Source organism: Bubalus bubalis, chromosome 9 (assembly GCF_019923935.1).
Source record: "Bubalus bubalis isolate 160015118507 breed Murrah chromosome 9, NDDB_SH_1, whole genome shotgun sequence".
Classification (NCBI taxonomy): Eukaryota; Metazoa; Chordata; class Mammalia; order Artiodactyla; family Bovidae; genus Bubalus; species Bubalus bubalis.
This window is the reverse complement of record NC_059165.1, coordinates 9,156,976-9,445,333: the sequence shown is the minus strand read 5'-3', so window position 1 is coordinate 9,445,333 and position 288,358 is coordinate 9,156,976. Positions and strand designations below refer to the sequence as shown.

General features: G+C 38.2%; 2 protein-coding genes and 1 pseudogene across 2 annotated transcripts; all 3 read right to left on the bottom strand.

Moving 5' to 3' along the window:
- Nucleotides 1-47,111: 47,111 nt before the first annotated feature.
- SLCO4C1 (solute carrier organic anion transporter family member 4C1) lies at nt 47,112-134,859 on the bottom strand. Its single transcript, XM_006069625.4, has 13 exons — nt 134,098-134,859; nt 129,391-129,654; nt 80,923-81,105; nt 75,237-75,333; nt 73,227-73,348; nt 72,141-72,253; nt 69,412-69,556; nt 68,464-68,659; nt 62,442-62,595; nt 58,688-58,878; nt 57,019-57,083; nt 52,528-52,665; nt 47,112-50,368 (listed from the first exon to the last, which is right to left on the bottom strand). The coding sequence occupies exons 1-13, from the start codon at nt 134,426-134,428 to the stop codon at nt 50,208-50,210; spliced, it is 2,160 nt and encodes a 719-aa protein (XP_006069687.1). The 5' UTR covers nt 134,429-134,859; the 3' UTR covers nt 47,112-50,207.
- LOC102396725 (solute carrier organic anion transporter family member 6A1) lies at nt 134,508-284,112 on the bottom strand. Its single transcript, XM_045166803.1, has 16 exons — nt 283,615-284,112; nt 268,028-268,288; nt 261,160-261,345; nt 259,456-259,561; nt 247,712-247,833; nt 246,531-246,643; nt 239,071-239,215; nt 226,596-226,791; nt 208,781-208,934; nt 200,845-201,032; nt 186,562-186,626; nt 184,090-184,227; nt 178,288-178,451; nt 135,729-135,770; nt 134,783-135,199; nt 134,508-134,738 (listed from the first exon to the last, which is right to left on the bottom strand). Exons 1-16 carry the CDS (start codon nt 283,979-283,981, stop codon nt 134,508-134,510), a joined length of 2,895 nt encoding a protein of 964 aa, XP_045022738.1. The 5' UTR covers nt 283,982-284,112.
- Nucleotides 180,697-182,458, bottom strand: LOC102395481 (annotated as a pseudogene).
- Nucleotides 284,113-288,358: the final 4,246 nt, after the last annotated feature.

The window sequence follows — 288,358 nt, the reverse complement described above, 5'->3', positions numbered from 1 at the left end:
AACATTCAGAAAACTAAGATCATGGCATCTGGTCCCATCACTTCATGGAAAATAGATGGGGAAACAGGGGAAACAGTGTCAGGCTTTATTTTGGGGGGCTCCAAAATCACTGCAGATGGTGACTGCAGCCATGAAATTAAAAGACGCTTACTCCTTGGAAGGAAAGTTATGACCAACCTAGATAGCATATTCAAAAGCAGAGACATTACTTTGCCAGCAAAGGTCCGCCTAATCAAGGCTATGGTTTTTCCTGTGGTCATGTATGGATGTGAGAGTTGGACTGTGAAGAAGGCTGAGCGCCGAAGAATTGATGCTTTTGAACTGTGATGTTGGAGAAGACTCTGGAGAGTCCCTTGGACTGCAAGGAGATCCAACCAGTCCATTCTGAAGGAGATCAGCCCTGGGATTTCTTTGGAAGGAATGATGCTAAAGCTGAAACTCCAGTACTTGGCCACCTCATGCGAAGAGTTGACTCATTGGAAAAGACTCTGATGCTGGGAGGGATTGGGGGCAGGAGGAGAAGGGGATGACAGAGGATGAGATGGCTGGATGGCATCACTGACTCGATGGACGTGAGTCTGAGTGAACTCCGGGAGTTGGTGATGGACAGGGAGGCCTGGCGTCCTGCGATTCATGGGGTCGCAAAGAGTCGGACACGACTGAGCGAATGAACTGAACTGATGGGACCGGATGCCATGATCTTAGTTTTCTGAGTACCTGAGTACATTAGAAGAGAAAAGACGGCAGGACGTGTGAGCATGGAACCATACACTGTCCCAGCCAACATCACTATGGCTGAGGGTGACCCATTTCCTGAGCCACAGCACAAATACTAATACACCGTGGGATATAGCTCCCTATACAGCTTCAGTAGTTGCTTCTTTGTGACCCCATGGACTGTAGCCTACCAGGCTCCTCTGTCCATGGGATTTTCCAGGCAATAGTCCTGGAGTGGATTGCCATTTCCTTCTCCAGGGGATCTTCCCAACCCAGGGATCGAACCTGGGTCTCCCTCATTGTAGACAGACACTTTACCATCTGAGCCACCAGGGAAGTCTGAAAGTGGATTCTACTGTCTTTGAAATCCTCTGAACCAAAGACAACAAAGCTCAGTAACACTTGATTGTATCTAAATTGTCATACTGCCATCTTGTGGCTTCAGTTGGTAGAAGAGGCAACTGATGGTCACTGAGAAGCTCCGATGCCTCTCCCCCTGCTTTGACCTTGGGTTTGAACTTTGAACCTGGGTAACAAAGGCTTGATCTCATCTCCACAGCCTGAGCGAAGCACTGGAGGCTAAAAATGCTCTGTGGCTCTGACTGGCAGTTCTTGGATCACATAGAGGACAGCGGACCTTCTGTAGAAAATGGGGACGTAACTGGTGAAAAGGAAAAGGCTTCTTCTAGGTTAAGTGTAAAACAAATAGAAATTAAGTTAAAATCTGAAAAGGTCTTCGTATGAAGCATCATATGATGCTCCAGTAAAGGACAATAAGATCAGATGTGCCCAGAAGCATCTTCTGTTTTCTCTGAGACAATTACAGAATGACTGCTTTTCAGCAGCATGACAGATTGACATTCAATGCATGCAGCCGCAGATAAGTTTAAAGTAGAAGCCACTCGAAGCAAAGTCTCCCTGATTAGCTAATTTGAGAGTGGCACTAGGGACTGCAAGACAAATATAATTCCCATGCCCACTTTGTTGCCTTAAATTCCCAACCCTATTTTGAGGGATTTTTTTTTTTAATCTTTATTTGAAACATAAATGGCATGCCCTAGTATGACTGCATATTAATGCTTAATTATATTTGCCTGCAGATTCATTAATTTACCAAAATTTGTCAGCTTTAGTATCAGCTGTAATGGGAGAAGTGTAAATTTTGTAAAGTGTAAGTTGTTTTTCTGGCAGGATAGATAATGGTCTGCGGAGCCTGGGAGGAGTGGAAGCAGGAACAAAGGGCAGGGCATGTCAAGAAAAGTTACAGAATCTGGAATATTACATTTTAGACTGCCTTAGTTGGAGATTGCTTTATAATTGGAGATTGCTCAATAATCATTGACTCATGGCTATGCCTGCGATACTCCAAGAAAATCTGATAGCAATCAAGAAGCAGTTCTCGAGAAACTGCCATCATGGCCAAAGTGAGTAATCTCAAGGCTGAAGAGACTCACCAACCTCCGGTTATCTGGGGGAGCTCTTGTGCCAGGGAGCACTCCAGAAACACAACTAACTTCTTGACAGATCTGCTGTTATTTCCCAAACCTTATTCATTGTGGAAGATTTCTACTGATTAATAACTTCAATGCCAGAGTCCTTGCTGTTCTTCAACTTGCCTCGGGTAGTCATCAAACAGTGACAAAGACATGTTCATTGGGTTTGAAGTGCCATTCTCCTTTCCCTTTAAATCTTTAAATTTCCACTAATCTTAAAAGTATTTTATGTGTTCTTGCTACACTCCTCCATTCACTCAAGAGATGAGGATTTTTTTATCCAATAGAAATATGGCTCTCTATCTCCACTTCAATAAGTGACTTCTACCCCCTGTATTTATGGCCTACTGTTAAAAGACACGCAGTCCAGATTATAATGTGGAGAACATCGACTATCCTTCAATGCACGGATGCTCACTTTTAGAAGTTACCAGAGCTATCACTCCATCTCAGATAATGGCCTACACTTTGATCATTATGGTAATTGCTTGACAGTGGTCAGCAGATCACTAGAGACATTTGGAAATAAAATTACAAAATTGACTTGCTCTTACAATAGGAGGAAACAATGAAGAGAAACCATTTTAATAGAACTAGGAATTCCACTTATCTCAAATGTGAATCCTCTGAGGAACATTTGTATTAGGGATTTCGACAAACATCATTACAAGAAATTTTTGGCTTAAGGAAATTGAATATAATCTATAAAGAGGAGACATTCTGAGAAAATGAAGCACCGGCTTTAGTTTTAGAAGACATCTCTACTTGGGTCCCATAGTTGCTCAAAGGTCAAGCTCCAGACAAGTGAGACTGCTGGGTCACTTATGATTTTTACCATTGCAAACTTTATAAAATACCAGCTTAGGTCAAACAGAAAACAAACGTGTGTATGTTTCTGTCATCATGCTCTAGAGGCCTCAGCTTGAGCCCACCTTGTGTCCTTTGCTAGGAATCAGAGTTGGCCAGGCACGATGGATGTCTGAGGAGAGGTAGGCAGTCAGGTACATTCTGCAGCCTGAGCTGATCCTCGTGGGAGAGACGGATGCACCAAGTCTCAGTCAACCCCCAGCCTGGAATCTGAGCCACCTGGTAAGTGGGGCTGGAGGCATATACAACTGAGCTATAGTCTTGACATTCTAGGTTTGGTTCTTGTCTCTCAGGAAGAAAATACAAGCTGGAATCAGAAAAGCAACATTCTCCCCAGTTCTGCTAAATACTCAACATAGTTCTAGGGACTTTATTACCCATAACTTTGGTTTCCAAATATATATAAAAATCTAGCTTCTGGCACCGACACTGGCATTACCAAGGTGGATATCAGCTATAGAGACAGACCCAAACCAATGCTTTCCACAGCCAACAGCCACCATGCAGAGAGCCAGAGCTGCAGAAGAAGCACATGGCCAATGTCCACAAGGGAGCTGAAGAGAGCCAAGTCTATTACCTCTTCGACCTCACCTCTTCTTCTGGGGGCTTGGCATGAGTGGCATAATTAACAGCAAGTCTCCTAACGTAAAGCAGCAGCCTTTAATTAAGCTCTTATCTGATTAAGTCATTTCTCTGGACTAGAATTTTACCTTGTTACAAAGCCATATAGCCCAGCCCCTCCTAACTCCTTATCAATGTGCAGAGCAGTCTGCATGCAGTGCCTCCCTCGAAGGCTTTGCCAAGAGAAGAATGTGTAGCAAAGCAAGACTAGCCCTTTGTGTGCTAATCTTCCTTATGTATCCGCATAATTGCCAACTTATTCAGACTTCAGAATTTTTATTATTGGTGACGTGTATTAATTTGAAAAGCATGCAGTCTAATTTTGTGATAATCAGTTGAGCTCACAAAGCAAGCTTTAAAAAAATTCCACATGTGGTCTGACAATACAATGGATATGAAAATCATAATTGGTTAATGAATATAGAACAATTAGATAACATTCATTTTTCTGATTACTTTCACAGGTTTTCTTCAATTGGTTTTACTATGATCACAAATTCCTTTTTTATTTTTAACTGCCATTTACCAAAACGGGAAAGATATGGACACCAACTTGAATAACAGGATAACAGGAGCACGTACACTTATTGTTGCCCTGGACAATAATGAGAAGGAGTCTGCTGGTGTTCTGGCCCCATTTGGGGCCTTGTTACTAATGACAAATACTCTTCAAGCCATAAGATACAGAGACCTGAAGAAACAGGCTGTAAACTCTAAGCTAGCTCAGGAAATTCTCAAAGGACATGAAAGTCTAGTTTTAATCCTGCTGTCTTGCTTGTCTTCTCATGCAGCCTTTCCGTCAGCAGAAGCCTGAATTGGGTGGGTGAGAAAGGCACTAACTATAGGATGAAGAACAGAGCCAAAACTGCAAGAGACTGATGAAAGAAACTGATGACACAGACAGATGGAAAGACACCCTGTACCGATAGACTGGAAGAATGAACACTGTTCAATTGACCACAGTGCCCAAAGCAACCTATAGCTTCAATGCACTCCCCACTTAAATACCAATAGCTTTGTTCACAGAACTAAAACAAGTAATTTTAAAAGCTATATGGAAACATGAAAGACCCCAAATAACCAAGACAGTCTTAAGAAGAACAAAGCTGGAGGTATCAGGCACTCTGATTTCAAACTATTCTACAAAGCTACAGTCATCAAAACAGTATGGTATCAGCACAGAAGCAGACACACACATCAGCAGAACAGACCAGAGAGCCCAGAAATGAATCCACCTTTCCTTGGGAAACTAATCTATGACAGAGAAGGCAAGAATATACAATGGGGCAAAGGCAGTCCCCTCAATAAATGGTGAGGGGAAAGTTGTACAGCCGCATTCAAAACAATCAAACTGGCAGAGTTTCTCACAGCATAAAGAAATACATCCCAAATGAATTAAAGACTTAAATATAAGACCTGAAACCATAAAACTTCTACAAGAAAACACAGGCAGTATGCTCTTTGACATCTTAGCAAAATTTTTGGATGTCTCCTCAGGTAAGGGAACAAAACAAAAACAAGCAAGCAGGAATGCATCAAATTAAAAAGCTTTTGTAGAGTGAAGGAAACTGTTAAAAACAAAAAAACAAAAAAGCCACCTACTGAATGAAAGAAGACATTTGCAAATGACATATCCGATACTGGTTAATATGCAAAATATACAAATAACTCCTACAACTCAACACCAAACAAACAATCCAATTAAAAAATAGACAGAAGAACTGAAGAAACATTTTCCCCAAGAAGATAGATGGTCAACCAGCACACGAAAAGATGTTTCACATCACTAATCATCAGGGAAGTGTACATCAAAACAACAAGGTATCTCCTTACACCGGTCAGAAGGGCTACTACCAGAAAGACAAGAAATGTGTTGGGGAGGATGTAGAAAAAAGGGCTCCCCCGCCACCATCTACCACTGGTGGGACTTTAAATTGGTGCAGCCACTATGGAAAACAGTACAGAGGTCTCTCAAATGATTGAAGGAAAAATTACCATCAGTTCAGTTCAGTTCAGTCACTCAGTCGTGTCCGACTCTTTGAAACCCCATGAATCACAGCACGCCAGGCCTCCCTGTCCATCACCAACTCCCGGAGTTCATTCCAACTCACGTCCATCAAGTCAGTGATGCCATCCAGCCATCTCATCCTCTGTCATCCCCTTCTCCTCCTGCCCCCAATCCCTCCCAGCATCAGAGTCTTTTTCAATGAGTCAACTCTTGGCATGAGGTGGCCAAAGTACTGGAGTTTCAGCTTTAGCATCATTCCTTCCAAGGAAATCCCAGGGCTGATCTCCTTCAGAATGGACTGGTTGGATCTCCTTGCAGTCCAAGGGACTCTCAAGAGTCTAAAAATTACCATACGATGCAGTAATTCCACTCCTGCATATTTATCCAAAGAAAGTTAAAACACTAATTAAAAAAGATATATGCACCCTATGTTCACTGCAGCATTATTTACAGTGGCCAAATGTGGAAGCAACCTACGTGCCCAGCAAGAGCTAAATGAATAAAGATGCTGTGTACATAAACAATGAAAGGATTCTCAGCCATCAAAAGAATGAAATCTTGCCATTTATGGCAACATGGATGGACCTGGAGGTTCACTATGCTTAGTGAAGCGAGTCAAACAGAGAAAGACAAATCCTGTGTGACTTCACTTACACGTGAAATCTAAAAAACAAATGAACAAACATAACAAAACAGTCATAAACAGGACAAGCAGGTGACTGCCAGAGGGAAGGGAAATAGGGGAGGAAAGAAATAGGTGTGGGAGGTACCAGTTTCTAGCTGAAATAAAAGTGTTACAGGTATAAAGTGTACAGTGTGGGGAATAAAGTCAATAATTATGTAGTATCTTTGTATGGTGATGTATCATTAACTAGGCTAATTGATCTTTTTGAAATGTACAGAAATATGAAATCACTGTGTTGTGTTACAGGAAATAACATACATTGTAGATCAACTATACTTTAAAACCTAGCAAACAAATTCATAGAAAAAGAAATTAGGTTTATGGTTACCAGAGGCAGTGAGTTGGTGTGTGTGGTGGCGGGGATAAGTAGGACTTGGATGAAGGCAGTCAAAAGGTACAAATTTCCAGTTATAGGATAAATAAGTACTAGGGATGCAAAGGACAACATGATAAATACAGTTAACATTCCTGTATATTATATATGACAGTTGTTAGGAGTAAATCTTAAGAGTTCTTTCTCACAAGGAAAAAAATTATTTCTATATCTTTAATTTTTATGTATATGAGATGATGGACATTCACCAAACTTACTGTGGTAATCATTCCATGATATATTTAAGTCTAAGAAGTATGCTGTATACCTTAAATGTATACAGTGATACATCCATTATATTTCAATAAAACTGGAAGAAAAAAAGAGTAAAGCCAAGACTAGGCAGGATTATGACCTAAGGAAATGGGAGAAACTTACTTTGACCACAGATAACCAAAAAATGGCATGCAAAGTCAGGTGTGACAGAAGGTAAAGAGTGAACTTACCTCGGCAGAAAACTACAGAACTCCTTCTTGCTGTGATTCTCAACCCCAGCCTGAAACACCGTCTGCTTCTCAGTTTCACTCTCTCCCCAACCCAAGCTCAACAGGCCATCCCAGTTTTTCAAATTCCACATGGATTAACCCAGTCACTTTTTCAAATTTTACTCAAGATATATTATATTTAAGTATGAACCATTCAACCAAATAATTCAGAGAAGTAGGAAGAAAAAAATCGAAGCTTCCGAATTGTCTTATGTATGCCTAAACATGTAGACTAAAGAAGTAGAAATTACATTCCATGATTATGACTTTAAAAAGGCAGAAAACATCTCTCATTTACATATAATGTTAAGAAATATTCCTTTTCCAATTAGATTTTTCTGAACTTTTTGATAATACTTTTCCCCTTGTTACTGAGAATTGACCTCACAGTCATAGTCATGGGTAGTTTGGTAGACAGTCACTGAAATTGATTGAAACTGTATTTCTTTTCATTCCATAGCATTCTCTGTCTTCATCACTGCTCTTTGTCTGATTTTTTTGTAAAGATCACATTTTCACTTCTCACCTGTAAAACTACTTAACTGAGCTCTAAAGACAAATGTGTTCTGCTTTTTATTGTGTTTTATTTAAAATTAAAAATTTTATATTAAATTATTAAATTAAATTAATTTAAAAATCTTCATTATAATCTGCATTAAAAATCTTCAATGCACTTTAGTTTATAAGATTTATAGAGACAGAAAGCGGTGCCTTCACACGAGTATGAAAAATATATTTTAATTCATGCTCCCATTTGGGATGGGCTTCCCTGGTGGCTCAGAGGGTAAAGCTTCTGCCTGCAATGTGGGAGACCAGGGTTTGATCCATGAGTTGGGAAGATCCCCTGGAGAAGGAAATGGCAACCCACTCCAGTACTCTTGCCTGGAAAATCCCATGGATGGAGGAGCCTGGTGGGCTACATTCAGTCCATGGGGTTGCACAGAGTCGGACACGACTGGGTGACTTCACTTTCACTTTCATCTGGGATGATCTTAGAAAATACTGATGTAAAGAACAGTATTCCTTTAATCAGCTCCATCATCTTTCCTTATGTGTTTACTAAAGTTTAATTTTTTGGATTTATATTTTACTTCAATATTTTTAATCATGTATTAAACTTTTCTTTTTGGCCTAGTACATATGTGGCGTTTAGGAAAAATATCCCATGAATACATGAAAACTATATTGATTACACCACATAAAATATACAAATGGTAGTTCTGCTTATTTACTGAATTACTTATGCCAAGTTAATTACATAAAGATTATTTTGGTGCTTACTATATGGCAGGTTCTTACTTAAATTTTATCTACATGACCACTAACAGATTCAACATTTTTTAGTCTCCAAATATAATTATCTGTATAAATTCTTTGTCTTGCTTATAGAAATTTTTGTCATGTATATTTTGATTTTATACTATTCAACATTAAGATTTCTATTTGTTATTACATAATTATTGTTATTGCATTGTATCATTTGTTATCCATAATTTCCTTTAATTTTATCCTAGTTTAATTCAGTTTACTGCACTTTTCCTTATAATCTAATTTTTTTTCAAGAAAGATCTCTAGCTTGCAAATGCCAAGTTGTTGAATTACATTGGTCTTAACCTTTCAAATATGAAACTCTTTTACCATCAAGCAAAAAGGTCTGGACCACTTATACTGTCTTATAATTATACTGTAATTATATTGGGATCAATTTCAGTTTTCCTGTTTGATACTTTTCACTTCCCATATTGACACTTTGAGAATTTTGTTCTCATTGTATGCACTAGAATATATTTGTTGCTATTATTCACAAAGCAAATATTCTAGATTTCTTTAGAGACAATTTTAAAACACATAATAGACAAATATTTTAATAAGTTTTATATCTGTGATAATCTAATCAGGAAATGGCAACCCACTCTAATATTCTTGCCTGGGAAATCCCCTGACAGAGGAGCCTGGTGGGCTACAGTCCATAGGGTTGCAAGAGTCAGACAGGACTTCGCAACTAAACACCAATGAGAAAAATGACTTTAAATATAGTTTTATTAAGGGCTACTATAAAGAAATGCCATGTCACATATTATTACAGAAATGTCAGGAGAAAGATGGTGTTGAATTCAGGCTAATTAAATGTAAAACTGTGGTCTGCATTATTGTTGATCTTTACCCTTAGAAAACACTTCCATTCAATAGCAAAAGACAAGAGCGTCAGCACCGCAAAGAACTCTACCACCCCCTCATGTTTACCAAGGGTTTCGATGTGTAAGTTTGTTTACCTGTCTTGATGCTGGACAAAGATCTATCGCTTCATCTTGATTCTCTGTGTATATCCTATTTCTGGCTCACAAGGACTGCCGAATCCTTGTTACTGTTCTATCTTGATTAGAAAGCTGTGGCTAAATTATCTTAATTCTCACTTTCATCTAACACAAAGGAAATCAAAAGTGCTTTGAACTTTTATCATTTACAGTCTTATGATGTAGATGGCTACCTTTTCCACAAGCCCAAGTAATCTTTCTACTGTTAAAATTGAAAACAAATGAGACCAGGCTTGAAAATTCCCTGAGCAGACAAAACCAGTTTAGTCATATCAATGGAGCTCAATTTAGCTTATTTTGGCAAGACTATCTTGAACAGGGTCATTACTTGTTTGTGCCTCTAGATAATCGTAAGCAAAATTTAAACAGTTTCCCAAGATTGATAGGAGGTAACCACTAACCAATCCGCTATCATTTAAGATTCTAATATCACCACCAATCCCTGTGTACAATCAAAGTCACAGCCTTCTCATTATAATAATATATAGCTGCTTTATAACAATATACCCTTGAGCCTCATTCCATTTTTTGGTTTGACTGTTCCTGGTTCACCAACTGACTTTCTGTGTGTGCAAAATAAGCTCTGATTGGTTACTACTTTGTTGATTGGCTGGTTTTACTGCTGTTTTTCTCTGAACTTTTGACACCACCTCCTCCCAAATTCATGCTTAAAAAATAGAGCCCCGGGACTTCAACCTCTAACCACAGAGGATTACATTGTATCAGACCAACATTCCTATGAGTAAAACATTCAACAGCACCAAGGGCCTGCAAGTGGCAGCAAGCCTTTGCTACTTAAGATATTTGTGGCAATGAAAGTGAAAGTCGCTCCATCCTGTGGACTCTCTGCAACCCGATGGACTACACAGTCCATGCAATTCTCCAGGCCAGAATACTGGAGTGGGATTCCCTCCTCCAGGGGATCTTCCCAACCCAGGGATTGAACCCAGGTCTCCCACATTGCAGGCAGGTTCTTTACCAGCTGAGCCACCAGGGAAACCCATGTGAGACAGACCCATGTCCAAAATGCCCCCAGTTTTCCACTCTTCCCATTGGCATCTTCCCATTGGCACCCACCCCCTTTGCATTTTGATTTTGTAGACCCTCCCAGTCAAAGTAGAGTCAAGTCCCACACCCGTGGGTATAGAGGCGGATTTGGAACTTGCTTTCAGCCAGCAGAACACAACAGAAGGCCTGCAGTGTCAGTTCCCAGCCTGTTTCGTTAGAACCTTCTGGAGTTTCCTTCCGTGGGTGCCCACCACTGCCCCCTGAACGTCTTCAGTGGAAAAGATGAGAGGCAGGGACAACAGCTAAGGTACCCAGGCTCCCGGCCAACCAACCTCAGGCAGCACAACAGTCTAGTTACTCCTAACTGCGTTAATATAAACCAGGAAACCCAGTTTAAGAAAGAAGCCCTCTGCAGAGTCCAGGCCTAAACGGCGAGCCTCCAGAACCAGCGTTAGGCGCAGGTCTGTTATTTTCAGTTGCTAATTTGCGGCGTGGTTTGCTTCGCAGCCGCTGCCCCCTGCAGTGTGGCCTGTCTCTCCGCCGGCCCGGCCTGCCCCTGGGTGCCACCCGCAGGCTCCGAGCCTGCCGCGGACCGGGAAAAGACCAGGAGCCCCAGCAAGGAGCCGCCGCGGGGCCTCCGCCTCCCTTCCCCCCGCAGAAGCTGCACCACCTGGAGGTGCTTTAATGTTAGAAATGGCCTCTGAGACAGCTGCCCAGAAAGGGGGACGTTCTCAAGACGTCTTAGAGGAAACAGGAATATGCACGAAGGAAAACCGACAAATCGAAGAGAGAGGAAAGCATCGTTGCAAGTCAAAAAAATAGAATTCTGTTCTTTAAAAGTCACCGCTTAAGATGGCATGATGTGCATTTGACTTGTTAAACAGCCTGTTACGGAACCAAAACACCTGTCACCACTATAAATGTCTTCCGGGTGTCAGTCTCATGTTTAGCATTGCCTACTTACTTCCTCTAATAGGGAAACCATACCTTAGGTTGGAGCGAACAGCAGTCCTGGAGCAAGCACAGGGATTTATCTATAAGGATACAGCTTCCTCCCCTAAAGCTCACTTTCACAGCAATAGATGATTCCGGTCCAGGGGAAGTGCAAACTAAGGTGTTCAATCTGTTATCATCATCATTTGCTGTAAATTGAAATGAAAACCTATATTCACTCACTAAACCCAGCTTTCACTCACCTGTAAAATCTCCCTGTCAAGGATAAGCCAATGGCCCACACCTGACACTGTTGCCAACCAGGGTTATTGGCCTCCTTAATCAATAAAAATTGATCAGAGGCCAGAATAGAAATTCAGGAGAGGCTTTATCGGGGCGCCTGCTGTCTCAGGGGCACAAGAACAAGTGATGGATTCCCTTGCTCGCTGGCTCCCTGGGCAGGGAGTGGGGGGTTGGTTAGCTTGCTCCTCGCGTGGGGTGAGTCCAGGGGTCAGCAGGCAGGGTGGTGTAAGTGGTTTGCCCACCCCTTAGGTGGTGTTGCATGCAGGGCACATGCGCAGTACCTTGCTTTCGTTCTCAACCCCGTTTTTGTTTCCAGATCTTCAAAAGTGGCAGTTGAGCTCTTTTGATCTTTCAGCATCTTTTGTCCAGAATTTGCCCCAACTCCACACACATGCAGCTGTTTTTGTTTAGTCGCTTAAAGCGTCCAACTCTTTGGTGACCCCATGGGCTGTAGCCCCCCAGGTTCCTCTGTCCATAGGCTTCTCAGGCAGGAGCACTGGAGTGGGTTGCCATTTCCTTCTCCAGGGGATCTTCCTGGAGGAAAGGATCAAACCTGCGTCTTCTGCATTGGCAGGCAGGTTCTTTACCACTGAGTCACCAGAAATTACAGTTCCTTATAATTTCTTTGTATCTTGTAGCTCCAGGACAGGTCTGTCCAGATGCAATTGCAACATTGCAGCAAAGGGCTCCAGGTCCCAGCCTGTCTTAACACCACTCTGCTAGAACTGTTTCCATGGATGTTTATTTAATAGACCCGTCTCCCTTCCACCCCCCTCAGTTCTACATGTCTCTTTCTTCCAACCAGGAAAACAAACAAACAAACAAAAAGACTTGCATAATATTCTTACCTTCTAAACACATTTGGGTTTGTCTCAAAAGACACTTACCCCCTTTAGCTTTCATTTCATGTCTTTCCAGTTCTGTAGGTTAATAAACAATGGCAGTGATGAGTTTTCAGGGTGGCCCCCATCAAATAAAATAATGAAAAGCATCCCTAGATTTTAAGGTTTTGGCTTATTCAAATCTATTTAATTAGGAAATAAAACTACTTTATTAAGAATGTAGTTTTCACCTTAACTTTAAAAGCACAATAATAGTTATCCCAGGCTGTGATTAAGCTGACCTTAGATTTAGTGGTATAGCTAGAAGAGGTTAGTATTTATATGAATAGGAAAAGCCAGTGTTTCATTTATCTGTGTCAGTTCATCAGAATTATTAGAATATAATAAAGAATATATGTATATGTATAACTGATTCTCTGTCATACACCAGAAACTAACTTAACATTATAAATCAACTACACTTCAATACGAGCTTCCCAGGTGGCACTAGTGGTAAGGAACCCACATGCCAGTGCTGGAGATATAGGCACAGGTTCGATTCCTGGGTCAGGAAGATCCCCTGGAGGAGGGCATGGCAACCCACTCCAGTATTTTTGCCTGGAGAAACTCATGGACAGAGCAGCCTGGCAGGCTATGTCCACAGGGTCTCAAAGAGTCGGACATGACTGAAGTGATTTAGCATGCACAGATGCATACTTCAATATGAATAACTAAGAAATCTTTCTTTTCTAAGAGTCTTGCCCAACAGTATCCTCATTGCTACGAAGCTGGCGGGGTGTCCCTTTTCTGCTGGAGAGGAAGAGAAGAGACAGACGTGCGCCTACTCGCATGCTACAAGGCAGATTCTGGGCAGCTGACTTTTCACCTGCCCGACTGTGTCGCAGTTGCATTGCCCAGTGTTCCAAGTGCAGGATTAACTGTCAGAGTCACTTGTGTCCAAGCTAAAGGGCTGCCGTGTCTCCATCACACAGCTCTGTTAAGAGCTCTGAGGTGATAAGGATGTGATGCTTTATAGCACCTGTTTCAATAGCTTCAGAAACTTCAAACTTTTAAGAACTAGTTCTAGATACTTTTCACTTCCTTCCTTTCCCTTATTCCATCCCATCTCTACTCCCCAACTTAGGTAAGACATTAGTAAAATAAGAATTAAAAGTCACCGGACCCCCATACACACACACACACACACACACACACAAGAATAGCTATAGAAGGGGTTCTTCAAACAGAAAGCAAATGATGAAAGAAAGAATCTTGGAGCTTCAGGAAAGGAAGGAAAGGAGAAAGACCAGAAAAAATGGGTAACCGCAATAGACTTTCTTTTCAGGGGTTTTCTAGATCATACGTGACAACTAAGATAAAAATCTGAATACCAAGACAATGACAATGATACTTTACCGTGGGGAGAGGAGACAGGTCTCTTGAAGTGGTAGAGTGCTAATACCAGGGGACTCTGATAAGCTATCCATGCAGACTGCAATGCTTGGAGTAACCAGTAAGAAAGCACTACAAACTATAAACTCAAAAATGCTACAAATAAGTCAAGGTGGACTGCAAGGAGATCCAACCAGTTCATTCTGAAGGAGATCAGCCATGGGATTTCTTTGGAAGGAATGATGCTAAAGCTGAAATTCCAGTACTTTGGCCACCTCATGTGAAGAGTTGACTCATTGGAAAAGACTCTGATGCTGGGAGGGATTGGGGGCAGGAGGAGAAGGGGACGACAGAGGATGAGATGGCTGGATGACATCACGGACTCGATGGACATGAGTCTGGGTGAACTCTAGGAGTTGGTGATGGACAGGGAGGCCTGGCATGCTGAGATTCATGGGGTCACAAAGAGTCGGACACGACTGAGTGACTGAACTGAACTAAGCTGAGAATTCTAAAACAGGTTCAGTTCACTCACAAGAAGACATGAAAAGAGTAGCTGAAGAAGAGGAAGCGATACTCTGCAGGGCCCTTTGGTGTCCCCCGTTTCTTTGCTTATAGGAAACAGCCTTAATTCAGCCTCCACGAGCTTCCCTGAGTTCCACTGGGCAGATTCAAGCAGTCGTTCCTTAGAGAAGGGAGGAGACGTGATACCAGGGAGAAACAGTCAAAGAGCAGCCTTGGGGCAAGTTCCTGTTTCTCCATCAACAGATACATGCAACAATTCAGTTCAGTTCAGTTGCTCAGTTGTGTCCAACTCTTTGCGACCCTATGAGTGCTTTGAGCTATTTTGCCGATCCTGAAACCTGCTCCAGGTGGGAAAAGTTAGCAAGCAATGATGGGAAGCTGCCCACAAGCATGTAGACCTCAGACCAGTTGGACCTGAAGGCTGATGATGCTGACTCCTCACCACCAACCCATCAGAAGACTGTCCACATGCACATCATGCCCTCTGTGAACAATTACTGTACAACTTCTCACTACCTTCCCCAAGTTGGGATACACACTTCTGAGGGCATTAACCTGCTCTACTCCCCTTTGCCTGGCAAAATAATAAGGCAATCCTTGTCTACTTCAGCGGACTCCCTTGGTGGCTCAGACAGTAAAGCGTCTGCCTACAATGTGGGAAACCCAGGTTCGATCCCTGGGTTTGGTCCCCTGGAGAAGGAAATGACAACCCACTCCAGTATTCTTGCCTGGAAAATCCCATGGATGGAGGAGCGTGGTAGGCTACAGTCCATGCGATCACAAAGAATCAGATATGACTGAGCAACTTCACTTTCACTTTCTTTTTCTACTTCACCCAAAACTCTGTCTCAATTTGGCACCAGTGTACAAAGAAGCTGAGCTTTGGCATGAGAAACAGAAGGGAAAATAAATAAATAAATGGCAAACTTAAACCCTAACATATCAAAACTGTAAATGACTTAAACATACCAATTAAAATATAGAGATTGGTAGAGTGCAATCTCTTTTAAAAAATAAAATAGACCCGTGACAGATAACATTAAGGTAACATCAACAGTAAGGCCATCTTGATATGATGTGATGTAAATGCCAAATTAACTTGGTGGTATTTCTCCCCCCAAACCCATAACCGCAGTCTTATTTTGATTTAAAAAAAAATAAGCATATCCCAGTTGAGAAACATTCTACAAAATATTCAAAAGTAATTCTCAAAACTTGAACTTTGTTAAAGTCATCAAAAATAAGGAAATTCTGAGAAAATATCACAATCAAGAGGAGCCTGAGGAAACATGACTATTGGATGATCTTGGTAAGGAACTGAGGAAGTCTGAGTAAAATATGAATTTTGGTAAATAATAATGTTTCAAAATTAGTTCATTAATCATGACAAATGCACCCTAATAGTTTAAAATAATAATAGGAAACAGTGAGTGGAGGATCTCTGGGAATCCTCTGGTTTGCTCTAATTTTTGTACAAAACACTATAAATCTAAAACTGTCCTAAAATTTAAAAATCATTTTTAAAACTGAATGATCAACGGATGATCTCTTTAAATGACTATCTTGTACACTTACTCCTTAATGTTCCAGATCTGCCTTACAGCAGTCCGAAACTAAGCATCGCTGGAGTTTCACGGCAGCATTAACGTGAAAAAGTGAAAGTCGCTCAGTCGTGTCCGGCTCTTTGAGACCCCATGGACTATTCAGTCCATGGCATTCTCCAGGCCAGAACACTGGAGTGGGTAGCCTATCCCTTCTCCAGGGGATCTTCCCAACCCAGGGATCAAACCCAGGTCTCCCACATTGCAGGAGGATTCTTTACCAGCTGAGGCTCAAGGGAAGTCCTCACTGCAGCATGATGTAATGCTAATGTTGTAAGCTTAAGCTTGATGTTCGGAAAGGAGCACCTTGCCAACAATTTTAATGTAATATGTTAATTTCACAGTACATTTGTACGTAGTATCTCGTCAATGTGCCCATAAAGCCAAAAGCAAGCCACATGACTTTCAGTCTCCCTTCTATGAGGCAGCACATTTATGGTTATCGAAACTGAGTTCATATAAACAACCAAGTAAGTATGTGTCTACTAGCTTCTCAAAGAACCCACTTTAAGGTGGAATGAAGTCCATTAAGTGATAACTGACGTCAACCTCTTTGAATAGTTTTGTTGAATTTATAACTGGGATAAATTTGACAGGGATAATTGTCTTATGCATTGTCATGTCATATGTGTCAGATCAACAGACCATTTCTTCTTCTCTGTGGTTTTAAAACCAACTGTCCAAAGTGCACTGGAGCTTAGCTTTTCATTGCGAAGAGGGGTATAGACTGAGCTGAAGGGGTGGAGTTCATGACACATTTCACTACGCATTATGAAGTACTTAATGGGATAATGCCATTTTCAGGAACATACAGTCAAGCAGCAATACTCAAAAATGATTTTAGCAAAATCTCATTCCTATTCTTTGAAATAAGCAGTGGTTTTCATCTAAAATCATGTTTTTCAAAGTGGAATCAAAACTTCCAGGGACATCTAAGTTTTTGGCAAGGCACAGAGCTCTGAGGCAGGCCTGTGTCTGGCATCTATTTTTTTCTCTTTCCATCATTTCTTTCTTTGAGCGAGGAATATAGGCCATGTTAAATGGATGCTTCCTGGTGGGTTTGCTGTTGCTGGAAAAGAACTTCTTCCTCTCAGGACATGCAGTATAAGAAAACACAACCCCAGGAATATGTGAGATCAGGCCTCTCATCGAAGGAAAGGTGGCAGTCTGAGAAAAGAAGTGATGAGATGCAGAGAGAGGAACTCTGTTAGTCTACATTTTCTAACGTGCACAGTTCTGGGCAGGAATAACCTGAGACCATGAAAAACTGCAAAAAGAAACATGAGAGGCTCTATGGGAGCTCAAGGATTAAAAACGCAAATCATGAGGATCCACTAAAAAAAAAACAAAAACAAAGAAAAATATCATCAAATGAAAATGAACACTACTCTTGCATTTTGCATGCTGGCATGCTAAGTTGCTGCAGTCTTGTCTGACTCTGTGCGACCCTATTTACTGTAGCCCGCCAGGCTCCTCTGTCCATGGGATTTTTCAGGCAAGAATAATGGAGTGGCTTTCCATGACCTCTTCCAGGGGATCTTCAGGGATTGAAACCCAGGGATTGAAACCACATCTCTTATGTCTACCTGCATTGGCAGGAGGGTTCTTTACCACTAGTAACACCTGAGAAGCCCAGCTTCCATTTTATGGATGAGTTAATGATTGAAAGCCTTTCATGGTCTTTACCACTGTGTTACAGTCTAACAATAAAATCTGAATTCACCAGTTAAGGTTCTGGTTTTCTAAAGACATCTTCACTTTCCGTAATAAATTATGACCTAATTACTTTAACAGTGAAATATTCTTATATGTTGAATAATATCAAGCAAAATATAAATTTAAATAATGTATAAGTAAGCACTTACTGGAAAAAAGGAACCGTACAGTATTTTGTTACATGGAGGAGGATTATAAGCAACTTCTTAAACAGAAATAACCTCAAGACATGAGGTTAAGGTAGTTATAGTACAGAGAAATGAAAATACAGTACTGAGAAATTTCCTGCTGTATCACGAATGTCCCAGTCATCCGAGATTGCAGCAACCCAATGTGAACTCCTGATCCTTAAGGGCACTCAGGAAGCAGAAGAACACCTATGATCTAACAGCCTTCAGACTGTGGCCACGCCTTATGCTGAGCCCCAAGGGAACTTAGGATGTGAGCAAACAGGATACCAGCCCAGAAGAGCAAAGATGTATACAAAACGAATGATTTTACTGAGCCCAGACTCTTGCATCTTCCCATACGTAGAAAAGTGCTAAATTTCCTGACTTAGGATATCTGGTTTACTTTAATTCACCGTAACGTTTTGATGTTCAGACTACTTGCCCGTTGTTGCAAAACTCCTGTATAACCTGGTTCCTCCCCTCATCTCTTCCAAGCAATTCTCTCAGGATCACTTGAGATGCTTTCTCCTGGGCTTGAAATCCTAAAAACTCCCACCGAATAAAATATAACTCTCAACTATTTAGGCCGTGAATATTTTTTAATTCACCAGCACACATGGTAATAGCCACAGGGATGAGCTATTACAATAATGAAGTTTCCTCTCTTTAGTTTTTAAAGCAAAATATGTACGAATTTTTCACAGTGCTGGAGATACTGTTTTTTGTTATCTGCAATTCAGTTCTTCTCAGATACTTTGGTTTTCAGTTTTATTTCTTTCATGCTTCCTGACTCCCATTTTCCAGTCTAAGGACGTCAAGGAGAAATATATGAGAATTGAAATAAGTCACATCATTTAAGATTATCAGCTCAGTTCAGTTGCTCAGTCGTGTCCAACTCTTTGCAACCCCATGGACTGCAGCATGACAGGCTTCCCTTTAATTATAATTTAACTTATAATTTAAGATCATAGGAGGAAATAAAGTTGTTAGCTCACTGTCCTCAGGCCATATGCCTGATAGGGACTGAGAGCAACCAGGATGTTCTCAAAGATTTTCCATTGATTTCCCCACCTTTGCCTGGGGCCAGGCATGAAGATAATTCACCTCAACAATCCAAACCTCATCAGAGATCTAGTAAAGAGAGCTTTGAGCTTCTCCTTATCTTGACTGTTTCCAGTGGAGAGACAGATCATTCAGGATAAACTGAAATGTGTAAAAGCATAAGAATGTGTAGATTGGATCAGAAACACTGGAGTGAGGCAGTGGCCTCATATATCAGAACTTTTCATAAAATGAAGATATTACACACTGGGTGTAATTATGTGAAGCTATTCTTTATAGTGGGAAAGTTAATCCAAAAAAAGGTAGAAATTTATTCATTAAATGCATAGATTGATGGCCACAATCCATACAAGCCTTGAAGCGACAGCCCACCATTGCATACATGTTATATTTAGGTCCAGAGGTCTTGTCTTCCAGAATGTAATTGGGTGAAGTAGTATTTCTTCCCTTCAACTCTACAACTTAAATCGCTTATAACACAGAAAATGATTATTGCATGGAATTTTGGTCTTAAATCCTACTCGGGTTGGTGGTAATACCCCCAAGTTTTTAATCTACAGTCACTGGGTAAGGCTGCAAGACTGTAGGGCATGAGTCAACAAATGGTCTCTGTAAAAGCCCAGAGATTGAATATTTTCTGTTGGGGGCCTTTATCTTCTCTGCCACAACCACTCAGCTCTGCCATTGTAGCATGCAGACAGACATAGACAACACATAAATGAACAAGTGCCACGGCCCAAAAAAACTTTCTTTACAAGACCAGCTGGCAGATGGACTGGGTCCAAGGCCTCGGTTTGGATTTCTCTGCTCTAGGGAAGATTGGCGTGGGGCCACACGCAACCTGGCATGTCCGGAATCCGATATCAGTACTGGCAGAGGGGAGCAGAGAGGCTAAGGTAGCCCCTCATCTGTGAAGGGGCATCAGCTTTGTCCCATCCCGATACAGAGACTCGGGGGACCATCAGAAGCATGTGGGATTGGGATCAGAGAAAGCTAAGCATAGGAACTTCGTGACTGGTGGCAAAATGTGGCAACCGTGAACCCCAATAGTAAGTTTTAGCACAGTGCCCTGTTAAATTAATTAAACAAGAGGCTGTTAGACTGAAGGGGCTTAATGCCCTGGCTTCCTGTGTAATTCTAACCTAGACGGACAGGGAAGCCTGGCACGCAACAATGCATGTGGTCGCAAAGAGTGGGACACAGCTGAGCAACTGAACTGAACTGATAAGCGCCTCAAGGTTACAAAATTGAAACCTAAGGACAACCAATCACAAACAGAAAATAGGCTTTAAGCTATAGATAATCAGTAATTTCTTTTCTTTGTGTTCACCTTTATAAAAACCTCTCCCTGAAACCCTGTCATTGGAACACTCCTAATCATTTCTGGTTTGGAGCTGCCCAGTTGGAATTGATTTTTACTCAAATAAAGTCCTGAAAATTTTCACTGTGCCTCCATTTATGTTTTAACACCTGAAACATCCATGAATCAACCATGGTCACTAACTCAAGGAATATATGGGACTAGCCACCCCACAAGAGACTGGAGAAAGTCAAGAGAAAAATCACTTGATTCCACAGAACTTGTCTCCTGAATCACCATGAGGTCACACAAGCCCAACGTTGTGCGTATCAGAAGGCATCTTGGCAAACAGCTGAAAATGATTTAAAAAAAAATTGAAATACCAATTCATCCCAAAGAAAATGTTACCAGATTATATAAAGAGGCTGTGGAAGAAAGTGAGGGTGGGATGATTTGAGAGAATATACCAAATATACATATGGTAACATGTATATTACCATATGTGAAATAAATCACCAGTCCAGGTCCAATGCATAATACAGGGTGCTCGGGCCTGGTGCACTGGGATGACCCAGAGGGATGGGATGGGGAGGGAGGTGGGTTCAGGATGGGGAACACATGTACACCCATGGCTGATTCATGTCAATGTATGGCAAAAACCACCACAATATTGTAAAGTAATTAGCCTCCAATTAAAATAAATGAATTAATTTTTTTAAAAAAGAAACTTTAAATTGCTGAATTTGAATGAATTTACTGCAAGAGCTTCCCAGGTGGCGCTAGTGGTAAAGAATCTGGCTGTCAATGCAGGAAACGAAAGAGATGTGGGTTCAGTCCCTGGGTCGGGAAGATCCCCTGGAGGAGGAAACGGCAACTCCCTCCAGTGTTCTTGCCTGGGAAATCCCATGGACAGAGGAGCCTGGTGAGCTACAGTCCATGGGGCCATAAGTGAAAGTGAAAATGTTAGTCACTCAGTCTTGTCCGACTCTTTGTGACCCCATAGACTGTAGCCCTCCAGGCTCCTCTGTCCATGGAATTCTCCAGACAAGAATGCTGGAGTGGGTTGTCATTTGCTCCTCCAGGGGATCTTCCTGGCCCAGAGATTGAACCTAGGTCTCTCACATTACGGGCAAGACTCTTTACCAGCTGAGCCACCAGGGGAGACCTATGGAGCCGTAACAGTCAGATACAACTGAGCGACTGAGCACACAGCACACACACACACACTGTTATTGTAAACAAATATAATAAGGGAGGAGAGGGCGGACCCGAGACCTCTGTGCTACCCTATAGTTAAGGCATTGCAAGGAAAGCCAGGCAAATTACAGCAAGTAAAGAAACATTTTTAGTTGAGCAGATTAGCATCAAAAATAAATATTCAACCCTATTACACAATTTCACACAAGGTATTTCTAGTCCTTGAAAATTTATTTTGTGAAAAAAGGATGTTAGTTCAATTCGTATCCTCATCCTTCCTGTGTGTGTGTGTGTGTGTGTGTGGGTTTGTGTGTGTGTGGGTTTTCAGTCATGTCTGACTCTTTGCAACCCCATGGATTATAGCCTGCCAGGCTCATCCATCCATGGGATTTTCCAGGCAAGAATACTGGAGCGGGTCGCCACTTCCTACTCCAGAGAGTCTTCCTGACCCAGAGATTGAACCTGTGTCTCTTGCATCTCCTGCAATTGGCAAGTGGACTCTTTACCACTGAGCCACCTGGGAAGCTCCCAAAATAGAAAAATAATCCCTATGCAACTTTTCATCCTTAGGTCAAAGACTGATCAAGGCTTAGACTCTGACAGGAGGAGAAAAATTGAACAAATAATACGGTCCCATAGAAGAAAAAAAGTATTCAAATAGCTTGATTTACTTTCAAACTTAGGGATCTACTTTACTTTTAATACTAGCTTCTCCGTTCTAAATTTCCAATGATAAAATGCAAATTTCGGAATATTGGGAAGGTCAAAAGGATTTTTTAAGCACATGATTCTATCAAAGCTAGACGATAATTAAACTGAAAGAGAAAGTTTGATTTGGCAAAGTAGATTTTCCGTTCGCAGGAGGCTGGTCCTTGCTTTTACGACACTAGTGTGCTTCCTGCTGAACTAAGAGGCATTTGGTTTCTGCTTTAGATTAAGCAACTCTGGTCCTTGTTCCTGACAGCTCTCCATATCATTGTACCACAGTGATGTTATGGAAGAAAACACCAAGTCATATCATTCTAAAAGCAATCTTTAATTATTAACTGATGGGCCAGTTTCTAACATAGTATAACTGAAGATAGAAATCAAGATCCAGCCCCAAGCTTCCTGTATCCTGCATCGAACCTGGACTGGCGATTCGTTTCTTATATGATATTATACATGTTTTAATGCCATTCTGGGATGACCCAGAGGGATGGTATGGGGAGGGAGGTGGGAGAGGAGTTCAGGATGGGGAACACGTGTACACCCATGGCGGATGCATGTTGATGTATGGCAAAACCAATACAATATTGTAAAGTAAAAAAATTAATTAATAAAATAAAATAAATTAAATTAATTAAAAATTAAAAAAAAAAGAAATCAAGATCCATTTTCCCGATGACTTGCAAAACGTCAATGATAGAGATAAGCAACAAGAAGTATGGCAATGCTTTACAGCTAGAATTTTTTATTTTTTTTAAATTTTTTCCTTATTTCTGAAGCTTCTCTATTAAGATGTTCCTTTAGGCCTTCGCTGTTGGCTCCGTGGTAAAGAATCCACCTGTCAACGCAGAAGAAACAGGTTTGATCCCTGGTCCGGGAAGATCCCACATACGATGGAGCAACGAAGCCATAAGCCTCATCTACTGAGCCTGAGTTCTAGCGCCTGGGAGCCGGACTGTTGAGCCCAAGCACCGCAGCTACTGAAACTCAGGAGCCCTGGAGCGTGTGCTCCGCGACAAGAGGAGCCATGGCAACGGGAAGTCTGCACACCGCTGCTAAAGAGCAGCCCCTGCTCATCACAACTGGAGAAAAGCCTGCACAGCAACAAAGACCAGAGCAACCAAAAATAAGTAGATAAAAGTTTGTTTTTTAAAAAGACATTCCTTTAAAGGCTTAGTCAATGATGTCACAAACATTCCTGAAACCTCACACTCTTTTTGCAAAGGCTCCTGCTATTTATTTGCTATATGAAGAGAAGACCCATTCTTGAAAGCAGACATTCTGACTTGATTTTTCTAAGCCATCAGGATATTGTGAAAAATAAAAAGAATAGATCCCTGGATCCCTTAAGTGACAGATAACTAATAGTATATGAAGGAGACAGGGCCAAATAATCAAAATAAAAAATCAACACCATATTATTATGGTAATTATTATCACAGATAAAAATTACTAGTGTATTGTTATGGTAATACCATATTTAGTTACATAAATCCATATATTTTCTCACAATTTCATTCTAAATGAAGGGTGAGTGGCATGCAAGAATCTAGATTCTGATCTATGGCTACTCTTAATGAACCCTTTTGTATCTCACCATTAAATAAATAATAAAGAATGATTTAAGAATTCATTGTATTTAAGGGCATAGTTAATTAAAAATAAAAGAATGTCCTTAATTGAGATATCCATTTCCTAATATTTATTCCTCTTAACTACCTAATTCCACAGAAAATAATGTATCTAATCACAAGAAAAGAAAGACAAATCATCAGACATTTCAAGTTTGGAATTTGGAATTTTCAATTAATTTTGTTTTCAGGCATAAGATAAGGAAAAACAGGTCCTTCTCCAGTTTCAAGGTTGTAGGATATTCTTCCTAGGAAATATTTGCAGGGTAGTAAAACAGAATCTTGTTCAACTCAAGTCTTTCCTCTTTCCTTTGAAAAATGTCAGCCTATGAAGAGATTATCTTAAAATGAGATGATTTGAGAAAAGAGCCAAATCTTCCACAGGATTACAACCCTCAATATTGGAAAGTGGTATACTGAGAAGCAAACCTAAGGGAAAAGAAGTCAAAATAATGCCATTTTCTTCTCTCTGAGAAGACAACGTCCTACAGAGTACCTCTAAGAATTTTCAGCATTTTCCAACACTTGATATTTGTCATCAGTTCAGTTCGGTTCAGTCGCTCAGTCGTGTCCGATTCTTTGCGACTCCATGAATCGCAGCACACCAGGACTCCCTGTCCATCACCAACTCCCAGAGTTCACTCAGACTCACGACCATCGAGTCAGTGATGCCATCCAGCCATCTCATCCTTTGTCGTCCCCTTCTCCTCCTGCCCCCCAATCCCTCCCAGCATCAGAGTCTTTTCCAATGAGTCAACTCTTTGCATGAGGTGGCCAAAGTACTGCAGTTTCAGCCTTAGCACCATTCCTTCCAAAGAACACACAGGACTGATCTCCTTCAGAATGGACTGGTTGGATCTCCGTGCAGTCTAAGGGACTCTCAAGAGTCTTCTCCAACACCACAGTTCGAAAGCATTAATTCTTCGGCGCTCAGCTTTCTTCACAGTCCAACTCTCACATCCATACATGACCACTGGAAAAACCATGGCCTTGACTAGACGGACCTTTGTTGGCAAAGTAATGCCTCTGCTTTTGAATATACTATCTAGGTTGGTCATAACTTTCCTTCCAAGGAGTAAGCGTCTTAATTTCATGGCTGCAGTCACCATCTGCAGTGATTTTGGAGCCCCAAAAAATAAAGTCTGACACTCTTTCCACTGTTTCCCCATCTATTTCCCATGAAGTGATGGGACCAGATGCCATGATCTTCGTTTTCTGAATCTTGAGCTTTAAGCCAACTTTTTCAGTCTCCTCTTTCACTTTCATCAAGAGGCTTTTGAGTTCCTCTTCACTTTCTGCCATAAGGGTGGTGTCATCTGCATATCTGAGGTTATTGATATTTCTCCCAGCAATCTTGATTCCAGTTTGTGTTTCTTCCAGTCCAGCGTTTCTCATGATGTACTCTGCATATAAATTAAATAAGCAGGGTGACAATATACAGCCTTGACGTACTCCTTTTCCTATTTGGAACCAGTATGTTGTTCCATGTCCAGTTCTAACTGTTGTTTCCGGACCTGCATATAGGTTTCTCAAGAGGCAGGTCAGGTGGTCTGGTATTCCCATCTCTTTCAGAATTTTCCACAGTTGATTGTGATCCACACAGTCAAAGGCTTTGGCATAGTCAATAAAGCAGAAATAGATGTTTTTCTGGAACTCTCTTGCTTTTTCCATGATCCAGCGGATGTTGGCAATTTGATCTCTGGTTCCTCTGCCTTTTCTAAAACCAGCTTGAACATCTGGAAGTTCACAGTTCACGTATTGCTGAAGCCTGGCTTGGAGAATTTTGAGCATTACTTTACTAGCATGTGACATGAGTGCAATTGTGTGGTAGTTTGAGCATTCTTTGACATTGCCTTTCTTTGGGATTGGAATGAAAACTGACCTTTTCCAGTCCTGTGGCCACTGCTGAGTTTTCCAAATGTGCTGGCATATTGAGTGCAGCACTTTCATAGCATCATCTTTCAGGATTTGGAATAGCTCAACTGGAATTCCATCACCTCCACTAGCTTTGTTCATAGCGATGCTTCTAAGGCCCACTTGACTTCACATTCCAGGATGTCTGGCTCTAGGTGAGTGATCACACCGTCGTGATTATCTTGGTCATGAAGCTCTTTTTTGTACAGTTCTGCTGTTTATTCTTGCCACCTCTTCTTAATATCTTCTGCTTCTGTTAGGTCCATACCATTTCTGTCCTTGATCGAGCCCATCTTTGCATGAAATGTTCCCTTGATATCTCTAATTTTCTTGAAGAGATCTCTAGTCTTTCCCGTTCTGTTGTTTTCATCTATTTCTTTGCATTGATCTCTGAGGAAGGCTTTCTTATCTCTCCTTGCTATTCTTTGGAAATCTGCATTCAGATGCTTATACCTTTCCTTTTCTCCTTTGCTTTTTGCTTCTCTTCTTTTCACAGCTATTTGTAAGGCCTCCCCAGACAGTCATGTGAAGTGATACATCAAGAGAATAGATTGAGAGGGTGGAAAGGTCAACTGGAGATTGGGGGAAGCTGAAAAGGTTTCTGGCAGGGACGCTCGCATTCCTATTTCCATTCTAAGTCCCATGACTGGGGCCATGCTGGGTTATTTATCTTCAATAACATACCACTTCATTATCGATCAGTTTTATGAAGAGAACCAAAAGTTATGACAGGCAAATAGTCGTTATAACTGATGTACTTCATGTTGCTGTTTCTTTCAGGTTATCAGGGGTGTGTGGGGGGGGGGGAGAAGCCAAATGTTGCAAAATAATCTAAATGATTTCCTATATTCTTCTACTTACCCAGGGTTTCTGTTGGTATGCAGTAAATTTTATGATGTATGCTATTATGTCCAAGTTTTGAAACTCGTTTCCTGAAACATGCTTAGTTATAGAGCTGACCAGAATTATTATTTACTGGGTTTAAGGCTGCCCCATAAAAGATACCTTTTACATGTATTGTATGTAAGAAAGAGACAGTGAGGTCTTCATGTTACTATGCCAACATAGCTCTAGCGTGTGTTCATTCATTTCTTTTATAGTGGTTAGTTTGAATAACAGTCATTTAATTCTTCTCAAATCTCCATTTCTTCATTTATTAAACCCATCCCAAAAGGTTACCTGGACTAAAGAAGTTCATATATGTGAAGACACTTGGTTTCAGGAACATACGGGTTCTGAATTTTTCTAAACTTTACTGATTCATGAAGTAGCAGCTATGAGATAAGTGACTTGAATCAGTGCAAAAATATACATGACGTGTTCTCTACCTTAAATTTCTGAGGTACATTCATGACTAGGTCAGTGATAGAACTTAAAGCACCCAACCCCGTGCACTGTAGCCCATTGGGCTCCTCCATCCACAGGATTTTCCAGGCAAGAGTACTGGAGTGGGCGCCATTGCCTTCTCCAAATAGACTGAGCCCACAGTAGTGTTCTGTCTCTGACAGTGATTTGTAAGGGGTCTTTTATGTACTTCCTGCCGGGGTTATGGGGACACTTTCTGCCAGGAGGTCAGAACTCTTTCAGCACTGCTTGCCCAGAAACAGCAGTGCTCTCCCTGCACAGGATGACCCCAGATGCCCTGGGCTGCGAGTCTGTGCAAGGCGCCATCACTGAGTTTCCCCTTGCTTCCCTTCTCTGCACTCGTGGTACTCCATCATCATTCTAGTCACCACCTGGCTTTCCTGCTTAGGAAAAGACTACTAACCAGCCATAGATAAGCTCTACAGAAAACAGCAAGCTCGTAATAAAGATGTCATAGAACAAAATGATTGGCAGACAACACCCTGGTATGGGAAGCCGAAGGATAGGGGACCCACACACTGGATCTGTGTGACGAGAAGTGCAATTTTTATGACTGAAGGCAAAAATGTTCACATCTTCTTTAACAAGAATGGATCATATGATCCAAGACATACATATGTTATGCTAGGGCTATGAGGACACTTCCACATTTCACTTTCTGGCAGATGTTTTGCAAATTTCTAATGTTTCCATAAATCAGTAGCTGAGTATATAAAATTGTGATTATGTAGTCTCTGCAAAATCAAATGAAAACTTCTTTATGTGACTAACTTCAGGATTTTCAAAGTATGCATTTTTCATAAATTTTAGTTTCAATTATAAGCAATCAATCCCCAGGTACTTCTGGCGTGATCCATACCTGAGTCGGACTTGCTCCATGACCAGCAAGGAAGACAATGGACAGTAGGTAAGCTCCTCACGGAGGCTGAAGGAAGGGGCTGGGTGCTGACTGTATCCTGGCACAGTAAGGTGGAATCTGTGCCTTAAGATGATTTGAATTTGTGCGATTTGAAGCAAATGACGGAATAAGTATGGTCAGAAAGAAAAGCATGTGCGGACTCTTAACCCAGTTTTGATAGCACCGGGTATGTGATGCTAATGGAACATTTGAAAATGTGTGGATGGGACTTGAGAACTGATGTGGCTGAGTCTGATACAGCATAAACCAGAAGATGGGCTGGGGGGAATTCCCTGGCAGTCCAGTGGCTAGGACTCCATGCTCTCACTGCCAAGGGCCCAGGTTCGATCCCTGGTTGAAGAACTAAATATGCCAAATGCTGGGTGGCACAGCCAAAAAAAAAAAAAAACTGTCTGGAACAAGAGAAAAGTTGGCATCTAGGAGGCAAGAAGAGCCACCTTCCTCCACCCCCAGAAAAAAGAGCAGGCTTAAAGGTTGAGGAGGAACCAGATATTAATGAATTGGCATTGAACTTATAGTACTATGCCAGTTTTACAATTTTAGAATTTTTTATCCAAGATAATTTGCTTCTAACATTAATTTAGAGAGGTACTGAAAGTTTTTGTTCTACAATATTAAATTTCATTCATCACTGATGCAAGATTATCTATAAGAGGAAATGTACAGACTAATTTTTACAAAAGTAGACATTGTTTCCTGAAACTCCAGTTTTCAAACGCTGCTGAAAAAATACTTCTTCAACTTTCAGAAACCATACCCTCAGGAAAGCCTGAGAACAAATGTGAAAAACTCAAGTCAAAACTGGGTTTTATTTTAGTTCATTCCAAGTGATTGTAAATACGGTATTTTGCTGAAAGCTAGTTTGTAAACTTAGTTATTGTATTCATTATCATATACCCCATAATAACAGAGTCATTTCATCCAAATGACTTTCCCTCCTTTTGGTTTAACAAAAATGCTGTTCCAGTTGTTCCTACTGCAAAAGCCGCCTGTATAACTCGCCACTGCAAGGTCAGCCGCTGTTGGAATTGCAAAGTTTGCTCTCCTGGCCGGGATCAAACTTCAAGTCCAGATGCATCGCATTTCTGTGACTGGAAAATAGATGATGCAATCAAAGCATGTCAGAAATGTACCAGCAGAAGGAAAGAGAAACAAGACCAGGAAGTTCTTTCAGGGAGATTCTTTAGGCTTATTATCTCTCGTGATAGTATCTTAACAGCATAATGAACTGTTTTCTTCTTATTAATTTAATGATAAAACTTCTGATATCTAGATATTACATGAACTCAGTGATGATTTTACTAGATTCTAATTTTCTCAGTGTTATATAGCTTAAGGGTGCTTATCAGTAACAAAGAAAAATGATTACTTTGATTTTCAGAGTATGTTAAAGTCATACACATTTCTTTTATTAACAAAGCTGCGGAACACATAACTTTAAGGCACACAGTGGCTACAATTTACCCCATGTAAATAAATCACAAAGCTTGCCTTTCTCACCAACCCCCAATTATTTTCATGCCTTAAGCTGCCAGTATTAGGTTTTCAATCAAATGAATTTAAAGTTGTGCCCGTAAGCATACAAATGAAATATTGGATTTCTGCAGACTTCTATTACTGTGGTCAAGAAGCTTTTTTAAAACTCAGGATTCGACTGTGAGTAAAAATGTGTGTGTGTGTGTGTGTGTGCGCGCGCGTGTGTGTGCGCATGCATGTGTGTGTGTGCAGTGCAGAAAAAAGCTTGGAGATCTATTTAACCATTCCATAGCAAATGTATTTAAAACACGTTAGTATAAATGATTTCAGTAGAAAGCACTGAATTGGTATCTATACAAGATGGAAAAACCTTGGCAATGAACCAAGACTTTGCACATTCTCTTGACTAAATTCTTCCCTTTTTAGCTGATTATTCTGGCATCCTGTGCAGACACAATGTGTCTATTACAAATTTTTAGACAAATAACACATTTCAGAAAATCTTCGCTCCGTGTGTTTTACTTTGAGATCCATCAGTCTCTGTACATCTTTTTCATAAAAACATGGGCGAGTAGAATGAAGAAGGATATACTGTGAAAGGTCTACTGAAGTTTAGGTAATTGTACAGAAGGAAAATTTTAGACCTTCCACTGAAAAACCCACAAAACTCTTTGTAAGTCCATGTTTTTGCAAAAATAATCCATTTTCCTATATGAATCAAAAGGTTTTAAACTTTAATCTTTGTATAAATAATATACACAGAGAGTTTGAAATGTCAAACAGCGCTGCAAACTTAATAAAAGCAAGTTTTTTGAAATGTCAGACAAAGACAGAAGCTGTATGATTTCAGTTATGTGAGGAAAATAAAAAACAAATGAACAGACATAAGAAAATGAAGTCATAGATACAGAAAACAATCAGGAGTTTTGCCAGAGGGGAGGAAGCTGGGAGGAGAGAAATAGATGAGGGGGATTAACTGTAATCTTCTAGTTCCAAAATAAACGAATCATGGGTAGGAAAAAATGCACAGTTGGGGAAGACAGTCAATAAGTATGTAATATCTTTGTATGGTGACAGATGATAACTAGCTTTATCATGGTGATTATTTTAAAATATATAGAAACATCAAATCACTGTGTATAACAGGAATGAACACAGCGCTGTAGGTCACTCATACTTCAAAAACAAACAAGCAAGAAACTCATAGAAAAAGAGATCAGATTTGTGGTTACCAAAGGCATGGGGTGCTGGGAGGGGGAACTGGGGAAAGGTGGTCAAAAGGTACAAGTTGTAAGATGTATCAGTTATAACTGGAATAAATACTAGGGCTGTAATGTACAACAAGGTATATATAATCAACATACAGCTGCATGTTATATTTAAATATTAAGACAGGGAATTCTGAGTTCTTGACACAAAAAATTCTTTTCACACTTCTTTATTTCTGTTTTTATATGAGATGCTTGTTTACTAAACTTAGTGTGATAATCATTTTATGATGTAAGTCAAATCATTATGGAGTCCCATCTATGTTATGTTTTTTAAAAGGCTCTGAATTTGGCAAACACTGTCCCACAAGAAAGTATTCTTTCATGCATTTTAAAAATTGGTATGTTCTTCCATGATTACTACTGGATGATTTTCAAATGCCGCTAGTTCATCTTCATTCCACTGTGATCTCATCCCCTGAATATTCTGCTTAAAATTTGTTATTCCTTAGAAATTTTTCTAAGATATCAATCTCAGGTCTATTAAGTTGGATGACATGGTTTCAAAACTATTAAAAATAAAATGTTTTCTCTTCTTTTGATTTCCTTCATTTTCATGTTCTGAAATCACTTTATGTTCTAAAGTATCACATCTACCAGTTTAGGCTGTATTGTATATCTTCAGGTACGATTGTTTATCTCATAGTAACTGATAGACTCATCAAATTCATCTCTGATGTCTGATGCATCTTGTATTGCACTCAAACCCATTTAAAGATATTGACCTGTCATATTATTAATATTTTTATATTATGGAAAGAAAGAGTAAATTAATCATGATAGTCACACATCATAAATCTGTAAGAGTGTTAAAAAAATCTAATAGGTTAGATCTATCTAGAGAGACAGTGAATTTGCCCATGATATAGTAAAAAAAAAAAAGGGGGGGGGAGTTGCTTTAGAGTTTTATAAAATAAAATAGACAAATGAATAAGTAAGAAAACTCTCTGCGAATGTGTGTGTGTGTGACTACATGTAAGAAAAAATTTGAAAGCCTAATGCACTTTCACAGCAGTTAATTAAGGGAGTTGAATCATGAGATGTGGAAAGACTGAGCAAAGAATGGTGAAGGGATGAAAAATTATTTGATTTGTGTCGATAGTCACATAAAAACATTATAATTTAAATATTAAGTAATTTAATATTAAATTAAATATTAAGAAAATATTAAGTATAGTCTCCTGAAAAGAAAATTCCAGAAACTTTCTTGAACCTGGTATCACCGACTCAATGGACATGAGTTTGAGTAAGCTCCGGGAGTTGGTGATGGACAGGGAGGCCTGGCGTGCTGCAGTTCATGGGGTCACAAAGAGTCAGACACGACTGTGTGACTGAACTGAACTGAACTGAACTTGGACCTGAGTTCTGATGTCTTACATAGTTTAACACACAGGAAGATTTTTTTGTCATAATTTAACCATATGTCTTCTTTGCTAGTCATTAAAAAAAAAAAAAAAACCTTATTTCATGAAGCTGTGGAAAGTATAATGATATATTGAAATTTAGGTATTGAGTTGGACTGTTGGGCAAGCCACATACTCTGAGTTTGTTAAAACAATGTAATAATGTGAAACCATGGTTATCATACTCATCCTAGGTACAAACCTTGTACCTTTTCTGGCAACTAATGTCATCCTTGTTAGATTCCCCTTTGTCTCTAAAATGATTTTTTTTTTAAGAAGTGTGATATCTCCCTTCTAACTTATAGAAGGTTGTGGTAATGTTATGGGATACGAATTAACTAACATATAAAACAGTGAAAATGTAAATATAAATCAGTAATAAAAACTTGTAATACTTGAATCAGGTCAAAAATGGCAGATTACAAACTTTGCATCTAACTAAGCAAAGAGGAAAAAATCTTAGGGAATATAATTAAAAGCAAAATGTCCTCCATACAGGAGGAGACGGAAGGAAGTTATGAGTTCGACTATTTCAAAGGCCCAGTGGAATATTTAAAGTTTTTAGGAAAACACAGCAGTACTCAGTATCTGTTGTACTCTGTACAAACTGTTAGCTTGAGAAATTCAAAAAGTCTTAATATTTGATTGTACTATATTCCTTTACATGATGACATATCCTTGCAAAGCTGGGTTTTCAGCAGTCATTATTAAAAAGCAGAGATATCATTTTGCCCACAAAGGTCTGTACAGTCAAAGGTATGGTTTTTCCAGTACTACAGATGTGAGAGCTGGACCATAAAGAAGGCTGAGCACCTAGGAATTGATGTTTTCAAACTGTGGTGCTGGAGAAAACTCCTGAGAGTCCTTTGGATAGCAAGGAGATCCCACCAGTCCATCCTAAAGGAAATCAACCATAAATATTCATTGGAAGGGCTGAAACTGAAGCTGAAGCTCCAATACTTTGGCCTCTTGATGCAAAGAACTGACTCATCAGAGAAGACCCTGATGCTGGGAAAGATTGAGGGCAGGAGGAGAAGGGGACGACAGAGGATGAGATGGTTGGATGGCATCACCCACTCAATGGACATGAGTTTGAGCAAGCTCCAGGAGATGTGAAAGACAGGGAAGCCTGGCGTGCTGCAGTCCATGAGGTCCCAAAGAGTCTGAAATGACTGAGCAACCGAACAACAGCAACAACAATGATAATAAAGCAAATACCTGTGAAAAGCAAAGTAGGAAAGGAAACAAGAATTGCAGTTTCCAATCAAGAATTGATGCTTTTGAACTGTGGTGTTGGAGAAGACTCTTGAGAGTCCCTTGGACTGCAAGGAGATCCAACCAGTCCATTCTGAAGGAGATCAGCCCTGGGATTTCTTTGGAAGGAATGATGTTAAGCTGTAACTCCAGTACTTTGGCCACCTCATGCAAAGAGTTGACTCATTGGAAAAGACTCTGATGCTGGGAGGGATTGGGGGCAGGAGGAGAAGGGGATGACAGAGGATGAGATGGCTGGATGGCATCACTGACTCGATGGACCTGAGTCTGAGTGAACTCCAGGAGTTGGTGATGGACAGGGAGGCCTGATGTGCTGCAATTCATGGGGTCGGAAAGAGTCGGACACGACTGAGCGACTGACCTGAACTGAACTGAATCCAATCCTAAGCTTTAAGAAGATGTGCCCAACAAGTGCGTATATTAGTAATTCTGATTACTGAAGAATGAAATAAAAATATAATTTTTCTTTCAATTTATGTATGCTTTTTTTCAAATAACTGTTTTTAAATATCTATTTATTTGGCTGTGCCGAGTCTTAGTCGCAGCACATGAAATCTTCGCTGCAGCATGCAGGATCTTTGGTTGAAGTATATGAACTCTTAGTTGCAGCGTGTAGGATCTAGTTCCTTGACTGGGGACCAAACCCAGGCCCCTTACATTTTGAGCATAGCATCTCAGCCACTGGAACACCAAGGAAGTCCCCAAAAAACTGTTAATTTATAGGAAATAAATATTTATTAAATTTTGGATCTAATAAACACAACTGTTAGCTGTTTCTCTGGATCTAGATGTGCCATGAAAAATTTACTGAGATGATAAGTTGGTTATGAACCATGAAAGCTTGGGACCTTCTGGATCAGCACCCAATCTCTGAAAAACTACTGTGCTATATATAGGAGTACAGTAAAGTCACCTCAGTCTGTGCCTCTTTTCCTGACACTCAAGTGCATATTCATTAAAATGGGAGTAATTCTAAGACTATCTTTTTAGGGTTTTTTTTTTTTTTTCAGTATTTTTCCAGTAGTCATATATGGATGTGAAAGTTGAACTATAAAGAAAGCTGAATGCCAAAGAACTGATGCTTTTGAACTGTGGTGTTGGAGAAGACTCCTGAGAGTCCCTTGGACTGCAAGGAGATCCAACTAGTCCATCCTAAAGGAGATCAGTCCAGAATATTGATTGGAAGGAAAGATGCTAAAGCTGAAACCCCAATACTTTGGCCACCTGATACAAAGAGTTGCCTCATTTGAAAAGACCCTGATACTGGGAAAGATTGAAGGCAGGAGGAGAAGGGGACAACAGAGGATGAGATGGCTGGATGGCATCACTGATTCGATGGACGTGAGTCTGAATGAACTCCAGAAGTTGGTGATGGACAGGGAAGCCTGGTGTGCTGCCGTCCATGGGGTCACAAAGAGCCAAACACGACTGAGTGACTGAACTGAACTGAACTGATCTTTTTGTTTAGAACACCACATTTAAGTTTTGTTTCCCCTCCCTAATGACCAGGTCCACTGCTATCTTTTTATCTTTTTGTGCATGTGAATTTATATATATATATATATATATATATATATATATAAAACCTCTTTTCTGGGGGGAGGGGGACACTCTGCACCCACAGCATACAGGATCTTAGTTCCACAACCAGGGATCAAACCCGTGCTACATGCTGTGGAAGAGTAGAGTCCTAACCACTGAACCACCAGGGAAGTGCCACCATATCTTTTCATAAGAATAATAAAGCATATTATTCACATTTATATGAATGTGAATTTTCCACCAAAATTCACCAAAACTCAAGACATCTACCCAACAGAGGGCCTGACTTCCTGGGCCTGACAATTCATTGAAAATTGAGAAAACAACCCTGCTCTGACAACCCATCATTTCATTACTTCAGTTCAGTTCAGTTGCTCAGTCGTGTCCGACTCTTTGTGACCCCATAAACCACCAGGCCTCCCGGAGTCCACCCAAACTCACGTCCATGAGTTGGTGATGCCATCCAACCAGCTCATCCTCTGTCGTCCCCTTCTCCTCCTGCCCTCAATCTTTCCCAGCATCAAGGTCTTTTCCAATGAGTCAGCTCTTCGCATCAGGTGGCCAAAGTATTGGAGTTTCAGCTTCAGCATCAGTCCTTCCACTGAACACTCAGGACTGATCTCCTTACTTAAATAGCTATTGATGTGCACATCCAGCAGTGTTTTGATTGATAAAGAAAGAGGACATGACATTGGGCAAGTCCTGTCTTCAGCTCACAGAGTCTCTATTTTTTGAGGCTTCACGTGTACAGAACTGTATATCTGCAATGTAATTAATTATCTTAAGCATTAAAGAGAACAGAAAAATCAAAGAAACAAAGGCAAAAAAAAAAAAAAGCTAACCTGTATACCACCCATGTATCTTGTGTTCTCTTATAAATACTGGATTCACGAACCATTGCCAAAGCAGGTCATTCATTTCAACTGGAATGAAACACGATAGCAATGTAATTTTCTTAATCTCCTGTATGGCTTTCCTTCCACGCATTACATTTCCATCCCTCATTTCTTTTGTCTCATTTCATGTCTTCTATTATAGTGGCTTTAATATGCTTACTCCCCAATCTCTTATTGGCCCACATTCAAACCGTTTTCTGTAAGTAATTAGCTTTAGTGTGTCTGAGCCTGTGTTATCTCTGCCTGCTCTGTTCACAGCAGTCTTTTATATGTAGTCTTCTCATATCAGAATTTTAAAGAGTCAGAATAGGATCAATGTTTGCTGAGGATATTATACAGTTTTGAGGAACTAATTGCTCCACAACTCTTTGAGTAAAAACACAAATCCATTGACAGATGTATCATTTAATTAAAAAAACAAAAGGTTAAATTAGACTAGAATTTATGAAAGGTTATTACTATATCACAGAGTCCCTAAGTTCAAAATAAAATATCAAGTGTTGACTTTAAAAAAGAAAGGTACAATGTGAGAGCTGGGAGTAAAGTTTTATTTGGGGCAAAATGAAAAGACCCTGATGCTAGGAAAGATTGAAGGCGGGAGGAGAAGGGGACGACAGAGGATGAGATGGCTGGATGGCATCACCGACTCAATGGAGATGAGTTTGAGTGAACTCCAGGAGTTGGTGATGGACAGGGAGGCCCAGCGTGCTTCAGCCCATGGGGTCACAAACAGTCGGACACAACTGAGCAACTGGACTGAACTGAACTGACTGAAGACTACAGCCCAGAAGACAGCACTTCAAACAACTCTGAGAAACTACTCCAAAGAGGTAGCGGGGGAAGGTCAGTTCCTATGTGACTTTGGTGAAGGTGGGAGAACATGCAATCAAGCACGTTTATTTTTTAGAAGGTGTCTGCTGGTGTCATGAGGCCTCTGCTCATCACGAGAAACAGCTGTCACCATGAAGGACTTCAGTGCTTTCCTAGATCTGAGGAGATTCAAGAACTGGGCTCATAAAATCAGCTCCTGAGAATACCTAACTACCTGAAGACCTGCCCTGCGGGTTCCCACCCCCCCAACCCTGAACAGGAGGCTGCATTTCTGCTCTCCACTCTGCACTCCTTTCAGGGGGCATTGGAGGTCACCAGCTGCACACATGATATAATCCTTGTAGAGGTAGACAGCAAGTGCCCAAGGATGGCAAGTACCAATCTGTAGTTGGCACAAGCAACCATAAAAACACCCTATATAAAATTGTGCTCAGACAGGGTTAAGAAAGATCGAAATAAAGTAAAAAAAAAAAAAAAAAAGAATGTCCCTCCTTTTGACAAGGACAGCCTCAACATATCCCTCAGCTTGACTGATCTTAAAAATTAAGCTTCTTCCTAATTCTAGGACCTACCTTAGAACATTTACTTTTAGAAAATTGGTCACCGTAAATTCTTTCTCTGCTTATTTGAGATGTAAACATTTTCTTTCTTTTTTTAGTCTTTTTGCCTATTTTATAACCTAGCATTGTCTTTCGCAATGACTTGAGAGATTTCCCCTTAAAATGCGTTATCAAGGAAGATTCTATTCATAATGAGTTGAAGAGATGAGGTTGGTAGATAACTGTTAGAAAGGATCTCTTTCCCACTGAAATGGAATGATAAAATACGGTATTATTCATCCCTCCTTCACCCATTTCTGTGTAAGGATTGGAGTCTAACTTCAGTGGGTTCCTTGCTCTGAGTAGTAAAAGTATCTCACTCACGAAAAAACTAGAAAGTTTACTTTTCCTTGGGTTAAAGCCAGATGGCAAACACAGATGGCCTACAATCTCCCCCCACCCCACCTCTTACGAACCACCTTTTCTTTATGCAGAGCTGAGTTCATACTGAGTTTGGCGTCTCTCCCCTATTGCAGCAACCTTGAATAAAGTCTTCCTTCAGGTTTAACTCTGCTAGAGCGATTTTTGCTTTGATACCCTAATACCGCTCCTTGGTGACTCAGCTGGTTAAGAATCCACCTGCAATGCGGGAGACCTGGCTTGATCCCTGGGTTGGGAAGATCCCCTGGAGGAGGGCACAGCTACCCAGTCCAGTATTCTGGCCTGGAGAATTCCACCTGTTAAAGTTATTTTAAAATATATTCAAAATTCTCAATTTTGTTTCATATTTTTTCCCTATCTCTGGCCAATCAGCTGGGTATTATAGAGTTGGAAAAGAGAATTCAAGAGAATAACCGTTTCCATTGATAATCTATATCAGCAAAGTAATTCATATTTCAGATTATGAAATTATCATATATTCCTAAAAAGAAATGTTTGAAAATAAAATTAAGAAGCTAAATTTAGTATTTAATCATTCTTGGTGGTTTAAAATTCTATTGTCTCTTCACAATAACATATATTATGAAGAAATAAAATTTACTCTAGATGTAGACATGGCATTTTGTTTATTCTGCTTTCACATAGTACATATATGTACTATGTATGTACCAACATATATGTACCAACACATATTTATTGAAGACATTTAAAACTGTTTCTAAGTTGTTTATATATTTGTATGTTTCATTTCAGTTCAGTCACTCAGTCGTGTCCGACTCTTTGCAACCCCATGGACTACAGCACGCCAAGTCTCTCTGTACATCACCAACTCCCAGAGTTTACTCAAACCCATGTCCATTGTGTTGGTGATGCCATCCAATCACCTTATCCTCTGTTGTCCTCTTCTCCTCCCGCCTTCAGTCTTTCCCAGCATCAGGGTCTTTTCAAATGAGTCAGTCCTTCACATCAGGTGGCCAAGTATTGGAGTTTCAGCTTCAGCGTCAGTCCTTCCAATGAATATTCAGGACTGATTTCCTTTAGGATGGACTGGTTGGATCTCCTTGCAGTCCAAGGGACTCTCAGGAGTGTTCTCAGTGTTGGTGCTCAGCTTTCTTTATGGTCCAACTCTCACATCCATGCATGACTACTGGAAAAACCATAGCTTTGACTAGACATAGTCATAAGCTATGACATACATAGCTTTGTCAGCAATGTCTCTGCTCTTTAATATGCTGTCTAGGTTGGTCATAGCTTTTCTTCCAAGGAGCAAGCGCCTTTTAATTTCATGGCTGCAGTCACCATCTGCAGTGATTTTGGAGCCCAAAAATGTCTCTCACTGTTTCCATTGTTTCCCCATCTATTTGCCATGAAGTAATGGGACCAGATGCCATGATCTTAGTTTTCTGAATGTTGAGTTTTAAAGCAACTTTTTCACTTTCCTCTTTCACTTTCATCAAGAGGCTCTTTAGTTCTTCCTCAGTTTCTGACATGAAGGTGATATCATCTGCATATCTGAGGTTATTGATATTTATATGTTTATTTCCTTGAAATTATAGTCATTATATGCAATAGTGGTGTGTTCATAATCAATGGTAGAGATGGGAATTGTTTATGGATTTAGAATAGATGCTGAGGGGTTTAGAATGCAAAGGCAGAAGCTGTTTGGGGCTCAGCTGGATCCAGTCATTAATTAAAAGAGAGAAAACCAGACAGGTAAGAAAAGCCAGCAGGACAGGGAAGATGGTGAAACGAGCTGCTGACAAATTAAGTTTCCAATGCCTGTGATTTAGCCCAAGGGAGGTGTCCACTAAAACTTTAAAGACTCATCAGGGCTGGACTTGGGCATTGGAAAGCATGAGGGAGACAGATAATGTCCTATAGAAGGAGAAACACAGAACTCTTTAAATGAAAAAATGAAATGAAACAGAGAAAAATTAATATATTCCACAGAAGAGAGAGAAATGATTGAGGAATGTCCTGAGAAAGAAGATCAAGGGGTTTCAGAATGGAATGAAGTGATAGGTTAGTAGGTAGGTAACTGCTAAAAAGGACCTCTTTTCCACTGAAATGGAATGAAAGAAGATAAACGTTAATTTGTAAACAGGGCATAAAGCGATGCAAATAGAAGCTGAGAACAGTACTATTAAATAGTCTCTGTCTTCTCTGATAAGAATAAAGTACTATCACCTGTGGAAAACGAGGTCGGGCTGGATAATCAGGGCTTCCAAGCGTCTGCTCCACTATGGAGACAGCTCTAACTGGACCAGCCGGGGCACAGAGCACTGCAGCCCATTTGCGACTGGCATCGCTTTGTGACATGACATCAATCCGCCACCTTCCAAATCACTGATACAGCTGTCACTGCCCTGCATCAGCTACTATGTCACTCCCATTGTGTGTTCTGGTAACAGTTTGAACCCTGTATTGCACTTACAGACATGTACCGACCATAAGCTCCAGCTCGGGACTGGGGGATGTGAGGGACGGGCTATATTCCCATGTTATCAATGCTATGCCTGACACCGAACTCCCCCGCCACAAAACTCCTGGTAGTAAAATTGAACTGTATTTTAATATTATTGATTAAACAGTTCAATTTACAAAAGTCCTCAAGCCCCTAAAGATTAAATACAGGCAGAAGGGCCTGCCTCAGGAGTTCCAAGCATTGTCAATAAATGTTTCTGAAAGGTGAATATTTTGACTTTGTGTTTAAATCTTTAATTGCTTTAATGTTAACCCTTAACACACGTATTTTATTTTGCCAATTAGATTCCAGCCTTTTGAGGAGAGCAACTTTAGTCACAAAACTGCATAATAAAACCTCTATTGGCTTGAAAATAAAACCTTGAGAGAGGCAGTTTTGTAAGAAAATGATACATAACATAATGCATTTCTCAGCTAGCCAAAAAGGATTTGAGAATCATAAAAACAACTGAAATCTGCTTTTCAGTTCAGTTCAGTTCAGTTGCTCCGTCGTGTCCGACTCTGCAACCCCATGAACCGCAGCACACCAGACCTCCCTGTTCATCACCAACTCCCAGAGTTCACTCAAACCCAAGTCCATCGAGTCAGTGATGCCATCTAGCCATCTCATTCTCTGTCGTCCCCTTCTCCTCTTGCCCCCAATCCCTCCCAGCATCAGAGTCTTTTCCAATGAGTCAACTCTTCGTATGAGATGGCCAAAGTACTGGATTTTCAGCTTTAGCATCATTCCTTCCAAAGAACACCCAGGACTGATCTCCTTCAGAATGGACTGGTTGGATCTCCTCGCAGTCCAAGGGACTCTCAAGAGTCTTCTCCAACACCACAGTTCAAAAGCATTAATTCTTCGGCACTCAGCTTTCTTCACAGTCCAACTCTCACATCCATACATGACCACTGGAAAAACCATAGCCTTGACTAGATGGACCTTTGTTGATAAAGTAATATCTGCTTTTCAATATACTATCTGGGTTGGTCATAACTTTCCTTCCAAGGAGTAAGCGTCTTTTAATTTCATGGCTGCAGTCACCATCTGCAGTGATTTTGGAGCCCCAAAAAATAAAGTCTGACACTCTTTCCACTGTTTCCCCATCTATTTCCCATGAAGTGATGGGACCAGATGCCATGATCTTCATTTTCTGAATGTTGAGCTTTAAGCCAACTTTTTCAGTCTCCTCTTTCACTTTCATCAAGAGCCTTCTTAGTTCCTCTTCACTTTCTGCCATAAGTGGTGTCATCTGCATATCTGACGTTATTGATATTTCTCCTGGCAATCTTGATTCCAGTTTGTGTTTCTTCCAGTCCAGCGTTTTTCATGATGTACTCTGCATTTAAGTTAAATAAGCAGGGTGACAATATACCACCTTGATGTACTCCTTTTCCTATTTGGAACCAGTCTGTTGTTCCAAGCCCAGTTCTAACTGTTGCTTCCTGACCTGCATATAGGTTTCTCAAGAGGCAGGTCAGGTGGTCTGGTATTCCCATCTCTTGAAGAATTTTCCACAGTTTATTGTGATCCACACAGTCAAAAGCTTTGGCATAGTCAATAAAGCAGAAATAGATGTTTTTCTGGAACTCTCTTGCTTTTTCCACGATCCAGCGGATGTTGGCAATTTGATCTCTGGTTCCTCTGCCTTTTCTAGAACCAGCTTGAACATCTGGAAGTTCACAGTTCACGTATTGCTGAAGCCTGGCTTGGAGAATTTTGAGCATTACTTTACTAGTGTGTGAGATGAGTGCAATTGTGCAGTAGTTTGAGCATTCTTTGGCATTGCCTTTCTTTGGGATTGGAATGAAAACTGACCTTTTCCAGTCCTGTGGCCATTGCTGAGTTTTCCAAATGTGCTGGCATATTGAGTGCAGCACTTTCATAGCATCATCTTTCAGGATTTGAAAGGGCTCAACTGGAATTCCATCACCTCCACTAGCTTTGTTTGTAGTGATGCTTCCTAAAGCCCACTTGACTTCACATTCCAGGATATCTGGCTTTAGGTGAGTGATCACACCATCATGATTATCTGGGTTGTGAAGATCTTTTTTATACAGTTCTTCTGTGTGTTCTTGCCACCTCTTCTTAATATCTTCTGCTTCTGTGAGGTCCATACCATTTCTGTTCTTTATTGAGCCCATCTTTGCATGAAATATTCCCTTGGTATCTCTAATTTTCTTGAAGAGATCTCTAGTCTTTCCCACTCTGTTGTTTTCTCTATTTCTTTGCATTGTTCTCTGAGGAAGGCTCTCTTTGGAACTCTGCATTCAGATGCTTATATCTTTCCTTTTCTCCTTTGCTTTTCGCTTCTCTTCTTTTCACAGCTATTTGTAAGGCCTCTCCAGACAGCCATTTTGCTTTTTGCATTTCTTTTCCATGGGGATGGTCTTAATCTCTGTCTCCTGTACAATGTCACGAACCTCCATGCATAGTTCATCAGGCACTCTATCAGATCTAGTCCCTTAAATCTATTTCTCACTTGCACTGTATAATCATAAGGGATTTGATTTAGGTTTAATTAGAAATATAAAGTATGAGATCATTTTATGTTCTCATATCAGATTTGCTCTTTTTCATTTAATATTGAAGAGGTCTTATCAACACTGATTAGATGAAATGTCAGCAAAAAGTAAAAAAATGTTAATTTTAGTATGTACAGAATGCATGCTGAGCAATGAAAAGACAACGTGAACAAAATTTTGAAATTTTTTTTATTTTGGGGTGTTTTTTCTGCTTTTAAATGATCAAATTCTTTTTATGAAAGATAATTCAGATAGCTAGTTGGCATTTTAAAATAAAGTATAGAATAATATGAAAAATTCACTCTTGGTCAGAACTTGGATAGAAAACTTATGAAATTAGAAATATGTGACATCCTATTTCTAAGCAAGTAAAATCAACATAATGAAATCTATTCTGTTGCATTCACCAAATAATTCTTGTTAGTTATTAAATAGTTTCCTTTCTAACTGGAAACCTTTCCAATGATATGTAATGAGAAAATAATTATGTAAAAATTATTAAAAGATAGGAAATGAAAAACTGTAAATGTAATTTTTATCAAAGAGTCAGAAATACTCCTCCATTAAGAAAAGATTTGAACTGTGGTGTTGGAAAAGACTATTTAGAGTCCCTTGGACTGCAAGGAGATTCAATCTGTCCATCCTAAAGGAAATCAGTCCTGAATATTCATTGGAAGGACTGATGCTCAAGCTGAAACTCCAATACTTTGGCCCCCTGATGCAAAGAGCTGATTCATTTGAAAAGACCCTGATGCTGGGAAAGATCGAAGCCAGGAGGAGAAGGGGACGACAGAGGATGAGATGGTTGGATGGCATCACCGACTCAATGGACATGTAGGAGCAAACTCTGGGAGATGGTGAAGGACAGGGAAGTCTAGCGTGCTGCAGTCCATGGGTTCACAGAGTTGAACAAAACTAAGCGACTGAACAGAACTGAAGGAAAGGTTCAGGACTTCCCTGCTGGGCCAGTAGTTAAGAATGTGCCTGCCAACACAGGGGGCACGGGTTCAGTCACTGGTCCAGAAAGATCCCACAGGCTGCAGAGCAACTAAGTAACTGTTCAGTTGCTACTGCAGCCCCAGCACCCTAGAATCCATGCTCTGCAACTAAAGAAAGTCCCCTGCAGCAAGGAAGACACCACAGTCAGAAATTAAAAAAAAAAAAAAATTCAAAAAGCAAAGCACTTTTACTGAGGTAGCCAGGTCAACACTACCACCTGCTGGTCAAAACACAAATTGCAAGCCTGGAAAGGATATGAAAGGGTTTAAATTAAACACTTTTTCTGGAAAGTGAAGTGAAAGTCATCCAGTCCAGTCCGACTCTTACCAACCCCATAGACTATACGGTCCATGGAATTTTCCAGGCCAGAATACCAGAGTTCGTAGCAGTTCCCTTCTCCAGGGGATCTTCCCAACACAGGGATCAAACCTGTCTTCCACATTCTTTACCCGCTGAGCCACCAGTGAAGCCCAATACTGGAGTGGGCAGTCTATGACTTCTCCAGGGGATCTTCCCAACCCAGGAACGCAACCTTCCTGCATTGCAGGTGAATTCTTTACCGGCTGAGCCACCAGGGAGACCAAATTATTTTCATGTCTGTGTGCCTAAAATTTGCTTACCAACAGAAACTTCATAAAAATTTCGGAGCCAAACTCAATTCAAGTTCTATCTCTGACCACTTATTAGCTTTTCAGCCTTGAAAACTTAATTTCCCTTGGTGTTAGCTGTCTCACATGTGAAACAGCAGAACTGTAGTGAGTATAAACCATATGTATGTCCAGCTCATACCCGAGATAATAACAACTGATATTTTCAAGCAAGAGCAGCCTCATTTTCACTAGAATTATCTGATCTATGCTATTTTTTTAAAAAGTGTTTTCATGGGTAGTGTTATCCAATAGGTTTTGCTGCCGCTAATTTTCAGGCCTTGAAACTCCTTGTCAAAGATCCATGATAATCATCATTATACCACTTACAGAGACAGAAAGCTAACAATAGACTGATTTAACCTAACCAAGGCAAAAGAAGGATATATATTAAACAAGGAAAAGAGAGAGAAGGGGAAAAACATTCAGACACGTTTGAATCAGTGATTCCATTTTTCCTTATCTTGGACAAGCTTCTGCTTATTTAACTTATATGCAGAGTACATCATGAGAAACACTGGGCTGGAAGAAGCACAAGCTGGAATCAAGATTGCCGGGAGAAATATCAATAACCTCAGATATGCAGATGACAGCACCCTTATGGCAGAAAGTGAAGAGGAACTAAGAAGCCTCTTGATAAAAGTGAAAGAGGAGACTGAAAAAGTTGGCTTAAAGCTCAAAATTCAGTAAACTAAGATCATGGCATCCAGTCCCGTCACTTCATGGCAAATTGATGGGGAAACAGGGGCAGACTTTATTTTTTGGGGCTCCAAAATCACATGGATCGCAGCCATGAAATTAAAAGATGCTTATTCCTTGGAAGGAAAGTTATGACTAACCTAGACAGCATATTGAAAAGCAGAGACATTACTTTGCCAACAAAAGTCTGTCTAGTCAAAGCTATGGTTTTTCCAATAGTCATGTACAGATGTGAGAGCTGGACTATAAAGAAAGCTGAGCACTGAAGAATTGATGTTTTTGAACTGTGGTGTTGGCGAAGACTCTTGAAAGTCCCTTGGACTGCAAGCAGATCCAACCAGTCCATTCTAAAGGAGATCAGTCCTGGGTGTTCTTTGGAAGGACTGATGTTGAAGCTGAAACTCCAATACTTGGGCCACCTGATGTGAAGAGCTGACTCATTGGAAATGACCCTGATGCTGGTAAAGATTGAAGGTGGGAGGAGAAGGGGACGACAGAAGATGAGATGGCTGGATGGCATCACCGACTCAATGGACATGGGTTTGGATGGACTCCAGGAGTTGGTGATGGACAGGGAGGCCTGGTGTGCTGCAGTTCATGGGGTTGCAAAGAGTCGGACACAACTGAGCAACTGAACTGAACTGAACTGAACTGAAGCAGAGTAGGTTAAATTCCTCACTATAGACAGTCTCAAACTTAGGATGGTTCAACATAGTTTTTTCGAACCTTCAGATGGTGTAAAAGTGACACTCGTTTAGTGGAAATTGTACTGTGCATTTTGTCCTTGGATCTTTTCCTGGGTCAGTGATATGGGGCAGACATGCTCTTGCCACATGAACAGCAATGGCAACCGCTCCCACTCAGTCACCTGGTCACGGAGGTATACCACTGATACACTTACAATCATGCTGCTGCTGCTGCTGCTGCTGCTAAGTCGCTTCAGTCGTGTCCGACTCTGTGCGACCCCATAGACGGCAGCCCACCAGGCTCTGCCGTCCTTGGGATTCTCCAGGCAAGAACGCTGGAGTGGGTTGCCATTTCCTTCTCCAATACATGAAAGTGAAAAGTGAAAGTGAAGTCGCTCAGTCGTGTCCTACCCTCAGCGACCCCATGGACTGCAGCCTACCAGGCTCCTCTGTCCATGGGATTTTCCAGGCAAGAGTACTGGAGTGGGGTGCCATTGCCTTCTCTGGCAATCATGCTAAAATGCTAAAATGTTTTGATCCACTTCACCAGATCTGATTCTGATTGCTTAGTTATTTTAGATCACTTACATGAAGTTCCAGTACTTTGGCCACCTGATGCAAAGAGCTGCCTCATTCATTGAGAAAGACCCTGATGCTGGGAAAGATTGAAGGCAAAAGGAGAAGGGGACGACAGAGGATGAGATGTTTGGATGGCATTACCAACTCAGTGAACATGGGTTTGGGTGGACTCTGGGAGATAATGAAGGACAGGAAACTCTGGCATGCTGCAGTCATGACATGACTGAGTCAGACATGACTGAGTAACTGAAAAACAACAAATTTAACATGTTAGTGTTATTGTCTGGAGTACAAAATGCTAAAGGAAACTGAATGTGTTAAAGTGAGGGCAAAACATCATTACATCTCAAATTAATGACCAATGTGATTTCTTTAAAGATATTGTACTGAGTATTTTGATAATCCATGATGAATTAAATGTATAGCCTTTTGAAGACACATTACTTTTGGTGTCAGATACTTCCAAACAAACCATCTGTTAACACAAATCCTTATTATATCAATCCTATATATTCATCTGCCTTACATGGAAACTTTTGTGTGAAAGAATCTTAGTATATATTTCATAATGAATGGCTTATACTGAATTAAATACATCCACTGAGACAGCAGAAATCATTGCAGTAAATTACATTCGCAAGTTCAACAGGTCAGATTTTCCCTCTCCCAACCAACAAATGTGTGTGTATACATAAACAGAGATAAATCATATTTTTAAATCTGTGACTTTAATAAGATTAAACACTTAAACAAGTACAAACATATTGATATTTTAAAATATATAGATTTCACATAATTATTTATAATAAAAATTGAAAAAATAGAGCTAAAATTTTATTTGCATTTATTTTCCTCCAATTTATACAGCTAAACAATTGTACAGTTCCTTCCATATATAAAGGTTTTACATTTGTATTTCCTACAATTAAGAAAATTCAAATGTTAAATTTTAAGACATACCTTCAATTATGTACAAAAAAATCACCAAATTACAAACTTAAAAATCATTATAAATTGTGAAAAATACATATTATAAAAAATTATGTTCTAAAAGTAGCATAATACTAATTCATATAATCTAGGTAACTTCAAAAGAATAAACAATGTTTAAAAATTATAGTAGTGTCTATATTGCCCTGGCATAAGAGGAGGTATTCTTTGTAAATATGTATGTTATAAATGAGTCTGACTTCTTTCAGAAGTGCCAAAATTATTTTCACTTTAATCATTTTCATTACAAATTTTGTAAAAATGTTTATCGTCTAATAAAATTGAGTATGCTGAACACAATGAAACCCTTTATAACTAAAAATCATTGTGAATGCCAATCATTTAGTGACTTATTCATTCAACTATTTCTATGAGTGGAGTGATTTTTTTCTTTTCTCTCAAGTAGCTTTAGACTAATACGTTTTATAGTTTTTGTTTCCACTCTATAAATGAGTTCTTAAGGATTTGCCATTATTTTACATCTAGAAAATGTTTCCAATCAACTCCCAGCTTCCACATATAGGGTTGCTGTTGTTCAGTCGCTAAGTCGCGCCCAACTCTTTTGTGACACCCTGGACTGTAGCCCACCAGGCTCCTCTGTCCATGGGATTTTCCAGGCAAGCATATTGGAGTGGGCTGCCATTTCCTTCTCCAGGGGATCTGCTCAACCCAGGGATCGAACCCACGTCTCCTGCATTGGCAGGCAGATTCTTAACCACTCAGCCACTATGGAAGCCCCACACATAGGATATAAAAAGCCTAAAATCTCCCTTTAGCCTTAGCTCTAAGAAACATTTAAAATGTGTCTGAGTGGCGCTTCCCTGGTGACTCATTATAAAGAACCCGCCTCCCAGTGCAGGTGACATGGGTTCAATCCCTAGTCCAGGAAGACCCTACATGCCACGGAGCAACTAAGCCCGTCTACCACAACTGTTGAGCCTCTGCTCTAGAGCCCGGATCTGCAGTATTTAAGTGCATCCAGGAGGCCATGTTCTGCAAGAAGAGAAGCTACCCCAATGAGAAGCCTGAGTACTGTCGCTGGAGAGTGGTCCCTGCCCCCAGCAACTAGGAAAAAGCCTGAGCAGCAACGAAAACCCACACAGCCGAACTAAAAAAATAATCTAAAATGTGTGTGTGTGTGGCTGGGTAGGAGGGAGACTGCTTCTGAATTGGGAGTATCACGTGTTTGTTCCCGTCTACCTTGAACTGTCTCTTTGGTTGTTATGCATTTCCTGTTTCTCAAGCACCTGGGTTTTTGACCACCCATTCTGGCTTCAGCCTTTGGCGCTTACGTGTTCCTAGTTTAAGTAGATCTGTCTCTCTAATGAGTGACCCACTGCTCCTCCAATTCCCTAATATTCACGTGTGCTTGCTTGCCTCACTTCAAATTCACTCCTTGCATCTCAATCTATAAATGCTACTCAATTTTTGAATTGCCTCTGGCCACCAATTACCACAAAATATAACTCTTCAAAATTCTGTGAATTACTAGTGCTTCTGATCCTGGTCTCCTATCAGGCCTTTACCCATTTCGTTACTCAATAAAACACTGATTGTAAACAGCTAACCTAGGAAAAAGCTGATAATGAGTCTTATCAAACCAGTTACCTTATTTTATGAAATTTCAAATGGGTATGAACTTCAACAATTTTCTTAATCAGTAAAGTTCTTGACCAGGTAGAAGTTATTTCTATTGATGTTTACTGATATATTTCCTCCACAATTCTGAGTACACAAAGTTGGCTGAAGTCTGAGCTGAAAAAATGGAATTATAATGCTATATATGTGAAATACTTAATCTTTAAATACACAGATTAGTTAAAAGTAGAGTTTAATGTTTTAACCAAACAATAATACATGCCTACTATAAGCAAAGCACTGCTTATGTGCTATAAGTGATGTACTAGGTGATCTGTTTTTCAAACGAGAAAAGTTGAGCTACTGAGTATATAAACACTGATCATAGTTCATGAAGAAAGCTTTTTAAAGAAAATCAATAAAATGGACATAAGCCACTTTTTTTAAAAAAAAGAAATCTTTTCCTACCTAATTGGCACTTTACTGAAGCTGACACCTTCCTCTGGAAGACATGGAGCTGAATAATACTATCACAGAATAATAAAAATGTTAAAAATCAGCAATATCAACAAGTCACTTTCTGGAATTCCTGAGTTAAAGTGAAGATATGTGTATAGAATGCAATATTTCTGAATGCACTATGTACTGGGACACAGAAAAGATAAGTAACCAGCACTCTAACAGTTCACTGACTGTCTGTAATAAATCAAGGACAGACTAGTACATATAAATTTAAAAGCAAATAATATTATTTAGATGGTTTTAAATTCATGTTCTTTCAATAATAGTTCTTGAAACTTAGAACTTAGACTAAATATATTTAAATTTTTACACCATGAATTTTCTTAAAAAGGCCAAACTACTGACAATGATAATTAAAATAAAACAAGTTGTAAGAGGGATAGAAACATCACTTTGGTTTTAAAATGTAAACTGTTAAGCAAACATTGGCTTTTTCTTTCTAGTATTGTTTATTAGCTGGGGATTTCATCTGTGTGTGTGTGTGTGTGTGTGTGTGTGTGTGTGTTCTGAGGCTTTTGATGGGCTTTGAAGGCACAGGTCTGTTTCTTATATTAAAACAAAAACAAATTCAGAGTTCATACATATACAGGAAACACATTTAATTATAAAAAACCAATTTCTAAAATATGATTGCCCATATTGGATAGTTAATGCTGCAGTGATAACATGCATTCTTACAAATGCAGGCCGATTTTCAATCTTCTCTTTTGCTGTTTCATCCGTCATTCCCTGCTTTGCTGAGATCACATTCTAATGAAACCGCAGTCAAAACTGCATTCTGATTTTGAAATGCCACATCTGTGACTGACGGTGGTGGTTTATACAAAAAGACTGCAAGTCCATTGAAGAAAACAGTGATAATTTTACAAGTAACACCTAAATAGAAAAACAGTAATTAATCATGGATTTTAGGCTTTAATTATTACAAAAATTGATCCTCATTGAAAATTCTTCATGAATAGAATCTCACTACATAAAGAAACTTTCACTTTCGTGTAAAAAAAAAGGAGTATACACGCAATTAGCTCTATGTTTTTAATTTTTAAAACTTTAGTAAGAAAGGTGATAGTTTTCAATAGAACATTGTCTACAAATCAATGAATGAGTCTTCTTTTTCTAAACAACGAAAATATACAATAACTATTCTATTTTTTGGCTATGATTGTACATTCTTCTGGAGAAGGGCATGGCAATCCACTCCACTATTCTTGCCTGGAGAATCCATGGACAGAGGAACCTGGTGGGCTACAGTTCACAGGGTTGCAAAGAGTCAGACACGACTGAAGCGACTCAGCATAGCACAGCATACACAGCATGTACATTCTTAACCAAGGAAAGATACTGATAGCGTACATCATCATTGAACCTGAATAATCAGTTGCAACATTTTTGTGTCCATGATGAAAAGTAATTCTAAAAATAAAAAAAGCTTCAGAGTTCTTAGGAGAAAGTCTCTTTGGTAATATATAATATTCAATACTTAAAATTTACCTTTAAGCATCAACTAAAAATATGAAACATTTAGATTCACATCACAGGCTTCAATTTATTTTCAAAGAACTCTGAGCATTCTTTGAAAGAATATCACCTTTCTTACCAAAGTTTTAAAAATTAAAAAGAGGCTCTCTCTCTTTAAAGAAACTATTTCTGGTCAGCATACAAGCATCTAAGTGCTAACTAAATATATTAAATGACCTCACATTGTAGTTTTTGCAGTAGCTAATTTGTATTAATCATTAATATTTTACTCAAACTGGGTATTTGAGAAACAGAAATACTCATTGAGCTAAGCATTTCTAGATTTAGACTAATTATAGGTACTATTATTATAATATTTTTGGAATATTTAAAGGTACATATGTTTCTGGTGGAGGAATTCTCATATTTATCACTGAGTAGGTAAAAGAAAAATTAATTATCTACATTTTTGGTCAAAAAGTATAAGCATAACCACTTAAATAAATTTTTAAACATAAAAATACACTGAATAAAAAATGTTTCTTAACAGGTAAAAGTGATGGGAAGATTAATTTTGCCTATTTTAGTCAATATTTATCATCTCATTGTTTTCCTAGATTTATGTATTTATTTCTTCAGTGGATAATTTATTATCCACTGAATTCAGACAGCATACTCTGAATTTAAACACATGTAGGAGAAATAAGGGGCTTCCCTGATAGCTCAGTTGGTAAAGAATCCACCTGCAATGCAGGAGACCCCGGTTCAATTCCTGGGCTGGGAAGTTCCCCTGGAGAATGGACAGGCTACCCATTCCAGTATTCATGGGCTTCCCTGGTGGCTCAGACAGTAAAGAATCTGCCTGCAATGCAGGAGACCTGGGTTCAATCCCTGTGTTGGGAAATCCCCTTGAGGAGGGCATGGCAACCCCCTCCAGTATTCTTGCCCTGAGAATCCCCATGGACAGAAGAGCCTGGTGGGCTACAGTCCACAGGATCACAAAGAGTTGGACACAACTGAGCAACTAAGCACAATTTCTTAGGTTGTTTTTTAAATTTTCTAATTTTATCTTCTGAAGGCAAAATGGGTTAAACATCACAGCTAACCTGTTATATCATAAAAATATGATATATTTTAGGAATATATCATTTTTTTTTATTATTATATTTAGGTCTCTTTGGAAGTACCTTAGAGCCAAGAATACATCCTGACCTAGGCTCTATGTGCTCTCCAAAGCCCAGGTGCTTAGATGACAGTCATTCAAGTTTATCAGAATTCCCTTTTAGCTTTTTGTTATACTTTCCAAAAAAAATTGAGAAAAATTGTTAAAAGAAAATTATATAATACGTGATGCAAGGACAGCTAAAATGTTACTCCCTTCTATCTTGGACTGTGCCTCACAGACTCTAGACATGGCCTTTTAAAACATGCTTTGATAACTGATCTCTGCTTCAGGACTAAAGGACAGTCCAACTGAATGGACCAAAACATGTCAAAACCTAAGTAAGAAACAATAAGATATCTTTTCTCTTGTCATAATCCATTTACTGCAAAGTTATCAAGAAGTCACCACTTACTTATGGCCACTAGCATATACGCCATCCTGACGTTATTATAAATCCAGCAAGCTCCTTTACTTCCACAATCGTTAATATCCCAGAGAATACATGTGCTGTCTATTGTGCTGCCAAATATAATAGGTCCAGGTATGGTGCCTAAAAGAAATCACATGTAAAATACACGAGTGAAGGTTATAGTTTACAGTAACAGGGTTTTTTACATATATTTTCTACATAAATGGGAAACAGGTATTAATCTGTCTATCCTACAAATGAATCAGTTCATGTGCACGTGATAGGAATATAAAGAAACACAGATAAAACATTCTAAAATAATTACAGATAATTATTATATATTTCTAGTCAATTCAAAATTTATTTTAATAAACATTTTATTAATCTATTAGATTAATACATCAATAAATAGTACTTTATTTATTAATTAATAAATTATTATTTATAAATAAATGATATATAATAAATAATGTATTATTTGCTATTAAATAAAACATTAATAAATGTTAATGTGTTGGATTAATATTTAAAGAAATATTTTTGTTCATTGCTTTTCTAATAAATGTCTTTGAAATTACCTATTATATTTTTAAAAAATCAAAATAAATATCTGATGCATGGAATAAGTCTCCTAAACTTCAGCATATGTATTATGTGTATGTATATAGTGTACATGTGCATGTAAAGTAATACGGGTGTGTGAGTATACATATATATATACTGTATATACATACATACACTGACATGTATGTGCATGGGAGTGTACATGCACAAACACATTCACACTAACATGTTGAGTTCACCATTAATTGTACAACTATGGGCAAATCCCTGAATCTCTCAGGTCCTTAATTTATTCATCTAAAAAAGGGGAAAATTGGTCTAGGGGATCTCTAATGTTCCCTGCTTTTGGTTTTCGTTTTTATAAACAATTGTAACATTACGTGTATTGCCGGGGTCCAGCCCTGGCTGATCCAGGGTATTTGAAGGAGAGATGGCGTCGGTGATTTATTTAAATATTAATTAGAGATATAAAGAGTAATAGCATGAGGATAGCTCAGTAGGAAAATTCAGTGGAGAAAAGAGGCTGAGTAGCTTGGTTTACGCAGAAAATCAATATAACCTGTGACACCAGGTTAGCTCTGACCACGGAGGCTACATAGCCTCTCGAATAGCGGAAGGTGCCCCACCTTAGACACCTTCTCAAGTGGGTCTTAGAAGCCCAGGCAAATAAATGGTCCCAGAGAACCTCCGTGCTCCAGATGGAAACTTCAGCCAGAAATTGAGAAAAAGCATGACATGGGGAGACCAAGCTTTGGTGAGCAAGGCCCGTAGCTTTATTTTCAACAGGGGCTTTTATACCCTAAGTTACACATAGAGGATAATAGGGGATGTGAAATCATACAAAGTCAGCAGTCTTTGATTCTTATCGAAAACCAGGGTTTCTTTTCTGCAAACTTATCTTATACAAATGGTTTAGGTGATTTACATCATCTTCTGGCCAGAAGGCCTATTAACATTTTATGACTCTTGACAAAGGTTTGTCAACTGTAAGACTTATTTTCTCTAAGAGTAATTATTTTAAGGTTTGGCGCCATCCTCCGAAGGTGTTAGATAAAGTTGCATTCCTATAGGGCAGAGGTGCAGTGGGTTTACAACAAAGGAAAGAATTTATTACCTTAAGGGTCTAAAGTTGCTAACACCAAGGCCACTACTTATTTTTTCTACATACCAACTATATTAATTAATACACATTCAAGGATACAATACAGGGGATGTGGAAACTTGGCAGCAAAAATTGGCTCATCAATAAAATCTTTTACTAGTTTTATTCTGACAGTTTCTAACTCTCTGAGAGGTCTTAAGCTTCCCGTGCCTCTCAAGGCTGGGAGATTGTAAACAATTGTATGCATAGCTGTAGGAGTCCGGGTAAACTTGTCAGGCGAGTTAGAGAGCTATCTGAGGGGTTTGGATTTAAACACTCCTAATGCCCAGGATGGAGAAGGCGATGGCACCCCACTCCAGTACTCTTGCCTGGAGAATCCCATGGATGGAGGAGCCTGGTAGGCTGCAGTCCATGGGGTCGCTAGGAGTCGGACACGACTGAGTGACTTCACTTTCACTTTTCACTTTTATGCACTGGAGAAGGAAACGGCAACCCACTCCAGTGTTCTTGCCTGGAGAAACCCAGGGACGGGGAGCCTGGTGGGCTGCCATCTCTGGGGTTGCACAGAGTTGGACACGACTGAAGCAACTTAGCCGCAGCAGCAGCAATGCCCAGGAACTTATTAACTGGAGCTGTAAGTTAACTCTTTATCAGAGAGAGTGAGATGGTGGTGGGGGACAGCCCCCCGAAAAGTCAGAGGTGAGAGCACAAAGCAGTAAAGTAGGCAGACTCTGGTTTTTTGGGGGTAGATGCTCGAGAATATTCAGGGGGACTCCTAAGGCTCGATCCCGCCTTTGCGTATGCCGAGCCTCCTTCCTTATGACCTTTGCCATGAGCGGAGTGCCTCTCGCCAGCTCCCGGCAGTGTATATTATATGTAAAATTATACACACAAATAATTATGTGTAAGACATGTTTCTGTCTTATTATTCTTCCTATATCTTGAATCTTACATTTTAGGGGGCTTACAATGCCAAAGAATGCTCAAACTACCACACAACTGCACTCATCTCACACGCTAGTAAAGTAATGCTCAAAATTCTCCAAGCCAGGCTTCAGCAATACGTGAACTGTGAACTTCCAGATGTTCAAGCTGGTTCTAGAAAAGGCAGAGGAACCAGAGATCAAATTGCCAACATCCGCTGGATCGTGGAAAAAGCAAGAGAGTTCCAGAAAAACATCTATTTCTGCTTTATTGACTATGCCAAAGCCTTTGACTGTGTGGATCACAATAAACTGTGGAAAATTCTTCAAGAGATGGGAATACCAGACCACCTGACCTGCCTCTTGAGAAACCTATATGCAGGTCAGGAAGCAACAGTTAGAACTGGGCTTGGAACAACAGACTGGTTCCAAATAGGAAAAGGAGTACATCAAGGTGGTATATTGTCACCCTGCTTATTTAACTTATATGCAGAGTACCTCATGAGAAACGCTGGACTGGAAGAAACACAAACTGGAATCAAGATTGCCAGGAGAAATATCAATAACCTCAGATATGCAGATGACACCACCCTTATGGCAGAAAGTGAAGAGGAACTCAAAAGCCTCTTGATGAAAGTGAAAGTGGAGAGTGAAAAAGTTGGCTTAAAGCTCAACATTCAGAAAACGAAGATCATGGCATCCGGTCCCATCACTTCATGGGAAATAGATGGGGAAACAGTGGAAACAGTGTCAGACTTTATTTTTTTGGGCTCCAAAATCACTACAGATGGTGACTGCAGCCATGAAATTAAAAGATGCTTACTCCTTGGAAGGAAAGTTATGACCAACCTAGATAGCATATTCAAAAGCAGAGACATTACTTTACCAACAAAGGTCCGTCTAGTCAAGGCTATGGTTTTTCCAGTGGCCATGTATGGATGTGAGAGTTGGACTGTGAAGAAGGCTGAGCACCGAAGAATTGATGCTTTTGAACTGTGGTGTTGGAGAAGACTCTTGAGAGTCCCTTGAACTGCAAGGAGATCCAACCAGTCCATTCTGAAGGAGATCAGCCCTGGGATTTCTTTGGAAGGAATGATGCTAAAGCTGTAACTCCAGTACTTTGGCCACCTCATGCGAAGAGTTGACTCATTGGAAAAGACTCCGATGCTGGGAGGGATTGGGGGCAGGAGGAGAGGGGGACGACAGAGGGTGAGATGGCTGGATGGCATCACTGACTCGATGGACGTGAGTCTGAGTGAACTCCGGGAGTTGGTGATGGACAGGGAGGCCTGGCGTGCTGCGATTCATGGGGTCGCAAAGAGTCGGACATGACTGAGTGACTGGACTGATCTGATCTGATCTGCAGTTATTTCTTTCATCAATTTTTAACTAGACACAATATTTACAGTACAGTTTTTATTGAAACATACAAAGTCATTATTTTCACTGCTAATGCAAGAAGATTATGTCCCAAATGGAGTTAAATACAGGGAGAAAAAGGAATTACAATGGCAATAAATAAGGTTTTATCATAATTTATGTTGGTAGTAGGTTTTATGTGAATAAACAAAAAATTTGTCTTTTACTGTGCTCTATTAGAAACGTGCTGGTGATCATATGTCATATTTTAAATAAATATAATATACTCTTTAGCGTTATATTTGCAACAGAATTGGAAACAACAGGTAATCAATCAGGTAAAAAGTAAAGTCTGTATCTTTTTATGTGATATATAAATACTACATCTTGAATAGTGGAAGATAGTTTTCTTCAAAGACAATTATGTAGTTGCCCACTACAAATAAACTAATTGTTTTATTGGCACATATTGTAAGTAAATAAATCAATAACAGTAAGGAATAAAAATAGTCAGCAGTTACCAATGCACTTAGAAAGATGACATACCTAATAATCGAAGCAACGTACACTGTATTCCCAATGCTAGAGATCGCTGCCTTTGATTAACACACCTGGAGATATTTAATGCATAGGAGACAAAAAATAGTTGTATAGTATATTTACTCTTTGAGAAAATTCATTTTTATATGAGCTCAACATTTCTAGATTAAAGCAAACATTATACACAGGAAGTAAACAATTATTTATAACAGCTTATATACAGTTCAACCTTTCTGGAATTGTAAGAGAAGAAAAATTTTATCTAAACTAAAATAGTGCAAATAATACCAAAGAGAGTCAAATGAGTTTTAACAAATACACAGAATATGTAGGAATAACACTAAACATAAAGGAGAAAGGACATTCATTAACCAGACTATTTCTTCTTGACTATTTGATTATTCTGTATGTTACAAGTTACATGACTTAAGTTGCAAGCAAATAATTCTTACTCTCTTACTAACATTGAGACAGAAATTACACCTGTGAGTTAAAGTTACAAATTAGAGTCAGTGTAAAACAGTTTCTGACACTCGATTTGATTCCACAACAAGTCCTTTCAGTAATAACTCTCAAAGATGGATGAGACATGATGTTGGCACACAAGAGAGTTAGACAGGAGATAAAGGAGATCCGTCTTTAAAAAACAAATATGTAGGTAAATGGTGATGTAGATAAAATAGGTGTAATATTAACAGACTACTTAATGTTTTTAGACAAAATCTCTAAAGTTTCCACTTGTCAAAAAGTATGTGGAAAGGTAGTGACTGAGTATCAAGAAACAAAGACTGAAGAGGGAAAAAAACTAGTTTGTTAGGAAATATACAAGGCTGACGAGCTTGTAAAAGGGCAAATAGGAAATATTTTATAGCTCAGATGATAAAGAATCCATGTCCCAATGTAGGAGACCTGTGTTCAATCCCTGGTTTGGGAAGATCCCCTGGAGAAGGGAAAGGCAACACACTCCAGTACTCTTGCCTGGAAAATCCCATGAACAGAGGAGCCTGGGGGGCTATAGATCATGGGGTTGCAAAGAGGAGGTTCAAGACGGAGGGGATATGTACACCTATGGCTGATTCATGTTGATGTTCAACAGAAAACAACAAAATTCTGTAAAGCAATTATTCTTTAATTAAAAAATAAATTAATTAAAATAAGAGTTGGACACAACTGAATGACTAACACACACACACACACACACTAGAAGGAAGAGGCAATGAAACTATGAAACACTGTGAAGAGCCCGGTGACAGGCAGCGTTTTTACTGTTTATGGGAAGGTTTACTATAACAGCACCTACTGTATAAGGCAGAATGCCCGTCATTCTGATTCTGACATGTGGAATGCACTGCCATTTCCATCATACTCAAATACAACTGATCATAACCACAGCTTACAACTGAAGCCTCATTACAGGAGCAGAGAAAATAGCATTGACCAGATGTCAAGTAGGTAATGTTAAGACACTTTCACAACCATGATCTCATTAAAGCCTCAAACATCTCAGGTTCAATGAGGTAGCTCTTCCAATGCCATAGAACTAATGATCTAGTGAGGGCTGAATTAGTAATGGAACCAACAGTCAATATAAACCCCAAATGCATCCCTGAGTCCATTTTCTTTTTCATTCAACATGTTGCCTTAGGGATAGCAAATTTCACAATGTAACACATACCTTAGGATGGACACAGTTATAGGAGTACCGGCCATGAAGGTAAAAACAATTGCAGCAAAGAAAATGCCAAGGAATGGGGGCAAGTTTTTACATTGACTGGAACACTTTCCAGCTTGAGCTTCAAGACTAACACTTGATGGAGTAGGTGTAATGTGAATTTCCCCTTCAATACATGAACAGTTATAATATACCTAGAAATATTAGACATAAACATATGGAAAGTGCTTATCTTGAAAACATATTTTATCATTGCAAATTAAGTGATTTCTAGACATGGCCAACACTCTTACACAATCTTAATTCAAACACAACAAACAATGATAACCCTTAAGAAATTAAGCAACTGAAAACAAAGGGCCATATTTACAAAGTAGAATACTCTGTATTTGACTTATGTGTCTATGATTTTAATTTGTAACCTGTTACTGATTCATGTCTTATAAGACAAATTGACAAGAATATAACTATTAGATGATCTAGGGGGCTTCCCTGGTGGCTCAGATGGTAAAGAATCTGCCTGCAATGCTGGAGACCCAGATTCAATCCCTGGGTCAGGAAGATCCTCTGGAGAGAGAATGGCAACCCACTCCAGTATCTTTCCCTGGAGAATCCCATGGACAGAGGAGCCTGGTTGGTTACAGTCCAAGGGGTCACAAAGAGTCAGACACAATGGAGTGCACACACACACACACACATTCTAGACTGCTTTCAATAGAACTATTCAATTGCTCAAACAGTTTTCCTGCTAATTTTCTTCTTTTCCATTATTATGATACAAAGAAAAGCATGCATTGTGACAATCTCACTATCTATGCTAGCTTGAAAGAACAAACACTTAATATAATTTTAAGTGTTTGCCACAGTAAAATTAAATAATACAAGAGTTTGGGGAAAAAAATACTGCTTTCAACTGAACTTTTTACTTTAATTTTCTAAAAAAGGAAACTGTATCCCTCTTAAGATGGCATATTTACCATAAACAAAAAACAAGTTATTACATTATCCTAAAGGTTATTTTACATATAAAAATTAACCATTTAATATATGTATACACATATACATGTATATATACATGTATACTATAATAGCATGATATGTTGGAAAGTAAAATGTTTTAAAAATCACAAGTATTACTTTTGTAGGAAAATAATTCAGGTGTATGAAAAGTGAGGCATAATCATTTTGCAAAGGCTTTTTACATCTCAACTTTATCCTCACTACAAATCTTTGTCTATGTTTAAGGCCACAGTAAAGTCAGAGCAGAGCTAGAGAAGTCAAGGTGAATCAGTGCTTTCATTGCCCCAAAGGCCACAAACCACTGGGACTGATTCAGGAAACCCAGATGTGGAGGTGACATTCCTAAAATGACTGTTATGGACTCAGCAACCAGATACACCAAATAATGAAATAATGGAGCCTTTAGAAATATTAAGAAGAAAAACTGAAAACAGTATTTTCTATCCTAATTAAATTTTACAACTCCCTTACATAAAAAAATATACAGTTGCCTATAATATAGCTAGCTGTTAGTTAACATCTGTTTCTGTCGTTTAGACCACTGGTACGAAATATATTCTATTTCTGTGAACAAACATGTACAGTTCTTTATTACATTATTATTAATGCATTTTTGCCTATCTAAAATATTTCATTTAAAAAATCCAGTGAAAAAATGAGTTGTTACACGGATTAGCTGGGCATAAAAAAAAACCAGGACAAATAGAAAATTTGGAAGTCAAACTAACTTGCTTTTCTAAAACAATTACAAGAAGACAACTTTACTGTTTAAAACAGTAATGATAATATATGGTAACAAATACAAATATTGAATTAACCATGTCAAAATGACCAATACCATTTCAGGTGTGCTTTGGGTATTAGAATTTTTTATTTATTTACTTATTTATTTATTCATTTATTTTGGTTTCCTTGTGCAGGATGTTATTTGTGTCTATACATTTTGATATGTGGATAAAACCCTTCCAACAATTTAATTCCTTGTCGTAATCTTCTAATTGAAGTTAATTAGTAGCACTTACTGATATTTTTTTGATTATTTTAATATACAGGAAAAAGCTACCTACTTATCTGCTTCTCAAAGGAACAGTTTACCTTCTAGATAGTTCTGAATCTGTGATATGTACCATGCTCACTTGTGGAATTTGATTCCTTATAACTGACACAAATACCTAATTTTTTCAACCTGTTTTGAAACTAAAGCCTCCCCAAATGTCCACAGATTTGAAAGTATGGTAACCCTCAGTTCTGGGGCTTTAAAAATCTTCCTGATGTCTTTCCTACATTTTTATAGGAACTTTATGGTAGTGATCTAATTAATTGGTTTTATTCCAAGGATTAAAACTGCACATGTCAATGAAGTCTATTAAATCTGCTATGATTTATCACATTTTTTTCTGCCATATTTTCAATATTCTTAGACCACTATTTTTAAATCTAATAAGCAAAATTTAAACTATTTTTAAATCTAGTAAGCTCCAGGAGTTGGTGATGGACAGGGAAGCCTGGCGTGCTGCAGTTCATGGGGTTGCAGTCGGACACGACTGAGCAACTGAACTGAACTGAATTGAAGCTAGATAATATGAAAAAAATGTATACTCTTTCCCACATTCTGGTTTACCCCCAGCAGAAAAATGAAATTCTACATCTCTGCTAAGATAAATGTTCAATGTATTTATCACACACAAAATCATTAGATAGGTACACATATGCATAGGCATATTTATGTGTGTGTATATGAACATATAAATATGTATAACCACACACACAGATATCCATGTTAGTTCTAAAAGAAATATGAAGTAATTTTGTGATCTTAAACTTATCTTCATATAGGAAAAAAAAGAATGCCATATCACTAATCCATATTTCAAATAACCAAGATTGTCCTGTTTTGTCATATAATTCTTATGTATCTTATTCATTGTAGTCTTTTATATCATATATTTCCCTCAGATCTTTTCAAAGTTATCACATTATCTGTTAATATATAACATAACCTATTATGTACTACTAGTAATGTGAATATTATTTTTCCCAAGGCTTTTAAATTTAATGAAGATAGAATTTTTAGATTGTAGATATAGTACAACAAAATTCTATGGGATTTTTTTTAAATGATTTAATTGAATTTAAAATAAATCATATTCAGGTAAGTTAATATGCATTCTAATCCACTACCAAAAGTAACTTTGCACTTGAGAATGGGTTAGTGATTTACACATTTTTTAATGTGTCCATCGTTTATCAATTAAAAATAACAAATATTTATTCAGTTTTTATTATATACAATGTATTTAGTAAGAATAAGAGAAGTTTCCTGCCTTCAAGGACATACAGTATAGTTGAAAAAAAATTAAAAAATGTAAAAAGGTAAATAATATTTCGGAAGTGATGTTTAAAGATATATGTGAGGAACTGCCGTGACAGTAATTGAATCTGAGGCATAAAAAATGGGAGTGGTTGGGGCCTTTTTAAAAAATTAAGGCAAGAACAACAATGAATTGTAAGTGTATAATGCATTATTGTTGACTGTAGGTACAATGCTGGACAGCAGAGCTCTAGAGCTGACTCATTTCACTCGACTGAAACTTTATGCCTGGCTTCTGAATGGAGGCGGTAGGCCAGGGAGAAGAGACTGGTCATAGCATAACTCCACTAGAGGAAGACAGAAGGGCATCCAGAAATACATAAACATACTGCCTCGTACGGTAGTAAAGGAGCAAACACAAGTTACCTTTGGATGTATTTTGGAAACAGATTGTGTACAACCTGCATAGCAGGGAGAAAAATACTGGACTCCATTTCCTCCACAGATGGGATAATAATATGATCGCAGGCAGTTACAGTGGGCATTACAAGGAGCCGTCAAGTTTCCCAGTTCTCCTGTCCTGTCAGCATGAAATAAAAGATGGATAAATTATCTACGTTATAACTTTTAATGAACAGATCAGAAGCAAATATTGCTGTATCTTGCCATTCAGTCATTTATTCATTCACTTAATGCTTATTTAATTAGCAAACAAACAAAATGTCTGCCTTTTCACATAGAGCTTAACTTCTTGTGGAAGAGATGGGCAGTAGAAACAACAACTATATAATAGAATGTCTGTCAATATTTTAAAAAACATAAGCAGAGTAAGCAAAGCGGTTTCTCATTTGGTACCAGATAATTTTTTTTTTTTGGGTGGGGGTTGGGGAGGGCTGGTTCTGGGGATTTTAAGACGTTCAACAGCATCCCTAACCTCTACCCACTGGATGTCAGTAGCATCCCCATAGCTATGACAACCAAAATGTCTCCAGACACTACAGTATTTCCCTAACATGAAAGACAATGAAGTCACTCGGTCGTGTCCGACTCTTTGTGACCCCATAGACTGTAGCCTGCCACACTCCTCTGTCCATGGGATTTTCCAGGCAAGAATACTGGAGTGGGTTGCCATTTCCTTTTCCAGGGTATTTCCCTAGGGAACGGGTAAAATGTTGAACCTGGAAGGATGAATACAGTTATAATGTTGAGCATACTCACTTTATCAATGGGAAAACTGAGGCCTAGAGGAATTAATTTACTTAACTTTCTCTGCCATCTAATATTCCTGGTTCCCAGGTTCACTGTTATTCCATCCTGCCTCTTAATAGGAGGCAACCTCTTTTAAAATATAAAGGGTTACCCTCAGCAAAGATGGGCTTCCCATGTGGTGCAGTGGTAAAGAAGCCATCTGCAATGCAGGAGACACAAGAAACTGCAGGTTTGATCCCTGGGTCAGGAAGATCCCCTGGAGAAGGAAATGGCAACCCAATCCAGTATTCTTGCCTGGAAAATTCCACAGACAGAGGAGCCTGGTGGGCTACAATCTGCAGGGTTGCTAAGAGTTGGACATGACTGAGCACACATGCATAGACAAAGATATTTTTCCAATCCCTTATCTATTTATTCATTCAACGAACATATATTGAGCAAGTGCAAGCCTAGGAATTGGGACCACAGCACTGATAAGGTGGTTGTCATCCTGAAAGATTTCACAGTCCAGGAGCAGAGATGGACCAAATGTATACAATAATATGGTTATAGACTGTGGTTACAGATATCAACAACATGCATTTTAGATACCTGCACTGAGAAGTGATGCTTAAAACAAGCCACAGTTTAGGTAAGAGGGTTGAAGGGCTGCTACTTGAGTCGTCAATGAGTCAGTTAGCTGGGTAAATGGGAAAGGCGAAAGGCACTTCAGAGAAGCTGATAAAAGGTATAAGGATGGGAAATAGCATTCTACATTCTATATGGAGAAATATGAATGACGTCTAAGGCAGAGAGTAATAGGAAATCTAGTTGGAAAATAGTCATGGATCAGATTATTGAGTGCCTCATGAGCCTTGTTGAAAACAAAGGGCTTTAACTTATTTTGAAAAGGTAATCAAGTATTTTAGACTGAGAAATGACATTGTTAAAAGTACATTTTAAAGAAATAACCCTAGGAGTTATACAAAGTTTCCAGTTACAATACCCCAGGCAATAAGTTATGACAATGTGTAGTAGAGAAATAGAATACTGATGAAAGAAAACAGATTTGAGAAATATTTTGGATGTAGAATCAGTAATATTCAGTGTTTGGCTGAGTGGAGACAGGAACCGAATGGAAGAGTTAAGAATGACTCCTAGTGTCTAACCTGGCATTTTGGCAGAAAAGAGCTAGTTTTGGGGAAGAGACGATGGGTATGGTTTTATAAATGCATATTGAGATTAAGAGTCCCAAATTCAGTGAAGAAATTTGGTCTGGAACCAGGTATCTTAATATCCATCTGCATATGGATGTAGCTGAAACTATCAGAATGATAAGATCAACCATGTAAAGAGTGGGAAGAGTACAGAGAGGTCCTGGGAGTTCATGTATTTCATGAATACATAACGAGCTCCAATTATGTGCTTTAGTGGATATAGATCCAAAATAAATAAAGAGACAGAAATAAAGATAGAGAAAGAGAGAAAGGAAGGAAGGAAAAAGAATGGAAGTCAGGGTGGAATAAAATTTCCTGCAACCATGAAGCAACGGTTCTTGTACTGGGGATGAAAGACATAAATGAGTGATTTATCTAACTATTAGAAGGCAGTAACTGCTATATTGCAAAAAGGTGACACTTAAAGAGTAGGTGGAAAACAAGAAGTTCATACAGGAAACAGATTAAAGAGAAGGATATAAACAGGAAGATAACCAGTGGGGAATTTGAAGGAAAGGGTGATCAAAGAGTTAATTTCAAGTAATTCATCTCCTGCTTGGAGCCTCTCCTTCAAATCTATTCTACCAGCTGCTGCTAGATTTCTTTATCAAGCATGATTCCATTCATGAAATCAAGCATTACAGTCTCTGCTCTCATCTAGTTTATAATATATATGTAGAAATAAGGTGACAGAAAAACTATCCCTGCAACTCTAGAAATAGTCTCTGCACAGTAACTTTTAAATTAAAATATTCTTATAATTCCCATATTATTGATAAATGATTACTAAGAGCATCAAAGTTTAAGACAGTCATGTAAACTACCACAGAAACAAAGAAATATAGAATATATTCCTTATTATCAAGGATTAGTCACTGTAGCCTATATATTTGTAAAGGTTTATTTCATGAAGTGAAGGGGGAACTATTATCAGGAAAACAGCCAATGTTTGTTAAGTTTATGGATTTTTTAAATTTTTAAAATATGTAAAATATTTTATTTTAAAAAATTGAATACTTTAAAAAAATTGAATATTAAAATTTTAATATTATATTTAATATACACAAAAATACACATAACTGTGTGTTTATACATATACATATGTAGATATAAGAAACATGTTTAATCACAAATAGCTGAATTTAATCATTAATGTTTTATTTGAATCCAAAATATTATTCTATAAATATGCTTCTACAAAAAGCAAAGATTTCCCTAAATCTATTGCAACTCCTTGATGGATATGCCTCTTTAAGGTGCTGTTTCAGATAAGCAATGAAATTACAGCTTTAGGCCATAGAAGGAAAAAATATTGTGTGTACTTACTAAGTATAAAGTAAAATGCAAATCACCATAACCAACACTGATTACCAAAACAGACCCAAAGATCTTACAGATAGATTACCAAGGTGATATAGGACAATGGCAAATTTTAATAACTACTAGAGTTCTGGAAATATTGACAATCTCCTTTCAACTGAATTTAGTGTTGTACTCATGTGTGTGTGTACTTGGTCGTGTCTGACTCTTTGAGATCCCAAGAACTCTGTCCATGGAATTTTCCAGGCAAGAAAACTACAGTGGGTTGCCCTTTCCTCCTCCAGGGGATCTTCCTGACCCAGGGATCAAACCTGCATCTCCTGTGTCTCCTGCATTGGCAGGCAGATTCTTTATCACTGCATCTCCTGGGAAGCCCAGTGTTGTGCTCATATCAAACATTTAAAAACACATTTATTTCAAATATTATGAATATTACAAACATCCCCTGAAATGATCAGTATTACTGATCTTAAGCTTTGGATATACTGTTATATAGGACTTTGAATGAACCTAACAATAAGCCTAATTCATTAATTCAGAGTTATAAAAGCTTTTTATTCATCTATGGTTACACAGCAAAGGGCAAAGATTCTTGGCATCACTCTACTAGAAATCCTGCATCTTGACAACCTCTCTTTCTCCCACTCACTAAGGAGGTATTTCTTAAGCTTCCAAGTCTGTTCTATCCATATACTTTTTCTTACAAGTGAGTTTCTTGCATACGGTTATTATGACTAAGCGGTCCATGATATGGACATTTTAATATGCAGGGTACAGAGGTAAATTAAGAATGTAGGGCCACAGAGAAAAATGATCTGACGCTGTCACACCTCTGTTGTGGCTTGGCTTTATCTCTATATGTATGTGTGTATGGGTTTTTCCAGGTGGCTCAGTGGTACAGAACTCACCTGCCAATGCAGGAGATGCAAGAGACATGGGTTCTATCCCTGGGTTGGGAAGATCTCCTGAAGTAGGAAATGACAACCCACTCCAGTACTCTTGCCTGGAAAATTCCATGAACAGAGGAGCCTGGTGGGCTACTATCCCTGCTGTCTCAAAAAGTCAGACATGACTGAGCACACACACACACACACACACACACGTGTGTGTGTGTGTGTGTATACTCACTTTTAGTCTTTTCATCACTAAGAATGTGTATGTAATTAAGCACGATCTCTATGTCCCAGATCTTGATCTCTCTCCATGACCAGTCCCCACAGACACCTCAAACTGATACCACCTCACTTGCCCTCCCTTCTGAGTAAGCTAAGGATAACTCATTGGGTAGTGACTCTTGTTTAAGGTAGAAAACACCAGATGGACTCACATCTACATCATTTGCCAAAGTGATAGAGTAGAAGTTTCTGTACTTCTAAAAGGAACATACAAAAAACTGTGGTTTCTTGGAGCACATCTGGGTGAAGTTTATGGGTGTCAATCACATCTGTACAACTTATCCTCTATCTACCTTTCAACCTTTCCAGGTATTTCCCTCCTATGTCCAGACACATGACTTAAGTCCCATTCAAACCAGTACCTGAACCTAGCCTTCACTTTCTAGCATGTATGCTTTGGCTTAACATATTCCTCTGCATTCCCTCTCTCCAAATCTTTCTCTCTGAAACTTTTTGTATATTTAAGAGGATATATTAGCCCTATTTCTCTATTGTGCCATGAAGCCTTACTTAAATCTAAATTAAAGAAACTGAAAAGCTCTCTTCTGAATTCCACAGCCCTTTATATCTCTCAACACCTAACACACTTTTCATTCACTGTTCTGTCTCCCAATCTATGCAGCTACCCAGGAAAATCCTTTAGAGTAGGAATTTTGCTGTAAAAGTCTACCAGACGAAGCAGGCAATAAATGCTGAATAATGGTAATAAAGCTGAACCAAACACTGCTTTAGAAGATTCGCCATTTTTCATTAATAGAATGACAGACATAAACATTAGCTACAAATCATGATAAATGCTATTGACAAATTTTTCTCTATATTTATGTTATCTGAATCTATATTAATACAGAATTATAGAGTTCCTGACCTGGTGCAACATCCCCTTCAACAGTCTCAAACACATATATTCAAGCAATTAAAGCAGTACTGTGGGCTATAAAACACTCTGCTGAACAATGCCCTGATCCTCTACTTGTGGATTACAATTTCAAAGCAGAATAAACCAGGCAAAGAAAGATAAAATAGTCAAACCAGTTAAAGGCAGAAACATGTTTATAGGTCAGAAAAATGAGAACTTATTTCTTTAAAACAAACTTCTAAAGTAAATACAACAATGATTACCATCACCTAGTTCTAGCTTCATTTTAATTTCTCTCCTGCTCTATGTTCAATCCACCTAATGAAAGAATTTCACCATAAGGAGTTTCAAAATTTAAATCAACAGGAACATATAACATGAAATTCTCCCTAGGATGTTGAATCCACTATGGACAAAGATTCTGTAATATTGATCTTTGTATCCCTGAGCATAGTACTCAGTACAGAATAGTTGTTCCTTAAATTCTTCCTGAAAATATCCAACTTTTAATATGATATCAGTTACTGAAACTAAATAGAAAAACTACATATTCTTACATAGGAAAAGCAGCCTTCCAATTTTTTTTAAGCCAATTACTCATCATTTTCTTTAAGAAAGCATACACTTGGAAATACACACACGGTATATTACTCTGATATTGATATCAAAAAGCAATGAAATATATTTACCCATTATATGATTCAGACACACCCGCAAATGGCTCATTTTCACAGTTGGCATAAGCAAACACAAAAGTCAGTACAAGTGAAATTACAGATGTGAGCAAAGCAAACTTCATTATGTTTTTACACGTCATTTTGAATTTCGAAACAAGAACACCACCTAAAATCTGACCAAGAGCAGCTCCAGGAATTAAAACAGTCCCTAATGAGAAAAAAGATACAGACAGTGAGAAAACATACAAGTATACTCAGTAATTTATACCAAAAATTATACTATTTTAAAACAATAATTTTTATATGTGTGTGTGTTAGTCACTCAGTCAATTTTTATATAATTTTAATAAATTTATACCATTTTAACCCAATAGAAAATGGCACCTTCTACTTCCCTCATACCAAAAATTGGAAAACATCAAAAACATGTACTACTCTGGTTCTAACATATGAAGCATTCATGTGATTTAGAAATATGCATAAATGAGTTAACAGTCATATTAAAACGAGAAGTTAATAAAATTAATGCTTTGAATATTAAGATTAATATGTATATAGCCTCTGTAGCTCTCAAATTCATACAACAAATTGTCTCATATCGGAAAATCGGAAACATATCAAAATCAGTATAAACTTCAACAAGTGGCTATCCAAAATTTTGTGCTTCCCCGGTGGCTCAGTGGTAAAGAATCTGCCTGCAATGAAGGAGACCAGGGTTCAATCCCTGTGCCGGGAAGATTCTCTGGAGAAGACATGGCAACCCACTCCAGTCTTCTTGCCTGGAGAATTCCCTGGACGGAGGAGTCTGGAGGCCTACAGTCCATAGGGTTGCACAGAGTCAGACACGACTGAAGCAACTAAGCAGCAGCAGCATCCAAAATTTTACCCACATAAAATTTAATAAACATCTAATGTGGTAAAATAAAATTATTAAAGTTACAACAAAAGAAAATGTTTTACCTGCAAGAGTAGCTGCAGAGCTAGAAGACAATCCAAACTGATTTTCTATAAATTTAGGTAAAAAGGTAGCAAATCCAGTAGTAATTAAGGCTTCTGAACAAGTTGATAGAACTAAACACATAAAGACAGTATTCCTCATCAAATTCTAAAGAGAAAATACAGTTCACCAAATGAATAACTATGATTATACTGCAAAATGTAGCACTAGAATGGTAAGTTCCCTGATGAAATAGCACATTTTAAATAAATACAACATAATTATTTCTAAAATTTCAGCATTTCCTTTAGCACAAAAATACAAATATTGATTATTGATAGCCTTCTATATAAATGTTGATAAAATTTATACATAGAGCACCTAGAAAATTGACACATAATTAATCAGTAGGGTAAACATGCCCTGATCACAAGCAAGGGACCAGGGAAAGGAGGTGAAAGCTGGTTTGGAAAGTTCCCTTCCCCAGTCTTACTATAAATCTCCATATAATAAATCTACGTCTTACTCAATTTTTTTATTGTGTTCTGAATTCCTATAGTCAATAAATGAAGAATTGACTGTGAACAGAGATGAGAGTGGTTCCTAAGTATCATACTTGTAGTTTCGCTCCACAAGTGAAGCAATTAGTAGTTAAGAACCTCAGTTGGATATAAAGTTAAGCAATTTTAAACAAGGGTCTATATTTCTGGTGTCCTCAGAATCTATTAATCTACCGGAGAAGAGTAGAGAGATTCACTTATTTCACCATATGTAACTATAAAGTGAAAAACTACAAAGTATAGTTCTGGAATATTCAATGCAAAAAAAAAAAATCCATAACTAAGCAACACACACACACAGAGGAGGCACAAAAAGGCAAGATAAAAGATTCAGAAGTCAGAGCCAGATGATGCAACATAAAAATAACAAGAATGACAGAAGGGAAAAAGCACCTGAATGAAGAAATGCAATAGTTTTTTAGAATAATAACTAGAAAATATTTAAGCTTTCAGATTGAAAAAGGTAATGGATTTCTAGTAAGCATTAATGAAAAATGATAGACTCATAGGACCTAGTAAAGTTCCTGAAAGCAAAGAGAAATTCACAAATTGGCAGATGGAAAGGATAACTAAGAATCACATTAACTTGAAACTTCTCAACTCTAACATATTTAACTCGAAAGGAGCCAAACACTATCAACATACAATGAAAATTAAAGAAGTATGATCTGAAAGTATTCATCCAGTTAGAAATATCATTCTGATATTCAAGGATACTTAGATGGCATCCTATCTGAGAAGACAGTGATAAAATGCTGTATCTATAGAGATTTGAATCAGAACTGAGATATTCAAGCATGAGAACATAAGGATTAAAAAAAGCATTGGTGAGTAATGAGTCTTGAGGTAATACATGTGAGAATTTATAAAAATAAATTTAAATAGAAACATATGAAATAAAACAAAACTACTATAAAAGAAAATAACAGTAGTTAGAATTTAAAATTATAAACAACCACAGCAAAACACAAGAATGTGCCTATATGGGAGGGGAGGAAGGAGAGTTAACAGATAGGGTGAATGAAGTAAAAATATTTTAAGGCTTTCATTTGAGGAAGAAAAAAAATAATGAAAAGTAAATAACTTCAAATCTTGAAAAGGTAAAATTATAAATTCCCTTATGTACAAAACTTTTATAATGCTAAACAGAATACTCTGCCAAGTTTAATAAAATAGACCATAACACTATTGTTTCTTTAACCTCAAATTCAAAAGAAGTAACCTCTAACTGCCACTTTTTCCACAAAGGAAAAATACTGGTTTGGCATTCTCAAAAACATAGTTACAATTCATTGGTAATTGATCCACCCATTACATATGAGATACGGGATAATGGACTACATGCTAAGGAGTAACTACTGAATATTGATATTGCCAATATGGAATTCCAGTTGAGCTATTCCAAATCCTGAAAGATGATTCTGTGAAAGTGCTGCACTCAATATGCCAGCACATTTGGAAAACTCAGCAGTGCCCACAGGACTGGAAAAGGTCAGTTTTCATTCCAATCCCAAAGAAAGGCAATGCCAAAGAATGCTCAAACTACTGCATAATTGCACTCATCTCACACGCTAGTAAAGTAATGCTCAAAATTCTCCAAGCCAGGCTTCAGCAATATGTGAACCGTGAACTTCCTGATGTTCAAGCTGGTTTTAGAAAAGGCAGAGGAACCAGAGATCAAATTGCCAACATCTGCTGGATCATGGAAAAAGCAAGAGAGTTCCAGAAAAACATCTATTTCTGCTTTATTGACTATGCCAAAGCCTTTGACTGTGTGAATCACAATCAACTGTGGAAAATTCTTCAAGAGATGGGAATACCAGACCACCTCATCTGCCTCTTGAGAAATTTGTATGCACGTCAGGAAGCAACAGTTAGAACTGGACATGGAACAACATACTGGTTCCAAATAGGAAAAGAAGTTCATCAAGGCTGTATATTGTCACCCTGCTTATTTAACTTATATGCAGAGTACATCATGAGAAACGCTGGACTGGAAGAAACACAAGCTGGAATCAAGATTGCCGGGAGAAATATCAATAACCTCAGATATGCAGATGACACCACCCTTATGGCAGAAAGTGAAGAGGAACTGAATGACTGAACTGATACTGATACTGATATATATATACATATGTATTTGTGTGTGGAGTACATGTGTATGTATGAGTGTGTGTGTGTACACACTGTACCTTTAGAGCAGCTGGAAAATCTTTAAAACTTTGTCCAAAATTACCATCTGTAGCTTGTAAGGAATCACTCTGATGAGTTTGGGAAACTTTTTCTTCTTGAATTTTTGCTGTACCTAAAAAAGTAGTAAATATACTCACTCTATCTTCTTGCTTTCAAATGATTCTGTCTCATCATTTACACATTAAATAAAGTGAGTTAAAAGCTTTTTTCTTTTACTCTAATTCTAACAGTTTCTAGATGAAATAATATTTACTATTATCATGTCCTTTAATTTTTAATAACAGTACTGTGAATAAAGTTGAGAAAAGTCACTATGCGGAATCAGAAGCTGAATGGCCCAGGGTAGAAAAAAATCAATGAGTCCATCAACTGCTACTCTTCCTACTTTTCTTTTGCCCATTTCCAAAAGTTAATCATCTATTCTTGTACATATAACAATAGAAACAATGAAATGTCTTCAGCCTAGAGAAAAATACTTCTATAGATATGTTTATGAACCACACAATTATAAAGAAGTAAAATCTCACAAAGAAAGGAATGGATATTTTTTCCATTAATCTTTTATTTTTGTACAAATTTTTAGTATTGAAATTTTGTGGGAAATAAGTATACTACAGCATGACTTTTGTGACAACTGAAAAAAAAAAAGTACTTGTATTATCATTAACCAATAACTAACATCAATAATTTAACGTAGATTGGGTCCTAAAGTTACTAACTAAATACAAACTAATAGTTTAAAAGATATTATATCTTGCATAAACATAAAACAAGATTCCTATAACACATAAGTTACAAATTTAGCAAGTATTTAATAAAAAGGTGAATATGTACAGTTTTATTAGGTATTAATGAAAAACCAACAAAAGCCATGAATATTAAGATTGTTACCCAATATCTCCTAAAATAGAGGCATATTCAAAAGTTTGCATAAGCAGACAACTAAGATTCTATGTAAAAAAAAAAAAAACATTGAATTTTCCAGAGTTCTTACTAATTCCCAGGGTTCTTATTAATCATTTAGGAAGCACCACTTGGCCTAGCATTGGAATAAAACTCTCTGGTTTTAAAGAAGACATTTTTACCTGGTAAATGTTTTGGAAAGCAAGAAAAAGGTATTATTAAAGACCAAGCAAGCAGCCAAGATATAAGAAATCCAATCCACCATGCCCCTAGCCATCGAGGGTCATCCTCAGTGATATCAATGCTGTGTGACAGAAAAACAAGAGGCAGACGTCAACTCTCTCTTGTTAATTAGAACTCAGCCCTGATAACTACATAATTTATAATTCAAATGCATATACAGAGAAATTATATTAATCAAAATTTCAAGTGGAGCCATTTTGAAGAATCCCAAGGGATAGCAGGCATAAATGGCCTACAAGTATTTCACACGACAAATACAACATAAAAGTTTTAGCTATTTAATAGTAAATATAAGTATGTTAACTATTCGAAGGCATACATAGAATTTCTGAACATTCTTCAATCTTGGCTAACTTTTTCTTCTTTAAATATTATAATATGTAGATATTATAATATGCTGTTGCTGCTAAGTCGCTTCAGTCGTGTCCGACTCTGTGCGAACCCAGAGACAGCAGCCCACCAGGCTCCCCCGTCCCTGGGATTCTCCAGGCAAGAACACTGGAGTGGGTTGCCATTTCCTTCTCCAATGCATGAAAGTGAAAAGTGAAAGTGAAGTCGCGCTGTCGTGTCCGACTCCTAGCAACCCCATGGACTGCAGCCCACCAGGCCCCTCCGTCCATGGGATTTTCCAGGCAAGAGTACTGGAGTGGGGTGCCATCGCCTTCTCCATATTATAATATAGATATAGATAATATAATATAGAATACTAAATACATCTCACAGCAAATCACCAATTTTTGTTAAAAGCCAATACACTGTGCTTCAATTGTGGCATTCATTTGAATGTAAAAATTCTGCTTAAAGTGATATACATTAACAGTTTCTTAAAATGGTTGTCACGTTTTTATATCAACAGGCTTTTCCCTAAAACACACTATTACGATAACTCATTTCACCCCACCAAAATGAAAACCCAGCTCTCTACTCCAGGACTTCCTCTCCAAACCTTTTAGATAGTCTCTAAAAGATTAACCTAGGACTGCATACAACAGTATCGTTACATAGTACAACCTCTGAATGTTTCTATTAACCTACAGTCTCTAAAAGATTAACCTTGTCTCTAAAAGATTAACCTGGGACTATTAGCTAAAGAACAGATCATATGCTGTGACTATATTTTCTTATTCATTGTTCACAGTCATGCAAAGGACTGTGTAGTTACAGTAAAATGAGATAACATGCCCTCATCAAAGGTTACTAACTTCTCTATTTAAGAAAAGGAGAAGGTAACTCAGTGGGTAAGAAGGGGGCTTCAGAGTCAAAAAGACCTACTTCATTTCATGCCTTGGCCACTTACCCAGTTCTGTATATCAACTACCTTATAAGATAAGTAAGAGAATTAAATAAAATGGCATGTAAAACAAAGTTTTATATATATATATATATATATTTTTTTATATACAGAAAACCTGTATTATACATATCTTACATACACAAAAATACCTATATTGTCTGAAATATAGTATGGGATAAATAAACATTATCTATTCTTATCCTCCAGTGTCACAATTGTTAAAGCTGAACAACTGTTATCTCTATGGTATTATCAGAGCTACTACAGCACTTTGTCTGAGAACCATAAACTATCAAGACTCTTTCAGGCTATCTACCCACAGCAACATCTACTGAAAGCACAACTAATTTTAATTAAATTATTATTTTTGAACAATGCATAGCATCTTGGTTGTATATTTTGAAAAATAAGACCAGCTAACTATTAGTCATCCTTATTTATGAATAAATACACTATACCAAGTGATGATGTGGCATTAATTCATCAAGCAACGCAGCCAAAATACTACATAAAAATTGTGTGTATTCAGTTTTTTTCCCAGAAAAATCCCTCATGACAGTCTGAAGATATACTATAAAAATGCTCTGTCTATGGTACTAACATGATTAAAATAATAATATAAATCTAAATAAAAGAAAAATAGATATCGCCTTGCCTGTATTTCAAATCAACATCAATGTACAGGGTTAGCAATTGTCCTCCCAGCACATAGCCAACAGCAGGGCCTAAAATTGACATGGCATAGCCAATTCCTAGAAAAAAGCAAAGACACTGAACATGATCATCTGTGCAATTTTGCTTTGAATGTCTGACAAGTTAAGAAAGACAAATATTTTACTATAGAAAAACAAAATGATTCAAATTATATCAAAATTACACATTTTTTAACTAAAAAAATGCCATTTGAGTGGTATCACTGTCAAGGAGCTTCAAATACATGAATCTATATAAAATTTTTTAGACTACAATAATGATTGCAACAAATCCAATAATTATAAATATATGGAAAGCTCTATTATGTGAACTCACAGCAGGGGTAGTCTTCATCTACCATTACCCTCTGTGAACAGTGATGGTAATTATTGTCTACAATGCTCATGGAAGAAAGCAATGTGAAATGAGAAGCCTTTTATCTTCTGTGCATACATGCACGCTAAGTTGCTTCAGTCGTGTCTGACTCTTTGCGGCCCTATGGACTGTAGCCTGCTGTACACATTCCAAAAGCATTCTTTATTTTGGACTATGGCAGCTGATTTAAAACCTGGATCTGGTCATTAGTCTGCTTCTTAAAAGTAAACCAGTAAACTCTTGCTCTTAGTGAATCTCCCATTTTAATTGATATTTAAAATTTTGCCATATACAACTTTTTACTTTTTATTAAAAAATTGTTCATACAAAAAATTATATCCTCATATGGCACCACCTTCTGAAATGATTATTAACTACTGAAATTCTCATTCCTATACATGAAAGGAAAGGAATATACCAAACACAAAGTGAAGCAGACATCAGTGGCAAAAATGATTTATGTACTAGATTAAAGCTCCAAACTGGAGGTCATGCAAGATGATCTGAAAACATAGAAGACTTTTATTTATCTATGGGCTTTCCTGGTGGCTCAGTGGTAAAGAATCCACATGCCAATGCAGAAGATGTGGGTCAGTCCCTGTATAGGAAAGACCCCCTGGAGAAGGAAATGACAACCCACTCCAGTATTCTTGCCCAGGAAATCCCATGGATAGGGGAGCCTGGCAGGCTACAGTCCATTGGGTCACCAAAAGAGTTTGGCACGACTTAGTGACTAATACATATTTTTAAATGTAAAAAATGTGTTAGTAGAAAATTTTAAGTATATGTAAGATTCATGCTCACAAAACTTTTATGGATAGAAATACATGATTTAAAATGTTGGAAATTGATGATTCCCAAATTATCTTTAGTGATAGATCTTTTTTATAAATTAAATCCAACTGGGTTTAGATAGATACATTTATAAGAATGGTAGATGGACTAGGTAGACTAGTGTTTCCAACCAAATTGCCCACTAAGAAAAACTTTTAAAAAATTATAAAAATTATTTTAAAATATATACTTGAAGGCAAAGAGATAAAAATAGTGAAGGATCACTGTGTTAAGATTCTGAAGAAAAGAGATATTTAACAAAAATCGAGACTGATTTTTTTTTTCCTGAGTACACTGGTTGATTCTACAAGAGGCACTGGAAGGGGAAACTGTTCCTTGCTAGGCTTTAGGAAGTAGGGATACAAATGATGCAGCTCAAAGTACATCTTGTAAAGTTTCCCTGCCCTACATTTTAAGTTGGCCCCAAGGAGGTTATACTCTAAAAGCAAGGATTAGTTAGAGGTAGACTGGTTCACAGCATAAGTGCAGCTTAGCTTCAAATAAACTCAGTCCCTGAAATTAGATAAAGGACATCGCATTTCAGTGTTCCGGCATATGAGAGAGAAGGCAATGGCACCCCACTCCAGTACTCTTGCCTGGAAAATCCCATGGATGGAGAAGCCTAAGGAAATGGCAACCCACTCCAGTGTTCTTGCCTGGAGAATCCCAGGGACAGGGGAGCCTGGAAGGCTACCGTCTATGGTGTCACACAGAGTCGGACACGACTGAAGTGACTTAGCATAGCATAGTAGGCTGCGGTCCATGGGGTCACTAAGAGTCGGACATGACTGAAGTGACTTAGCAGCAGCAGCAGCAAGTTATTAAAAGACACGTGGAGTGATTCTCAAAAAAATTCTAGAACTATAGAATACATCTGTCAAAACAAACATGAAATGGATCTACAGTAGATTACTTAGAACTAAACTTGTTATTATGAAACTGGAAAATATATTATTCAATCAGTAAATATTTATCAAGACGCAAGAAAAAATAAAGATAGAAAGTATAGAAAGGACATTAAAGGACAAAGAATATATTTAAAAAAAAAAAAAAAAGGCCTAGCATACATGTAACTGGAATAGGAGAGGAGATAATAAAGCTGAAGTTAATATATTGGAACAGTCTGCTTGTGCTGAATTCTCTTATTTTTCCATCTAAAAATGATTTTTTTTTTACTCTTTTCCCTGATGAGTATTTTCACTGGAAACAGAAGATTAACTGCCCATTAATGTTCTCTCAGTACTTTAAAAGCACTATTCTACTGTGTTCACTTCTACTCCTTTCCTATGATTATTAATATAATTTCTAACTTACTGACTTAAAATTGTTCTTCAAGTTAAAGGAAAATGATTTTTAAATAAAGCACTGCTGATGCTGCTGTTGCTAAGTTGCTTCAGTTCGTGTCTGACTCTGCGACCCTATGGGCCATGACCCGCCAGGCTCCTCTGTCCATGGGATGCTCCCGGAAAGAATACTGGAGTAAGGTGCCAGGTCCTCCTCAAGCGGGTCTCCCCAACGCAGGGATCGAACCCACATCTCTTACGTCTCCTGCATTGGCAGGCAGGTTCTTTACCACTGGTGCCACCTAGGAATCCCAAATAAATCATTAATAATACTTATTTCAGGAGCTTAAATATAGAAGGGATCACAGGACACAGAAAGAACTGACTAAATGTTGGGACAAGAATAAAGTTCAAAAGTTTTAAGATCATGTGGTGATCAGGAATGTGATAAAAGTATCAATTAACATTAGAATTTCATAAAATCAAGTTTGCATATAAGGTAATTAGTAGATGAACAATAAAAGAGCATATACCTACAAAGTTAATAGAGGGGAGAAATAAAATAAGATTTTAACACAAAATAAGATTTAATGAACTTAAAAGTTTAATTAAAGGACAAAAATTGTAAACTCCAAAAAGCATTTAAAGACAAAGACATAACGAGTGAATGGCATGGAGATGGCTGTGAGGTTAGGCATGCTGTGTGACTACAATTTTCCCATCATTCTAATAGGTACCAAATTTTGACTGTTTTCATTTTCCCATTTTTGCCTTGCTGCCTAAAACTGTTTCACATAGAGGGAGTCATCCTATCAGTAACAGATACTATTGTAAAAGAAAGAAAGAATGGGGGAAGATTTTGGAAATGGGGAAATGTATAAACATTAAAAAGCTTAAGAAAGGATTTCACTCAACAAAACCTAATTATCCAATGAAAAGAATCAGTTACCTGACATTGAAAACAAATTAAATGAGTTTCCCAGTTTTATTACTTTTGTTGTTTTTTTTTTTTTCTTTACTCTCAAAAATTACCATTCAGTGAATTCCTACAGTACTGAAAAGAGTTACAGTAGCAGGCTTTGTGGCTGTAATCTTTAGAAAGACCGTGCTTGTGAGGTTGACCCTGGATTTGCATCTGGGATCTTAAATGTCCCGAGGGATGCCACCATTCCCATATAAAGGTGGATCATTGTGCTGAAACTGTTTGTACAAACAATGAGGTTTTTCCAAACACTTGTCTTCCTTCTGAGAGTCTAGAACTTTCTTATGTGCAAGGCAGAGGGTTCCTATATGGCTAATTCCCAGTAAAATCCTTGAGCATTGAATCTCTAATTAACGTAGCTGGTAGAAAACATTTCATATATGCTCTTACAACTCCTGGCTGGAGGAATTAATTTTGGCCTCTGTGGCTCCACTAGGGGCAAGTGGGTGATTGAAGCTTGTGCATGGTTGTGTATGTACTTTACCTTAGGTGCCTTTTCCCTTTGCTGATTCTCCTTTGTATCCTTCTGCTGTAATACACTGTAGCCATGAAAACTGTCAGTCCCAGGGAATATAAAATCTGGGATGGTATCTTGGGCCTTCACCCCACCCTTCCATTCTTAAACAATCTTTGAAAAACTTGGTATTTTGTGTGTTACTAAAATACAAAGATTGAAATTGTTTTATGAGAAGCACTGATTAGAAGAGGACCTCAGAGAGAAAATCTGTGAACTGGAAGACTGAAAAGCAGCACTGGTAGCTAGCTGAAATAAAAGCACTGTTAAATTAGTTAAGTGGAGTTGTACAGATCAGCCAGAATGTGTGAGAGAGCATCAGATCTTGTGCAAAGACCAAAGCAAAGCAAGCGAACAGGTAGAAGTGTAGTGGTTTCTGTATCAGAGATTCAGGGCTACAGTGAACATAGGTGACTTCCAGCAAATATGGCAACAGGTCTCTTTATACATTGAAAGTTGATGTTGCCCCAAAATTCATATGTTGAAACCCAATTCCCAATGCAGTTGCATTTGGAGGTGGGGCCTCTGGAAAGGGATTAGGTCATAAGACTTACGCCCTCAGAACAGGATTAGTGCCCTTAAAAGAAGGCCCCAGAGACCTCACTTGTCCCCTCTGCCACATCTAAAAGGCAGCTGCCCACGAATCAAGAAATGGACCCTCACCAGATACTAAATCTCTGGGCACCATGATCTTGTACTTGCCAACCTCCAGGACTGTGAGAAATAAATTTCTCTTGTTTGTAAGCCAACTAGTCTATAGTATTCTCTTTGAGCAGTCCAAGTGGACAAAGTCCCCTACATTTGAGTATACTGATAAAGTGAAAGTGAAAGTGTCAGTCGCTCAGCTGTGTCTGACTCTTTGAGATACCATGGACTATAGCCCGCTGGCTCCTCTGTCCCTGGAATTCTCCAGGCAAGAATACTGGAGCCGTTCCAGTAAGAGAATAAGGAGTCATGCCCTTCTCCAGGGGCTCTTCCTGACCAGGAATTGAACCCAGGTCTCCTGCACTGCAGGCAGATTCTTTACCACCTGAGCCACTAGGGAAACCTCGATAAAGTGAAAACTCACATGTAAATATATTACACATTAATTTGGATGTAGGCCATGCATGGTTTAGTCAGCTCTACCTTCCAGGAACTCCAGGGATGGAATTTAACAGAAACTTGTGCTGTCAAGAATTAGATTACAAAGGGAAAATATTGAGTCATATGTAAAAAGCATTAATCCGAAATGGACAACTCCACAGAAGTTTCTGAGTACCATTGTGTGGTTTCTTTTGTTGACTTTAGTCAATTCCATGTAGGGTGAAGTAAGTCAAACAGAACAGCAAAACTCTACCCCCACACCTGTGTACATTAGCCTGGGAAGCATTCCAGCAATCAAGATGACCTACTTCTTGGATGGCACTTCCAGGAAGGCTTGAAATGCCCAGCAAAGGAGATAAAGGAGGATGCCGATAAAAATCAACCACATTCAACTGAAGGACATGGTACTTCAGCAAATAGTTAAACAAAAAAAAGTAATATTGCATTTACCTAGTGTAAATACTTATGAAATCACAACTAACTTCTTAAAAAGTGTATGTTGTACATTACTTATAAATTAAATAAGCAATAACATGAAATGACACTAAGATATTTGTATTAGCGGCAAACTTACCTATATAGAGAGAAGATTTGTGGATGGGCACAGAGTCATCAATAAAGGCTGTTCCCAGGGTATACAGAGGAGTTCCTCCTGTTCCCAGGAACAGTTGTCCCAAAATAAAGACATACAAGTAGTAGAAAAGTGGAGAACTTGAAGTGCTACAGCTGCCTTTATTCTTTGCTGATAAGCAAGTATCTTTAGGGAAAAAATAAAATAAGATGGTAAATTTATCAAAATGTTAGCTAATAATATAAATTTCATAAATTATACTTGCCTAAAGAGACTCTGATGCTGGGAGGGATTGGGAGAAGGAGGAGAAGGGGACAACAGAGGATGAAATGGCTGGATGGTATCACTGACTCGATGGACGTGAGTCTGAGTGAACTCCGGGAGATGGTGATGGACAGGGAGGCCTGGCATGCTGCAATTCATGGGGTCGCAAAGAGTTGGACGTGACTGAGTGACTGAACCGAACTGAACGTAACCTTCCTTCTTCACTTTATTATACTTAAAAATACTTAGAATATAATTAAGGTATTTAAAAGACATATACTATTAAAGAAAATACACAAACCATTGGATGCCTGCTCAATCGCTCAGGTGTGTCTGACTCCTTTGCAATCCCATAGACTGGCCTGCCAGGCTCCTCTGTCTGTGGGAGTTTTCAGGCAACAATATTAGAGTGGGTTGCCATTTCTTCCTCCAGGAGATCTTCCCAACCCAGGGATAGATCTTGGGTCTTCTGCATCTCCTGCACTGGCAAGTGGATCCTTTACCACTGAGCCACCTAGGATGCCCATATGAAACATTACAGCTTCAAAACATGACAGCATCAAAATATGTGGTCCATATATGCAATGACATATTACTCAGCCATTAAAAAGAAGGACATAATGTCATTTGCAGCAACATAGATGGACCTAGAGACTGTGGTACTGTGTGATGTCAGACAGAGAAGGAGTATCCTATGACATCCCACACATGTGGGATCTAAAAAGAAACAATACAAATGAACTTACTTACAAAACAGAAAGACACTCACAGACTTAGAAAATGAATTATGATTGCTGGACGGAAGGATTGAGGGAAGGTATAGTTGGGGCATTCACGATGGACATGTACAATATTGCTATATTTAAAATGGATAACCAAAAAGGGCCTACTATATAGCACAGGGAACTCTGCTCAGTGTTACATGGCAGCCTGGATGGGACAGGAGTTTGAGGGAGAACGGTTACATGTGTATGCATGGCTGAATCCCTTCTCTGTTCAACTGAAACTTATCACAGCATTGTTAATCAGCTATACTCCAACACAAAATAAAGTTTAAATATATATATATATATATACCTTTTTTTTACCACAATATTGATTTTATCAATCAATATATGGTCATATGGCATTTGTCTTTCTCTGAGTTACTTCACTTAGTGCGATACTCTCTAGGTTCATCCATGTTACTACTACAGATAACCATTGTTTCTTTCTTTTAATGGCTGAATATTATTCCATTGAATGTACGTGTGTATATATATATTCACACATACATACACACACACCCTGCATCCTCTTTATCTTATTCACCTATTGATAGACATTTAAGTTGATTCCCTGTCTTGGCTATTGTAAATAATGTAGATATCAACATTGGGGAGCAAGTATCTTTTCAAGTTAGAGTCTTCTCTGAATAAATGCTCAGGAGTAGACTCTGGATCATTTTAGTTTTTTAAAGAACCTCCAAACTGTCTCCACCAATTTACATTCCTTCCAGCAGTGTAGGAGGGTTTCCTTTTCTCCATACTCTCTCTAGCATTTGATACTTGTAGTGTTTTTTTTTTTTTAATGATGGCCATTTTGACCAGTATGAAGGGATACTTCATTGTAGTTTTGACTTGTATTTCTCTAATAATCAGTGATGTTGAGCATATTTCATGTGCCTATTGAACATTTGTATGTTTTCTTTGGAGAAATTTAGGTCTTCTGCCCATTTTTTGATTGGGTTGTTTTCTGTTATTGAGTTGTATGAGCTATTGGTATATTTTGGAAATTAAGCCCTTGTTGTTCACATCATTTGCAACTATTTTCTCTCAGTCTGTAGGTTGTCTGTTTGTCTTCTTTATAGTTTTCTTTGCTATGTAAAATTTTATATGCTTGATTAGACACCATTTGTTTATTTTCACCTTTATTTTGACTGACTTGGAGACTGACCTAAGAAAACATTGCTACACCTTATGTTAAAGAATGTCTTGTCTATGTTGTCTTCTAGAAATTTTATAGTGTCATGTCTTATATTTAACTCCTTAAGCCACTAAGTTTATTTTTGTGTCAGATGTGAGGGAATGTTCTAATTTCATTGATTTACATGCAACTGTTCAGCTTTCCCAACATCCCCTACTGAAAAGATTGTCTTTTTTCCATTATATATTCTTGCCTCCTTTGTGAAAGATTAACTAACCCTATATGTGTGTGTTTTTTTCCAAGCTCTCCATTCTGTTCCATTAATCCACATCTGCTTTTCTGCCAATACCACACTGTATTGACCACTGTAGCTTTGCAATATTGTCTGAAATCTGAGAAGGTTATATCTTCAGCTTTGTTCTTTTTTGTCAAGACTGCTTTGGGAACTTTGGATCTTTTATGGCTCTGTATAAATTTTAGAATTATTTGTTCTAGTTCTGTGAAAAATGTAATAGGGAATTTGATAGGTATTTGCATTAAATTTATAGATTGCTTTGGGTAGTATGGCCATTTTAACAATATTAATTCTTCCAATCCAAGACCATAGGATATCTTTCCATTTCTTTAAATTGTCTTCTGTTTTCTTTATCAATGTTTTATAGTTCTCAAAATATAAGTCTTTTACTTCCTTTGTCGGGTTTATTTTACTTTCGTAATGAAATTTTAAAAGGGATTGTCTTTTTACTTTTCCTTTCTGATACTTCATTGTTAGTGCAAAGAAATACAACAGATTTCTGTGTGTTAAACTTGTATGCTACTACCTTGCTGAATTCATTTATCAATTTTGGAAGTTTTTGTGTGGACTCTTTTAAGGTTTTCTACATATCATATCATCTGCATAGAATGATAATTTTACCTCTTTCTTTCCAATTTGGATACCTGAAAATGGTTACCTTTAAGTTTGATTAAATAAAACCTTTTATAAAAATATTACATTTAAAAGCTAGGCATAATAAATCCATATTTTCTAACTTCATCATGGGCTTCCCTGGTGGCTCAAGCAGTAAAGAACCCACTTACAATGCAGGAGACCTGAGTTCAATTCCTGAGTAGAAAGATCCCCTGGAGGAGAGGGAATGGCTACCCACTCCAGTATTTTTGCCTGGAAGTCCCATGGACAGAGGAGCCTGACAGGCTACGGTGCACAGGGTCACAAAGAGTCAAACATGACTGAGTGACTAACATACACACACAAACAAACTCATCATATTATATTAATGAACTAAGAGACTTGTTAAAAAATATATCCCTAACCCTCTCACTTTAAATCTAGTGTAGCATCCAGGAATTTGTATTTTAACAATGACTTCAGCTAATTCTATTTTCATTTTCTTGATGTCAGATCAAGGTTTATTATTTCCAAATTGATGAGATGTACTCTTGCCTAGAAAATCCCATGGACGGAGGAGCCTGGTGGGCTGCAGTCCATGGGGTCGCTAAGAGTTGGACACGACTGAGAGATTTCACTTTCACTTTTCACTTTCATGCGTTGGAGAAGGAAACGGCAACCCACTCCAGTGTTCTTGCCTGGAGAATCCCAGGGATGGGGGAGCCTGGTGGGCTGCCGTCTATGGGGTCGCACAGAGTCAGACATGACTGAAGTGACTTAGCAGCAGCAGCAGCAGCAGGGCCCCGAAAACACCAATTCTGAATATTCTTTAACTGGTTGATAGTCATCAAATTTTCAGATGCAAATTCAATGCATAAAAATAATTCTTAAAATTTTGTATTTAAAATATTCTCTACAATAATATTGTATATATTCATGCTATAATAGGTTGGCGGATATTTTGGCAGGTAATTCGTATTTATAATGGGACTAACTCTGCATTATTTGTGATATTTCCCTGGCCATGTCAAACCTTTGAATTATAATTCCTGATTTCAATATTCACTTTCCTGGAAGTAGTAGCTTAGACTATCGATCTCTTATTACTTGATACACTGCAAAATTGAACAAATGTATATGCATTACTGTTTTACTGTTTTCTCCTACTTCCTTTTTTATAATAGATAAATTGCCTTTAGGAAAATATTTTGTTGTAATAATCCAGTAGACATTTTGATTATATGAGTATTCTATGGGGTTTGGTGTTTTTTTGTTTTTCCCAGAGGAAGTAATCAATGAGCTTCAACTTGCTTGTTTAAATAAATTTTCAACATGCTTGAAGAACATCAAGAAAAATATACAGGGTTAGGAGAGAAGATGGCTGAGGAATAAAAAGGCGAGATCACCTTCCTCCCCACAAATACATCAAAAATTCATCAGTATATGGAACAATACCTACAGAATAAGTTCTGAATGCTGGCAGAACCACCCAAGCTTTCAAAAAGGCAAGCCAATCTCCTTAGAACAAGACAAGGCAAAAGATAAAGATAATAAAAGAGACAAAGGATTTCGGGACAGGGACCTGAAGGAGGAAAAGTTTCCTCACACTAGGAAACTCTCTCGCGGGTGGGGTCAGGGGAAGCTTCAGAACCACAGAGGGGAGCACAGTGGTGGGCACTCAGAAGGCACAACGGACGGAATCCACCACATGGACGTCACGACCAAGAAGCGGCTTGGATGCCTCCGCCTGCAGCAGAGGTTAGAGCAGGGTGTCATGGCTCAGGTGCGGGTGTTGGGCCTCAGGGAGAGGACCTGGGTTGGCTTCCATTCTCTGAGGGAGCTGGGATGACACAGTGCAGGGAGTCAGGGAAAAGACTGGGCATCTCAGGGGGGCAAAAGGTCCTTGTCACTGGGACACCCTAACTCTGCACTCACAGACAGCAGCTGAGTGAGCACCTGCCAGCGGCCACTAAAACCAACCAAACCAGTCAGAGCCCCAGGCAGAATTACACTTGACTGCAATTTACAATTCCACAGCAGGAAATGCAAGCTACCAGACTATGGCATCTGGTGTCATCACTTCACTTCAGGGCAAAGAGTTGTGGAAAAAATGAAAACATTGACAAACTTTATTTTCTTGGGCTCCAAAATTACTGTAGATGGTGAATGCAGCCATGAAATTAAAAGATGCTTGCTCCTTGGAAAAAAAGTAATAATAAACCTAGACAGTCTATTAAAAAGCAGAGACATCACTTTGCTGACAAAGGTCCTTATAGTCAAAGCTACGGTTTTTCCAGTAGTTATGTACAGATGTGCGAGTTGGACCATAAAGAAGGCTGAGCACTGAAGAACTGATGGTTTTAAATTGTGGTGCTGAAGAAGACTCTTGAGAGTCCCTTGGACTGCAAGGAGATCAAACCTGTCCATCCTAAAGGAAATCAACCCTGAATATTCACAGGAAGGATGAATGCTGACACCAAAGCCCCAACACTTTGGCCACCTGATATGAAGAGTCGACTCATCCGAAAAGACCCTGATGCTGAGAAAGACTGAAGGCTAGAGGAGAAGGGGATGACAGAGGATGAGATGGTTGGATGGCATCACTGACTCAATAGACATGAGTTTGAGCAAACTCTGGGAGATGGTGAAGGACAGGGAAGCCTGGCGTGCCACAGTCCATGGGTCTCAAAGAGTCAGACATAACTGAGTGACAACAACAAGCCACTACCAAACCCAGGGAAAGTGCCTGAAGCCGCAGACAAATCGGCACTGATGCAGCCCAGACCCCAGAGGTGGCGATCACCACCAGGTTGTGAGCAGACATGGGTTCTGCCTGCACCCTGCAGAGAGGCTAAGCCAGCTTGGTTCTTCCCAGGGACCCATGGCCTGGGGCCAATTGCTCTGAGTGCGCATGACCCACATCAGGCTGTAAGAACATCCAGCAGGTCTCCATTGCCACAGGCAGCCCCTAGAATTTCCCTGGTGGCTCAGAGAGTAAAGTGTCTGCCTGCAAGGCAGAAGACCTGGGTTCAATCCCTGGGTCAGGAAGATCCCCTGGAAAAGGAAATGGCAACCCACTGTAGTACTCTTGCTTGGGAAATCCCTGGGGCAAAGGAGTCTGGTAGGCTACAGTCCATGGGGTCGCAAAGAATAGGACACAACTGAGCAACTTCACTTTCACTTTCACATCCCAATTGTGGCTGCCATACCCCCTCCCTCTCCCCAGTCAGAGTGAGCAAGTGAGTCCTAAAAAGTCTCAGCCTTTGCCTCCTCGTGTCTAGGCAGGGAAGAGTCATGAGAGGACAACCTACAAGCAGTGTGTGCATGCGTCCTCACTCACTTCAGTCATGGCTGACTCTTTGCAACCCAGTGATCTGCCGTCCACCAGGTTCCTCTGTCTACCGGATTTCCCAGACAAAAACCTGGAGTGAGTTGCCATGCCTTCCTCCAGGGGATCTTCCCAACCCAGGGATCAAACCAGTGTCTCCTGCACTGCAGGATTCTTACCCACTGAGTCACCTGGGAAGCCCACCTCCAAGCAGAGGCAGACCCAAAACCAAAGCAGAACACCAGGGGCTGTGTGACCGAAGAAGAAAAAGAGACTTAGCAGCCACAGGTGCAGCGGATCAAATACCCACAATTAGCCTAAGACTGTGGACTCTAGAGACTGTGGACTTTGGGACAAAGTACAAGCCGGAGTAAGGCCAGATCTGAGACTGGGCGGACCCCACACAGCCCACAACAGGTTTAGAGAACTTCCTAGAAATATTGGAGGACTTTGGTGTGTGTTTCTCTGAGTGTTCTGGGCTGTTGAGTGTTGCTTTTACCAACAGTCTTGGAGTTTTTAATCTTCTATGCTGTGTTTTAATGCCACAGTAAAGGGTTGGACTTGAACCCCTGAGGTGGGAGACCTGAGTCCAGGACGTTGAACAACCAGAGAACTCCCAACCCCATGGAATATTAATTGATGAGAGCTCTCCCAAAGGTCTCCATCTCAACACTAAGATCAAACCGTACCCTAAGGTCAGCAAGCTCCAGGGACAGATGCTCCATGACAATCCCTCAACAAGACAGGAGCACAACCCTGCACATTAGCAGAACGGCAGCTCAAAGCATACCAAACCCACAGACACATCAAAAAGCACTGCTGGACATGGCACTGCCCTTCAGAGAGACAAGACCCAATTCCATCCACCAACCAGAAAACCTTCACAAGGCACTGGTCCAACCCCACCCACAGGGGGCAGACTCCACAATAAGAGGAACCTGACCTTCCAGCCTGCAGAAAGGAGACCCTAAACATAGCAAATTAAACAAAATGAAAAGCCAGAGAAACATGTAGCAGATAAAGGAGCATGGTAAAAACCCAAAAGACAAAACAAATGAAGAGGAAATGGGCAGTCTACCTGGAAAAGAATTCAGAGTAATAATACTAAAGATAATCCAAAATCTTGAAAATAAAATGGAGGCATGGATAAACAGACTGGAGGCACAGATAGAGAAGATGAAAGAAATGATCAATAAGGACCTAGAAGAATTAAAGAATAGACAATCGGCAATGAGCAACACAATAACTGAGATGAAAAATACACTGGAGTGAACCAATAGCAGAGTAACTAAGGCAGAGGAATGGATAAATGAGCTGGAAGATATAACGGTGGAAGTGGCTGAGGCAGAGCAGACTAAAGAACAAGGACTAAAAAGAAATGAGGACAGTCTCAGAGACCTCTGGGGGGCAATATTAATCATAAAAACATTTGAATCATAGGGGTCCCAGAAGACAAAAGGAAAGGGCATGAGAAAATATGTGAGGAGATTATAGCCAAAAACTTCCCTAAAATGAGAAAGGAAATAGCCATTCAGGTCCAGAAAGCTCAGAGATTTTCATACAGGATAAACCCAAGGAAAAACATGCCAAGACACATATTAATCAATCTAACAAAAATTAAACACAAAGAACAAATATTAAAAGCAGCAAGGCAAAAGCAACAAGTAACATAAAAGGGGATCCCCATAAGGCTAACAGCTGATCTTTCAACAGAAACTCTGCAGATCAGAAGGGAATGACAGGATATACTTAAAAGTAATGAAAGGAAAAAACCTACAACCAAGATCACTCTATCCAGCAAGGATCTCATTCACATTCAAAGGTGCAATGAAAAGCTTTACAGACAAGCAAAAGTTAAGAGAGATCAGTACCACCAAACAAGCTTAACAACAAATGTTACAGGGACTTCTCTAGACAGAAAACACATGTATACCTGTGGCGGATTCATTTTGATATTTGGCAAAACTAATACAATTATGTAAAGTTTAAAAAATAAAATAAAATTAAAAAAAAAAAAACACAAGAGAAGGAAAAAGCCTACAAAAACAAACCAAAGACAATAAATGATAATAGTATCATGCTACTGCTACTGCTAAGTCACTTCAGTCATGTCCAACTCTATGCAACCCCATAGACAGCAGCCCACCAGGCTCCCCTGTCCCTGGGATTCTCCAGGCAAGAACACTGGAGTGGGTTGCCATTTCCTTCTCCAATGCATGAAAGTGAAACGTGAAAATGAAGTCGTTCAGTCGTATCTGACTCTTCATGACCCCATGGACCGCAGCCTACCAGGTCCTCTATCCATGGGATTTTCCAGGCAAGAGTACTGGATTGGGGTGCCATTGCCTTCTCCGATGTATCATACATATCAATAATTACCTTAAATGTAAATGGATGAAATGCTCTAACCAAAACACACAGATTGGCTGGATACATACAAAAACAAGACTTCTATATATGCTGCCTACAAGAGATATGCCCGAGACCTGGGGACACATACAACTGAAAGTGAGGGAACTAGAAAAAGACATTCCATGCAAACAGAAATCAAAGAAAACAGGAGTAGCAATACTCATATCAGATAAAATAGACTTTTAAAAAAAGACCATGACAAGAGACAAAGAAGGACACTGTGTAATGATCAAGGGATTAATCCAAAAAGAAGATATAATGATTATAAATGCACCCAATATAGGAGCACCTCAATACATAAGGCAAATGCTAACAACTATTCAAGGGGAAATCAACAGTAACAATTGTGGGATATTTAATACCCTACTCACACCAATAGACAGGTCATCCAGACAGAAAATTAATAATGAAACACAAGCTATAAAAGATACATTGGACCAGTTGGACCTAATTCATATCTACAGGGCAATTCATTCCAAAACAGTAGATTTCACTCTTTTTCTCAAGTGCACATGGAACATTATCCAGGATAGATCACATCTTGGGTCACAAATCAAGCCTTAGCAAATTGTGGAAGACTGAAATCATTCCAATCATCTTTTCTGACCACAACATTTTAAGATTAGCTATCAACTCCAGGGGAAAAAAACAACTGTAAAATAACACAAACACATGGAGGCTAAACAATATGCTTCTGAATAGCCAAGAGATCACTGAAGAAATAAAAAAGAATTAAAAATATACCTAGAAACAAATTACAATAAAAACACAACAACTCAAGGCCTATGGGATGTGCTAAAAGCAATGCTAAGAGGGAAGTTTATAGTAATACAAACCTCCCTCAAAAAGCAAGAAAAACATTGAATAAACAACCTAACCTCACACCTGAAGCAACTAGAAAAAGAATAAGAAGAACAACAACAAAAACACCAAAGTTAGTAGAAAAAAAGAAATCATAAATATCAAAGAAAAAATAAATTAAAAAGAAACGAACGGGACTATAGCAAAGATCAATAAAACCAAAATCTGGTTTTTTGAGAAGATAAAGTTGACAAACCATTATCCAGACTGACTCAAATCAATAAAATGAGAAATGAAAAAGAAGTTACAACAGACAATGCAGAAATACAAAGGATTATAAGAGACTACTATGAGCAACTATATTATATGCCAATAAAATGGACAATCTCGAAGAAATAGACAAATTCTTAGAAAAGTATAACCTTCTAAAACTGAACTAGGAAGAAACAGAAAATATGAACAAACCAATCACAAGCATAGAAATCAAAACTGTAATAAAAAAATCTTCCAGCAAACAAAAGTCCAGGGCCAGATGGCTTCACAGGTGAATTCTAACAAAAGTTTAGAGGAGAGCTAACACCTATACCACTCAAACTCTTCCATAAAATTGCAGAGGAAGGACAACTCCCAAACTCAACTTACAAACCCACCATCACCCTGATACCAAAACCAAACAAAGATGCCACAAAAAGAAAATTACAGCCCAATAAAACTGATGAACATAGATACAAAAATCCTCAACAAAATTCTAGCAAACAGAATCCAACAACACATTAAAAGGACAACAACACATCATGATCAAGTGGGCTTTTTTCCAGAAATGCAAGGATTCTTCAGTATATGCAAAATAATCAATGTAACACACCATATTAACAAATCAAAAGACAAAAGCCATATGATCATCTAAATAGATTCAGAGAAAGATTTCAACAAAATTCAACACTCATTTATAATAAAAACTCTCCAAAGAGTAGACACAGAAGGATCATGTGTGCATGTGTATTTAGTTGCTCAGTTGTGTCTGACTTTTTGCAACCCCATGGACTATAGCCTGCCAGGCTTCTCTGTCCATGGAACTCATCAGGCAAGAATACTGGAGTGAATATCCATTTCCTTCTCCAAGGGATCTTTCGGACCCAGGGATCAAACTCAGGTCTCCTGCATTGCAGGCAGATTCTTTACAAACTGAGCCACCAGGGAAGTCTCTCATAGGGATCATACCTCAACATTATAAAAGCCATATACAACAAACTCACAGCAAACATTATTTTCAGTGTAGAAAAACTGAAAGCATTTCCTCTAAGATCAAGGAAATACAAGGAATAAGACAAGGGTGCCCACTCTCACCACTATTATTAAACATAGTTTTGGAAGTCCTAGCCACAGTAATCAGAGAAGAAAAAGAAATAAAAGGAATCCAGATTGGAAAAGAAGTAAAACTCTCACTGTTTGCATATGACATGATACTATATTGAAAACCCTAAAGATGCCACCAGAAAATTACTAGAGCTGCCCAATGAATAAAGTCACAGGTATAAAATTGATACACAGAAATCCCTTGCATTCCTACACAGTAACAATGAAAAATCAAAGCGCAATTAAGGAAACAGTCCCATTAAATACCTAAGAATAAACCTATCTAAAGAGACAAAAGATTTTTATGCAGAAAAGTACAAGACACTGATGAAAGAAATCAAAAATATACAAACAGATGGACACATATACCATGTTCTTGTATTGGAAGAATCATTTTTGTGAAAATCACTATACCACCCAAAGCAACTGACTGATTCAATTCAATTCCTATCAAACTACCAATGGTATTTTTCACAGAACTACTCAATTCAATTCCTATCAAACTACCAATGGTATTTTTCACAGAACTACAACAAAAAATTTCATAATTTTCATGGAAACACAAAGACATCAAATAGCCAAAGTAATCTTGACAAATGAAAATGGAACTGGAAGAATCAACATTCTTGACTTCAGACTAAACTACAAAACTATAGTTATCAAGACACTATGGTACTGGCACAGAAACAGAAATGCAGACCAATGGAACAAGAAAGAAAGCTCAGAGGTAAACCCACAAACCTATGTGCACCTTATGTGACAAAGGAGACAAGGTTATACAATGGAGAAAAGATAGCCTCTTCAATAAGTGGTGCTGGGAAAACTGGACAGCTATATGTAAATGGATGAAACTATAACATCTCCTAATATCATACACAAAAATAAACCAAAGTGGATTAAAGACTTAAATGTAAAGCCAGAAACTATAAAGCTCCTATAGGATAACATAGGCAGCATACTCCTTGACATAAATCACAGCAAGATCCTCCATAATCCACCTCCTAGAATAATGGAAATAAAAACAAAAATAAACAAGTGGGACCTAATTAAACTTAAAAGCTTTTGCACAGCATAGAAAACTATAAACCAGGTGAAAAAACAAAATTCAGAATGGGAGAAAATAACAGCAAAGGAAACAACTGACAAAGCATCCATCTCCAAAACATACAAGCAGCTCATACAGCTCAATACCAAAAAAACAAACAATCCAATCAAAAAACTGGCAGAAGATCTAAACAGACATTTCTCCAAAGAAGAATACAGACAGCTTATAAACATGAAAAGATGGTCAACATCTCTCATTATTCAGTTCAGTTCAGTTCAGTTCATTCGCTCAGTCATGTCCGACTCTTTGCGACCCCATGAATTGCAGCACGCCAGGCCTCCCTCTCCATCACCAACTCCCAGAGTTCAAACTCATGTTCATCGAGTTGCTGATGCCATCCAGCCATCTCATCCTCTGTCGTCCCCTTCTCCTCCTGACCCCAATCCCTCCCAGCATCAGACTTTTTCCAATGAGTCAACTGTTCACATGAGGTGGCCAAAGTATTGGAGTTTCAACTTCAACATCAGTCCTTCCAAAGAACACTCAGGACTGATCTCCTTTAGAATGGACTGGTTGGATCTCCTTGCAGTGCAAGGGACTCTCAAGAGTCTTCTCCAACACCACAGTTCAAAAGCATCAATTCTTCGGTGCTCAGCTTTCTTCACAGTCCAAGTCTCACATCCATACATGACCACTGGAAAATCTTTCATTATTAGAGAAATGCAAATTAAAACTACAGTGAGGTATCTCCTCCTAGGGTCAGAATGGCCATCATCAAAAAAAAAAAAAAAATCTACAAACAATAAGTGCTGGAGAGGGTATGGAGAAGAGAGCCCTCTTGCATTGTTGGTAGGAATGTAAATTCATATAGCCTTTATGGAGCATAATATGGAGATTCCTTAAAAATCCAGGAACAGAATTACCATACGACCCAACTGTCCCACTACTGGGCATACACTCTGAGAAAACCATAACTGAAAGAGATGCATGTATCCCAATGATAGTTGTCACACTATTTACAATAGCTAGGACATGGAAGCAACCCAGATATCCATCTACAGATGAATGGATAAAGAAGATGTGGTACATGCATACAATGGAATATTACTCAGTCATAAAAAAGAACTCCTTTGAGTCAGTCCCAATGAGGTGCATGAACCTAAAGCCTATTACACAGAGTGAAGTAAGTCAGAAAGAGAAAACAAATATCATATATCAGTGCATATATATGGAATCTAAAAGATGGTACTGATGAGTCTACCTGCAGGGCAACAATGGAGACCCAGACATAGAGAACAAACTTGTGGACACAGTGGGGGAAGAAGAGGGAGGGATGAATTGAGAGAGTGACACTGAAACATATACATCACCATGCATAAGACAGATAACCAGTGGGAATTTGCTGTATGATGCAGGGAGCTAAAACCTGATGGTCTGTGACAACCCAGAAGGCTGGGATGGGTAGGAGGTGGGAAGGAGGTTCAAAAGGCAGGGACATATGTATACCCATGGCTGATGCTGCTGTACAGCAGATACTAACACAATAGTGTAAAGCAATTATCCTGCAATCAAATTTCTTTTTTAAAAAGGGCAATGGAGAAAATGTTAACAATGCAAAAAAAAGAAACTCTCCCATACCTCTACTTTCCTCCACCTTATGCTCTCCCATGTCACTTAGATGGAGGCAATAACCCCTGTCAACAGTTTCTTTGATCATTTTTCAGACATTTTCTCAGACATTCACAAGCCATATCCATTTATATTTTTATACATGATCATATTAAACATACTATTGTTATATTCAACAACCTCCAGTTTCTACTTCTTATGTCCTAGATATCCTTGATATTAAAAATCAAAGCTATCATTAAATTTCTTTGTTGGCAGTGTTATAATATTCCACAGAATAAATGTGATTTATTTACCAAGTCCACAACTACTATTTAATAATTAATGATATAACATATATGGCTTCACACATTGTTCAGCAGTAAAGAATCCACCACCTGCAAAGCAGGAGATGTGGGTTTGATCCCTGGGTTGAGAAGATCCCCTGGAAAAGGAAATAGCAACACATTCCAGTATTCTTGCCTGGGAAATCCCATGGACAATGTAGTCTGGCAGGCTAGTCCATGGGGGTTCAAAAGAGTTGGACATGATTTAGTGACTAGACAACAACAATATAACACAAATTATTAATGTTATCATATTATGCATACATTTAGGTCAAAATAATGCCATAATGAATATTTTTTAAATTTATTTTGGCATATCTGTGCAAGCCTATCTATAGGACAAGTTACAGAAGTGGAATTTCTAGGTCAGCATGTGTAAATCTTTATATTTGATTTGTCAAACTGCCTTATCAAAAAGTTATAAAAATATGCAATCCCATTAGCAATGAAGGAACACTTTACATAAAAAAAGCTTGAATCACTACCAACCTCACATAAATAAAATATATATATACACACACAATTTTAAAATTTCATTTGAAAAAAATCAGCAAAGTAAGCATTTTTCCATATGCCTCTTGGCCACCTTCATGTTTTTCGGTGAACTAACTTTTCAAATTCACTTCAGAGCTTCTAATTTTGATATCTAATTTATAAAAGTCTTCCTTTCTCCATGATTACATATAAATTCATTTATGCTAGGTTTTATCCTATCATTTTTACTACTTTAATTTTTAATTCATACATGTAATATATTTTAGTGGGAAAATACAAGGGTACAGCATTCTGTCAATTAATCAAAGAATAGATCTCATTAAATTTCTTATGCGTGGTTTATTTCTTGACAATCAGTTTTGTCACTGATCTTTGCAGCCCCTCTCCCCAGATCTCTTGTAAGTACTTCATCTGTCCAAGGCTTGTGGGTATTAGAAGCTCAACCCAGCTACAAACCATTTTACATTACTACATTTAAGGCTCTGTAACAGATATTATTTTATCATTTTTCCCAAATAAACAAGGTCTAAGAGTTATTTATAAAACTACTGTACCCAATATACTGGATTACTTTCTGCATTACTTCTGAATATTTTCTTCTACTACTTTTCCTAAAATTGATAAAAATTGATAGTGACATTTCAAGCCACAGAAAGGCAAAGAATCTTAAAGTGCATATTTCTAAGTGCAAGAATCTAATCCACAAAGGATATACACGTTATAATTGTAAACATACGACAATCTGGAAAAGCAAAAGCCTGACAATAGTTGCCAAGGGAAGAGGGGAGGTAGGGTTGAATATATGAAGCACCACAGGATTTTTTTAGGGTAGTGAAACTACTGTATATGTTGGCTTGATTGTGGATACATGGCACTATGCATTTGAACATCATAGTACAAACAGTAAAATCATTTAAAAGGCCAAAAGGCGTCAGGAGGAAATATAGAATGTGACAACAGGATCTAACTAATAAAAATGCATGAAACGCCCTCACTAAAAGGATGGGTCCTGAGTAACTGTGGAAATGAGTGGAGTCTTCAAGACTAAAGGCAAAAGGATCTATATATAATCTCTATACTCTCAATGATAAAGTTATTTCCCATCCTGTAATAAAGAAACCAGGGCCCATGAGAGAAACAGTTAATCCTAGAAGTGGAATAGGAAATACACAGGATGAGCCTGAAGCATCTCAGAGTGCCAGGACATAAGGAAGTTCTCAAAACAAACAAAAACATCTACAGTAATGGAGGTAAGTCAAAGGTACACAGGAGCCAAATGGAAAAACTCCAGGTAGACAAAGCTAGAATAATTTGAACAACAAAATAAAGTAGCACTGGATTATAACCAAAAGTGTAAGATATATATCCATGTATCCACACTGAAAAGAAGTGGATTTTTAAATTTTTATTTTACCTAAATAAATAAATGTGGAAGGAGAGACAAATCCTAATCCAGAATAATTCCAAGTAATTTATGCAGTTACTCCATCCTCAAAGAGATGGAACATAACACTCTATTTCTGAAATGTGGGGTACATTTAGTGACTTTCTTCTAAATTGTATACTATAGAAAGTAGGAAAAGAGCAACTTCACAGCAAATTAACCTGAAAAATACTACCTGAGCCAGGTAATCAAGGTTATCATCAAGAGTGATAAGTGATGCTTATATCATATCCTTGGTATGATGTGATGAAAATGGCATTTTGCTGCATGGTCCTCCCCGTGGAAATCCCATAAGCCTAGTCTAATCACAGGAAAAACATCAGACAAATCCTAATTGACGGACAGTTTACAAAATATCTGCCTCAAAACTGCTAAGGTTATCAAAAGAAAAGAAAGAAAAAGAAAAATCTGGGAAATTATCAAAGCCAAGAGGAGCCAGAGGGATAATGACAACCAAATGTAATAAGGCATACTGGATCAGATCATAGAACAGAAAAAGGAAGCTAGGTAGAACTAAGTTCAGTTCAGTTCATTTTAGTCACTCAGTTGTGTCCGACTCTGCAACCCCATGAACCGCAGCACACCAGGCCTCCCTGTCCATCATCAACTCCCAGAGTCCACCCAAACCCATATCCACTGAGTCGATGATGCCATCCAACCATCTCATCCTCTGTCATCCCCTTCTCCTCCTGCCCTCAATCTTTCCCAGCATCAGGGTCTTTTCAAATGAGTCAGCTCTTCACATCAGGTGGCCAAAGTATTGGAGTTTGAACATCCGTCCTACCAATGAACACCCACGACTGATCTCCTTTAGGATGGACTGGTTGGATCTCCTTGCAGTCCAAGGGACTAAATCTACATAAAGTTGGGACTTCAGTTAACAAGCAGAAAAGTTTGAAAGTGAAGTCACTCAGTCGTGTCCAACTCTTTGCGACCCCATAGACTGTAGCCTACCAGGCTCCTCTGTCCATGGGATTTTCCAGGCAAAGTACTGGAGTGGATTGCCATTTCCTCCTCCAGGGGATCTTCCCAACCCGCGGCTCGAACCCGGGTCTCCCGCATGGTAGACAGACGCTTTACCGTCTGAGCCACCAGGGAAGTTCTTCAACATTAATAAATGATGTATCAATATTAGATCATTAATCATAAGAAATGTAGCATACAAAGCAAGATTTTAATAACAGGAATAAATGGTTGTGGTATAAACTCAAACTATACTATCTTCACAATATTTCTGTAAATCTACACCCACATCCAAATTTATACACTATAACTAAAGTAGTACCATAGCAAAGCATCTCAAACAAAAAAGACACTCCCCAAAGAAAGAACTCAAAATAAGAGACATGTTAAAATAAATCATATATTAATATCAGTGAATTGCCCCTAGCCCACTAACACTACTGGCACTAGATGAGTTTATTGTAGAATATCAATGGAGAAAATAACATACAAAAGAATATCCAGGAAAAAGAAATACGGAAAAAATCAAGCAATTAAGAAGCATCTAAGCAATAAAGAATTAACAAATGAATAGACATCTGATTAATAAAATATAAAATAAGAAAAGTCACACAAAAAAATCATCTGAAATAACCAGCAAAATATATTTACTAACATAATGAAAAAGGAGAAATAACATACATACAAATAATACATGAAAAGAAGGAAATAAACTATAAAGAGAAGAAATCTTTTAAAATTCACAAAAGACTACTTAGATAAAAATTCTAGCAAATTAATTCGAACACCTAAAATGGCTAATTCCCAACACAGTTAGTTTCAGAGATGAATTTTATCAGAACTTTATATATTAATAATAATAATAAGTCTAATGCTACTTAAAGTACTCCAATACATAAAACAGGACTAAAACTTACCAAAATATTTTTGACTACAAATTGATAACATGAAAAAGATTAACAATACCAAAGTAAACCATAGACCAATCTCATATGTGAATATCAATACAAAAAAGTCATAAACAAAATATTAGCAACAAAATCCAATAACATGTATAAAAAATACAGCATGACTCTATAAAGAAGTACATTCAGTTCAGTTCACTCAGTCATGTCTTACTCTTTGCGACCCCATGAATCACAGCATGCCAGGCCTCCCTGTCCATCACCAACTCCCAGAGTTCACTCAAACTCATGTCCATCGAGTCGGTGATGCCATTCAACCATCTCATCCTCTGTTGTCCCCTTTTCCTCCTGCCCCTAATCTCTCCCAGCATCAGAGTCTTTTCCAATGAGTCAACTGTTCACATGAGGTGGCCAAAGTATTGGGAGTTTCAGCTTTAGCATCAGTCCTTCCAAAGAACACCCAGGGCTGATGTCCTTCAGAATGGACTGGTTGGATCTCCTTGCAGTCCAAGGGACTCTCATGAGTCTTCTCCAACACCACAGTTCAAAAGCATCATTTCTTCAGCGCTCAGCTTTCTTCACAGTCCAAGTCTCACATCCATACATGACCACTGGAAGAACCATAGCCTTGACTAGACGGACCTTTGTTGGCAAAGTAATGTCTCTGCTTTTGAATAGGCTATCTAGGTTGGTCTTACCTTTCATCCAAGAAGTAAGCGTCTTTTAATTTCATGGCTGCAATCACCATCTGCAATGATTTTGGAGCCCCCAAAAATAAAGTCTGACACTGTGTCCACTGTTTCCCCATCTATCTTCCATTACGTGATGGGACCATATGCCATGATCTTAGTTTTATGAAGTCTATTAAAATTTAACATATTAGACCTAATTAGAAAAATCAAATGACCAGTTTCATAGATTTTAAATAGACAATTGACAAATGTCAACTAAATCATATTATTCAACATAAAACAGGAATAGGTATTTAACATAATTAAATATATGTGTGTATACACACACAGGTATGTATATGCACACATACAGACTGCTAAAATCAGGAGCTAAGACAAGGATACACACTAACTCTGCAAATTTTCATATTGTACTAGAGGGAAAGAGAAAAGAACTAGAAGCCTATGAATAGGAAATCAAGAGGTAAAGCCACTCATATTTGCAGAAATCATAACTTCTTTTTGGGACACTGAATTCATTCCAGAACCAACGGAAAAACTACTAAAAACAATAAGGGAATTTAGTAAAGCAGTAAGATACAAAATTAATTAAAATAAAAAGAATATACAAAACAAAGTAAGCTTCACATGCATAAGTTAGATGACAAGAGAAAAAAAAATGTATAGAAAAAAAACACTAAGTACACTTAGAAATAAATGTGAACATCTATAGGAAGAATACTTGTCTACCTAGCACCACTGACAAGTCATAAAGGTGGAACAAAATAAGAATGTGTCATAAAGCTGAGAAGCCAGACAAAAATTCTAAATCTAAGCAGCAATCTTTCCATGTGGGAAAGAAAGAAACGCTCCATGACTTATTCAGGAGGAACATCCATCTCAGCCAGAAAACAATTCTTGTTTGTCCAGAACAGAGATGCAGGCCCTCTCCTGCATACATGTAAAGTGAGGCAGGGCCCTAAAACGGTGCCTAGGGCTCCCAATCCTAATTCCCGGGCCTGACTATGACAACATCACACCTCTGATTATGTAACAGTGGCAAAGGGAACTCTCAGAGTAAATCCATCTTACTAATTAACTAACTTAAGGTACTAAGTTGATTTTGAATTAGTCTAAGAGATCCAAAATCACTGCAGATGGTGACTGCAGCCATGAAATTAAAAGACGCTTACTCCTTGGAAGGAAAGTTATGACCAACCTAGATAGCCTATTCAAAAGCAGAGACATTACTTTGCCAACAAAGGTCCGTCTAGTCAAGGCTATGGTTCTTCCAGTGGTCATGTATGGATGTGAGACTTGGACTGTGAAGAAAGCTGAGCGCTGAAGAAATGATGCTTTTGAACTGTGGTGTTGGAGAAGACTCATGAGAGTCCCTTGGACTGCAAGGAGATCCAACCAGTCCATTCTGAAGGACATCAGCCCTGGGTGTTCTTTGGAAGGACTGATGCTAAAGCTGAAACTCCAATACTTTGGCCACCTCATGTGAACAGCTGACTCATTGGAAAAGACTCTGATGCTGGGAGGGATTGGGGTCAGGAGGAGAAGGGGACGACAGAGGATGAGATGGCTGGATGGCATCACCCACTCAATGGGCGTGAGTTTGAGTGAACTCCGGGACTTGGTGATGGATAGGGAGGCCTGGCGTGCTGAGATTCATGGGGTCGCAAAGAGTAAGACACGACTGAGCGACTGAACTGAACTGAGAGATTAACTGACTGTGTTCAACAATCTAATTACAAAAGCAGAAGCTTTCTCTGGCGGGCAGAAGATTTAAATTAGCAAAAAGATTCTGTGAACTTTCGCTGGTTTTAAAGATGGAGAGGACCATGTGCCAAGAAAGGTGAGGAGCTTCTAGAAGCTGAGAGAAACCCCCATTGACAATCGTCAAGGAAATGGAAAATCATAGTTCAACAATTCTGAGAAATGGATACTTCACGACAGTTTAATAGGTTTGCAAAAGAATTCTTGTCTAGAGCCTCAAATGAGAACACAGCCAGCTGACACCCTGAGATGGAGATTCTGGGAAGAGAACTCAGAGCTGTGCCAGACTCTTGAACTATGGAGATGGTAAGATAAAATATTTGTGCGTTTTCAAGGTGGTAAATTTGTGTAATATGCTATACAGCAAAAGAAAGTTAATACAAACTTCATACAAAAAGCTATCCAAGGTAATAATTCACCTCATTCAAAATAATTTCCTCATAACCCAAAAGGAAAAGCAAATACATAACAGAACAATTACCATATTGCTAGCCTTTAAAGTGATGAAAACAATTGGTTCTTAAAATCAAAAGCTGAAAACAGGGATTTAATAAGCTCATAAATATGGTGAGATAAGGGATTTTAAAAAGAGAAAAAGTAGGCTGAAAGCTCTGGAAACACATGAAATACAAATGAAAACTACCACAGAAATAAAAGTCACACTGCAATGGGCAAGAGAGAGAATAGAGATTGTGAGAATTACAAGGACAGACAGAAAACACTTGAGAAATACAAAAAAAAAAAAAAAAAATTAAATGAACAAAAACCAAGACTTAAAAGATTAGAGAGAAAATTATAGAAATGATATCTAGACAAAGAAAATCAAACATATGCAGAATCAATCAGAATATAAAAAATACATATATTCAAGTAGGAAGCTTTCCTGAAATAGACTAATCTATAATTTTAAAAGACGTTGAACAGCCCTAGTGATTTTGATGTAGAACTTTCAACAAGACATTCCCTTAAAAGCTACTAGATTTCAATGATGAAGAAAGACTTCTTTGAACAGTCAGGAAAAAAGATAATCACTTAGGCAGAGGGAAATCTTAAAAAAGGATTTAGCTGGACTCAGACTACTTTAAACCAAAATTAATCCCATAAAGGCAGTAAAGGAATGACATAGAAAATCAGTGAAAGATAATGTGATTCAGAAAATTTACGCTCAGCAAAACTGTTATCCAAACATAGATAAAAGACAAATATTTAACATATTTAAAATCTCATGAATTTAACCTTTCCTTAAAACAAACAAACAAAAACCTACTAGAGGATACATTTCAGCCTACCGTGAAACATCAGTATTTCGTTCAGAGATGCACTCTGCTGCTGCTGCTGCTAAGTCACTTCAGTAGTGTCCGACTCTGTACGACCCCATAGACGCCAGCTCACCAGGCTCCCCCATCCCTAGGATTTTCCAGGCAAGAGTACTGGAGTGGGTCGGCATTGCCCTCTCCAATGTGTTAAAGTGAAAAGTGAAAGTGAAGTCACTCAGTCGTGTCAAACTCTTAGCGACCCCATGGACTGCACCCTGTCAGGCTCCTCCATCCTTGGGATTTTAGGGCCCTAAAGAATACATTGACATTCTACAGGAGACAGGGATCAAGACCATCCCCATGGAAAAGAAATGCAAAAAAGCAAAATGGCTGTCTGGGGAGGCCTTACAAATAGCTGTGAAAAGAAGAGAAGCGAAAAGCAAAGGAGAAAAGGAAAGATACAAACATTTGAATGCAGAGTTCCAAAGAATAGCAAGAAGAGATAAGAAAGCCTTCTTCAGCGATCAATGCAAAGAAATAGAGGAAAACAACAGAATGGGAAAGACTAGAGATCTCTTCAAGAAAATCAGAGATACCAAAGGAACATTTCATGCAAAGATGGACTCGATAAAGGACAGAAATGGTATGGACCTAACAGAAGCAGAAGATATTAAGAAGAGATGGCAAGAATACACAGAAGAACTGTACAAAAAAGATCTTCATGACCCAGATAATCACGATGGTGTGATCACTGACCTAGAGCCAGACATCCTGGACTTAAGTCAAGTGGGCCTTAGAAAGCATCACTACAAAAAAGCTAGCGGAGGTGATGGAATTCCAGTTGATCTATTCCAAATCCTGAAAGATGATGCTGTGAAAGTGCTGCACTCAATATGCCAGCAAATTTGGAAAACTCAGCAGTGGCCACAGGACCGGAAAAGGTCAGTTTTCATTCCAATCCCAAAGAAAGGCAATGCCAAAGAATACTCAAACTACCACACAATTGCACTCATCTCACACACTAGTAAAGTAATGCTCAAAATTCTCCAAGCCAGGCTTCAGCAATACGTGAACCATGAACTTCCTGATGTTCAAGCTGGTTTTAGAAAAGGCAGAGGAACCAGAGATGAAATTGCCAACATCCACTGGATCATAGAAAAGGCAAGAGAGTTCCAGAAAAACATCTATTTGTGCTTTATTGACTATGCCAAAGCCTTTGACTGTGTGGATCACAATAAACTGTGGAAAATTCTGAAAGAGATGAGAATACCAGACCACTTGATCTGCCTCTTGAGAAATTTGTACGCAGGTCAGGAAGCAACAGTTAGAACTGGACATGGAACAACAGACTGGTCCAAATAGGAAAAGGAGTACGTCAAGGCTGTATATTGTCACCCTGTTTATTTAACTTATATGCAGAGTACATCATGAGAAGCGGTAGACTGGAAGAAGCACAAGCTGGAATCAAGATTGCCGGGAGAAATATCAATAACCTCAGATATGCAGATGACACCACCCTTATGGCAGAAAGTGAAGAGGAACTAAAAAGCCTCTTGATGAAAGTGAAAGTGGAGAGTGAAAAAGTTGGCTTAAAGCTCAACATTCAGAAAACGAAGATCATGGCATCCGGTCCCATCACTTCATGGGAAATAGATGGGGAAACAGTGGAAACAGTGTCAGCCTTTATTTTGGGGGGCTCCAAAATCACTGCAGATGGTGATTGCAGCCATGAAATTAAAAGACGCTTACTCCTTGGAAGGAAAGTTATGACCAACCTAGATAGCATATTCAAAAGCAGAGACATTACTTTGCCAACAAAGGTCCGTCTAGTCAAGGCTATGGTTTTTCCTGTGGTCATGTATGGATGTGAGAGTTGGACTGTGAACAAAGCTGAGCGCCAAAGAATTGATGCCTTTGAACTGTGGTGTTGGAGAAGACTCTTGAGAGTCCCTTGGACTGCAAGGAGATCCAACCAGTCCATTCTGAAGGAGATCAGCCCTGGGATTTCTTTGGAAGGAATGATGCTAAGGCTGAAACTCCAGTACTTTGGCCACCTCATGCAAAGAGTTGACTCATTGGAAAAGACTCTGATGTTGGGAGGGATTGGGGGCAAGAGGAGAAGGGGACGACAGAGAATGAGATGGCTGGATGGCATCACTGACTCGATGGACGTGAGTCTCAGTGAACTCTGGGAGTTGGTGATGGACAGGGAGGCCTGGCGTGCTGCGATTCATGGGGTCACAAAGAGTCAGACACGACTGAGCAACTGAACTGATCTGAAATGATCTGAAAGAAGACCATTCATGTTAAGTAGTATCAATTTATTAAATTGCGTATGTTATAATACAGCTTTACAAGATAGCTAGATTTACCTATTACATGACTTCTGTGGTATTAATAATTGAGGGAACTATCTGAACCTTGAATTTCAACTTCTGATGTGAAATCAAAAAGTTTCTGACAAAATACTTTCAATGCTAAATTAAAGGTATGTGATTTGACAAGACACCACAAGAGGGAGCTTCTATGTCATTTAAGAACATAAGAGGCATGTTGCCAAAAAAAATTAAGGCTCAAATTTTCTTTAATGAACAAACTGGTGCCGAACTCAGCCCAGCAACATGTGCAGGAACTAAAGGCCAAACGGCAAAAGGAAATCCATAATCCAGAATATTCAGAACTTAAATATAAAGCTCAGAGCAACCCTTAGCCTCGTCCAGAGGGCTCCAGCCTGCTCCACCCCACCACCCCACCTCCACCCTGGAGGGCATTCACCTTCAACACCTGTTAAAGGTAAAGAGGCCACCTTTTCCTCTGGCCTATCCTGCTGTCAAGCATTGGGAAGGAGTGCAATCCATTCCCCCAACCACACTTTCCTGATAGTATTTCCAGGAAGTGCCTGAAACTCCCGAGAAGCAGTTTTATGGGGAACCCCGTCTGCTTCATTTACCTGTACTCTGAGGTGGCTGACTTGGATGAAAAGCAACCTCTCTTTCTCCCCAGGGAGTGACTTTTTTTCCCAAGACTCCACATCCCATCACCTTAGCCCCTGCCCTGAAGAAGGAGAACGAGCTGCTGCTTTTGTTTGAACTTGACCATCCCCAAGTCAAATTCCCAACATTCACTGGATCACAGAGAAAGCAAGAAAATTAAAAAAAATATATATATATATATATATATACTTCTGCTTCATGGACTATGCTAAAGCCTTTTACTGTGTAGATCAAAACAAACTGTGGAAAATTCTTAAAGAGATGGAAATACCAGATCATCTTATCTGTCTCCTGAGAAACCTGTATGCAGGTCAAGAAGCAACAGTTAGAACCAGACATGAAACAACTGATGGTTCCAAAGTGGGAAAGGAGTATGACAAAGCTATATCCCACCACTCTGCTTATTTAACTTACATGCAGAGTATTTCCTGAGAAACGCCAGGCTGGATGAAGCACAAGCTGAAATCAAGACTGCCTGGAGAAACATCAACAACCTCAGATGTGCAGATGACACCACCCTTATGGCAGAAGAGGAACTAAAGAGCCTCTTGTTGAGGATCAAAGAGGAGAGTGAAACAGCCGGCTTGAAACTCAACATTTCAAAAAATTAAGATGATAGCATTTGGTCCCATTGCTATGCTATGCTAAGTCACTTCAGTCGTGTCCGACTCTGTGCAACCCCATAGATGGCAGCCCACCAGGCTCCCCCGTCTCTGGAATTCTCCAGGCAAGAACACTGGAGTGGGTTGCCATTTCCTTCTCCAATGCATGAAAGTGAAAAGTGAAAGTGAAGTCACTCAGCCGTGTCTGACTCTTAGTGACCCCATGAATTGCAGCCTAACAGGCTCCTCCGTCCATGGATTTTCCAAGCAAGAGTACTGGAGTGGGGTGCCATTGCCTTCTCCATTGGTCCCATTACTCCATGGCAAATAGAAAGTGAAAAAGTGGAAGCAGTGGCAGATTTTATTTTCTTGGGCTCCAAAATCACTGCAGACAGTGACTAAAGCCACGAAATTAAAAGATGTGTGCACCCTGAAAGGAAAGCTATGACCAACCTAAGACAGTGTATTAAAAAGCAGAGACATCACTGTGCCGACAAAGGTATGTGTAAGTCTAAGCTATAGTTTTTCCAGTAGCCATGTACGGATGTGAGAGTAGGACCATAAAGAAGCCTGAGTGCTGAAGAACTGATGCTTTTGAATTGTGGTGCAGAAGACTTCACAGTCCCTTGGACAGCAAGGTGTTCAAACCAGTCCATTCTAAAGGAGATCGACCCTGAATATTCACTGGAAGGACTGATGCTGAAGCAGAAGCTCCAATACTTTGCCCACCTGATGCGAAGAACTGACTCCTTGGAAAACACCCTGATGCTGGGAAAGATTGAGGGCAGGAGGAGTAGGGGACGACAGAGGATGAGATGGTTGGATGGCATCACTGACTCAATGAACATGAGTCTGAGAAAACTCCTGGAGATAGTGAAGGACAGGGGAGCTGGTGTGCTGCAGTTCATGGGGTCGCAAAGAGTCAGACATAACTTAGCGAATGAACAACAAGTCTACACAGCATCTTCTGACCTGGAGATGGTAGCTCATCCCTATCTCCCTCTCCTATGACCTCTGTTCACTTATCTTATTATTACTCTTTCAAAAATCTTTCTTACAAAACTTTAAAGGCAATAAAAAATTACCTCTGAGTTTCAGTATCTGTAATATGCATCCCTGTAAGCACAGGGATCAAGGGAGGACCCTTCTTACCCAGGCCCAATGGCAGGCAGCTGGCGGCATATTTGTGTAAAAGGAGGGGGGAAAAAATACTCTTTCTGGAGGTAGGCAGCAACACTCTGAAGTCCAAGCTTCCCGAGAGTTCCTGAAACAACTGATGGAGAAACACATGATAAGTCAGCTTGCAGCAGGGTATTCTCGGGCTGCTTTGGTTCATAAAAATAGAGCAAGTGGGTGGGGAGAGGCAGCACAGGGAATCTCACAGATGATTTAGGGCTCTGTATTTGTGGGAGTTGAAGACCTGGAGAGCCTCTGCCTGTTTGTCAACTAACCCACCTGGGATGCTGAGCTGATCACTCATCTCCCATGAGAACCTAGCTCAACCAATAAAATGATTAAAAAAAAAAAAAACTATCACAGCATCCATACAAAGATGTTGTTAAGAAAAAACAGCAACATACTTTCATTCAAATTAAGATTCGGACACTGACTAAAAAATATATTTTCATTGAGCAGATGAAAAATGTGAGTACATCGTAATGGCAAAGCAGAAATGAAATAACTTAGAAAAGAAGTAGTGAGAGAAAGAGGAGATGAAGTTTGCACTGTAAAACTCCAAGAAAAAAGTAAAAGGGAATAGCCAAAACTGCGTGGAAAGGAAGGTAAACCATAAGGATGAACAGGTTGAGAAAACACAGTCATGGACACATAATACAGACATTACAAAAGGGAGTAAAATGAAAGATAAAGAAAAAGGCAGAGAAAATGCGAAGGATATAAGGTGGCCAAAGAAGATTATATATACACATAATTGAAGTATCTGAGGGGGAAAAAAAAAAAACAACCAACTAACATCAAAGAACAAAATACTCAGATATGTAGTTTAAGAAAATGTCCCTAAAATGTGAAAATATGCATTTAAACCTATATGTTTCAATCTGCATAAATGGGTGCCAGGGAACCATGAAATCAATAGTCTTCCTAAGACATAGCTTCAACTGGACATTGAAGAGACTCCAAAGTGCACAGACATATGGACTCTTGAGAATATTCTTGGTAGAAAATATGAGCATTTATATTGTATATCTGGGGCTTCCTTGGTGACTCGCTGGTAAAGAATCCACCTGCAATGCAGGAGACCTGGGTTCAATCCCTCGATTGGGAAGCTCCCTTGGAGAAGGGAATGGTAACCCACTCCAGTATTCTTGCCTGAGAATTCCATGGACAGAGGAGCCTGACGGGCAACAGACCAGGGGATTGCAGAGGTGGACATGACTGAGTGACTAACACTATACTGGACATCCAGCGTCACAGGCAGTTCTAAATGATTTAAGAATACACAGGTGGAAAAAGGCCATTAATAACTTAAATATAAGGATGAGTAAGAACTCAGGGAGTTGGTGATGGACAGGGAGGCCTGGCATGCTGTGATTCATAGGGTCGCAAAGAGTCGGACACGACTGAGTGACTGAACTGAACTGAAGAAAGTCCCAAAAAGGCAAAGATCAAATTACGAACATTTTTAAAAACAGAGAAACACTGAATTACAAACCTGAATTACACTTTGTGCCAAATAACACTCACCTTTAACTACAATGAAATCTATCCTATTTTACTCATAATTTATTATTCCAAAGGAAAAAACTATAAGCTTTCACATACATTTCTAGCCTAATCTTTACAACGTTCTGCAATCATTCTACAAATGAAGAAACTGAAGATCAAAGTCACATGCTATGTGGAGTCAGATTTTGCAACATAGCCTAATAATTGGATTCCTAGTCTTCTGATCCTCCAATACATTCTCCGTGATCTTTGGGAGCTATAATTAAATGAGCTGAACCATTATCTAAAGAGATACAAAGCAAGATTTCCTCAAGTATAATTTATGGAATCCTAGGCTTCTGAGAATTTCCATGAATGGAAGGGTGCTATGGTCAAATCAGTGTGGGAACTATTGTATTATAGTACCTCTCCTCTTAGATTAATAAGCATGCATTTACAAGTAATATGAAAGTTTTATACATTATCTGTCATACATTCAAGTGGCTTTTTTCTCCATTAATGTCTAACATCTCACAGAACTAGTGTTCCATAAAACACACGTTGCTTTGAAGTATAACGAAGGTGTCAGGTAAAATAAAACAACCCTAGGTAATTAAAAGTTTTAAATTAACTCTTGTATTGACAGACATAATTCTGAAATGATTAGTGTTATCAGTAATCACTTAGTGATTCCTAGTGCCAAAACTCTATTATTTTGGGGGGGCTCCAAAATCACTGCAGATGGTGACTGCAGCCACAAAATTTTAAAAGACACTTGCTCCTTGGAATAAAAGTTATGACCAACCTAGACAGCTTATTGAAAAGCAGAGACATTACTTTGCCAACCAAGGTCCGTCTAGTAAAAGCTATGGTTTTTCCAGTAGTCATGTATGGATGTGAGAGTTGGACTATAAAGAAAGCTGAGCACCGAAGAATTGATGCATTTGAACTGTGGTGTTGGAGAAGACTCTTGGGTCTTGGAGTCTTGCAGTCCATGGAGTTGCAAAGAGTTGGACACAACTGAGTGACTGAACTGAGTGCCAAGGCTCAGATTCTGCTTCCCATCTTTTGTCTTATAACACATCTCCTTTGAAATGAACATACAGATGTAGAAACTGTGAGGATGACTCCAAATCTCAATTTGAACTTCCAGTGTTTTATGCTCTAGAATTACACTTTTCTAAAAAAAAGAAATCTATATTTTATTTATTTAGAGTTATACTTCTAATGCCAAGCTTGTACCTCTAAATATAAACCAAATTCTTCACCACAAACCTAACTTATCTACCTGATATTCCAATACCTGTTCATAACATCCATTTTCTAGTCATCAAGTCTGAAACATGAAAAGCATTCATAATATAGTCCTTGGCTATAATGACCATGTCAAGTGCTTTTTCTCCTGATACCACACCCATTGTTCAAGTCTAGTCATCTGAGTTGCCCTAAGGAGATTTTCATTTACTATTTTTTCTTTATTCAGTGACTAGGCCTGTATGACTCACTGGGCTCTTAATTACCATGCATTACTTTTATCTTATCCTCATTTATGTTAACAGCAATAAAAATAATACACACTGGGTGCTTATCTTAAGCAAGGTCCTTCAATGGCAAACATTTTCTTATCTAATCCCCAGAAAAATCCTATGAAAGTGATACTATTGCTTTCCTCATTTACAGTTAAGTAAAGTCTGGATTAGATTAACTTCAAAATTTCTTAAGATTTAAGAGCCTATCCTATGTATTTAAGAAATTCATCTCATGGTTAATGGTGACATAAAGTAAAATTAATCAGATTCTTGAATAGTTTGGGATGTGAATTCAAAACATTTCTATAAGAGCTCCTGACTGTAAGATAAAGAGACAAAAACTTTTTAATAATAAGATTTAAAAGTTGATCTCCTTATCATCTCTAAAGTACAATAGAAACTCTGGACCTAACAGGCCATTAACCCATTAAAAGATAAGAAAACTGGAATTGCATATCATGAATATAACAGGAATGACCATAAATGCATAAAAGATTTTTTTAACACTAGAAAAGTATATGTATAAGCATATACCAATAAATTTAAAATCTCTTAAAATAAAAATATTGACTACAAATGATATAAAATTTGAATGAACCTATTGTGGCTCAGCTGATAAAGAATCCGCCTGCAATACGGGAGACCTGGGTTTGATTCCTGGGTTGGGAACTCACTCCAGTATTCTGGCCTAGAGAATTCCATGGACTGTATAGTCCATGGGGTCACAAAGAGTTGGACACAACTGAGTGACTTTCACTTTCACACGATTCAGGAATAAATTGAAATAGGAATCAAAAGTGTACTTCTAAAATCAACCTATCCAAAATGGTTTCTCTAGAGAATGTATATCAAAGCTCCATCAAGAACAGTCAATCCATGTATGGTATTTAAACTGTTCCAATATAAGGAAGAAAATAAAAAGTTTCTCACTTTGTATGAAGTATTAATACAATTGGGCTTCCCAAGTGGCTCAGCAGTAAAGAATCCACCTGTCAGTGCAGGAGACCTGGGTTCAGTCCCTGGGCGGGGAAAATCCCCTGGAGAAGGAAATGGCAACCCACTCTAGTATGCTTGCCTGGGAAATCCCATGGACAGAGAAGCTTGGCAGACTACAGTCTACGGGGTTGCAAAAGATTCCAATGTGACTTAGCGACTAAACGGCAACAACATTAGCACAATCTCACTTCAAAACAACAGCCAGTTGCAAGGAAGAGCTTAAATCAAAATATTTGTTAAGAGTCAAGTTAGAATATGTGTATATTTTTATATATGAGTTAAGGTTGCAGTAGGGCACAGATAAAAGAGATAAGCAAATTTAAGATTTTTGTATGGATGCTTTACAAGTGAATTTTTTTTTACAAAGGCAGTTAAAGGAAGAAACACTGGGTGCGACTGGGCAGTTACTGAAATTGCAGCAATGTGGCCTTAGGCAGAGACACATAGCAACTTTCATACCAGGAAAATAAGCAGGAGAACCCCTCCTTCAACCCATGCAAACTCCCAGTGGCTGAATCCAACTAGAAGCCACATGGCAATATAGTCCATGTGGCTTATTCTAATAAATCAGACAGCTGACAAGCTTGATAATTCTCCTTTCTGTAATCAGTTCTATCATGCAGGCTGTTTCCTTACCACCTGCCTGTCTCTCAGTTGATGAGGGATTTTACAGTCTTTATAAGTCTTCAGCTGTTCTGTCTTGATTAGGGTGCCACAGGGCTCCTTTTTTTTTTTTTAATGAAAAGTATCAGTATATTTTTATTTATTATTTTATTATAATTAATGTAAGCATCTGATGCCAAAGAAGTGAAGGTGATTTTACAAACTCAGAATTTTGGCACATCCATGAAATTTCCATTTTATTTATAGCTTTAAATCACATTAGTTCAAATGCATTTCTCTACAACTATTCCAACATAGCTTCTTCAGAACTATTTCAGTCATCCTTATCATGTGACTTTACCAAAGACTTTGAATCTAAAATAAACTAAAATTTCCAATCAGTAACGTTTCATTACGAATGGGATAAGTCACAAGTTGATGGCTGGGGCTGTTAATTTCCAACAAGACATTCTTTTGACATGTTTCTTCTGATACCCCTAGTATAAATGAGAACCTTCAGAAAACCAAAGGGCAGAACCAAGGTACATTAAAGAAGCCTCTGCAGCTTAAGCGTCCCACAGTCCTAGACCTCTGAGAGACGCAAGGCAAAGCATCTTTCCAGCACAGTAAGTGGGTTTCCAATATTTCCATGTGGTCAGGCTTTCCGAGACAGACACTTAGGCATATCATGAGGATATACCATCTTGGCTCTGGTTTCCTTATCTATGCCAGAAGAGGTTAATAGCCATCCAAGTCCAAAAGTGGAAGAACACATAAACAGATACGGTAATCAGCAACAGCTGACTGTAAAAGCACAGGCTGGTGGTGCCAGCGCAGCCCTGTGGGAAGTTTTCCTCCACACAGCCTGAGTAAAACAGTCCTGCTGAAGATACCAACGGAACACGGACAGTAAGTGCATGGAGAGACAGAAACCTTCTTCCCCACCACTCTGACCTTTTAAAAGGTAGATGGTACTTAGCATATTGACTTGTGTGTGCTGCTTTTAAATACGATCTAATGCTGCTCCACTTCTTCTTGCTTCTATTCTGATGTGTCATCCTAGTTGCCTGTGGTATCATATTAGGAACCCCATCAGTAATTGCATAGGCTATTCCTAACTCTTCATTCATCAATTCATTAATGCTTCATTGAGCGGCTTATTAGAGAGAGGACACAACAGGAACTGCAGCAACACCTGGTCCAAGAAGCAGGGCTGTTTCTCCATCCTCTCACTCCTGTCTGTGGAGGGCCGGACCCGTAAGCGAGCAGACACCTCGGGGAGACCACCGCAGACAGCGGCACGTGTCCCTCAGCAGGGCTGCAGCGGCCAGCCGGCCACACATTCTGCTCAGCAAGGTCTGGCAGCCCGCGAGCAGGCTCTGTGCACAGTCGGCAACATTCCATGGGTTTCCTTTTAACAAGTACTATTGGGTATGTGAGAGTTGCACTATAAAGAAAGCTGAGCACCAAAGAATTGATGCTTTTGAACTGTGGTGTTGGAGAAGACTCTTGAAAGTCCCTTGGACTGCAAGGAGATCCAACCAGTCCATCCTAAAGGAGATCAGTCCTGGGTGTTCATTGGAAGGACTGATGTTGAAGCTGAAACTCCAATATTTTGGCCACCTGATGCAAAGAGCTGACTCATTTGAAAAGACCCTGATGCTGAGAAAGATTGAAGGCGGGAGGAAAAGGGGACAACAGAGGATGAGATGGTTGGATGGCATCACCAACTCAATGGACATGAGTTTGAGTAGGTTCCATGAGTTGGTGATGGGCAGGGAGGCCTGGAGTGCTGCACTGCATGGGGTTGCAAAGAGTAGGACACAACTGAGCAACTGAACTGACTGGGTACAGGGATATTAACAGGAACCCTCAGTCAAAAATACACTCTGCCTTGCCAGTGATTAAAAACAACCCAATTTCCCTTATTAACAAGGATCCATCACCTGCAAATTCAGTGGTCATCTTCTCTACCTGTTGATTATTTAGTATGAAGACTAAGGCTGGAAACAAATTCTGTAAGTGGATATTTAGGTACAGAACTAAAAGGCTCCAACCCACTGCCACTCCCTAGTTCAGTACCCTATGTATGCTGGCTATGGAGGTCCCAGCAACACAGAATGCATTCTGCCTCACTTAATGAATATATCATGTTCTGTAGAGAAGGAAATTTTATTCTGCAAGTTATAACAAAACAGACACTATTCTACCAAGTCAGAGACTTCTGGGTGTTGGGGTACATAGTAAGACACACAAGGGAATTTCATGAGCAGAAGTCTGTTACCGTAATTCTGCTGCAAATGAATTTCTTCATCAGAAGTGATGCAACTTCTTCAGAAGTTAGCTATAATAATGAATTGAGTAAGTCAAACAACACTGAGTGTTGCTAGAAGCATCACAGGTGGTAAAAATAAATTCATGTCTAGAATATGTATTTGTCTTAGGAGGACAAACTGCAACCAGGATAGATATACTCTGGCTCTCCTGGGGTATATCAGTTGCCCTAGGGAATGTTACCAAATCATTGCTCTCAGGACTGGACCCTGAAGTTGGTAAATTGGGTAATGCATCTGCAATACAGGAGTTAGACCAGTCTATGAGGAGGGAAAAATCATTTTGAACCCATGTTTAGCTTCCTTCTATACTACGTGGTCATTTTTAATATGGGTCAATTCCACAAAAAGCACAGTGGCTGGGGAAAAACACTGATTGACACTCACTGGACAGACCATATTTTCTTCCTGATGAGAGTGTCTTCTACAGAGGATGCCCTCAAGTTAACAAGTGGCAAAAAACACCTTTACATTCTAGGCTTCAGATTCAGCATCAGTCCTTCCAATGAATATTCAGGATTGATTTCCTTTAGGACTGACTGGTTTAAACTCCCTGCTGTCCAAGGGACTCTCAAGAGTCTCCTCCAACCCCACAGTTAGAAAGCATCAATTTTTGGGCACTCAGCCTTCTATTTGATCCAACTCTCACATCTGTACATGACTACTGGAAAAACAATAGCTTTGACTAAAGATACCTTTGCATCAAAGTAATGTCTCTGATCTTTATTAATAATATGCTGTCTAGGTTTGTCATAGCTTTCCTTCCAAGGAGCAAGCATCTTTTAACTTCATGGCTGCAGTCCACTATACATATGTATTAACTCAAGCATACTATTAAAATTACCTTGTTAACAACTTTAATTTTTGTTTTGTTTTGTTTTCAACCTTCTGACTGGCCAGCTTATCTATTAGAGTGTTGTGCATGGAAGAGTTAGTCACTCAGTCATGTCCAACTCTTTTGTGACCCCATGGACTGTAGCCCACCAGACTCCTCTGTCCATGGGATTTTCCAGGCAAAAATACTGGAGTGGGTTGCCATTTCCTTCTCCAGGGGATCCTCCTGACCCAGGGATTAAACCTGGGTCTCCCACACTGCAGGAAGATTCTTTACTGTCTGAGCCACAAGGGAAGCCCAGACTGTTGTGTGTGAATCAATGAAAATCTGTACCTCAGGCCTTCTCTCCTATCAAAAAAGAATTTCGACGGACGATTGGCTTTTAGGGACATGCCTGAGTGGGATTTCTCTACAAAATATTCACCTTTGGTAGGTGCCAGCAAAAACCCTTTGTAAACCAGGCTACACCTTTTCCTGCTCTGTTAGCCAGTCACAAGGAACTCTGTGAGATCCTTGTAATGAGGACATCTAGGGTTTTGTAGTAAAACCATGCTAACTCCTGCCTATAACAACCTTTCTCCATTGGAAAAGAGGGAAGTGCAAGTCAATAAAAAACAAGTAAGTTAGTAGTATGAGATATATGCCTATACTTACTTGCACCTTTCAAATTTATTTTCATCTACCATTTCATTTAAAAACAAAATGTCCAACTTTCACATGTCTAATTTTATGATTTGTTCCCTTGTAGCTCAGCTAGTAAAGAATCTGCCTGCAACGTTGGAAACCCAAGTTCAATCCTTGGTCTGGAAGATCCCCTGGAGAAGGAAATGGCAACCCACTCCAGTATTCTTGCCTGGAGAATCCCATGGACACAGGGGCCTGGTGGGCTACAGTCCACAGGGTCACAGAGTCAGACATGTCTGAGCAACTAAACCACCACCACCACAGTGGTAACATACTTCATGATGAGGAGTTCAGGTTGCACAGTGATCCTAATCCTGTTTATGTCTAACATACCAGCACTGAGGAGCAAACCAATGGTTGCTTTTCAAAAGAATAATGTAGGCAAAAAAGCTTAGCCTTACTAAAAAAAAACCCAGGGGTTCTCCCTGTGAAGACTTGCCAGAGGCTTCCTATATCTTCCCAGTCTGCCATCAGTTCAGTTCAGTTCAGTCACTCTGTCGTATCTGACTCTTTACGACCCCATGGGCTGCAACACACCAGGCCTCCCTGCCCATCACCAAATGCTGAAGCTTACTCAAACTCAGGCCCATCGCATCGGTGATGCCATCCAACCATCTCATCCTCTTGTCGCCCCTTCTCCTCCTGCCTTCAATCTTTCTCAGCATCAGGGTCTTTTCTAAGGAATCAGTTCTTCCCATCAGGTGGCCAAAGTATTTGGAGCTTCAGCTTCAGGTACGGCCAACGGGTATGGACAATATTTATGACAGTGTTCTTTGGACAGTCTGCCATAAACAGTTATAAACATTGTCCATACCTGCTGCAAGAACTTTATCATGTTCCAGAACTCAGAAGGCCTTTGAGCAATACAGATCAATCAAAATAGACTGTGGAGTAGATAAAACCAAGGCTATGGCCCCACTCGCTATTAATGGCACTGAATGGATTAAGGTGACCCCAAGCAAAATACATCCCATGCCATTAACAGGGAGTGGGGCCATAGCCTTGGTTTTATCTACTCCACAGTCTATTTTAATTGACCTGTGTTGCTCAGAGGCCTTCTGAGTTGTGAGTTCTGGAACATGATAAAGTTCTTACAGCAGGTTTGGAGAGTCTTTATGGCAGACTGGGAAGATGTAGGAAGCCTCTGGCAGGTCTCCAAAGGGAAGATCCCTGGGTTTTTGTAGCTAAGACTAAGCTTTTTGGCATATATTATTATTTTGAAAAGCAACTGTTGGTTTGCTCTTAGATGCTGGTATGTTAGACATAAACAGGATTATGGACACTGCAACCTGAAGTATGCATCATGAAGTATGCATTACCTATTGTACATGGATGGAAATAGATTTGGAAGGCACAAGTAACCATAGGCATATCTCTCATACTACCAACCTACTTGTTTTAATGACCTGCACTTCAAGCAAATACTTTTAATTGGAAAATAAGGCTCAATGAAAAGTGCCAAAGGGTTTGACTCTTCCTTTCTCTGATAAGCTTAACTAAGTCCAAAGAGACAAGACACAATGCAAAACTTAGAGTGTGATTATTGGCACATAAACCTGAATCATGTGAAATGATTTTCTTGGGCTCCAAAATCACTGCAGATGGTGACTGAAGCCATGAAATTAAAAGACACTTGCTCCTTGGAAGAAAAGCCATGACAAAACTAGAAACCATATTAAAAAGCAGAGACATTATTTTGCCGACAAAGGTCTGTATAGTCAAAACTATGGTTTTTCCAGTAGTCATATATGGATGTGAGTTGGACCATAAAGAAGGCTGAGCGCGGAAGAATTGATGTTTTTGAACCGTGGTGCTGGAGAAGACTTTTGAGAGTCACCTGGACTGCAAGGAGATCAAACCAGTCAATCCTGAAGGAAATCAATCCTGAATAATCATTGAAGGGCCTGATGCTGAAGCTGAAGCTCCAATACTTTGGCCACCTGATCCAAGAGCTGACTCACTGGAAAAGACCCTGATGCTGGGAAAGATTGAAGGCAGGAGGAGAAGGGGACGACAGAGGACAAGATGGTTGGATGGCATCACCGACTTAATGGACATGAGTTTGAGAAAGCTCTGGGAGATGGTGAAGGACAGGAAAGCCTGGCGTGCTGCAGTCCATGGGGTCACAGAGAGTTGGACATGACTGAGGGACTAAACAATAACAATACCTGAATCAATTAGTTTCTGAACCATCTACACTATTAAATGAACCATTAGCCTCTTCTAGGAGAGATTATGACTGAATAAACATTAAAATGACCCTCAGTTCCCTAATTTTTATAGGCAAGAAACAGGCTAATACAACGTTTAAGCATCCAAATATAGCCAGGGATAATTATAAAACAGGACCAACAGAGAAAAATGAATTGTAAAGCCCCTCCCAAGAAGCTGGAGGAGAGTTTACTCAAGGAACAAGCATGACAGCTTCCCAGTGGGATTTCAGGATTTCTCTGAACCAGTGACTCCAGGTGTGCAGTCAACATTGTAGTCTATGGGGTTGCAAAGAATCAGACAGGTCTGAACAACTAAACAATGAACAACAAACTGGTAATGATTATTGTGGCAAGTACATTAGTTTCACATTTCTGTTTTTAAAATGTAAACAGAATGTTAACTGGAAATACAAAGAAGAGTCAAATAAACAAATAATACAAATATAAAGAGTCATATCAACTCAAGATGTATCACAGATTTAAATGGAAAATGAAAAACTATAAACAGACTGGTTCCAAATTGGGAAAGGAGTACGTCAAGGCTGTATACTGCCACCCTGTTTATTTAACTTACATGCAGAGTATATCATGTGAAATGCCAGGCTGGATGAAGCTCAAGCTGGAATCAAGACTGCCGGGAGAAGTATCAATAATGTCAGATATACAGATGACACCACCCTTATGGCAGAAAGTGAAGAGGAACTAAACAGTCTTTTGATGAAAGTGAAAGAGGAGAGTGAAAAAGCTGGAATAAAACTCAACATTCAAAAAAATAAGATCATGACATCCGGTCCCATTACTTCATGGCAAATAGAAGGGGAAGCAATGGAAACAGAGACAGACTATTTTCTTGGGCTCCAAAAGCGCTGCAGTTGGTGACTGCAGCCATGAAATTAAGACACTTGCTCCTTAGAAGAAAAATCATGACCAACCTAAACAGCATATTAAAAACCACAGACATTACTTTGCTGACAAAGGTCCCTCTAGTCAAAGCTATGGTTTTTCCAGTAGTCACGGATGGATGTGAGAGCTGGACTATATAGACAGCTGAGCGCCGAAGAACTGATGCTTCAGAACTGTGGTGTTGGAGAAGACTCCTGAGAGTCCCTTATACTGCAAGGAGATCCAACCAGTCCATCCTAAAAGAAATCAGTCCTGAATATTCATTGGAAGGACTGATGAAGCTTCAGTACTTTGGCCACCTGATGCAAAGAACTGACTCATTGGAAAAGACCCTCATGCTGGGAAAGATTGAAGGCAGGAGGAGAAGGGGATGACAGAGGATGAGATGGTTGGATGGCATCACCAACTCAATGGACATGAGTTTGAGTGAACTCCAAGAGTTGGCGATGTACAGGGAAGCCTGGCATGCTGCAGTCCATGGGGTTGCAGAGTCGGACACAACTGAGCAACTGAACTGAACCGAACTGAACTGATAAACTTTTTGAAGAAAATAAATAGAAAACCTTTGAGATCAAGGACTAGGAAACGAGTTCTTAGGCTTGACAACAAAAGGAAAAAGAGAGAAACTGAATTTCACTCAAATTAAAATTTTTTGCTCTGCGAAAATCTCTGTTAACGATGTTGAAAAGGATAAGCTACAGACAAGATGAGAATATTTGCAACCTACTTATGTGACAAAGATCTAGTACTTGGAATACATAAGTAACTTGCAAAACTCTACAGTAAAAATAAAAAACAATCTAGTTAGAACATGGGCAAAAAATAAAAAAGATATTACATGAAGGACAAACAGATGGCAAAAGAGCACAAGCAAAGATGCTCAACATCATTAGCCATTAGGGAAATGCAGATTACAAGCATAACAAGATTTCACTACAACCTATCAAAATGGGTAAAATAAAAAATACTGAGGGGGAATTCCCTAGTGGTCCAGTGGCTAGGACTCCATGCTCCCAATTCAGGGGGCCTGGTTTCCATCTTTCTTCAGGAACTAGATCCCACATGCCCCAATTAAAGAGCTCACATGCTGCAACTAAAAATTACCGCATGTCACAACAAAGATTGAATATCTCGTGTGCAGCAACTAAGATCCAGCACAGCCAAATAAATAAAAATAAATACTAAAAAAAACTTTTAAAGTAATGACAGCAAGAAATGTTGGCAAGGACGTAGATAAACTGGATCATTCATACATTGCCAATGGTACTATCACTCTGGAAAACAGTAATAAACTAAGCAGAGAACTATCATACGACCCATCAGATTTACTCCGAGACGTCCATCCCAGAGAAGTGAAAAGTATGTTCACACAAAAATCCGTATACAAATGCTTATAACTTAACTTGGGATAGCCAAAAAACTAAGATCAACTCAAATGCCCTTTAGCAGATAAATGGTTGAACAAAACATGGTAAATCCATACCATGAAAAACTTATTAATTAGCAATAAAAAGGAAAGAGTAATTAATAAACTCAACTCTGATGAGTCTTTACAGAATTATTCTGAATTAAAAAAGTCAATTTCAAAATGTTAAGAACTGTATAACTACCAAAGTATAGTACAATTTTTAAACATAAAAATGTTATGAGATGCTTTATTATGGAAAAGTTTTAAAATGTAATTATTTAGCTCTGTGAGAATGGTTAATTATATATAGTTGAATATGATACAAGAACAAGAATGCTCATAAGTTGTAAACTATGAAAAATACTATACTAACTCTATAAGAGACATACACAATAAAAATATTAAGATAATCCCAAAGTTGCTCTCTTGAGGAAAGAATAATAATGAATTTTTTTCCCCTCTTTCTACTGTTTAGTATTACTCAAACTGTCTGCCATGACCAATAGAACTTTTGTAACCAGAAAAATAAAATGCATTAATAAAAATCACAACAAAGGAGGGTCAGTTAAATAGATTATCTATAAAATGAAACAATATAAAAGCATAAATATTCTTCAGTTTTGTCTTTTTAATATTTACAATATCCCACATATATTCTAAGTTAAAGAATAGATACCCATAAGTTCAAAATATTGTTTCCTTAAAATGTGCATTGGTATATATATGTGAAAATGTGACATAAAGATATATGAATATGTATTAAGGTTAGTAAGAAGGTATGAGAATATATTAATGACTCAGTTCAGTTCAGTCACTTAGTAGTGTCTGACTCTTTGCCACCCCATGGACTGCAGCACACCAGGCTTCCCTGTCCATCACCAACTCCTGTAGCTTACTCAAATTCATGTCCATCGAGTCAGTGATACCATCCAGCCATCCAATGACTATGGATGGATCCAATGACTATGGTATTAATGACTATGTAATGTAAAAGTGCAATTGTGCATAACTACTTGTGAATACACATATGAATATGTATATACTTTAAAAGGCTGAACTGCTGATAGTGTGCTATCTAGGATGTGTTATCATGCAGACTTAGTTCCTTTTATTCCATATATTCTAGTTTTTCCCCTTTTATATCATTTTTTTAAATTTTTCTATCTTCTGATTAGCTGCCAAAGGGACATATCATATTCAAAATTAGGAAAAAATTAAAACTATTTAGAAAGAGGCACCTTGGCTATTTAAAAGGCAATATTTTAGTATGTTATATTGAGTAGTCCCAATTAATTTAGCTACAGCAAATCAAGTTTCGCCAGACTTTTGGATATGCTGATATCAAATGGCACTTACAAAAACATATGTATCAGACTGAAAGATTTTTAGTTGTCCATATTGTAACTACCATTGATAATAACTAAAACAAACCAAGAAAGGCAGTTTTTTACATTAAAATAGCTGTTAATTAGCATGAACATAATTTTTATTCATTACTATTATTTGATGAGAACTTACCCATACCCGGCACTGCCTCAGCACTGTGTGTAATCTCCTATGAAGTAGCAGTTACTGCTACCATCATGATTTATAGTTGAAAAAAACCTGTGCAGGATCACACAGCTCTATCATCCAGTGCTCGAGCAAAACTTTAAACTGTTTTGTCTGACCTTAATATCCCTGTTATACTACTGATACTTTCATTCAATGTAATGTGCTAATACCACTAAAATAAAAGAAAAAATACAGTAAAACACACTGGCTAATTTGTGCATTTTTAAGAACTAGTGACCAAGAAAATTGAATTTCCTCATTTTTTTCTCACCACAATTTTTACCAACCATTCTGAGGAAGCTACAAAAAGCATTGCTTAATCATTACCTCCCATATATTACATCGGGTTAGACACAACTATGCCTATGGTCCGCTTGAGTGCCCTACCAGACATTTCCTTTTATTTCACACATGAAGATAAATAAGCGTAATCACTATTACAGTCTATCCAAAAACATCTGACATTTGTACTTTAGAAGTACAGTAGATAGCGAAATCAATATTTTAGCAAGCAATTTAAGATGAAAGCCAAAAATTTAATATCAATGCATTTTGATTTTATTTCTGAATATGCTTCTCATTTTAGCTTCCTTTTTCATGTTGCAAATTTTTCAGATACCAAATCCTACCCATAAAAGTCATTTATGGCTAATAATCTTTGACTCTGATAACTTATAATTCTTTCCAACTCAGTGGCCAAAAGAAGGGGAAATTATTCTTTATGGAGTAATTTTGGGTTCCATAAGGCCAAGCTAATAGAAAATGTGAACAGAGAATCCCAGACTGCCTTTATCTGCCATAACCTACTCTTACTGCCTTCTGTGAAAGGACAAGGCATCAGACTCCTAACATGCCTCTTCTGAAGGGGTCCAGTCATTCATTTATATGTCTGATAACTCAACAAACATTTCTCAGGTACCTACTATCCTGTTGGATATGCTACATATGCTGTTATCGGTGCTGGCCATAATGAAGTTTCCAAATTCAATAATCTGGAGGAGAAAATGTAAAGTGAATAGTGGAAGCAGGGTAAAGAGACAAGCATATCCATGGAGTTCTTTGGTCAATAAGTTCAGAACCATACATTTCATATCCCCTAACTAAAGAGTCACACAATGCATTCACTTTTACAGTGATACAATAAGGCACGTCTTTAGCGTTCATCTTTTCCCAAACTCATTGAACTAGAGGAATCCATGCTTAACATATCCCTGATACCATCAGAAACTTGGCTTGGCAGATCATATTTTGGTAAATGTAGCAACATTACTGTCTTGTTCAAGACCAGGAACTTTAAAATTTGTATCTGTCTGCAAACTATAACTGTGGGCAGAATTGAGTTTGTGCTAACATCTCATTGACACATGCCTCCCTACTTATTTTTCTCTGTGAGTTTCCTCTATTTCAGAAGTTAGGTCATGTGAATTTCAACAAAACCGGCTACATTAAAGTAGGTAGTATTTCCTTATGCTTGTGAAACTCCTGTTTTAAAGGAAAATATAAAGCAATAATCCTGAAATGAAAAGAAACATTTATTTCTATGTCCACAGTTGATACTACAAAATAAGGAAATTCTAAACTGGACACGTATTTCCCAAAATGGACTTCTAAAATAACCTGGGTATTTTTAAAAACATAAATTCCTGAGTCTCACTTCTTGAATTAGAATTAGGATCTCCACAGGGCATTAAATAAGGGTACCAACCGTCTAGGATAATTCATATTATCAAGACCATGAACTTAAAAATGTGTATCTGTCCGCAAACTATAACTGTGAGCAGAATTGAGTTTGTGCTAACATCTCATTGACACATGACTCCCTACTTATTTTTCTCTGTGAGTTTCTTCTATTTCAGAAGTTAGGTCATGTGAATTTCAACAAAACTGGCTACATTAAGGTAGGTAGTCTGGGAAACAGTAAAAACAGTGATATTAAAAACAGTGATAGGTTCTTCTACAGCACTGAATACCCCTAAAGTTAACTCTAGCTCTTTTACTGTTGTATATTAAATTTAAAGATCATTTTAAATAATTAACTTTATTACACTACTATATATTTTAACCTAAGAAACCACCTGCCCTCTTTATTTCATTATAGTAAAATTTAAATCTAAGAAAAATCAAAGTGATTTTCCTAAGAAAGAAGCAATATGAAGAAGAAGGAACACCCAGAGGCCAAGCAAAATTAAAGCGTCCTGTATTTCACTGAAAAACTCTTAAGATTTTTGGCCCTCTGTCTTTTCCATTCTAGGCAAGCATTCCATATTCAAAAAAAAAAAAAAAAAAAGCTTTAAGAACACAAGACAAAGACAAAACAGTAATTAAAAATTAAGTCCAATCTTGAGTCCTGCTCTAATCATTTTCCTAATTCAACATTTTTAGTTAGTCAGCCTGTGCAACTAAAGTCCTTTGATGCAAAATGCTCCCTGAAATACCATTTCTAAAACATTAGAAATTTAGTGATTAAGCAAATGGGAAGTGTTGAGAGCTATATATATATTTTTTTTTTTTTGAGAGAAAAGGATATGAAAGAGAAACAAGAAAATAATACAGCTTAAGAAAATGTATCCAACTATTGATCAATAGAGAAAAACAGCTTTACTGGATTTAGTAATTAGTTCTCTATAATTCTTAAGTGTTTACAAATGACTCCTGTCACAAAGTCTCAAAGACAAGAAAAGATAATTTTATTTACCAACATTAAATTAACACTCATCCAAAGGAAATTAAAAAGTGCTTGGATGAAGACAAAATGTTATGTGGCAAAGTTTTGATTATTTATTGCATTTTAACAATATTTAAAAGCTATATTAAAATATGTTATGTTCTGTTGTTGGTCTGACCCGGGTCTTGAGCACTGCAGGCAGACGCTTTACCGTCTGGGCCACCAGGGAAGCCCAAAATACAGCAAAAATGAGTGGCGAATATGATTTACTTGAAAGTGGTTTATGACATTATTCTATTCTCAAGTTAACATATAAAGAAATTAGCCCTTAGAAGCATTTATTTCCCTAAAATTAATTCTTTCTTTTTTGTGTGTTTGTCTTTCCTTTTTTTTGAAATTAATTCTTCCTTTTTTCTTGTGTTTGTCCAATAACAACAAGTAAAACTTCTCTTTGATAAATGTTATTTTTTCCATTCAAAGTTAGATAATTGCCTCTAACCCTTCAGTTCAGTTCAGTTCAGTTCTAACCCTTATGTCTCCACTAAAATTTCCTTTAAGAAAATAATTTCCCAAACCTACTTAAATTTATTTTTTATAGAATAGAAAATTCAAGCTGTTTCCAAACACTTTTCTTCCTTTTTGCTAATTCTTAACCTCCTTTTGTGTTATTCTCACACCTGTGGAAATTATACATGCTTATCATATTTCATATTTTGTTTTCTTCTATTTACCAATTATATTACATTACTTTAATCTCCTCTTACAGAGAGTATTTCATCCAAACTGCTGTTTGGTTTCCCTCAAGTTCAAAACAATATCAACAAAAAAAAGCATACAAAGGAATATATTAATTTCCTCAATGTCGGTTTCAAATTAACTTAAAATGACATGTATGATTCAAATAATATGATTTCTTAATGGTATTCTCTTTAGGTTATTTATTTAAAATTACCTAAGAAGATTATACATTTCCTTCTAATTTATTTCCAAAAGCTTTCAAATTCATTTGTTTTCCTTTTCTCACTTAAATCTCCAGTTTTTTTCTCAACATTCTCCTTAGAGTTGGATAAATAACTCAGATTTGTGGTTACACAATCCTGTATTTACAAAAGTGGATTAATTCACTTGAGCAGACAAGTTAGTGCAGACCATTAAAACTGACTGTTACAGATGGCCCAAAAGCACACAAAAGGATGGTCAACAACACTAATTAGTATACAGATGCAAATTAAATCTACAATGAGGTATTACCGCTCACTCGCAGTTCAGAATAGTCATCATCAACAAATTTACAAACAATAAATACTGGAGAGGGTGTGGAGAAAAGAGAACCCTCCTACACTGTTCATGGCAATGTAAATTGGTAAAGCCACTATGGAGAACACGGAGGTTCCTTAAGAAACTAACAACAGAACTACCATATAATCCAGCGATCCTACTCCTGGACATATCTATGGAGAAAACTATAATTCAAAATTAGACATCTACTTCAATGTTCATAGCAACACTGTTTACAATAGAAAGGACATGGAAGCAACCTAAATGTCCATTGACAGAGGAATGGATAAAGAAGATGTGGTACGTGTGTACAATGGAATATTACTCAGCCACAAAAAAGAACAAAATAACACCATCTGCAACAACATGGATGGACCTAGATATTGTCATACTGAGTGAAGTAAGTCAGAGAAAGAAATATCATTTGATATTACTTACTTGTGGAATCTAAAAAAATGGTACAGATGAGCTTATTTACAAAACAGAAATAGTCACAGATGCAGAAAACAAACTTATGATTACCAAGGGGCTTCTCTGACAAATCAGTTGGTAAAGAATCCACCTGAAATGAGGGAGACCTGGATTAGATCCCTGGGTTGGGAAGATCCCCTGGAGAAGGGAAAGGCTACCCACTCCAGTATTCTGGCCTGGAGAATTCCATGGACTGTATAGTTCATGGGGTTGCAAAGAGTCAGCACTGTTTATAATAGCCAGGACATGGAAGCAACCTAGATGTCCATCAGCAGATGAATGGATAAGAAAGCTATGGTACATATACACAATGGAGTATTATTCAGCCATTAAAAAGAATACATTTGAATCAGTTCTAATGAGGTGGATGAAACTGGAGCCTATTATACAGAGTGAAGTAAGCCAGAAAGAAAAACACCAATACAGTATACTAACGCATATATATGGAATTTAGAAAGATGGTAACAATAACCCCGTGTACGAGACAGCAAAAGAGACACTGATGTATAGAACAGTCTTATGGACTCTGTGAGAGAGGGAGAGGGTGGGAAGATTTGGGAGAATGGCATTGAAACATGTAAAATATCATGTATGAAATGAGTTGCCAGTCCAGGTTCGATGCACGATACTGGATGCTTGGGGCTGGTGCACTGGGATGACCCAGAGGGATGGAATGGGGAGGGAGGAGGGTGGAGGGTTCAGAATGGGGAACACATGTATACCTGTGGCGGATTCATTTTGATATTTGGCAAAACTAATACAGTTATGTAAAGTTTAAAAATAAAATAAAATTAAAAATTAAAAAAAAAAAAAAGACCCATCTCTTTTTCCTCCAAAGTAGATTGAAAATCAATCACTTCTCTAAATTTCTACTGTTACCAATCCCACCCCAACCACCTTTATTGCTCACCTGAACTATAGTGAAAATCTCCTGGGTGATTTTCTCACAAATACTCTTGTCCCTCAGAACAACAGACGCCAAATGATCATTTAAAAACATAAATAAGATCATGTACTCCCCTGTGTAAAACTCTCTCATGAATTCCCATTGCATTTAAAGACAAATCCAAATGACTCACGCTGTGGTCTGCCTGCCTCTCAAGTTTATCTCAGCTACTTTCTCCCTACCTTTGAGAATGCTGGCCAAAATTGACACTTCCTAAAATCTACCAAGCTGTTTCCTGCTCCAAAGCCTGCAATCATTTTTTCTCCTGCCTGGAAATCATCTTTCAGGACTGGCTCCTCATTATCCAGTTTTTATCACAATAGCCTTCCCTTGCCCATGTATTTTCCCTTGTGTGCACTATTACCTCATACTATTTCTTCCCTTATATACTCACCTCAGTAGTGTTTGTTGCTTTATTTTGTATTTCCTCCCACTAGTATATACAATCCAGAGGGCATGAAACTGTTTCACTGCTATTATTTCGGCATCAGGTAGAGTCCATATCAATAAATATTCATCATACCAATGGCAGAATAAGGGCAAACTGAATTTTTATTTTTATTTTCCATAGAGAAATTATTATTTAAATTATGAGGAAATTTAGAGTAAAAAATTTACAGCTCATCCAATTCCTCTACCTAATCTACTTCAACTAAAATCATGGAAAACATCAACACGAATGTGGTGAAAACTTGCATGATATACAATAATGTACTGAAAGTTTATAATCTGGTTTCAAGAACCTTCTTGGCTTCATCTCTGGCCACACACTCCTTAATTTGTGGCAATTTCCCTTTGGGAAATAGAAATTATTCAAACTGGCTGCGACACAACGGGTGTATGGAAGAGAGGAAGCAAAGAAGATGGCTGAGGACAGATCAGGCTTTTGCACTTGGAGCAGGTGTTTATGTTTTAGTTCAAAGAGTTAAAGTTGTATTGTTGGTTTTTTTTTTTTTTAACAAAGTCTGTATACTTTAAGAACAGTAGGGTATCTGATCAACTGGAAAAATGAGGGATTAAAATCCGGACAAAGATCACCACCTAAAGGCTATCAATACAATACTGTTTTTGCTATCACAGAATCAGTTTTGTATTTCTTGTGACAGATAAAAATTCAGCTTTTCCCTTACCATTAGGATATCAAAGATACTATACTAAATCCTGCATGTCTTATTTATAAAACTACTCCCAGAGAAAGTATGTGCAGTTGAACTAATAAAATTTTATGGAATCTTAGATAATATACTAGAACCCAGTAACTGTTCTTTCTATAGATAACACATTCACCTTATCTCATTCATTTCAAGCTTTACCACCTTTTTAATATATCTTCTCTTGATCCATATACTTGCAAATTCTATTTTTACTTCTAAAATGAAGTTTGCTTACTTAGTATGTCTATCCCTAAAACCACGCTGTATGATATATATACTTTGTTATTGAAAATACTGTCCTATTGTCAGTCTACAACTGGGAAATAGATCTTGGGAAATGTTAACACTTTAATATGAATCTTCAATACTAATACAAATATAAAAATCTTAACTTTTTGAAAATAATGACTATCATGCAGCAGGCCCCAGTTCCCCTTTCTTCTTACTATAAGCCTTTTTTTCATTTACCTAACCTCTGAAAGCTTCTGATTTTGTGGCTCTCTGATTTTATTTCAATATTTGCTATTAAAAGTCTCAGGAAGGACAAAAAGTGTTTAAAATGTCTACTTTCATTTGCACATTTCTCGGGTTCTCCCATAATTGGTTTTCCATTAAAAAAAGATACTTTGGGGGAAAAAAGGAGAAGGAATATAAATAATCAAACTTCCTTTCTGAGCCTTTAAATAATGTACTGAGCAGAGCAACACTTTAGGTAACTAAGTTCTGCGTCTCTAAATCAGAGTCAAAAGTGAAACTGGTTTCAGTACTCAGAAAAGGCCCTACTCCTTTAAGTTTCACGTCTCTTTCTCAAATCAGGAGTCAACAGGTCCAGGGTGCAGAGCTGTAAGCACAGCAAACAGAACTAAGGGGAAAAACTAGATCTTAAAGCCCCAGCGAAGCCACACCACCAGCAAAGCAAAACAGGTCATGTCTTTTTTCAAGGAAGATTGTGTATAATATGGGGAATGAGTATTAGAAGATTAAAAACTTGGAGATCCACTGAAGCAATGAACAATGCACAATCTGTCTCTATAATCTCCTACTCCACACAAATCGTATCATAACAAAGCAGTGAACACTGGAATACAGCTAAGCCCTTACCCTAAATACCATACAAGTGAGGTGCAGTACAACTTCTTAAAACAAGCAAGAAGGGAACAGAAACTTACCTTCATAAAGAGACCCAAATTGGTATTTTCCACTAAAAAATTTGGGCAGTGAAAACACAAGCGCTCCCAGCCCTAACATAAAGGATGCAAACGCAAGCCATCTGGGTTTGTGTCCTCTTTCACCAATGAATGATACAAATAAAGACAGCAAACAGAAGGCAATGTCATAGCTTGATGATATCAAGCCAGTCAGGGAACTCTGCAGTTCATAGCGCTTCTCGATAGTGGAAATGCTAATATTTACTAGGCCATTCACCACAATACCTAAAAGAGAAAAGAGGAAATTTATGTGCATTATTACAACTTTACCATATAGAGTATGATAATTAACATGACATTACTAAAGTTTGTTCATTTCTATCGATATTTTTAAATGTCCAGTTTTAAAAATCTCAACGTTTCAAAACTAAGCAAGCCAAACATATTTCCTTTACAAATCAATTCTCTTTTAAATTATACATTTGTAAATTTTCAGTCATTAAGTAAAGTTGATGTTTATCACATACTGAATTACAGCTAACCATGTTTCTTTAAATACAAAAGAGACTGGTAGTCTCATGAAGCTGATTCATTAGAGAGTTTCCAGGTATAGTATATTCCCATGGGCCTCAGTTGGAAGACTACAAAACATATAGGTGATTGAGAGGTCAAATGCTAAAACTGTTCAAATTACTCAATCCTTGACTTAGTCTTATGAAAGGTGCAATTGAGTTCTCAAACCTCTGTCTTCTTCTAGCACTCTTAGAGTCATTAAAGCCATCATTTAAAAGTTCCTGGGGCAAAAATAAACAAACTAAAAGTCTATTTCAATTACTAGCATTCTAAATCATAGGCAACGTGACAGAAAATAACAACTTACACATCATCTGCTCATTATAACTGTGATCAAAGAATATAAAATAAACAAGAAAAAGCTGAAAATTCAAATCTGACTAACAACAAAAATGTCTAATTAGGATACTGATTATACAGAAGTTTAGATATTACTATGCTGCTGCTGCTGCTAAGAAGCTTCAGTTGTGTCCGACTCTGTGCGACCCCATAGACGGCAGGCCACCAGGCTCCCCCGTCCCTGGGATTCTCCAGGCAAGAACACTGGAGTGGGTTGCCATTTCCTTCTCCAATGCATGAAAGTGAAAAGTGAAAGTGAAGTCGCTCAGTTGTGTCCGACTCTTAGCGACCCCATGGACTGCAGCCCACCAGGATCCTCCATCCATGGGATTTTCCAGGCAAGAGTACTAGAGTGGGGTGCCCTTGCCTTCTCCAAGATACTACTATCAAGTGAAAATAAAAAACCATCTAATCAAATTACAAAGTTTCAAACTGATTATTCTTTTTACTTAAGAGACTACCATGAATTGTTTTCAATCATTAATTGATAGAAAGAGTATATCCAAGACATTATCTCTGTAATCTCTTCAAATTTTGCTTTATCAAGACTGTAACTGGGAATATATTGCAAGAAACTTCTTACAAATTTTAAAAGTCCTAACATGATTTTTACTTTCATATCAATTTAATAAATCTATATACCAATTTATAGCTCTTGATGTTTTAAGATATAATTTCTAAATAGCTAGGAATGACAGATTTATAAGGGGTATAGCTTAGTCGGTAAAGAATCTGCCTGCATGGCAGGAGACCTGGGTTCGATTCCTGGGTCAGGAAGATCTCCTGGAGAAGGAAATGGCAATCCACTCCAGTATTCTTGCCTGGAAAATCCCATGGATAGAGGAGCCTGGCAGGCTATAGTCAATGGGGTTGCAAGAGTCAACAAGACTTGGTGACTAAACCACCACCAAGGTTGTCTGAGAATCTGAAAAGTTCCCATCTAAAATCAACTTCCCAACACCCTTGCTATACTGATTAAAAATCAGTCATTAGAATTCATTGCTTTTACAGTAAAAAAAAAAAATTTCTGGGAAAGTAAATTTGTAGACTCTTACGGAAAGACAGCATTTTAAGCCTAGGATCCCAAAGTAAATTCTACACTACATAAACTCCAAGAACTTGGCTTTTTTAAAAAAAGAAATCTCATGAAAGGCTGCATACTATGTCCACTGTAAATGCAAGAAGCTAGGAGGTACATTAGGAAATTAAGTGCTAAGAGAGAGTGAGTGAGTGAGTGAAGTTGCTCAGTCGTGTCCGACTCTGTGACCCCATGGACTGTAGCCTACAAGGCTCCTCTGTCCATGGAATTTTCCAGGCAAGAGTACTGGAGTGGGGTGCCATTTCCTTCTCCAGGGGATCTTCCCAGACCAAGGATAGAACCTGGGTCTCCCGCACTGCAGGAAGACACTTTACTGTCTGAGCCAACAGGAAAGCCAGTGCTAAGAGAAATACTGTTTATTTTTGATAAGTGGCTGGGTTAAGTAAATTCATTTGACAAGCTTTGGGTCTTTTTTCACCAATTAATCACCTATTATAATACTGTATCTTGGAAATGGTATTCCCAAGAATCAAGATTGAGAAACATGATAATGTTTTCAGTCATTCAAACTTAAGCTGAAATAAGAATTTATGGAATCATTTTCATCTCAGATTACACTTCTGAAGTTGGAGATTTCTAGGTAGGGTAACTCCAGGCTAAACTTGACACATTTCTCTAAGAATTTCAATTACATTTGATAATAATTTTAAACAATATTTTATATTAAACATAAAATGATATATTCTGGAATAATATTGCAGTTTCAGAATATGTCTTAAAACACAAGATAAATTTTTACTTGTGAAAGAGTCGGACACGGCTGAGCAACTGAACTAATTTCTTTGAACTTTACATTTGACCTTAAGATGCTTGGTAATCACTGATTTTGGACAACTAAGGTTAAGATGCTGAGAGAGGGCCAACTTTGGTTGGGACAAGAAAGGTGGAAAAGGAAGTAACTCAAGCACAAAACTGTCACTCGGAGAAGAGCTGCAGCTGCTTCGCAATCAACAAATATTTACTCAGCACCTAACCTGTGCAAGCGACACTGAGCTGCTTTAAGACAGTGGGGCAGGAATAGGAACAGGTAGAATATATTTCGATTCAGTCTTCTGTTAATCTTAAAAAAGAGCTATTTCAAACCCAATTTTTTTTTTCCGATTACATTTCTTTCCATCAGTACTTAATTGCCTTTACAAAAGTTTTAAACTGTGACCCCGCCCCCCCCCAAAAAATCTACATACTATCAAATTCCAGCTCTTATTGCATGTCCTTGAAGATGTGCCATTTCATAGTCGCCCTAGCATAAGTTCCATTTCTTTCATTCTCTGCATGCTTTCCTTCGTGAGAATCATTGTCCCTCTGCCTCACTACCTATCCCTCCAATAGAGACTTAGATTGCAACTTCCTGAGGGTATAAACCTGGGCTTTTATCAGTAACTCCTGCTGCTGCTGCTGCTGCCAAGTCGCTTCAGTCGTGTTCGACTCTGTGCGACCACATAGACGCCAGCCCACCAGGCTCCACCGTCCCTGGGATTCTCCAGGCAAGAGTACTGGAGTGGGTTACCATTTCCTTCTTCAATGCATGAAAGTGAAAAGTGAAAGTGAAGTCGCTCAGTCGTGTCCGACTCTTAGCGACCCCATGGACTGCAGCCTACCAGGCTCCTCCGTCCATGGGATTCTCCAGGCAAGAGTACTGGAGTGGGTTGCCAGTACCTTCTCCATCAGTAACTCCTAAGAGAATCTAAGAGAGATCCGTGTGAAGTGCCTTAACAGTTCCCTTGTGGCTCAGCTGGTAAAGAATCTGCCAGCAATGCAGGAGACCTGGGTTCAATTCCTGGGTTGGGAAGATCCCTGGAGAAGGGAAAGGCTACCCACTCCAGTATTCTGATATGGAGAATTCCACGGACTTCGACTTCTCAGTCCATGGGGGTCGCGAAGACCGAGTGACTTTCACTTCACTTATAGGACTTCCCTGATGGCTCAGACGGTAAGGCGTGTGTCTACAAGGCGGGAGACCCAGGTTCGATCCCTGGGTCGGGAAGATCCGCTGGAGAAGGAAATGGCAAAACACTCCAGTACTACTGCCTGGAAAACCCCATGGACAGAGGAGCCTGGTAGACTACAGTCCATGGGAAAGAGTTGGACACGACTGAGCGACTTCACTTACGCTTACCAGTTAATAACGCCTGAAGCCTCTGCAGATTTATATTCCCTAGACTCACGAGAACATCCAATGCTCTCCAATTACACTCATAAAAACTTGAATGCATAGATCTGACCAATCCTATGTATGTCCAAAAAGTTTCTCCTTGGCGAACCGCCCTACCTTCAGCTGCACATTTATCCACTCTCTTCCAGAAGCGATGTAAAGACAAATCCCTTTAATAAGTGTTGTGGGGTTTTTTGTTTTGTTTTGTTTTTTTAGCAAAATGCATGCTTTTTGCACCCAGTTCCCGAAGGAGGGCTCCCCTCATTTCCACCTTCTCTGCAGGAAATTGCTAGGCCGGAGGTAGAACACTTAGAAGAGAAAGAGCTTGCCTGGCAAGTTTTCAATGTTTCGCTGTAAGAGAAGCTAAAAATGCAGAAGCGTGAACCTGGTTGGGTGGCGTCTGTGCGAGAGCTTGCCAGCCCCGAGCCCGGGGACCACCCCCCCTCCAGGCGCGCAGACCCCCTCACCCCCGGGGCTGGCGGCGCACCTGCCCCTCCTCCTCCCCGGCGCCCCTCGACGCCCGCAGCTCTCCCACCTCCTTCCCGAAGCCGGCGCCGGTCCTCACCTTGCGTGAGGGCCAGGAGGCAGTAGTGAAACAGAAAGCCCAGGGGCGTGTTGCAGCGCTGGAAAGCCTGGGGTTGGAAGCTGCCCCAGCCGCAGGGCCCCTCCTCATACTCGGACAGCGACCCGAGCCCAGAGGCGCCGGGAACCCCCGAGAGCTGAGGCGGCTCGGGGCGCTCCAGGGGCTCCTGAGGCGCGGGCGGCGGCGGCGAGCCCGCGGCCGGGGTGGGCAGGACGGAGATATCGATGGAAGGCGACGACGCACAGACGCGGCGCGGGGTGTCTGGGCTGGAGGCGACGAAAGCCGGGTTCTCGATGCCTTTGCAGCTCTTCATGATCCGGGCTCGTCCTCCCGACTCCCCGGGGCTGCCGGAGCCGCAAAAAAATAATAATAAAAATAAATAAATAAAAAATTCACCCAGGTTCCGCTGGGGCTCCTCCTCCGGGCAGGTGGCAGCGCCCCCGCGCGGGGCGAGTCCCCGCCTCCCCGGCGTCCCTCTCAGGGGGTCTGTCTCCGCCGCCGCCGCCGCCGTCGTCGTCGTCGTCCCCGGGAGCTTCCTCAGCTAGCTGGCGGCCGTCGGCCTCGCCCACCTGTGGCCGCCCGCGCGGAGGGAGTCCCCGCCTCCCGGGCGTCCCTCTCAGGGGCTACCGGGAGGGCGTCCCTCTCAGGGGCTCCCCGGCGTCGTCACCCGGAGCCTCCTCCGCGAGCTGGCGGCCGCCGAGCGCGGGCGTCCGGCCCCGCGGCGGTGCGGTCGGCCCTCGGCCTCGCCCGCCCGCGAGGAGCGAGTCCCCGCCTCCCGGGCGTCCGCCTCAGGGGCTCTCTCGCCGTCGTCGTCGCCTGGAGCCTCCTCAGAGAGCTGGCGGCCGCCGGCCCCGCGGCGGTGCGGTCGGCCCTCGGCCTCGCCCGCCTGTGGCCGCCCGCGCGGGGCGAGTCCCCGCCTCCCCGGCGTCCCCCTCAGGGGCTCTCTCGTCGCGCGGCCCGTCAGCCTCCTCAGGAGCCTGAGAGGGGGGGCCCCCGGTTTCCCCCGCGCCCCTTCCCAGGGACTGGGAACCAACAAGACGTTGTGGGAGTCGTCTGGCCGCTGACGGGAAGGTTGTGAACACACCTGCTTCACGAGAAAATTCCAGAAACTCGTCAGCGGCCTTCTACCCTTGAACCAGTCGCTCAGTCGTGTCCCCCTCTTTGCGACCCCATGGACTGTATAGCCCACCAGGTTTCTCCGTCCATGGAATTTTCCAGGCAAGACTACGGGAGTGGGTCGCCATTCTCCAGGGGATCTTCCCGACCCAGGGATCGAACCCGGGTGTCCCGCCTTGCGGGCAGACACTTTACCTGCTGAGCCACCTGGGGAAGTCTGCCCTTGCCGCTTAGCGAATCAGGCTTCGGTCTGGACTCCCAAGGATCTGAGCCGCAACAGGTACAGTATTTTGGATTCCTTGAGCATCCTGCTAAAAGACTTTGTACCTGTCATCCTCCCTAGAAACGGAAATACCTACCAGCCCTCACCACTACAGCCATTGGCATGATAACCACCTTTTTTGTAGCTTTCACTTCCCCCAAAGTGAAGGAATACAGATTAGGAAACTTTAAAGCCATGTATATATATAATATTCTTTCTGCTGTACATTGCATACCTTCAGATGAACGATGCTAATAGCAGTGTAAATAATTTCTATCTGTGGAATAAATAAGAATAACACCTTGAACAACCGAATACCATTATGCTAATTGTAGTTACAATTCATTCATTCGTCCTTTCATTCATTCAACAAAACACATTTATTTTCCGGACTCCAAACACTGTTTTAAGCCCTGGTGGTGAAAAAGTGCGCAAAAACGGACAAACACCCCTAGGCTTACTGTGCTTACATTCTGATAGAAGACGGACAATAAGTACTAAATATGCAGTGCGTGTGTTCTCAGACATGTGTGACTGTCATCCTGTGGACTGTGGGATTGACCCTATGGACTGTAAGATTTTCCTCGACAAGAATATTGGAGTGGGTTGCCATTTCCTTGGCCAGGGGATCTTCCTGACTCAAGGATGGAACCTGCAGCCCCTGTCTCCTGCACTGCAAGTGGGTTCTTTACTACTGAGCCCACCTGGGAAACCCCTACATATGTAGTGCCTGGGAGTGCTCAGTCCTGTTTAACTCTGAGATCCTCTGGACTTTAGCCCACCAGTCTCTGTCCATGGACTTTTTCAGGCAAGAATAATGGAGTACATCTCTACAAATGCTATGGAGAAAAAATGCTATGGACAGGCTGGGAAGGGTGTTTTGGGGGAAGGGGGAGAATTTGATGCAATTTTAAATAGGGTGGACAGGAAAGGCCTCAGGTTTTTAAGCAAAAACCTGAAGAAAGTAAAGGAGGGAATCTGGTATGCTGGGGAAGTAGAGTGGGCTCAAATGAGATGGTTGGAGAGCACTAGAAGCCACAGCAGGGGTGTAAAGGGGTACAGGTGGGGTGGGAGAGAAGTGGCAGGGGCCAGACCCTGTAGGCCATTATAAGGACTTTGGCTTTATTGTGATTAAAACAGGAAGGTTTGGAGCTGAGGCGTGACTTGATCATGGTATGATTAGGTTTTCAAAGAACCCATTCTCTCTCCCCTTCCGAAGGTAAACTAATGCATCTGAAAGTAATGTATTTTAAACAAAGACATTATGATCTTGGAATGTTCATCTTTCCCTAAATGAAATGCTTATTCTAAAAGGAACATAATAAAAACCACAAATACTGTCTATTTGCTACGTAATCAGGGCTGTGTACACAAAGCTGTTAGGCTTCATAAGACTGCAGACTGTTAAGGAACCAACTTCTTCAGATCTGACTATTGGTTATGCTGTGCTGTGCTGTGCTTAGTCACTCAGTCGTGTCCGAGTCTTCGAGACCCCATGGACTGTAGCCCACCAGGTTTCTCTGTCCATGGGGATTCTGCAGGCAAGAATACTGGAGTGGGTTGTCATGCCCTCCTCCAGGGGATCTTTCCAACCCAGGGATGGAACCCAGGTCTCCCCTGTGACAGGCGGATTCTTTACCGTCTGGGCCACCAGGGAAACCCAAGTATACTGGAGTGGGTAGCCTATTCCTTCTCCAGGGGATCTTCCCGACACAGGAATCAAATTGGGGTCTCCTGAGTTGCAGGTGGATTCTTTACCATCTGAGCTACCAGGGAAACCCCAGTTGTTGGTTATAAAAATTCTCAAACAATATGTCTGAACTAGGTTTAGCAAAGTTAATAGAGGTCTCAGATATTACTGGATACTATACTGCTATCATTATTGTTCAGTCTCTCAGTCATGTCAGACCCTCTGTGACCCCATGGACTGAAGCATGCCAGGCTTCCCTGTCCTTCACTATCTCCCTGAGTTGGCTCAGATTCATGTCAATTGAGTTGGTGATGCTATCTAACCATCTTATCCTCTGCCACCCACTTCTCCTTCCTCTGCCACCACCCCCTGTTCAATCTTTGCCAGCGTCAGGGTCTTTTCCAATGAGTCTTTTCCACTACACTGCTATATGATATCATTTTCAGTACATTAGTACTATTATTCATTTGTAAGGGCCCTTTCATCGAAAGTTGGAGTACTTCACTAAATATTAATTAATCATGCTATCAAGTTCTGGGCTTCCCCTGTGGCTCAGCTGGTAAAGAATCCACCCATAATGGAGATCTGGGTTCAATCCCTGGGTTCGTAAGATCCCCTGGAAAAGGGAAAGGCTACCTACTCCAGTATTCTGACCTGGAGAATTCCACAGACTGTATACTCCATGAGGTTGCAAAGAGTCAGACATGATTGAGAGACTGAACAACAATGACAGCAGTATAGTATCCAGTAATATCTGAGACCTCTATTAACTTTGCTAAATGTAGTTCAGACATATTGTTTGAGAATTTTTATAGCAAATTCTAGAGACAGTTTTCAAGTCTTCCTATCCTCATTTAGGCTAATTGCCCGCCCAAGAAGCTACTTCTAGATTCAGTGCTAGTGCCTCTCAAACGGCAGTAATTCGGTAGCGCGTGCTGCCAAATTGGTTATAAAAAGGTTAGTGCATGCTAACCATAAAAAGCACGTGCTTTTTATAATCACTTCTAGAGACAGTTTTCAAGTCTTCCTATCCTCATTCAGGCTAATTGCCTACCAAAGAAGCTACTTCTAGATTCAGTGCTGGTGCTGCGGCTAAGTCGCTTCAGTCATGTCCAACGCTGTGAGACCCCATAGACGGCAGCCCACCAGGCTCCCCTGTCCCTGGGATTCTCCAGGCAAGGATACTGGAGTGGGTTGCCATTTCCTTCTCCAATGCATGAAAGTGAAAAGTGAAAGTGAAGTCACTCAGTCGTGTCCAACTCCTAGTGACCCCATGGACTGCAGCCCACCAGGCTCCTCCGTCCATGGGATGTGCTAATGCCTCTCAAACAGCTATAATTCGGTAGCGCATGCTGGTCCTATCCAAGTGTATCCTTACATCCAGAGATGAGAGTATGGTGATGGAAAGGTTATCATTCATCCTGAAACAAGACATTTTATTTATTGTAACCATAGACAGTAGGCTCACTTAATGTAGCATGGAGGAATGTTTGTCAAACACTATTACTTCTTAATGAAATAAACTAGAATTTAGAAGAAAATTCACAGTGGATGACACATAAGTACTATTTTGTAAAACTTTTCTCACTTATATATATACTAAGCCTATTTTACTGATGAGGGATTGAGATATAAAACATTTATCTTATTTTGAACAGACATACATTTGTGGCTCAGTGGGTAAAGAACCCACCTGCCAATGCAAGAGACATAAGAGACGAATGTTCAACCCCTGGGTCAGGAGGATCCCCTGGAGGAGGACATATCAACCCACTCCAATATTCCTGCCTGGAGAATTCCATGGACAGAGGAGCCTGGTGGGCTACAGTCCATGGGGTCACAAAGAGTTCAACACGACTGAAGCAACTGAGCACAAACACATGTACATTCTGTTTTTTATCCTCTCCAGTCAAAAAAAGTCTACCCTGGCCTAAAACCTAAGGAAAGAGTAGAAGTAGAAACTAGGATTTTTTAAATGTCCAATCATTTAAACCTTCAGTTGAGTTCAGTTCAGTTGCTCAGTCGTGTCCGACTCTTTGCGATCCCATGAATCGCAGCACGCCAGGTCTCCCTGTCCATCACCAACTCCCGGAGTTCACTCAGACTCACATCCGTCGAGTCGGTGATACCATCCAGCCATCTCATCCTCTGTCGTCCCCTTCTCCTCCTGCCCCCAATCCCTCCCAGCATCAGAGTCTTTTCCAATGAGTCAACTCTTTACATGAGGTGGCCAAAGTACTGGAGTTTCAGCTTCAGAATCATTCCCGCCAAAGAAATCCCAGGGCTGATCTCCTTCAGAATGGACTGGTTGGATCTCCTTGCAGCCCAAGGGACACTCAAGAGTCTTCTCCAACATCACAGTTCAAAAGCATCAATTCTTCGGCATTCAGCTTTCTTCACAGTCCAACTCTCACATCCATACATGACCACAGGAAAAACCATAGCCTTGACTAGATGGACCTTTGTTGGCAAAGTAATGTCTCTGCTTTTGAATAGGCTATCTAGGTTGGTCATAACTTTCCTTCCAAGGAGTAAGCGTCTTTTAATTTCATGGCTGCAGTCACCATCTGCGGTGATTTTGGAGCCCAAAAAATAAAGTCTGACACTGTTTCCACTGTTTCCCCATCTATTTCCCATGAAGTGATGGGACCAGATACCATGATCTTCGTTTTCTGACTGTTGAGCTTTAAGCCAACTTTTTCACTCTCCACTTTCACTTTCATCAAGAGGCTTTTGAGTTCCTCTTCACTTTCTGCCATAAGGGTGGTGTCATCTGCATATCTGAGGTTATTGATATTTCTCCCGGCTATCTTGATTCCAGCTTGTGCTTCTTCCAGCCCAGCGTTTCTCATGATGTACTCTGCATATAAGTTAAATAAACAGGGTGACAATATACAGCTTTGATGTACTCCTTTTCCTATTTGGAACCAGTCTGTTGTTCCATGTCCAGTTAAGAGCAGTATCTACTATCATATTCATTTTACATATTAAAGAAGCTACACTCCAGAAAGGATTAGCAACTCTTCCAAAGTCATATAACTAATAAATAGTCAACCACTTATTAAGGGTTTGAATGAACTTCTCTCAGTTAGATCTCTTTTCTGGCCTCTGCATTTTCTCTCTTGTAATGGCTATAGCTTGTATTTGTGGTTACAATTATTGCACAGCAATTCTGAGAGATCAAAACTCATATTTACTTCGTATTGATGAGGTCTAGAAGACTAATGCTGCTCTGAATTCCCCAGATTTTGCAAATATTCAAATTAGAATTGATATGTAATCATTCTAGACTCATTGAAAAAGAGTTTCGACAAAAATAAGTGGTATTTAAATGTATAAACAGATATGGTCACCATTTTATCTCTGAAATACAAATTAACTTAACCAATCAGCAAAGTTTGCTTGATGAGATTTAAGTACATTCGTAGTTTAAGACTATTTTGCAGCTTTGAATGAACAAATTCGAACTATCAAAATCAAAGAAGCATAATCTTCATGCACTTAAATCCATGCTGGCTAAGGAGAATTTGCCACTCTTGCTGTGAGGAAGAGTAGAATTTTGCTGAAAGATTAGCAAAAGTAGCATTGCTTCATCTTAAGTTCTTGCTCTTCATGAAAATGCAAGAAGTACTTTCCTGTTCCCTCACATCCTTTATGCTGCAATTTTAAAACGAAGGGGGTTGAAGTTTGCAAAAACCAAATAATTTCATAGATTTTTGTCTCTGATAATTGTGTGGAAAATTGTCATTTGAAAATTCTTTGTTCAACCTAGGGTAAATCTAGTGAGCATATTCAAAATGCCATCTTAATTTTTTAGGAAGTAATTAATAAATTGCTATTCTTTTAGCAGATTTTATTTGCTATATTTTTAAACTGTGGAGAATGAGAGAAAGAACAGCATCTAGATTTTAAAGTAGAAACCGCCCCCCAGTGTACACAGGAGCAGAAGTCCCTACCTGGAAGTTCCATTTTCTGGCATGTGCAGTAGTGGATCTTCCATATCAGGAGCTGGGTGAACCCAGGGGAATTGGACCAGTGACAGAAGCTTTCAAGATGATCCCACCAGCTCCCCTTGCTCTGATCCCATGCTTAAAAGCATTCTAATGATTATATTTTTGTGTTCTATGTAGATACGCTTATAGGGTGAAAATGTACTTATCTGCCTATCTAGAGTATTTTTTATTCCTTCATTTGCTTGTAATACTCCATCAGTTCCCTTCCACTTTCAGACAGGATGTGAAATCTTTGGCAGTATAACATTATGAGACTTATAGAATGTTAAAATTGGAGGGATCCTGAGGAAGCCTGAAGAGAAAGATGGTCAAATGCAGATATTTTTGAAATAACTTAAAATCCTAGTGTTCACATACATACTACTATATAAAATGGGTAACTAGTAGGGATCTACTGTATAGCACAGAAAATGCTTCTCAATATTCTGTAATGACCTTTATGGGAAAAGAGTGGGTATATGTATATGTAAAACTGATTCATTTTGCTCTACAGCAGAAACTAACACAACACTGTAAATCAACTATACTCCAATAAAAACTTTTTTAAAAGGACAGAACAAAACAGAGTGAAGCAACACCAGAAAAAATTAAGAAAAATTCCCAGCATTAAAGATTTATACCACTAGATCTTATATTAAACAAAAGCAGAAAAGATTGTTTCATTGCCCCATTCAAGAAGAGTAGTGATTCTCCTAGTATTCTTCACTTTAAACTCTCTCCAAAATGTATAATTAAAAATTACAAATTATATCCAATAAAAAATTTAATGCTGACTAGATTTGTAAAATACTGCTTTGAATTGCAGTTTCACAGGAAAATATGTTTATATTAATAAGGAACACAGCTATATTTTTCATTCAGTAATACAAATCATAAATCACAATGAAAGTATCTATAAATAGACTGATCGTAATTTTTAAAATAAAAAAGGTAAACATTTAATACAATAATTCTCATAAGAAAGTAAACTCAGCAGGGAGTGAAAAATGAACTATTAGTATAAAAGTTACTATATAGTATCAAGTTAAGCCTTTCATTGATAAGTGATTGTTATTATAATTCATTCAAAACACTGAATTCCTTAAAAGCATACTTATGGTCAAGTATCACAACATTCAGTTCAGTTCAGTCACTCCGATCATGGAGAAAGCAAGGGAATTCCAGAAAAACATCTACTTCTGCTTCATTGACTATTCTAAAGCCTTTGACTGTGTGGATCACAACAAACTGAAAAATTCTTAAACAGATGGGACTATTAGACTACTTTAATTCTCTCCTGAGAAAGCTATATGCTGGTCAAGAAGTAACAGTTAGAACCAGACATGGAACAATGAACTAGTTCCAAATTAGGAAAGGAGTACAACAAGGCTGTATTTTGTCTTATATATTGTATTATTTAACTTCTATGCAGAGTGCATTATGTGAAATGTTGGGCTGGATGAATCATAAACTGGAATCAAGATTGCCAGGAGAAATATCAACAACCTCAGACTGTACAATACCAAATTAGTAATTATGATATTATTTCTGTAACACATTGTTTTTATACTCAAGGTCTGGTTTTGATCCCTGGAAGCAGTCTTCAACATGCTGTGATTCTATCAGTCAATTCAGTTGCTCAGTTGTATCTGACTGTTTGTGACCCCATGGACTGCGGCACACCAGGCCTCCCTGTCCATCACCAACTCCCGAAGCTTGTTCAAACTCATGTCCATTGAGTCGGTGATGCCATCCAGTCATCTCACCCTCTGTCATCCCCTTCTCCTCCTGCCTTCAATCTTTCCCAGCATCAGGGTCTTTTCAAATGAGTCAGCTCTTCACATCAGGTGGCCAAAGTTTTAGAGTTTCAGCTTTAGCATCAACCTTCCAATGAATATTCAGGACTGATTTCCTTTAGGATGGACTGCTTTGATCTCCTTGCAGTCCAAGGAACCCTCAAGAATCTTCTCCAACACCACAGTTCAAAAGCATCAATTCTTCGGTGCTCAGCTTTTTTTATAGTGCAACTCTCACATCCATACATGACTACTGGAAAAACCATAGCTTTTACTAGACAGGCCTTCATCAGCAAAGTAATGTCCCTGCCTTTTAATATGCTGTATAGGTTGGTCATAGCTTTTCTTCCAAGGAGCAAGCGTCTTTTAATTTCATGGCTGCAGTCACCATCTGCAGTGATTTTGGAGCCCAAAAAAATAAAGTCTGACACTGCTTCCATTGTTTCCCCATCTATGAAGTGTTGGGACCAGATGCCATGATCTTAGTTTTTTGAATGTTGAGTTTTAAACCAACTTTTTCACTCTCCACTTTCACTTTCATCAAGAGGCTCTTTAGTTCCTCTTTGCTTTCAGCCATAAGGGTGGTGTCATCTGCATATCTGAGGTTATTGATATTTCTCTCAACAATCTTGAATCCAGCTTGTGCTTCATCCAGCCCTGCATTTCTCATGATGTACTCTGCATATAAGTTAAATAAGCAGGGTGACAATATACAGCCTTGACTCCTTTTCCAATTTTGAACCAATCTATTGTTCCATGTCCAGTTCTATAGGATTTACACAGCCAGTGTCATAATCGTTACAAAATACCTTCTTTACTGAATAGAGAAACAGCCATCCTACCACTCTTGATAGTCCCCATGACACCCACAATTTAACCACTCTCCACTTCTTAACAAAAGGAGATAATGAAAGTTACTAGAATTTAGATTTATAAAACTATATGAGACATGAAGATTTTAGTTCTAGCAGCCTGCTTCTATCAAGATTAAGGTCCAATACACCCAAAATCTCAGTGCATTCAGAGGCAGAAATAGGCCAGTAACAGAAAAAGTGACAGTGGTGAGTGAGGAATTTTCATATATTCTTTCACAATAATCTTTTTAGAATTCACTGGGAGTTAGGAAACGTCTAGTGTGAGATGAAGGGAGCTAGCAAGATGCTATTAATTAGCATAATAATTTACTTGTAAATAAAGTAAGAGCTTTAATAAACAAAGTTCAAGGCAGTAGACACAGGTAAAATAAAACCCATACATTTCCACTCTACAACTTGTGAAAAGCTCTTAGAGTATGGTCCTATAGGGCAAGGACAAAATGTACACTCTGCAAAAGAGATATGAAAATAAGAGAATTGCTTAAGTGAGTATCCAAAGAAATACACAGAATCTACTGTCAATTGATTGACAGTTTAACTGTCAGTTTAACACAATTTAACAGACAGTTTAACACAATTCAACTGTCTCTTCAGTTAAAGAGAAGGTACAAGCCTCTCCATACTCCAACTTATCAGGGGAGATGAAAATTTGCTAGACCAGAAGAAGAAAAAAAAATACTGAAGAACTATAAGAAGTAAAAACTTCTGAGGCAGTTGTGAAACAAAAACAATTTTTTTAAAAATACGAAAAATGGAATACAAAAACTGGCATTAAAAGGTCAGTAAAGGGACTTCCACTTCTAGGCAGGATGGCGTAACAGAGACTAGATTTAATCTCTTCTTGAAATACCCAAAAGAAGAAGACAAAAAGAAAGACTCTAAGGGGGAAAAAAATGTTTTCAAGACACCTGATACCAGATTATGAAGGGGAGTAAACTCAAAGAGACAGGAAACAAACTAGGTGAGCAGTTTGCTGCCTTGGGAGAGTTTTCAAGTGATGGTGTGTGTGGGTAGGGTGGGACAAGATGTGAAATCCATAGAAAACCCAGAAGACTCTCTCGAGTTGAGAAGACAAAGCTGAAGGTCCAAGATAGCTAGAATGTGCAAGACAAAACACTGGAATGGGAAGCTGGACTGGGTTGATGGGCAGAGGATTCCCTCTAGTATTTAGCAGAGCCGAGAGAGATGTGTAAAGAAATGGTGCTAGTCCAGGAAAAGAACCATCTTAACAGATTAGAAGGACAGTGGCCAGTAAGGCAACATGAATGTGAAACAAGTGTTCAGACATTAAAAAAAGGAAATATTAATAATTTATCTTCCAGAGCACCTGCAGCTATGTTATAGAAGTCCTTCAGGCTAAAGGAAAATGATAACAAGTGAAAATAATGATTTGTGCAAAGCCATAAAGAGCACCAGAAATGAGGAGATGGAGCTTAAGACCCATGGAGAAATATGTGTGATTTTATTATGTCAGTCTCTTTAAAAGACAATTCATTGTTTAAACAAAAATAAAGAAGTATTGTGGGATTCATAGTTGTGTAGAGGCAAAACATATGCCAACAATAATGCAAAGACCAGATAAAAAGAAATGGAAGTATGCTATTGTGAATGTCATATCTGTGAAGTGACAACAGGTCAAAGGTTTAATATGATGACTTACACCCTGAGGCATAGAGCAGCCTCTAAAATAGCAACAATAATAAAAAAGCCAAGGGAAAAAAATAAAATGGAAATACATTCAATTAATCTAAAGGAAGGCAGAATAAGAGATGAAAGGGGACAGAATGGATAAGACAAAAAGAGAACAAGTAACAAGGTGATGATTTACACCTAAATATATTTATAATCAAGGAGATCCAACCAGTCCATTCTGAAGGAGATCAGCCCTGGGATTTCTTTGGAAGGAATGAGGCTAAAGCTGAAACTCCAGTACTTTGGCCACCTCATGCGAAGAGTTGACTCATTGGAAAAGCCCCTGATGCTGGGAGGGATTGGGGGCAGGAGGAGAAGGGGATGACAGAGGATGAGATGGCTGGATGGCATCACTGACTCGGTGGACGTGAGTCTGGGTGAACTCTGGGAGTTGGTGATGGACAGGGAGGCTTGGCAAGCTGCGATTCATGGGGTCGCAAAGAGTCGGACACGACTGAGCAACTGAACTGAACTGAACTGATATTAATAATCACACTAAATGTAAATAAAGATTACAATTTAAAGGAAAAGATGATCAGGTCTGATACAAAACGCAAGCACCAATTAAATACTGCCCACAAGTAACATACTTTAAATATAAATGCTAAAAGTAGAAGATTGAAAATGATATATTATGCTTATACTAATCAAAAGAAAGCTGGAATGGATACATGAATAACAGTCCAAATAGACTTCACAGAGAAGAATATTATCTGAGATAAATAAATTTATTTCTTAGTGATAAAGGGGTAAATTCATCAATAGCACTTCATCTCAAATAATTATGCACTTAAAATAGTGTCAAAATGCATGAAAATTAAAACTGATAGAACTGCAAGGAAAAATACACAAATCTACAATCATGCTCAGAATAATTAACATGCTCTCAATGATTAATACAACAAATAGAAAACTCAAGAGTATACCAGATTCAAACAACACTATAAGCAATCTTGATCTAATTAACATTTGTAGAACTTCTCGCCAATAACAGTAGGATACACATTCTTTCAAAGTGCACATGGAATGTTTATCAAGATAGACTTTGAGCCATCAAAAAAGTCTCAGTAATTTTTAAAAGATTCAAGCCACACAAAATATGTTCTCTCATCACAATGGAATCAAATCAGAAATCTGTAACAAAGATAGGTAGAAAATCTCCAAATGTTTGAAAACCAAATAACACAGCTCAAACAACCCACAGGTCAAAAACAAAATCAAAATGAAAATAACTGAATGAAAAAAAAAAAAAAAAAGCATCAGAATTTGCAGGATGCTAGTAAAACAATGCTTATAACATGCCTATAAGAAGAAAGGGCTTGAGTCAGTGACTTCAGTTCTACCATAAGAAACTGAAAAATAAAGAACAATTTAAATGTAAAGTATCAAATAAAAAACAATGGGAATAATAAAGGCTGGAGAGGAAATTAATGGCATAGATAACAGGAAAATAATAGAGAACTTAACAAGACTAAAACCGATTTTTTTAGAAGATAAAATTGAAAAATTTCTAGTCCAACTGACCAGAAGGGCACAAATCACCAATATCTGGAACAAGAGAGGTGATATCATTACAGACTCTACATGTATAAAAGGATATAGTTATAAATAACCTATGCCTACAAATTTGACAGTTTGGGTGAAATGAACAGAAGTCCATAAGACAAATTACGAAAAAAACTCTTAAGGGGTAACAGATCATCTGAACAAGTCTAGGTCTGTTAAAGAAATTGAATTTGTAATTAGAAATCTTCCCACAAAGAAAACTTCAGTCCGATTGACTTTTTTTTAATTAAAAGATAATTGCTTTACAGTATTACATTGGTTTCTACCAAACATCAACATGAATCAGCCATAGGTTTATCCATGTCCCCTCCCACTTGAACATCCCTCCCACCTTCCTCCTGATCCTGTCCCTCTAGGTTGTTATCAAGCCCTGGTTTGAGTTCACTGAGAGTAACATGGAACATACATTACCATATGTAAAACAGATAGCCAATAGGAATTTGTTATTTGACCCATCGACTTCTGTAAGGAATTCCACTGAGCATTTAAGGAAGAACTTTATCAATTCTAGACTTCCCTGGTGGCTCAGCAGTAAAGAATCCTCCTGCAACGTAGGGGACACAGGTTCAATCCCTGGGTCAGGAAGACTCCCCTGGAGGAGGAAATGGCAACCCACTCCAGTACTCTTGTCTGGGAAATCCCATGGACAGAGGAGCCTGGCGGGCTACAGTCCATGGAGTTGCAAGAGTCAGACACAACTTAGCAACTAAACAGCAAAGCAATTCTACATGAACCCTTTCAGAAAATCAAAGATAAGGGAACACAACCCAACTTATTCTGAGGCCAGCGTCACTTATCATTTATCTAAATTTCACTGTAGCATCTACCAACAGTTATCTTATATTCATGTGGATTCGATAAATAAACGTGAGGCAAATGACAGTACTGTTAGTCTCCTCAGTATTATTGAGGTATTATCACGTTTTTTGGTTGAATGACTCTAGCAAAACAGTGATTGAATAACAGACGAATGTCAACCATAGAGAATTTTAATAGAAGCTGAGAACATGTATTGGGATAGGCTGCCAAATAATTCCATGAACTTAAAGCAGATTCTTTCTGGTTCATAAATAACAGATTTTCTCTGGTTCATGAAAGGTTCAATGTGACTTTTCCTCTTTAGGAGGCTCTCCTGAATGTTCTCCTTCCAATGAAGAACTCAGGGATCCGCGTTCCTCCCACTTTTTCGTTCTCTCTGAAGTCTTTCCTGGCAGTCAGTCAGTTGGAGAGAGAGTGCACCTCCGTACTGCGTGTTCCTGGCTAGCACTGAAACAGATCATAGGGAACGTCTGTCAATATGTCACTGATCAAACTCAGACCTACGCTTCAGTGCCAAAGCAGCTCAGTATATAAAACAGTTCGGTGAACATATTGCATTATATCTGCCATTAGTATTATGAAAACTTTGTATAGCAGCATCAAGATTCACAAACTAAAACCATGATCCATATCTAACAAGATGACCTAGGTTTAAAAAAATTCTATAAATCAACTTAAAACTGGAAAATAAACATTTGACTAAATATCAGCTAGTTAAAATATGGATCAAATGTGTGTTTTAAGAAACATTAATTGAAGTATGAAATCCAGGTTAAGATTTTCTCTCTGCATCATTCAGACTGACCTGAAATATTGTTTACTACCCTGATTCATGCACCAAGGAAAGAACTGACTAATGGGAGCAGGCCCAATGATGTTATAAATAAGATGGGATGAAAAACTGTAATTTTTCACAAGATAATTAGTTGAAAAAAGTATGAGAGTTTATCCTGAAGGAAAGATACAGGGATAACTAGCTGTTATACAATATTCGAGTGAGGGTACCATTTGAAACAGAGATCACATTTATTCCTTATGGTTCTTAAGATTAGTAAAAGGACCTTTCATGTAGAAGCAAAACATGAGTTCAAAATAAAGAAAATCCTTTATAAGTAATTGGAACAGTGATTCTCAAAATGTGATCCAGGAACCCCAGGAAAATCTGAGACCTTTTCAAGGGGTCTGCAAGTTCACAGCTATATTTAAATAATACTAGAATGTTTTTTGCCTTTTAGGTTCCCATTGTCTTATAAAGGAACAGTGAAGTTTTCCAGAGGCTGTTTGACATATCACAAAAAAGAAGACATAAGAATCCCTTATTAAGCTAGACATTAAAGAGATTTGAAAAGAGATAAAACCATTTCATTCTCCTCACTATCATTGTTTTAAATGTATTTTTTAAACTTTATTGAGATATTAGTAACAAAACTGATATATATTTAAGGTGTGGTGGTGGTAGTTTAGTCTCTAAGTTGTATCCGAATCTTGCAACCCCATGGACTGTAGCCTGCTGGGCTCCTCTGTCCACGATATTTCCTAAGGAATAGTTCTGGAGTGGGTTTCCATTTCCTTCCCCAGGGGATCTTCCCAACCCAAGGACCAAAACCAGGTCTCCTGCATTGCAGGCAGATTCTTTACCATCTGGGCCACCAAGGAAGCCCCAAGCTAACATACCCATGAATTTATATAGTTACGTGTGTGTGTGTGTGTGTGTGTGTGTGTGTGTTGTGTATGAGAACACTTTAGATCTATTCTCTTAGCAAATTTCAAGTATACAATGCATTAACTGTAGTCACTGTGGTATACATTAGGTCACCAGAATTTCTTCATCTTATAACTGAAAGCTTATACTCTGACCAACACCTCTCCTATTCCTCCAGGTCTTTCAGTCCCTGGTCCCACTCTCCTCTCTGTCTCCATGAATTCAACTTTAAAAAAAAAAAAAAATGCCCCATGTAAGTGAGATCATGCAGTAGTCGCCTTCCTGTGTCTAGCTTATAATTATTAAAATTTAAAAACATTTATGCTAATATTTAATGGGCGTATTGTCACTATTTTATATGAACTAAGTCTTTAAAAGCCTCATTTTAATTTCTAATATAACTATCAATAGATGCATCCCATATAAACAAAAAGCTGTTTATGATATTCTATTCAGTAAGTTCTAACAATATAAATGGACCTGAGACAAAAAAAAATTTGACCCATTGAACTAGAGGTATACAAAATGGGACAGATTGCCTCAGTAGGTAAAAAATTCTCTTTCACTGAAGGGGCTAGCTGGTTTGTTAATAGGGATATTGTGGGAATGTATTAGCATTCATACTACAGAGATTTGGGTTAGATAACCATTGAACCCCTTTCCAGCCATCCATTCATTTCATAAAATACTGATAAAAATATAAACTTAATTAAAATTTGTTTCATCTAACATCTATTTCGTGTCAGAGCCATACTTAGAATTTTGTCTTTCTACTAGGCCGCTTTTTTCCCATGATCCTATTCCCATAGCTAGCAACCTTATATTTTCTTCCAGGCCTTGGCCAGGCAAATAAATGTTCTATTCTAACTAGAACCATTCATGAGCTCACCAGCTAAGATGTTTGTTTATTGTGACCACCTTCCTTTCTTAGCACTCCTTGACTGAATAGACAATAGACTTCTTGATTTCTGGTGTACTGTTTACCATTTATTCTATTTATGTCTAAGGCATTCAAGGTACATGTTAGCCAAGAAAGAAAGATTCAGTTCTGAGACGTGGGTGAGAAGAAAACAAGAAAGAAGCCAGATGAAATACTACCTAGTTTCGAGGTCATCCATGGAGTGGAATGAGTCATGAAATAGTAAAGCAGGTTCAATTGTACGCCCACAAATGCTTGCCCAAACAATGAACCTGAGTATAAAAGATGTATTCAATGAATGTCATACAATACTTTCTAAAGTAAGTGTAAAAAATCAGTAAGTATGGTATGGTGTAAGCATGGAGATACTGTAGGCACAAATATTAATTAGGTACTATCATATATGTGTCAAAATATTCAAGTATTGTTGGTATCAAAGTTTTGGATCAATTACACATTCCTTTAAAATGGCCATGGCTCAGAAACTTGTGCCTATTATTTCCTTGCCCCCCTCCAAAAAATGTTAAGTGTTAAGGCAAAAACCCTAAGGTGAAATTCAAGCAGTAAAATAAAATTGCCCATAGGATACCTGCAATGACACCAGACTGATCTGAAATATAATTTCCTACCGGTCAACAGGTGTCATTTTATGACTCTCCCAAATTTAAACACTTGAGATAATTTCAATAGTCTCCAAATATTTTTGCATTTACTATCTGAATATTTGAAAAGTGACCTAATTCTGATGGTGCCTGATATATAGAAATCTTGTCTTCTCTGAATCCTAGAAAAGGAAAAGCCAGTATACCGTCTTAGATGTTTTGAAGACAATAGATTTGATCAGAGAGAATTGACACTGTTGTATTTTTCACCTCTCATATACGAACTTCCTTACACTATTCTTGCAAGTTGTCTATAATTTGTAGAAATAGAAATTTAGAATAAAATTTTAAAAATAAGATCTTTCATAAAACAGTCCAATCCTTTCCATCATACTTAGAATAAAATAGCATCCTTCCCACAGCCTATGAGGTCCTATATACTTTAGTCCCTGACTACCTCACCAGCATTATGACGCTACCTCTTGCTCAGTATACTTTGGGCTTCCCAGGCGGTGCTAGTGGTAAAGAACCCACCTGCCAATGCAGGAGACGTAAGAGACGCTGGTTTGATCCGTAGGTTGGGAAAATCCCCCGGAGGAGGACATGGCAACCCACTCCAGTATTCTTGCCTGGACAATCCGCATGATCAAAGGAGCCTGGTGGGCTACAGTCCATTGGGTCACAAAGAGTCAGACACGACTGAAGCGACTTAGCACACATACAAGCAGTGTACTTTATTCTTAAGTTTCTCCTATATCCTTAACATGCCAAACTCTTCTCTGCCTCATTGTCCTGGAACTTGCTAATATCTCTGCCTACAAGATTACTTTCCAGAATCTTATAAAGCTGATATTTTCTCCATGTTCAATCTCCACATAAGTATTATATCAAGTAGGCTTTCCCTGTCTGAATTGAAACAGTCATCACACACACACACACACACACAATCACCTGCTCTGATATCTTTCTTTATATCATTCATCAAAATTCACAAATATTTTATTTACCTTTTTATTATCATTGCTACCCTAAACCAAATAATTTTCTATTTCCCGTTCTAGCATTATGAGTTGAATAAACTTTTGTCAAATAAATCAATTTGAAAGAAAGCCACAAAATAATTATTATAACGATCATTATTGACAGTGATGTGCTAAGTCCTTTATGGGCATTTTTGTGACCTTATTTTACCAACCACTGTGTCCTTACCTTTCTTTTTTATTATTTAACAAAATTTTTATTTTATATTGGATTATAGTTAATTACCAATGATACATTAGTTATAGGTGTACAGCAAAGTAATTCAATTATACCCATACAAGTATGTATTCTTCAAATTCTTTCCCCACTTAATTTATTACAGAATAGAGCTGAGTTCTTTGAGTTATACAATAGGGTCTTGTTGGTTATTTATTTTGAATATAATAGAGTGTTCACATCAATCCCAAATTCCCACTTTTTCTCTCCTCACCCCTTTCCCCCTGGTAATCATAAGTTTGTTCTCCAAGTCTGAGTGTTTCTGTTCTGTAAATAAGTTTATTTGTATCATTTTTTTTTTAGATTCTGCATATAAGCATATTATGTGATATTTGTCTTTCTCCAACTTCACTTAGTATGATAATCTCCAGGTCCATCTATATTGCTGCAAATGGCATTATTTCATTCTTTTAAATTGCTGGATAATATTCCATTGTGTATATATACACATACATACATATACCACATCTTCTTTATCCATGCATCTGTTGATGGACACTTACCTTTCATAGTATCGTGGGCAATTTCTGAAATGACTTCCAATGACTCCTACCTCTTGATACTTATGCCATTATGTCATCTCCTTCCTTGTGTGTCCTGGCTAGACTTAGTGACTTATCTCTAATAAACAGAATATGTCAAAATTGGTGGTAGTGGCAGGTTGATATAAAAAAAAAATAGTAACTTCATTGAAGTGAAGCCTGATGCATACAACGTTTACCAAACCACCAGACTTATGGATACCAGCAATATATATTGACATCTTGTACCCATGTTATGATAAAATGGAAAGGGATATCACTTTTGTGTTATCTTTCTAATAATACAAAACCTCAACAAAATCATGAGAAAATATCAACAATTCAAAATTAAGGGGCAATCCTACAAAATAACTAGCTCTTCTGAAAAAGTCAAGATTACAAAACACAAGGAAAGACTGAGGAATGGTTACTAAGAGATGAAAGGTTACAAAGAGACTAAGGAGACATGACTACTCTGAATTGGACCCTAGGTGGAGAAACTGTTAAAATCTGAATAAAGTTGTACTTTAGTTTTTTTTTGTTTTTTTTTTTTTTTTTTAAGGGACGAGCTGTCAATTCTGAGATTATGCTACAGAAGACCCTGACTTCCATCTAGCTTGTACTTACTCTTGGGCTCTTCCTGCTTGCTTCTCTGATGAAGCAATTTTCATGGTATAAGCCACATGGAGAGGTCCACATGGCAAAGGACTTCTGGTCAAAAGCCGGTGGAGTCACTGAGGCCATTGGTCCAACATACCTTGAGAAGCTGAATACTACAAACAAAAGCAGTATAATTATCATGGTTGACTTTGGAAGAATGTTCTGCATGTAAGACATGAGTTGACCGCAGTCACAACTGACACATTGATTCCACCCCCGTGAGACCCTGAGCCACAGAACCCAGGATTGTGTGCTGTGCACTTAGTCGCTCAGTCATGTCCGGTTCTCTGTGACCTCATGGACTGTAGGCCACCAGCCTCTTTTGTCCATGGGGATTCTCCAGGCAAGAATACTGGAGGAGGTTGCCATCCAGGGGATCTTCCCAAACCAGGGATTGAACCCAGGTCTCCCACATTGCAGGGGAATTCTTTACCATCTGAGCCACCAGGGAAGCCCACCCAAGCAAACTGCTCCCAGATTCCTGACCCACAGAAACTGGGTGATAAATGTTTTAAAATCACTAAATTTTAGATTAATGTATTATGCAATAATAGATAAGTAAGACCCATGGTTCTATACAATTACTATTCCTGCTTTCTGCAGGAAAGAGAAAAGTTGCTTAAAGAAATTAGGTAACTTGCCCAAATTTACATAATTAAGTGACAAAACTGGAATTCAAACACTGGTCTATCAGAGACAAAGACTATGGTCTTAGTCACTGCATTTAAATGTGCTCGCAAGGTCCCTTACAGTTACATATAAATATAACAGCAGTTATATTTCTGTTAATGAAATTGATCTAAAACAAAGTAAAGTTTTAAAAGCATCTGAACCTATTACCAAATAAATTTCAGAAAAAAATAGACTTTAACATCTAAACAATGTCAAAGCAAAACCACAAGTTTTTGAGAATGATAGACTGAACTGAACTGAACTGAAGCCCAGCAATGATAGACAAAATCAGACATTCTATAAGATTCCATAGTGAGTTCAAGGGATTTCAGGGATGAAAAAGGGGAAAGATATGACCATGAGATGGCAGTAGTACTATGAGCCTTATCTCAGCAAGACAGGCTTGCTTGTGGGGGAAGTCCTCACCGCATGATAGTTCAGTTTAGCCAATCAGTCCTGTCTAACTCTTTGCGCCCCGATGGACTGCAGCACTCTGGCTTCCCTGTCCATCACCAACTCCCAGAGCTTACTCAAACTCACATCCATCAAGTCAGTGATACCATCCAACCATCTCATCCCCTTCTCCCGCCTTCAATCTTTCCCAGCGTCAGGGTCTTTTCCAATAAGTCAGTTCTTCGCATCAGGTGGCCAGAGTATTGGAGTTTTGGCTTCAGCATCAGTCCTTCCAATGAATATTCAGGACTGATCTCCTTTAGGATGGACTGGTTGGATCTCCTTGCAGTCCAAGGGACTCTCAAGAGTCTTCTCCAACACCACAGTTCAAAAGCATCAATTCTTTGGCGCTCAGCTTTCTTTATAGTCCATCTCTCACATTGTACATGACTACTGGAAAAACCATAGCTTTGACTAGATGGGCCTTTGTTGGCAAAGTAATATTTCTGCTTTTTACTATGCTGTCTAGGTTGGTCATAAGTTTTCTTCCAAGGAGCAAGCGTCTTTTAATTTCATGGCTGCAGTCACCATCTGCAGTGATTTTGGAGCCCAGGAAAATAAACTGATAGTGATAGTATTGCAGCCTAAAGCCCTGGGGTAAGGGGTGAGAAGACTAATCTAGAGAAAGGGAGGCAAGTGAACTCCCAAGGGAGAGGAGACTCACGGAGGAGACTTACATGTCTCAGTGAAGTCCTGCAGGAGCCCAGCAGGGAGTTGGGGTCAGAGAGCTCCAAAGGGCAGCAGCAGCTCTGATTTTGTAGCTGTGTGTGTGTGTGTGTGTGTGTGCTCAGTCCTTTCAGCCTGTGCGACTCCAGGGACTGTAGCCTGCCAGCCATCTCTGTCCATGGGATCATCCTGGCAAGAATTCTGGAGTGGGTCTCCATTTCTTCCTCCAGGCTTTTGAAGCTACAGGGTTTATTTTATCCATGGCTGGCAGATGTTGGGCATAGTTTCTCACGATACAGAAAGCAGTCCAACTCAAACTGACTAAACATCTATTATGTTGCAAACTATTAATGTGTAAAAATTTTAGTTTGACACCAGTGACCTTTAGGGCAACAGGACCCCATCTGCTGTAAATAAACAACCTAGGGGGCATCTTTGATTACTTTATAAAACAGATTCACACTAAAGTTCTTCTGCTATTAACTGGGTCAAATGGGGACAACTTGCCTTTAAAGATCTCTAGGCTAAGGTGAAACCAAACTTTAGTTCACAGCAAACAGCTGCCACAGAAGTATTATTCAGGCATAAAGTGAAGTCGCTCAGTCGTGTCCGACTCTGTGCGACCCCATAGACGGCAGCCCACCAGGCTCCCCCATCCCTGGGATTCTCCAGGCAAGAACACTGGAGTGGGTTGCCATTTCCTTCGCCAACGCAGGAAAGTGAAGAGTGAAAGTGAAGTCGCTCAGTCATGTCCAACTCTTTGTGACCGCATGGACTGTAGCCCACCAGGCTCCTCCATCCATGGAATTTTCCAGACAAGAGTACTGGACTGGACTGCCATTTCCTTCTCCAGGGGATCTTCCTGACCCAGGGATTGAACCCAGGTCTCCCACATTGCAGGCAGACGCTTTACTATCTGAGCCACCAGGGAAGCCCATTCAGGCATATGAGAGGCTCAAAATTCTTTGAGAAAAATATTGGCTCCTCTCCTAGCATTACTGTAGACTCTGTCCCAGGCACGTCCATGAGAGGTGGGATTACCTCTAAGCAAAAATAAAACCACCTCTTTAATTTGTGTAACTGCATCTTATTCTGCCTATTGACCATCATCCATAAGGAACATATGAATCTTTTCAATAAAATACACAGTCCTTATTCCAGTCACCAGCCAGAGAGCACAAGTTAGATCTGGAAATTTTATGTGCTAAAAGTGTAGATGAGAGGTTACAGTATAAGGGCAGTGTTACCATCAAGTCTTTGGAAATTCTGTAATTTCTATCTTTAAGCCAGAACTCTAGAAATTACAGAAACTTAGTTCCTGACAGCACTATTTTTACTAAGTTATATTTAGTATCTGCATATTTTTTTATAATAAACTATGTCACATGGCAGTAACAAATGACCACTCCAACTGCGGTGGCTAAAATTATTTCTAGCTCCACCGCATGTTCAAAGAGGGTTTGAGAACGTTTTCTCTGTTGTATGCAGGCCTCAGGGGTGCACATTGACTGAGAAGCTGCTGTCTCAGGGCTGTACCACCTAAACCGTACAGTGGTGGCGCTAGAAAATAATCTGATCCCAACGGGACCCATTTCACTTCTGCTTACATGTCATTGGCCAGAATGACTAACATCTGACTTCGAGGGGACTGGAAAATGTAAGTGAGGGGAGGGAATATTTGATGAATATTATCTCTGTGACAGTATCATTCCTGTAAATTTTTGAGAACTAAATATGATAGATACACTTATTTGCTATGGCTGTTTTAACAAATTATCATAAACTAGTGACTTAAAACAACAAGCAATATAATACCTTACAGTCTTTGACGATCAGAAATCCAGAATGGTCTCACTGGATTAAAATCAAAGTGCTGGCATTCCTTGGCCCATGGTCGCCTTCCGTCTCCCATCTTCGAAGCAAGATGTGGGCAGTTTGGATTTTCTCACATCTTTTCATTCTGACACCGACTCTTCCCTCTTCCACAATCCAGGGTTCTCATGATGACATTTAACCTGGAAAAGCCAGGATACTCTCTCTATTTTTAAGGTCAGCTGATTAGAACCTTAATTCCATCTGCAACCTTAGTTCCCCTTTGCCACATTCTGAAACATACTGACAGGCCCCAGTTAAGAATATGGACATTTTTGAGGGGCTATCATTCTGCCTATCAAAGTAGGATATGAAAAAGTATGTGCAGCTTTGTCATATTTGCTATTAAAGACCTACTCCAGTATTCTTGCCTGGAAAACACCATGGACATAGGAGCCTGGTGGGCTATAGTCCATGGTGTTGCAAGAATCAGACACGACTTAGCAACAACCCCACCACCACCACCACTAAGGTAAGTACCATTCTTTTTGGGCTTCTCTGGTGGCACAGTGGTAAAGAATCCACCTGCAATGCAGAAGACGTAGGAGACATGGGTTCAATCCCTGGGTCAGGAAGATCCCCTGGAGAAGGAAACAGCAGTATTTGTTTCCACTCCAGTATTCTTGCCTAGAGAATCCCATGGACAGAGGAGCCTGGAAAGCTACATTTCATAGGGTTACCAAGAGTTGGACACGACTGAACTGACTGAGCATGCACAATATTTATTATGTTAAGTTGTGAATTTTATATAAAATTTTCATTTAAAAAACTATGAAAACTTCGTTTTTATCAATTCATAGGAACAAAGTAACACAACCTCTTTTCTTTGTAGTCTTAGAGACAAGGAAGAAAACTAAATTCAGTAATGCATTGCCATATGAATTTGTGTCACTTTTTTTAAGCAAGCAAATCCTGCATTCTTAGGTAGTCTTATAATTTATTTCTCCTTAAAATAAGTGCTTCCTGTTGCTCCCAATGCTTTTAAATTAAAAAATATAGTGTATTAATAATAATAATGTCAGCATTGTTGAATTAAAAAATTATAAAATATGGATGCAAAGTGAAAAGAAAAACACATTTTGAATATTTTCTACAGAATAAAGTTGTTCTTATATTTTATTTTCAGTCATATAGAGATCAAGGCATGCATATTCTCAGTAAAGAGAATATTCAGAGAAATGAAGAAAAATCCCTTCTCTCAAGGAGCATAACATTTATTTGGAGTGATAAAATCATACACATAAAGGTATAACTAGCTACACCTAGCATGAAATAAACAGAAAAGTGCCTTCTAGTTAAATGGCATGAAAGCCATATCAGAAGGAAAAATGAGTAATTATGTGGAAAAGAAATGTCTGATTGGAGAACAGTAAGTATTTTTTTTTAATAATAGACTTTATTTTTTAGAGCTCTGTTTTCGGTGCACAGCAAAAAGAAGAGAAGGTACAGAGATTTCCCATATAAACCCTGTCCTCTGTCCTATACATGCAGAGCCTCCTCCATTATCAACTTCCCCCACCAGAGTGGTAGATGGGTTACAACTGGTGAAACTATCTTGGCAAATCATTACCACTTAAAGTTCATCATTTCCTTTAGGTCTCTCTTTTGATGTACATTCTATGGATTTGGACAAACTTATTGCCTGGAAAATTCCATGGACCGATGAGCCTGGTAGGCTGCAGTCCATGGGGTCGCTAAGAGTCGGACACGACTGAGCGACTTCACTTTCACTTTCATGCATTGAAGGAAACGGCAACCCACTCCAGTGTTCTTGCCTGGAGAATCCCAAGGACGGAGGATCCTGGTGGGCTGCCGTCTATGGAGTCGCACAGAGTCGAACACGACTGAAGCGACTTAGCAGCAGCAGCAGCAGCATAATGAAATATATCCACCATTATAGTATCATACAGAGTAGGTTCATTGTCCTTAGAATTAATCTGTGTTCTGCCTGGGGGTCCTTCTCTCCCCTGGCAACTACTGATCTTTTTACTGTTTCCAAATTTTACCCTTTTCAAAATGTTATGTAACCTGGAATTATATAGTATGTAGCTCCTTCAGATCGACTTCTTTCACTTGAAATATGAATTTAAGTTTCCTCCAGTCATTTCACACAGCTTGAAGGCTCATTTCTTTTTAGTGCTGCATAATATAACTGTCTGGATATGCCACACTTTATTTATCCACTCACCTACTGAGGGGCATATTGTTTGCTTTCAGGTTTAAGCAATTATGAATAAATCTGCTATAAATATCCATGTGCAGATTTTTATGTGGATGTAAGTTTTCAACTCATTTGGGTAAATACTAAGAAGTGTAATTGCAGAATCTCATGGTAAGAGTATCATTAGTTTTGTAAGAAATTGCCACTCTGTCTTCCAAAGTGGCTGCACCATTCAGAATTCCCATCGGCAATGAATGAGAATTCCTGCTGTTCCACATTCTTTCCAGGACTTCTTGGTATTCCAGATTTCAGCCATTCTAACAGGCTGTAGTAGTATCTCATTTTTTTTAATGTATTTTATGGAATCATGGTTGATTTACAATGTTATGTGAATTCTGTTGAACAGCAAAGTGATTTAGTTATACATATCTGTATATATTATTTTTCATATACTCTTCCATTAATGGTTTATTATAGGATAGTAATTGTAGTTCCCTGTGCTATACAGTAGGACATTGTTTATCCATTTTCTATATAATAGATTGCATCTGCTAATCTCAAACTACCAATCCACACTTCCTCAACCACCACCCCCTTCCCCTGGAAACCACAAGTTTGTTATCTATCTCCATGATTCTGTTTCATCATTATTTTCATTTGCATTTTCTTGATGACATATGATATTGAGCATCTTTTCACATGCTTATTTGTTGATTGTATATCTTTTTTGGTTACATATCTGTTAAGGTCTTTGACTCATTTTTAAATCAGTTTGTTTTCTACTGTATAGCACATGGAACTCTGCTCCATGTTAAAATGTGCCAGCCTGGATGGGAGGGAGGTTCGGGGGAGAATGGAATCAAGTATATGTACAGCTGAGGCCCTTAGCTATACACCTGAAACGACCACAACATTGTTAATCAGGTATATCCTAATACAAAATAAAAAGTTTAAAATGTTTGGGAAGAAATCAGTTTGCTTTCTCATTGAGTTTTAAGAATTCTCTTTTATTTTGAAGAACAGCCATTTATCAGATGTGTCTGTTTCAAATATTTTCCTCCAGTTTGTGGCTTGTCTTTTCCTGTTCTTTTGCAGAGCAGAAGTTCTTTATTTTAATGTTTTAGATTTTACTAAATTTAAATAGATAAAGACCCAGAAAAAGGGCTCCTGCCACTTTTATGGACCAGGGGTTTGCAGGGGAGGATGGGGCTTCACTTATAGCTCAGCTGGTCTTCCAAAGAATCCGCCTGCAATGCAGGAGACCTGGGTTCAATCCCTGGGTTGGGAAGGTCCCTTGGAGAAAAGGGAACAGCTACCCACTCCAGTATTCTGGCTTGGAGAATTCCATGGACTATATATATCCATGGGGTCGCAAAGAGTTGGACACAACTGAGTGACTTTCGCTTTCAAGAGATGGCTGGGAGCCGAAAAGTACTAAATATTGAGTTAGGATGAAGAAAAATACCTTCAAGACCTTTCAATAATGTGACCTGAGCAGAGGCACCTGAGAGTGGCATTGGCCAAAGCCTCCTGATAAAAACATCTCTGAACTAAAGTGTTCAGGCTGGGAATACAGGTACCAATAAGGTACAAATAAGAGCATGCTGGCCAACTGAAGGGCTGAGTCCTTGAAGGTAACTCCCTCCAGACTTGGTACCAAGTCTGGTGCAGAGGGGAGATTTGACCCATGAGACCTTCCAGGTAAAGCCTTTTAATTATGAATGGTTGGACCTGAGAGATCACAAGTAGGATTTTGGTATGGTGCTGGACTCCTCAATCACATATTATCAATATTACCTTTGCCTCATTTGACACCTTCTTTATCCCTTAACACAAATAAGAAACAATGAACTTGACCAATACAATAATTATTAAGGATCGTGTGTGTGTGAGTGTGAGTGTGTGTGCATTAGTTGCTCAGTTGTGTCTGACTCTTTGCAACCCCATGGACTGTAGCCCACCAGGTTCCTCTGTCCATCGAATTCTCCAGGCAAGAACTCTGGAGTTGGTAGCCATGCCCTCCTCCAGGGGATCTTCCTGACCCAGGGATTGAACCCAGGTCTCCCACATTGCAGGCAGATTCTTTACCATCTGAGCCACCAGGGAAGCCCATATGATCATATGATTTATTTACAGATTGAATTGTTTTTCTTATTTACTTGTTGATGTACCATCCATAAAAAGCTCCTTTCTCAAATTTTTGGTATGTTGGGATATATTTAATTTTGATTTGTACCAGGGATTTTTTTTTTTAATCAAGTTACTTATCCGGTGGTAGCCCCAATAGCTGTGCAACAAATCTTTAAATAAAAGTTTTTTAAAAAAATAAATAAATAAATAAAATAAAAATACAAAAGTGTTGAAGTGATTGAGTCATAAGGTTCCCTCCATGGTCAACTCCACTCTAGCTTTCTCTGTTCCTTCAATAAACCCAACTCATCTGCCTTGTATCCTTTGTATAAATTGTCTGAGACACTCTAATCAGATAGTCCTGGGTCACACATCTCAGTCTATTTAGATCTCTGCTCAAATGCCACTTCAGAGCAACACTAATTTAAATCCAGTAAAATATGGAAGTCGCTTAGTCATATCCGACTCTTTGTGACCCCATTCTGAAGGCCAGAATACTGGAGTGGGTAGTCTTTCCCTTCTCCAGGGGATCTTCCTAACCCAGGAATTGAACCAGGGACTCCTGCACTGCAGGCGGATTCTTTACCAACTGAGCTATCAGGGAAGCCCCCCCCCCCCCGCACCCCCCCCCCCACCCTGCCACCTCCAAAAGGAGTATGTTAAGGCTGTATATTGTTATCCTGCTTATTTAACTTACATTCAGAGTACATCATGAGAAACGCTGGGCTGGAAGAAGCACAAGCTGGAATCAAGATTGCCGGGAGAAATATCAATAACCTCAGATATGCAGATGACAGCACCCTTATGGCAGAAAGTGAAGAGGAACTCAAAAGCCTCTTGATGAAAGTGAAAGAGGAGAGTGAAAAAGTTGGCTTAAAGCTCAACATTCAGAAAACGAAGATCATGGCATCTGGTGCCATCACTTCATAGGAAATAGATGGGGAAACAGTGGAAACAGTGTCAGACTTTATTTTTGGGGGCTCCAAAATCATTACAGATGGTGATTGCAGCCATGAAATTAAAAGACGCTTACTCCTTGGAAGGCCAGTTATGACCAACCTAGATAGCATATTCAAAAGCAGAGACATTACTTTGCCAACAAAGGTCTGTCTAGTCAAGGCTATGGTTTTTCCAGTGGTCATGTATGCATGTAAGAGTTGGACTGTGAAGAAAGCTGAGCACCAAAGAATTGATGCTTTTGAACTGTGGTGTTGGAGAAGACTCTTGAGAGTCCCTTGGACTACAAGGAGATCCAACCAGTCCATCCTAAAGGAGATCAGTCCTGGGTGTTCATTGGAAGGAATGATGCTGAAGCTGAAACTCCAATACTTTGGCCACCTCACGCAAAGAGTTGACTCATTGGAAAAGACCCTGATGCTGGGAGGGATTGGGGGCAGGAGGAGAAGGGGATGACAGAGGATGAGATGGCTGGATGGCATCACCGACCCGATGCACATGGGTTTGGGTGGGCTCCAGGAGTTGGTGATGGACAGGGAGGCCTGGCATGCTGCAATTCATGGGGTCACAAAGAGCCAGACACGACTGAGCGACTGAACTGAACTGAACTGAAAATATGGAAACTTTTTTCAATATAGTTCTGTTCCAACCTCCCTCCTTTGTGCTTATATAAATGTGTAATAAACCCAGCAACATAGTATTAAAATTATTGCTTCATAAAATGTTATAGAAATAAGGAGAACAAAAGAGAATATTATATTTATGAAGTTTTTCTGTTTTAGTAACCTACATATGTACCATTTCTGATATTCTTCATTTCTTCCTAACTTTTTTCCAAGTTACTGTCTGGTATTATTTCATTGTTTCAGTATAGCTCCATTCTCTGTCCCTTATTTTAAGCTATATTTTTGCATAGATTATATCCATATAGAATTCATTTTACTTGTTCTACTACATATTAGTAAATTAAATATTTCCACAGACAAGATAGCTTCTAAAAGAGAAATTACTGTTATTTGTACTTAATTGAAAGCATATATTTTGTAAATGCAATGTAATAAGAAATATTGTATAGTTTTAAATTTTTCTTAAATATTTCCTTCTTATCTAGGGAATTCTTCATCAGTTACCAAATAACCAACCTGTTAATTATGTCCTTGGTACCTAGTTTTGTAAACAAGCTGTTTATAATTATTTTTTTTAAGTTAAAGCTTACACATTCTTGTCACTACTTAAGACATTTTTACGTTGTCAGTGACTCAGATGGTAAAGCGTCTGCCTACAATGCTGGAGACCCAGGTTCAATCCCTGGGTTGGGAAGATCTTCTGCAAAAGGAAATGGCAACCCACTCCAGTATTCTTGCCTGGAAAATCCCATGGACGGAGGATCCTGGTAGGCTACAGTCCACAGGGTAGCAAAAAGTTGGACACGACTGAGTGACTTCACTTTCTTTCTTTCAAAGCCAGCAATGTTCTTCAGTTCCACAACTCTCCGTATGCCACAGGACACAAGACTTGTCTGTTGCTAGACCAAAAATACATGGTCTGGGAACAGTACCTGTGAAAAATATATTTATGTATTAATAGCCAGCTTGCTGTCTACAAATTGGGATAATATTCTGTTAATTAGATTTAAATTTAGGCATGTGTTTTCAGTTTAATTCCACTAAACATATCGTTTTACATCATCATGCACTAGAACGTGAGCACAGTGAGGGCAGGGGTTTTCATCTATTTTGTTCACTGATATAACCTCACTATTTGGAAAAAGTTTAACATACATGATGAAATAAAATTTATATTTCAAGGCAGGACTGGAGAAACATAGAATTCTCTGTGTCTATTTGGGCCTCTCCCTTCTTCCTAATGTACAATGTGTATCTGCATTATGCATTAGCCACATCTTCTCAAAGATGGTCATGCCTGCTTAAACATAAAGATCCTTTTTTTTCCCTTTCTTCTCACACTAGGAATGTAACTTCTCAAGAGAATAGCGTTCTTTTCCAACCCTGTAGAGGGTCATGGTGACTTGCTGCTGGCTTTTTACATGCTTATCTATGTTAGGTAGTTAGAATAGGAAAAAGGAGTCCAGAATGGCAGTGGCCAAAAGACAAGGAAGGGGAAAAGCCCGTGAAAATAGAACAAAGGAAAGTCAGAGGACCAGAGTGAGGACCTCAGGTAGAACAAATAGCACTCCTGGCTAGCCCAACTTACATAGCATAGGCCCAGGGTGGAGGAAAAAAAAAAAAAAAAACATAAAAAAAGGAGCCAAAGGGCTGTAGGGCTCTTGCTGTCTCTCTCTCTCTCTCACTCTCTCTCGCTCTCTTCTCTTCATGTCTTTTGGGTCAGCATGCCCTTACACCTCGAGGATGTATTTTCCTTTTATTTTCTAAATAAAACCGAGCTGTAACGTGGAGCTATAACACTGATCTGTCCAAGAGCTGTGACACGGTCTGTCCGAGGGTCTGTCACTTCAAATTTTTGATGTGATGAGACACAACCGAGGAAATTACACACTCCCCCAACACCTAGACTATGTATCTTTGGTGAATATTTTTGTATATAAAATATCAATATGTAATAAACTCACACACCTATGGGCACCTTATCTTTGACAAAGGAGGAAAGAATATACAATGGAGAAAAGACACCTTCTTCAGTAAGTAGTGCTGGGAAAACTGGACTGCTACACGTGAAAGAGGAGAAGGCAATGGCACCCCACTCCAGTACTCTTGCCTGGAGAATCCCAGGGACGGGGGAGCCTCGTGGGCTGCCGTCTACGGGGTCACACAGAGTCAGACACGACTGAAGCGACTTAGCAGCAGTAGCAGCAGCACACATGAAAGAATGAAGCTAAAACACTGCCTAACACCATGTGTGTTAGCCACTCAGGCGTGTCTGACTCTCGTTGACTCCATGGACTGTAGCCCGCCAGGTTCTTCTGTCCATAGAATTCTTCAGGCAAGAATTCTGGAGTGGGTAAGCCATTCCTTCTCCAGCGGATCTTCCCAACCCAGGGACTGAACACACACAGGCAGATTCTTTATTGAGCACCAGGGAAGTCTGGGGTAATATATTTTTGATAGTAAGTTATGAAGCACCAGAAAATATTTTTACAGGTGGTAAGAAAACCTACTCTGTGATTAGTTTCATAAGTATGTGAGGTCTCATTTAGGATAGTGGTTATTTGGGAGTTTGAGAATATATACAGAGTTCATGCTAGACCTGTTTTTCAGTGGGGTTATTTTGTTAAAATTGCTTAAGAACTTTGATTTTGTGAAAGTCCAAGGTATTCTCCATAGTGGCCAACTCAAACCTGATTTATCATAATACTGAAAGACAATGAAAATGAAATTGACTTTGAGATTAACTTACCAGGTCTGTAGTTTTCCTTTCTCCTTATTCTGAGAAAGTAACCATGCTCTTTGTGCCTAGTTCCCTGAGAGAAAGTTATTATACAACCAAAAGTAGTAGTAAATAACCTGCTTTCTTGGCTTTTCAGCTCAAGAATGGTTCAGCTCCTTGAGGAATTATGCTAAAGAGATGGGAAAGGAAGAGATTATTTCACAATGCACAGGAGGATAGAGGCTGTTGGGCTACACAGAGATGAGGGGCCTTCCTCTGCCACCACTCCTAGCAGCAGTGGATAAAACATGGCCACATGTGCACAATGAACCCAGAGAAGCTGAGACACTGGGACTCCAAGATCCCCAAGAGGTGCTGAGAATGGAGATCCCTGGCCTAGGCAGACACCTCACTACCAATCTTGGTTCCTGACTAATACTTTATTTTCTTGGGCTCCAAAATCACTGCAGATGGTGACTGCAGCCATGAAATTAAAAGACACTTACTCCTTGGAAGAAAAGTCATGACCCAACTAGACAGCATATTAAAAAGCAGAGATGTTACTTTGCCAACAAAGGTCCATCTAGTCAAGGCTATGGTTTTTCCAGTGGTCATGTATGGATGTGCAAACTGGACTATAAAAAAGGCTGAGCACCAAAGAATTGATGTTTTGGAACTGTGCTGTTGGAGAAGACTCTTGAGAGTCCCTTGGACTGTAAGGAGACCCAACAAGTCCATCCTAAAGGAAATAAGTCCTGAATTTTCATTGGAAAGACTGATGCTAAAGCTGAAACTCCAATCCTTTGGCCACCTGATGTGAAGAGCTGACTCATTCGAAAAGGCTCTGATGCTGGGAATGATTAAAGGTGGGAGGACAAGGGGATGAGAGAGGATGAGATGGTTGGATGGCATCTCCAACTCAATGGACATGAGTTTGAGTAAACTCTGGGAGTTGGTGATGGACAGGGAGGTCTGGCGTGCTGCAGTCCATGGGGTCACAAAGAGTCGGACACGACTGAGCGACTGAACTGACTGAACGGAACACTGAGTCAGTCACTCTCAAGATCAACCATGGGCTTCTAGCTATCAATGGCAAAAATAATAATCTGAAAAATAGAGGCAGTTTTGGGGCTCCAGGTAGGTATTCTGAATTCCCAGTGTTATCTGAAATGGCACTTTATACCCCCTAGGGATAGAATCTAATTAGAGACAACGATATGCAAATTGAGCTCAGGTCTCTCTAGGCTGTCTCTGCAATGGTATCTGCCACCTCACAAGCTTTTGCAGCAGTGTCAGCAACAGGCCAGGGAGAGGGTTGCAGAAGTCGCTCTACAATCCATGACTCTCCTGCCAGGCAGTGTCATTAGGACCAGAACTAAGGTGATATTATTAACCTAAAAACAGTCACCATGTATTTTTCTTAATTGCCTCTGAAACACATATTTCTAAGAAACTTTTATCTGTGAAGAAAAACATCACTAACTGCTGGAGATTGCTAATTTAAATTTTGAATTATATTACCCTCATGGTAAAATACGTGAAGGAGAAGTAAAGGAGAAATGGTTGACTGCCATTCCAGTTCTACCAAGATCAGCCTTTAGCTCCTCTAGTTGCCCACGGATTGAGCACCCTGGGGGGAATCTCAAGAGGAAGAAAAACAGGAAGCATTTTATGCTGTGCATGTGCAGGCCCCTAACAGTTGAAACACAGATCTCAGGAAACATTTCAACGAACTCCAGATTTTTGTATCTTCTCATGTGTAGAAAAGGACTAAAATCATTAACCTGAGCTGTCTATTCTTTGTGATTAGCAGTAATATTTAGATGTTTGACATGTTTTTTCCTAGCCAAAAAAAAAAAAAAAAAAATTATATATATCCTGACTCCTCCCTTACCTCTTTGGAGCAGGTCCTCAGAACTCTGAGAGGCTGGTTTCCTGGGCCGTTTCCCTCAGTAAGGTCCCTGAATAAATGTAACTCACAACTTTTACATTGTGCTTTTTACTTTTGTCAACAGATACGTCACATGGTAAAGTACGTCAACAAAATGTAGGCTAGTTCTATCCTCCTTCTAATTAAAAAAAAAGCCCTCAACATAGTACATTATACATGTAAATTATACATCTGACATTTCAGCTCATGCTTTATAAGGTAGATAATAGTTCAAACTCTAAAGAGGTGACATGTCTCCACAATATGAATCACCAGTCATACTGAGAATCGAGGAAGCTTTCAGGTGCATGCCCACAATAATTGATGCAAGCTAACTGCAAACTGTTCTGATGTAAATGCCAGTGTTCATTGTGGTGTGTGACTACAGCATGCATCCGCAGATATTAACTCTGCTTTTTTAGTTCTGCTTTTGCTTTTGATACAGATAGCCATAAAAGAATAGGAATGAAAATTCAAAAATATTTCAAAAGAATAAGAAAGAATACTTTATTAGTGACCAAATTCTTAAGCTGTATAATTAAACAACATTTACACTTAGTCCATTTGAATTATAACAGAAATAATAGGATTCCTGCTGTACCAAATTACAGGATAATTTTTTTTTTCCTGAGAAGAAATAAGTTTTAATTTCTAAAGTAGAATTACAGAAGTACCTTTCTCCCTCTTTACTCACTCCAATGAAAGAGCAGAAATTCTTCCCAATGATGACTGCTCCAACATGGGTTCTCCATGTTTTATACCAAGAGAGATATACTTTTCATGTATGCGAGAAAAGGCACATTTATATATTTACAGGATGATGGGAAAGGTAGTTATTTAGGGCACTAGTGCCTCTTCTTGGACTCTCATAGGCAATAATGGAGAAACCAAAGCTATGTATAGTATTTTAGAAAAAATAATCCAGAAATAGCACACTTCCTAATTTCAAACCCCATTATAGAGCTATAGCAATCAAAACAGTAGGACACTGGTATAAAAACAGATATATAGGCCAATGGAACAGAATCATGAGCCCCAAGATAAACCCCTGCATATGTGGTAAACTAATATTTGACAAGAGCCAAGAATACTCAGTGGAGTAAAGATACCTCCTGAAAAAAATGATGCTGGTAACACTAGTCATGTAAAAGAGAAGGAAACTGAACCCCTATCTTACATCACTCACAAAACTTAACTCAAGATGGGTTAAAGATAAATATAAAACCTGAAGCTATAAAGCTCCTAGAATAAAACACAGGGGAAAACCTCCTCTTGGCAATGGTTTTATGGCTATGACACGAACAGCACAAGCAACGAAAGCAAAGGTAAATAAGTATAACCACATCAACTAAAAAGTCTCTATACAGCAAGAGAAGCAAGCAACAAAATGAAAAGACAACCTACAAAATCGAAGAAAATGGGTGCAAATCTGACATCTGTTAAGATGTTAATATGCAAAATATATAAGGAACTTATACAACTCAAAGGCCAAAAAAAATCGAACAAACCAATTAAAAAATGGCAAGACATTAATAAATTAACATTTTTCCAAGAAGATATTTAAATGGCCAACAATTACATCAAAAGGTCACTAATTATCAGGGAAATGTAAATCAAAACAACAATAAAATATCACCTCACACCTGTCAGAATGGCTATTATTAAAAAGACGAGATAGTGTTGATGAGGATGTGAAGAAAAGGAAGCCCTTGTGCACTGTTGGTGGTGGGAATATAAATTAGTGTAGCTGCTTGACAGAGTAACTAACTGTGGACCTCCTGTTTCCTGTTATTGTACAGCCTAAGAATAGTTTTCACATTTTTTTAATGGCTTAAAAGAAATCAAAAGAAGCAGATTTTGTGGCACATGAAAAGTATATTAAATTCAAATTTTTATTAGAACATAGCCATGCTCATTTGCTTATGTACTGAAGCAAACCCAAAACTTTTATCCTCTAGAACTTGGCAGAGCAAGGTTACTGACCTCGGACCTTAGCAGATTGAACACCACTGAGGGGCAGGGGCTAGAACAGACAAGTAAGGCAATGTAAGTAAATTCAAATAGCACAGGTGATATGATAAATAACTTGTTTGGGGGAAGAAAAATTGAAAAGGAAAAAAGCTTACATGAGAGTATGTAAAATGAAGCTTCGAAATTTCTACTAGGGGTTAGTGGAAGAGTGGTTCCAAAAGAAAGGGGCAAAGGTTTTACTCAGAACTGCCAATGCTGGTGTTTACCAAAAGAGAGCAAAGTTCAAAAAAAATTGTAGAAAAACACTTACCTGTCACAGAGAAAGTTATCAAAATATTGAATAAAATAAATGAGTGAGAGGTTCGGAAACATTTCACTCTTTTAGAAATACCAGGCTGCTCCTGAGATGTATTGAAAAGGCCTTGGCTTGTTGTCATCCATATGTACAAAGGAGTTGCTATCTTCTTTATATTAATAATTTTCTGATTCTTCACATGCTACCCCTGACCATTATGCATTTTAGAATCCAAAATGACCATATTTAATCAGTTCTGTTCACTTCAGTCACTCAGTCATGTCCAACTCTTAGCAACCCCAAGGACTGCAGCACGCCAGCCAGGCTTCCCTTTCACTATCTCCCAGAGTTTGTGCAAACTCATGTCCATTGAGCTGGTGATGTCTTCCAACCATCTCATTCTCTGCCACTCCTTTCTCTTCCTGCCTTCAATCTTTCTCCTCCTTTGTTTAGTACTTTCAGGGTTTTTCTAATGAATTTGGCTTTTCACATAAGGTGGCCAAAGTATTGGCATTTCAGCTTCAGCATCAGTCCTTCCAATGAATATTCAGGACTGATTTCCTTTAGGATGGACTGGATGGATCTCCTTGCAGTCCAAGGGACTCCCAAGAGTTTTCTCCAACACCACATTTCAAAAACATCAATTCTTTGGCACTGTTTTCTTTATAGTCCAACTCTCACATCCATACATGACCACTGGAAAAACCATAGCTTTGACTATACGGACCTTTGTTGGCAAAGTCTCTGCTTTCTAATATGCTGTCTGGGTTTGTCCTAGTTTTTCTGCCAAGAAGCAAGTGTCTTCATTTCATGACCACAGTCACTGTCCACAGTGATTTTGGAGCCCAAGAAAATAAAATATGTCACTGTTTCCACTGTTTCCCCATCTATTTGCCATGAAGTGATGGAACCAGATGCCATGATTTTAGTTTTCTGAATGTTGAGTTTTAAGCCAGCTTTTTCACTCTCCTCTTTCACTTTCATCAAGAGGCTTTTAGTTCTTCTTCGCTTTTATGCCATAAGGGTGGTGTCATCTGCATATCTGAGGTTATTGATATTTCTCCCAGCAATCTTGATTTCATCTTGTGAGTCATCCAGCCCAGTGTTTCTCATGATGTACTCTGCATAGAAGTTAAATAATCAAGGTGACAATATACAGCCTTAATGTACCCCTTTCCCAAGTTTGAACCAGTCCATTGGTGGGAATACCAGACCACCTGATCTGCCTCTTGAGAAATTTGTATGCAGGTCAGGAAGCAACAGTTAGAACTGGACATGGAACAACAGACTGGTTCCACATAGGAAAAGGAGTTCGTCAAGGCTGTATATTGTCACCCTGTTTATTTAACTTATATGCAGAGAACATCATGAGAAACACTGGACTGGAAGAAACACAAGTTGGAATCAAGATTGCCGGGAGAAATATCAGTAACCTCAGATATGCAGATGACACCACCCTTATGGCAGATAGTGAAGAGGAACTCAAAAGCCTCTTGATGAAAGTGAAAGTGGAGAGTGAAAAAGTTGGCTTAAAGCTCAACATTCAGAAAACAAAGATCATGGCATCCGGTCCCACCACTTCATGGGAAATAGATGGGGAAACAGTGAAAACAATGTCAGACTTTATTTTTCTGGGCTCCAAAATCACTACAGATGGTGACTGCAGCCATGAAATTAAAAGATGCTTACTCCTTGGAAGGAAAGTTATGACCAACCTAGATAGCATATTCAAAAGCAGAGACATTACTTTGCCAACAAAGGTCCGTCTAGTCAAGGCTATGGTTTTTCCAGTGGTCATGTATGGATGTGAGAGTTGGACTGTGAAGAAAGCTGAGCGCCGAAGAATTGATGACTTTGAACTGTGGTGTTGGAGAAGACTCTTGAGAGTCCCTTGGACTGCAAGGAGATCCAACCAGTCCATTCTGAAGGAGATCAGTCCTGGGATTTCTTTGGAAGGAATGAGGCTAAAGCTGAAACTCCAGTACTTTGGCCACCTCATGCAAAGAGTTGACTCATTGGAAAAGACCCTGATGCTGGGAGGGATTGGGGGCAGGAGGAGAAGGGGACGACAGAGGATGAGATGGCTGGATGGCATCGCTGACTCAATGGACGTGAGTCTCAGTGAACTCTGGGAGTTGGTGATGGACAGGGAGGCCTGGCGTGCTGCGATTCATGGGGTCGCAAAGAGTCGGACATGACTGAGCGACTGATCTGATCTGATCTGATTGTTCCATATACAGTTCTAACTGTTGCACTTTGACCTGCATACATTATTCTCAGCAGACAGGAAAGGTGGACTGGTATTCCCATCTCTAAGAATTTTTCACAGTTTGTTGTGATCCATATACAACCATAAATAATTATTGTATGTTATACACATTTACATACATAACTTGAAATTTGGCATTTTTGTTCATTTTATTTTTAAATATTCATTTTGACAGCTCCACCTCAGTTTCACCATTTAATAGCAATTGGTTTCCATTATAAAAATATCACATAATGCATTTATGTTATCTTACCAATTACAATTTTTATTGTTCCCCCATTTCCTCATACAAACCATTACTTCTATGAACATTTCTTAGCATGTCTCTTTCTGAACATATGTAAAGTTTTTCTAAGATTTATACTCCTAGGAATGGAATTTTTGGGTTACATGGTATATACACTTTCAACTTAGAACATAAAGCAAATAACTGTTCACAATGCTTCTACAGTTTCACACTTCCACCATATAGAAGTGTAAAAGTGAAAAAGAGAAAGTCTATTTGCCCAAATTCTCAACAAGAGATCTTGTTATGTTTTTTAAATTTTTAATTCTGATGCATACAAAATGACTCAATTTTCAATTATGATTTTCTCAGGGTATATGCCCAGGAGTGGGATTCCTGGGTCATATGGTAGTTCTATAGTGGTTGTATCAGTTTACATTCCTACCAACAGTGCAAGTGGGTTCCCTTTAAGATTTAATATTGTGTTGATGCCCATAATACCTAAAGCAATCTATAAATTTAATGCAATCCTTATCAGAATACCCATTATATTTTCCACAGAACTAGAACAGACAATCCTACAATTTATATGGAACCACAAAATGATCCAGAATAGCCAAAATAATCTTAAAAAAAATAACAAAACTGGAGGTATCATGTTCCGACTTCAGGCTATACCACAAAGATACAGTAATCAAAATCGCATGGGACTGACACAAAAGAGAAAGTACAACGGAACAGGATACGGAGCCCAGAATTAAGCCCAAACACTTACAAACAACTAGTCTATGACAAAGGAGGCATGTCATATAAAATGGATAAAAGATAGTCTCTTCATAAATGGTGCTGGGGAACCTTGCCATCAACACATAAAATTATGATATTCGAACATTTTCCCGCACCATATACAAAAATAAATTCAAATGAGTTAAAGACCTAAATGTAAGCCTCAAAACAAAACAAAAAAACTCCTAGAAGAAAACATGCAGAACACTCTTTGACATAAATCAAAGCAGTATTCTTTTGAGTCTGTCTCCTGAGGCCAAAGAAACAGAATCAAAAATAAGCTATTCCTACCTAATTAAATATGAAAGGTTTTTCACAGCAAAGAAAACCATTGACAGCCTACCAAGTGAGATAAATACTTCCAAATAATATGGCCAATAAGGGGTTGATATCCAAAATGTATAATCATTTCATACGACTCAATACCAAAAAACCAAACAACCCAATTAAAAAATGGGCACAAGACCTGAATACACATCTTTTCCAAAGAAGACATATGAGTGGCCAAAAGGCACATGAAAAGACACTCAGTATCACTAATCACCAGAGAAATGCAAATCAAAACCACAGTGAGATAGCACCTTGCATGTGTCAGAATGGCTATCATCAAAAAGTCTACAAATAACAAATGTTGGTGAGGGTGTGGATAAATGGGAACTCTAGAATGAAAATGGGAGCAGACCCTGGGAAGACAGTATGTTGGTTTCTCAGAAAAAGTAAAAATAGAACTACCATGTAATTCAATAACTCTACTTGATATATATCCAAAGGAAAAAAACAAAAAAACAAATCACTAATTCAAAAAGATACCTTCACGCAGTGTTCACAGCAGTACTATTTACAACAACCAAGATACGGAAGCAGGGACTTCCCCGGTGGTGCAGCATTAAGACTCTGAGCTTCCAATGAAGGGGGCCCGGGCTCAATCCCTGGCCAGGGAACAAGATCCTGAATGCCATAATAAATAAAAAATAAAATAACTATACTATTTTTTTTAAAGATATAGAAGCAAACTAGGTTTGTATCAACAGATAAACGGATAAAGTATATGTTTTTGCATGTATATACGTATATACCATGAGGGATCACTCAGACCTAAAAAAGAATTCTGTCATTTGCAAAAACATGAACAGACCTAGAGAATATTATGCTTAGTGAAATAAGTCCCAAAGAGAAAGACAACTATTTTATGTTATCACTTATATGGGATTTGAAACAAACCAAACACAATCTAAAGTCATAGAAAAAGGATCTGAGTTGATCAGGGGCAATTAAGACGGTCAAAGACGCAAACCTCCAGCCGTAAGATATAGAAGTACTGGGATATACACCACGTGATGACTACACTTAGCACTGTGTCACTGGGAGTTAGGAGGGAAGATCCTAAGAGTTCTCATCATGAGGAAAAAACATCGGCTCTTTCTGTTTTTCTTCCCTCCTTCCTCTTTCTTTCTTGTCTGTATTAGATGACGAATGTGACTGCGGTAGACTTACTGTGGTGATCACTATACCACACGTGTGACTCAGGGCATCACACTGTACACCTTAACCTTACACAGTGTGCGCTGTGCCCGGCTGTGTCTGACTCTTTGTGATCCCCTGGACTATTGCCTGCCAGGCTCCTCTGGTCATGGCATTTTCCAGGCAAGAATACTGGAGTGGGTTGCCATTTCCTACTGCAGGCCATCTCTTTGTGTTTCCTGCGCTGGCAGGCAATTTCTTTACCACTGTGCCACCTGGAGCCCAACCTTATACAGTACTGTGTGTCAATTATATCTTAAAGCTGGGGGGAAAGGGGGAATAAACTCTTAGTGCTGAAAAAGGAAAATGTTCTGTTAATAAACCAAACCTTGATGCTTTTCTAGACTATATGTGTAAGGTTAAATGCTAAATGTTAAATCAAGAAAGCATCAATCTAGTTTACATAAGAATCCAGAGAAGAAAAAGATTGAAGAGACAGGATAGTCATAGGTATTAAGACTTTGGTGAAAATGCAACCTAAAGAGCACAAATAAACTCATCAATTCTAAAACATAAGCACTCTGCTGTAACACCAGGTATTGTTGTTTAGTCACTAAGTTGTGTCCAACTCTTTTGATCCCATGGACTGTAGCCTGCCAGGCTCCTCTGTCCATGGGATTTCCCAGGCACGAATACTGGAGTGGCTTGCCATTCCCTTCTGCAGGGATAGAACCCTTGTCTCTTGCATCTCCTGTATTGGCAGGTGGCTCCTTTACCACTGAGTCACTAGGGAAGCCCAGTATTAAGTAGGCTTTGCTTAAAAATGTCCCTTCGGGCAAAATCAAGCACCCAAAATAATTAGGCTGATGCAGAAAATACTGTAGAGTTGAACCATTCAAAAACCTATGCAACTTTGTAACCACAGTCCTAACAAAAATAATCACAATCTTAATGAATTTTAGCTTAGCTAAATCTCTCTAGCATTTTCACCCAGCAATCCGCAATTTTCACACAGTCAATCAGTTCTTTAAGTTTTAAGGCTGGGGCTCACCTCCCTCCTTTGAGAAGTAGTTCCTTGAGGGCACCAACTGTCAATAGAAAACTGCTTCATCAAAAATTTAAATTTAAAATCTGATATTTAAAAATGCCTTTGCAGCTTCTTCATCTGCAGTTGCAGCTTCACTGGATACATTAACACTCTAGAATGTGTACTGATCCTTGATAGCATTAAAATACTCAAAACTGATTACAAAGAAAAGTATTTCAATAGGATTTTTAGCTGGCCTTTTTCCTTAAGACTAAGGTTTTCTCATTAACATTGAGAAGCTTCCACTGATTGTTTTAAAAGCTGCTAAAGTGGTTGTTAACCAGTGACTTTGGGGTTATATTTTCTCTATCAATCCTCTGTGAACTAGTTTGCGGCATAGACACACACGTTCTATTGTAGCAGAATATTATATGCAAATTGAAGTCAACACTACTGTCCAAATTGTTATAATCTTTACTATACTTTTACTCTACTTACACAAAAAATACATATATAGATATTTACACATAAACACAGAAACATACTACAAGTTCCTTCAAAATGGATCAGAATATTATTATCTTATTTCCTCATTGCATAAATTTTCAAATAATATTTTTAGACAATAGAATATAAAGAAAGAATATAAATACCCTACAAGTATTAACCTCTAATTCTAGGAAAACCTATACTGTACATTGGTGTTTAAAATCCTACATATATTAAAAACATAAGAGAAACACTTTATAAGAATGTACTTTATTATGAAAATACAAATCACCACAGATTACATTTCTACTACTTTTGCAATCACATGTGATTTTCCTTTTCTGAATGTAGCACAGCAACAGATCTTGTAGAATCTTTAAAGGAAAAACTTCTGTTTTCACATTCTGATCCTCAGATATTCTACTATCCTGCTGGTTCAAACAGAGAACAGTCAAGTTTCACATAAAGGCAAGTTTATAGATTTTCATAAATGCATGTTACAGCTAGGTAGAAAAACGTATAGGAAGATATGAACACTCCCTGCTTCACATTTCCTTCTGCCAACCAAGACCATGAATAGGGCCATGTCTGCCCTTACACACAGGGTCACTGACTAATATGAATAACAAAGGAGAAATTTTGTCAGTTGTTCATTCTCCCAAGAGAACAAAAGAAACATTGTAGAGAAGCTTTTGTTTCATAGCAATTTTATTTTTTAATAGTTGGAAAATTGCTTTATGATTTGGATAGGTATTAAATCATGTATGAAATAATTATATCAACATTTTTCTATTGAAACACATTTAAGCTTAAGAAAAACTCCACAAATGGCACGTTTTCTGCATTCAGATTTGAACATTTCTTTAAGTGAAATGATTATGATTAATCATAAAATTAAATATAAAAACACAAAAAGGGATATCAATTGAGGTATCAGTAGTCTTTACCAATAAAATTCAAGTCAAGAAATTAAGTAAAACAGAGAAGTATATGATCATATTGAATTTCATGTCTACTAATAGTAAAGAAGCATGAAAATATGTATTGCAAACTGGCCAATTGACTGTTTGGATAAATTTTCTGAGAAAACCTTTCCATTACCAAATAAAGGAAAAATGCTAATTTTTAAATAGTTTGACATGTCTCCTTTTGGAGAGCAAATATAACTTTCATGTAAATATTTATTATATGAACTGGATTGGCACATCTAGTCTTATTTTAAAAATTATTTATAAATATGCACAGCCCAGAGGAAAAGTAGCAAGAATAAACTACATGAAACCTAAATAATTCTACATAAAAAAATGAACGTGGTGGTTGTTCAGTTGTGTCTGACTCTTTGCGACCCCATGGAGTGTAGCCCTCCAGACTTCTTTGTCCATGGAATTCTCTAGGCAAGATTCCTGGAGGGGGTTGCCATTTCCTTCTCAACGGGATGTTCCCAACCCAGGGATTGAACTGGGGTCTTATTTCTGGGAAAGACTGAGGGCAGGAGGAGAAGGGGACGACAGAGGACAAGATGGTTGGATGACATCACCGACTCAGTGGACGTGAGTTTGAGCAAGCTCCGGGAGATGGTGAAGGACAGGGAAGTCTGGCGTGCTGCAGTCCACGGGGTCGCAGTGTCAGACATGATTTAGAGACTGAACAGCTCCCTCATTGCAGGCAGATTACTTACCATTTGAGCCACCAGGGAAGCCCAATCCTACATAACCAAAGACCAATAATGAATATATAAGACATCACTGCAGTTACAATTAACTTATGTGTATTTTCTACTTTCACTTCATCTTTTTCTTTCAGAGTATGACCTTTCTATTGAAAGTATTAAATATGTGTGATATCTTTTAAAAGTGCAAAACACAGACTATATTATTATTTTATACTCAAAATAATAAAACTTATAAGATCACATGAACTTATTAAACATGTAGTTATATTAAATTATTTTAAATTTTATTAATATCCAATAATATCCCATTGATAGATTGACAATTGTGTAATTCTTACATAATGTTGATTCTTCTCTTTCATTTTTTTTAACTCTTGGATTCTTCACAACTGTAGCCAAGACATCACTATTTTCCTGTGGTAGATTTCTATATAGGCTCAATGCAACAGCATTAAAGAAAATAGTAGCTACTTTGCAAGTAAAACCTGAATTTGAAAAAAAAAAATACAATCATCAGATGCATCAATTTATGTAGAGCAAAATGTTTATGGAAAGAAAGATATTTACCAAAGAAAAGGTGAACATATTTCATCTCTAAAGTTACCAATTTTCCAATTGTAGAATGTAATTAATGTCGTAAACTTATATCAAGTTACTTAAAGGAAAATTTGTTTAAATGTTTGTAAAACTTTTTAGATTTCTTAAATGTATAACCCAAGAAAAATGCAAAGTATATTACTATTTCACAGAATGTATTAACTCTAAAACATAAAAATACATTTCTACTTTCAAAACTAATTATCAGTGGAAACTGGAAACTTTTAAAGTCACTTCATGCAACTTTACTCTTTTTTGAAATATATATAATTTTCTAAATGCCAACAGAAACATTTTAGAAAAACGAATTGACTATGTTTAAGTTTTTAAATTCATTTTCATTTTTCAAGTTTCAGAAAAGTATAGGCATTATATCAAAGTACTTGAAATTTGGATGCAAATAACCCTGTTAAAGTAAAAAATATTTTATAGCAACAATATCAATTATAGTGGTTTCAAAGATAAAATAGGAAACATTTAATGAGTCTATATCATTTGTAATGATACATTTCAAACATTTATTTATAACAGCCAAACAGGGCAAACAGCCCAAATATCCATTAATAAGAGCATAAATAAACTATAGCATATTCAAAAATGAAATGGTATTCAGAAATTTTTAAAAAGCACAAACTACTGCATAAAGTAACATGGATGAATCTCCCCAAAGTGTAACATTAAGCAAGGCAGGTGAAATCTGCCCCGCCCCCAGCATATATTCTATTCCATTTGCATAATTTATAGAACAGGCTAAACCAAGGTATTGTAATAGAAATATGAAAATGGCTTATCTGTGCAGAAGGAAAATTGACTCGAAAAGGGCGTGGGATAAATTTCTATAGTTGTTTTGGATGCAGCTTGCACAGGTGCACCCAATTATCAAAAACCATGACATGGAATACCCAAGACATTACCATATGAACACCTGTGTTAATTGTAGGTGAACTGAACCTTATTTTTTTAAAAAACAGTACCACTTGATACATTTTTCATAAACTAAATAGCGTGACCAGCATTTGGATGAAGAAAATTAAGCATTGCCTACACACCAGAAACCCTTCTCATATTTCCTCAAAGTCACTGATGACAAAAGTTTAATCTTATTTGCTTTGGAAGAATATTTATAGCAGGTTAAAATTCTGTAAGTGGAGTCATACAATGCATATTCATTTGCGTCTAGTTTCTTTCCTGCAACATTATGTTTATGTGATTCATATTTTATGAAGTTGTGTGCTTTTACATTTCACTGTTTCATAATATTCCATTGTTGATGTTATCACAATTTATCCATTCCATTGTTTTATGAATATGTATAACCTTTCTATTGAAAGTATTAAATATGTCTGATATTTAGCTTCCAGCATCTAAGCCTCACATTTTAGATTAACTCAGTTCAGTTCAGTTCAGTCGCTCAGTCGTGTCTGACTCTTTGTGACCCCATGAATCGCAGCACGCCAGGCCTTCCTGTTCATCACCAACTCCCGGAGTTCACTCAGACTCATGTCCACTGAGTCAGTGATGCCATCCAGCCATCTCATCCTCTGTCTCCCCTTCTCTTCCTGCCCCCAATCCCTCCCAGCATCAGGGTCTTTTCCAATGAGTCAACTCTTCGCATGAGGTGGCCAAAGTACTAGAGTTTCATCATTCCTTCCAAAGAAATCCCTGGCACTCTCGGCCGCCGCCCCTGACCTTGGACGTGGAGTAGCTCCTCTCTGCAACTTAGATTAACTACTTAATAATATTATAAATGTGAATGCACAGCCTGATAACTGGGAATCTAAATGACATAGATTTACTTATTATTTATGTAACCATACAAAATTTTATATGCAACAGGAGCTTTTACACTGTAGAATCTGACCTTACAAACTAGCTTACATATAAAACATAGTTACTCTTTACTCATCTGTCCTAACCTAGAAAGTGTTGCACCAATGCTTTTCAAGATGTTCTTAAAACAGATGAGTTCTCAACACAAGCTTAACAAATCTGAAGCACCACCCTAGAAATACAAACCCATGAATAGAAAAATTGTTTTACCAGAAACAGGGTATGAGCACCTCTTCCCAAAGTAGTTACAGGGAGTTACAGTGTTGACCCAAAGAAGACACTGGTTTCTCATTAAGCTTTTTATTAATGGGTCTCAAATTCTGTGACAGATTTTTGGTCAAGTTGTTTTCATTAAAAAGTACTGATTTTAAGAACTAATAACTTAAACTGCCACACACAAAACATATGGTCCACAAAACATTCTCCTTTCCTTCTGAAGGTTTTACAATGCATTGTTATCATTAACCAGTGTTTTGCTATTAAACATAAATGGTCAATTGAGACAAACAGTTCTGAGACCGTTCTTCCACCACTATTAAGACTTGGGGTGGCAGGTATTGGGGATAATATTCATTTAGCCTTCTGAGCTTTCTGGGCAGATTTGGTGACCTCGCCAGCTCCAGCTGCCTTCTTGCCCACTGCTTTGATGACATCCACAGCGACCGTCTGTCTCATGTCACGCACAGCAAAACGGCCCAGGGGAGGAGAGTCAAAGAAGCTCTGGACACACATGAGCTTGCCGGGAACCATATCAACGACGGCAGCATCGCCGGATTTCAAGGATTTAGGACCATCTTCCAGCTTTTTCCAGAACAGCAATCAATCTTCCCCTTCAGCTCAGCAAACTTGTAAGCAAAGTGAGCTCTGTGACAGTCCAGCACAGGTGCATATCCTGCACTGATCTGGCCTGGATGGTTCAAAATAATCAGCTGGGCTGTGAAGCCAGAATCTTCCATTGGTGGGTCATTTTTGCTGTCACCAGCCATGTTGCCATGACGAACATCTTTGACAGACACATCGTTGGCATGGAAGCCCACATTGTCCCCAGGAAGGGCTTCACTCAGTGCTTCACGGTGCATTTCTGCAGACTTCACTTCAGTCATTACATTGCCTGGAACAGAGGTGACCCCCATGCCAGGTTTGAGAACATCAGTCTCCACACGACCCACAGGGACAGTACCAATACCACCAACTTTATAGACATCCTGGAGGGGCAAATGCAAGAGTCTGTCTGTTGGGTGAGTTGGTGGCAGGATGCAATCCAGAGCTTCACACAGGGTGGGTCCATGGGCATTGCCATCCTTACAGGTGACTTTCCATCCCTTGAACCATGATTGCTGTTACCACTTGGCTCCAGCATGTTGTCACCATTCCAGCCAGGAACTGGCACAAAAGCTACTGTGTCGGGACTATAGCCAATTTTCTTAATGTAGGCGCTGACTTCCTTAACAATTTCCTCATATCTCTTCTGGCTGTAAGGTGGCTCCATGGAACCCATTTTAACTCCAACAATTAGTTGTTTCACACCCAGAGTGCAGGCCAGAAGGGCATGCTCATGCCCACTCTTGGAGATGCCAGCCTCAAATTCACCAGCACCAGCAGCAACAGTCAGGACAGCACAGTCAGCCTGGGAGGTGCCTGTAATCACATTTTTGATGAAGTCTCTGTGTCCGGGGGCATCAATGATGGTAACACAGAACTTGCTGGTCTCAGATTTCCACAGGGAGATAGCAATGGTGATACCATGCACGTTCAGCTTTCAGTTTGTCCAAGACCCAGGCGTTCTTGAAGGAGCCCTTCCACCTCGGCAGCCTCCTTCTCGAACTTTTCCACTGTTCTCTTGTCAATCCCGCCACATTTGTAGACCAGATGGCCAGTCGTGGTAGACCTCCCTGAATCTACATGCCCAATGAAGACATAACAATGTCAATGTGGGTCTTTTCCTTTTCCATTTTTGGTCAGGTTTAATGGCGGTTTTCAAGACACTTGTGTCCTGGAGGCAAACCCGTTGTGAAAGTATTTTATGACTCTTTGATTATCCACTTTTCTAAAGAGTTCTTTCCAGGGTTTTGTTCACTTTTCTATTAAGTTATATATCTTCTATTTATTGTTGTTCTGTGGGGTTTTTTTTAAAAAGTATCTTGGACATTAGTTCTTTTTCACCTTTTTACTTTTCCACTGTCTTCTAACATTGTGGTTATCTTTTCTGTCTCTCAGTTGTTTCTTTGGATGATCAAATTTTATTAATTTTATAGCTTGTGCTTTTTGTATCCTTCTTTATGCAGTCTTTTCCTACTTCAAGGTTGTGAATATATTCTACTGTTAATCTCTCACACTTGCTTCAGGGCATCTAGAAATGATTTTTGTGTATAACGTAAGGGAGGGATCAAGATACATTTTTTCAGATATGGAGATATAAAGTAATCTATTACCCTTTAGTTAAAAGACCACCTTTTTACCCGCCTAGTGTCTCCTTTGTCATTATCAGATGAGTGTGCAAGTGTGGGTTTACTTCTGGGTTCTCTACTCTGTTCTATTGGTTAATGTGCCAACACTCGCACCCTTTTGTATTGATTATTACAAGTTGATAGTAGGTTTTGTTATCTGGTGGCATATACCTTTCAATTTTGTTTCTTCTTTAAGATTTTCTGGATAGATCTTAGCGCTTTGGCTTCCCATATGAATTTCAATTCCCTTGACAATTAAAAAATTTCCTTCTGGGATTCTGTGACCACACCAAGGCTATAAATTAATTTAGGAGAGGTGGTATTTTTAAATCTTCTTATCTGTAATCATGATACATTTTTTTCATTTATTTAGGTTATGATTTCCCTCAAATAAATTTTATATTTATCTGTGTAGAGGTTTTATACAACTTGCAAGAAATTTTTTCTTGGTACTTGATTTTTAAATGTTACTGTATTTTTTAGATTATTTCTGTATTTGGTTGTGCACATGATTTCTGTGTATTGATTGTATACTAAGCATCTTTACTAAATTCATGTATTAATTCTAATATGCTGTGTTTCTTAATTTGAGTGCTAATGATACATATGCTCACTTTATAAAAATGTGTTCAGCTATACATTTATAATATGTGCTCTTTCTTTATATTTTCTATAAAAATTTTACCAAAAAACTCAAACTTGATGAAGTTGGTTGATGAATTTCCTTGCTACCAAAGAGAACCGACAGATTGATAAAATACATTTTTCCTAACTTTTTTGAGTGATAAAACTTTTGAGGGTTTGATGAATGCCACACTCTTCCTCTATAGCAGATTCACGACTGTACAAACAGAATTTTAGGATTTCAAAAATACACAAAGTTTAACGTGGGCTCCCAGCGTTCCTGGATCCCTCTTGAATAAGTTTTGCCCTAGAACAGTGGCGTGCATAGAACTTTCTGTGACGATAGCAGTGTTCTACATCTGCACTGTCCTACAGAGGCACTGGATGTTTAATTGCATTAGATTAACAGAAAACAACTTTATATGTGATGCAGCATTTCAAATACTTACATAAATTCCATAGTAATTTAGTTTCTAAAATATTTTGTATATAATAACATAAGGTTTCTTTAATAATTAGAGTATCCACTTGTTCTTAGTTTATTATGACTATGCCTTACTCCAAACAGCCATAAGTTTTAAAAAACAATTTTACTTCTTGACATTCTTCAATAGATATCACTTACATACTGCTACCAATAGGTAGGCCATTTTTGTCTTGTAATAGATCCAACAATTTCCAGTGCTTCCACAGCGCTCAGTATCCCGAAAGATGCAAGAAGTTTCTCTTATTATTTTAAAAATTACTGGTCCAGGTAGAGTCCCTATCAAAAATGCAATGATGATAAATTCTCCATGAAAACACTGTAGGCTGGAATCAAAATGATTTTTATCCCAAACTTAAACTTATATACTTAGCCATCATCACTCTAAACATACCATTTTAAATTATCTAAGAATTTATTTTTTAATAGGATTGTTAAAAAATGGAAACACAATTGCATGTTTTTGAAAATCCTTATTCTTGTAGATATTAAAAAAAAAAACTAGCAGATTCTCATCTTCTTAGAATGGTATGCATGCTCTTCTTTAGTTCAGTGGTCCTCAACCTTTTTGGCATCAGGGACCAGTTTCAGGGAAGACAGTCCTCCCACAGATGGCGGCAGGGAATGGGCCTATGACTCAAGTACATGACATTTACTGCACCACCACTGATCTCACAGGAGGCAGAGCTCAGGTGGGCATTCGAGCAATGGGGTATGACTGCAAATACAAAAGAAACTTCACTTGCTCACATGCCACTCATCTCCTGCTGTGTGGCCCGGTTCCTAACAGGCCACCAAACAGTACTGGTTCATGCCCTAAGGGTTGAGGACCCCTGATCTAGTTGACATCTCAACATTTTTGTTAATTTCTGAATTAAAAGTTTAGGAGGAAGTATTTAAAACAGAGATTCTAAATACCAGTTTTGTGAATCCAATGTATCTCCCAAAGATTTAAAAGTCTGAAATTTTCAATGACTGAAAAATTAGTTTTGAAATGCAGTGTGTTATGTTATGTGTCAAGATATTGAGAGAAATAACTGGAAAAGTAAATTCTTAGGTATGTCGTAGCAGCCCTAGCTTCAGAAGACCCCAAGTCTAGAGGCGTACTTGTGTGCTGCCTGAGGGAAATCTCTGTATACTCACAGAGAAAACATCTTCCCAGCAACAGTATCACTTTCAGATAAAAGTGAATGAAATCTTTAAAAAAAATGAATAAGTAAATAAATAAATACCACTCCAAAGACATTAGAGATAGGTTCTCAGAACTAATATATCTGGGTTCTCAGAACTAACATATCTAATGACTAACCTTCTTGCTTAAGAAATTGTGAGTTCTCATGCGTCATGACTTTGATGCCTATCAAAGAAAGCTACCCATCACCAGATTTCCCAATCCCAGGGAGTGCCGGTACTCTGTCTACAATTGCTCAAAGTGAAATGAGGCCTATTAACTCAATTTTTTTTTTCATTTCCCTCCATGTTTTTTCCAATCCATGATAAATCTTTGTAACATTAACTCCAAGTATATCTTGGATAAGTTGATTTCTCTTTTTCATTACAACCCCCAGAATCCAATTTAATATAACTCAGACTAAGACTTCAGCAAACACATTTATCTTTTATAAATACTTCTCTCCAGCAGCAAAGTTATCTTTTAAATGTAAATCAGGTAACATCTATCATCTGCTTAAATTTTCTGAGATCTAGAAACAGTCATATCTAAAAGATCATCACCTTGTCCCACCCTCTCTCATTCAAAAATGTACCAGCCTCACTGGCTTCATTTCTGAGGTAGGAAACTGTGCCCTTGCTCTTTCTTATGCTCCCTCTACCATTCAGAATCTATCTTTATCCACTGGATCATTGTTCACCATTAAAATATGATCTAATTTTTCTCAATCAAAATAGCTATTTTGAACCCTGAATACTGAGCTAAAAATTTCTCAGATTCCCCATTACAGCCACATTTAAATTTTTCTGCATTCTTGATCCTAATTACTGTCTGTCTTTGTCTTCAACCCAGTCTAATCTTATTTCCTTACCCCACCAATATTTTAAATCAACTTCTTGAATCAGAGCTCCTAATATAGTCTTAATGTGGACTTGAAAGCTAGTTTTTGCACTTTAAAAAAGCCTGAAGTACAGAGTGCATCACCATCACAAAAATCAATTTGTTCTTTGCATGTAAATCTTTTAAAACATCAGATACAGTATCTTTGGTAATGAAAAAAATTTAAAGCTCTAATCTAGGTTAATGACTTCTCAAACACGCAAGAATGTAAAATATAGTTTCTGTGGTTATATGTGCTTTGTTTCAGCTTACCAAACCATTTGTATAAGCTTGAAGAATATATTTCTGATCAAAAAGATTTTCTTCTAGTTAAGTAAAAAATTAATACACATTTTATATGACAAGATGGATTTACATTAAGTATTATCTTTTTATACTGTCTCCTAAATTCTGTAAAGCATCTCCCCTATTCACTTGTTTTTTCAGTTTATCATTATTATCATTATTATTTGTTTGAAATTCTATATATACATGTTGACACATATAAATCAAAAGAGAAACAATTCAATTCAATTCAATAATAGATTGCCAAAAATCCATACCACATATTCTCAAAATCACAAAGGTCATACCCATGGCCAGAGGACGCTGTTTGTCAGACACAATCCTGCAAGCAAATAGCAATGATATCATCAAAACAGCATTATAATTAGCTGGAGAGAATGCTTACTAGGTTCAGGGGTGATTTTTTTTTTCCCCTGTGCATCCATTAGACTAAGACTCTTTAGCCAGTTGACAGAATTCAGTCTGGTTGAATTAATTACAGCTCTTCCCATTTCCCCATATTTTGCCAACCAACTTTAAAATGTCTTACACCTCTCAAGGAGGAAGCATTTACGGCCCAAACTCTCTGCTCCAGTATTTGCTGGAAAAAAGTGTAGCACTACCTTTCCTACTTCTCATTTTTCATCCTGTGGGCAGTTGTCTCAGATGTCTTCCTTTTTTCCCCATGAGATTCATTCTCTACCTTTCTCTCCCTTGCTCTCTGCCTTGGGAATCTGACTTGAATGGACTTCATCAGGAGGTTCTCTTGCTTCTGGCTACTGATTGGGTTCTGCCAACGCTGTGCTCCAGAGTGAGAAAGGAAAGTGACGTCAAGGTCTTCAGCCCCAGGTTTCCTCCCTGAAGAGTTTCCCACGTTGACTGGGTCTCTAGGCAAAGCAGTCCCCTCTACAGGTCTCTCCTCTTCCTACCCTTGTTCCCCTTGGGTGTGGGGTGGTAAGAGACCTGAAGCTCTATACTTTGGGATGCCTAAACCCTGTCCACATTTTAAATAGCCACTTTATTCAACCTTACTTGTTCTAATTGGAGAGTGCCATTTCTTTTCTGTTGGAAATCTAATTTTTACCCTCACTATTCAAAAGTTGAAATAAATGAAAAAATAACTTTCTAAAAATATATATAAATGATGAAGATCTCTGTACTTTGTATGGGTCAAACTAAGCATTTGTTTTAAAAAGAAATCATAATGCATAATGTCATATATTAGTAGTTTGGAAAATAAACTGAACTAAAATAAAAGTAATCAACCTTTGAACATTTTCAAAAGTAAAAAAATCAAAGCTACATTTAAATGGATATTTAAACAAATCCTATGCATATCCTTTATTTCCTTGTTCTGGAACTTGAATAATAAACAAATATGACCAAGATTGTCACCTAGAAATACCTCAGTGTATTAAAATTCAGCATTTGGACAGTATTTTATGACTCTTTTGTAAAAAATAACTCCACCTGTATCAACCTGATAAAATTACATACTCTTCTCTCAAAAGTTTACTACTGGGAATATGAAACCAAATTTACCAATTTTTAAAGGATTTTAAAATGTTTATAAATAAAAAATAATTCAACTGTTATTATGAGTAGATTCATTAAAGACATATAAAGGAAGTAAAGTGAATTTTTTTGGTATTTTATCTAAGGGGTAAGGCTGTGATAAGATGGTTTAAGAATTTCATGGAATAAACAAAACATGTATTAGTACTCTTTCAAAATGGAACAGGCAGTTTCCAATATCTCTGATAACTTCTAAATTTATATTTTCAGCCCATATTTTCTTAAGTTCTATACTTCAGTTCCTATCTTGCACAAAAGTTGCATCCCCCTCATGCCCCCTATCACAAGAAGTAGAATCATCATCCATGCAGCTTTCAAGCCCAAAATCTAGAATGAGGCATGCTTAAAAAAAAAGTATCCTTTCCTGCTTTCATCAAATCAATAATAAAATACTGCGATTTTTAAAAATAACTTTTTCCCCATCTCTGATTTTCTTAATCTCTAATTCCACTAACCTATTCCAAGCATGTATTTTTTTTTTTTTGGCCTGAAGAAAATGAAACAGTTTCCTTACTTATCTCCCCCAAATCATTTTTAATCCTTTCAGCCCACTCTCTACATAGGGCCACAGTGATTTTTTTAAGGTAAAATTTTGATTATTTCATTGCCCCCCTAGGATCCTTCAATGGCTCATCAGTCTCATTGCACGCCACCTCACAGCTTTTGCCTTTGTCATCCTCTGCTTACATTCTATCACACAACATTCTTACAAAGCTGTTTCTTGCACTCAGCTCAGAGTCTTGCATATATTGTTCCCACTGTGTGAAATTCTCATCCCTCACCTTGAGGACTTCATTAAAATGTGATTTCTTTAAGGATACCCTCTCTGAATCTCCAGACTAATTAAGATTGTCCCATAATTTTCTCCTAGCATTCTTCTACATTTTCTTTGCAGTATATTTTAATGTTATAATTAAACACTTATAAGTGAAACTACTTTTTTTTTTCCGGCCTTACAACCCTTCAAAGTCCATCAGAGAAGCAGGGACCTGGTCATTTCTATTCCTCTTTCAATTCACTGTTTTCCCTGAAAGTGCTCATCCACCTTCTAGCTTAAATCCATGGCACCTATCACAGGTGAGTAGAATACCTAGACATGCTAAAATAATGAGGAATGGAAGGGAAAGACATGAAGAACTAATTTTTCTTCATGAGCGCCTTGATGGAGAGAGAACTGAAAAATCATACTTCTCTGTTTAGACTTAAGCCTCACAGCTTCAGACGGGTCAAATTAGTCCAGAGGAAAAGGAACGTTGTCTTTCTTTGTTCTTGTTTTGTCGCCAAGTTATGTCTGACACTTATGCAACCCCTTGAGCTGTAGCACACCAGGCTCCTCTTTCCACGGGATTCTCCAGGCAAGAATACTGGAGTGGGTTGCCATTTCCTTCTCCAAGGGATCTTCCTGACCTAGAGATCAAACCTGTGTCTTCTGCATTGGCAGGCAGGTTCTTTACTGCTAAGCCACCAGGGAAATACTACCCCTCATCAAGAACTGGCAAGAACATCAGTTCTTTAAGGGTCGGTTTTAGATCCCTATTACATCTCTAAAAGCCCTGCTGTCTCTGGAATTTTAATCCCTCTAGTCCTCTGCCACCTTGTGCCTTTAATATATTTATCTCAGCTTTTCTAGTGATCTTCTGAAAGAGCACTGGGCTGCTACAAAGTATTTCGTCCTACATCACTTCCATGACATGAATTATCACTTGATAATGACTTCACAATTTAGGTATTTGACTCTATTATTATATATTTTTTTAAATTTTATTTTATTTTTAAACTTTACATAACTGTATTAGTTTTGCCAAATATTATATTTTTAAAAAATAAATTTTGTTGAATTTGTATTATGATTATATGCTTTGGAAAGCTATAAAAAGAGCACATACTGGACAGACATGCTTGTTTATACCCCTGCTCTCATCTACTTCCTTTATGCACTTAATTAGAATTTTACTTTTGTTGTATTAAATTCCTACATGGGTTGAGATCTATTTCTAAGCTTAATGTTATTCTATTCATAAATCAACACTATACTGCTTCAGTGTTGAGGCTTTATGGTGCATTTTAGCTTATGAGGCTAAGCCTCTGTTATTCGTGCCTCTTTGTTTCAGATTCCCAAACCACTCTTATTATTTTTCAAAAAAAACTTTAAAATCAGATTTTACACTTCAATAATTCTATTGGTATTTTCATTATCACACTGAAATTACACATTAACTTAAGGAGAATTGATATATTGGTGGTGCTAGGTCTTCCTATTCAATAATAGGAGATATACCCTTCCAAATTGTTCAAGTCAGTTTTTGTGCATTCAAGTGTGTTTTGCTTTATTTTGAAATTATTATTTATCTTGAAACTCACAGGTGGTTGTAAAAATATTAATAGTACAAAGCATCCTGTGTACCCTCACCCAGCATCTGTAAATGGTGAAATCTTATATAACTGTAATTATAATATTAAAACTAGGAAACTGACATTGGCTCATTGCTGTTAACCAAACTATAGACCTTAATTTATTTTCATTTTTCAGTTTATAAATGTTAAATTTTTAAACTGAATTCATGTGTGTGTTTGTGTGTAGTTCAATGTATCTGTTATTTTTTTATATTCTGTTACCTTACTAAACACTTAGTTAAAATGTACTGGCTATTATTTCTAATACAGTGTAAAAAAGAACTGGTAAAATTGCTCTTAGAAGTTCTGTTGTGGCTGGGTAGATAAGTACTGGAGTTCAAATCTCACCACAAGTGAAGGATCTTATATCTAACATACCTTTCCTTCAATTAAATCCTCCTGAAAGACTATACCCTAGTATCAGTCTTAGAATTAATAAGGTCTTTAAAAAACTTATGTGGACAAGGAAATGGCAACCCACTCCAGTATTCTTGCCTGGAGAATCCCATGGACAGAGGAGCCCGGTGGGCTACAGTTCATGGTGTCACAAAGAGTGAGCAACTGATACCACTACTTTAAAAACTTAAACCTATCATCAAATCAGCTAAGTTTTTGCTTGGTTTACAGGGAACTGTTCCTATCTACCTTTCTTAATAAAGCTATTGTAAAATATTTTTGGAGTTATTAACATTCAGAGTCTCTATTATTCTTTGGTGCACAAAATCTCACATATGATTAAAAATAAGTACAGGTGTTTTAAGAGACAGAGACAAGAGAAAAGTTGAAATGTAATAATCCTACAGAATATTCAGGTACTAGATACCTGATAGACATTTTAAATTTAGGGGACTAATAAGTTCAAGGAAACAAATGACAAGGTAGAGAATATTATCAGAGAACTAGTCTATTAAAAAGAAATAAAATTCTATAACACAAAAGTACACTAATTATAGTGAACTCATGGATGAATTTAAAAGCTAATAAGATACAGAGACAGCTAGAATTAGTAACCTAGGGTACATAACTGAAAAAGCAGGTGGAAATATGATTAATACATTGGAGATCAGTGAAAAAACTTAGGCTGAAGCACAGAGCATAAAAACAAATGAAACTGAAAGTAAAAGTGAGAAGATACATGGATATAGTGAAAGGTTTACAATTTGTGTAACTGATATCCAAAAGGTAAGCAGACTAAGAATGGAACAGAAGCAGTATGTGAAGAGATAATAGTTAAGTATTTTCCAAAACCAGTGAAAGATACTCTGGTAGATAATTACCTGAGATGGCTATCATTGATTCTTTTTTCCCCTAAGACATGCACATTACTCCTGATCTCAAGAAGTGGAATCTAATCACCCTCCTTTTGAAACATGACTTTTTGGACAAACAGAATGCAGAACAACGGCATTCTTGGACTTTCAACCTGGATCGAATGAAGCCTTGCAGTTTATACTTGTAGCTTATGCCTGTGTCTCTTAGAATACTTAAACTTGGGATGTTCCCTTTTGGAATTCTTGCACTTTGTTAGCAGATGTTTAAGTTACATAGCAAAGCCACTTGGCAACAGCCCCACCTAGGCTCCTAGCAAAATTCAGCCTAAATTATCAGCCATCTGGGAAATCTAGCCCAGTCATGCTATCAGACAACTCAAATGTTATGTGTCATCTGACCACAAGCTCAAGAGAAACCTCAAGCAAGATCTATTCTGTTGAGCCCAGTCAACTCACAGAACCATGAAATATGAGGGAAAATGTTGTTAAGTGATCAAATTTGGGATGGTTTGTTACTGCTCTGGACTGACTTCCCTTCAAAATTTATATGCTGAAATTCTACCCCCAGCACTTTAGCTGCTGCTGCTGCTAAGTCACTGCAGTCGTGTCCGACTCTGTGCGACCCCATAGACGGCAGCCCACCAGGCTTCCCCATCCCTGGGATTCTCCAGGCAAGAACACTGGAGTGGGTTGCCATTTCCTTCTCCAATGCATGAAAGTGAAAGTGAAGTCACTCAGTCATGTCCGACTCTAGCGACCCCATGGACTGCAGCCCACCAGGCTCCTCCGTCCATGGGATTTTCTAGGCAAGAGTACTGGAGTGGGGTGCCATTGCCTTCTCTGCCAGTACTTTAGAATGTCGTCAAATTAGAGACAGGGTTTTACAGAGATAATTAAGTTAAAATGAGGTCAGTTGGATAGGCCCTAATCCAATAGAACTGACATTCTTATAAGAAGAGAGAGTCTGGACACAGACATTCACAGAGTGAAGATAATATGAAGACTCAGGGAAAGACAGCATTGAAAGGCATACTTGAAAGTATGAGAAAAAATATATATATCAAGACTTCTGGGATGCAGCTAAATTTATACTTGGGTAGAAAAGGCATATATACCAATACACAGAAGACATAAGTGAATAAAATAAAAATACTAAAAATGCAGAAGCAAAATGATAGAAATTATAGAGATAAAAGAAGAATGATTTATTAGCCACATATACACACATTCAAATTTTAATTTAAAATATTCTCACAAATAAATTCTAGGCCCAGGTATATCACAAATAATTTCTTCTAAAGATTTAATTAAAATACATAATAATAAAACCAGATTAATAATGATGCCCAAACCTAACAAGTACATTGATAAGAAGGAAAATTCTAAGGCAAACTTCAAAAGAAAAAGGCACCCTTATTCTTGAAAATGGGGCTTCCCAGGTGGTGCAGTGGTAAAGAATCTGCCTGACTGAAGGAAACATAAAAGACGTGGGTTCGATCCCTAGGTCAGGAAAATCCACTGGAGGAGGAAATGGGAACCCACTCCAGTATTCTTGGGGCTACCCTTGTGGCTCAGCTGGTAAAGTATCCGCTCGCAATGCACGAGACCTGGGTTGATCCCTTGGTTGGGAAGATCCCCTGGAGAAGGGAAAGGCTACCCGCTCCAGTATTCTGGCCTGGAGAATTCACAAAAGTCAGACAGGACTGAACGACTTTCACTTTCCAAGGACACTACAAAAAAATCTGCAACCTGTCACAGTAATGAACTTTTATCTCCCTCTAGTGATAGCCTTTAGCAATCAATCATGTAAAGATAAAAATAGCTTCAGCTTGCCAGCAGGGAGCATAATTCTGAAGCAACTTTGTAGCCTTGTGGGTTTTGCCTTTACAAACACCTGCATTTTATCTCTTTCTTGGAACACATTTCAGCTCTTGCTCAAACTAATGTCTTCAGAACTGGAATTCTCAGACCCCAAATAAAGCCTTTATTTCTTCGCAGTTCTACTGTGGCGAATTTTTTTCTACATCGTATACAAAATTGGAAGTAGTCTACCAACTAACTATTAGAAATTAACATGAAGGCAGTCACAGGATACAAGATAAAAGCACAAGAATAAATTGTATGTCCTTCAAATCAGTAATAAACAAGTATATTATATTAGACTGCTGCTGATAAGCCGCTTCAGTTGTGTCCGACTTTGTGCAACCCTATAGACGGCAGCCCACCAGGCTCCACCGTCCCTGGGATTCTCCAGGCAAGAACACTGGAGTGGGTTGCCATTTCCTTCTCCAATGCATGACAGTGAAAAGTGAAAGTGAAGTCGCTCAGTCATGTCGGACTCTTAGCGACTGCATGAAAAACAGTAACCTAGGAATGCACCAAAGAATTGATGCTTTTGAACTGTGGTGCTGGAGAAGACTCTTGAGAGTCCCTTGGACTGCAAGGAGATCCAACCAGTCCATTCTGAAGGAGATCAGCCCTGGGATTTCTTTGGAAGGAATGATGCTAAAGCTGAAACTCCAGTACTTTGGCCACCTCATGCAAAGAGTTGACTCATTGGAAAAGACTCTGATGCTGGGAGGGATTGGGGGCAGGAGGAGAAGGGGACAACAGAGGATGAGATGGCTGGATGGCATCACCGAATTGATGAACATGGGTTTGGGTGGACTCCGGAAGTTGGCGATGGACAGGGAGGCCTGGCGTGCTACTGTTCATGGGGTCGCAGAGAGTCAGACACGACTGAGTGACTGAACTGAACTGAATGGCTAATGAATAAAAGAAAATATGTTCAATAATATTAGTCCTATGAATAAGGAAATTAAGATTACAATGAAATATCAACACTTACACAATAGTAGACTGCTAGAAGAACTTATGCACTTATGCAAATACTTAAAAAATTTATTAAAATGCTTAACATACTAGGATTCATAAATTCTGTTTATACATGTACTCAACAGAAATGTATTCATTTTTTCCAAAAGACAAGTAAAAGCATGTTCATAGAAATAGTAATCATATTAGCCTAAAGTGGGAACAACATTAACTATAGAAAGAATAAATTTTAGTATATTCACACAATGGACTACTATGCTGCTAAGTCACTTCAGTCGTGTCCGACTCTGTGCGACCCCATAGACAGCAGCCCATTAGGCTCCTCTGTCCCTGGGATTCTCCAGGCAAGAACACTGGAGTGGGTTGCCATTTCCTTCTCCAATGCATGAAAGTGAAAAGTGAAAGTGAAATCGCTCAGTCGTGCTCGACTCTTAGCGACCCCATGGACTGCAGCCCACCAGGCTTCTCCGTCCATGGGATTTTCCAGGCAAGAGTACTGTAGTGGGTTGCTGTTGCCTTCTCCCTATAAAACCATACTATACAATATGGTAACTATTACCCACATGTGCCTACTTAAATTTAAGTCAGTTAAAACTAAATACAATTAGAGTTCAGTGCTTCATTCACACTGACCGCATTTCAAATGCACAATAGCACATGTGGCCAGAGGCTATAGTGAACATCAGAGATACAGAACATTTCCATCATCTAAAAAAATCTGATTGGATAGCACTGCAATACAACAATAAAACTGAATTTCTGCTGTATGCAACTATATGAATGACTCATGAGCACGTCATTGAGTAACAAAATGCAGACACAAATAATTATGTGCTGTATCCTCCTGTTTCTGCATAAAGTTCAAAAACAGGACAAATTAACCTATTTGCAGAAGTCAAGAGTGTGGTAATCTTAGGGATTAAGGCTTTAGATAAGAAAGGAGGTGGAGGCAAAGTTTTTGAAATAGTTGAATTATCTGTTTCTTGAGCTGGACTCTGGTTACATAGATGTCTTCACTTTGTAAAAATCTATCAATCTATACTGGTAATTTAGCACAGTCTTCTGAAAATGTATTATGCTTCAATAAAATGTCTCTAAAAATAATATCAATATTTCCTGCACATATCCATATATAAACTGTTTATAACTGTAGGATAGTTTTTTGATGATGAAATAATGAGCTAATGTTTTCTTTCCTTGAAGATTTTTGTTTGGCTAGTTTTCAGGAGATGAATGCTACCAATGAGAAATTTGATTGAAAACATTTTTGAGTTCTCTCTTTTTTTTAGATGACAAAAGGACTTTTTCTTCATTTTTAAATCCAATGATTTTACCACAGTATATCTCAATGTTGAGATATTAGATACTCCTTAAGAACTGACAGCAAGGCAAATTATAACCAACCAAGATATAACTGGATAAACTTTGATAAAATGTCTGGTGACTAGCATCAAGTACCTTAAACTTCTTACGTTATACTACTTAGATTAACATAGATTTAACCACTTACATTAGCTGGTATACTTAATTAATTAATTAATACTAGAACTAAGACTAAGTGAACATAAGGGTGAAAAAATGAAATAATAATATCTCTTGTCTCCCCATCTATTAGGCAGCCATCAAGTTTTCCTTCTTTTGATCTTTACCCTGTTTACTTCTCCAATTTTTGTCAGTTGTATGTGTACACTGGATCTCCTTTTCCTTTCTTCTATATTTGTCTCTTCTGACTAATACATTTCTTACTCTTATTTTATATTCTCCATCCTCCCCCTTCTATGCCACACTTTTGTTGTTGTTCAGTAGCTCAGTCGTGTTCGACTCTGTGACCCCATGGACTGCAGCACACCAGGCCTCCCTATCCTTCACTGTCTCCCGGAGCTTGCTCAAACTCATGCCCATTGAGTCGGTGATGCCATCCAACCATCTCATCCTCTGTTGTCCCCTTCTCCTCCTGCCTTCAATCTTTCCCAGCATCAGGGTCTTTTCCAATGAGTCAGCTCTTGGCATCCTCTGCCTTTTCTGAATCCAGCTTGTATATCTGGAAGTTCTTGGTTCATGTACTACTGAAGCCTAGCTTGGAGGAGTTTGAGAATTACCGTGCTCCATGTGAAATGAGCACAACTGTGTCATAGTTGGAATCTTCTTGGGCATTGCCTTTCTTTTGGGATTGGAATGAAAACTGACCTTTTCCAGTCCTATGACCACTGCTCAGTTTTCCAAATTTGTTGATATATTGAGTGCAGAACTTCTACAGCATCATCTTTTAAGATTTGAAATAGTGCAATTCCATCACCTCCACTAGCTTTGTTTGCAGTGATGCTTCCTAAGGCCCACTTGACTTCACACTCCAGGATTTCTGGCTCTGGGTGAGTGACCACACCATCGTGGTTATTTGGGTCATTAACACTTTTTTTTTTTTTTTTTTTTTTTTTTTTACTGTTCTTCTATGTATTCTTGCCACCTCTTCTTAATATCTTTTGCTTCTAATAGGTCCATATTGTTTCTGTCCTTTATTGTGCCCATCTTTGCATGAAATGTTCCCTTGGTATTTCCAATTTTCTTGAAGAGATCTCTAGTTTTTCCCATTCAATTGTTTTCTTCTATTTCTCTGCACTGTTCACTTAAGAAGGCTTTCTTATCTCTTCTTGCTATTCTCTGGAACTCTGCATTCAGTTAACATATAGTTATGCTTATATTTTTATTGGATTCATGGTAACATTGTTCTCGAGCATTTTCACTGTCTATAGCAAAGTAATGCTTAATAATTTTAATTTATTTTACTATAATTATTTGGTATAGAGGAAGGAATTCTTCCCTTTTTTATCCATTTTTACTTAACCATATTTGAATGAGATGCATTTTCTTGAACTAGAGGCAGAAAGTTATGGGAATGGAACATGCAACAGGTTTCCAAGCTTCAAAACTGAAGAGATCTTCTCTGTTTATGTAGAGGAGGGGTTTTAATATAATCCCTATGTGCGGTTACACCGTCTCCACTCCTGCACACCTGGCCTGCTTGCAAAGAACTTCTGTTGCCAGCTCTGAGCTTCTGAGATCTCTTTATATTTCTTGCTTTCCAAGGTTATGTATTCATTTATAGAAGGTACATTTTGCTGGCACTTTTTGAGATCTGCTGTCTGGACCTCCCAGGCATTTGCAAGCTTTTCTCCCATTCTTTCCAAAAATAATCTGCTCTGATTTATCTACCTAGGTCTTACTCCCAGAACTTTCATCTTAAGGTGGAACTCTCACCTTCCAAGAAACAGTAATATATGCTGGAGATATTGAGATCTGTCAATTCCGAGACTCTCTCAACATTTGCTGTATCTTTTTGTGATAACATTTGTGATATCTTTGTGAATCTACAATCTGGTTCCTTGTTCTACTTCAATTTTGGTAATATTTATATGCAATTACAACTCTTTTTTTTTGTCTTGTAACTGTACTAAAACAACATTATAAGTGTGCTCATGTGTGTTTGTGTGTGCATATTTATGTGTTTTATTCTTCTTATTGCTTTGTATAGTTATCAGGAGAAGTGAGAAGATTCAGAACCAGACTTCTAGAAAATTACAATCATCTTTCTCATCTCACTGCTGAGAATATTTACTCAAAAGTTTCACATGAACTTAAATAAGGCATGATCAATACTTTAATCATTATCTTCAATCTGAGCTTTCTCTTCTTGAATTTCTTAACTCAGTTAATGGATTATCATTCATTTAGTTCCCAGACTAGATATCTGGACATCAGTTCAGTTCAGTTCAGTCACTCAGTCGTGTCCGACTCTTTGCAACCCCATGAATTGCAGCACGCCAGGCCTCCCTGTCCAGTGAACTCCCAACTCCTGGAGTTCTCTCAAACTCACATCCATTGAGTCAGTGATGCCATCCAGCCATCTCATCCTCTGTCGTCCCCTTCTCCTCCTGCCCCCAATCCCTCCCAGCATCAGGGTCTTTTCCAATGAGTCAACTCTTCGCATGAGGTGGCCAAAGTACTGGAGTTTCAGCTTCAGCATCATTCCTTCCAAAGAACACCCAGGGCTGATCTCCTCTAGAATGGACTGGTTGGATCTCCTTGTAGTCCAAGGGACTCTCAAGAGTCTTCTCCAACACCACAGTTCAAAAGCATCAATTCTTTGGTGCTCAGCTTTCTTCACAGTCCAACTCTCACATCCATACATGACCACTGGAAAAACCATAGCCTTGACTAGACAGACCTTTGTTGGCAAAGTAATGTCTCTGCATTTGAATATGCTATCTAGGTTGGTCATAACTTTCCTTCCAAGGAGTAAGTGTCTTTTAATTTCATGGCTGCAGTCACCATCTGCAGTGATTTTGGAGCCCAGAAAAATAAAGTCTGACACTGTTTCCCCATCTATTTCCCATGAGGTGATGGGACCAGATGCCATGATCTTCGTTTTCTGAATGTTGAGCTTTAAGCCAACTTTTTCACTCTCCACTTTCACTTTCATCAAGAGGCTTTTGAGTTCCTCTTCACTTTCTGCCATAAGGGTAGTGTCATCTGCATATCTGAGGTTATTGATATTTCTCCCAGCAATTTTGATTTCAGCTTGTGCTTCCTCCACCCCAGCATTTCTCATGATGTACTCTGCATATAAGTTAAATAAGCAGGGTGACAATATACAGCCTTGACGTACTCCTTTTCCTATTTGGAACCAGTCTGTTGTTCCATGTCCAGTTGTAACTGTTGCTTCCTGACCTGCATACAGGTTTCTCAAGAGGCAGGTCAGATGGTCTGGTATTCCCATCTCTTTCAGAATTTTCCACAGTTTATTGTGATCCACACAGCCAAAGGCTTTGGCATAGTCAATAAAGCAGAAATAGATATTTTTCTGGAACTCTCTTGCTTTTTCCATGATCCAGTGGATGTTGGCAATTTGATCTCTGGTTCCTCTGCCTTTTCTAAATCCAGCTTGAACATCTGGAAGTTCACGGTTCGCGTATTGCTGAAGCCTGGCTTGGAGAATTTTGAGCATTACTTTTCTAGCAGTAATGTAGTACTACATTTTACCACATTTTATACCAGGAACATCGAATTAATAACCTTGCCCTTTTATCCAAGCTAAATATTTCTCAATTATGATCTATTCTTTCTCTCTTTCAGTAGAGATAAATTCTAAAATGGTTTCCTAAGTTCTTTTCTTTGTTTCCAGTTTTCCCCCATCAGCTCCAGCACCCAGACTATCTTCAAAGTAATCTATCTAAAACACATATTTGATAACTTTTACTTCTGAAGTCTGCTGTCTTTAATGGCTTTCTGGTGTACACAGAATAACATCATTCATGTTAATATGGCAGATTAAGCCTTCCACGACCAGGCCCTTATCAAGCTCAAATCTCCCTGTCCAATTCACAGTCATGGTACTCTTGCCACTAACTCCTTGCCAATATAGTTCACACACTTTGCCTCTACATTCCCTACTCATTTTTCCTGTTGAGAACTGCCCCCCGTTTGCTTGCATTATGAGAAATCACTTATCGTTATGACTCAGTTCAAGTGCCACATTGTCTTAAGCATTTTCAAATCATCCTAGATAAAAATGACCATTTTTTCTCCTTTGTTCCCAAGTCACCCTGTACAAGCTTTAATCAAGGCATTCGAAGTGCTCACTGCACTCCTTTTTATGTGTTTTTCTCCTCCTATTAAACTCTAAGCAACATAAAGACACGTCCATACAAGGTCTTTGTAGTTTCAGTACCAGATACAGGTGAATAAACTAAAAGCCCATCTCATTTTATAGATATGTTCAAGTTTTGTCACCCCTCTAAACTGCAAGTTCACCAAAGACAGAGACCATATATGCCCAATTTAGATCTTTCATTGGCATATATTTATTCATGTTTTCTAGTCTATTTTTGTAGCAGACAACAAATTGCTTCTCACAACCTAAGGATTTATGCTAGCCTTTTGAAAAAAATAATTTGAAAATAATGACCAATTATTCTGTTACTATGATAAAAATATCCAATATACTTCATATATTCAGGAGGAACAAATGAATAACCAATGTTTGTTTATTTTAGAGTAATAATCAACTTATATATTAAAATTCCAAAATTCTAGAAGCTATTTTATGTTCCTTTATTGATGACACTGATGTTTTCTCATAGTCAAACTGGCTAATATAGAAGTAAGTAGGCAATAAACATCTATAACCAATGAATAAACATTGAAATAATGTGTTAAAATTAAGATTTTTCCTATATCTATGAAATTTCCAGGTATATAAAATTAATGTTTAGTTTTAAATTAAACTAAATCTGTTTTCTACATATCTTCTGCAAATAAATTAGAGGATTAAGCACATACAAGAATTTTGAAAATATAACAATTTTCCCCTTAAGCAGTTGCTACCTTGAAAAAAAAGCTTAAATTATTTACTGCAATATTCTAAAAGCTTCCTAAAATTGTCTTTCACATGTATTAAATGAATAATGATTATGAATAACATATACACACCGAAGGATGGTCAGGATACTTGGTACACCAGCAAAAGCAGAAAATACAATTGTAGCAAAGATAAAAGCAATGAACAAAGGTAATTTATAACACTTTGGATCACATGTCCCTCTTGTAGCATCAATAAAATCACCTTGATCATCTGAGGTTGTTAATCCTTCTTTAATGCAAGAACAATTGTAGTATGTCTATAAAAATGAAGATAGGAAACAATCTTTAGAAATATAATCATAAGGTAAAAGCTCTTATAGTCATAAAATAAAAATTAAATCATTAACTGTAGGGAGACTAGGCAGTTTTATTAGTAAATATTTTTTGCCGTGTTGCTGATATTTGTTGTTTTAGTCACTAAGTTATGTCCAACTCTTTTGTGACCCCATGGTCTGTAGCCTACCAGGCTTTTCTGTCCATAGGATTTCCCAGGCAAGAATACTGGAGTAGGTTGCCATTTCCTTCTCTAGGGGATCTTCCTGACACAGGGATTGAACCCACATCTCCTGCATTGCAGACAGATTCTTTACTGCTGAGCCACCAGGAAAGCCCAATTAGTAAATATACTTACATTAAATCATATGTTGTTAATTTATAAATTAAGGACTAACTATAAATAATATCAAGGCATTTTACCTAACAAAGAATTGTGTACATGTGAATATACAATTATAGTTACTTAGGAAATATTCCATTAATTTAAGAAATTTCACTAAAAATATTTATATTTAATTATACAATAACTGAGAGAGATATGGGTTGAGAATGAATAAGGAAAATATAATGAACAAAATGGAATTTTAGGTGGGATTTGAAATATGGAGAATTACTCAATTACAGACAGTTTTAGAACTGTGCTGAAAAGACAAGACTTTACTCTGTATGTGATGATGATAGGGCTGTTATCTATTAGGCAGAGGAGGCACAGTGTGCCTAGGGCCCACAATACTTTCAGGACCAAAATAGAGGTTTTAATTTTACTGTCTTTTAAAATCAGAGAAAAAATAAATGTCATAATAAAGGAATATATTATAATGTATCAAGCCTGGATCATATTTGTCTTTACACCATTGCAGTTGAACATTAAATCACATTCTCTCTCTCTTTCTTTTGTTTTAAGTGAAAGAAGAGGTTTACAAAGGCAAAAGTGCCTAAAGTCAATGTAAGTCATAATGTAGTCCCTAATGAGAACCAATAAAAACTTCAGGTTGTTATTTTAGTACTGGTAATTCAAGGAAGATGAATAGGTGACATTTTCTAAGAAGAGCTAAACAGAGCTGGAGATACAAAAACTAGTAAGCAATTTGCTAATATACTGAGAAGATTCTAAATTAAATAATTTTGTTGTTCAGTCGCTAAGTCAGGTCCACCTTTTTGTGACTCTATGTACTGCACCACACCAGGCTTCCCTGGGGAAATCAAGATGACTGGAACCTCAGTGATTCAGAAGATGATGGTACAAAAGTCATGTCAGTTGTTTAGGGCAGCTGCTAAGTGGTTGCTGGATGTGTTAAACAAAAATAGAAATATCCAAAGAGCAAATCATTCTTTCCATCGTATTTTTTTTTATAATGCCCTTGTACCAAACATCATTCTAGGTATTATTAAAACAGAGTAAACATACAACAGAAATCCCTGCCCTCATGTAGAAAATTTACTTGCATAATATAAGTGATTTTTTTTTATATAAAAAGAACCTTTAATGGAGCACACGGTGATGAATACTATGGAGAAAAAAAATAAAGGAAGGAAAAATCAGAGAGATGATAAGGATGAGTTTTGCACGGTCAGGTAATGCCACAAAGATACAGTGATATTCAAGCAGAGATTTGAAGAAGGTAAGGAAGTGAGCTATTGTGGCTATCTGAAAGAAGTATATTCCAGGTAGGAAAAACAAAATAGAAATTAAAAAGCCTTGGGACTTGAGCTTGCTTGACAAGTTCAAAGAAAACAAGGTGAAAATTTTGGTTGAATCAGAGTGGACATAAAGAAAACTAAGAGAAAACAAGATCAGAGTAATGAGGAAAGGATTTATACAGAAATTGATAGGTAATTGCAAGAGCAGTTTAGAACTTTGGTTTATATTCTTAGCAATATGAAACCATTAGAGGGGTATATGTATAAGTGATATATTTAAAAAGACTACTTTAGCAGCTATATTGATACTACTGAACTGTGAAAGCAGAGAAAAGTTAAAAGGCTATTGAAATAAGATGCAAGTCAGTGGTGACTGGGGCCCAGGTATCAAAGAAAATGATGAAGATAATCAGATCCAGCATGTATTTTAAAAGTAGATTTGAAGGGTCCTAGGGTAGGAATGCTTATCAGAAGGAGAAAGTCATATGGAGAAGGCCTCCCTGAACGAAACTAAGATTTGCAGGAAAGGGCAGTCAGTCTAAGGCACAGAGAGGGAACCAAGAAAATAAACACAATGGCTTTACTTTCTCCTACCCCATCTTTCTGATTTTCTACTAGGACTTCTTACTAGCGTATAGTCCAGTCAGAAGCTAGAGGGCAAAGGAACTCTCATCCTATAGTCCAGTCTTCTGGAACAATGAGTAGGGTAGAGAAGGTGGAAAGTAGAGATCTAGCATAACAAACAATTGCAGGCCATAGAACCTAAGCTGACTAACAGGAAAAGTGAAAATATGAAGAAAGGTTAGTGAACAGATGATAGAATTACAAGATATTAGGCTCCGTGGAGTTATAACCAAAGAGATATAACCAAAACGGCAAAAGTTAAATTAAAAATGAAACATTAAAAAATATTCAATCCAAATAATAAAAGAGGAAGACAGATCTAACTCTACAATATCAATAATTACAATAATTGTCAGTTGTCTAAAAATGCCAATTGAAAGACAAGACATTGACAGAAATGTGGAATAAAGCAAAAGCATATTATCCATGGGCTATGGGAGACACTTTAAACCTAAAGACACAAACTGTTGGAAAATAAAATGATAGAAATAAGATGCACCATGAAAACAGCAAGAAAATCTACAGTGACTATTTAATACACAAAATATACTTCAAGGAAAAAAAGTATTATCAGAGTTGGAAAGGAACATTTTGTAAAGATAAAAGAAACAATTCATCAAGAAGCTGTGACAATTATTAATGTTATTAATAATGTTATTAATGTTATGCACACAATGAGAGAGTTTGAAAATGCATGAAGCCAAAATAGAGAAATAGATGATGGTATAATTATGTTGATATATTTTTATATATAATGTTTAGGATTTCATATATCATTACAAAGTATGCAAAATGATAAGAATAATTGGCTTAAAACTAGAAGAACAAACGTAAGTAGGCTACTACAAACAGTAGACCTGAAAACAAGAACTTGAAAACAGTTCTAATTAATATTTTCCAGAAAATAGAATGTAAATAGATAAAATATCTTAAGGAATGTACAATTTCTCCAGGGGTTTGGATTCTGCAAAAACACAGTGTTAGAACTGAAAAATACAATGAGTAAACTTACCACCTCAGTCAATGGGTTTGACAGCAAAGCAGACATTGCAGAAAACAGAAATAGCAACTGGAAGACAGGCCAATAGAAAATATCTAAACAGATAAAAGGAGATGGAAAATAGAAAAAAAAAAAAAGCAAAAAAAAAAAGGATGGGACACAGTAGAAAAGTCTATTTGTAGTCTAGTGTTAGGCAGAATTCTAAAATGGCACCTATGAATACCACCCCTCTATTTTATAAACCTGCATAATTACTAGGTTGATGGAAACTGGTGAATTTTAATCCTCTTACTAAGTTTATGTTACATGGCATTGCTAAGAGGTGGTAAACCTCACCCAATCAGATAGTGTATATAAGCAACTGGGACTTTTCCGAACTCAGAGATTCAGAGCATGTGTCATAAGTAAGATTCCTTTGCTGACTTTGAAGATGGAAGGAGTCATGTAGCAAAGAAGGGGGGTGGCCTCTGAGACCTAAAATCGGCCCTTAGCAGACAGCTAACAAGCAAAAGGAGGCTTCATTTTTTACAGTCCAAAGGAACTAAATTTGGCCCATAATCTGAATGAGCTCGGAAGTAGGTTTTCCCCCCAGAGCCTCCAGAAAGGAATATATTTCAGCCAATACCCTGATTTCAATCTGTGAGACTCTGAGCAGAGGACTGAGTGATGCCATATCTGGACTTCTGATCCTGTCAGCTAATAAATGAGTATTATTTAAAGACACTAAGGCTGTAATAATGTGTTACACAGTAATATTAAGCTAATATATAGTGCTTCCCCCTCCAATAAAAGAGGAAAAAATGAGGGAGAAACAATGACCAAGAATTTTCCAACTGATAGACATAAATCCAAAAACAAAAGACATTCTGTGAAACTCTAGCAAAATAATTATAATGAAAACCGCATCCAAGCACATCAAAGTAAAATTCTTGAAAATCAAAAATAAAGAGAAAATTTGAAAAGCAGCTTAGCAGCCAGAGACATAAACACGATATAATGGCATCTTCCAAATGTAGGAGCAGGGCAGGGAGTGGGGACAGATCATTGCCAATATAGGATTCTATACCAAATGAAAACAGTTTTTCTTTTCAGAAATGAAAGGTAAAATATAGTTCTTCAGGAAGAAAGAAAATAACCTCATATGAAAATGCAAGGAAATGGGCAAATTGACTGTACAAAACAGCAACAAAAAGGGTATGGTGTGTGCTGTGTCTGACTCTTTGTGACCCCATGGATTGTAGCCTGCGAGGCTCCTCTGTCTATGGAGGGGGTGGCCATTTCCTCCTCCAGGGGATCTTCCCAACCCAGGGATCCAACCCAGGTCTCATGCATTGCAGGCAGATTCTTAACCATCTGAGTCACCAGGGAAGCCCATAATTTACATAGTTTATCAAAATTACATATGTCTGCAAGAATACTGGAATATGTCACCCAAGAATACTGGAGTGGGTCACCTATCCCTTCTCCAGGGGATTTTCCCGACCCTTTGATGTGGGGTTTCCTGCATTGCAGGTGACTTCTTCACCAGCTGAGCCACCAGGGAAGCCCAACAAAAAGGATATGTGTCCTTAAAAGTATATGGGGAAATAAAATATATATGACAAAAATAACACAAAGGAGGCAAATCAGTAAATGAAATTAAAATATTCTAGGGGTGTTTCAACTGGAAGAGACCCTAAGCCTGGCTTCTTGTAATCCTTAACACTTTGGACAATACTGATTTCCCTTCTCTATAAATAATTAGAATGAGGCTCCTGTTGAATGAGAGCAGTCTCTAGAAGAAGCCCCCTGAATCTGCTGTTTTATGATGAAAGCCATATCAGCTGCTGAAAAGAACTGCTGCTAAGCTGCTAAGTCACGTCAGTTGTGTTCGACTCTGTGCGACCCCACAGACGGCAGCCCACCAGGCTCCCCCGTCCCTGGGATTCTCCAGGCAAGAACACTGGAGTGGGTTGCCATTTCCTTCTCCAGTGCATGAAAGTGAAAACTCAAAGTGAAGTCGCTCAGTCGTGTCCGACTCTTAGCGACCCCATGGACTGCATCCTACCAGGCTCCTCCGTCCATGGGAGTTTCCAGGCAAGAGCACTGGAGTGGGGCGCCAGTGCCTTCTCCGGCTGAAAAGAACTAGTCCCAGTGAAAGGATCATGAAGAAAAGCTAGAGATTTCTTTCATATCTATGTAAGGATAGTTGACGGTCTTTGATAGCATGGAAAATAGCAATACATGTGGGTCTCAAAGAGACAAAACACTTGGAATATTATCAACATGAATAGCAGATATCTGTTTTCAGTTTTGGTAAAGCTGTGATTCTCTACTGAAAATTAGAAATCTTCAGAGGTGTAGTGTTTCCTACCACTCCTCTTGTAAATTTTTGCATAAATCTAACTGAAGAGCACTCAATTCTAACACATTTGACCCTGATCATACTTTGAATATGAACATTTAATCAGAATTATTTCAAAGTTGACATATTTTTATTGAAAAAAAATTTCCAGAAGGAATTCCACTAACACAATTTAGACACAATAGTTTTTTATATATGTTTAAAGTTTTTAAAATATTTCTCTTATTTAATTTTCATTTTGTTAAAATTATGTTTATTGGCATCAGTTCTTTCCCACTTGAAGTTAATGTATGTTTTATCCATTAATTGGCTTCATCTGTACCAAATGGTACTAATCATAACATCTGCTATGGTCAGTTTTCCTTCAGAGACTTTATTGCGTTTCAAAGCTAATTGTCTTGGGTAATTTGTAACATCTAATTTTTGGTCATGGAGAAGGCAATGGCACCCCACTCCAGTACTTTTGCCTGGAAAATCCCATGCATTGAGGAGCCTGGTAGGCTGCAGTCCATGGGGTCTCTAAGAGTCGGACACGACTGAGCGACTTCACTTTGAGTTTTCACTTTCATGCACTGGAGAAGGAAATGGCAACCCACTCCAGTGTTCTTGCCTGGAAAATCCCAGGGACGGGGGAGCCTGGTGGGCTTCCGTCTATGGGGTTGCACAGAGTCGGACACGACTGAAGCAACTTAGCAGCAGCAGCAGCAGCAGCAGTAGAAGCAATTTGGGGTCAAAAATATTTCATTCTTTTAATTTTTATTCAGGATCAAATGTTATCACTGCCTGGGCTCCTGTATTATGTGGCAGCTTCCCACCAGCTATCTATTTTACAGATGATAGTATATATATGTCAACACCAATGATATTAAAAAAAAATGTTATCACACAGTTTGAGTCACTATTTTGTGAATTACTTCATTATTCCTTAAGAATTAATTATTCCTTAGACAAATTAAATATAAAGATTTTTATGAAATAGAAACAAATCCCTAAAAGGGATTCCCCAGAAAAATAAAGAGGGGTTAGAGCATTTCAGTGAGTGGACTTTTTGGCTCTTGAATATCCCATGGGATCAAAACACCAAAGTCAAACAGTTCTGCTTTGTACTGTGGTTACAATATGAACACTTAAAAAATCATTTATTTAAAATAAGATTTTCCATAAGTTAATAAATTGTTGAAGATGGGTAACATATAGGAGTTCATTATGCTTTTCTACTACATTTAAAGTTTTCTATAGTAACCTATTTTGAATGATTTAAAATATTTTAAATATATTTTAAAATATATAAATCATTTAAAATATGTAACAGTTTTTAGAAAATATAATATTTATAAATAACCATCTTAAATTTTAAAAATTTAAAGAATCATTTTAAACATTTAAGAAAAAAATTTTAAGGGTATATAATCTTTTCAATATAAATATTCAATAAAAACTGAAGATACATTGTTAAATCATAGGCCAGAAAAAATACGACAATGAGGAACTAAAGTTGGTCAGGTATGTTATTATCTTGTAATAAAATTATCTGTTTGTAACAGCAAAAAAGAATATTGTGGTGTAGATACGAATAAATAAAGTACTAATCAAGTACTTTATTGCCTACTTGGGAATATGGTATAACATCCATATGTGAGGAAAAATGCTCTTTGTTTTTCTCTTCCCCTCACAAAGACTAGACAAAGAGAGAGGAGAGAGAACCATTGAATAAAATGATGGATCCCAAAGTCATTCCTGGGCTTCCCTGGTGACTCAGATAGTAAAGAATCTGCCTACAATACAGGAGACCCGGGTCCCATCTCTGGGTTGGGAAGATCCCCAGGAGAAGGGAATCTTGAGTATTCTTGTCTGGAGAATCCTATGGACAGAGGAGCCTGGCAGGCTACAGTCCATGGTGTCACAGAGTCGGACTCCATTGAGTGACTAACACTTTCACTTCACTTATGGTTCTCCATAAGTCCTATGAATTGTGATCAATAAATCCACAATTTAAGAAAAATTTAAGAAAAGGGAAAATAGGAGAAAAAAAGGATTTTATAGAGAGCAAGAGTAAAATGTAAACATCTATAAGATGCACTTCTTAATGGAGAGAGAGAAGCATAATAGAAGATAATAACCTTGCTAGCCTTTAATGTTTTAGACTGTGTACAACCTGCAAAGCAAGGAGAAAAATATCCAATATCATTTCTTCCACATGTAGCAGAATAAAATGCAGATGAGCATTTACAATGAGAATTGCAAGGAGCTGTCAGGTTTCCCAACTGCCCTATTCTGTAACAAAAAAAAGAGATTGAATGTAATTATAATACTAGTGTATTATACATATTAACACACACATCGAGATATCAATGAGACCAATAAAATATAATTATTAATTTTAACAGATTTAGGAATAACTGATATACAATAAACTCTACATATACAAGGTATAGCATTCGCATACACTTGTGAAATTATCACTGCAATCATGTTAAAGAACATGACCATCACCCGCAATGGTTCCCTCATGCTCCTTTGTATTAATAGTTCCTCCACCCCATGGCATCTGCTGATCTACTTTCTGACACTATTCATTACTTTCAATTTCAAAGCATTTTATGAAATGGAATCATACAGTATGTGCCCTCTCTTTGTCTGACTTCTTTCATGAAGTTGGTCTTTACATGGTCTTTGTATGGTCATATGTTTCCATGTCTCTTGAGTAACATCAAGGACTAGAATTTTTGTATCATATGGTAGGTGTTCATTTAACTTTTTAAGAAACTGTCAATTAGTTTTCCAAAGTGATTGTGTTATTTCATAATCTCAGAAACAGTGTATAAGATTTCAACTGTTTCCTATATTTCTTGCCAACACTTGGAAGAGTCTTTTTAATTTTAGACATTCTAACAAAGATATAGTTTGAGAGTCCCTTGGACTGCCGGGAGATCCAACCAGTCCACTCTAAAGAAAATCAGTTCTGAATATTCACTGTAAGGACTGATGCTGAAGCTGAAACTCTACTTTGGGCACCTGATGCAAAGAACTGATTCAATTTAAAAGACCCTGATGCTGGGAAAGATTGAAGGCAGGAGAAGAAGGAGACAACAGAGGATGAGACAGTTGGATGGCATCACCAACTCAATGGACATGGGTTTGGGTGAACTCAGGGAGTTTGTGATGGACAGGGAGGCCTGCCGTGCTGCAGTCTATGGGGTTGCAAAGAGTCAGACACAAATGAGTAACTGAACTGAACTGAATATGAGTTTCCCTAATGACTGATGCTAGACATCTTTCCATGCACTTATTTTCCATCTATATTTATTATTTGGTTAAATATCTGTTTAAATCTTCTCCCCATTTTTGTGGCTTTCTTATTAAACATTGACAGTTGTTAATATTAGCAAGAAATCAAGTTCTTTGTTAAACATATGATTTTCAAATATCTTCTCATAGTCTATGGTCTGTCTCTGCATTACTTTAATGGACTCTTTCAAAGAGCATGATGTTTTTTTTATTTTAATTAAGTCCAATTTATCAATATATTTCTTTGTGGATCACATATCTGGTGTCATATCTAAGAAATCTTTGCTGAACACAAGTTCACATAAATTTTTTCTCATATCCCTGGAATTGTATATTTTACATCTACAATCCATTTTAAATTATTAGCATTGTATAATATACAGATCAAAGTTTATTTGTTTAAATATAGATATTCTAAGTGTTCCATAAACTGCATATGCACTCTATCATAAATCAATTATCTATATATGTATTTGTGTACTTTTGGACTTTAGTCTGTTCCACTGACTTACTTGTCTATATTACACCAATACTACTTTCTTGATTATTGTGGCCTTATAATAAGTCTTGAAATCGAATAGCGTTAGTCCTCCATCTTTGTTCTTTAGAATTGTTTGTTTGTGGTTTTCTAGGTCCTTTGCATAGCTATATGAATTTAAATGTCATCTTTCCAATATCTAAAGAAGGAAGCTCACTAGGATTTTGGTTGTGAGTACACTGAATACACACATTAATTTTTGTATTAACATCTGAAGATTAACATCTTAAGGATATTGAGTCTTTTAATCCACCAACATTGAATATCTCTTCATTTTAAAATTTAGGTCTTTAATTTCTCTCAGCATGTTTTACAGTAATCATTGTATAGAGTTTTTACATCTTCTATCATATTTATCTTTAAAATTTTCTTTTCTTGATACTATTGCTAATGGTATTGTTTAATATCAATTTCAAATTGTTTGTAGGTAGTGTATAAAATGCCAAAGATTTTTGAATACTGATCTTTTCTTCTACAGAATTTTTTCTTGCTTAATAGTATTGTTAATGTTATTTTTTAAGCTTTTCTAGTTTTATTGAGATATAATTTACACTTTATAAACTTAAGGTGTATAGCACAATTATTAGACTTACATATGCCATGAAATGATTACCACAATAAGTTTAGTAAGCATCCATCATCAATATAAAATTAAAGAAAAAAAATGTCCTTGTAATGAGAACTCTTAGAATTTACTCTAACAACTTTCATCTATAACATGTAGCTGTACCCCACTCCAGTACTCTTGCCTGGAAAATCCCATAGACGGAGGAGCCTGGTGGGCTGCAATCCATGGGGTTGCTAAGAGTCGGACACGACTGAGCGACTTCACTTTCACTTTTCACTGTCATGCAATGGAGAAGGAAATGGCAACCCACTCCAGTGTTCTTGCCTGGAGAATCCCAGGGACGGGGGAGTCTGGTGGGCTGCCGTCTATGGGGTCGCACAGAGTTGGACACGACTGAAGCGACTTAGCAGCAGCTGTGTCTATTACATCCCTAGTACTTATATATAAATGGTAGTTTGTACATTTCCACTGCCTTCCTTCAGTTTCTGCTCCCTTAAGCCCCTGCCTTAGTAACAAATTTGATCTATTTTTCTGAGTTAGTTAGTTGAGTGGTTGGTTGGTTTTTGAAGCATAATTGGTCTACAACACTGTTAGCTCCTATTACACAGCATGGTGATGTGGTTTTCTATGCATTTCAAACTTTCCATCACACTAAGTCTAGTTACAACACATCAGCACACAAAGATATTACACAGTTACTGACTATAATGCCCACACTGCACATTTCATATCCGTGACTCACTTATTTTGCAACTACAGGTTTGTACCTCCTAACTCCCTCACCTATTTAATTCCTCCCCTCAACTCCCTTCTTTCTGGCAAGCAGTTGTTTGTTCTCTGTATCTATACCACTTTGTTTCTGTTGTGTGATGTTTGTTCATTCGTTTTTAAATAGATTCCACACATAAGTGAAATCATACAGTATTTGTCTTTGAACATATTTAACTTATATTTAAATACCCTCTATTTCCATCCTTGTTGTTACAAATGGCAAGATTTCATCATTATTTATGACTAATATTCCACTGCATGTGTGTTGCATCTTTTTTTATACATTCATCTATTTATAGGCACTTGGGTTGTTTCTATAACTTGGCTATTGTAAATAATGCTGTAATAATTACTGAGATGCATATATCTTTTCTAATTAGTGCTTTTCTTCTCTTCAGCTAAATACCCAGGAGTAGAAACTAAACTTGTATGTATGCTTTGTATATTTTAGATATAAATCCCTTATCAGATATATCCTTTACAAATATCTTCTCCCATTCAGTAGACAGCCTTTACCTTTTGCTGGTGCTTTCTTTTACTGAAAAAAAGATTTTTAGTTTGATGTAGTCCCATTTGTTTATTTTTTATTTGTTTTCTTTGCCTGAGGAGACATCCAAAACTATCACTAGGACTGAAGTCAAAGAGTGTACTGCCTGTTTTCTTCCAGTACTTTTGTGATCTCAGGTCTTACATTTAAGCCTTTAATCCATCTTGAATTTATTTTTGTTTATGGTATGAGAGAGTAGACCAGTTTGATTCTTTTGCATGTAACTGCCCAGTTTTCCCAATACCGTTTGTTGAAGAAGCTGTCTTTTCCCCATTGTATATACCTTCATTGTTGTAGCTTAATTGTCCATATAAGATTGGTTTTATTTCCACTGATTTATGTGTCTGGTTTTTGCCTGTGCTATACGTTTTGATGACTGTAGCTCTGTAGTACAGTTTGAAATCAGGGGAGCATGATTTCTTCTTTCATGAGATTATTTTGGCTGCTTAGGGTCTTTTGTTTCCTTACAAATTTTAGCATTGGTTGTTCTAGTTCTCTGAAAAATGTCATTGATATTTTTAGGGATTGCACTGAATCTGAAGTTCTCATTGGGTAGTATGGTCATTTTAACAATATTAATTATTTCACCCATTCAGTTCAGTTCAGGTCAGTCACTCAGTCATGTCCGACTCTTTGCGACCCCATGAATCGCAGCACGCCAGGCCTCCCTGTCCGTCACCAACTCCCGGAGTTCACTGAGACTCACGTTAACATGGTCTATCTTTCCATCTGTGTGTATCATCTTCTATTTCATTCATCATTGTCCGTTATAGTCTTCTGAGTACAAGTCCTTTACCTTCCTAGATTTACTTCTAGGTATTCTGTTCTTGTAATGCATTTAAAATGGAATCGTTTTCTTTTCCTTTTAATTTTTAAAAATGTATTTGTTTTTGGCTGTGCTGGATCTTCATTGCTATGAAGTTGCAGTGAGTGCGGGTTACTCTTCACTGCAATGTGCGGGCTTCTCATCTCAGTGGCTTCTCTTCTTGCAGAGCACAGTCTCTGAGGCACACAGGCTTCAGCAGCTGTGGCCTCAGTAACTGCGGCTTGTGGACTCTCAGCGCACAGGCTCAGAAGTTGCGGTCACAGCTTAAATGCCTCACAGCATGTGGGATTTTCCCAGACCAGGGATCAAACCAGTGTCCCCTGTATTGCAAGGTGGATTCTTAACTACTGGACCACCTGGGAAGCTGGGGATTGTTTTCTAAATTTCTGATAGTATGGTGTTAGTGTATAGAAATGCAACAGATTTCTGTGTATTAAATTTATACCCTACAACATTACCAAATTCACTGATGAGCTCTAGTAGTTTTTATATCCTGTTTTGAATCCTTTCCAGCCACTCTATATATTTTCATTAGAGTATTTAGAACATTTACATTTCAAGAAATTATTACTAGGTATGTACTTTATCGTCATTTTGTTCACTTTGGGGGGTTTGTTTCTGTGGGTCTTTTTTGTTCCTTTCTCTTCTTTTGCTCTCATCCCTTGTGATTTGATGACTCTTTTTCGTGTTATGTTTGGATTCCTTTCTTGTGTGTGTGTCTGTGTAACTAAGAGATTTTTGATTTGCAGTTACCATAAGGTAGGTATCCACAGACAGAGATACACATATCATTATTTTGTTATTTATCTCAAGTTCAAACACATTTTAATAACCCTGCATTTTTGCTCCACCCATGTTTCCTGTTTTTTACACAAAAAGATGTAATCAAAAAAAGATATAATCTTTTTGTGTACCCCTTAACTATTTATTGCAGATATAATTTGATTAGTTTTGTCTTTTAGTCTTTCTACTGATTTACATGTGGTTGATTTACTGTCTTCCCTTCATGTTGCCGTTACCAGTGAGTTTTTTCCTTTTCTAATTTTCGTGTTTCTAGTAATGGCCTCTCCTTTTCCAGTTAGAGAAGTCTTTTTAATATTTCTTAAAAAGCTAGTTTGGTGGTACTGACTCTTTTAGCTTTTGCTTATCTAACTGTTTATCTCTCCATCACATCTGAATAAAAGCCCTGTTTGGTATAGTATTAGGTTTTTTCCCTTTCATCACTTTAAATACATTAAGCCACTCCCTTCTGGCCTACAGAGTTTCTGTTGAAAAGTCAATTGATAGCCTCATGGGAGTTAATAATACTACTTTTAATATTGATTTCTACAGTTGTAGGTAGCATATATAAATGACATAGATTCTTGTAGATTGATTAGTATCTTACAAACTTGCTAAGCTCATTTTATTACAGTATTTTTTTGGATTTTCTACATAGGCAATGGTGTTGACAACAGTTTTGCTTCTCATGCCTTTTGTTTATTTTTTTCTTACATTATTGCAGTGGTTAGAAGCTTTATTTGGATTTTTAAATTGTCTTCTACTTGAATTTTTATCATATGGATTACTGGTATAATAATTGTGTTAACATTCTTCTCTGATAATCTTAACATATACATCAGTTATGGGTCTGTAATTTTGCTAATCATTATGGGTTGTATTTTTCTGCTGATTTGAATTTCTTTTAATTTTTCAAGGGTTATTAGGTCTTGTAAATTTTACCATTTTGGAAACTAGATATTTTTGTATTTTTATAAATAAGCTTTGTTCTGGAATGCAGCTAATTTATAGGTAAATGCTTTGCCTTTTTGAGCTCTTGCTTCCAAGATTTGTTAGAGCCAAAGTAGTGCTCAGTTTAGAGCTAATTATTACCCGTTACTGAGGCAAGATCCTTCTGTATTCTATACGCTCTGTGATTTTGGAGGTTTCCCAGTCTAACTGGTCAGAACAGGTACTAACCCCAACAGAGTGTGTGTGATGGGTTCTGCTTGCTTTAATTTATTTTTTCCTTTGTAGCCTCAGACTCAGGTACTTTACTCACATATATGCTAGTTAGTACTCTGCTTCATACTTCATCCTCTATAGATACGCTGTGTCTTCTGGTATACTATCCTCTGAACTCTAGCTGCACTGATTTTTTCTGGACTCTCAGCTTAATTGCTTCAACTCAGGGAGTTTGACAGAATCTGTATGGTTCCCCCTTCCTGTACCTTGACCTCAAAACCCTCTTAAGGCAGTAAGCTGGAGGAATTATAAGGCTCACCTTAAATTTTTCCTACCTCTCATGTATCACTGTCTTTCACTGACCGAGTCCTCTGTCATGTAAACCACTGTCTCAATTTTTGTCAAAATTTTGGTTGGCTTTTGTAGTAGGGGAAATGTGTTATTCCATCTTGGCTGAAAGTGGAAATCCAGAACAATTGCTAAATATAAATTTATAAGGAAATAAAAGGATCTTAATTTACATTATTAGTAATTTGAAAAAGTAGCTATATTTAAAATCACTTTTAAGACTATCATTTTTTTATTTATAAACTATGTATTTGAACCAATATAGGCAGCATGAACTAATTCTTGGTAAAGTGCATGAATTTATTGAGAGAATGTCAAAGAGCTCATAGAAATAAGTAAGAAGCCTCAAAAAGTAGATTCTAAAAAGCATCGAGAACCCTAAAAAGGCAAGCAAAAGTACATTATAGGACTACTCTTCTAGGCGAGATGCCCCCGTGCCTCCACCCCCGGGATCTGATGCACTGCGGTATCCAGTTTTACACTGGATGCTGCAGGTAATCTCTGGCTGACCATGGGCTTTTTTCTTACTTTCTCAAAAATCAAAATCTTGAGGGAGCAGTCCAATCAGATGAGCCTAACTCATACACCTGCTCATGAGAAGACTAGTTTGTATCTCCTTTTGGTTGATTTAGAGGGCTTCCCTGATAGCTCAATTGGTAAAGAATCTGCCTGCAATGCAGGAGAGCCCGGTTTGATTCCTGTGTCGGGAAGATCCACTGAAGAAGGGATAGACGAGGCAAGGCCCTGACTCACATGTACACTGAATAAGCCCCAAACAGGAGAGAGGATGAATATTAGGCACCAGGAAGGTATAGTTTTTGTATAAATTTGTAATATATATTGTTGCATTTAACTTGCTAATGTTTTGTTGATGCTACTGCATCTAAGTTTATGAGAGATACTGTTCTGTGTGATCCTTTTTTTTTTTTTTTTTTTTTTACTGTCTTTGGCTTTGCTATCAGAACAATACCAGCCTCATCAATCAAGTTAGGAAGTATTCCTTCCTTTTATACTTTCTAGAAGATACTGTGTAGAATCACTGTTAATTCCTTAAATATTTGGTAGAATTCCCCAGTGAAATCATCTGGGCCAGCATATGTTTTAGGGGTACTTTGTAAATGGTGGATTCACTTTGTTTAATCGTTCCTTCTATAACTATTCAAATTATCTAGTTCATTTTGGGTGAGGTTTTTTTTCTGTTTTTGAGAATTAGTCCATATTACCTGTCAAATTTATATGCATGGAGTTACTTTTGGTAGGCCCTTATTCTTTAAATATCTATGAAGATAGATATTGCCTATTTTATTCCTCATAACAGTAAATTGTATGTTTTCTGCTTTTTTTTCTTTGTTAATCTTGATAGTGATGTGTCAATTTTATTGATCTTTAAAATAATAAGGTGCTTTTTTTTTGTTTGATTGATTTCTACTTGTATTATTATTTGCTTCCTTCTGATTCTTTTGAGTTTATTTTGCTCTTAAGTTCGTGGGTGGGACCTTAGATTATTGAGGTATTTCCTATTTTTTATTGTATGCATTTAATACTATAAATTTCCCTCTCAATCCTGTTTTAGTTTGGTCCCACAATTGCAGTATGTGGTATTTTCATTTTCATTCAGGTAAATGTATTTTCTGTTAATTTCTCTTCAGACTTCTTTGATCTGTGGGTTCTTAGAAGTGTGTTACGCGGTTTCCAAGTCTTTAGAGATTGTCTCATTATTGTTTGATGACAGTTTGATTCTGCTATGGTATAGTGCTCTGTATAGTTTCAGTTCTTTTATACTTTAAAGGTCTGTTTTGTAACCCAAAATATGGCCTATTTTGCTATATATTCCATTTGTATTCAGAGAATAGGTATTCTGCTTCTGTTGACCGGAGTGTTCCATAAATATAAATTAGTTTAAGCTGACTGACTGTGCTATTCAGTACTTTTTTTATCTCTCTTGAGAGAGGAGTAATAAAGTTTTCAAGTATATTTTTGGATTTATCTTTTTTCTTTCAGTTTTACTAGCTTTTTCCTCTTAGATCTTGAGTCTCTGTTGTTAGCTGCACACTTAAGTATAATTGTTTGCTCTTTGTAAATTGACCATTTATAATTTTGCAATGTTTCTTTATCCCAGTTTATTTATCAATGTTTCTTTATTCTTGATTCTAAAGCCTGATATTATTATATTTATTTTAGATTTCTTTTGTTTAGTGTTTGTATGTTATGATTTTTTCATCTTTTGACTTTCAATATATATGTCATTATTTATTGTAGATTTCATGTAGACTGAGTTTAGCTTAGGTTTACTTTTTTAAATAATCTGACAATCGCTGCCTTTAAATAGGTAGGTTTAGATTAGGGATCAATAAATACACTCTATAAGGAACCAGACAGCAAATATTTAGCCTTCACAAGACTTGTGCTGTCTGTTGTATATTCTCAGTTATCTGGGAGCCAACTGTGGTCTTCCCAGAGACTGGGGAAGACATCAGACACCACATTTGACTTCTCACTCTAGCCCACTACAAATGGCCAGTCTCCCTGGAAGGAGCAAGTACACATATCTGCCATCCCAGCTTTTCTGACTGCTGCCCAAGGAAGGAACAGGTCCTGGGATCACTTGGCTGTGATAGCCAAGGGGCCTTGTATTCACAGGACTATAAACAAAAGAGCAGTTATTAATAGGCGTAAGAACACCCCTCCTGCAGTGATAAACTCAAGCTTAGCACAGAGGGAGCAGGCAGGAAAAGCCTATCTCCCAGTTTCTCTCTAAAAGCAACCTAACTACATATTTTCTCCTCCACTGCTTAAGGATCCAGCTTCCCATCTGCCTGCATCTATGTGCCAGCTGCCATCCTCTCCCTTGGGCCACTGACACATCCAAGCCATCCTTAACTACTGGGGGTGACTACAGACAAAGAAGGACACCTGGGCAATCACAAAGATTTGATGAACAGCCAAGAACTCAGGGTTGGTTAAGTGATAAGGCTATTTAGTCAGTATAATTATAGATAAGGTTACTGTTATAGATACAGAGCTATGGGCTTCCCTCATATCTCAGTCGGTAAAGAATCTGCCTAAAGTGCAGGAGACCCAGGTTCGGTTCCTGGGTCAGGAAGATCCCCTGGAGAAGGAAATGGCAATCCACTCCAGTATTCTTGCCTGGAAAATCCCATGGACAGAGGAGTCTGGTGGGCTACAGTCCATGAGGTATCACAAGAGTCAGACACTACTTAGCAACTAAACCACGACTGTTATAGATAAGGTTCATCTTGTTATTATAGTCATTAAAATACAACTACAATAATTTGTTTATAGATATACAAGGTAAAAGGTACAAATTTTGACATCAAAAATATACATAAAATGCAGGGGGAAAATGAAAGTGTAGAGCTTTATTATGCATTCAAGGTTAAGTTGTTATCAGCTTAAAAAGACTGTTATAAATATGCTTTCTATAAGCCTCATGGTAACCACAAAACACAAACCTATAGAAAATGCACAAAAGAAAGAGAGAAAAGAGTCTAAGCACTAAATAAAATCACCAAATTACAAAGGAAGAGTAAGAAACAAGAAGAAACACAGAAACTACAAAACAGCCAGAAAACAATTAACAAAATTGCAGTAAGTACATACCTATCAACAAACACTTTAAATGTAAATATACTAATTCCCCAAGTAAAAGACATGGAGTATCTGAATGGATTAAAAAAAACAAGCCCCATATTTATGCTGCCTAGAAGAGACTCATTTCAGATATAAGGACACACACAGACTGAAACTGAAGTGATGGAAAATTATATTACATACAAATGGAAACCAAAATAAAACTGGGATAGCAATACTTATATCAGACAAAAAAGACTTTAAGACAAAGACTGCAAGAAGAGACAAAACGGTCATTTTACAATAAAAAGGGATCAATCCAACAAGGATATAACACTTGTAAATATTTATGCACCCAACACAGGAACATCTAAACACATAAAGCAAATATTAATAGACCTAAAGGGAGAAATAGATGGCAATACAATAATACTAGAGGACTTTGACGTTCCACTTTCAGCAATGGATAAAACATTCAGACAGAAAATCAATAAGGAAACACCGAAATTAAGCCACAGGTTTGAAATACAAGACTCACCAGACATTTACAGGACATTCCATATGATAATAACAGAATACACATATTTCTCAAGGGCACATAAAAATTCTCCATATGTTATGTCACAAGTCTTCATAAATTTAAGAAGATTGGGATTATATCAAGCATATTTTCCAACCACAATAGTATGAAACTAGAAATCATTTACACGAAGAGGACTGGAAAATTCACAAATATGTAAAGATTAAACAACATGCCACTAAACAGCCAATTGGTCACAGAATAAATCAAAAGAGAAATTTTTAAATACCCTGAAATAAAATTGAAAGCATATCAAAGCCAATGGGACACAGCAAAAGTTCTTTAAAATGAAGGTTCTTTAAAAAACTAAAAGCAGAACTACCACAAGATGCAGAAATTACACTCCTGGGTATACATCCAAAGAAAATGAAAACACTAATTCGAAAAGACAGTAATACATACACCCCAATAAATGTTGATAGCATTATTTACAGTTGCCAAGATATGGAAGCAACCTAAGTGTCCATCAACAGATGAATGGATAAAGATGTGGTATTTATATACAATGAAATATTACTACTCAGTTATAAAAAAGAATGAAATTCTGCCATTTGCAACAACATGGATGGACCTAGAGGGTATTATGCTTTGTGAAATAAGTCAAACAGAAAACAAGTAACTCTATGTTACCACTTATATGTGAACTCTAAAAAAATAAAGAAAGCTGAGCGCTGAAGAATTGATGCTTTTGAACTGTGTTGTTGGAGAAGACTCTTGAGAGTCCCTTGGACTGCAAGGAGATCCAACCAGTCCATTCTGAGGGAGATCAGTCCTGGGTGTTCATTGGAAGGACTGATGTTGAAGCTGAAACTCCAATGTTTTGGCCACCTGATGCAAAGAGCTGATTCATTGGAAAAGACCCTGATGCTGGGAAAGATTGAAGGCAGGAGAAGAATGGGACAACAGAGGATGAGATGGTTGGATGGCATCACCGACTCAATGGACATGAGTTTGGGTAAACTCTGGGAGTTGGTGATGGACAGGGAGCCTGGCGTGCTGTGGTTCATGGGGTCGCAAAGAGTCAGACACAACTGAGAAACTGAACTGAACTGAACTGAAAAAATAAAATGAATAAATGTATGTAACAAAACAGAGAGACTCAAAGATACAGAGAACAAACTACTGGTTACCAGCAAGGATAAGGAAGGAGGGAGGGGCCAGATAGGGTATAAGACTGAGAGATACAAACTACCATGCATAAGAAAGCAATAAGGATATATTATACAGCACAGGGAAATAAGCTGTTATTTTATAATAATCTTAAAAGGATTATAATCTATAAAAATACTGAATCACTATTTTGTACACCTGAAACTAATATAATATTGCAAATCAACTAGTTTTCAGTAAAAAAAAAAAAAAAGCAATTCTAAGAAATTCATATCAATTAAACCTTAGATGAAGAAAAAAGAATGATCTCAAATAAACAATCTAACTTTATACTTCAAGAAACTAGAAAAAGAATAAACTAATAAGTCCAAAACTAGTACAATAAAGAAAATAAATATCAGAACAGAAATAAATGAAAAAGAGCAAAAGAAAAGATTAATAAAACTGAGGTTTTTTTTTTTAAAGATAAATAGAATAACATAGCTAGACTTGCAAGAGAAAAAAAGGAATTAAATAGATGTAATTATAAATGAAAGTAGAGACATTACAGGTGATGAATTACAAATATAAAGGTCATAAGAGACCATTGTGAAGAATTATACAAAAAATATTTGTTCTTTCTGGTTTTCATCTTTCCTGTTTTTTTGCTTTCTCTGGTTTTCGGTATGAGATTTCATTTTCTCTCATCTGTTAGCATAGCATTTATATTGCTTTTTAAAAATGTTTTAATGGTTTTTCCTAGAATTCCCAATATACATTTACAAGTTATTTACGTTTGCTTTAAAATAGCATTATAACACTTCATTGATATTACAAGTACTTTATAAAAATGTATTCCCAATTCCTCCCTCCCCTTTTATAAGACTGCTGTCATTTTTTCACTATCCATAAATTATAACCACTGAATACCTTAATGCCATGATTATTTTGAAGAATTAACCTATCATAACAATTAAAATAATAAAAATAAAAGAACATAGTCTACCAACATTTATATTCACCTCTAGTGCTCTTTGTTTTATATGGATCTATTAATGCATCTAATAAATCATATCATTTTTTCTGAAGAAATTCTTTACACATTTCTTACAAAGCAGGTTTACTGGTGACAATTCCCTTATATTTTGTTTATGAGTATCTGAGAATATTTCTCCTTCACTTTTGAAAGATACTTTCATTGTATATACCATTCAAGGTTCACTTTTTTCCAATCCTTTACATATTTCACTCCATTCTTTTCTTGCTTGCACGGTTATAAGTAAGGTTTTATTTCCTCTGGCTTTTATTCAAGATTGTTTTTGATTCTGCAGGTTGAATGTAATATGCCTACATGTAGGTTTTTTGGTAATGTTAATCAATTTTGGTATTCCTGAGCTTCCCAAATGTATGGTTTGGTGTCTGTCATTAACTATGGAAAATTCTCAGCCATTATTACTTCACCTATTTCTTCAGTTCTTTTGTCTCCTTCTTCTCTTTCTGGCATTTCCATTATATTTGTGTTACTTCTTTGTAATTGCTTCATTGTTCTTGGATATTCTGTTTCTGGTTTTTTCATTCTTTTTTCTCTTTGCTTTTCAGTTTGAAAAGTTTCCACTGATGTGTCTTCAAAGTCGTTAATACTTTCTTCAGTTCAGTCCAGTTTACTGATGAATCAATGAAAGGAACTCTTCATGTTATTATACAGCTGTTTTGCCTTTCTAGAATTTACTTTAGATATTCTTCTTAGAGTTTCCATTTCTCTGCTTGCATTATCTAGATTTTCTTTCATGTCCACTTTTTCCATTAGAACCCATAGAATATTAATCATAGTTACTTTATGTTCCCAGTCTGATAATTCCAAAATCTCATTTCTTTTAGAGCCAACAACAAATGTTATTAATTATCCTTAACCTGAGACTGTCTTTCATCTTCTTTCTTGAAGAATATTTCCACTGGATAATAAATTATGTGTTGAAAGTTCTTTTCTGTCAGGACTCTTAAGACATTGTTCTACTATCTTTTGAACCTGTGGCTTCTGATGAGAAATTCACAGTCATTGTCTCACTGCACCTATAATTACTATTTTAACATTCTCACTTGATAATGTCAATATCTGGATCCTCTATGGGTCTATTCTATAATATGTTTTGTCTCATGATTTTGTGGCTATCTGGTTTTTGTTTTTTTTTTAATACGAGCCCGTTGTCTACAACCCTTTACAGCTTTGTATGATATTATCTTTCTTTCAGAGTGTCAAGTCTTTCTGCTGCTACAGTGCTGGCTGACCAAATTAATCCAATTAGAGCAAAATTAGCTCCTGGCTGGTTACAGTACTAGAGGGAGCCCCTCACTCCTCGATCTTAGCCTTACAGAGGTATCAGTTAAGAACATGGTGGTTACCATGGCTCCTTCCCAACAGCACATTCTAAAATTGAACTCTTATCTATAGAGCATCACAAGACCAGTGAAAATTTTCTTTGCTTTTTATATTATTTTTACTTTATCTTAGCCTCTTAGCTTCACTGTTATGTAAATGTGCTGAGTGAAACCCTAAAGAGTGTTATCTTATTTGTTTCCATCTCTTCTTACTGATGTTGCGTCTCATTCCGTGGCCTAATTTTTGTCTCTTTAGGCTCAAAGTTCTGTCAAAAAATTGTGCCCGATTTTGGCCATCTTACTATTAGGTTGGTGCAAAAGTAATTGTGGTTTAGCATTGTTGAACTTTGCCCTTTGATATTGGAATACATTCTTAACTAAATGTGCTTAAACATTATACATCATTCTAACGTGCATCTCTCATTTTACATCTTTTGCTAATGAATTACTACTTGCTATTTATTTTGGAAATGATGTTAGACAAAAAACAAATTCGAGAAATTTTCTTATTTGAGTTCGAAATGGGTCATAAAGCAGCAGACAACTCACAACATCAACAATGCATGTGACCGAGGAGCTGCTAGTGAATGTACAGTGCGGTGGTGGTAAAGGAAGTTTTGCAAACAAGGCAAGAGCCTTAAAGGTGAGGAGTGCAGTGGCCGGCCATCGGAAGTTAACAATGACCAACTGAGGGGATCATCGAAGCTGATCCTCTTACAGCTACATAAGAAGTTGCCTAAGAACTCCACGTCGACCAGTCTATGGTTGTTTGGCATTTGAAGCAAACTGGAAAGGTAGAAAAGCTCAATAAATGGGTGCTCACGAGCTGACAGCAAATCAAAAATATTGTCGTTCTGAAGTGTCATCTTCTCTTCTTTTATGCAACTGCTGCTGCTGCTAAGTCGCTTCAGTCGTGTCCGACTCTGTGCGACCCCCATAGACGGAAGCCCACCAGGCTCCCCTATCCCTGGGATTCTCCAGGCAAGAACACCGGAGTGGGTTGCCACTTCCTTCTCCAATGCATGAAAGCGAAAAGTGAAAGTGAAGTCGCTCAGTCATGTCGTATAAAATGCACTTTTCATCACACATCAAATCCAATTGAGAAATGGTTTGTTGCAATGGCACCCCACTCCAGTACTCTTGCCTGGAAAATCCCATGGATGGAGAAGCCTGGTAGGCTGCAGTCCATGGGGTCATTGAGAGTCGGACACGACTAGGCAACTTCACTTTCACTTTTCTCCAGGCAAGAACACTGGAGTGGGTTGCCATTTCCTTCTCCAATGCATGAAAGTGAAACAGAAGTCGCTGTTTCTTGCCAATGTCCAGAAATAGTAAATGTATTCAGGGAAAACAGTAATTGCAGAAGGTTGCTTCTCCTTACAAGGTTTGCCTTTCCCCAGGATTTTGGTGCTTTAGCAGATACTTGCCTAAGCAACTGTCTGATATCTTTAAACAAATCTTTTAAAACATTGATTCAGCTTTTCTAGGTGTACTCAGTGGAAGCACTGGCCTGCCGTGTAGTTGAAGTAGTGCCGGGAGCCGGCATATTGCATATTGAGTGCATATTGCATATTGAGTGCATATTGCATATTGAGTGCAGCACTTTCCACAGCATCATCTTTCAGGATCTGGAATAGCTCAACTGGAATTCTATCACTGCGGGGAGCCAGCGTGAGGAACTCCGCCCATGACAAAGGTCATGAGGAAGGAGGCTCGGCATACGCAAAGGCGGGATCGAGCCTCAGGAGTCCCCCTGGAAATTCTCGAGCATCTACCCCCCAAACCAGAGTCTGCCTACTTTCTGCTTTGTGCTTTCACCTACACCTCTGACTTTACAGGGGGCTGTCCCCCACTACCTCTCTCTGAAAAAAAGAGTTAGCTTACAGCTCCAGTTAATAATTCTTGGATGTGACAGTGTTTCAACCTACAAACTCCTTTGGAAATCCTCTAGCCTGCCTGAATGGGTTTTTCCGGCCACATGTGATTGTTCAGAGCCTCCCAACTGTGAGAGGCAGGAGATGTTCTAAACTGCCTAAACACAGATTCCTTTGAGTAGTTAAAAGATTGATTAGAAATTGTATTGGTGAAGGGTTTTTCACTTGTTGGGCCAATGTTTGCTGCTAAGTCTCCATACTCCTTACCTACTGTGTCCTTGGCAGTGTATTGATTGATATAATGGGTGTATAGAAATGTAAAATGCAGCTTTGTCCAATGCTTTTTGGGAGGCTGGTGCCTGACTTTGGAATAATCACCTTTAGAGAAAAATAAGTTTCTTAAAATGTTAACAGGCCTCCGGGCCAGAAGATGATGTTAATCACCTGAACTTTTGCATATGATAAGTTTGAAAGCCTGGCTTAGATTAGAACCAGGAACTGCTGTCCTTGCATGACTCCACCCCTTCCCCCATTATCCTCTATGCATACCTTAAGGTATAAAAACTACTTTGGAAAATAAAGTGCGGGCCTTGTTCACTGAAACTTGGTCTCCCCATGTCACTCTCTCTCCCAAATTCTAGCTGAGTCTCCATCTGGAGCGCGGAACCCACCATGCTTGCTAATTATGCCTGAGCTTCTAAGATCCGACCGGGGAGGCCTCAGTGTTTCCTCTCCTTCGGGAGAACGGAAGGACGCCTGCGGCCTACGTAAGTGGTGCAAACTTCTTGTCTTGAAGTTTTATTGGTCTCCCGCGTAAACCAAGCTGCTCAGCCCCTTTTCTCCACTGAATTTTCCTACGAGCTATCCTCATTCTATTACTCTTTGTATCCTTAATTAACGTGTAATTAAGCAGTTGTTTCCTGACCCTCGCCTATGCCGTCTCTCCTTCGAATACCCTGGATCAGCTGGGGCTGGACCCCGGCAGAGTAGAAGTCTACTCTTCTTTACTTATTTTATCTGCTTAGTTTTTCAGTTTCTAATTCCAGCTCTGTTTCTCTTCCTTAACATTGCTACTGCTAAGTTACGTCAGTCGTGTCCGACTCTGTGCGACACAAGAACACTGGAGTGGGTTGCCATTTCCTTAACATTAGATAACATTAAAATAATCTGTGCCCAGTTCTTTGAATTTTTTCAGGTTTAACTAAAAGGAGACCTTACTCGTGCATACTTTCAGATGCCTTTGGTTCCATTCTTTGACAAGAAGGCTGACATACCAATTCAGACAAAGGTAAGCCTGGCTTCATACAGTTAGTATGGTCTCCTAGTTGCTAGTTACTTTAATACAGATTTCTACTTCTAGGTTCTGATTCATTTCAATATCTTCTTTCTTTATATGAATGCACAAGCTATTACACCACAAGCTATCCTTATGATATTTCTGCCCTAACAGTGAAAAGTGAAACTCTGCTTTATGTTTCTTTTACATGTTCAATAATGCCAAGAATGTTATGAACCTATTAGGGTTACTGGGTAAATAATTATTGACTAAGAAATATGTGATTGGTTTGGATATGAAAGTACAAAATTATACTTACCCACCATAATCTTCAGTGATCCCAGCAAATGGTATTGGATCACAGTGCACAAAAACTACAAATGCAAGCAGTACAAGGGATACAGCAGATGTAACTATTACAAATCTCATAAGGCCTTTAGAAGATATGTGTAACTTGGAAATAATGATACCTCCCAGAATCTGGCCAAGTGCACCTCCTGGAAGTAAAACAAGTCCTAAAAGAAAGGAGGAAGAGAAAACCCAGTTAAAAATAGTAGATGTATGGCAGACACCACACAATATTGTAAAGCAATTATCCTCCAACAACAAAAAATAGTCAGCTAGAGACAGGACAGAAAATTCACACAGTGATGCAATCTCCTCTGCTCTAAACATACAGCAAACGTAAGTTTAACTAAGAAGCCAAGAGAAAATTTAAAGACACAATAAACAACAAACCTTAACCTTAAGAGAAATACAAATTTGTGCATGGGGCTGATACTACAGGCCTAAAGGACCTAGAATAAGAGGTTCCACAAAATGTGTTACAGCAGTTGTGAGCAATACGATAAAATCAATGCCAGAGAAACAACATTTGAAAGTCTGCAGCCAACTATGATAAATTTAAATAATTAAAGTGATATTAGTCCTGGGCATAAACATGTACTATAATTATGGAGAAATGTAAAAATAAAAAATATTAAATCATATAAAGTAATAAGGTAAGAAAATTTTGTAACATCAAGACTAAAATGAAAACTGTAAAAGCTGCCAGAGAGTCTGTTACTTGCCAAAGGATTATAATTATAGTTTATTTTTTAAAAAGATAAAATTAATAACCTAGACATACATACACACAAGCATACATACACACAATCCTGAGAAGTGGAGTTAGTGAACTGCAAGTGAGCAGCTAAAATTTCCTAAACCAACTGATGGGGATAAAATGAATAAAACATGAATCCACTGAGAGAAGACAGAATAATGGGGGAAGGGGTAGGAAGCAAAAGAGAAGTGCAAAAAAACAAAATATACAATTAAAAAATGAAAAATTAAATATGTCAGAATTCACAATAATGATGTATGAATAAAACAACTATTAGAAAGAAAGATGATGAATTTGATATTTTTTAGAATGGAAAATTTGAAAATAAATAGTAAAAAAAAAAAGTACCATGAAATGTACATCATGAACATGTTTATACCTAATGACATCACATTAGATAAATTATATAAACACTGCCTAGATTTCAAGGAAATTAAAAATCTATAAACAAAGTGTTTTATTTTTTTATTTTTTTTAGTTTTTTGAATGTTGAGTTTTTTGCTTTTTTTTTTTTTAATTTTATTTTATTTTTAAACTTTACAAAATTGTATTAGTTTTGCCAAATATCAAAATGAATCCGCCACAGGTATACATGTGTTCCCCATCCTGAACCCTCCTCCCTCTTCCCTCCCCATACCATCCCTCTGGGTCATCCCAGTGCACTAGCCCCAAGCTGATGTATAGAACAAAGTGTTTTAAATCAGCTGTCTCAGAGATGAAAATTTACTTTACAACACTGTTAAAGATATGTAAAATATTAACTGATTTGAACAGGAGTTACTAAAAAGAGAAATAAAAGCCTATGTCTACAAACAAAAAATCTCTGTTTTCAACAAAGCATGGCTTAAGTAAAAATATGCTGATGAGAATTTAAAATGCTTAGAACCAAACAATAATACAAATTACATCTAAATGTATGAGGTGCTATCAAATAAAATCTATAAGTAATGACACCTCCATCATAACTTGTTAGGAGAACTAAATGAGTTAATACTTAAGTGCTCAGGACAGAGTATAGTCATGCAGCAAACATTATATGAGTGTTTGTTTAAAGGTAGAATTTACAAACAAATTCATTTATTAGAAAAGCAAAAAGTACAAATAGTGTAGAGGCAATATTTATTAAGAAATTTGTGGGAACTTGAAGTGAATCAGAGAGTGAGCAATAAGGCTATAGGTAAAGAAGTCAATAAGAAGTAAACCACATTGCAACTCATAATCTCAGAAATTAAGGGTAGGTATTAATATGACTGAAAGCAAGAGTGAGGTAGACTTAAAAAAACAAAGAGGTTTGGATGGCAGTCTACATAAAATGCTTGATCCCCAATTCCTACCCCTAACCACAATGCCAGAGGACCCTAGGTTTCTTCATTTTGAACCCAACAACCATAGAGTTGAGAAAGCCAAGTACATCTGTGAGCATAAAACTGAAAACACAATTCAACTGAAAAAGTATTGGCTGCCAGGCTCATTGCCCTAGGCAATAAGAAAATACTGAACACTGGAAGTTCAACAATTAAAAACTGGGTCCTTGAGGACTGCCCTAAAAAGAAACAAAATGGTTGAAAATTGAATTGCAAAGCACAGAACTTCCAAGCAACTTTTTATGCAAATATTATATTGATGTACAGAAAAATACACAAATTGAAATTGTACATTTGATGAATTTCCAAAGCGGACTTAACTCTGTAACCACACCCAGGTAAAAAAAAATTGATCAAACATTTACTAGAAGACCAGAGGCTTTTTTGTGCACTTACAAGATTTTATAAAATATGAATCGTAAAGTATGCATACATTATAGCTTCTTTTATTGGACATGATATTTGAAAAATCCACCCATGTTTTTATATATAATAATAATAGTTCATGCCTTATCACTGCTGAATAGTATTCTAGTATGTGCATACAACACAACTTATTTACTAGCTGTGATGTTAACAAATTGTGCTGCTACTTTAAAAATTCATGTATATATTCTATTTGCAAACATTTGCATTTCTGTTGAATATATTCTTTTTTATATATATATGATATTATACATGTTTCAATGCTATTCCCCCAAATCATCCCACCCTCTCTCTCTCCCACAGAGTCCAAAAGACTGTTCTATACATCAGTGTCTCTTTTGCTGTCTCGTATACAGGGTTATTGTTACCATCTTTCTAAATTCCATATATATGCATTAGTATTCTGTAATGGCACCCCACTCCAGTACTCTTGCCTGGAAAATCCCATGGATGGAGGAGCAGGCTGCAGTCCATGGGGTTGCTAAGAGTCGAACACAACTGAGTGACTTCACTTTCACTTTTCACTTTCATGCATTGGAGAAGGAAATGGCAACCCACTCCAGTATTCTTGCCTGGAGAATCCCAGGGACGGGGGAGCCTGGTGGGCTACCATCTACAGGGTCGCACAGAGTCAGACACGACTGAAGTGACTTAGTAGTAGTAGTAGTAGTAGTAGTAGTAGTAGTATACTGTGTTTTTTATGTAGTATGTTTTTTATGTAGTAGTATGTGGTGTTTTTCTTTCTGGCTTACTTCACTCTGTATAATAGGCTCCAGTTTCATTCATCTCATTAGAATTGATTCAAATGTGTTCTTTTTAATGGCTGAGTAATACTCCATTGTGTATATGTACCACAGCTCTCTTATCCATTCATCTGCTGATGGACATTTAGGTTGCTTCCATGTCCTGGCTATTATAAACAGTGCTGCGATAAACAATGGGGTACACATGTCTCTTTCAATTCTGGTTTCCTCAGTGTGTATGCCCAGCAGTGGGATTGCTGGATCATAAGGCAGTTCTATTTCCAGTTTTTTAAGGAATCTCCACACTGTTCTCCATAGTGGCTGTACTAGTTTGCATTCCCACCAACAGTGTAAGGGGGTTCCCTTTTCTCCACACGCTCTCCAGCATTTATTGCTTGTAGACTTTTGGATCGCAGCCATTCTGACTGGTGTGAAATGGTACCTCATAGTGGTTTTGATTTGCATTTCTCTGATAATGAGTGATGTTGAGCATCTTTTCATGTGTTTGTTAGCCATCTGTATGTCTTCTTTGGAGAAATGTCTATTTAGTTCTTTGGCCCATTTTTTGATTGGGTCATTTATTTTTCTGGAATTGAGCTGTAGGAGTTGCTTGTATATTTTTAAGATTAGTTGTTTATCAGTTGCTTCATTTGCTATTATTTTCTCCCATTCTGAAGGCTGTCTTTTCACCTTGCTTATAGTTTCCTTTGTTGTGCAGAAGCTTTTAAGTTTAATTAGGTCCCATTTGTTTATTTTTGCATTTCCAATATTCTGGGAGGTGGGTCATAGAGGATCCTGCTGTGATGTATGTCAGAGAGTGTTTTGCCTACGTTCTCCTCTAGGAGTTTTATAGTTTCTGGTTTTACGTTGAGATCTTTAATCCATTTTGAGTTTATTTTTGTGTATGGTGTTAGAAAGTGTTCGTTTCATTCTTTTACAAGTGGTTGACCAGTTTTCCCAGCACCACTTGTTAAAGAGATTGTCTTTAATCCATTGTATATTCTTGCTTCCTTTGTCAAAGATAAGGTGTCCATATGTGCATGGATTTATCTCTGGGCTTTCTATTTTGTTCCATTGATCTATATTTCTGTCTTTGTGCCAGTACCATACTGTCTTGATAACTGTGGCTTTGTAGTAGAGCCTGAAGTCAGGTAGGTTGATTCCTCCAGTTCCATTCTTCTTTCTCAATATCGCTTTGGCTATTCGAGGTTTTTTGTATTTCCATACAAATTGTGAAATTATTTGTTCTAGCTCTGTGAAGAATGCTGTAGGTAGCTTGATAGGGATTGCATTGAATCTATAGATTGCTTTGGGTAGTATACTCATTTTCACTATATTGAGTCTTCCAATCCATGAACATGGTATATTTCTCCATCTATTAGTGTCCTCTTTGATTTCTTTCTGGCACCCCACTCCAGTACTCTTGCCTGGAAAATCCCATGGATGGAGGAGCCTGGAAGGCTGCAGTCCAGGGGGTCGCTGAGGGTCAGACATGACTGAGCGACTTCACTTTCACTTTTCACTTTCATGCATTGGAGAAGGAAATGGCAACCCACTCCAGTGTTCTTGCCTGGAGAATCCCAGGGATGGGGAAGCCTGGTGGGCTGCCGTTTATGGGGTCACACAGAGTCAGACACGACTGAAGTGATTTAGCAATAGCAATTGATTTCTTTCACTAGTGCTTTATAGTTTTCTATATATAGGTCTTTAGTTTCTTTAGTCAGATATATTCCTAAGTATTTTATTCTTTTCATTGCAATGGTGAATGGAATTGTTTCCTTAATTTCTCTATTTTCTCATTATTAGTGTATAGGAATGCAAGGGATTTCTGTGTGTTGATTTTATATCCTGCAACTTTACTATAGTCATTGATTAGTTCTAGTAATTTTCTGGTGGAGTCTTTAGGGTTTTCTATGTAGATGATCATGTCATCTGCAAACAGTGAGAGTTTTACTTCTTCTTTTCCAATTTGGATTCCTTTTATTTCTTTTTCTGCTCTGATTGCTGTGGCCAAAACTATGTTGAATAATAATGGTGAAAGTGGGCACCCTTGTCTTGTTCCTGACTTTAGGGGAAATGCTTTCAATTTTTCACCATTGAGGATAATGTTTGCTGTGGGTTTGTCATATATAGCTTTTATTATGTTGAGGTATGTTCCTTCTGTTCCTGCTTTCTGGAGAGTTTTTATCATAAATGGATGTTGAATTTTGTCAAAGGCTTTCTCTGCATCTATTGAGATAATCATATGGTTTTTATTTTTCAATTTGTTAATGTGTTGTATTACATTGATTGATTTGCGGATATTGTAGAATCCTTGCATCTGTGGGATAAAGCCCACTTGGTCATGGTGTATGATCTTTTAATGTGTTATTGGATTCTGATTGCTAGAATTTTGTTAAGGATTTTTGCATCTATGTTCATCAATGATATTGGCCTGTAGTTTTCTTTTTTTGTGGGATCTTTGTCAGGTTTTGGTATTAGGGTGATGGAGGCCTCATAGAATGAGTTTGGAAGTTTACCTGCCTCTGCAATTTTCTGGAAGAGTTTGAGCAGGATAGGTGTTAGCTCTTCTCTAAATTTTTGGTAGAATTCAGCTGTGAAGCCATCTGGACCTGGGCTTTTGTTTGCTGGAAGATTTCTGATTACAGTTTCAATTTCTGTGCTTGTGATGGGTCTGTTAAGATTTTCTATTTCTTCCTGGTCCAGTTTTGGAAAGTTGTACTTTTCTAAGAATTTGTCCATTTCTTCCACTTTGTCCATTTTATTGGCATATAATTGTTGATAGTAGTCTCTTATGATCCTTTGTATTTCTGTGCTGTCTGTTGTGATCTCTCCATTTTCATTTCTAATTCTATTGATTTGATTTTTCTCCCTTTGTTTCTTGATGAGTCTGGCTAATGGTTTGTCAATTTTATTTATCCTTTCAAAGAACCAGCTTTTGGCTTGTTGATTTTTGCTATGGTCTCTTTTGTTTCTTTTGCATTTATTTCTGCTCTAATTTTTAAGATTTCTTTCCTTCTACTAACCCTGGGGTTCTTCATTTCTCCCTTTTCTAGTTGCTTTAGGTGTAGAGTTAGGTTATTTATTTGACTTTTTTCTTGTTTCTTGAGGTGTGCCTGTATTGCTATGAACTTTCCCCTTAGGACTGCTTTTACAGTGTCCCACAGGTTTTGGGTTGTTGTGTTTTCATTTTCATTCGTTTCTATGCAGATTTTGATTTCTTTTTTGATTTCTTCTGTGATTTGTTGGTTATTCAGCAGCATGTTGTTCAGCCTCCATATGTTGGAATTTTTAATAGTTTTTCTCCTGTAATTGAGATCTAATATTACTGCATTGTGGTCAGAAAAGATGCTTGGAATTATTTTAATTTTTTTGAATTTACCAAGGCTAGATTTATGGCCCAGGATGTGATCTATCCTGTAGAAGGTTCCGTGTGCGCTTGAGAAAAATGTGAAATTCATTGTTTTGGGATGAAATGTCCTATAGATATCAATTAGGTCTAACTGGTCTATTGTATCATTTAAAGTTTGTGTTTCCTTGTTAATTTTCTGTTTAGTTGATCTATCCATAGGTGTGAGTGGGGTTTTAAGTCTCCCACTATTATTGTGTTACTGTTAATTTCCCCTTTCATACTTGTTAGCATTTGTCTTACATATTGCCGTGCTCCTATGTTGGGTGCATATATATTTATAATTGTTATATCTTCTTCTTGGGTTGATCCTTTGATCATTATGTAGTGACCTTCTTTGTCTCTCTTCACAGCCTTTGTTTTAAAGTCTGTTTTATCTGATATGAGTATTGCTACTCCTGCTTTCTTTTGGTCTCTATTTGCATGGAAAATCTTTTTCCAGCCCTTCACTTTCAGTCTGTATGTGTTCCCTGTTTTGAGGTGGGTCTCTTGTAAACAACATATATAGGGGTCTTGTTTTTGTTTTTTGTTTTGTTTTGTTTTGTTTTTTGGTTTTTTTTAATTTTATTTTATTTTTAAACTTTACATAATTGTATTAGTTTTGCCAAATATCAAAATGAATCCGCCACAGGTATACATGTGTTCCCCATCCTGAACCCTCCTCCCTCCTCCCTCCCCATCCCATCCCTCTGGGTCGTCCCAGTGCACCAGCCCCAAGCATCCAGTATCGTGCATCGAACCTGGACTGGCAACTCGTTTCATACATGATATTTTACATGTTTCAATGCCATTCTCCCAAATCTTCCCACCCTCTCCCTCTCTCACAGAGTCCATAAGACTGTTCTATACATCAGTGTCTCTTTTGCTGTCTCGTACACAGGGTTATTGTTACCATCTTTCTAAATTCCATATATATGCTTTAGTATACTGTATTGGTGTTTTTCTTTCTGGCTTACTTCATTCTGTATAATAGGCTCCAGTTTCATCCACCTCAGTAGAACTGATTCAAATGTATTCTTTTTAATGGCTGAGTAATACTCCATTGTGTATATGTACCACAGCTTTCTTATCCATTCATCTGCTGATGGACATCTAGTTTTTGTATCCATTCAGCCAGTCTTTGTCTTTTGGTTGGGGCATTCAACTCATTTACATTTAAGGTAATTATTGATAAGTATGATCCCATTGCCATTTACTTTATTGTTTTGGGTTCGAGTTTATACACCCTTTTTGTGTTTCCTGTCTAGAGAAAATCCTTTAGTATTTGTTGGAGAGCTGGTTTGATGGTGCTGAATTCTCTCAGCTTTTGCTTGTCTGTAAAGCTTTTGATTTCTCCTTCATATTTGAATGAGATCCTTGCTGGGTACAGTAATCTGGGCTGTAGGTTATTTTCTTTCATCACTTTAAGTATGTCCTGCCATTCCCTCCTGGCTTGAAGAGTCTCTATTGAAAGATCAGCTGTTATCCTTATGGGAATCCCCTTGTGTGATATTTGTTGTTTTTCTCTTGCTGCTTTTAATATTTGTTCATGTTTGATCTTTATTAATTTGAATATATTCTTAAGAAAGGAATTTGTGTATATAACTAGGAGTTGAATTCTTGGGTCAGAGGATATATATAGGTTCAGATTTTTATGACACTGCCAAACAGATTTATAAAACGATAAACCAATTTACACTCTCACCAGGAGCTGATAAAATGGCAGATGCTCCACATTCATACCAACATATCTTTCTCTTACATTTCAGCAATTCTGGTGACTGGGTACTAGTATTGCCTTGTGATTTTAATATGTATTTCCCTGAAAAACCACTGAAGGTGAGTACATTTTCACATGAATATTGGCCAACTGGTATCATCTTTTATATAATGCCTGTTCAAATCTTTTGTCCATTTTTATTGGATTATCTACCTTTTTATTATTGTCAGATTTTTAAATATATTCTGGACCCAAATGCTTTGTAGAATATTTCTATTGAACAGATTGTTTTATATGCATTTTCACTCTTCATGCTGACCTTTGATGAATGTAAGTTCTTAATTTTAATGTAATACCACATTTTTTCCTCCATATTTATGTAATTTGTGTCCTGTTTAATAAACCTTTATCTTCTCTAAGGCACAAAGATATTTTCCTACATCTTTCTAAAAAGCTTTATTGTTTTACCATACACATTGAAACCTGCAATCTACCTAGAATTGGTATCTATGCATGTAGTTACATAGAGGTCAAGATTTGTCTTTATTTAAATGTACCGATTTAAACAATAACTGTATTCAAATAATTTTAAATTTAAAAAATATTTAAATTAAAATTTTTGTATTTAAAAAATTACTACTTTATTTATTGGGCAACAATTCTCTACTACCCTCTGATGCTATATATCCTACAAGTAAATGCGCTGACTGCTTTTTGTCCTACATTTTTACAGATATTTCTATAGTATGCTGTAGTTCCAATTTCAAAGTATAGAATTGGTAACTGTATTTTGCACACTGGTACTGCATATGCTTCTAAATTCTAAGAGTGACAGTGGAACACATAAATTGCTGTCCTTTTCCTCATGTATGGTCCAACAGGAACAACCCAGGACCCCAGGAGGAGAAAGGAAAGTCCCAGCTTCCATTAGGGACTTAAATGAAGCAGTGTCTCATCAACAGACCTTATGTCCAGTGAAAAAAAGTTTCCAGGGGCTTGAGGTTTACAGTGGATTAACCACCAACTTAATTCCATTGTCCCTACAGCCTTGAATGGCCTGTACATGGTGATGTCACTAAATTTTTGGCACAGACTGATGGCACTGGATACACTGTCTTGGACATTGCCAAAGTCTTCTTTTGCACCCCACTAGCACCCAAAGAAGACTAATTTTCATTTGTGCTAGAAGGCCACAAACATACATCTGCAGTACTCCCTCAGGAGTACCTAAATTCCTCTCCCATTTACTACATGGGGCAGGTTTATTTTGACTGCCACTACCTACAATGCCCAAGCTTTCAATGATAGAAGATACTCAGTTGGTTGTAGGGTGAGAGGCCTGACTCAATGGCTCTGACTTTGGTGTTATTGTACCATCATCAGCAAGGAAGACTGATCAAGCCTAACAAAATCCAGAGACCGCTCATCAGGTTTTGGGGCACTCTGCAGACAGAATCACAGCGCTCTATCCCTCTGGAAGTTAAGGAAAAACTGTCTCCCTTTCTACTAACCAAAAGCCAGTCTAGCATTGGATTTTGGATTTTTGAGTATTGAACACAGTAGACAACTCACTTAGGATTTCTCTTTGGTCTATTATATTAGCTGACCCACAGACCTACACTGAATGCTAATCAGCAAGCTGTGGTATGCTCCATACTTTGAGGTGAAAGTGAAAAGTGAAAGTGAAGTCGCTCAGTCAGTGTCCAACTCTTTGCAACCCTGTGGACTGTAGCCTACCAGGCTCCTCTGTCCATGGGATTCACCGGGCAAGAATACTGAGGTGGGTTGCCGTTTCCTTCTCCAGGGGATCTTTCCAACCCAGGGATCAAACCCGGGTCTCCCACATTGCAGGCAGACGCTTTAACCTCTGAGCCACCATACCACAAACTGAATAAACCGATTTCAGCTGCAAGGCTCTGTGACTGATGATTTTGTGTGCTGGAGCCTCTGGAAAAAGGGAGGAAACCCTCACTCAGAAGCATTATTGCTTGTATAGGGGTCACAGACTCCCTGAAACAGCTACATTTAAAAGTAACTCTTAGCTTATTCTGGGGAAGAAAATGGGAACCCACTCCAGTATTCTTGCCTGGAGAATTCCGTAGGGAGAGGAGCCTGGTGGGCTGCAGTCCACGGGGTCACAGGGAGTCGAACATGACTGAGTGACGAGCACTAACACTTAGCTTATTACTGGTCTCTTGGCATAATCAAAGTCCTGACTCACAGAAAAATTGATTTTGTGGACTGATATTCTCATTTGGAGATGAACCAAAACAGACTCACCACTAACCATTTGACAAGCCTTACTTGTCAACTGGAATTGGTGTGGTCAAGCCACGGAAGTGGTCATAAAAGAGCCACAAATGTTTAAAGAAACACCACCACTAGACCGTATAGCCCTCAGAATACTGTGGGAATTTCTCTCAAATGAAGTAACTTTCTTTACTCTGGGAAGATTTTCAGAGGGACTACTGATACACTATCTGTACATACCTTGAAGGCAGTTGTCTCTACTACTCGACAAGTAATCCGACTAGAAAAGGTGGTACAAAAAAACTTCTCCCTAATTTTCGTTGAAATAATCGATGACACCTCATCCCTGGAAAGCACTCTGGTCAGCCTCAGTCACTGAGCAGCATTGTTATGGATGACTGAATTGCCCAAAACTTCATCCTTGCAGGCCCCGGTAGAATATATGCAATTACTAACCCGTTCTGTTATGCCTGAATGAATACCTCAGGCTAAGTGGAAAAGTCACTACAGAAACAAGCAGAAATTTATCTTGCTGTCTAAGGTAGATCCTGAGGACCAAGAAATTTGGTCAGCTGGCTGCATCAAAACTTTGCTAGCATGATTGAGGCCAACACTGCAGGTGGCCTTATCCTGTCCTTTGGAGTCTTATTGAAATTAGCTTTAATTAAGTACTGTATGAAAAAAAACTGAATGATTTAGTCCCTATCTGTTAATTATATTAATCATTGTCAAACAAAATGGTATACCCGTGGAAAAATCTATCATATGGCCCCTGAAACTGTGTCATGTTTGGCTTTTGGACTATGTGCAATCCAACAATGGTGTGCCCTTTACCACAAAATCTACTCAACAATGGGCTGAAAGTCAAAACTTTTGCACGTATTAACATTTGTTTTTATTTGGCTTACATGTTTTATGTTCCTTTTTTTTTTTCCTTTCTTATTTTTTTAAATTGTTAATAACATATTTCAAGTTAATGTACTCTTTACTATTCTCTTACTGGTTACCTGCAAGTTACAGTGTGTATCCCTGATTTTTTACAACATAAAATAAATGATCACATTCACCATCTTCCCATTAATGTTAGAACATTAAAACATTTAATTCCACTTGCACCTTCTTTTGGAGAACCAATTCTCAATATCTAATAAAACTGATGTACTTAATAGCAATGTCTCTTTGATGTCTAAACTTAGATCAACTTTTACAAATGTGCACAAGGAACATCTATAGGAGTCTATTTGTTACTTCATTGTTTGGAAAAGTGAAATAGTTGGAGGCAACTTCATGTCGATGTATATGATATAGAAAAAGAAACAGTATTCATAAAATAGAATCCCATAGCAATGTTAAAATGCCTTAAATAGAGATCAATATGAATCTGATGAACATAATTTCAGATAAAAGTAACAGAAGAGCACATACAAAATGATATATAGATTTTAGAAATAGACTGTATGTAGACAGGTACATAAGAGGTAACAATATATAAATGTGTGAGAAGGAAGAACTCCAATTTTAAAAGAGGTGTAAGTTACCTCTGCAGAGGGAGGAAAAGAAATGTGATAAAAGAGAAATGCAGAAGTCCTACAAATTTCTATATGTTAAAAACTAGTGATGCAATGATGGGAATATGTTCATATTTTAAAAATTTGAACAAGCAGTATTCAGATATTTAAAATTTAAGCAAACACTACTGCTCCTTCTACTTCCCACTTAGTTGAAATATTTCATAAATACGTAAAAGAAGACTTTACATAAAAATTTCACAATGAGTACAATGAATGGAAATGTCTACCTGCAAGTGTAGTGGCCTCATTGGGTGATAATACAAACTGATTTTCTATATATATAGGCAAAAATTCAGATGCTCCGATCATAACTAAAGATTCTGAAGCTCTGGACAGAGATAAGTACACAAATATTGGATTCTTGATCAGAATCTGAAATAGAAATAAGTTACATATGAATTATTTTATTTTACTAGGTAAAGAAAAATAGATATACCCACCTGTATATTAGTGACTGATCCACAAAAAGTTTACCTTTGTCAATAACTGACAATACTATATGTATATAAAAATTGAAACAGAAACTTAAAATTCACCAATATACCATAAAAGACATGCAGTGTTTGAACCATTTTTATTTGCTATTTGATCTCCATACCACCTATAATTTTTATTTGTGACTCTGGCAGTGTGCTAGGACTGCTAGAACTAGATATTAATTTTCAAACTGATTTCTATTTCTTAGACATATGTATATCTTTGAGAATGTTCAGTGATGTTTTATATTTGTATATTTTTAAATAAACTTAAAATTTCTTTTTCTATCCCTAAACACTATTTCTGAAATCTATCATTTTCTGCGTATTTGTCAAATTCATCTTCTGGGTTATATTTAACACATTACATAGTGTAATATCACTCCCACAGGGTTAAATGCTTAAGTCGACTTGAGCTTCCTACTGGTGTAAACAGGGTGACATTAAACATCCCTGTGCAACCCTTAAAGAAACAGGATAGAGTGTCTTTGTAAATATATATACTAGACAGGGATTGCTAGGGCTCTGGAATTTGGTCTACCTCATGCCATTATTTCTCTAAATTTTTCTCCAAAATTATCAATTTATACTCCCACCGTAATACAAGAGAATTCCATTTTCTTCACGTAGAGACTGATACTTTTCTAAAATTCATCAAAGCAATATTTCTGATTTCATATTCCTTTCCAGAACTTCGCCATTCTCCAAGAAAGAGGGTTGAACTTCAAAGGGCCTGACTGACTGCCTCACAAAGCAAGTAATGCTGCACAACTTCTGAGGCTGGGTCAAATAATGACAGTATGACTTCTGCTGGGAATGAACTCTCTCAGGAGTCTGGCCGTGGAACGTGGTTACCATGTTCTGAGAAAAACCAGGCCAGACAGGGAGATCATGTGTGGGCATTCTGGCAAACAGCCAGAATCAAAAGCTAATATCTGGAACAAGCCTTCAGATGACTTCATCACCCAGACTTACTTCACTACAATTGATCAAAACAGATGCTCTATTATTTTAAGCCACTAAGTTTGGGAGTGGTTTGTCATGTAGCAACAGATAACTGGCACACCCCACATATTCACAAACACTTTAATATTAGTTGGCTTTCAAAATTTCACCATTCTGATGAATGCATATTATTACAGTGCTATTTTTTATAATTCTCTAACTTCAAATATAACTGAGCATTTCTTCATATAATTTCTTAGGTATTTAGTATTCACTTGGGAGTATGAACCGGCTGTTTATATGCTTCCTGAAATTCTTCTGTAGATTTTCAAAGAACTCTCATTTATTCTAAATACTAATATTGTGTTGGATTTAGATATCTGTCACTAACCTTTTAACACTGTCTACAGCTTCCTTCATTGAACAGAAATCTTAATGTAATGTACTTAAGAAATCTTAATTACATTAATGTCTTAATGTAATCTAATCCATAAATAAGCTCATATTTGACACTATTACAAGTCTTGTCTATTATTTTCATATCCTTATATTGCAAGGTGTTTCTTTCGTTTTAAACCTTGACTTTGTCATTTTTTATAGTCACATTCTATTAACCTAGAAATTATCTTTTTGCATAATATGAAGTAGACAGCCAACTTCACTTTACCACACAAAGAACCGAGTTAGTCATCATACCTACTGAACAATTATCTTCGGAGTGCCTCCTCTATCATATGACAAGTTCTTATATACACTAATCTGTAGCTGGGTTTTCTGTTCCACCGGCTTGTTTGTTTGTACTGAGGAAATACTACCTTTTCTTTTTTTAACCACTATGGCTTTATATCAGGTCTTATTGTGTACTAGAATAAATATTCTTTGTTTCACTTATTCATGCCCTTGCATACCCAGTCACTCAGTGACTTCCCTGCCAGGCTCCTCTGTCCATGGAATTTTCCAGGCAAGGATACTGGAGTGGGTTGCCACTTCCTTCTGCAGGGGATTTTCCCAACCCAGGGAAGAGTATGACCTTGCACACCAGAGTAACATCCACTTTTCCCCACAGCCAGTCCCTTCCATCAGAGGCTTGTACAAGCCTCTTACCCTCATCCATCAGAGGGCAGATAGAATCAAAACTACAGTCACAGAAAACTAATCAAAATGATCACATAAATCACAGCTTTGTGTAACGTAATGAAACTATGAGCCATGTCCTATAGGGTCACCAAGACGGATGGGTCATGGTAGAGAGTTATGACCAACTGTGGTCCACCGGAGAAAGAAATGGCAAACCATTTCAGCATTCTTGCCTTGAGAACCCCATGAACAGTATGAAAAGGCAAAAAGACATGATACTTCTGGAGAAGAGCAGAGAAATAACTCCAGAAGGAATGAAGAGGCTGAGCCAAAGCAGAAACAATGCCCAGTTGTGGGTATGTCTGGTGGTGCATGTAAAGTCTGATGCTGTAAAGAACAATACTGCATAGGAACCTGTTAGATTCTTGAATCAAGGTAACTTGGAAGTGGTCAAACAGGAGATGGCAAGAGTGAACATTGACATTTTAGGAATCAGCAAACTAAAGTGGGTTGGAATGGGCGAATTTAATTCAGATGACCGTTGTATCTACTACTGTGGGCAAGAATCCCTTACAAGAAATGGAGTAGCCGTCATAGTGAACAAAAGAGTCCAAAATGCAGTACTTGGGTGCAATCTCAAAAATGACAGAATACTCTCAGTTCATTTCAAAGGCAAACCATTCAATATCACAGTAATCCAAGTCTATGCCCCAACCACTCAATGCCACCCCCCTCCAGTACTCTTGCCTGGAGAATCCCAGGGACGGCGGAGCCTGGTGGGCTGCCATCTATGAGGATGCACAGAGTCAGACACGACTGAAGCGACTTAGCAGCAGCAGCAGCAGCATGCCCCAACCACTAATGCCAAAGAGCTGAAACTGAATGGTTCTATGAAGATCTACAAGACCTCTAGAACTAATACCTCATAGGGGACTGGAATGCAAAAGTAGGAAATCAAGAGATACCTGGAGTAACAGGCAAGTTTGGCCCTGGGATACAAAATGAAACAGAACACGGCTAACAGTTTTGCCAAGAGAACACCCTGGCCGTAGTAAACACCCTCTTCCAACAACACAATAGATGACTCAACACATGGACATCACCAGATGGTCAATAGTGAAATCAGATTGATTATATTCTTTGCAGTCAAAGATGGATATGCTCTATACAGTCAGCAAAAGCAGACTGGTAGCTGATTGTGGCTCAGATCATGAACTCCTTATTGCAAAATTCAGACTTAAATGGAAGTGAAGAGAGTGAAAATCCTTCAGTCATGCCTGACACTTTGACCTCATGAACTATACAATCCATGGAATTCTCCAGGCCAGAATACTGGAGTGTGAAGCCTTTCCCTTCTCCAGGGGATCTTCCCAACCCAGGAATGGATCCCAGGTCTACTGCATTGCAGGCAGACTCTTTACCAACTGAGCTATGAAGAAAGTAGGGTAAACCACTATGCTATTCAAATATGACCTAAATCAAATACCTTATGATTATACAGTGGAAGTGAGAAATAGATTCAAGGGATTAGATCTGATAGACAGAGTGCCTGTCTATGGACAAAGATTTGTGACATTGTACAGGAGGCAGTGATCAAAACCATCCCCAAGAAAAAGAAATGCAAACAAGGCAAAATGGTTATCTGAGGAGGCCTGACAAATAAATGAGAAAAGAAGAGAAGTAAAAGGCAAAGGAAAAAAGGAAAGATACATCCATCTGAATGCAGAATTCACAGAATAGCAAGGAAAGATAAGAAAGCCTTCCTCAGTGACCAGTGCAAAGAAACAGACGAAAACAATACAATGGGAAAGACTAGAGATCTCTTCAAGAAAATTAGAGATACCAAGGGAACATTTAGAAATGGTATGGACCTAACAGAAGCAGAAGATATTCAGAAAAGATGGCAAGAATACACAGAAAAACTGTAGAAAAAATATCTTAATGACCCAGATAACCATTTTGTTGTGATCACTCACCTAGAGCCAGACATCCTGGAGTGTGAAGTCAAGTGGGCCTTAGGAAGCACTATGAGCGAAGCTAGTGGAGATGATGGAATACCTGTTGAGTTATTTCAAATCCTAAAAAATGATGCTGTGAAAGTGGTGCACTCAATATGCCAGCAAATTTGGAAAACTCAGCTAAGGCCAAAAATTTGAAAAAGTCAGTTTTCATTCCAATCACCAAGAAGGGCAAGGCCAAAAAATATTCAGGCTACTGCACAATTGAACTCATTTCACATGCTAGTAAGGTAATGCTCAAACAGTATTGAACTGAGGACTTCCAGATGTACAAGCTGGATTTAGAAAAGGCAGAGGAACCAGAGATCAAATTGCCAACATACACTGGATCACAGAAAAAGCAAGGGAATTTCAGAAAAAATATCTACTTCTGCTTCACTGGCTATGGTAAAGCCTTTGACTTTGTGGATCACAACAAACTGTGGAAAATTCTTTAAGAGATGGAAATAACAGACTACCTTACCTTCCTCTTGAAATATCTGTATGCATGTCAAGAAGCAACAGTTATAACTGGACATGGAACAACAAAGTGGTTCAAAATTGGGAAAGGAGCACATCAAGGCTGTATATTGTCACCCTGCTTATTTAACTTATATGCAGAATGCATCCTGTGAAAAGCCAGGCTGGATGAAGTTCAAGCTGGAATCAAGATTGCCGGGAGAAATATCAATAACCTCAGATATGCAGATGACACCACCCTTATGGCAGAAAGCTAGGAGGAACAGCCTCTCAAAGAAAGTGAAAGAGTCGAGAGTGGAAAAGCTGGCTAAAAACTCAATTCGGAAAACTAAGATCATGGCATCTGGTCCCATCTTTCATGGCAAACAGATGGTGAAACAATGGAAACAGTGACAGACTTTATTTTGGGGGGCTCCAAGATCACTGTGGACGGTGACTGCAGGCATGAAACTAAAAGATGCTTGATCCTTGGAAGAAAAGCTATGACAAACCTAGACAGCATATTAAAAAGCTGAGACATCACTTTGTCAACAAAGATCGGTATAGTCAAAGTTATGGTTTTTCCAGTAGTCATGTATGGATATGAGAGTTGGACTGTGAAGAAAGCTGAGCGCAGAAGAATTGATGCTTTTGAACTGTGGTGTTGGAAAAATCTCTTGAGAGACCCTTGGACTGCAAGGAGATCCAACCAGTCCATTCTAAAGAAGATCAGTCCTGGGTGTTCTTTGGAAGGAATGATGCTAAAGCTGAAACTCCAGTACTTTGGCCACCTCATGTGAAGAGTTGACTCATTGGAAAAGACTCTGATGCTGGGAGGGATTGGGGGCAGGAGGAAGAGGGGATGACAGAGGATGAGATGGCTGGATGGCATCACCGACTCGATGGACGTGAGTTTGAGTGAACTCCGGGAGTTGGTGGTGGACAGGGAGGCCTGGCGTGCTGCAGTTCATGGGGTGGCAAAGAGTCAGACATGACTGAGCAACTGAACTGAACTGAACTGAATATATGAGCACCTAAATATACAAAGCAAACACTAACAGACATAAGAGGAGAAATTAGCAAGAATGCAAAAATAGTAGAGGACATTAATACCCCATTTGTATCAATTGACACACCATCCGGACATAAAATCAATATGGAAATGGTTGTCTTACATGACACATTAGACTACTTGGCTTAACAGACATCCATAGGACATTCCATCCCCAAACAGCAGATATACATTTTTTTCAAGTGTACATAGAATGTTCTTAAGGTCAGGTCATATGTAGGCCACAAAATAAGTCTCAACAAATTTAAGAGGACAGAAACTATACTGAGCATTTTTTCTAACCATAGTGGTATGTAACTAGAAATCAGTTTTAGGGGAAAAAAATGGATAAAGCACAAATGTGGAGACAAAACAACATGCTACTAGAAAATCAATGGGCCAGTGAAGAAATCAAAGAGGAAAACAGAAAAGATACAGAGAAAAATGAAAATTAAAAAGGCAAATTCCAAAATCTATGGGATGCAACAAAAGCAGTTCAAAGAGGGAAGTTCATAGCAATACCATCCTACTTGAAGAAACAAATCTCAAAAACAAACAACTTAACCTACCATCTAAATAGAAAATATCAACAAAATCAAGAGCTGTTTTTTTTTTTTTTAAAGATAAGCCCTAAGCTAGGTTCATTATGAAAAAAAGATAGAGGATACAAATAAACAAAATAAGAAATTAAAGAGGAAAAATTACAACTGATATCACAGAGATACAAAAATTATAAGAGAATACAGCAAATAGTTAAAGGCCAACAAATGGACAATCTAGAACAAATGGATAAATTTCTATAAACATACAATCTTCCAAAACTGAATCTAAAGAAGAAATAAACAATCTGAACAGATGCATCACCAGTAGTGGAATTGAATTTGTAAGAAAAAATTCCCAGCAAACAAGTCCAGGACTGGACAAGTTCATAGGGGAATTCTACCAAGCATATAGATAAGAGCTAATACTTATCCTTCTCAAGCCATCTCAAAAAATTTTGGAGGGAATGCTCTATAATTTGTTCTACAAGGTCACCATTACCCTCATACCAAAATCAGATAAAGACAAGCATATAAAAATAAAACTATGGGTCAAATTTTCTGATGAATATAGATGCATAAATCCTCAAATATTAGCAAATTGAATACATGTTTGTTAGTTTTGTTGCTTTGACGTGTAGGTTCATAAAAGCAAAACTCAGTCATGACCCAAGAGAAGGGCTGACAGGAACTTTACCTGGGTAAGGTCCTATAGGCCATTCTGAAATAAACATTTCTAAATGAAAAAAAAAAAAAAGTTGTTTGTGAGAGTATTTGTTAACTTCTAAAGTTCTTTTCTAAGTTATTAAAATATAATAAAAAGATAATGCTAATACTTCTGTCATCTTATTAAATGGATTATTTATTTATATAGAGAAAAAATAAATCCATTATAATATAAAAGTTAAAAGCAATAGAAGAAGGAAAAATACTTTGTATCAGTCTCTGACACTAACCAAGTTCATAGTGATGCCACATAGGTGAAATGGATCCTATTTTCCATTACCTATAAAATGAGTAGGTTAATTAAGACTTCAAAAGTTCCATTCAGATTCAAGTGGAACACTTTATAGTTTTCTTAAATCCACAACAAAAATACTGTACATGTCAATTTCATTTGCTTGTTCATATAAAATACTTTACCCCAAAAGTAGCAAGTAAGTCCTTGATACTAGGTCCAAATTCCTGATCTTTTGTTTGATCTCTGTCCAAAATATGAGGCTGTTTACGTTTCCCAGCTTTTATCCTTGCTGTGCCTGTACGTTAACAAGGAGAAGAATCTTATAACATGTTCAAATAACTAACACGCATATAATAAGCATCCATATACATTCCAATATAGACCCAATTGGTCCTGAAATGGTAAGTAAACTATTTTTGAACAAGCTAAAGTCAAGCTGGTGGCCCCTGGTGGCTCAGACGGTAAAGCGTCTGCCTGCAATGCGGGAGACCCAGGTTCAATCCCTGGGTTGGGAAGATCCCCTGGAGAAGGAAATGGCAACCCACTCCAGTACTCTTGACTGGAAAATTCCATGGACTGAGTAGCCTGGTAGGCTACAGTCCATGGGGTCCCAAAGAGTAGGACACGACTGAGTGACTTCACTTTCACTTTCAAAGTCAAGCTAATAAACTAAAAGACATGCTCTTCTAAAACAGTACTGTCCTAAAGAACTTTGTGATAAGGAAAATTTCCCATATCTGTACTCTCTAATATCTCCAATACCGTAGCCATTAGCTATGATGTGGCTATTAAATATTTTTAAATGTAGCTCCTATGATTGAGTAAATGGATTTTTAATTTAAATTGAAATTTAAATAGCTACATATAGTGACTACAGTATTTGACAGCATAGCCCTAAAATATAAAAGCACAAATTTGGTATTACTAAAAATATTTTGTACCAATTAAATTTACTACCATTTGGAAACTATTTGATTTCTCTAATGCTACATGTATATTCCAGTGTTTTCCAAAGACTTTTAATAGTTAGTACTTTACCTTATAACTTAAATCATGATAGGTAAATAGGATTAAGTATGCTTCTTTCATTAAGAAAATTTTAGATTGCATGAAGCATTTTTAGACAGGAATGACAAAAAAACAAAGATATGTACTAATGACAGTCTGGTACAAAAATAAAATAATTACTTGGTGGCATGCTTTATTTGTTCAAATAATACTAGCACATGTCACTGTTTGTCCATCACAGAAAGAAATGTACACAGAAAGTAATGAAATTCAGTCATATTCTGAGAATTGGGGACCAGGGTAGGGTGAGGAATATACTGTCCTTTAATTTAATGAATTATATTTTTATAGTCACCTCGTAAACTCTGTGGAAAGCATGAAAATGGTATTAATGTAGACCATGCAATAACTGCAATAATAACAAAATAACTCCACCAACTCTGCTGCCAACGTTCTTTATCATCACTGTCTCCAACACTTTAATAGAGAAAATGAAAATTTTCAACTTTGTATAGTTTATTACAAAGCCATAATTAAACAGAGAGAGAAAGAGCATTTTCTGTTAATTTGTCTTTGTTATTGCTTTGTTTTGCTGATATTGAGTGGTTGTGAGTTCTCCAATTATGTGGTTCTCTTCTGTCATGTAGGATGCTAAATTTTTTCCTTTCCCCACTTTTCCCCTGTCTGCTCAGGTGGTGAACAGTAACTCTTTGTCCCTTTTAAACTTCTTTCTCTGACAGAAGTTACACATTTAGAAGACTCGCTTTAAATCTCATCTATTTTTTTTAAATCATTCTTACCCCCTTTAAATCATGTGCCAAATTCTTTAGAACAAGGTTGGCCCTTTAACTTGCACAACTAACACTTTATCTGGGTATCTGACTCATTACCATTTCTTGGTAGTCTTTTTCTTATAGTCCCTTCTCTGAACTCTCAGATTAGCATGTTTTAGCCTTCTAGTGATCCTAACTCATCACACTTTGATAGCCTTTGTCTTCTATCCCCTCTGTGGTTTTTCTTGGTCTATCTTTGCAAACCATAAAGCTTTGCAGTGGGCAGAGCAAGATGGAAATGTGAAGGGTCCTCTGCTGGGATTTTGTTGATTTTTTTACCCTTTTCAGTCACAGTTGCTTTGTAGTTTCAACATTCTTTGTTTCCAATTATGCTCAGGCCATGATTTTTGTGGGGGATTTTCATGTTATGACATTATTTTATATCATTTAGGGAGGAGACTTGGGGAAGCTGATTACCACATCGCTTCCATTATCTTCAGTTCCACACACATTTAAGATGCTGTCCAACCAGCTGTTGTGGGAAAAAGTCCACATCCACAGGAACCAGCTTTGGTGGTACTCTAATGCCAGCAAGATCTGCTGCCAACAGAACCTGGTGAGTAGCCTGCATTTAGGCCTCAACTTCCACAGAGTATGGAGAATATTCCCAGTTTATTCATTGATGGGACAACTTCCTATCCATTGCTACATTATTCAAGGATACAAATACCAACTTGAAATGACACAGAGTTACAAATTTGATGTCCATAATTCAGTAAGGATATATACATGTGGATATGTTATGCCCAGGGAATTTCAACTCCAGATTATCACTGGGCTCTGTTTCCTTGTTGATTATAATATTCATAAAATTTATATTTTTCTCTCTTTTAAAGTATTTATAAAATTACAGCTTTTTGGAAACTTTTCTTTTTACATTTGAACCCATCTATGTATTCTAACTATATGTATGCATTGGTTCCAATTATTACCATGCAATTACTCTCATTTGACACACAAATCCAACTGTTACAAGTCAAAACATTTTATTATAACCTATAATTATCATATGTATCTGGAAGAGCAATTTTGTAAAAACAGCCCCTTATTTGATGAATGAGGACTTATTTAACAATATAGAAAATAATGCAATAAAGCTTTAGTTATTGAAACCCTTCAGTATTGGCATGAAATAAAAAAAATATATCAGGGAACATACTAGAGATACAGAGACAGGAAGAAAATCTATATATACAGGAAAATTTTATTTATCATAAAGATGGTATCATTAAAAATTAAATTAATATTTTAAAAAATCATGGACTGACTAAAAAATGTTATCAGTATAAATAAATATTCCTTTCAGGAAAAAATATAAATGTGTCCCATTTCTCATATTATATGCAAAAATAAACTGAAATTGATGTTAAATTTAAATGTACAATCAAATCCAGACAAGGACATTACAAGTAAAGAAAATTACAAGTCAATATCCGTGATGAACATCAGTGCAAAAATACTCAACCAAATACTAGAAAACTGAACTAAACAGTACATTAAAAGAATCACAACCATGATCAAGTGGGATTAGTTCCAAGGATACAAGGATGATTCAACATCTGCAAATCAATCAATGTGATTCACCACATTAACAAAATGAAGGATAAAAATCATATGATCATGCCAGTTAGAGCAGAAAAAGCATTTGAGAAAATCCAACATCCGTTTATGATGAAAGACACTCAATGGATTGGGTATATAGGGAACATTTTGTTGTTTAGTCTCTAAATTGTGACTGACTCTATTGCCACCCCATGGACTGTAGCCTGCCAGACTGCTCTGTCCATAGGATTTCCCAAGCAAGAATACTGGAATGGGTTACCATTTCCTTCTACAGGGGATCTTCCCGACCCACAGATCAAACTGCATTGGCATGTGAGTTCTTTACCAATGACCCACCAAGGAAGTCCATAGAGGGAACATGCTGCTAAGTCTCTTCGGTCGTGTCCGACTCTGTGCAACCCCATAGATGGCAGCCCACCAGGCTCCTCTGTCCCTGGGATTCTCCAGGCAAGAACCCTGGAGTGGGTTGCCATTTCCTTCTCCAATGCATGAAAGTGAAAAGTGAAAGTGAAGTCGCTCAGTCGTGTCTGACCCTCAGCGACCCCATGGACTGCAGCCTTCCAGGCTCCTCCGCCCATGGGATTTTCCAGGCAAGAGTACTGGAGTGGGGTGCCATTGCCTTCTCCAAGAGGGAACATACCTCAACATTAAAAAGGCCATACATGACAAACACACAGCTAACATCACACTGAACAGTGAAAAGCTAAAAACATTTCTTCTGAGATCAGATAAAGGCAAGGATGCTTACCTAGCCACAGCAATTAGGCAAGAGAAAGAAAGAAAAGGCAACCAAATCAGAAAGAAATAAGTAAAACTGTTTCTGTGTGAAAATGGCATGATATTACATATAGAAAACTCCAAAAACTCCACCTAAAAACCTGGTGAGGGCCCCAAGCTATGACACCATTCTATTAAGCCAGATATTTCTGGATAATGGTGTGCAGATGAAGACCAGTAAATTCTGTAATTGCCATGCTGTCATACTGCCTTTGTCTTATCATACATCCCTAGTCAAAGACTAGAGAGATAACCACAGGAATGAGATACCAGAGGGATGAATAGGGCATCTATATGAATGGTAGTGATAGCATAAGCACTGTTGGTAGAATGAATATTGTTATGAATGAATATTTGTGTCCTCTTCAAATTCATATGTTAAGATTCCTTGTAATGGTTTTAAGAAGTGGAGCTTTGGGGAGGTGATTAAGTTATGATGGTAGAGTCTGCATGAATGTGACTAAAAACCCCAGACAGACTTCTTGCCCATTCACCCATGAAAGGACACAGGGAGAAAATAGCTGTATCTATGAACCAGAAAGCAGGATCTCACCAGACACTGAATTTGCCAGCACCTTGATCATGGACTTCTCAGCATACAGAAAAATATAAGAAGTACATTTCTGTTTCTGTAAGCTCAGAGTATGAGATTTCTATTCAGTTCAGTTAGGTTCAGTCACTCAGTCATGTCCAACTCTTTGTGACCCCATGAACCGCAGCATGCCAGGCCTCCCTGTCCATCACCAACTCCCGGAGTTCACCCAAACCCATGTCCATTGAGTCGGTGATGCCATCCAGCCTTCTCATTCTCTGTCGTCCCCTTCTCCTCCCGCGCTCAATCTTTCCCAGCATCAGGGTCTTTTCAAATGAGTCAGCTCTTTGCATCAGCTGGCCAAAGTATTGGAGCTTCACCTGTCCAAATGGACAAAGACAGTAGAGAAGAAAATTCTTGCCTAGGATATGTGCTGTTGTTACTGTTGTTGCTGAGTTGTGTCCCACTCTTTGTGATCCCATGGATTGTAGCACAACAGACTCTTCTGTCCTCCACTATCTCCTGGAGCTTGCTCAAATTCCTGTTCATTGAGTAGGTGATGCTATCTAAGCATCTTATCCTCTGATGCTCCATTCTCCTTTTGCCTTCAATCTTTCCCAGCATCAGGGCCTTTTCCAATGAGTCAGTTCTTCACATCACGTGGCCAAAATATTGCAGCTTAAGCTTTGTCATCAGTCTACCAGTGAATATTCAGGGTTGATTTCCTTTAGGGTTGATTGATTTGATCTCCTCACTGTCCAAGGGACTCTCAAGAGTTTTCTGCACCATCATACAATTCAAAAGAATCAATTCTTTGGCACTCAGCCTGCTCCACAATTCAACTCTCACATATGTATATGACTACTGGAAAAACCATAGCCTGGACTATACTGACATTTATCAGCAAAGTGATGCTTCCATTTTAAATACAATGCCTAGATTTGTCATACCTTTCCTTTTAAGAAGTTCAGTTCCATTCAGTTCAGTCGCTCAGTCATGTCCAACTTTTTGCAACCCTATGGATTGCATCACTCTAGGCCTCCCTGTTCATCACCAGTTCCTGGAGCTTACTCAAACTCATGCCCATTGTGTCAGTGATACCATCCAACCATCTTATCCTCTGCCATCCCCTTCTCCTCCTGCCTTCAATCTTTCCCAGCATCAGGGTCTTTTCAAATGACTCAGTTCTTCACATCAGGTGGTCAAAGTATTGGAATTTCAGTTTCAGCATCAGTCCTTCCAAAGAATATTAAGGACTGATTTCCTTTAGGATAGACTGTTAGATCTCCTTGCAGTCCAAGGGACGCTCAAGAGTCTTCTCCAACACCACAGTTCAAAAGCATCAATTCTTCGGTGCTCAGCTTTCTTCACAGTCCAACTCTCACATCCATACATGACTACTGGGAAAACCGTAGCTTTGACTAGATGGACCTTTGTTGGCTCAGTAATGCCTCTGCTTTTTAATAAGCTGTCTAGGTTGGTCATAACTTTTCATCCAAAGAGCAAGCATCTTTTAATTTCATGGCTGCAGTCACCATTTACAGTGATGTTGGAGCCCAAAAAATAAAGTCTGCCACCATTTCCACTGTTTCCCCATCTATTTGCCATGAAGTGATAGGACAAGATGCCATGATCTTAGTTTTCAGAATGTTGAGTTTTAAGCCAACTTTTTCACTCTCCTCTTTCACTTTCATCAACAGGCTCTTTAGTTCTTCTTCACTTTCTGCCATAAGGGTGGTGTCATCTGCATATCTGAGGTTATTGATATTTCAAGGAGTAAGCATATTTTAATTTCATGGCTACAGTCAACATCCACAGTGATTTTGGGGGCCAAGGAAATAAATAAAATCTGCACTGCTCCAGTTTTTCCCCTTCTATTTGCCACTAAGTGATAGAACTGGTTTATTTCTGCTTTATTGACTATGCCAAAGCCTTTGACTGTGTGGATCACCACAAACTGTGGAAAATTCTGAAAGAGATGGGAATACCAGACCACCTGACCTGCCTCTTGAGAAATCTGTATGCAGGTCTGGAAGCAACAACAGCAAAAACTGGACATAAAACAGACTGGTTCCAAATAGAAAATGGAGTACGTCAAGGCTGTATATTGTCACCCTGCTTATTTAACTTATATGCAGAGTACATCATGAGAAATTCTGGGCTGGATGAAGCACAAGTTGGAATCAAGATTGCCAGGAGAAATATCAATAATCTCAGATATGCAGATGACACCACCCTTATGGCAGACAGTGAAGAAGAACTAAAGAGCCTCTTGATGAAAGTGAAAGAGGAGAGTGAGAAAGCTGGCTTAAAGCTCAACATTCAGAAAACGAAGATCATGGTATCCAGCCCCATCACTTTATGGCAAATAGATGGGGAAACAGTGGAAATAGTGGCTGATTTTATTTTGGGGGGCTCCAAAATCATTGTAGATGGTGACTGCAGCCATGAAATTAAGAGATGCTTGCTCCTTGGAAGGAAAGTTATGACCAACCTAGACACCATATTAAAAAGCAGAGACATTACTTTGTCAACAAAGGTCCGTCCAGTCAAGGCTATGGTTTTTGCAGTAGTCATGTATGGATGTGAGAGTTGGACTATAAAGAAAGCTGAGCACCAAAGAATTGATTCTTTTGAACTGTGGTGTTGGAGAAGACTCTTGAGAGTCCCTTGGACTGCAAGGAGATCCAACCAGTCCATCTTAAAGGGGATCAGTCCTGGGTGTTCACTGGAGGGACTGATGTTGAAGCTGAAACTCCAATACTTTGGTCACCTGATACCAAGAGCTGACTCATTTGAAAAGACCCTGATGCTGGGAAAGATTGAAGGCAGGAAGAGAAGGGGATGACAGAGGATGAGATGGCTGGATGGCATCACTGACTCAATGGACATGAGTGTGCATAAACTCCGGGAGTTGGTGATGGACACGGAGGCCTGGCGTGCTGTAGTTCATGGGGTCACAAAGAGTTGGACACAACTGAGCGACTGAATTGAACTGAAGTGATGGAACTGGATGCCATGATCTTAGCTTTTTCCACATTGAGTTTCAAGCCAACTTTTTCACTCTTCTCTTCCACCTTCATCAAGACACTTTTTAGTTCCTCTTCACTTTCTGCCATTAGAATGGTATCATTTTTATGCCTGAAGTTGTTGATATTTTTTCCCTGCAATTTTGATTCCAGCTTGTAATTCATCTAGCCTGGCATTTCACATGATGTACTCTGCATAGAAGTTAAATAAGCATGATGACAATAATTCAGTAGTTCCATGGCCACCTCTAACTGCTGCTTCTTGACCTGCAAACAGGTTTCTCAGGAGACAGGTAAGGTGGTCTGGTACTTCCATCTCTTTTAGAATTTTCCACAGTTTGTTGTGATATGCACAGTCAAAGCTTTCAGTGTAGTCAAGGAAGCAGAAGCAGATGTTTCTCTGGAAGTTTCTTGCCTTCTCCACCATCCAACAAATGTTGGCAATTTAATCTCTGGTTCCTCTGCCTCTTTGAAACCCAGCTTGTACATCTGGAAGTTCTCAGTTCATATACTGCTGAAGCCTAGCTTGAAGGATTTTGAGCATAACCTTGCCAGCACATGAAATGACTGCAGTTGAACTGTAGTTTGAACATTCTTTGACATTGCCCTTCTTTGGGATTGGAATGAAAACTGACCTTTTCCAGTCCTGTGACCACTGCTGAGTTTTCCAATCTGCTGATGTACTGAGTGCAGCACTTTAACAGGATCATCTTTTAGGATTTTAAGTAGTTCAGCTGAAATTCCATCACTTCCACTAGCTTTACGTGACTTTACACTGCAGGATGTCTGTCTCTAGGTGAGTGACCACATCAAGGTGGATATCCAGGACATTAAGACCTTTTTTGTTCAGTTTATGTGCTCTTGCCATCTCTTCTTAATCTCTTCTGCTGCTGTTAAGACCTTACCATTTCTGTCCTTTACCATGCCCATCCTTGCATGAAATGTTCCCTTGATATCTCCAATTTTCTTGAAGAGATCTCTAGTCCTTTCCATTCTGTTGTTTTCCTTTATTTCTTTGTTCACTTAAGAACGCCTTTTATCTCTCCTTGCTATTCTCTGTAACTGCATTCAGTTGGGTATATCTTTCTCTTTTGCCCTTGCCTTTTACTTCTCTTCTTTCCTCAGCTATTTGTAAAGCATCCTCAGACAACGACTTTGCCTTCTTGCATTTCTTTTTCTTTGGGATGGTTTTGGTCACTACCTCTTATACAATGTATGAACCTCTATCCATAGTTCTCAGGCACTCTCTCTACCAGATCTAATCCTTGGAATCTATTCATCACCTCCACTGTATAATCATAAAGGATTTGATTTAGCTCATACCTGAATAGCCTAGATATTTTCCCCACTTTCCTCAATTTAAGCCTGAATTTTGCAATAAAGAGTTCGTGATCTGAGCCATAGTCTGTTCCAGGTCTTGGTTTTACTGTCTGTAAAGTTTCTACATCTTTGGCTGCAAAGAACATAACCAGGATATATATCTTCCCCTATAAAGACAAATCTCTAGGTTAATGGAGGGCCAACCTGATGACATAGTAATCAACCTGATAAAAGCTTGTCTCCTGATGAAAGTATCATATCAGGAACTCACGGTTTACTGCTACTATTGATGAATTGGGCAATCAGCAGTATTCATAATTATATCCTGGGAAATATTCTTGTTGACAGATTGTCCTTAGTGTGAAGAAGTCCAAGTTGTGCATTTATGCAAAGTCAGCTTTACTCTCACCAGCTCTTTTTACATGAGCTTACTGAGGAAGAATTTAGAGTGGTTAGAAAAAAATGAGAGAGGCTGATTAACATTCACAGGATGGGTCACCTTGTCCAGCTGCTAAAGAACCTCTTACAAAATGCATACCATTTTCATGTGCTAGTTGCAAGAGGTTCATCTATATGGTCTCCTGGTTACATAATTTTTATACTGCTCTAAGTCCCAACCATACATTAGTATAAATTTATACCTCAGTATAAATTTAGTATCAGAGGATAAGATGGTTGAATGGCATCACCGATTCAATGGACATGAGTTTGGGTGAACTCCCGGGGTTGGTGATTGTCAGGGAGGCCTGGTGTGCTGCAGTCATGGGGTCACAAAGAGTTGGACACAACTGAGTGACTGAACTGAACTGAACTGAATACCTATAAAAAATTAGTATAAATTTATACCTCCTGGGTGGCTCAGCTGATAAAGAATCCTCTTGCAGTGCAGGAGACCCCATTTGATTCCTGGGTCAGGAAGTTGCCCTGAAGAGGGCTACCCACTCCAGTATTCTTGGGCTTCCCTGGTGGCTCAAAACATAAAATATCTGCCTAAAATACAGGAGACCTGGTTCAATCCCTGGGTTGGGAAGATCCCCTGGAGGAGGGTATGGCAACCCACTCCAGTATTCTTGCCTGGAGAATCCCATGGACAGAGGAGCCTGGCAGGCTACAGTCCATGGGGTTTCAAAGTGTTAGACACGACTGAGAAACTAAGCATAGCATACCTTAGGGTATCCCTTCTATGCTAAGTGGTCAACAGCCTGACATTCACTAGAATGATTTCCTATATTTCAAGGCCACTGTTGAGCGACCACTGTAATATAGTGGCTATCCTTTTTCTCATTTCAATAAGAGAACTTTATATTCACACATTGAAATGTTTCCTTTTCCCTGGGAATATTTTCTAGTATTATTAAAAGAAGCTATATGTATTACAGAATGCAAGAAAAATTCAACATATAATTATCAGTTAATGTGATATACCACATTAACAGAATAAAGGACAAAAGCACATGATCATCTTAAAGCATTCAGAAAAAGCATTCAACAAAGTTTAACATCATTTCATTATAAAAAACACTCAACAAACTATGAACAGAAGGAAATTACCCCAACATAATAAAAGCTATATATGAAAAGCCCACTTCTAATATTGTATTCAATGTGAAAAACTGAAAGTTCTCCCTCTAATATCTGGAACAAGGTAAAGATACCTACCTACTTTTACCACTTCTATTCAACATAATACTCAAATTCTAACCAAAACAAATAGGCAAGAGAAAGAAATAAAAGCCATCCATATTGGAAGGAAGAGGTAAAATTATCTTTGTCTGAAGATGATATGAACTTCTGAGAAAATGCTAAACACTCCAAAGGAAAAAAAAAAAAAACTGTCAGAACTAATAAATGAATTCAGCAAAGTTGCAGGATACCAAGTTAATACAACTCAAGTGTAGTTCTATACACTAACAATGAGCAACATGCAAGGCAAAGACTTGTACACTGAAAACTCCAAAACATTGCTGAAAGAATTAAAGAAGATACAAATAAATGGAAGAAAGACATGCTCATATATCTGAAACTCAGTATTGCTAAAATGCCCTTAATACCCAAAGTGACCCACAGATTCAACGCAATCCCTATCAAAACCCCAACAGAATTTTTCACAGAATCAGAAAAAAATCCTAAAATTTCATATGGAATCTCAAAAGACCCCAAATAGTCAAAACAATCCCAAGAAAGAAAAAACAAAGTCAGAGACTTCGTATGTCCTGGTTTCAAAATATATTACAAAGCTATAATAATCAAAACAGTATGGTACTGATATAAAGTATGGTACTGGTTCCAGAATCTAGAACAATGGAAGAGAATAAATATCCAAGTAATATATTCTCATAAATATGAGGCAAATCATATTTTATAAGAAGAATAAGAATATACAACGGGGAAAGGATAACCTCTTGAATAAATGGTGCTGGAAAAACTGAATATCCATGTGCAAAAGAATGAAGTGGGATCCTTTCCTTACAATATATATGAAAATAACTCAAAATGGATTAAATATCTAAACACAAAACTTGCAACAATAAAGCTCCCAGAAGATAATATGTGAGAAAAGCTTCATGGTGTTGATTTTAGGAATTAATTTTTGATATGAAAACAAAAGCACAGGCAACAAAAATAAGATTAGAGCAATGGGACTACAGTGAACTTAAGCTGGACAGCAAAGGAAACAACAGAGTGAACAGAGAAACTAAAGAATGGGAGAAAATATAGGCAAACCATTTATCTGGAGTAAGGCTAATATCCAGAATATAGAAAGAATTGTGTCAACTCACTAAGAACAAAAATCTGATTTTAAAAATGTGCATAGGACTTGAATAGATATTCTTCCAAAAAAGATATACAAATGACCAACAAGTATTTGAACATCACTAATCATCAGGAAAATGAAAATCAAAACCACAACAAAATATCACCTCATACACACTGGTCATTTAAAAAAAGAGAAAATAATAAGTATTGGCAAAGATATTGAGAAAATGGAAGCATTATGCACTATTAGTGGGAATGTAGAATGATACAGCCACTGTGGAAAACAATATGGAAGTTCCTCAAAAAATTAAAAATAGAAATACCATACAATCTAATAATCTGGGTATATATATCCCCAAAATATTGACGATAGAATCTCAAAGAGATATTCACACATCCATGTTGAAGTAACCTAAAGGTCAACTGACAAATAGATAAAGAAAATGTGGTTCATACATACAATGAAATATTATTTATCCTTAAAACAGAGGAGCCTGGTAGGCTGCAGTCCATGGGGTCGCAAAGAGTCGGACACGACTGAGCGACTTCACTTTCACTTAAAACAGAAGGAAATACTGTTATATGCCACAACATGGATGAGTCTTGAAGACATTATCCTAAGTGAAATAAGCCAGTCATAAAAAGACAATTACTCATGATTCCATTTATGTAAGGTATCTAAAGTAGTCAAACTCTTAGAAAGTAAACAGGGGCTGAGGGGAAGAGGGAAATGTTGTTGTATAATGAACATCATTTCTTACTTGTTTTTTTTAGATTTTTTTTTTTTGGCTGTGCTGCACAGCATGTGGAATATTAATTCTCTGACCAGGGATTGAACCTGTGCCCCCTGAAGTGAAAGCTCAGAGTCTTAACCACTAGATTGCCAGGGAAGTCCCAACTGTATAATGGATATAGAGTTTCAGCTTTGCAAGACAAAAAATTTTAGAGATATGCTGCACAATGTTATGTATATAGTTAATATTATTGTATTACTTAAAAATGGTTAGAATGGTAAATTTTATACTGTGTGTTTTTTAACCCAATTTAAAAAACTATATGCAGAATTAGTAGTAAGGCTGCCATCTTAAGCCACTTTTTAAATTACATTTCAAACAGCAAAGTGTATTTAGATGTATTTATATGTACCTATATGTGCATACTAGTCACATTTATATGCTTTTAAAAATATAATGATTATAAATCAAATATACATTTATAAGCTACAGTATCTATTCAATAAATATTTTATACAATGTAAACCAGAAAGAAAGGAAAAAAAACAGCTTACCTTCTCCCAAAAGTACTATTCACAGTTAGCACAGAGACCTTAATTAGGGGTGCTCCTATAGTATAACCCAAAGAATATCCGAGTATTCCTACAGCTTCCACAATGCCTATAAAATGAATACTGAACGTCAAATAACTATATAACCCAGCTTTGTTGCAAAATGATAAAAATTATCTAATGGAAATGGGTTACTTCTGAAAGCTTCATTGCATACTTTGTTAGTCTCCAAAGAAACAGCACAAATAGAATATTGAAAGAGAAAGAGAGACAGAGACAGAGATTTCAAGGAAGTGGCTCATGAAATTGCAGGGCTGGCAAGTCCAAATTTGTAGGACAGGCTCTCAGGCTGAAAATTCAAGTAAGAGTTAATGTTACAGTCTTGAGTTCATAAGGTTATGCACAGGGCAGGCCAGTAGGATGGGAAAACTCAGACAGAGTTTGTACATTGCAGTCTGGAGACAGAATTGTTTTCTTCCTTGGGAAACCTGTCTGTTCTGCAATGCTTCAACTGATTGGATGAGGCTCACCCATATTATTGAGGGTAATCTTGACTCAAAGCGTACTGACTGTAAATACTGGTCACATCTAAAACATATCACAGAAATATCTAGCCTGGTGTTTGACAAAAGAACTAGTTGTCATAACCTAGCCAAGCTGAAACATAAAATTAATCATGCATATTACTCAATGCACATAGAGAAATTCAGATAATTTTATAATTCACTGTAACATTCAATCTATATTTTAATATAATTTAAATAAATATACATATATTTAATATAATTCAAAAGTATTTCACTTTAATTTGTGGTACTAAAGCAAGATATTTCAATATAAACGTCATTTTTGCATCCTTCACTTTAGCTGCCAGGGAGGCAGAAGGTAATAATAAAGTAATCTATTCTCTGTAATATATACATGTATGCTTTTAGTTGCTATTCTGTAAAATTAAAAGCAAAACAAACAGATTTGTGCTACCATCAGCCAACACTAATAAACTGGTGCAATTTTGTTCTAAAAGCAAGCATAAATATGAATGTCATCTATTTTAGTTTATTGACATGACTTTCCTTATCTTGGGTGGAAAAATTATTATTTTGGTATAAAATGTTATTTTCTGTTAAGTCACCTTCACAACAGGTATGTAAAAACAGCTTAATTTTTTTTTCAAAAAGGAAAGTTAGATAACCCTGTACAAATAGATAATCTACCGGGACCAGAAGCTATTACAATATAAAGGAGTACAGATTACTCTGACATATACTCAGGGTTACTTTTTGTATGACACACTAGCATGAAATATAAAAGTGGATTCTACATTGTAGCTAACTAAATAGCATGTCACTCCTCTCCTTGATAGGATGAACAAGATTATAACAAGAACTGTTATAAATTCATTAACTTCAAAATGTCAAAGCCCTCCAAAAAGACTGAGTTGGTATATGTAGAGAACCTAGTACAGTAATAATTATTTCAGCACTGCACTGAATCTAGTTCTGAGGAAGCATAAAACGATATTTTCATTCCCTTAAGGACATGATGGTAGCAAATCCCACTATATCCTCAAAATTTAAGCATACAAATATTCAAGCAACTTAATCTAGTAATTTGAGTTATTTATTTCCTAGAGAAATGAACTACAGCCTAAATAGTTTGATAGGATGAAAATATACAAAAATCATATTACAAGGGAAAAAAACTTGCCTAGATAAATACCAGCTGAGTGTGTGGCAACGCTGTTATAAATAAAGGTTACTCCAAGGATGTAAAGAGGTATGGCTGCTATTCCCTGCACACTCTGCCCAAGGATGAAAAAAGTCATGTAGTTTGATCGGAATGAGAATGAAGCTTTTGAGCAAGGCTTGACAATCTTCACTTCTTGGCAAGTATCTTTTGAAAAGATAATTACATTTTTGTTAAATGGGTCAAAAGTTAAACATACAACAAATATGCAGTGTCTTCTACGAAATGTTTACCTTTTATAAGCTACTTCTACCATAATGCTTTAATTTTAGTTAACATCTCACTTATATTGAATGTAGTAGTTCTACAGTAAATCATTATGTTCTCAGAAAAAAACAATGATAAAAGAAAATTTGTGGGAACACTGGAAAAGATGCACATATTACAAACCAAATATAAATCTTTATTGCATGATTATATGTGTATACACATTTATGTGTGCATAAGTATATATACATAACCACACATACACACATATTCCTCTTAAATCTGGCATCTGGTACCCCTGAGTTTTGACCCCAGAAGAAAAGTATTTCTGATGTCCTAAGTTATCTGAATTACTAAAGATTACTTTCTGAGATTAATTGTAGATTAACTTCTTTAGCAATCTTCACATTAACTTCATGTCACTAAATAGTTTTCCATTTTAAACCCCCTAACTTCTAGAATCACTTCATGGCAAATAGATGGGGAAACAGTGGCTGACTTTATTTTTTTGGAGGCTCCAATATCACTGCAGATGGTGATTGCAGCCATGAAATTAAAAGATGCTTATTCTTTGGAAGAAAAGCTATGACCAACCTAGACAGCATATTAAAAAGCAGAGACATTACTTTGCCAGCAAAGGCCCATCTCGTCAAGTAGTCATGTCTAGTAATCTTGTCAAGTAGTCTCGTCCAGTAGTCATGGATGGATGTGAGAGTTGGACTATAAAGAAAGCTGAGCGCCAAGGAGTTGATGCTTTTGAACTGTGGTATTGGAGAAGATTCTTGAGATTCCCTTGGACAGCGAGAGATCCAACCAGTCCATCCAAAAGGAGATCAGTCCTGAGTGTTCATTCGAAGGATTTATGTTGAAGCTGAAACTCCAATATTTTGGCCACCTGATGTGAAGAGCTGACTCATCGAAAAAGACCCTGATGCTGGTAAAGATTTAAGGCAGGAGGGGAAGGGGACGACAGAGGATGAGATGATTGGATGGCATCACTGACTCAAGAGAGATGAGGTTGAGTAGACTCCAGGAGTTGGTGATGGACAGGGAGGCCTGGCGTGCTGTGGTCGATGGGGTCACGAAGAGTCGGACACGACTGAGTGAATGAACTGAACTGAACTTCTAGAATACAGGTGCATAAGGACAAGGCATTATACAATAAAATTTCTCTCTATTGGAGTTACTCATTATATAGCAAATGTACTACATTTTAAATTCTTTGAAGTGACATTCCATTTCTTATGCTTTCTCAAATTCACACGACTGTAGCTCAATAATCAATAAATGTTTGTTGGAATTACATCTGTTGTTAGATTGGTAGATCCAAGCAATGCTATTAGATCATTCTGATTGTGTCTATTTTGATTCAAATGTGTCTATTTAACAAAATATTCTTAAAATATTAGTTCAGTTCAGTCGCTCAGTCATGTCCAACTCTTTGCAACCCCACGAACCACAGCACGCCAGGCTTCCCTGTCCATCACCAACTCACGGAGTCCACCCAAACCCATGTCCATTGAGTCAGTGATGCCATCCAGCCATCTCATCCTCTGTTGTCCCCTTTTCCTCCTGCCCTCAATCTTTCCCAGCATCAGGGTCTTTTCAAATGAGTCAGCTCTTCACATGAGGTGGCCAAAGTACTGGAGTTTCAGCTTCAACATCAATTCTTCCAATGAACACCCAGGACTAGTCTCCTTTAGAATGGACTGGTTGGATCTCCTTGCAGTCCAAGGGACTCTCAAGAGTCTTCTCCAACACCACAGAATACTCTCAAGAGTATTCTCCAACATCAAGTCTTCAGTGCTCAGCTTTCTTTATAGTCCAACTCTCACATCCATACATGACTACTGCAAAAACCATAGCCTTGACTAGACGGACCTTTGTTGACAAACTAATGTCTGTGCTTTTTAATATGGTGTCTAGGTTGGTTATAACTTTCCTTCCAAGGAGCAAGCATCTTTAATTTCATGGCTGCAATCACCATCTGCAGTGATTCTGGAGCCCCAAAAATAAAGTCAGCCACTGTTTCCACTGTTTTCCCATCTATTTCCCATGAAGTGATGGGACCAGATGCCATGATCTTTGTTTTCTGAATGTTGAGCTTTAAGCCAACTTTTTCACTCTCCTCTTTCACATTCATCAAGAGGTTCTTTAATTCTTCTTCACTTTCTGCCATAAGGGTGGTGTCATCTGCATATCTGAGGTTATTGATATTTCTCCTGGCAATCTTGATTCCAGCTTGTGAGTCATCCAGCCCAGCTTTTCTCTTGATGTACTCTACATGTAAGTTAAATAATCAGGGTGACAATATACAGCCTTGACGTACTCCTTTTCCTATTTGGAACCAGTCTGTTGTTCCATGTCCAGTTCTAACTGTTGCTTCCTGACCTGCATACAGGTTTCTCAAGAGGCAGGTCAGGTGCTCTGGTATTCCCATCTCTTTCAGAATTTTCCACAGTTTATTGTGATCCACACAGTCAAAGGCTTTGGCATAGTCAATAAAGCAGAAATAGATGTTTTTCTGGAACTCTTTTGTGTTTTCAAAACTAGTAAAAGTACAGACTGCAAAAGAGTACACAAGTGGAATTTTTCAGCTGGTCCAGTATCCACATGTCAAATGGGAGGAGGTCTCTAGAACTGTGATCCAAACTACAAATGATTCAATTTTACATAAACGTATTAACTAGTGGTGATATCACAATCAATCTGACATTCTCAACACCCTGGCCTCTTAGTTTCTTGAATTTCACTCTGTCCATGTACTTGTGCTCCATTTACCTCAGCTATTCATTTTAAACTTTTGGAAACAATAACTACAAACCTTCCTTAATTGCAATTCCAAGCATCCTACACTCAAACTATTTCCACCTTTCCAGATCACTCCTTCTAGCAACCAAGTTGCTACACTCCTTAAAACCCACCCGGACCTATAATCAACCCACTGAGCCCACTCCATTTCACTATCTCAATGTCACCTCCATCGCCTTACTTTTTTCATAGTCATCTTAGCACTTTTAAAACCTTTGTTCTCTTTTATATCATGTAATCCCTTAGTAAAATTTTAGCCTTTCAGTCAAATTAAACTCTGTTCCCTACTCTACACCTACACGTTTAAAGCTGAATGTGGCTGGAGGGAAACACACAATGAGGCAAATCTCACTTTGCATGCATGATTGTTAACTCAACTAGGCCCTTCACCCTCCTGATAATCAAATATGTCCCTGATTGACCACTCTTGGCTTCTCCTAGGAAATTCAACTTGTTTTCCTTCTCCCAAGGATCGTGGGCCTGAGATTCAAATGTCCAACATTTGAAAACAAATGTTTTTCCATCAGTAGGATACAACTAATCTTTTGGTACCCTTCTTCATCTTAAAAAATATCCTTTGATTAGACTATAATTTCAAGAAGGGTGGCAGACAAGAAATGTAATAAATAAAACTTTTAATTATATTAAATAACAAATTATGATTATAGTTTGGTGGAAATATATCTGTTGCAGTGTTTATGGTGAGGGCCATGTTAAAGTGGGTTGAGTGAAGAATATGAGATAAAGCCAGAAAGCATTCTGGAATTCTTTCCAAATTTTTCAATGAAAATGAGGAAGTTGTGCTAAGGGATACTGTTGGTTATGTCTGTTGTTGTTTCAGTTGTTTAAGAATAGGAAAAAAACCTGAGCAAGTTTAAATGCCAATACATGAGAAGCAAAAGAGAAGGAGAAGTTGCAGAAAGAGGGGCAAGGAGACCACCCATGGAATAAAGTCCCCATGGAGTTAAAAGAGCACAGGATGTTTAGCGGGAAGACAGCTCTTTCCATTTATTATGGCAGTATTTTCCATCCAACACAAAAGGTAAGAGTTAAGTGAGATGTTATAGGGTGAATGTTTAGAGTTTCATATATTGAAACCCTAATCCCCAATGTGATGACATTTGGAGATGGGGGCTTTTGAATAGTAAGTAGCTCATGAAGGTAGGACCCTCACGAGTGGGATTGGTACCCTTATAAGAAGAGAGGACACATGAGGGCTTGCTTTCTCTCTCTCTGTTATATGAGAACATAACCTGGAAATGAATCAGCTGGCACCTGGATCTTGAACTCTCAGCCTTCAGGTCCGTGAGAAATGTTTTTGCTATAGCAGTCTCTGATGTTTTTGCTATGGCAGCACAAACTAAGACATGAGGAAAATCGAAAATCCTTGTTGTGAATTACAGAAGGGAGTTAAAAAAAAGTCAGTGGAATAGATCCATTTGAGACTATAACTGAGGTTGAAAGTAGCAAATTCATTGTGGGACTAAGCAGTCCTCTTGTGTGATTTTTTCTCTCTAAAATACTCATCAGCAGGCCAGGTAGAGATATAAAAGAGAGGTATATGGTTGGATCAAAAGTTTTCCAGACCAGGAACAAGAAAGGACAATGAGGCAGAGAGCTTAGTATAATCATTAGAGTGTGTTTGAAATACTCTAACATGTCATATTAAGTGACACAAAATAAGCTACAAATGAAAGAAAGTAACAACAGGAGAACCTGATAAAGGCAGAAAGTAGACATCAATGTACTAAAAGTTTCAATGAAAGGCGAGAACTGAAGTCTCGGTTGCATGAGTGAGCTAGGAGAACTAGTGGATATAATCAGAGAGCAAGACAAGAGATATTTAGGAAGTTCTTAGTAAACTGACAATGCACTGAAACCATTGATATGCTAGGTATTCAATTATATGTAGAGATTTAGAAACTAAAGACCAGAGTGTGATACAACTGTTTTCATGAACTAGAGGGGAAAATTAGTTTTTAACTTCTCAAGGATTTGGTGGAGTATGATTTCTATATGTTAATTAGGACATAGGGGATGAAGACCAATTTATTATGAGTATTTAAAACTGAGACAGGGTAGAGGGGCAGAGAAAGGGAGTGTGAGGTAGTGGTGAATGGACTACTTCAAGCTTCAGACCAGTCATACAGGAGGATAAGTATGGCAGGTGACTGGGGAATACAGAACAAATAGAACAGGAGAGATATTCAGAAAAGAGGAAGAGATGGACTGTCCCCAAAATAGGATGAAAGAAGATAAAGAAATTAAAAATATATACATGTGTAAACTGAATTGTGGGCATAGTGCAGAAAATTAGTTATGTAAAAACTAAACTTCTAAACAAAATGGGCAAAACAGCTACATAGATAGACGGATGAAATGAGCACTTCTACTTGCAAAGATCATTCTTTTACTTTATTTCTGTTTTTCTAATACCAAGCAAAGGGTTACCCAGTCAACACATTGAATGAGTTTTGTTAGATAAATTTCATGTTCCTATTCACAAGCAGAAAATAAAATATGTAGAATCTAGATAATATAAAGAAGACAAAGGAAGAATGACTATACTATATCTACTCTCATTACTCCTGAGGACTCATCAAGCATTTTTAATATCTCAAGCAGTGCTTCCTAACTTTTCATCCTTTCCGACCAGAACAGGGTTAAAGGAAAAATAGAAGCAAAATGTTCTCCATTCCCTTCTTTCCATAAGTCTTATGGAAATTATGACTTATGGATGACTTATGGAAATTAGCTGTCTAATTCAATTAGCTGTCTATTCTATAAATACAATAAAGATATTACAAATATATCCTATAAATTAATAAATGTATTTATTCTATATACATTCTGTAAATATACAGATTATAAATATATGTGAACATTATATACTTCATAAATTAGTGATATATGATACATATTATTTATAATATGAATTATAGTATAACAATATCTTAATACATAAATTATTATATTTAATATGAACTATTTATTTATGTTATAAGCACAGAGCATAAACACACATCATAAACATACTTTTAAATATCATAAACATGTATATACACATATACACACATACACATGCATAAAGATATCCTCATGCCTTTTCCATCATTTCTTGCTTAAGCCCAGTCTAAAGGTTACAAATGAGTAAATGCATTTCAACACTTTTACACACCTATACATAAGAAAGAATCTGACATAAAAATGTCAAAAATAGTGCTTTAAAACTTTAAATAGTGTTTTTTATCTACTGGGGGTAGATTAAAAAAATGTGGAATAAATCAGAAAAAATTAAGAAAGCAAAAATATCACCTATCTTTTCAAAGCCCTATGCCAAAGGGCAGCACCCATTTTTGAAATGGTAGAAATAGCTAGAAAAGTTCTGACTTTTTGAGTACGTCTGTGTAAGTGTGTATCTTTGCCTTTGTGTTGAGGTCAAAATAAAGGGATCAGTTAAAATATATTGTAGAAGATGTAAGAAAAATTTCTCAAAAGATTTATAATATATATGAAAATTGACAGAAGAAAAACAACTTCACGAAATAATTATCCCAAATATTGTCCTAAATATTCTTTCATTTTCCTAGGCCCTTCTCTTAGATGAAAGGATATGTGTTCATGAGAAGATGGAAGAACGGCATATATGTTATTAGGGAGCCACCATTAATTAGCTAAGTAAACTTGATCACATAAATAGATACAGATGAATGAATGTACAGACAAGTATGACTGTTTACATTAAATTCCTAGAGTTAACGGTTTAAATGAATAATGATTTGATGGATGACAGTATCTTTTAAAATCTTACCTTCAAATTCTACATTCATTTGAGAATCTTCAACACCAAAGTATGGAAAAGCAAATAAGAGTGATCCAGATCCTACTAAAAAGGAGGAAACTGTAATCCATCTTGGTATGTTTCCTTTTCCTCCATAGTATGCTATAAACACTACTACCAGGCAAGATGAAATATCATAAGTCAATGACAAGAATAGATTCTCAATGAAGCTCAAATTATTTTCCTTCTTAAAACTGTCGGTGCTCAGATCTACAAGACCAAACACAACACCTAAAATGTGAAAAGAAAAAAAGAAGCAATAATCTGCATTAAATAATCTTTATAAAGACAAAATAGATCATCATTATAATCATTAAAAAACAATTCACAATGATTTAAGTTTATTTTAAATTACTCTGAATGCTTCAGATCTATAAAAGCCTAATAACTTCTTTTCCAAAATACTAATAAGACTTCAGTTCAGTTCGGTTCATGTCTGACTGACTGTGACTCCATGGACTGCAGCACGCCAGGGCTCCCTGTCCATCAGCAACTCCCAGAGCTTGCTTAAACTCATGTCCATCAAGTCAGTGATACCATCCAACCATCTCATCCTCTGTTGTCCCCTTCTCCCGCCTCCAATCTTTCTCAGCATCATGGTCTTTTCCAATGAGTCAGTTCTTCACATCAGGTAGCCAAAGTATTGTAGCTTCAGCTTCAGCATCAGTCCTTCCAGTGAATATCCAGGACTGATTTCCTTTAGGATGGACTGGTTGGATCTCCTTGCAGTCCAAGAGACACTCAAGAGTCTTCTCCTAACCTCTATGATTTGCTATTGAACTTTTCTTGTAACTATTTTTAAACAGTATTTATGAGTAATTTACTAAAGAATGTGTTCTTTTTAATCATTTCACTTAGTACTCATCTTTATTTCAATGTATTATGCTTCAATTATTTAAAAAACAATAAATAACAATCTGATGAATACATTTTTTTATCCCATCCAGAAAAGGAAATGAAACTTTACCGAAATAGTTGAAACTCCACATATACTCCCTAAACACATTCTTCACTCACATGCCACAATCCATATCCTATATTTGAAGTTTACCACTTCTGAACCATTTTAACACCTTTTTTGACAATGCATATATACATCCTTAGACAATTTAGAGTCTCATTTGTTATGTCTTTGAACATTAAGTAAATGGTATCATATAGGTACATTTCTATAACTCAGCATCCAACTGGGAAAAATAAACGTACTAAATATTTTAAACAGAAAAATTGATCTAGGGGTTGGTTACAAAAGTAATACATTTGTTGGAATGAAAAGAAGAAAGTTACTAATCAAAACTCATGAAATATATGCCACTAACTGGAGTGGTGACTGGAGTGGCAACAGCTGCTGCTGCTGCTGCTGTTGGAACTGCAATCACTGCCTCTTGCAGGAAGCCAGGACCCACACACCTAATAATACTATGAAAGCTGGCTGCCTCATAGCCACGTGCTATTTCCATGGCTCTTGCAGTTGCTTGAGACAGTGCTCATAAGCACCTTACCACTGCAGCCTCCACTACTGTTGCTATTGGAGCTCTATTCACTGCTGACCATAAATCCAGGAGCCTCACCTATCCAGTACTGCTGCTGTTCTCAAAATTATCACCAGAATAGAGAGAGAAAAAAAGAGAAAGGCTTCCCCTGCCCCTTTTTCAAATGTTCTGCCGCAGCCTCTTACTGGCAACACCTAAGTGGAAGCCAACTGTCAAGGAAGTCTGGTAAATGTAGTTTACAGGCTGCCAGTCCCCTTGGAAACAGGAGAGAGTCCAGAAGGGCAACAATGGAGTTTATGGGCAACAGACAAACAACTTGAAGAGCTCTCCCTCTGGACTACTCAGGACACATTTTCACCCTTCTTTTCTATATTTAAACTTCCATACCAAATTAACAGCAACATAATCATGCTTCTGCCAAATGTGTCTCAATAATAATTTTTACAAACAAAAATGTTCTCACTCTTTCCCCAGAAAGGTCACTCTTACCCTTCTTCAATCCAATCACAAACCTGAATGCATTTCTTCAATATAAAAATGAGTTGCAAGGTATAAATGGTATGCTGCTGCTTAGTCGCTTCAGTCGTGTCCGACTCTGTGTGACCCCATAGACGGCAGCCCACCAGGCTCCCCCGTCCCTGGGATTCTCCAGGCAAGAACACTGGAGTGGGTTGCCATTTCCTTTTCCAATGCATGAAAGTGAAAAGTGAAAGTGAAGTTGCTCAGTCGTGTCTGACTCTTAGCGACCCCATGGACTGCAGCCCACCAGGCTCCTCTGTCCATGGGATTTTCCAGGTAAGAGTACTGGAGTGGGGTGCCATTGCCTTCTCCATAAATGGTATAAGTAAATAAATAAGTAAACAAAGATGTAGGCCTAACTAAAACTGTGAGGGAACTATACTGCAAAAGAAATCATAATCGGACTTAGAACCATAGTTTAACAGACCTAAATTAGCAAGAAACAAGATATAAACATTTTTCTGTACCTAAAAGAATTTTTCAACTCTCATTTTAGATGTGGCCAAGGAGGATAATGGCCAAAGCAAAGAATGTCCTGTTAGTAACTGTGTCCGTCTCTGGAGTTAGGGCATTAGTTCCTCCTCTAATTCATGAATATTTTTGCAACCTAAAGTTCTCTTCCACAATACTATTCTGTTAAATAGTAAGGGAAAGAGGAAGAGAAAAACTTAAAAATTGAAATACACACAAATGTATATATGTTGATGGCACCCCACTCCAGTACTCTTGCCTGGAAAATCCCATGGACGGAGGAGCCTGGTGGGCTGCAGTCCATGGGGTCGCGAAGAGTCGGACATGACTGCGCGACTTCAGTTTCACTTTTCACTTTTATGCATTGGAGAAGGAAATGGCAACCCACTCCAGTGTTCTTGCCTGGAGAATCCCAGGGACGGGGGAGCCTGGTGGGCTGCCGTCTATAGGGTCACACAGAGTTGGACACAACTGAAACGACTTAGTAGCAGCAGCAGCAGCACACATAAAACAAGAGAAAAATGCACAGCTGCTACATATTTTATTTAAATCTGAATATACCACAGTTAAAATTCATAACTTCCTTTTTCCATTATTCACTCTTTCTTCTTCCTCTAGGTCTCAGATAACACATATGTAGGTTACTATCATAAAGTATATGCCTCCCTCTTTAGGATAGTACCCTAGAGAAGGAAATGGCAACCCACTCCAGTATTCATGCCTGGAAAATCCCATGGACCAAGGAGCCTGGTGGGCTACAATCCATGGGGTCGCAAAGAGTCGGACATGACTGAGCGACTTCTGTGTGTGTTAGGATAGTACCCAAACTTTTGATTGCTGTCTCCTAGCTGAAGCCTCATCTGAGTCTTTAATAGGACAATATACCAATCTATAAAGCTAAGGGTTTCTAGTTCATGAGCTGTGTAGTAAGGCCAGTGAATTCCATGAACATGAACGTCTTGATGTACATCTTTGGCTGTAAGATGAGTTCCTTCATTAAAAGCAATGTGATAATACATAAGATGATTATGATGGTGCATGAGGCACAGTCCAATTATAGTTGTTCTGGCAGAACCGTGGTGCTAAAAGAACCCAGATCTAAACATCTATTTCAGGAGGGAGAAATTAAACAAACAACATAATCAACCTGCCTCTAGGTAGCTGGTTGGTTTCTCTAGGGAATGAAGTTATTTCCTGGATTGTATTGAATTTTCCTGGTGGCAATTCAGGCACTCAAAAATGCAATAGTCAGATCAGCTCTGATGAAGATAAATCCTTGCATTCAGCTCTCATATAAACTGTATCTCAAATGCAATTATCACTATAAATATGAGCCCATTGAGAACACATACAATGGCAGGGAAAAGAGGCTGATTAATATTCACAGGATAGTTTATCTATCTACTTCATTACTGATAGCTTCCTCTGCAATGGATTTCTTTTGGTGAACCATTCAAATAGGATAACTTTGCCCATTCAGAGACACATACTACTTACCCAACACTTTTCTAGTCACCAAATGGTCAAACCATTAACAATGGCAGCATAGTATCTAAGCAATACAGACAATCAGACATACTCTCCAATGTTTTGGCCACTGGAAAGATTTCCTTTTCCCTCTGTTTTTCAGGGCTATGCTGCTACATATAACATTATATTGTAGCATACTTTGGCCTTCAAAAAAACCACAGGTTCACCAAAGATTATGTTCTTTCTTAGTAGTAGATGGTAGAAATGAAGAAACTTTTCCTTCATTTTAGAAGAGGTAGCCCTGCAGCATATCAGTCATATGCTGATATATCAGCATATCCCTAGAGGCATCGCTGAAGTGGCAGGCAAATTTTGGGTATATAAGATATTATCTCCCATGACAGATTTTATGTTAGTCATTCTAAGAAGGCTGGAATCTGATTCTAGCTATTAGTCTAGTAGCAATGAGAGGTAGGATGGGTCAAGAGAGCAATCAGTATTCCCTTAACTCAGGTGAAGTAAATTCAATGTCTGCAAGCAAGCAATTGCTTTTTTGAGACATAGAAGAATGGTAGCCCATACTGGGAAAGGAGGTTCAGGATTCAGGGTTTATAGTTGTTGGATTCATGGAAATCCACACTAATGCTTTTGGCCCAGTTCTCAGGGTTCCACTCTCCTCCAATCAATGTCCCAACTCTCACACATGAGATCACATGAATTTATGAATTCAACTTATGCTGTAATTCAGCAAGTGTGGATAAGGGTTGCTCCAAATACACAGCATGAGGCTAAAAGGGAAAATTCTCACAGGACCATCAGAGAACCTCACACATTTTCTAATATTGCCCTAAAATTCTCATTTTCCTTCTGTAACTTTTTCAGTGAAGTGAGAAACAGTCAATCCCAAAACCTTTGCAGTCAATAATACTGCCATAGGAGTTAACTGCAGAAGCTATTGGTCTGACAAAATCTTGACTCTAATAATAACTTTATCCCAGTAACATTTTAAATAACTCTTTTAAGTCACTTCATGTCTTGACTTCCAGTATACCATTTTCCACAGGCACAAATACTGTTTTTTTCATTACTTTCAAGCCCAGTCAGGTCAGATAACCAATTTTTGGATTCCTATCTTTGAGGGTTGATTTGTTTGTATTTTTCCTGCCTCAATGCCTGGTATGGAGTACTACATTTAAAAGCCATATAATTTTTGCATTTATAGACAAGCTAGTTTTATTACATTAATGAAGCCAAAAATTTAGTAAAAACCCTTTTCAAATATGTTTATATATCATGATATTTACAAGATAAAGGAATATTATTCCCGTTGCACATCAGATACCTTAACTGATTTCTTAGCCACCTTAATTCGTAATTTTTCCAAAGAATATGTTTTTTAATGTGATCTTATTTCTAACTGAATGAAAATGGACTGGAATGGGTGAATTTAACTCAGATGACCATTATATCTACAACTGTGGGCAAGAATCCCTTAGAGGAAATGGAGTAGCCCTCATAGTCAACAAAAGAGTCAGAAATGCAGTACTTAGATGCAATCTCAAAAATGACAGAATTGATCTCTGTTCGTTTCCAAGGCAAACCATTCAATATCACAGTAATCCAACTCTATGCCCCAACCAATAACATTGAAGAAGCTGAAGTTGAATAGTTCTATGAAGACCTACAAGATCTTTTAGAACTAACACCAAAAACAGATGTCCTTTTCATTATAGGGGACTGGAATGCAAAAGTAAGAAGTCAAGAAACACCTGGAGTAACAAGTAAATTTGGCCTTAGAATACAGAATGAAGCAGGGCAAGGCTAAGAGAGTTTTGCCAAGAGAATGCACTGGTCATAGCAAACACTGTCTTCCAACAACACAAGAGAAGACTGTACACATGGACACCACCAGATGGCCAACACCGAAATCATATTGATTATATTCTTTGCAGCCAAAGATGGAGAAGCCCTATACAGTCAGCAAAAACAAGACTGGGAGCTAACTGTGGCTGAGATCATGACCTCCTTATTGCCAAATTCAGGCTTAAATTGAAGAAAGTGGGGGAAACCACTAGACCATTCAGGTATGACCTAAATCAAATCCCTTACGATTATACAGTGGAAGTGAGAAATAGATTTAAGAGATTAGATCTGATAGAGTGCCTGATGAACTATGGACGAAGGTTCGTGACATTGTAGAGGAGACAGGGATCAAGACCACTCCCAAGAAAAAGAAATGCAAAAAAGCAAAATGGCTGTCTGGGGAGGCCTTACAAATAGCTGTGAAAAGAAGAGAAGTGAAAGGCAAAGGAGAAAAGGAAAGATATACCCATTTGAATGCAAAGTTCCAAAAAATAGCAAGGAGAGATAAGAAAGTCTTCCTCAGAGATCAGTGCAAAAATAGTGGAAAACAATAGAATGGGAAAGACTAGAGATGTCTTCAAGAAAATTAGAGATATCAAAGGAACAATTTCATGCAAATATGGGCTCAATAAAGGACAGAAATGGTATGGACCTAACAGAAGCAGAAGATATTAAGAAGAGGCAGCAAGAATACACAAAAGAACTGTACAAAAAAGATCTTCACAACCCAGATAATCACAATGGTGTGATCACTCACCTAGAGCCAGACATCCTGGAATGTGAAGTCAAGTGGGCCTTAGAAAGCATCACTACAAACAAAGCTAGTGGAGGTGATGGAATTCCAGTTGAGCTATTCCAAATCCTGAAAGATGATGCTGTGAAAGTGCTGCATTCAATATGTCAGCAAATTTGGAAACTCATCAGTGGCCACAGGACTGGAAAAGGTCCAGTTTACATTCCAATCCCAAAGAAAGGCAATGCCAAAGAATGCTCAACTGCTACTGCTGCTAAGTCGCTTCAGTCGTGTCCGACTCTGTGTGACCCCATAGACGGCAGCCCACCAGGCTCCCCCATCCCTGGGATTCTCCAGGCAAGAACACTGGAGTGGGTTGCCATTTCCTTCTCCAATGCATGAAAAGTGAAAAGTGAAAGTGAAGTCACTCAGTCGTGTCCGACTCTTCTCGACCCCATGGATTGCAGCCTACCAGGCTCCTCTGTCCATGGGATTTTCCAGGCAAGAGTACTGGAGTGGGGTGCCATTGCCTTCTCCGAAGAATGTTCAAACTACTGCACAATTGCACTGATCTCACACGCTAGTAAAGTAATGCTCAAAATTCTCCAAGCCAGGCTTCAACAATACATGAACTGTGAACTTCCAAATGTTCAAGCTGGTTTTAGAAAAGGCAGAGAAGCCATAGATCAAATTGCCAACATCTATTGGATCATCAAAAAAGCAAGACAGTTCCAGAAAAACATCTGTTTCTGCTTTATTGACTATGCCAAAGCCGTTGACTGTATGGATCACAATAAACTGTGGAAAATTCTGCAAGAGAGGGGAATACCAGACCACCTGACCTGCCTCTTGAGAAACCTATATGCAGGTAAGGAAGCAACAGTTAGAACTGGACATGGAACAACAGACTGGTTCCAAATAGGAGTACCAAATAGGAGTTCCATATAGGAGTTCCAAATAGGACTGGTTCCAAATAGGAGTACATCAAGGCTGTATACTGTCACCCTGCTTATTTAACTTATATGCAGAGTACATCATGAGAAACGCTGGGCTGGAAGAAGCACAAGCTTGAATCAAGATTGCCGGGAGAAATATCAATAACCCCAGATATGCAGATAACACCACCCTTATGGCAGAAAGTGAAGAAGAACTAAAAAGCTTCTTGATGAAAGTTGAAAGAGGAGAGTGAAAAAGTTGGCTTAAAGCTCAATATTCAGAAAACCAAGATCATGGTATCTGGCCCCATCACTTCATGGCAAATAGATGCGGAAACAGTGAAAACAGTGTCTGACTTTATTTTGGGGGGCTCCAAAATCACTGCAGATGGTGATTGCAGCCATGACATTAAAAGACCCTTACTCCTTGGAAGGAAAGTTATGACCAACCTAGATAGCATATTAAAAAGCAGAGACATTATTTTGTCAACAAAGGTCCACCTAGTCAAGGCTATGGTTTTTTCAGTAGTCATGCATGGATGTGAGAGTTGGACTATAAAGAAATCTGACTGCCAAAGAATTGATGCTTTTGAACTGTGGTGTTGGAGAAGACTCTTGGGATTCCCGTGGACTGCAAGGAGATCCAACCAGTCCATCCTAAAGGAGATCAGTCCTGGGTGTTCATTGGAAGGACTGATGTTGAAGCTGAAGCTCCAATACTTTGGTCACCTGATATGAAGAGCTGACTCTTGAAAAGACCCTGATGTTGGGAAAGACTGAAGGCAGGAGGAGAAGGGGACTACAGAGGATGAGATGGCATCACTGACTCAATGGACATGAGTTTGGGTAAACTCCAGGAGTTGGTGATAGACAGGGAGGCCTGGCCTGCTGTAGTCCATGGAGTCGCAAAGAGTCGGACACAACTGAGCAACTAAACTGAACTATTTCTAATTGTTCTTATAAGATTAACTAATTCAACAAAGATGCTTTTATAGCTTTGCAGTGAGTTAACTCAGAAGGCCTGGGTTACACAAAAAAGGCCTGGCTTCAGGACTGGTCTTTGGCAGGCTCCTGGGAGAGGACTCTGAGCCCTTGGAATATTCTGCAATATAAGAGTACTTTTTATATGCTGGAGGCCTTGGGCCACAAAGTACCATTTTGGTCAGATAGTTTTATGTTAGCAACATGATTTGCAGTGAATGCCTTCTCTGGTGTGTGTGAGGGGTGGGATAATAGAGTCTGAATAGCTGAGGTCAGTCACACAGATATTGCATGTGTACATGTCTGAGACCACCCCCCTCAAAAAAAAAAAAAAAAACCCTGAATACCCAGGCTCACATGGTTGAGCTTCCTTGGTTGGCAACTCTTTGCAAGTGTTGTCATATACAGTGTTGCTGAAAGTATTAAGGAGTCCCTGTGAGTCCACTGGGAATGGACAATGGAAGCTTGGCCTGGTTTCTTCTGGGCATGTCTCATGTGCCTTTTCCCTCTGTTAATTTTCCATCTGCATACTTTCACTATAATAAATGATATTCATGAGTATACCATCTTTCTCTGAGTCCTTCTAGTGAATCACTTAGCCTGAGTGAGGTTTTAGAGATGCCCAAAGTAATAGTTAACAAATTTTAAAGTGGTTAAGGCCTCCAAATGACTCTTTATTGCAAAGTATGTATACCTGTGGCGGATTCATTTTGATATTTGACAAAACTAATACAATTATGTAAGTTTAAAAATAAAATAAAATTAAAAAAAAAGAAACATTGCAAACAACAAAAAAAAATATTTTCATTGAGAAAACACTCTTTATAAGTATGTAAGTATCTAACAAGCTAAAGAAAACACTACTAAATAAAGAATATCTTCAGTTATATCTTTGCACTGAAATATTTCAGCCTAACACTCAGTTAGAAAATCTTTCTTTGACAAATACTTTACAAGACAAAGTTCTTCAAATCAGTTGTCTCTGTTTGTGATTATTTTGAATATTTCACCAAGTTTAAGTGTCCAAAGTCATAGGTCTCCTTAATTTCAATTCAATATATGAAAATGAATCATTGTAACTTACTAAATTTTAAAAACAAACGCCACATGAACAAATGCATTGCCCCCAGTTTATATAAACATGTGTGTGTATATATACAAAATCTAATTTCAGAAGATGGAAAAGGGTGTAAGCAGCATTCTAATTTATGAGATCAGGGAGTAAACATATGATTTACCTTTGTAATTCTGCTGAAGTGTATAGCAAAATATCCTTCTTGAGGTTTATTAAACTCTAATCATTTTCTTGAAAGATTAGCAGCAACTATCATTAAGGTTTAAGCATTTAACTGTGACTACTGCAGTAAATCTTATTAAAATAACTGAAAAAAATTTGACAAAATCTAACACCTTTTCATAATAAAAACACTTGATGAAAACATGATTCAAAAACACATGAAACGCTCCTTTGAGAGAAGGAGAAGGAGAACTTCATAAATTGATGAAGTACATATATGCAAAACCTACAGAATACTGAAAAATTTAACCACCACCTGTGCTATGTGCGCCGTCGCAGCCACCTGCGCTATACAGAGGTAGCATGTGATCCAGCAATTTCACTCCTATAAATTCCAGGGAAATGAAAACATGCGTCCAGGCAAATACTTACACACAGTTTCAGTTCCACGTTTAAGGAGCTAAGAGGTCACCACTATATCCTAAGTAACAAACCGAATAGACTGCAAAAATAACACTCTTCTTGGATACATAAAAGATGGGAAGACACAGGGCAAACTTGACAAAATTTTGAATTCAAATGTCATCACAATTCAGTAACCCATACATTTAATTTTGTGTTGATTTCCAGAAATATGTGGTTAAAAAAAGTGATAGCTTATTTCAGAGCTTTCATGGGAGCCCTCAAATTTTCAGACAAAAACTTGAGCTGAGAGTTAACAAACCCAAGTCTGTCATTTTTCCTTCACAAGTGCTTCAGTTCAGTTCAGTTCAGTCACTCAGTCATGTCCAACTCTGCGACCCCATGAACTGCAGCAGGTCAGGCCTCCCTGTCCATCACCAACTCCCGGAGTTTACCCAAACTCATGTCCATCGAGTCGGTGATGCCATCCAACCATCTCATCCTCTGTCATCCCCTTCTCCTCCTGCCCTCAATCTTTCCCAGCATCAGGGTCTTTTCAAAAGAGTCAGCTCTTCACATCAGGTGGCCAAAGTATTGGAGCTTCAGCTTCAACATCAGTCCTTCCAGTGAACACCCAGGACTGATCTCCTCTAGGATGGACTGGTTGGATCTCCTTGCAGTCCAAGGGGCTCTCAAGAGTCTTCTCCAACACCACAGTTCAAAAGCATCAATTCTTCGGTGCTCAGTTTTATAGTCCAACTCTCACATCCATCACATGACTACTGGAAAAACCATAGCCTTGACTAGACAGACCTTTGTTGACAAACTAATGTCTCTGCTTTTTAATATGCTATCTAGGTTGGTCATAACTTTCCTTCCAAGGAGTAAGCATCTTTTAAAGTCATGGCTGCAATCACCATCTGCAGTTATTTTGGAGGCCCCCAAAATAAAGTCTAACACTGTTTCCACTGTTTCCCCATCTATTTCCCATGAAGTGATGGGACCAGATGCCATGATTTTGTTTTTCTGAACGTTGAGCCAACTTTTTAACTCTCCTCTTTCACTTTCATCAAGAAGCTCTTTAGTTTTTCTTCACTTTCTGACATAAGGGTGGTGTTATCTGCATATCTGGGGTTATTGATATTTCTCCCGGCAATCTTGATTCCAGCTTGTGCTTCCTCCAGCCCAGCGTTTCTCATGATGTACTCTACATAGAAGTTAAATAAGCAGGATGACAATATATAGCCTTGACATACTCGTTTATTTGGAACCAGTCTGTTGTTCCATGTCCAGTTTTAACTGTTGCTTCCTGACCTGCGTACAGGTTTCTCAAGAGGCAGGTCAGGTGGTCTGGTATTCCCAAAGGGCACTCAAAACATTCCATCCAACACCTGGGTCCTTACAGTCATCATTACTACCATAAGGTAAACTATAGCATCCACTCAGCTTTCAAGGTACATGCTTCACCTGGAATTTTATCCCAGTCAAGCACAGGTGATACCTTGATTAATTATGATACCACCACATGCCAAGAACTACTACCCATTTTCCACTGGCAAAGAGCTCAGCATTTCACTCAAGATTAAAGGCCCAAAAAAACCAACCCTAAAATTCCAGCTTATGAATATATATCTTCTGGCACTACTCCTGATACCAATTCCATACTATTCTGCATCCGACCAGAAGAGAGAAACCGCACAGTAATCTGAACAAGAAAAGTTTAACATAAAGAATCATTAGCTATAATGGGGGATTTGCAAAACAAGGCATTAGGTAGTTACAAGTAAAGTGAAGTGAAGTGAAGTCGCTCAGTCGTGTCCGACTCTTTGTGACCTTATGGACAATAGCCTGCACCAGGCTCCTCTGTCCATGGGATTTTCTAGGCAAGAGTACTGGAGTGGGTTGCCATTTCCTTCTCCAGGGAATCTTCCCAACCCAGGGATCAAACCCACGTCTCCCGCATTGTAGACAGACGCTTTACCATCTGAGCCAATATAGAAACATCCAGTATGAGGAACAGTCACTTCCCTTAGGACTGAGAGAGAGCATTCAAGGGCTAAAAGCCAGACCTTGTGAATAGGGCACAGCTGTGGCTTACTGAATGACCAAGAAGTCACTGTGATGCCATGCTAACAAAACTAGCAGGAAATCTATACTCTAAAACTTTGTGGTAGGTCTCCTTCTATGTGCTGGGGAGATCTCTTCACGAGGGATGCCAGAGGGAGCTGCCAGCCACTGAGGGCTTCTGGCCACCATGTACTACAGGAGAGGGATACCAGAGAAGATGCAAACACGCAGGAGCCGGATGATAGAGAAAGCTGTACACACTGCAGAGGCTCGCCAAGCAAACACCCTGGAACCAAGAAGCAATATTTCCTGTGCAGTGGCTCTCCAGTACCTCCTACTGCCAAAGTTGAACACTGTTACAGCTTGGGGGTGGGGGGTGGAATTTAGAGGGCCCAGGTCCATTTTCACAGAGTAGGCAAAATGGATGTTTGGAACTGAGAGGCAATCAATTGACAAATTGATTCTGAAAGACTCAGGTAGGCACCCAATCTTACATAAACTCTTTCAGAAAAAAATAAGAGAAAGGAATGCATTCAAATTTAATGAAGCCAGTATAACCTGATACTAAAGACAAGCAAAAACATTCCAAGAAAACTACAAACCGATATCCTCATTAAAAAAAAATTTTTAGCGAAATTTTCACAAACTGAATCCAGCAATCTAGAAAAAAAAGAAAATAAGATAGCAATAAGGGTTTATCCCAGGAATACAAGGTTGATTAAACATCCAAAAATAAAAAAACACAATATATAATGTTAGTAGAATAAATAAATAAATATGACGGCCTCAATTGATACAGGAAAAAAACACTTGATAAAATTCAACACCATTGATGATAAAAAAAATTCCCAACTAACTAAAAATAAAAGGGAACATCTGCAAACCGGTAACAAGTATCCACAAAAATTCTGCAGTAAATATATTTAATTGTGAAAGGCTAAATGATTTCTACCTAAAATCAGGAAAGCTAAATGAATATCTATTTCAAAACTTCTATTGATCACTGTACTGGAGGTCCTAGTCACTGCAAGAAAGCAAGAAAAAGAAATAAAAAGCATACAGACTGGGAAGAAAGAAGTAAAATTGTCCTGATTCACAGATGACATGATCATGTAGTTAAAACTTCTAAAGAATCTGCCAAAAGGCTCCTAAAAGTAATAAATTACTACAGCAAACCTGCAGGAGCGAAGACCTAAGTAAATAGATATACAACGGTCAGGTATCAGAACACTCGATATTGTTAAGATCTCAATTTTGTCACTCACCATTCTGAAGCAAGGCTTTCCTGTATCTGTTTGTTTACCAAAACACTCATTCATTCATTTCCTTATTCAAAAAGTATTCTACATCCCCAGCTATTACTGTACCTATTTGTCAAGGCATAATTTAAATCCTTCTTTCCCAAAGAAATGTCTTTGATGATTTCTCAATACAAACAAATTGACAACTATTTATCAATCTTTGTTCCTCTCCTATGGTTCTTATCACATACAGCCTTTTTACTGAAGTTATTTAGATACAGCATTTTAGAGCAAAAAGAGACCATGTTTGGCAGCCTCCCTGCTGCAATTCATGGGGTCACAAAGAGTTGGACACGACTGAGAAACTGAACTGAACTGAACTGAATATCATCAGTGTAAAAAGGCTTGTGAAGAATATATATATATCATGGGAGTGGTGAGTGTTGTGGCCAGGTAGAAAATATATGCCCCCTCTATTGTTTAGTTGCTAAGTCGTGCTCAACCCTTTGCAATCCCAAAGGCTGTAGCCTGCCAGGTGCCTCTGTACACGGGATTTCCCAGACAAGGATCAGATCAGATCAGATCAGATAAGTCGCTCAGTCGTGTCCGACTCTTTGTGACCCCATGAATCGCAGCACGCCAGGCCTCCCTGTCCATCACCAACTCCCGGAGTTCACTGAGACTCACGTCCATCGAGTCAGTGATGCCATCCAGCCATCTCATCCTCTGTCGTCCCCTTCTCCTCCTGCCCCCAATCCCTCCCAGCATCAGAGTCTTTTCCAATGAGTCAACTCTTCGCATGAGGTGGCCAAAGTACTGGAGTTTCAGCTTTAGCATCATTCCTTCCAAAGAAATCCCAGGGCTGATCTCCTTCAGAATGGACTGGTTGGATCTCCTTGCAGTTCAAGGGACTCTCAAGAGTCTTCTCCAACACCACAGTTCAAAAGCATCAATTCTTTGGCGCTCAGCCTTCTTCACAGTCCAACTCTCACTCCATACATGACCACAGGAAAAACCATAGCCTTGACTAGACGAACCTTTGTTGGCCAAGTAATGTCTCTGCTTTTGAATATGCTATCTAGGTTGGTCATAACTTTCCTTCCAAGGAGTAAGCGTCTTTTAATTTCATGGCTGCAGTCACCATCTGTAGTGATTTTGGAGCCCAGAAAAATAGTCTGACACTGTTTCCACTGTTTCCCCATCTATTTCCCATGAAGTGATGGGACCGGATGCCATGATCTTCGTTTTCTGAATGTTGAGCTTTAAGCCAACTTTTTCACTCTCCACTTTCACTTGCATCAAGAGGCTTTTGAGTTCCTCTTCACTTTCTGCCATAAGGGTGGTGTCATCTGCATATCTGAGGTTACTGATATTTCTCCCGGCAATCTTGATTCCAGCTTGTGTTTCTTCCAGTCCAGCGTTTCTCATGAGGTACTCTGCAGACAAGGATACTAGAGTGGGTTGCCATTTCCTTCTCCATCGTGACCCTCTAAAGGCATTCAGATTCACATTTTTCGTCCATCTGTGCGGACAAACATTAAACATCTTAGAGTTTGGGTTCTCTGATATCATCTGAGGTCCCACACCACCTCTTTAATTCACACATGAGGAAACAAGATCCTGGAGGGAAGTGGCTCCATCAGGGCGTCTCAAAATTGTGGGTAGAAGCAGAAACCACCTGGTGGTCACGTTCTTTCCGACCTTATTTTAATCCTCTAAGTGACTCAGCCTTGAGTGAAGGAGCTTCTCCGGGTTGGTGACCAAACACACCTGGCGAAATGACTCAACGACACCCTCATCCCGTCAAGCTACCTGGAGGCCAGGCCCCACTGTGAGGAAGAATTACGTCAAACTGGGGCTTGAGTAGCTGAAGTAAACCAGGACGGGGCCCTGTGAACCTGCGCTGATTCCAGACGCTCCTGGAGAACGCCGGCGGGTTCATCCACATGGAGCTGGGCCTCCCCACCACACCGGGACCTCCCCACCTCGCCAGGGTAGGGGGCCCTATGCCCTCTGGCGCCCCCCTCAGCCCTCCCCGGGCGCCTCGCCCCTCACTCGCCTCCGCAGGGTAGGGGGCCCTCTGGCGCCCCCTTCAGCCCGCGCCAGAACACGCTCTCCTCAACGCAGCCCCCTCGGCGGGCTTACATTGAGCAATGACCAGAATGCAGAAGAAAATCAGGAAGCAACGGACGTTGTTAAAACGCTGACACCAGGGGAAAACCAGACAGCTCCAGCCGCAGGGCCCCTCCAAACTCCCTTTCCGGTGTCCGAGTCCGGTCTTGGCGCCGCGCCGCGTGGTCCCGGCCTGGCCGCCTCCTTGTTTGCTGAAAGCACCGAGCTTCAGGAGGCTAACCGGGAAGATCCTGAGGTGCGGGCGCTTCGGCCCGGCCTTCTCGGCCTCGGCCGCCGGTGGCCCGGTGCTCTCGGAGGGCGCGCCCTGCTCGGCCTGCGACTGCACCTGCTCCGGGGCCTGCGCCACCTCCGGCTGCACCTGCACCAGGCCCCGCTGCATCGCGCTGAGCCGGGGCCGTGGCTGGTCTCAGCCAGAAACAAGCGTGCCGGGCCTGGAAGTCGGGGACCTGTTGGCCACCAGGGCCGCCTGCAACCCCAGCCTTCAGGGGGAACGTTTCTCCTTGGGCAGGAGGCAAACGTCCCGCGGAGGTTGGCAGTTGCCCCAGGAGAACGTCCGGGGCTGCTTCCTGCTTTGCTTCCACGTGGGGCAGGGGGTGGGGTGGACGGAACGCTAGTCCTACTGCGTGTGTGTGTCTGTGTGTGAGAGAGAGAGAAACTCAGTCGTGTCCGACTCTGCGACCCCATGGACTGTAGCCCACTCACCAGCTCCTCTGTCCATGGGATTTTCCAGGCAAGAGTACTGGAGTGGGGTGCCATTGCCTTCTTCGAGAAACAACCTGAACATTGTTAAATAGCCGGGGAATCAGAAGACATGGGGTGGGGGAGGAATTTTCTTTTCCATTAGAGCGGGCTGGTTTTGTACCTGGAAAATAAATCACATGCTAGGTCCCATCCCCCTATGTAGGGAAGAAAATAATAATCCTTTCTGTTCTTAACGAGGTATACAGATTCTGAGACAATAGTTTCTGTGTGAAAAACACCTAGCAAATGGATGAAAACCAGCAAAGATGAAAAGACAATGTACTTTCCCAGGTATAAAATTTTTTCTGAAAAGAAAGGAGGTAAGAGAATATTACCAGGATATGAAATATGTTTTTATGTAAAAATGCAAATTCTTACTGGGTTGTTTTTTTTTTCCCCCCATAGGCAAAAATATAAGTTATTTGGGATATAACATTTGGGGAGGATGACTTTCCAGGAGAAAATTAAACTTTCTTTCCTCCCATGGATTAGATGTTTTATTATCAAAAACAACCCACCTAGACAACAAGTTTTTGTGCTGCTGGCTATAATGGTACTGGGGCTCTGAGAAGAGCTGGGAAGAAGGCAGCCCAGACACCACTGCTGACCTGAGGCCGGGCTTTCCTCAACAGATCTAGATGCATATGGGTGAACGGAAATGTTATTTTGCCTATACTAAGAAACTTACCTTGTCAAATATATGTAACTCCATACAGAGGAGCAATGTCCTAGTTTTCCCATCTTCATCTCCATGATGAATATTCATTGGAAGGACTAATGCTGAAGCTGAAGTTTCAGTACTTTGGCCACCAGATGTGAAAAGCTGACACATTGGGAAAGACCCTGATGCTGGGAAAGATAGAAGGCAAAAGGAGAAGAGGGCAGCAGAGGACAAAATGGTTAGAGAGCATCACCAACTCAATGGACATCAGTTTGAGCAAACTCTGGGAGATAGTGAAGGACAGGGAGGCCTGGCGTGCTGCAGACCATGGGGTCGCAAAGAGTCAGACACGACTTAGCAACTGAACAGCAACAATCATACTCAAATAGGATTCTCCCTTCATATTGCTTCATGACATTAATAAGCATAAAGGAAACAGGAGGTAGGAAAGGGGTACTGTTTTTCTTGTGCTTTGGTACCAGACTGGGCACTGCCTGAAAGAAGGAAAAAGTCAACACTGATCAAAATAAATGATGCTAGTACTTTTGCTTCTACTCAAAATACAAAGAGCCATACTGAATGTTACCCCCACGCTACCAATGACAATAACCAAAAGAAAAAAGCAAAAAGAAAACTAGAAATAATATTTTAAAAATTATCACTTTTTTGAGCCTATCAGAGAACTATATTTCCAAAGCAATCAGGTGAAATGACTCCAAGGGTAACATACCTGGGAAGAAGGATGAGACTCACAAACCATTTCATCTTTGGCAGAGTTTGAGAACCACTGATGCAGGAATGTGGCACCAATACAGTATACTAATGCATATATATGGAATTTAGAAAGATGGTAACAATAACCCTGTGTACGAGACAGCAAAAGAGACACTGATGTATAGAACAGTCTTGTGGACTCTGTTAGAGAGGGAGAGGGTGGGAAGATTTGGGAGAATGGCATTGAAACATGTATAATATCATGTATGAAACGAGTCGCCAGTCCAGGTTCGATGCATGATACTGGATGCTTAGGCTGGTGCACTGGGATGACCCAGAGGGAGGGTATGGGGAGGGAGGAGGGAGGAGGGTTCAGGATGGGGAACACAGATATACCTGTGGCGGATTCATTTCGATATTTGGCAAAACTAATACAATGTTGTAAAGTTTAAAAATAAAATAAAATTAAAAAAAAAAAAAGAATGTGGCCACCTCTATAGATCCCTTTGAAATATGATATCAGTTCAGTTCAACGCTCAGTCGTATTTGACCCTTTGCGACCCCATGGACCGCAGCACTCCAGACCTCCCTGTCCATCATCAACTCCCGGAGTTTACTCAAACTCATGTCCATTGAGTTGGTGATGCCATCCAACCGTCTCATCCTTTGTCTGTTAAGAAAAAGAGGGTGAAGAGCCTCAAGAATAATGTTTATTTATGACACGTACCATCCTGTAAACTTTCTTCCCTCTCCTATGGTCTTGATTCCTGTGCTTTGAGTAGTAAATATGAACTGTAAACCCTGAAATATCAAAGTCCTAAAAGAACCCTATAAGAACTACACAATAGAAACTTTCTCCATACTTCTTACTGATTTGATGTTTTGGTCACAGGTTAGTTGAGAGAGTGAAAATGAAGTGGAAAGGGATGGATAAAGTAATGAAATGTAGGTAGACAGCTCCTGAATGGCAATATCAGCTTTCAGAATTATGTGAAGTATCAGCTTTCAGAATGTTACTTGTCCTTACATTTAATACTAAGAATGAAGTTGATGCTTACACTACCTCATAAAGACATACCATCAGCACTCTGAGTGTACAGAAAACAGTGAATATATCCTTTAGAACTCAACTGATCAACTGCCTTCACCCTGTCCCTTTATTTATTTTTCCCTCCTTCTTTCCCTTTCTCCCGCTGTACTTGTTCTGGATCATTTTTCATTTGACATCAGTCATCTTTAGAGAGAGTTCTAGACATTTAGCTCCAGAAACTTCAAGAGACTCACAAACTGTTTCACCTTTGGTATGGTAATCTCCACGCAGATTACCATAAGAGTTGTCGAATTTACCTATATTTTACTAGAATTCCCAGGTAGTATTGTTTAAGGAGCTTTCTCCTTTTCCTGTCTAATAAAAGGAATAGAATAGATCCCAAGCTAGTCACAAGGGGAATTCTAAAATTCTTCACTTAAACTAAAATTAAAACACAATAATCTTTTCCTTGTGTCAGTGAGCTTTGAGGTTAACGAGTTAGACCTTTCTCATCAGTCTTTATTTTGAGAACAAATACCATTTTATTTTCCATCCTTCGTAACTTTTCCAAAGTTGTACAATTTTGACTTAAGGTATTTTTTTAACTTCAACTTTTTTTTCACATAATATCTTAGTATTCTGTCTCCTAATATTTCTCATTTGATTCCAAAAACCTCTTCTAAGACTTTCAAGTGTGTCATAATGGTAAATTATAAAAATAATACCACAAGTTGTTACTATGCAAGTGACAGACTGGTTTCTTCTTAGATAGGAACATTTTTAACTAGTGATTTGAAAGCTCTTTTCCAAACAATTAAGAGCATGTTTTCATTGTAGAATCTTGGCTTACTAACAGGTTTCAAAAAAAGGAAACCTGTCCATGAGTTTGTACAGAGAATTGTACATTTGGACAAAGTCCATTTCACATTTCTGTGTGATTTTTTTTTCATAACTTTTATTACATGGCAAATTAAGTTCAACCTGTATAAATTTAAAAACAATCAAAAAGAAATATTTAAAAAACAAATCATTCTGCTCTTCATAACCCTCAAATTTTGAACTAGATTACATGATGATAAGTAAATATAAAAATCTTTAAATTAAGATAATAATGTGATGGAACTAAATATGCAGCAAATGTATTCAAATAAAATATATTTAAGCTAATATATTTTAACAGAAAATGGTTATTATAATAAATGGAAAACATACTACATTTGAAATCAGAGACCTAGGTCAATATCTATCTTCCTTACTTATTAACATTGTCTTTGACAAGTCACTTAAATTCTCTTAACCCAAGAATCTTTATTTATAAAATGAGATTCTTCCTATCCTACTTGTTTCATATGGTTGTTGTGAAAATCAGAGATGACAATACAAATTAAAATGAATTATAACTACAAAATATATACATTGTAAATTTAAAAATAAATATTAAAATAAAATTTTTAAGTAATTTAAATTTAAAAATATAAAAAGAAAATGTTAACAAAATTACCACAATTCTTTCTTCAATGTCTACTGCCAGGATTTACTTCTAGTTTAAAATAAAGTCATTACTTACCACACTAAGATCTTAAAGGGTAAACTGCTTTGTTAGGATATGT

Bases quoted from the DNA above. Each gene is read 5' to 3' on its own strand.
- SLCO4C1 (XM_006069625.4), bottom strand. From the start codon at position 134,428: ATGAAGAGCTGCAAAGGCATCGAGAACCCGGCTTTCGTCGCCTCCAGC. The intron at 73,349-75,236 runs GCAAGGCGATAT...TCTGTCACACAG, and splicing joins GATGTTGATTTGAAATACAG to CATTGATATCACTGAGGATG. The intron at 62,596-68,463 runs GTAAATATATTT...TCATGCTGACAG, and splicing joins GTGTCTGAATCATATAATGG to GACAGGAGAACTGGGAAACT.
- LOC102396725 (XM_045166803.1), bottom strand. From the start codon at position 283,981: ATGCAGCGGGGCCTGGTGCAGGTGCAGCCGGAGGTGGCGCAGGCCCCG. The intron at 208,935-226,595 runs GTAAGTATAATT...TTTTTGTTACAG, and splicing joins ATCACTGAAGATTATGGTGG to AATAGGGCAGTTGGGAAACC. The intron at 178,452-184,089 runs GTAAGTGATATC...TTTCAAATTCAG, and splicing joins CTACCTATTGGTAGCAGTAT to GTTTTACTTGCAAAGTAGCT.